The following is a 288,358-nucleotide window of genomic DNA, read 5'->3' on the forward strand; positions in this document are numbered from 1 at the left end:
TCATGGAAGCGATTTCTAATATTTGTACAGTTAATCATAGACATTGCCCACCATAGGATTCAGTTTTATACATTCCCATCTTTTGACCTCCAACTTTCCTTCTGGTGACATATATGACTCTGAGCTTCCCCTTTCCACCTCATTCACACACCATTCGGCGCTGTTAGTTATTCTCACATCTTGCTACCGACACCTCTGTTCATTTCCACACCTTTAAGTTGATCCTAGTTGAACATTCTCCTCATATTAAGCAACTACTCCCCATTCTTAAGCCTTGTCCTATATCTTGGTACCTTATATTTCATGTCTATGAGTTTACATATTATAATTAGTTCCTATCAGTGAGACCCTGCAATATTTGTCCTTGTGTGTCTGGCTTATTTCACTCAGTATATTGCCCTCGAAGTTTTGTCATCAACCCATTTTTTTTTTTTAAGATGGTTTTCTTCACACACCATACATTCCATCCTAAGTAAACAATCGATGGTTTTCTGTACGATCACATATTTATGTGTTCACCACCTTCACCACTATCTATATAAGGGCATCCACATTTCTTCCACAAGGCAGAGGGAGAGTCAAAGAAGGTAGAGAGGCAAAAGAAAGAGGAAAAAGAAATGACAGCTAGGAAGCAGCAAAAGGAAAAATAACTTTAAATCAAAGTAGAGTAAAGAGTCAGACGACACCACCAATGTCAAGTGTCTAACATGCCTCCCCTATCCCCCCCTCTTATCTGCATTTACCTTGGATATCACCTTTGTTACATTAAAGGAAGCATAATACAATGATTCTATTAGTTGCAGTCTCTAGTTTATGTTGATTGCATCCCTCCCCCAATGCCTCCCCATTTTTAACACCTTGCAAGGTTGACATTTGCTTGTTCTCCCTCGTAAAAGAACATATTTGTACATTTTATCACAATTGTTGAACACTTTAGATTTCACCAAGTTACAAAGTCCCATTCTTCATCTTTCCTCCTTTCTTGTGGTGTCTCACATGCTCCCAGCCTTCCTCTCTCAACCGTATTCATAGTTATCTTTGTTCAGTGTACTTATATTGCTGTGCTACCATCTCCCAAAATTGTGTTTTCTTCTCTTATCACGCTGTAGTTCTCCCTTAAGTATTTCCTGCAGGGCGGGTGTCTTGTTCACAAAGTCTCTCATCATCTGTTTGTCGGAAAATATTTTGACCTCTCCCTCATATTTGAAGGACAGCTTTGCTGGATATAGGATTCTTGGTTGGCGGTTTTTCTCTTTCAGTATCTTAAATATATCGCACCACTTCCTTCTTGCCTCCATGGTTTCTGCTGAGAGATCCACACATAGTCTTATTAAGCTTACTTTGTATGTGCTGGATCGCTTTTCTCTTGCTGCTTTCAGGATTCTCTCTTTGTCTTTGACATTTGATAATCTGATTATTAAGTGTCTTGGCATAGGCCTATTCAGATCTATTCTGTTTGGAGTATGCTGCGCTTCTTGGATCTGTAGTTTTATGTCTTTCATAAGAGATGGGAAATTTTCATTAATTATTTCCTTTATTATTGCCTCTGCCCCTTTTCCCTTCTCTTCTCCTTCTGGGACACCAGTGATACGTACATTCTTGTACTTTGTTTCATCCTTAATTTCCTGGAGACATTGCTCATATTTTTTCATTCTTTTCTCTGTCTGCTCCTTTGCATGTAGGCTTTCAGATGTTTTGTTCTCCAGTTCCTGAGTGTTTTCTTCTGCCTCTTGAGATCTGCTGTTGTATGTTGCCATTGTGCCTTTCGTCTCTTGTGTTGTGCCTTTCATTTCCATAGATTCTACTAGTTGTTTTTTTTGAACTTTCGATTTCTGCCTTATGTATGCCCAGTGTTTTCTTTACAGCTTCTATCTCTTTTGAAAAATCTTCTCTAAACTTTTTGAATTGATTTAGCATTAGTTGTTTAAATTCCTGTATCTCAGTTGAAGTGTATGTTTGTTCCTTTGACTGGGCCATAACTTCGTTTTTCTTAGTGTAGGTTGTATTTTTCTGTTGTCTGGTCATCTGACCTCCCAGCCACCCCAATCAGGTTTTCCCAGATGAGAACAGGCTCAGGTCACAGAAGGAGGAAATATTCAGTATCTGGTTTCCCCAATGGTTTTTCTTAGAGGGCTGACACACCTGTGCTTTTCTGCCTGGCAGGTGCACCTGTCAGCCTGTCACTGGCTGGTGTAAGAGGGTGTGGCCTGTGGCTCTCCTCCCCCAGGCTTTGGGGTCTGGTTCCAGAAAGGCGGGCAGTAGAGCTGGGCCCCTCCCTTTCCTCTTGGGAAGCTATGCCCCCTCCAGAGAGGTCATCTGAATATCAATAAGTTTTTTTTCTCTGACTCTGCTGATCAAAGTGTTTTGATTTTAAAATGGCTGAGACTTTCTTTACTGCAAAGCACTGAGGGCTGAAAATGGCTGAGGTTTTCTCCACAGAGAGAGAAAGGGACAGAAAGCTCCCAGGTTCACCCATCAACCAGAGATAGCACCCGGTCCTCTGGGCTCTGTGTCCTGAGACAGATATGTCCCCTGACTCTCCCAAGGTCAGTTGTCACCAAAAGCCTCTGTCTGCTTGATGGGGATTTGCTGTTTGTATTGAGCAGTTAATATTAAAACCTCATTTGGAGCTGGGCTGAGAGAGTGCTGCTCTCTAGCACTGCGCGGCTTCCGTGAGGGAGGGGCTCTTGGCTCTCAGCGCAGATCCACAGTTTTTACTTACAGATTTTATGCTGTGATCTTGGGCATTCCTCTCAATTCAGGTTGGTGGATGATGAGTGGTCAGTCACGTTTCTCTCCCCACAGTTATTCCAGGTTATTTACTAATTTTTTTGTCATTTATGAATTGTTTCAGGGGGGACTAACAGTCTTCCACTCCTCTCTATGCTGCCATCTTAGCTCCTCCCCTTACCACTTACTTTTCCAAATTTCTTCCACCTCCCTTGGCTGACACAATCCACTTCCAGAAAGTTCTTTAAGTTCAAAAGCCCTAGGCTATGCCAGTTAGCAAACATCATGGTAACGAATGATACAGGTGGGAATCATCAATGGATGCTAAGACCAGTCAGCAACAGCTTGATGAGGAACAGGAAACCGACAATATCAAAGTATCTCCCTACACGGTATCTATTAATTATAAAAGGAAAAAATGTTAACTTTGGAGTGGAAAAACCAGGCAGGTGCCACCATAATCAAGTTATCAAAGTTAACCTCCCCCATAATGGGAAAACTGACACTCTGCTTCCTGCTTAACACACATACTACCCCTTGGCTCCACTGGTATTCTGCCAAAAATGCTTAACCTGCACCGAATTATGAGACAATACCACACAAACTGAACTTGAGGGAATTTTACAAAATAACCAGTATATGTTCTTTAAAAAGCATCAATATCATGAAGCACAAAAAAGACTGAAGGTTCATTGCTGCAAAGGAGGGCTAAGCCTGCTTATAATTGTGCCTAAGGGTCTCCCCCTGAGTGCCTCTTTGTTGCTCAGATGCGGCCCATTGTCTCTCTAGCTAAGCCACCTTGGCAGGTGAACTCACCGCCCTCCCCACTACGTGGGACCCGACTCTCAGAGGCGTAAATCTCCCTGGCAATGCAGGATATGACTCCCAGGGATGAATCTAGACCCAGCATCATGGGATTGAGAACATCTTTACTAAAAGGGGGATGCAAAATGAAACAAAATAAAGTTTCACTGGCTGAGAGATTTCAAATGGAGTTGAGAGGTCACTCTGGTGGGCATTCTTATGCACTATATAGATAACCCTTTTTAGGTTTTAATGTATTGGAATAGCTAGAAGGAAATACCTGAAACTATCATACTGCCACTCAGTAGCCTTGCCTCTTGAAGACAATTGTATAACAATGTAGCTTACAAGGGGTGACAGTGTGATTGTGAAAGCCTTGTGGATCGCACTCCCTTTATCCAGTGTATGGATGGATGAGTAGAAAAATGGGGACAAAAACTAAACAAAAAATAGGGTGGGAATGAGGGGAATGATTTGGATGTTCTTTTCACTTTTACTTTTTATTCTTATTTTAATTCTTTCTGGTGTAAGGACAATGTTCAAAGATAGATTGGGATGATGACTGCACAACTATATGATGGTATGTGAACAGTTGATTGCACACCTGGATGATTGTATGGTATGTGAATATATCTCAATAAAACTGAATTTAATTAAAAAATAAAGCTTGTTCTCAAGTAAGGGCACACTACAGAGACACAGAAAGAAAATATAAAGCCTGCTCTGGGATTTTCTTCTGTTATAAAGGATATTATTGAGATAATTGCCAGTATGTCTGGAGGTCTGTAGATTAGCTAGTAGTATTATATCAGTGGTAGTTTCCTGATAAAAGAATGTCTCCATCTTTAGGAAATACACATTGGAGTGTTTAGAGGTAGAAGGACATCATGTCTACAATGTACATTCAAACAGATATTCAGAAAAAAATATAAAGAAAAAGAGAAAGAGCAAACACAAACATGGTTATAAGTTGACACTTGGAGACTCTGGCTGAAGGATTATGGAAATTGTGCTATTTTTGGAACTTTTCTATAAATCTGAAATTATGCCAAAATGAAATGTTAAAAACCTAAGTTCCATAGGGCACATATAAACAGGTTTGGCATCTCTAGAATTAGAAGCAGGGGCAGCTCCAATACTAGGGCCCTGAAATCGGCTTGGCTTGAGGGGCTGCACATTATCTGGGAAGAAAAAAAGGTGGGGAAGGAGAGAGAAAGGGCCCGGGGACCCCTCCCCCAGAAAGAAAAAAGAAATGGAGCCATAAGTGGTCCTCCCCTCCCCTCTTGGCCATTCCCCAGTGGCTCTCCAAAACCCCTAATCTGACTATGTGAAAACCATTTTCATTTTTATGCATAGTTCACTATTTTGGTCTCATTACCATGTTGCATAGTTTTATGTGTACATAGTTTTATGTGTACATAGTTTTATGGTGTACAATCAGCTGTTCACAGTACCATCATATAGTTGTGTATTCATCACCCCAATCTATTTTTGAACATTTTCCCTACACTAGAAAGAATCAGAATAAGAATAAAAAATAAAAATAAAAAAGAACACCCAAATCATCCCCTCCATCCCACCCTGTTTTTCATTTAGTTTTTGTCGCCATTTTTCTACTCATCCATCCATACGCTGGATAAAGGGAGCGTGATCCAGAGGTTTTTACAATCACACTGTCACCCCTTGTAAGCCACATTGTTATACAGTCGTCTTCAAGAGTCAAGGCTACTGGGCTGGTGTTTGGTATTTACTTCCAGCTATTCCAATATATTAAAACCTAAAAAGTGTTATCTATATAGTGCATAAGAATGTCCACCAGAGTGACCACTCGACTCCACTTGAAATCTCTCAGCCACTGAAGCTTTATTTCATTTCATTTCATGCTGCCCTTCTGGTCAAGAAGATGTTCTCAATCCCACAATGCTGAGTTCAGGCTCATCCCTGGGAGTCACATCCTGCGTTGCCAGGGAGATTTATACCCCTGGGGGTCAGGTCCCACGTAGTGGGGAGGGCAGCGAGTTCACCTTGGCTCAGTTTTACATTGTTCAGTTAGCTTGGTTGTTCCCTTATAACATAAAAGAATGGAGGACTTTGTGAGTTTCGACTTTGTTTGCCTTTGGGGACACTGAGCTTTTTCTGTGGCATTTCAGCCTGAGGAAACCAAATTCAGGGAAGCCACGTAATCTAAGAGTAACAAGTGTGACCTTTGATGACAATCAGACAGACAGAAGAGGATCGAATCCAGCCTGAGCCACTTCTGAAAGGTGAATGTAGGCAGGTCATTTACCTTTTTGAGACTGTTATCTTATCTATAAAATGTAGAAAATGAACCATGAACGCTGCTTGTAAGTGGTTGTAAGGATTGATTCGGAGCCATTCATAAGGATGCCTCAGGAATTAGTCTCTCTCCATCAAACTTTGGATGAACCAACATCCCCCCCTTCCCTTGGTAAAATACTGCTCCGTCCCTCCAGCAAAGGGTCTCTCTACTCGATGGAACACTTGCAAACTTTTCCAAAAGCCAGTTGTTTCTATGCCATTTGTGCCATGTGTGTGATTGAATTAAACGGAAACTTTAAAAATATGAGTGAAAAAGTTATTTCTCTGCCAACCAAGTTGAGATTTGGAAAGAGTCACGGGTAAAATGGAAAAGCAAATAATTCTGATGAATTCGGTATGGGTCAAGCTGCTGAAAAGACTCAGCAATTCAGCAATGAGATGACTTTGCAGAGCTACAAATGGCAGACAGAACTGCAGTATCCTGGGTGTGGTTTGGGTACGAAAGATGATGCAGAATGCCAAGCAGAGGATAAATGCTCAAAGGAAACCTGGTGGGTGGCCTTACCTGAGAGATTGGCAAGGGAATGAAGTTATCTTATAGTTAAGTGCAAGTAAAATGTTTAAGGCACATCGTCTTAGTTTGCCAGCGCCGCTATGACAAATACCACACACGGCTTGGCTTCAACAAGTATTTATTGTCTCACAGTTTTGAAGGCTAGAAGTCCAAAATCAAGATGGCAGCAAAGCCATGCTTCCTCCTGGAGTTAGTAGTGTTCTGGTGGCAGTCGTGTTGTTGGTCTTCTCCTGTGGCTTTCTCTGACTTCTGGCTGCCTTGCATGTCCAATTGCCTCTCTTTGTAAGGTCTCTGGTCATATGGATTAAAGCCTGCCTGATTCAGTTTGTCTACACCTAAATAGGAATATCCTGTGCACAAATGAGTCATACCCTGACTCATCTTAACATATTCAAAGATACTACTTAAAAATGGGTTCACACACACAGGAAAATGGATTAAAACTTGAATGTGTCTTTGATGGAGTACATGATTAAATCCCTAGCACAGGTTTTTTGTTTTTTTTGCATCATGTTTTTGATGTCCTCACTTTAAACAACTTTTTTGATTTCTCTGTCCCAAGGTGTTAATTGACACCTATATACAATAGAAAGAAATAGAAGGTTTATTAGGAAAACCCACTAGCTTGGTAAATATACGCCACAATCTCCCAGGATGTTTGATTGAGGTTCTTCTCCAGAGGTTTTTAATGCTGGCTGTTCATTGGAAACATCTAGGGAGATTTAAAAACTCTGATAACAGGTACCATCCCAGGGACTTTGTTGGGTACAGCTTGGGCATGGGACTATTTTAGCTCCTCAGTGATTCTCCCGTAGAGACAGTTGGGCATTCTGCTCTGTGTTACAGGCTACTTGGGCCATTGGTCTGCAGTACGCCAGGCCCAAGGGGGTGCAGGGCTCAGGTGGAGGGTCTCATCAGTGTCCCCTCCACCTCCTCCACAAAGCCAGCCAGGCACTTCTACAAACAACCCGTGAGGGTGCCTGATTTGGACTGAGTAGTCTGAACCCTGCAAGGGAAGCTCACAGAAGAGTACCAAAAGGACGGGGCACTGGGGACAGTCTACACTGTGGCCATGGGAGGAGGCAGCAGGAACAGGTGCCTTGGGGTCGACAACAAAGTGGGCACCAGAATCACCAATCCTGGTTGTAAATGCTGCTATCAGTCGTCAGATGGTGAGGCTCCGTGTGAAAGGATAATATGCTTGAAGGCAGGCATTTCATTTCCCTCCCAGTGGACAATGTATGTTCCTGTATACACAGCCAATGCCATTTCCACTGCTTCGCCCTTCTTTCCTGGGAAGGGATGTTCCTCACCTTCTGAAAAGCCCGCTCACCCTTTCCAGGGAGGCAGGGTTGATTTGCAATCTGCCTCTGGACGTTCACCTTCCATTCTGTACTCAATTTAGAGAACACTGTTGAAACCCATCAGTCACTCAGTCAATGATACACTTTAAAGCACCTAACAGAACATATGCCAGGTACATGGGGAAACAGATAATATAAGAAGCAATGCCTTCCACAGAGGAGTTGACTGTTTTCCAGTAGTGGGGGAGAGAAGGCTGACCCATGAAACAAAGGCAAGCAATGCCAAGCACCTAAATCAAGTTTCAAATGAATGTTGTGCAGTTTAAATGCTATAGATGTCCTAGAAAAAGGTCATCAATGAGGGCTTTAAATCAAACTTCCCAGAAACGGAAGATACATGGGAATGCAAGGAGGAAATCTGAAGACGGAGAATGGGTGGGGGGTGTTCAGGATGTCCAAATACAGCCTAAGAGCTGGGAATGAGGATCTCTACTCCCACCCCTCACCCCCACCCCCAGGAAAGCAGAAAAGAGCTGAGTTTAGCTAGGATGCTCAATTGCAAAGAGCTAGAAGTGGTGGGGCTGGGCATAAGCCCCGGTTTGCCTGATGATGCTTTCATCTTCACTCCAAGAGACAGTTTACCAGAGACAATGACAGGATATTCCAGGAGGATCAACCAACACCAAACACTTTGTACCGTATTTTTTTTTGCCACATGCCTTTATTTTTTTTTTAATCATCATTTTATTGAGATATATTCACATACCACGCAGTCATACAAAACAAATTGTACTTTCGATTGTTTACAGTACCATTACATAGTTGTACATTCATCACCTAAATCAATCCCTGACACCTTCATTAGCACACACACAAAAATAACAAGAATAATAATTAGAGTGAAAAAGAGCAATTGAAGTAAAAAAGAACACTGGGTGCCTTTGTCTGTTTGTTTCCTTCCCCTACTTTTCTACACATCCATCCATAAACTAGACAAAGTGGAGTTTGGTCCTTATGGCATTCCGAATCCCACTGTCACCCCTTATAAGCTACATTTTTATACAACTGTCTTCGAGATTCATGGGTTCTGGGTTGTAGTTTAATAGTTCCAGGCATCCACCACCAGCTACCCCAATTCTTTAGAACCTAAAAAAGGTTGTCTAAAGTGTGCGTAAGAGTGCCCACCAGAGTGATCTCTCGGCTCGTTTTGGAATCTCTCTGCCACTGAAGCTTATTTCATTTCCTTTCACATCCCCCTTTTGGTCAAGAAGATGCCACATGCCTTTAGCCAGAGAATTTCAATGACTCACTGATAATGGTAAACACTTGAATTTGGGGTCAATATTTTCAAGAAGTCATTTTGGAATAAAGACTAAATATGGACCCTTGAGTTGTGAATTCCTTGACTGGATCCATTACAGATTTCATTCCCCATCCACCTAACACCTTCCCATGGTAACTCCACCCCTTCTCTTCAGTAGGAAACTAATTGAACTGCCTACTAGTGAATATCATACAGATAAATAACTTTCTGTTTTTTCTTTTAAGAAAGTAGTTTGCAAACCTTAGTGCTTCGTTATTAGTAACAAATGACTGCTGTGTCAAACTGTGTTACAGGGTGTCCCCCTCTAGCTGCAGCCTCTTCAGGTGGGGCCAGCCTCTTGGGAATACTGTGAAGGAGAGAAGATAATATGTCTAAAACCCTTAGAACAGTGTGTGGCGCCCATTAAGTGCTATGTAAATGCTTGCTATATGAATGCAAACATCTATTTCCTTGAAAATTCTACAGTGTAATGCAATCTGGGGATTCTAAGGGGTGAAATCCTGTTTATAACATGAACTGTGACGGACATAAATCTCACATCTTGGATTTGTACGGGGCATTTACAGAGTTGGACTATGAGCGCAGAGAGGCAGTGTGCCAAGCACGGTGCTATATGCCCCCATGCAGAGACAGTGGCAACGAAATCATCACAGCGGGAGCCTTGTGCGTAGGGCATTTCATCCTCCCACTAACCCTGGGAGCTAGGCATTCCTACTTCGATTTTCCCGTGGGGAAACTGAGGCTTTGAGGAGCCGAGTAACTTGCCAATCAACTGAACTTCACAACTTCCCTCCTCCCCCGCAATCTGTGCGTCTCGGTGTACAGCCTCAAGGAGCTTACTCTGTGTGGATTAAGAAGTCACTGAGCCCGGAGCACATCCCGTGCTCTTGCTGGAGAGCTCCAAATGCTGGAAAGATTCAGAGAGCGCCCCCTCTGCTCCCAGGAGCAACCTGCTTCCTAACACCCCGGGGAGCAGGCTGGGGGGAAGCAAAGGAGACGAAAGAGGTTTTGTGGACGTGCCCACCAGGCCAGAGCCCTGCTCTCCAGACGAACTCCCTGGAAGGTGCTTCTGTCTCACTCCAGGGAGAGCGTTCTACTCTCCCAAACTGCACGCAGGGACGCCAGGTTTCTTTGCCTTCCAAGCTCCGCGCGACGGCGGCACCAAAGACCCAAACTTTGGGCCGGGGCCAAACGGTCACTTCCCCGCCCTCCCGGCGCAGTATGCAAATCCGAGCACCAGGAAGTCGCTGGGACCTCTCGGCCGAGCCCGGCGACAGCCAGTTCCTCTACCGCCGCTCGGGGCCTCGCCGCCGCTCGCTCCCCGCCGTGGCGCCTCCGGGCCAGACGCGCGGTAGCCTCCCGTCCGCCGCAGCGGGGCCCGGCGCCACCTCGGCCCGACTCGCGCGTCCCTCGCCGGCCTCCTCGCCCCGGCCCGCCGCCCTCCCCACGCGGGCCGGGCCGGGCCACCCCGTCGCGTCCCCGCTCCGCGGCCGGGTCACCGTGGAGCTCCGCCGCCGCCGCTGCCGCCCCGCAACTTGCACCTGGAGCGGGTGAGTATGCGACGGGGGAATCCGGGGCGCGGGCTGCGGGAGTGGGGACCGGGGGGTGCGGGGCACCAGATGCCGTCAACCTGTGGGTGGCCGGGCCCCGGGGGAGCCAGGACGTGGGCGGGCGCTCGGCAGGTGCCCCGCGGCGGAGCGCGCAGGGGCGTGGTGGGAGGTGCTGGGCGCAAGGCCCCAGGTGGCCGCCAGCTGTCCCCACTCGGGCCACTCCCCGCGCGCCCCGGCGGACCGCTGCTCTCCACGCGGCGCGCGCGCGTGGGACTCTGGCAGGGACTCCTCCGAGGGCGCGATCGGGTCTCCCCACACAGGGCCCCGCGTCTTTGGAGGTAAGAGGTGAATGTCTACCCGCCCGCCCGCCCTCTCCCAGTCCGCCTGGGAAGTTGTCTTCCTTGGTGGCTCCAGGGAGGAGCGGGACGTCCGGGGGTTGCCGCGGAGCTGGTGCGTGCCCTCCCACTGAGCCGGCGCCTCTCAGCCCGCAGATGGGCAGCCCGATGCCTCGGCGGAGAGGAAATGGAGGGTTATTTTAAGAATTCAGGGGTTGCCGTTCCTCGCCTCGGGTGGGGGTGGGGGTGGGGAAGGGTGTACCCGCCGGTTCCCCGGTCGCCCGTTATCTTGGCGGACTGTCGGCGTCCGCCCGAGGCTTGGCATCTTGTTATAGCCTCGTGCTCGTGTGGCATTTCTTTGGATATCCGGTGTGTAAGTCTTAGTTACCCCAAATCTGCCCCACTTTTTTGCCGTCTCAGAAACCTGGAATCCGGACGTTGCAGTTTCCTAGCTGTGGGTGAAGTAGGGTCATTACTGAAACTCCCTCTCCGTGGTTTCCTCATCTGTCAGAGAGCGCCTGAACTATGGCGCGTAAAGCCCCAGCGCCCAGTAGGCATTCCGTAGCGGCACGGTTATTATTACTTATTGCAAATAAATTTGTCAGTAAAAACGAGGGTCCCTGGATCTTTGCAGTTTGATGGTTTTATAGTCTAAGGCTACTTGTCTGATGTACCCATCATCCTCCATGATGGGAACTTGCTGTCCCAAAACATCTGCTTAAAAAATAAGGGAGGGATTTACTGTCCTTAATGCAGGGACCGGGAGTCTGACGCCCTAAGAACTAGCCAGTAAAGGAGGCTGACTTGGCTTGTTTGCTGTCTGCCCACAGCAGAGGGTATGTTGGTGAGAGCAGGGACGTTCTTCCTGTACTGTCAGCACGTAAAGCAGGGCCAACTCCTTATGGGCACTGAGAGAGTAAAGGAGCTTACAGAGTACTCTAGAAGTCCTTGCTAAGGAAAGCTCTGCTGGGGAAGGGTGGAACTCAGTGCCTCAGTTTTCATTTGGCAGTAAGCATGTTGAGGCTTGAAGAGAAGTAATTTTATGGCCAGGGCCCTTAGTGGCTGGTCCTCTTGGGATGTAAGTGGGGATCCCTCTTTCCAGGTGAAAGGTAGAGGAATCTGATGTAAGCAAGGAGGAAACCGGAGCCAGGAAATCTGAGTTTGGGTCCCATCCACCATTGACTGGAGCTGGAATTTGGGATAAGTAGGTTGCATTATTTATTCAGCCCACATTTCCCTCATGGTGGTAACCAAAGCCACCTCCTGGTTTGTTTGCATGTGTGTAGTCTGTGGTCACTACTCCACTGGAAGCTCCAAGGAAGGACAAGCATTGTTTTTCTTGTCCAAGACATCCTGGTGCCCTGCACACACGGGGTATGCAATAGAGATGGCTTGAAGAAGGAAGGAAGGGCCTGCTCTGGGCAAGGACATGTGGGGATGGATAAACAGGCTGGCTTCCTAAGGCATCCAAAGACTCTTGTCTCTCTGGGTCTTGTTTCTAAAATGGGGATTTGGGTGCTTTGTTGACTCTGAGTGACCCCAGTACTAATACTAAGTGGGAATCTCCACTCAGGACCTGTCTCTTGAATCATTGGGAGGGAGGTCTTGGTTTGGGGGGGGGCTCCTGCAAAGGTAAGGATGTCCAATCAAAAGACCCACTTTATCTTGTAGCCATTGGTGTTCCAAGGTTGTGTAGAGACTTTGTCATATCCCCCCCCCCCACCATCTCCAGTGGCTTCCTTAGCAGCAAAGTGGGTCAACAGTTTTGTGACTTTCAAGTCATGTATGTATTTGTATTCCGTATATGTATGTATTCCATGTAGTGAATATTTGTATTCAAAAATAAATCATCAAAAGATCTGGGATTTCAGTTGGTTCAAGTTAATATATGGAACTAAAATTAAGACATATTATTCATAAACAAAGTTATACTAATTTTAAATTGGTGCAAAGAGAATACAATGTGTACATTCACACAGCCTGGAATACTGTTACAGCTAACTGGCACTGATTATCTTAATTACTTCCGTATACTCAATATTAGCATTGATATTGAGGGGTCACAGACATTAGTCATGACATTGATCAATGACGCGATCAATGACGCGTCTGACGACGGAAGCTGCATCTCAGACCTCCCTTGTTAGTGATGATGGGGCTAACACCTTTTGCTTGCCAGGGACTCTGAAGCTTCCTGAACTTTGGTTTCGTTTCAACCTCTCCTGGCCCCTGCCGGGCAGGCAGGTGGCAGGTCAGGGTTCTAGGTCTGGTTCAGTGGCACGGATGAGAGTAATAGGCATGTTTTCTGGCTCCAACTTTAGAGCTTTTCCCACTTGTTTACCTTTAGACTTGTTGTAGGAACTCAGTTACTAAAAAACAATGAGAAATTAACTTATCCTTAATGAACAGTCTTTAAAAATTATTGCAGTAACAGATATGCAACATAATAAAAATCTAGGTAATTTGTTTTATTGACTGGTAATTATCAGAACCAAGCAGCTAATATTCAGGACCCACGGCAGATAGCTCCATGTAGCAGGGGGCTGAGCTGTCTTTTGGAGAGGAGTTTCTGTGCCTTTTGGCACTGCTTCCTGTTTGCATGGTGGGGAACTTTGATTATGGCCAGAGGGTCTGTTTCTTGCTTTTATAGGAGCAACTCTTGGACTGCTTGGTTGACCCAGAAGGGCCCAAGCAATATTTTGCAATTTTGCCCTTAAGTCTTTACTAGAAGTTCCTCCTCCGTGGACCTGAGATCCCTTGTGTGTGGTTGTGAAAGCAGGGAGACCATCACGTGAGATGAAAATATAAAGTAAAAAATGGGGTCTGTAGAATGCACATGAAAACATATGTGCTGTTTTCTGAGCACCTGCTCCCAACGTGGCACTCTTCTAAGCTCATAACCCTTCCATAGTAGACACCAACCAGCCTCCCATCCTTTCAGGGTGGCCCTGAAGACAAGGATATGGAAGAGGAAGTTGAGTTGGTTTTTTTTTTTTTTTGGTCAGGCAGAAATACTGAAAGATTTCTTACAGCTGTCTTGTTTCCTGGCATTTAAATTGTGAAATGTTGAGCTCAGTCTATCATCATTTCTAAAATTTATTTTGAGTAAGTTCCCATTTGGGGAAGAGGCCCAAGTGTAGAAAATGGTATGAGTATTGGCCAGTTGGGGACTTGGAAAATTTGGACTGTGCAGTTTAAAGATTTGGACCTTTGTTTAGATATCCTTGGCTTAAGTTAGCTGGAAGGGCTCTCTGGGAAGTTAGAAGAGCAGGTTTCAATAATTACGTGGGATGAGATGATGTGTTTAAAAGGCTCAACTGTGCTGACAAGTGGCAAGGGGTATCACAGCCTTCATTTAGAGCTTTTTCTTCATTCTGTACTTTTCACCTTCCCTTATTACTGAATAAGCTGCAATACTCCTTATTTGCCATGGAGCTGCCTCTTGAAAGTCGTATTTACAATTGGGATATAGTTTTCTTTTGTATAGAACTCTTCCAAAATGTTTATTTTGTTGTACTTTATTCATCCTCAGTATATTTCTAGTCTCCTTTCTCTAACTCCCCTCTTCAACCCTTTCCCCACTGTCTTTATAAAGCCTATAAATAGACCTTCTACAAACCATGAATTAAACACTATGAGTTGACCTTTCAGGGGAGAAGGTTATGGGTTAGTCTCATTATAACTGTGTTAATTGCTCATAATGGTGAGATATCTAAATGACGTTATGCTAGGAATTCCACAGATGAGGTTACGTTTACCAAATCAGTTTGAGTGGCTGTTTCTGAATCAGCTTTGATTGAGTTGTAGTCTTGATCTGTGTAACTTGGAGGGTCTCTCACTCATCTCATTTCCTTTTTACGGTTTATCCCCCAAACAACGACAAATATTGCCCTGGCCATGTCCCATCCCCACCTTTTTGTCAGCCTCGAAAATCATTCTCACCCCAAACCATGCCTACAGGAAACTCTTCACCAATGTTCCTCTCCTTTCCCTTCTTTCTCTCCATATTAGGAAAATGCCCCGATTGGGAGCTTTGATGACTCTTGGGGGCCCATTTTCAGGCATGGGCGAGACTGGGAGAGATGAGTCTGTTTATTCTGCCTCCCATGAAGCAGTGGAATCTTCTTGGCAATTGGGCTTTTGGGGTGCATGCCATCTTCCTGTAAATACTGACCCCGCTGGCGCAAGGGGAGTGGAGAAGCTTGTCATGGAGAGGCCGTCTGGGGTGGGGGGGGGGTGACCACTTCTGCTTTCCATGGGGAAGCTGTGTCACCAAGGGCAGAACCAGAGCTAGAGGCCCGCGGAGGAGGCCCTCAAGGAAGTGAGACTTCCTCCTGCTCTACAGTCAGGGCTCGGGCCATTTGCCTGCAGCCCCACCTCTTACCACACAGCCCAGCTTTCCCTCAGGGGGGTTGACACCTCCTGACCTGTCCATTTCCGGTTTGCCAGAGGGACAAAAGAGAGAGACGGACAGACACACATACATGGGGAGAGTGATTCTGCATTCCGTTCACATAAGGAGGCTCAGGCCTAGTACCCTGTGACCATGCACAGCAATAGAAAAAGGTACATTTTAAAATTCCCTGTGATGGAAACCGTTACAAAACTCTAAGGAGATGTTTTGAAATTTTTTATTGTCCAGACAATAGAATGATTTCTTAATCCTAACCACAGTGTTTCAGCTATTTTTTTTTATTAGAGAAGTTATGGGTTTACAGAACAATCACGCATCAAGTACAGGGTTCCCATATACCACCCTAAAATTAATACCTTGCATTGGTGTGGGACACTTGTGACAATTGATAAAAGCATGTTTTTATAATTGTACTATTGACTCCAGTTCAGGGTTCAACCTGGGGCTCATTGTTTGTGTTGGGAAGTTCTATGGTTTTTTTTTTCTTAATTTTTTTTTTCTGGTGGCATTTGTACAACCTGAAATTTCCCCTTTTAACCACATTCAAATATGTAATTCAAGGCTGTTAATTACATTCACAGTGTTGTGCTACCATCACCACCACCCATGAGCAAATCTTTTCCATTGCCCCAAATAGGAACCCTGTACATTTTAAGCCTTAACTCCCCATTCCCTGCACCTACCCCATCCCCTGGCAACCTATAGTCTAGATTCTGACTCTGTGAGTTTGTATATTCTAATTATTTCATATCGGTGAGATCATACAATATTTGTCCTTTTGTGTCTGGCTTATTTTAGGCAACATGATTTCTTCAGGTTTCATCCATGTGGTCACATATGTGAGAATGCTATTCCTTTTATAACTGAATAATATTCCATTGTGTGCATATACAATTTTTTTTTTGTATATGTGTGTATATACCATTTCTTGGTTGATGGACACTGGGGTGGCTTCCACCTTTTGGCAATTGTAAGGTCGTTACGAACATCAGTGTGCAAATTTCTGCTTGAGTCCCTCCTGTCAATTCATTTGGGTATATACCTAGAAGTGGGATTGCTGGGTCATATGGAAATTCTATACTTAACTTTCTGAGGAAGTGTCAAACTATCTTCCACAACAGCTGCACTGTTCTACAGTCCTCTCAACAAAGAATGACTGTTCATGTTTCTCCACATACTCTCCAACGCTTGAAATTTTCTGTTTTTAAAGTAGCAGCCTTTGGAGCAGGTGTGAACTGGTATCTCATTCTCATTTTTATTTACATTTCCCTAATGGTTAATGATGTTGAGCTTCTTTTCATGAGCTTTTTGGCCATTTGTATATCTCTGGAGAAATGTCTATTCAAGTCTTTTGCCCATTTTTTAATTGGGTTGTTTGTCTTTTTATTGTAGTGTTGAAGGATTCCTTTATTAAACCCTTATCAGATATAGTTTCCAAATCTTTCCTTCTATACTGTAGGCTGTCCTTTTTCTTTCATGATAAAATTGTTTGAAGCATGAAAGTTTTAAATTTTGATGAGGTTCCATTTATTTATGTTTTTCTTTTGTTGCATGTGTTTTCAGCATAAAGTCTAAGTAACCAGTGCCTAACACAAGGTCCTGAAGATTCTTCTCTATGCTTTCTTCTAGGATTTTTATATTTCTGGCTCTTATATTTAAGTCTTTGATCCATTTGGTGTTGATTTTTGCATATGGTGTGAGGCAGGGGTCCACCTTCATTATTTCACAAATGGATATCCAGTTTTCCCAGAATCATTTGTTGAAGAGACTGTTCATTCCCAATTGAGTGGTCTCTGCTTCCTTGTCAAAAATTGGTTGACCATAAAGGTGAAGGTTGATTTCTGAGCTCTCAACTCATTTTTATTGGTCAATATGTCTGTCCTTGTGCCAGTACCATGCTGTTTTGATTACCGTGGCTTTGTAATAAGTTTTAAGATCAGGAAGTGTGAGTCCTCCAACTTTGTTGTTCTTTTTCAAGATGGCTTTGGCTGTCCAAGGCCCTTACTCCTCCATATAAATTTGATGATTGGCTTTTCCATTTTTGCAAAGAAAGTTGTTGGAACTTTTATTGGGATTGCATTTGAATCTGTAAATCACTTTGGGTAGAATGGAAATCTTAAAAATATTTAGTCATCCAATCCATGAACACAGAATGTCCTTCCATTTGTTTAGGTCTTTGATTTCTTTTAGCAATGTTTTGTATAGTTTTCTGTGTACAAGTCCTTTACATCCTTGGCTAGATTTATTCCAGATATTTGAATCTTTTAGTTGCTATTGTAAATGGAATTTTTTCCTTGATTTCTTCTTCAGGTTGTTTAATACTAGTGTATAGAAATACTATTGATTTTTGAATGTTGATTTTGTACCCTATCACTTTGGTGAATTCATTTATTGGCTCTAGGAGCTTTTTGGTGGATTTTTCAGGATTTTCTGATTCCAAGAGCATGTCATCTGCAAATAGGGAAAGTTTTGCTTCTTTCTTTCCAATTTGGATGTCTTTTATTTCTTTTTCTTGCCTAATTGCTCTGGCTAGAACCTTCAATGCAATGTTGAATATCAGTGGTGACAGTTGGCATTGTTGTCTTGTTTTAGATCATAAGCAAAACTTTTAAGTTTTTCACCATTGAATATGATGTTAGCTGTGGGTTTTTCATATATATAGTTTATCACATTGAGGCAGTTCTTTCTAGCCCTCATTTTCAAAGTGTTTTGTCAAGAAGGGGTGCTGAATACCTTTTCTGCATCAATCTGTATGATTGTGTGGTTTTCTCCCTTTGTTCTGTTAATGTGGTGTCTTATATTAATTGATTTTCTTATGTTGAACTGCCCTTGTGTTCCAGTTTGCTAAAGCTTCCAGAAATGCAATATACCACAAATGGACTGGCTTTTACGATGGAGGTTTATTAGTTCACAAATTTACAGTTTTAAGGCCATGAAAATGTACAAATTAAGGCATCAAGAGGTAGATACCTTCTTCAAGGAAAAGGCCAATGGCACCCAGAATACCTCTGTCAGCTGGGAAGGCACGTGGCTGACATCTGCTGGTCCTTTGCTCCTAGGTTGCATTGTTTTCAGCTTCTGATTCCAGTTGCCATCTCCCTAAACATACGTGGGTTCCCCTTAACCTCTCCAGGGCAAACTTTGGGCTTCATCTCTTAGCTTAGCATCTCCAAATGTTTGGGTCTGTGTCAGCTCTCTTAAGGACTCCAGTAAAGTAATTAAGAGCCACCTTGAATGAGGTGGGTCACATCTCCATGGAAACAATCTAATCAAAAGGTCCCATCCACAATAGGTCGCCCCCAGAGGATTGGATTAGAAGAACATGGCTTTTTATGGGGTACATAAGAAATTCAAAGTAGCACACCTTGAATACATGGGCTAAATCCCACTTGATCATGATGTATAATGCTTTTAATGTGCAGTTGGATTTGGCTTGCTAGTATTTTGTTGAGAATTTCTGCATCTATATTCATAAGAGATATTGGTCTGTAACTTTCTTGTGGTATCTTTATCTGGCCTTGGTATGAGGATGATATTGGCCTTGTAGAATGAATTAGGGAGTGTTCCTTCCTCTTCAGTTTTTTGGAAGGGTTTGACAAGGGTTGGTGTTAATTCTTCTTGGAATGTTTGGTAAAATTCTTCTGTGAAACTCTCTGGTCCTGGGCTTTTTTTTTGGGGGGGGGTTTGATGATTGATTCAATCTCTTTACTAGTTATTGGTTTGTTGAGATCTTTCAGTGCCATTTTTTAAAATTCTATTTTATTGTGACATATTCATATACCATACAGTCTCATCCCCAGTGTACAATCAGTTGTTCACAGCACCATTATATAGTTGTGCATTCATCACCACATTCAATTTTTGAACATTTTCTTTACCATACACAGAAAAGAATAAGAATAAAAGTTAAATTGGAAAAGAACACCCAAAATATCCCAACCCCCTGTACCTCCCTATTATTCATTTACTTTTTGTCTTTATTTTTCTATTCATCTGTCCATATACTGTATAAAGGAATGGGAGCCACAGGTTTTCATAATCACAGTCACCCAGTGTAAGCTATATAGTTATAAAATCATCTTCAAGAATCAAGGCTACTGGGTTGTAGTACAACAGTTTCAGGTATTTCCTCCTAGCTATTCCAATACACTAAAAAATAAAGAGAGATATCTATGTAATGCATAAGAATAACTTCCAGAATAACCTTTCATCTGAGATCTATTTGAGATCTCTCAGCTACTGAAACTTTATTTTGTTTCATTTTGCTTCCCCCTTTTGGTCCAGGAAGGCTTTCTCAATCCCCCAGTGCCAGGGCCAAGCTCATCACCATAGTCATGTCCCACATTGCTAGGGAGATCCACACCTGTGGGAGTAATGTCCCATGTAGGGGGAGGGCAGTGAGTTTAACAGCAGAGTTGGCTTGGAGAGAGAGGCCACACCTGAGCAACAAAAGAGGTTTTCTGGAGGTGACTCTTAGGCACCATTTTAAGTAGGTTTAGCCTCTCCCTTATAGTAATAAACTGCATAAGGGCAAGCCCCAAGATCAAGGGCTCAGCCTTCAGATTTGGTAGCTCCCAATGCTTGTGAAAATATCATTAACTCCCCAGGTGTGGAAATTTAATATTTCCACATTTTTCCACAGTTCCTCAATGGGGCTTTGCAAATACATCTTCATTCTCTGCCAGAATTGTTTTGGGATGTATTGGGGCTCCACACACTAACCTGAACAAACCAACCAGACCTCACTCCCCAATCAAGGCTCTGTGTAATTATGTTGTTTGAATAACCGACCATACAAGTCAAATTATATAATGTGTTAAAAATATGTAACACATGCAATATATAACACATATATTGCACCCAATAAACATCTCTTCCTTTGGTACCACACAGAAGCTGAAGCTTCAAAAATGCCATCAATATCATCCTTTACCCTTCAGTCTGATTTACCTTAGTCCTAACCAAGTCCATTTCATTCATATCTCTAATTGAAGTCTGATCTCTTTTTTCGGATTCTTTAATATTTGCTGTATGGGGTAATGCTGTCATTCATAGTTGCCAGGCTCTGGCTGTGAGTCTCAGGTGTCACACAGATACCCAAAGTTCCAGGGACTGACCAAGTTACACACAAAGAGCTCAGCACCTCAGAGTTCAAAATAACCATTACAGCTCAGGGATAGATGTAAATGCTGTAAGAGCTTACAATCTAGGAATCTTTACAATAAGTCTTTCCCTGATAACCTATATGCGCTCAGAATTTGCACATTATAGTTAGTCCATATTAGTGAGGCATTATAATATTTTTCTTTTTATTTCTGGTTTATTTCACTCAACATACTGTCTTCAATGGCCATTCACCTCACAACTTCAATCCTTCTTGTATCAGTTCAATATCCATTCACAGATCGGCATTCCATTCATCAGTTGATACACCCTTAGGTTCCTCCATCCACTGCAAATTGTGAATACTGACACCATAAACCCCACTGTGCAAATGTCCCTTCATGTTCCACTTTTCAGTTCTTTCACGTATATACACAATAACCGAGTTGCAGGACGATATGGCAACCCCATGCTTAGCATCTTGTGGAACCACCACACTACCCTCCAGATGGGCTGCACCATTCTACTTACCCACCAGTGGTGATTAGGTACATCCCTTTCTCCACATTTTCTCCAGCTCTTGTATCCCTCTGTTTATTTTTTAGACAGTTTTATTCACACACCATACATTCTATCCTAAGTAAACAATTAGTGATTCCCTGTATAATCATATAGTTGTCCATTCACCAACACTATCTATATAAGGACATTTCCATTTCTCCCACAAAGAAAGAGGAAGAGTTGAAAAAAGTAAAAAGAAAAAAGTAAAAGAAAGAAAAAAGTGACAGTAAAAAGCAACAAAAGAAAAAATAACATTAAAATAAAATACAATAAAAAAGTCAAACACCACCACCAACACCAAGAATCCCCATACCTCCCTTATACCCCCCTCTTATAGACATTTAGCTTTGGTGTATTGCCTTTGTTACAATTAGTGGAAATATACTACAATGTTACCGTTAACTATAAACTCTAGTTTGCATTGATTGTATTTTTTTCCTACAATGCCACCCCATTTTTAACACTGTGCAAAGCTGACATTCATTTGTTCTCCCTCATGTAAAAACATCTAATCAGAATCATTGACCACTCTAAGTTTCACTAAGTTATACAGTCCCAGTCTTTATCTTCTATCCTTCCCCCTGTCATCCTACCTGCTCCTAACCTTCCTCCCCCAACCTTATTCACAGTTGTCTTTGTTCAGTGCACTTACATTATTGTGTTACCATCACTCAATATTGTACTCCAGACCTCCCTCTCCTGTCTTTTCCTTCTGTCTGTAGTGCTCCTTTAGTATTTTCTGTAGAGCAGGTGTCTAGTTCACAAACTCTCTCAGTGCCTGTCTCTCTGAGAATATTTTAAACTCTCTCTCATTTTTGAAGGACAGCTTCCCCAAATACAAAATTCTTGGTTGGTAGTTTCTCTCCTTCAGTATTTTAAATATATCATGCCACTGCCTTCTCTCCCCCATGGTTTCTAGTGAGAAATCCACACATAGTCTTATCAAGCTTCCCTTGTGTGTGATGGATTGCTTTTCTCTTGCTGCTTTCAGAATTCTGTCTTTGATTTTTGATAATCTGAATATTAAGTGTCTTGGCATAGATCTATTTGGAATTCATTCTGTTTGGGGTATGCTGTGCTTCTTGGATCTGTAATTTTATGTCTTTCATAAGAGATGGGAAATTTTCAGTGATTATTTCCTCCATTCTCCTGTCTGCCCCCTTTCCCTTCTCTTCTCCTTCTGGGACACCTATGACATATACATTCATGTGCTTCATGTTGTTGTTCAGTTCCTAAGATGCTGCTCGTATTTTTCCGTTCTTTTCCTCATCTGCTATTTTGTGTGTGGGATTTCAGATGGCCTGGCCTCCAGTTCATGAATCTTTTATTCTGCCTCTTTAAATCTGCTGTTGTATGTCTTCATTGTGTTTTTTATCTCTTGTATTGTGCCTTTCATTCCCATAAGTTCTGCCAATTGTGTTTTCACACGTTTGATTTCTTCCTTGTGTTCCCCAAATGTCTTCTTTTTATTCATCTCTTTTGTCATATCTTCCTTCAGCTTGTTGAATTGATTTTTGAATTGATTTAGGAGATTTGTTTGATTAATAATTAGTTGTTTCAATTCCTGTCTCAGTTGAAGTGTAAGTTTGTTCCTTTGACTGGGCCATATCTTTGTTTTTCCTAAGATGACTCGAAATCTTTTGTTGTCTAGGCATCTGGTTTCCTTGATTACCCCAATCAGATTTTCCCAGACCAGATGGGCCCAGGTCTTAGGAGGAAGGTGCAGTCAGTGTCAAGCCTCCCCAAGGAGCAGGTTGTCCAACTTTTCCGTGAGGCCTCTAGACTCAGTACTTTTCCTATGCTGCCCAGCAAGTGGCACCTGTTAGCCTGTAGTTTCCCACCCAACCTAAGAGGTGTGGTCCCTTTAATTCACAGTGGATCCTGTCCTGGCCAGGGGCTGAGGGTGTCAGAAGCCAATCTTAAGTTGTTTCTGGTTTGTTTGTTTGTTTTCCCTCAGGCGCTGGGATCTGAGTTCTCTGAGGGAGGGCTGCCACTTGAGCTGGGACCTGCCGCCCCCTTTTTAGGGAAGATACACCCCCTAGGGAATTCTCTTCTACACTTGAATTCCTCCTTTGTCTCTCTGACTCTCTTAATTCTACCCTTGCCTGGGTCAATGCTGACAATTGAAAATGCCTGAGGCTTTCTCTAATGAGCTACTAAATGTTTAATTTTTTAAAAAAATTTTATTGTGGGAGCACATATGCAACATAAAATTTCCTAGTTTAACCACTTCCAAGTCAACAATTCATTGGTGTTCGTTGCATTAACAATGTCATGCTACCATCACCACCATCCACTACCAAAACTTTCCCATCGTCCCTGTTTCAGTTTGCTAATGCTGCCATTAAGCAAAATACCAGAAATGGATTGGCTTTTATAAAGGGGGTTTATTTGGTTACACAGTTATGGTCTTAAGGCCATAAAGTGTCCAAGGTAACACATCAACAATTGGGTACCTTCACTGGAGGATGGCTAATGGCGTCCGGAAAACCTCTGGTAGCTGGGAAGGCATGTGGGTGGCATATGCTGATCCCAGGTTGTGTTCTAGCTCCTCTCTCAGCTTTTGTGGGTTCTTCAAAATGTTGCTCTTAGGGCATTTGTCCTTTCTTAGCTTCTCCAGAGCAAAGTCTGCTTTCAATGTCCATCTTCAAAATGTCTGTCATTTGCTCTCCAAAATTTCACTCACAGCTGCTCTGCATCTGGGCCCATGTGGCTCTTTTTAAGGTACTCAAGTGATCCAATAAAGACCCACCCTGAATGGGTGGGGTAACACCTCCATGGAAATTATCCAATAAAAGGTCTCACTCACAGTTGATTGAGCCACATTTCCATGGAAACACTGAACCAATAGATCCCAACCTAATCAACACTAATATGTCTACCCCCACAAGATTGCATCAAATAATATGGCTTTTTCTGGGGGACATAATATACACAAACCAGCACAATCCCAAACAGAAATTTTGTCCCCATTAAGCATTAACTCTCCACTAAATGTTCAATTTTAGTGAGAAACTGATTTATTTTCATCACTGGCAGTTTATTGCCGAGACTCTTTCATAATAAATTCCTTATGATATTGTCAAATAATGTGGAGGCATCAGGCATCATTTACTGCTTTCAATAGGTGGATGCTTAGCTGAGAGACTAAAAGTGAATTTCACAGAGATTAATTTGGAGATAGAAAATAATGTTTATTGCCGTTTTCCATGACAACAGAGGGCTTACCTACCCTGGTCATTTTCACTTGCAGTCTTGCCTGATTACGGCCCTGAATGTTGATGTTCTTGCCAAAACATTTATCCACATCTTCCTGTTAAAGAAATAGGCGATTCTGAGTTGAGGTCCACATTTCTTGGGGTTGTCAGTCTTTCTCATTTGAATTAAAAGAAAAAGATGTTGTAAAGATGCATCTTGGGGTTGGGATTGTTCTGACAATATATAATGTAATAGATAAGATAATATAAGATATATATTAACATATAATATCTATTAAAAGCATCATCGTAGCTAGGAATCACTAGGAGTTGTCAGAATAAGTGACTATCCACAAAATCAGACATAGCCTATTGACTATCTTCTGTGTTCAATGCCTATGACAGATTATTAATTTTAAATTTGAGGGAAATAGTATAATAGTGTGGAAAGAAAGGGGGCTTCTAAGTTAGACTGAGTTCATGCCCTGGTCCACCACTCTGTGACTCAATCACATCATTTCTTCGTTTACAAAATGACAATATACAATCTCTTGGGTTTGTGGTGAAGATGAACAGAGCTAACATATATCTAATCTTCTAGCATTGCTTCTGATACCCAGTAGGTGTGGAATAAACCACAACTGTTTCACTAGGTGATGATCTTCCCATCATCTGGTAAATTCTTAGAGAGGAAGACCCTGTTCTTTCCTTCCATCAGCAAACATATAGAGGGCAAAAAAGTTCAAATTCTGTCACAGCCCCAAAAAAGCCCAGAGTCTAGTGGAGGAGGTGATATAAACCACCCTATCTAGAACAGGGTTGACCATGTGCTGGAAGCTTGGGTGTTCGCTCATTTGAACTTCTGATCTACCATGTAGATCTACCTGGTGTCCTACGAGGTACCAGGATAAGCCTAGAGACTTCAGGAAGGAGCAAGATAGTCCTCAGCATTCACAGATACCTAAACCCGTGGGGCCACAGGATATAAACATGGCATTCGCAGAGTGTGACTGATGCTGTCCTAGACATGTGGACAAAGTGCTCTGTGAGCAGAAAGAAAGGGTGCTTGGTCATGGTGAGGCCATAGATGCTTGCGCTGGCTCTTGTAGGGGAAAAGCAATGTACTAGTTGGCTGTCTTGAGGGGAAAAGCAAAGGTGTTTAGGGATGGACTTTTTCTTAAATAATGGGAGGCTTTGTAATCTGGAAAGTGCCTAGGCTCCAAATGAATCTCCAATGTAGAGTTTATGGTCATCAGTGTAATCAAATGCAACAGCATAAGCGTTGACTTTGTCTTTCTTGACCATGTTTACTTTGAATTATTTCAAATTTAGTAAATGCCAAATGTATATAAGAAGAGAAATTTTAAGAAGTTAAATCTCATGTTCACCTGCATATCTTCTACTTTATAGTTTTCAGTAATTTTTAAAATTTTCAGTAAATTAAGATGGGCATTAGTGAATACTCTTTTAAGAGTCTAGTGGGGAAAAGAAACTTTCTGAACTCTTTGGAGAATGAATCTCAAATGTTAGATTCTTGCTGTAGTCATGATAACTCTTCAGCCATGGTGCTGCTGTACCGATTTAACAGAGGTCTTGCCTCCTTCTGGTGTCAAGTGTCAACCACTCAGCTCTTGACATCTCCGCCTGACCACCTTCCTTGGCATCTAACATCAGAATCACAGAATCTTCCAGAAGGAAGAGATTTTGGTGTTGTGCCTTGCATGCACAAGTACTCACCTTGCCTTGCAGATACTTCTCATGTGTTGATGGAGATTGCATTGTGGGAAGCATCGTACCAGGGATCTTACTGCTGTGGCCCAAAGTGGCCCACTCTACTTTTGGAAAGCTGTGGTTCTAAGGAAGCTTCTTCTCCTGTGCTGCACACAGTCATTTCTTCCCATATTCTCTGCCTGTTGGTTCTAGTTCTTCTCTGTGGCACCATTTGCACGCATCTGAGACAGCCACTGATGGACTAGCTGATGAATAACTGTTCAGTGTGGTTATAAGTCTAGAGTGTGTAGGGACACTGTTGATTGTCCACCCAACACAGTTACCCCTTCTCTCTTCCTAATGGGACCCAGATTTTGTTTGGGATCCATTTTACCCACTGAAGTTTCAGGAGAAGTCTTCCCATCGCAATCTATAGAGTGGCCCTCATGGGCCAAGGCTCCTATTCTTTCTAACGTTTGGGTGAATGGATACACTTTTGATTTGAATGTAATCAGTAGGGCCAAGCAGTGCCCCATAGAGGGTCCTAAGATGTAAGCAGAAAAGAGGTGGAGGAGGTGAGAAAGAAGGAAAATGAGAGAAAAGATGAAGGATAAACAAACAAACAAACAAATGCAAGAGGCAGGAAGTTGAAAGGAAAATACTATGAGTTATTTTCCTTTGGATTACTAATTATTTTTTATTTTTATTCTGGTAACATATGTACAGACTAAAATTTCCCACTTTAACCACATCCAAATAATGACATTCACAATGATATGCTACCATCACCACCATCTGTTACCCAGAATTTTCCCATCACCTAAGCAGGAACTCGGTACCAATTAAGCATAAAATTCCCATTCTCTAGTCCTCCCCCAGCCACTGGTAACCTATATTCTTGTTTCTGACTCTAATTTGCATATTCTAATTATTCCGTATAAATGATATCATACAACATTCGTCTTGGATTACTGATTCTTAATCCTTGTGATGCCTGCTTGTCCACTCTGCACATTTAGTCACATAGACTGGTGCAGATCAATGCTAATATTTGAGCTTCCATAGCCACAATTCTGTGGTGTGGTTGTTAGCCCTTAAAAAACAGTATATTTATTGAGTGCTGTGTGTTAGACATTGTGGTGGTGGTTTGGGGGTAATAGAAGCATTAATAAGTATGAAATTCCTGCCCTAGATCATTTTTTTAAACACTTTTATTCATACACTATAGATCCCATCCAAAATGTACAATCAGTCGCTCGAAGTATAATCATAGAGCTGTGCTTTCCTTGCCACAATCAATTTTAGAACATTTTCATAGCTCTGCAAAGAAAATCCCACGTCCCTTATACCCCCCGTTAATGAACTTGGCTTTGGCGTGGTGCCTTTGTTACTACCGATGGAGAAACATTAAGATAAAACTGTTAACTATAGCCCATAGTTTGCATTAGGTACATTTATTCCCATATACCCTCCTATTATTAACACCTTGTAATCGTGACGTACATTTGTTCTAATTCTTATATCGTATTAACCACCTTCATTGTCCACAACAGAGTTCATTATATTATACTGTCCCTTGTTTTTAGCCTCTAGCTTTCCTTCGAGTGACATACACGACCTTTCAACCACAATCACAGCCATCATTCAGCACTATTAATTGTACTTACAGTAATGTGCTACCATCACCTCTATCCATTTCCAGACATTTACAGTCAACCTTATTTTAAAATTCTGCACAAATTGAGCATCATTTCCCCATTCTCTTGCCTCATTCTATCTTCTGGTAACTGATATTCTAGATATTAACTCCGTGAGTTTGCCTAGAGCACTTGGTTGTAATCTTTTCACCCTGGGTTTGTGCAGATTGGAATGTGGATACATTCATTTGTGGCTGTGGATGGGACAACAAGCCTGCTCAGGAGATCCCCGGGCACCTGCATCAGTGCAGAAACCAGTATTTGTGGTAAGAAGGAAGGCAGTTCAGTGTGGTGGTTAGAGAATGAGCTTGGCTCAGTCACATTTGGTCTTGAATCTCAGGTCTGTCCTAGCTGTGGGGCTGCTGGCAGGTTGTCAGCCTCACCAAGTGTCAGGGACTTCACATGTAAACCTCATAGCTGCTGGTGAGGATTCTGGGATGGAATGAATTCTGAATTAACCACATAAGGAGCTTATAGTGAATGGTAGTAATTGTTAATTGTTATTAAGCAAGAGAAGGTTGCTTGGGTTCCTCAGAAAGTTGAACATGAATTACCGTATGACCCAGCAATCCCACTTCTTGGTATATACTCAAAAGAATTGAAATCAGGAATGCCAACAGATATTTTTATACCCGTGCTCACAGTTCTACCAAAAGGTGGAAGCAACCAAGTGCCCACCAACAAGTGAAGTGATAAATTGTGGTCTGTCCATGCAATGGAATATTTTTTAGATGTAAAGAGGTATGAAGTCCTACCTGACTCCCAGTGGTGTAAATCTCCCTGGCAACACAGGATGTCTCTCAGGGATGAGCCTGAACTCAGCATCGTGGGATTGAGAACATCTTCTTGACCCAAAGGGGGACGTGAAATGAAATGAAATAAAGCTTCAGTGGCTGAGAGATTTCAAATGGAGTCAAGAGGTCACTCTGGTGGACATTCTTGTGCACTATATAGATAACACTTTTTAGGTTTTAGTGTACTGGAATAGCTAGAAGTAAATACCTGAAACTACCAAACTCCAACCCAGTAGTCTTGACTCTTGAAGATGATTGTATAACAATGTAGCTTACAAGGGGTGACAGTGTGATTGTGAAAACCTTGTTGATCACACTCCCTTTATCTAGTGTATGGATGGATGAGTAGAAAAATGGGGACAAAAACTAAATGAAAAATGGGGTGGGATGGGGGGGTGATTTGGGTGTTCTTTTTTAATTTTTATTTTTTATTCTTTTTCTCATTCTTCTGGTTTAAGGAAAATGCTCAAAAACAGATTGTGGTGATAAATGCACAACTATATGATGATACTGTGAACAGTTGATTGTACACCATGGATGATTGTATGGTGTGTGAATATATCTCAATAAAACTGAATTAAAAAAAAAAAGGTATGAAGTCCTGATAGTATGCACAACATGGATGAACCCTGAAGACATCATGCTGATTGAAATAAGCCAGATATTGTATGATCTCACTTTTATGAGATAACTAGAATAAACAATTTCATAGAATCAGAAACTAGAATACGAGATTATCAGGGGTCATGGTGGGGGTAGGGAATGGGCAGTTAATGCTTAATTGGTGCAAGTTTCTGTTTGGGATGATGTGAACGTTTGAGTAATGTTGATGGTGATAGTAGCACAACATTGTGAATATAATTGATATCACTGAATTGTATACGTACTTGAAAGTGGTAAAAATGAAAGCTTTTGAGCACTATATTATACAATAAAAAGTTAAAAAAAAAAGAAAGTTGCTTAATAAGTAGAAAAGTATACAAATAGATAGGGGTGGTCTTGAGTTTGATAAATTACCTTTATTTGGACTGAGGATTTGCCTACCAAGCAGGCTGGTACTCACTTTTTTTTTTGGACAGGGGGTCAGGGGGAGATGTGGGAGGTCTTTAATATTATATTATTTAATACAGGACCTATGGGATTGATGGCTGATTTAAAATATTAAAATGGCTGTGATGTGAGAGAGGGAGTATGACAATGGAGAAATTTACAAAGATAGAGATTGTGGATGAGAGAAAGGATCTTTCTAACAACTAAAGCTGCCTGCTGGGGTCTCCTTCTGCCTCTCCATCTTTAGAAATTTGTAAGCAAAAGCTAAGGGATTCTCTTACAGGAGGTTTTAGAAAAGGTTGGATTATATGGTTCTAAAGGTGCTTTCTGTTTTGATGATTCTGTTATTTCTAGCACTGTATGCATTAATTGCAAATTACATAATAGAAAAGAGGATTTGCACACAGTCCTTCCTAATTGAAGTTCACCCAATGCAGGCTTTTTTTTTTTCTTTTCCTTTTTTGTAATTTAAGTGTAACGCACACTTTGAAAAGTGCAGAAAACACGAAAGTCCAGCTCAGAGCAAACCCTTGGGCCACCACCCCCAGATCAAAATCAGAAGACTGCTCAGGCCTGAAGCCTCCCTCGTGCTTTCTCCCAAACAGCTCTCACTCTTTCATTTCCAGTGCAAGCTGTTTAGCAATAAAGTGTAAGAAGTTGAAAATCAGAAGCAGTCCACGTAATCAATGGTTTGGCAAATAATCAGATTTTAAAACTGGTTGGATTGCCGTTGGTATGCCTCTGTAGGCTGAATGACTGCCATTCAATCAGAGTAAATTCCTGTCCTTTTTTAAGCTAGCCCATTGCTAAAATTCTCATAAGTGAGTCTGAACTGAGCCTTGCTTAAATACCCTTTCATGCATCAGTGAATTAGTTAAAAGAGATGGCATCAGCCACATGGCTTGTTTTTCTTCCTACCTTTGCACAGCCAAGTAAATTTATAAATGCAAATATATGGGTGTGATACGTGTGGTTTCCACTGACTCACATAATTAGACCTCCAGCCAGCCAGTCTATATGGGGATGTGTGGAAGTGTGACCTGGTTTTGTGAATTGTTATGATGCTCTTCAGTAAAATAGGACTCATTTTTCTGATATTAAGGAGCACATTGACATGTTCACTGTGTTTGGTCAGCTTCTGCTGCAAGAGTCAATGTTTATTTTTGTTGGTGGTGAGAGAGGGGCACAATCTGACCTGTGGAATTTGCTAATCCATGACATAATGCCTCAGTTACTCATCATTCAGAAAACATTGCTTGAATACTCACTACTCATGAATATGTGTGATTATGATTTGCAGTCACATTCACTGTCTCTCAATAGCAGGATTGTTCCATATATACTCAGGAAGATATAACACTTTAAAAAGTAGAATGAGAAGTACAAATTTCTGTTTCATAGAAACTATGAAGAATGCTCTAGCACAATGTTGTTGAGAATGTAAAATGGTGCCACCACTGTGGAAAGCAATAGGGCGGTTAGTCAAAAGGTTAAATATAGAATTACCGTATAACCCAGCGATACCACTCCTAAGTAGATACACAAAGAAAGTGAAAACAGGGCCTCAAAGAGATACTTGAACACCAATGTTTATAGCAGCATTATTCACTATAGGCAAAAAGAGCAAACAACTCAAGTATCCATCAACAAGTGAATGGATAAACAACATGTGGTACCATTCGCACAGGGGAATGTTGTTCAGCCATAAGAAAGACTGAAATTCTGAGACCTGATGCAACATGGAAAAACAATGAAAATATCATGCTCAGTGAAATAAGCAAGGCAGATAAGGACAAATATTTTATGATATCGCTTATAAGAGATGACTAAAAACAGTAAATTCAGAAATAGAAGAAAGATCAGAGGTTACCAGGAAATAGGGGAAGAGGGGAAAATGGAGTGTTTGTAAAAACAAAATAAAAAAATATGAAGAATATATGCAGGTAGCATGGGATTGAGGTGGTCATCTTTTTGCATAGAAGTCACAGGTTGTGGCCCAGGTCAAAGTCCAGGAAAGAATGTCCACATCCCAGGGGAAGATGCTGAGCCCCGGGTCTGACTCTGTTTACCCCCTCTCCCAATTGAATGACCCCAGTTTCTAATGCTTTGCATCTCTGCATTTTCATCCTTTATCTCTGTTGGCCACCATTGAATGCTACAGAAGAACTATGATTTAAACAAGGAATAAATCCCAGGAGTAGAAGTACACGTTGAACCAAGGATACTGATTAGATCAGAATAATTTTCAGTGAAGAAGTGAGAGTTTGTTGGTCGGAAATTAAAAAAAAAAAAAAAAAGAAAAAAAAATGGGAAAAAATGACTTAGCTGGATTCCTTACTTATCTTTGCAAAGAATGTAGGGTGTGGCTTAGTATCAACAAAACAGCTGTTGAGAAATGTGTCACTACTGTTGAATTTTGGGATTTCTGAGGGGCAGTGTAATTGTCATAGCTTGCAACAAAGAGTCAGGAACTGGGTTCTAATCTGTACTCTATCACCTACTGGTCTTGGGGCATGAGATCAAGTTCTGTAGGCTCTTTAGGCCTCACATTCCTAAAATATATAAAACAGTATTTATGGTATTTACTTGCCTGGCATTGCCTATCCACTTGTTGCAAATGAGGTAATACACCTGAGAGTTCTTTGAGAAACCTAACTCACTACAGACTTTTGGCTATTGTTTTGGATTACAATATAGTACCACTAGGTACTTTTCTTGATTTTGAAGGATCCCTGATTCTTCTCTCCTTTCACGGAAACTCTGAGATGTTTTGATTGAATTCATTTACCCCTCCCTACCTATGAAATTATTTGCTACACACCATCAGTTGCAGATTCTTTCTTAGAAGCTGTATTAGTTAGGGTTCTGTAGGGAAACAGAATCAACAAGAGATATCTATAAATGTAAGATTTTATGTAAGTGTTTCACATAACTGTGGGTATGCACGAGTCCAAATTCCATAGGGCAGGCAGCAAACTGGCAGCTCCAATGAAGATGTTCGATGAACTCCTCAGGAACGAACTCGCAACTTCGGTGAACTCCTCAGGAAATGCTTCACTGGTTAGCCGAAGAAGAAGTGAAGGTCCTCTATCTGTCTCGCTTAAAAGCCTTAAATCCTGCTGATTACATTCTCTCATTGTGAAAGAGACGCCCTTCGTTGAATGTAATCAGTCACAGCTGCAGCCAATTGACTGATGATTTAATAAACCAGCCTTCTGGTTTATTAACGAGCCACAAATGTCCTTGCAGTAATGGTTAGGCCAGTGCTTGCTTGACCAGACACCTGGGTACCATCACCTGGCCATGTTGACACATGGAACCTAACCATCACGGAAGGTTATGGCAAAAGGCAAAGGGAAAGCATTTTCTTTCATTTTTACATAGCATTAACATCCTGTGATGGGTAAAGCAGTTAAAAAAAAATTACTTTCATCCTACCCTAATCAAGATGGTGGAGTGAGAAGCTTCCAGGTTCTGTGCCCCCACAGAAGATTTAAACAATCGGCAAGAACTGGCAGAAACATATTTCTCGAGGCTCCAGAAAACAGTTAAAGGACTACAGTAACAGGGTGAGCATCAAGTCAAGAAAAAGGCTCCTGAAAAGTGATAGGATCACATAGGTCCTGGCTGGCCCCTCCTAGCCCCTTATCAGCTCTGCATGGAGCTGGCCTGTGCTCCTAGTGAGGATCCTGGTCCCGGTTCTGGAGGGAGCAGAGTAACCCTCATGCACATGCTGAGGACATGTATGTTTGGCCCAGTCCTTCTAGTAGTGGCCTGGGGATTCTTGCCATCACAGAACTTGCTGAGGGTGTAGAAGGCAGCTCACAGAGCTCTCCTTCAGAACACTGTGGGACAAAGGTCAGGCCATGCTGCCTGGGGCAAGGAATTGCTGGCTGTAGAACACACAGTGTAGTGCCTGACTATGAGGAAACTGTATCCTAGGGAAGAGGGGTCATTTGTATCTGTAAAAACAGAGGAATTCCGAGGAGCACATGTGCATGCCCAAGTAAAGGCGCATGTGCAGAAAGGACCAGGGAGGCCCCTATGCTTTGGCCTGGAGCTATTCTCTAAACTCATTGTATAGATATGTTCTGAAGGAAGGAATCCACACAGGTGAATCTGCAAAGATTAGGAAAGGTGTTTCCTCTTTTTTTCTCCTCCTCCTCCTTCTCCTCCTTCCTTTTGCTAGCCCCTGGCATTCAAGGAAAGCTCTAGTCTAAGAGTAGGTATATTCAAGCTTAAGGAACAGAAGCCTCAGACTCTAAATTCCTACAATAACACATTGAAATATTTAAAAGTCTAGGTTTCAACAAGAGCTTACAAAACATACAAAGAAACAGGAAGCAATGGCCCAGGCAAAGAAGACTAAAACATTAGAAACCATTAATGAGGAGGACCAGATCTGGGGTATACCAAACAAAAAAAAAATTTTAAATGGTCCTAAATAGGCTCAAAGAGCTAAAGGAAAACATTGGCAAAGAACTAAGGGAAACTAGGAAAATAGTAGATGAACACAAAGAGAACATGAATAGAGAGATGGAAATTAAGAAAAGGAACCAAACAGAGCTGAAGACCACAGTAACAGAAATTAAAAATTCCCTAGAAGAGCTCAAGAGTAGACTGTAGTTGGCAGAAGAAAGAATCAGTGAACTTGAAGATGAGACAATTGAAATCATTCCACCTAAAGAGCAGAAGGAAGAAAGAATTAGGAAAAGTGAACGCAGCCTGAGGAACCTGTGGGACACTGTCAAGCATACAGCATACTCATTGTGGGGGTCCTAGAGGGAGAAGAAAGAGAGAAAGGGACATAGAGAAGATGCAAAGAAATCATGGCTGAAGACTTCCCAAATATTATCAAAAGATATGAATATAAACATCCAGAGTACTCAATGAATCCCAAACAGGATAAACCCAAATAGACACATGCTATCAAACTGTTGAATGTCACAGATAAAGAGAATTCTGAAAACCAGAAGAAAGAATCAACATGTCACTTATATGAGAGCCCCAATAAGATTAAGTGCTGATTTCTCATGGAAATCACAGAGGCAAGAAAGAAGTGGGAAGACGTTTAAAGTGCTGAAAGCAAAAAATTGCCAACCAAGAATTCTATATCTGGCAAAACTGTCTTTAAAAATAAGGGAGAGGTTAAGACATTCCCAGATAAACAAAAGCTAAGGGAGGTCGTTACCATTGGCCTAGCCCTACAAGAGATGCTTAAGAGCATTTGGGAGGTTGAAAGGAAAGGACAAAAATAATAAATTGAAGCCATATGAAGAATAAATCTCTGGTAGGGATAATGACAGGGATAAATATAAATGCCAGTACTATTGTAATTTTGGTTTGTAACTCCACATTTTACTTCCTACAAGATCTAAAAGGCAAATGCATAAAATGTAAGGTGAAACAGTGGTTTTGGACTCATAATGTATAAATGTGGAGTTAGGGATAGGAACTATATAAAGGTGAGGGGACCAAGAGGTATAGGAACATAGTTTATGTATACAATTGAAGCTAAGTTGACATCAAAGCAAACAAGATTGTTATGGATTTAGAATGTTAAATGTAAGTGCATGGACATTCCAAAGAAAATATTGGAGAACATGCAAGCTCAGAGAGTCAGAAATTGACATACAGCCTGCCAGGGGCAGGGGACAGTGGGAATGGAATAATGCATAATGTGTGTAGGGTTTCTGTTTGAGGGGGATGGGAAAGTTTTACTAATGGCAGGTGGTGAGTGTGCTGTAATATCGTGAAAATGATTTATCCCATTGAATGGTATACTTGGGAGTGGTTGAGATGGGAAAGTTTATATTGTATATATGTTCCCCCAAATGAAAAAAAAAAAGAGCAATAAAGAGACAATGGTAAATACATGCAGTCTATGATCCTGGATGGGATCTAACAAGGGAGAAGGGAAGGCTTAAAATAACATTATTGGGACATATGAAAAAGACTGTAAGCTTTATATCAATGTGAAATTTTCTTGAACTTGATAACTGCACTTAAGATAGTTATATAAGTGAATTTCTTTGTTCTTAGGAAATGTACATGGCAGTATTAAGTATTCAGAGAGTGTGATGTATATAACCTACACTCAAGTGTTCACGAAATGGATTGATAGACTGATGGATAGATAGAAAGATATAGCGCATGTTGCAAAATATTAAAATTGGTGGGTCTGGGTATCTGGGGGGAAGGTAGGGGTGTGTTGGAGTTCTTTGTATGGAGTTTGATTCAGAGAGTGTGATGTATATAACCTACACTCAAGTGTTCACGAAATGGATTGATAGACTGATGGATAGATAGAAAGATATAGCGCATGTTGCAAAATATTAAAATTGGTGGGTCTGGGTATCTGGGGGGAAGGTAGGGGTGTGTTGGAGTTCTTTGTATGGAGTTTGTATTATTTTTGTAACTGTCCTATAAGTTTGAAAATATTTCAATATAAAAAGCTTTAAAAATTTTTAACTTTCAAATTTTAGAAAGTGTTAAATAGATAAAAATATGGAGGAGCGTGAGAGGGAGGGGCTGGGGGAGGGCTTGCCTAATCTGGTAGAAATATGTCTTCAGGCTCAGTCTGTCGAGGGAGCTGAGCTATGTCGGCTGGATTTAAATGGGTGCGAGGTGCAGTGTAAGAACTGAAATCTTATTAGCTGGGCTGGACAGAGAACAAAAAGATCTAGATCCGTGCTATTAAGCAGAGAACTGGCTTCACCGGGATTCAAAGTCCATGCCAGTGCTATAATTGACTTGAAACCAATGTTGGCCTGTTATCTCCTGGGGAGGAGGTGGGAAACTAACCTCTGAAAATTAGAACTTTGCTCCATGCAACCTCTGTCATGCCCTATAAATGAAAATTCAGATCGTAGATTAGGAAAGTAGAATTCTCTCTATTATATTCTTAAAGGTACTTTTCTTCTCCTAATGAATAATTACATGCTGCTTGACGTGTTAACGAATTTGAAACATCTTGAAATCAGGAACTAGGAATCAGGTACTTGGCAGACTTCCACCTCCTCAGCTGGGTGGTGCTTTTTGGGGGACTTGATCCCAAATTCTACTAACAGTTTGCCTGATAGTCCTTTCTCTCACACTCTTCAAATTTGCCTTCTCTACCTTGCTTCTCCCAGGCCCGACCATTTTAATGAGCAACCTACTGCTTAATATATACTATGAAGTATTTCCAAATCTTTAGTAGAGATTTTTAGTAAATTTTTTGTAAGCCACAAGAACAACTTTTTCAGTTCTTTTGAAAAGAGTAACAAAAATTTAAATGAAAGTAGATTTGATTTTAAAAAACATCTGTATTTTTTTCTCTTTGCTTTTTAAATTTTGCAGTACAGTTCCATGAATTTTAATACATGTCCGGATTCTTGTAACCACCATCAAATGTAGGACATAGAACAGTTCTATTGCCCCCCAAAATTACTTCATGAAACACCTACCTGTAGACCCCCAGAAGCCACTGATCTGTTTCCCGTCACTATAATTTTGCCATTTCCTGAATGTCATAGAAACAGAACCATACAGTAGGTGACCTTTTTTTTTAACTATTATTTTTTTATTGTGGTAAAATACACATTATATTAACTTTACCATTTTAACCATTATTAATAGCACAGCTCAGAGGCATTATGTTTATTTACAGTATTGTAGAACTGTCATCACTCTCTCTTTCCTGTGACCCTTTTTTAAAATAACAGCTTTATTGAGATATAATTTATATACATACAAGTTCGCTCATTTAATGTGTACAATTCAATGGTGTTTAGTATATTCACGGAGCTGTGTGACCATCACTACAGTCAATTTTATAACATGATCATCACCCCATAAAGAAACCCCACCCTATTAGCAATTACTTCCCATTTACTCCCAACCCCACCCCAACACCCCCGAGCTCTGGGCAATCAATCTATTTTCGGTCTCTATAGATTCCAGGCGAATGTTTTTTAGTGACATTTTGTACATGGTTTCTGATGTTTCCAGGCAAAACTCTTTCCGATTTTATTCACTTGACTTTGCAGAATTTCAAAGCATAATTTATTACGTGATTTCCATGAAGCTTCATGTTAGGGGAAAAATCTTACCGTATCAAGAAGGATTCTCAAATAAAGCAGTTTTGATCTTCTTTAAAAAAAAAGACATTTTCCATTTGAATCTTTTAAGATCATAAAGGGCAGCACTGCAGCGGGAGTCATTTGGGAAGGAGTCTTGGAAAACTGTGGTTATATTCTAAATGGAAGCGTAGCATAGCATGGGGGGTAAAATTGGGAGCATTTTGTCCTGCTGCATTCCACTGCCCATCCCTCCCTGCTGCCCACACAGGATGGAAACACTCAGACCTTCAGGGTTTATTTTAGGGAGTGGTGTCTGTGAGCCCCAGCACCCCACATAAGGAAGGGACAGGTCTTCCCAGGGGGATCCCTTTGCGAGAGGAGACACTGCGGAGGGGTGGGACAGAGGCGTGGCTGCATGGCTGGGTCACTTGTGTACACATACGTTGGGGCAAGTCTCTTAGTTTCTCTCTGTGGCCATCGGTTGCATGGAGATTACTAGTAGGAGGTCGTTTTGAAGTTTGCAATTGTTAATGTGGCTGTTCTCGGAACATAAGAGGAGTTTAACAAATATTCAACAATTGCTTGTCTTCTTGTTAAAGGAATAGGAAGTTTTAGACTTGAGAGTCTTTGGGAAGTTTGTTCTCTGCAACTCTATGAAAATTACTGAAAAGATTTTACAAAGGCTCTGGCAGTCTGAACTTTGTACACCTTTGGACTGAGCCACCCCTATGTTTTGAAATATTTGCCAAAGTTTAGAAGCAAAGTGTGTTACTAAAAGGGAAGGAAAGTTTGGATGAGCAGAGATGGACAAAGAGAAACCCACATGAGGATGTCTTATGTTTTCCGTGCATTTCTTAGTCTTGTAGGTATCTGTTCTGGTTTGCTAATGCTGCTATTATGCAAAATACCAGAAATGGATTGGCTTTTATAGAGGGAGTTTATTTGGTTGCAGAGTCACAGTCTTAAGGCCATAAAAGTGTTCAAGCTAAGGTGTCAACAATAGGGTACCTTCACTGAAGAAAGACCAATGGCATCTGGAACACCTCTGTTGTCTGGGAAGGCAAGTGGCTGGCATCTTCTTCCTTTGCTCCCAGGTTGTGTTTCAAAATGGCTTTCTCCAAAATGTCAGCATCAGCTTTCTGTGGCCATCTTCAAACTGTGTCTCACAGCTGCAGCTCTAAATGTCACTCCTAGCTGCTCTCCAAAATGTCACTCACAGCTGCACTGAGTTCCTTCTGTTTGTCAGCTCTTTTATATGGCTCCAGTGATTTAATTCAGACCTACCCTGAATGGGTGGGGTAACACCTCCATGGAAATTATACAATCAGAGGTCTTACCCACAGTTGATTGAGTCACATCTCCATGGAAACACTCAATCAATAGGTTCCAACCTGATCAACACTAATACCTCTGCCCCCACAAGATTGCATCAAAGAACATGGCATTTTGGGAGATATAATACATCCAAACTGGGCACAGGATCTAAATGAACTTTCTGGCTCTTAGGCTCTCAGATCCCAACAGTCTCCTCATAAGACTGAACCAGGGCTGCGTCATTTAGGTCTGCAGGTGCTCGGGTCCTCCAGGATACTTATTAAATATTAGCTGATGAGAGCCACATAATCCAACATGAAGTTGTTCTCTTTACACTCAAGACAAATGTATAAGAACCAAGGGAACAAAGAAGCTGGGAAATAGCTAGTCTGGGCGCAGAAGGGAAAGCATGTTTCTTTCTTATTTGGAAGAGTTTTATAATGATGCCAACATGGGTTATTACTTGTTTTACTTTTGTACCAGGCAATAATAAAATTTTGCAGAAAATGTAATAAAAAGAGCAATCATTGATTGAATGTGCATCCTCTTTTAGGTGACCAACTCCTAGCAAGGAGTGTTATCAATATTCTTGTTATTGATAAGGAAACTGAGAATCGGAGATCAGTAATTTGCTCACTTAACTTCTAAGTAAATGGACCTAGAGTCTGCCTGCCTCCCAAGCTACTGGGTTTTTTATTTAACTTTGAAAGGTTATTAAAAAAAAAAAAAAAAGAATCAAGATTGTCATATGAGGATAGTCGTGTCCTTGACTTTTAGTTTATCAAGTTGACTTTATACATTAACTTAAATGTAAACACAGAAATACCCTTGCTTCTGAGGCACTGATAATAAATATATTATAAACATATTAGTATATTAATATATTAAATATATTAGTAATGCAGCCAGCATTTATTGAGCACACTGGGTACCAATCATTATTCGTTAAATCCTCACAACAATATTGTGCAAGAGGTACAGTTGTCATCCCCATTTTGTATATAAGTGCAGAGAGTTAATTAACTTTCCTGGTGTCACATTGCTATGCAAGGTGGAGCTGGAGCTGGAATCCAGGAAATGTGGCTCTCAACCTGTGCTCTTAACCACTTACACAGATCTAATGGGTAACTGCTCTGATTTGGGAAAAACAAAAGCCCAGGTGCTAAAAATCTATCAGTATAGCCAAAGCAAGAGAGATTTCCCCCATTGTGCCAATTTAATGCAGTTTTGGCTATGCTCACAGCTTGAAAACACAAAGAGGAAAAAAAGTCATTGAAATTGCGCTGATCAGAATTAAGCCAGTTGAGAATTGTATACTTGAAAGTGGTTAACATGGGAAATTTTATGTTGTAAATATGTCCAGTTGAGAATTGTATACTTGAAAGTGGTTTACACAGGAAATTTTATGTTGTAAATATGTTACCAGAATAAAAATTAAAAAAAAAATCTGTAGAACTGTAGAACACAAAGCGTGAACGCTAATGTAAATTATGGACTAGAGATTAATAATATAATTACAATATTGGCTCATCGATTATAACAAAGGTACCAGACTAATGCAAAATATTAATAATAAGGAAAACTGTGTGTGTGTGGGGATGGTACATGGGAGCTCTGTACTTTCTGCAGGACTGTTCTATAAACTTACGACTGCTCTAGAAAAAAAGAAGTTAAGCCAGTTGCATTGTTCTGCATTCATTTCAGCTGGCAACTTGGTTTACATCTGTTATGATTGTCACCATTTGTTGGGGAAAATAGTTTTCCTCTTCTAGCAAAGTAGAGAAAATCAGTTTGCTTTATAGCTAAGATTTTATCAGGATTGGGTTAAGCTTGTCTTCAGTGTGTATCTCACCTTTTTCTCTTGTTAAATACTAATCTAGCTTGTGTTTGTTTCCCATTAAATAGCAACTCTTTGATATGTTTTCATAACTCTTTCCCTTAAAGTGCTGTTACAAACCCTTGGACCTTGGAAAATCTTTATTATTTTAGTTGACAGATTACTAACAGCAAAAGGAAGGATACAGGCAAAGAAACACAATGGGGAAAAGCTCATACCCCAGCTTTTCTTTGTGGCATTTGTGATGTGAGTCTCCAATGCATGAGCTAAACCACTTCCGAGGAAACGGTGTGAGCCAGCAGTTTTTATTCATCACGGGGACACTGCATGACTGAATGTCTCGGGTATGATATTCATTCGTAACATTTTGCAAATGGACATTTCCATTTCTGAATGACGGCTCTCTGAATAGAACAGTAGTTAAAAGAAAAATAGATGACAGCAACTTTTCCTTTTAAAAAAAGAAAAATATTTCAGGATCCCTCTACTTCCTTCATTACTGAGATGACTCTTTAAGGGAAACCCCAATTTTCTCTTGACTCGCTCAAGTCAGTGTAAGAGGAAGTGTTTGGATATTGACCTGAAGGTCAAAGGATCTGTTCAATCTCAATGCAAGGCTTCCTTATCCTGCCTTGTACTCATTCTCTGGCCTAACTGGAACCACGTCTGGTGATTTCCTGGACTAATGGTCCCCAGATGTCATTGCCTATGGCTTGGCGTTGGGTGGAGGAGATGCACCACTCCTGCTGTCCACGCGGATGGGGGGGTCTTGTTTCCATATTTTTAATGCCAATGCAGATGGATCATGGGGCATACACCTAAAGAAACCATGTTCATCCGCAGTGTGGACCCATGGCTGGGCCTGTGAGACCCTTCTCCGTGTCTAGACCAACCTCTCCAGAAGGCCAAGCCCTAAGAGGGGCAGGAAGGCAGAGCTCCTGGCTTTGGCTACGGCATTATCTAGTTGCACTTCCTGGCTCAACCAAAGATCAACAAGCAGATGAGAAGAATCTAAGCCAAAATGGTCATAGGAATGTGACTTGGGTTAATATACTACCTCGAGGTAGAAATGGAGTCAGACAAAATGGAGAAAAGCATCTGGGGTTAGAAGATAGAATCCAAGTGAGCCAGCAGTGTCATTCCATCATTTTACAGGTGTATCACTATACGAGGGGAAATTGTTTTCACAGTAGAACAAGCAGAAGGGTTGAGCCCTTCTTTGAGGTACTTATTTAAAGACTTCAAACAAATGTGGTGGAGACCAATAACAATTAATAAGGCTCTGTACACAGGACCTGTGAGGGAAGGCAGAAACAGGTGAAATAAACATCAAAAAGAGAAGAACTGAGCTACTCTGAATGTTTTTGTCTACTGATCTTGCATGACACGAACAGGTTGGAAAGTTTCTGCTGTTCTGAATTTTATCTATAAGAGCAGGGGGTGGATTATTATTTCCTGAGAAGCTGTTCCTCATTGCAATTTTTTTTTTTAATTTCTGTAATTAAGAGTTGAATCCTGATACATTGGGGTTTATTGAAACCCTCCACTTGGAAGTGATTTGCTATAGTCATTTAAGCCAACTATGGTTTGTTTAGGTAAAAATTCAAGTGTTTTATATACTTTACATAGACCTTGACGTTTTGAACATCCACATGAAGTAGCATTGTTTTATCAATTGTGAAAATATTTGTTCTCTGAGAGTTTATAAACAGAGAGGTAGAGGGATTCCCAAAATAAATGAAAATGATAGCAGTCTTATAATAGATAAATGTGAGAAAAGAATGAATGAGCTTTTTTTAAAAGTATAAAGTATACTAATACGGAAGTTAATATTTTCTAAATACTGCCATTTTCTTGAGGAGTATAGTATAACCAAATTCAGGACTAAATAACTTTCCATTTTGGGGCTGTTAGGTTTTCAGAACAAAAATAAAGTTCACAGAAGCAAAAATATGATATGAAATTCAGCTTTCTTATACTTTACCAAACAGCATATACATTTGCAACTGTGGCTCTTTCTTACCAATTAGAGGAAATTTTGTTTTTCTTTTTCTGTTTTGAGTTCTGGTATGGGCTTAGGATGGCAGTAGATAAATTTAAATTCCCGCTCTTGAATAAGGACATGGAATTATAGTACCGTCTGGGATAATAACTGCCACCATTGCCCAGCAGTGTGCCTCAAATTAAACTATCCCTGCTTTTTTTTTTTTTTTTTTTGCTGTGATTTCAACTGTGAGATGGAGTTCAGGGTTTTGGTGAGCTTCTCTACGCTATTGGACTGTGCATTTTAATTTTACTCTTTTCCAAAAGTAGGTAAAGCCTGGAGTGTAAGGTTTTCCTAGTGGTTCTCAACTATGACCGCTCATTAGAATTATGGGGGGACAGTGGGAGGTGTTTAAAACACATGACAAAGCCATACCACAACCAATTAAATGGGGGTGGAACCCAAGCACTGTACTTTCTAGAGCTCTCCAGGTGAGTTGGAGGCTGAGAAACACTTCAGTGGGTCCAGCCATCTCCAGAAACTTTGGGTGATAGTGAGAAAACCTTCATGAGCATGAGTTAGGGTCACCCTATTAACATCCGTTCAGCTCCCAGTGAATGTCCCGATGCCCTATGTCCCCCAGAAAAAGCCATATTCTTTGATGCAATCTTGTGGGGCAGACATATTAATGGGGATTAAGTTGGAACGTTTGGATTAGCTTGTTTGCATGGAAATGCACCCCACTCAACTGTAGGTGATAACTGATGAGATAATTTCCATGAAGGTTTGGCCCCACCCATTCAGGGTGGGCCTTGATCACTGGAGCCATATAAATGAGCTGACGGGCAGCGGGAACTCAGTGCAGCTGTGAGTGACATTTTGAAGAGGAGCTTCAGCCAAGAGGGACACTTTGAAGAAAGCACAGGAACCACAGGCGAGAGAGTTTGAAGATGGCCGCTGGAAGCCAACTCTTGCTCCAGAAAAGCTGAGAGAGGACAAATACCCCAAGTGCAACTAAGAGTGACATTTTTGAGGAACTGCAGCCTAGAGAGGAACGCCCTGGGAGAAAGCCATTTTGAAACCAGAACTTTGGAGCAGACGCCAGCCACGTGCCTTCCCAGCTAACAGAGGTTTTCCGGACACCATTGGCCATCCTCCAGTGAAGTTACCCGATTGCTGATGTATTTACCTTGGACGCTTTATGGTCTTAAGACTGTAGCTTTGTAACCAAATAAACCCCCTTTTATAAAAGCCAATCCTTCTCTGGTGTTTTGCATCCCAGCAGCATTAGCAAACTAGAACATCCTGGAAGGTGAGAGGTGCCTTGCATCACCTCCAGCTGGGGATGTTGACCAGGACCGGCACTGGTTAGAGTTTCCTGGGGCGGGAGTGGCTTGCCTCCCCCTTCTCCTCCACACTCACTTAGGTGTCCAGGTGGGCTCTGCAGCCGCATTGTCTTTCTGGGAACTTTGCATGCGAGCCTGGAGTAGCTCCCACGTGCAAAGACCACCCATGTCACACGCCTGCTTGCCTGTCCCCAGGACATTTGTCTCAATTTCTACAAAGGGAGGCTCAGTCAAAGCATCCCACAAGTGAGAAAGGAGCACGTAATATGGACCTGTGAAATATAGAATAATTCTGTCTTAACACACATCATTAGATAGATTTTTTTTTTCTTTTTCTTTTTACGTACAACAGTCGCTGACAGGCCCAGAAATGGGACAGCACAAAAGTAGAGTGCTGGGGTTTGGGATCTGCCCTGTGAACTCTGGACAAATGACCTCACCTTTGACCTGCTGTTTCCCTATCTGCAAGAATTCCTTATCAGGATTTTATGAGGATCACTTGTGAAAGTGTAAGCGAAAGTGCTGTGTTAAAATGAAAAAGAAATGGAATGAAAGCCTGGGGCCCGGGGCCTGGGGGCGAAAGTGCTCCTGCCTCAGAGAGAAGGAGGCCCGTAACTGTCAAGAGTCATTGTCTTCTTTACATCTCATTAATGGTTGCTCAGTGAACCATCACTATCCATCTTCTAAAAAAAGACTGGCAATCCCAAATGCTGGAAAATGTGGAACTCAACGCACACACTGCTGGGAGAGGGAAATGGTGCAGCCATTCTGGAAAACTCTTTGCAGTTTCTTGCAAAATTCAACATACATCTCCCTCAGAACTAAGCAATTCCACTCCTAACTACCTGTGCAAGAGAAATAAATGAAAACCTGTCCACAAAGAGTGTGTGCAAAAATGTTTGTATAGCAGCTTTATGTGTAAGAAGAATAATAAACAAAGAACACCTAGAAACATCCATTATCTGGAGAGTGGTTTTGTAAATTTTGACATATTCGTACAGTGAGAAACCACTCCAGGAATACTAAACAAGCCAACGAAAAGAAACCGAAGTGCTAACACATGCAACAGCTGTTTGAATCTTAAAAACCTTGTGTTAAGCGAAATAAGTCAGACAGAAAAGAATACACCCAGTCTGATTTCATTTATATGAAGTTCGAGAACAGTGGTCACGGGGTGGGGGCTGCTTCAGCAAGGGGCTCCAGGCGACTGTCTGGGGGGATGGGAATACTCCCTCTTGTTTTGGAAGGTGGTTACAGGGGTGTATGCATATATGAAAACTGATCACCTAGAGCCCTGAAGATCTGTGCCTTTCACTGTCTGGAAATTCTACTTCAATAAAAAAGCCAACTGAAAAAATGCCCTACAGTGACGTCCAATTACCCTAAGACTGAGATATGCATATTGTGATTACATGAAGCTGATTTTGATGCTTGACCGTCTGCTTTTCTCTGTGAAACACGCCCCAAAGCAGATTGAACACACTTCTAGCCTGGGACCCATCCCTGCTTACTGGAGTTAGCAAGGATTTGCCTGCTTCTTCCCCAATTCCCAGACTCCTTAGGGTAGAGGTTGTCTTGCTTATCCTCTTATCCCTGGCACTCGGCGTGAGAAAGACTTTAATGAATAATAAGAGTAAGTTGAAATGTTGAAAGCCAAATGATCACGATGTCATTGGCTCAGTATATTTCTTTGATTTTCTTAAAGAAGTGTCCACATTTTGCACCCATGTCTGTAAAACAGTTGAAGAAACTGCTGAGAATGTAGACTCCTGAAATTGGGAGCATTTCGTATGGCATTTCTGAAACTATTTTTGTTGTTGTTGAAAATGCCTGTTTTGCCTGTTTTCCTTCTTCTCTGGGCTCCAGCCCCCAACAGCATGACTTTTTTGCTGCCCTTCCTCCTGTACCCTGTGGTTTCCTGTCCTGTCTTAAGGTTGTCTATCTAAACAACACACGGCCCAGGACCACCACTGCCAACATTTTATTCTCTTACTAGTGCATAAGAGTTGAAACGAAAACTTCAGTTTTTTGCTTCTTCAGACATTCCAGCAGTTCCTGGGAGCGAGGAACTTGGAGAGTCGCTATCCATGTGCTCCTGAATGGCCGGGACACAATTGCTTTTTTTTTTAAATCCAATTTTTTTTGTGTGTAGAATATAGCATATATGCATAGAAGTAATAACTTTCCAACCACAATTTAACAAGTAATTAGAGGGCAAATTTCAAAGAGTATTATGGGTTACACTTTCACAGTTTCAGTTATTTCCTTATCATGAAATATAAAATACATACAAAAAGATAATATCATTCAAAGCATGATTTAACAAGTAGTTATATAGGAAATATCCAAAGTTGTTATGAGTTATAGTATCACAGTTTCAGTTATTTCCTTATTGTGAAATATAACATGTATATATGAAAGCTGATAGCTTTCAAATTACAATTTAACAGGTAGCTATAGAACAAATTTCAAAGGATGCTGTGTGTTACAGTTCCACCATTTCAATTCTTACACCAGGGGACCACAATCTGATAAGCCCAAGTCAATAGTAGTCCTGAAAACCTTAAAGAATACCTGGATCCCTATCCAAGACTACAAAAGTTTCACTCACTAAGTTTATTCTGCAGAAACATAAATCCTTCAGGGAACTCCAATGCCAGCTGAGTCCCAAAACCCAGAGGCAATAGCCTCTTCAAGAACATCAACTAGATGTGTCCCTTTTTCTCATAAAGTCGACACCCCTTTTCAACATGAACAAGTTAGGGTGGTCACCACCTAGACATCCCTGAAGATCGGGAATATAATTAAACTAGAGGAAGGGGTAGCAACAAGCAAGATGGGAATTTAACAAAGGATTGTGAATACTGAATCCCAATTGCTTTTTAGCTCTGCTACATAGACAGTCCACACAGCAGCATCTTTTTCATCTCAAAAGCCTGAAAGACAAAAATAGACTTAGAAGTGACATTCTCTCCCAATGAGTTGGCTGCCTCTACACCTTTTTGACAAAGTGCTTTGAAACCCGGAAGTGTTCAATCTTGACGAGTTCCCATTTATCTGTTTTTTCTTTTGTTGCTTGTGCTTTGGATGTAAGGACTAAGAAGCTACCTCCTAATACTAGGTCTTGAAGATGTTTCCCTATATTTATTCCTAGGAGTTTTATGATTCTGGCTCTTACATTTAGTTCTTTGATCCACTTTGAGTTAATTTTTGTATAGGGTGTGAGTTAGGGGTTCTCTTTCATTCCATTCTTATAGATATTCAGTTCTTCCAACACCATTTATTGAAGAGACTATTCTGCCCCAGTTCAGTGGATTTGTGGGCCTTGTCAAAAATCAATTGACCGTAGATCTCGGGGGTCTATTTCTGAACTCTCAATTAATTCCATTGATCAATATGTCTGTCTTTATGCCAGTACCATGCTGTTTTGACCACTGGGGCTTTATGGTAAGCTTTAAAGTCAGAAGTGTGAGTTCTTTTGGGAGAGTTTTAATCAGCAGAGAAAGATTCAGCTGTGTGGAAGACAGGAGCAGATTATTTAGTAAATAAAAATACAGGATGCCAGGTTAAATTTAAATTTCAAGTACACAGTGAAGACTTTTTTAAGTATAAGCATGTCCCACGCAATGTAGATATAAAAATGTGGCAAAATGTTAAAATTTGGCAAATCTGGGTATTTGTGGGAGGGGGTATGTTGGAGTTCTCTGTATTATTTTTGTATGATTTTTTACAACTTTCCTGTGAGGTTGAAATTGTTTCAAAAGAAAACATTAAAAAAAAAAATATATATATATATATATATATATATATCCTGGTTGGTTCAGCCCTCTGTCCCACCTCCTTCTTGGTCTACTCGTTCTCTCCTTCCCCCTAATCTAGTGTTTCTCTGCTTATCTGGGAAGAGAGAGGGGCAATTCAGAGCTCAGTGTGACTGGGACAAGCTATTTTCTAAGAAACATTTAAAGCCTGGCTAGGCCTCAGCTAACAAGAGAAATGGTGGTTTTTAAAGAGAAGACCTTCAAAGGAATTGGATTAAAGAATATTTCTTTGTGTAGCAGATTTCCTTGTGCCTCCTTTGCAATGCATCTTTTTAGATACATCGATGGGCACAATGAAACAAAACAATTTTTGCAATGAAGTGGTTACATACATGGGCAGTCACAGAAAGACAAGATGAACCAGACTTGAAAGTGGCTTAGTCACAGATTTATAAAATCCCATCCATTACACCATACTGTCATGGACTTGAGTATTTTTGGAAATTTTAACCCAAAAAAGAAATTTTTTCATTATAAGGATAAAATAAGAGAGTATATGAGCACATTTCCTGATTAAATTTTAAAAGGAGTAGACCACAGATATTATGGTTTCTCTTGTGTAAAAAGTTGATTCACCTTGGCTTTATTCTTATATAAAAGTGAAATTCCATAGTTAGATCTAAGTCTGATATTATCAGCATTTAACCTGTAGAATTGATGACATTATATACCAAAAATTGCAAATCATATAATACAGTTTATGGAAGATTTGCTTGTTGAAGAGATTTTATTTTTTTATTATATCATTTTATAATCTGTATTTTGATTACAGGAGATTTGGGTGTCAAATGACCTGCTGTACAGAGAATGTTTTGCAAAAACAAAATTGGACATAGTCCGTGGCCATTTTCTTTTCTCCACCCCCCTCACCCCTACCATGAAAGTCTTTTAGAAAAGGATTTTACCAAAAATTTACATTAAAGTAAATACAGTTAATAAAGTTTACCAAGTTGCTTTTTAGTAGGGAACAAAGCGCAGCCTAGTTCAAGTCAAGTAGAAGAACCACCTGCTTTGATTACTACCAATGCAAATGCCCACTACCCCTGTATGCGTTCTACTTTGGGGGGGGGCGTCTTTCTAGAGCAGGACCCAAGAGTTTGTATTTTTCACCAATACCCAGGTCATTTTTGTGAACTGGTAAGTCTGTAAAACACTGGCTTCGATGAAAGGATTAAACTTGCAAATTGTCATTTCAGGTGTATTAAAGGTGCAAGTGAAGGAGCCTTTTTGTTTGTTTTTTAATGCACCATTTACTTATTTATTTATTTATTTTTAATTCTGGTACCGTGCAGTGGGACATTTCCCATTTTAACCACTTGCAAGTAACCACTTAAAGTAATGGTGTTAATTGCATTCAGATGTGTTGCTATCGCCAACACCATCTCTTACCAAAACTTCCATCACCCCAAACAGCAACTCTGTATCCCTTAAGCAGTAATTCGACATTCCTCACCCCCACCCCCACCTCTGGGAACCTGTAATCTAATTTCTGACTATGAATTTGCATATTCTAATTATTTCACGTAAGTGAAATCACATAATATTTGTCACTTTGTGTCTGGCTTATTTTGCTCAACATAATGTCTTCAAGGCTCATCCATATATTGGCCTGTAGCGGAACTTCGTTCTGAAGGAGGCTTTTTGAGGGCTGGAGGTGAAATATTGGACACAAATTATTTTACTAATTGAAAAATACAGCCAAGTGCCTCTCATGGGGAGGCAGTGTCCTGAGTGCTGGAGATACATAGTGAAATAGGATGTGAAACAAGCTGCACCCGAAGTAGGTAGGGACGTGGAAGAAGACGTGCCCAATTCTGCCTGGGAGCTCAGGAAAGTCTCCACAGAGGGCAGGTGATATCTGAAATGGGTCAGTTGTAAGAGGAAGGAGGCTGCCGGTAGGGTGGAGTATTCAAGAAGAAAGACAAGAGTGTGCCTGGGCCAGGAGGAGGCAGGAAAGCCCTGGCGTATTGAGGTTCCATGTGGCTGGTCTGTGGGATGGTTTGGAATGAGACAAGCGGCTCATAAAACCAGGCTGGTGGGTGATCAATTGCCAAAAACTTTCTTGTGAGCAGCGAGCAGTGCAGAAGCAGAGGGGAGAGAGATAATCATGGTTGTATTTGGAAAGATAACTGGGACAGCAGTGTGCAGGGTGATGCTGCTGGGGTGTGTGAGGGAGAGACACAGGGACAGAGAGAATATGGGGGTAGGAGAGCAGAGGGTGGTCAGGTTGGAGAGTTTTGCATACGGCAGCAGCTCTGGTGCAGTCTACCAGGGTCTGAGTCAGTTCAGGGCAATGGGATGGAGAAGAGGCCTCTGACACTCCTTCAGAGGCCAGAGCTGATGCGTTCTGGGGATGCCAGCTATGCTGTTTTTACAAGCCTCTCATGTGCTTAACATAATGCATGCTAAGGTGGCTTCTACACGTTAGGGTGCAAATGCTAAGTGACAAGGGAAAAGAGAATGCCATTTCCTAAGGTGAGAAGGGGTCAGTTCTTTGGGATTTTAAGAGAGGGATTAGGGATTATGTGGTTGATCACACTGTATCAGCTTCTGGTCACCTGCAGTGGGCCAATAAACAGCCTAAACTGTGTGACATTTCTCCAAAACCTCGATTTCCAGGAATTTGGGGGGTAGGATTATATAACAGAATCACCATGTACCTCGTTCCCACTGGCCTCTCTTTCCCCTTCCAGATGTGAGAAATCACTTTTTAAAAACCAAATGCAGGAGATTTACCAAGCTGGTAAAATAGGACAGAACAAAGCAGTTGCCACTCCTTTAATTCCCCATATGTTTCCAACAAATATAGAAAAGGTGAACAAGGCTAATGGTTTTGCTTTCAAATGGGATTCAGGATCAGCTAAACTTTAAATTGGCTCTTAGCTATCTGTCAGTGGGCCGCCTGGGCTTTCACCTGCTTTGAATTAGTATAATTTAATAATATCTGATTAGACTGGGAGAGTACAAATGGTTTTGTTAATTAGATGAAAATTTAAATTTTAGAACACTTATTATATTAACTGTGGGTTAATGACTGAGGCCTCACTCTGTGTTAAAACCTTATCTATTATCTGTTCTTCCTTTGAAATGTATGTTCTTACTTAGATTTCCATCCTGCTCTGTTGCGGCTGATCATTATCTCTGGTTTTATAGAGCTGGACCCTGCCTGCTTTCCACAGGGCAACATCTTATTGTGCTTTGTCTGATCTTTTTAACTTTTTATTTTGAAATAATTTCAAACTTAGAGGAAGTTACAAAAAAATTTTAAAAACACTACACAGAACTCCAACATATTCCCTACCCAAATACCTGGATTTTAACCAACTTCAATATTTTGCCACCTTTGCTATATCATTCTATGGTCTAAAAATTTGCGAGTAGGTTGCATACATCCTCCTCCTTGGACACTTAATACTTCCATGTACATTTCCTAAGAACAACGATATTCACGTATAACCACCTAAGTACAGCTAAACAAGTGAAAGAATTTTAACGTTGATATAAAGCTTATAGTCTTCATTCCAATTTTTTCATGTGTCCTAATAATGTCCTTTTGAGCCTTTTCTCCGTTATTAGATCCTGTCCAGGATCACATATTGCTTTTAATTGTCATCGTGTCTCTAGTCTCTCTGTTTTTGTTTGTGGTGTTTTGCTTGATCCTTTGTGTACCATAGGTCCCCGAGATTCCAGATATTCTCAAGCCTCAGCTATCAGGTTTAATTATGCTAACTACAGTTTATTTAAGTATGGTTTATTAAACTTGAATTATTTGAACACTAATAATTCTGAGAAATGCTTAGAACCAAGTAATTAAGAAGCATGCATGGACTAAGATACTGAAGGCTGGGGTTCAGATTTTTTACATTGCAATGCTCATGTTGCTGGATCTTGGGCAAGTCATGGCTTCACTGTCTTGTCCTAAAAGAAGGAGGTTGAACTAGATCATCAGTGGTTCCCAAATTGTGGCTTGCATCAGAATCGCCTGGAAGGTTTGTGCAAACTCAGAGCTTTCGATTCTGTTGGTCTGGGGTGGGGCCTGAAAATTTATATTTCTAACAAGTTCTCTGGAAATGCTGATGTTTTAAATACTCCCTAAGTTTTTTCCAGCTCAAAAATTTTGATTCTGTGGTCTTCTGTAAAGCATCAAGAGGAGACTCGGGACGTTTCTCTAGTAAATTTTTATGTCTGCTGATCTAACTTAACTTTCTCCAAGAGTGGTCTATGATGACCCGTTCTTGCCTCCTCAACCTTCTTCTGATCTCACTCCTGTTGTCCTGTTTCTCTGAGCCCCTGCTCCAGTGGCTCATGCCCTTCCTAAGAAACCTTCTAGCTGTCAGCATCTGAAGGCCACCATTGTGCACCATGCACGGCGGTCCCAGCTTCCCTGTGAGGTCTGCAGCATGGACCTGAAGAGTGGGTGGTGCTAACCCAGGCGCCCCCATCCCCACTCTGGCTCCTGTGCTTATTGCCTCTGTGACTTTGGAAAAGTAACTTTACCCCTCAGAGCCTCAGTTTTCTCATCTGTGAAATGGCCTAATAGAATCAGAAGGGTTGTTGTAAGGATTGAATGAAACCATGTAAAGTGCTTAGTATAGGCCAGGTACAGAGTAAGCAGTAAATAAATGTTAGCTTTTATCAATGGCCATCAGGGCAGTGCTGGATTCAGAAACCAAGTTCAACATGGATTAGATAGAGATGATGATGATAATACAATCACACTATATAAACCATGACTCAGGCTTTTCATATACGATTTACTTTCACCATTAAATAAGATAAAAGATAGATCTGCTTCTTACTCAAGTCCATTAGCACTTAGTTTAATGAGAATTACATTCTCCTTACTTAAAAAGGACATGAAGCAGCTCTACCCAGCCCGCCAAAAAACATATAAGATAAAACAGAGATTATGATCTCTAAAATAAAGGAATGGATATTCAATAAGCATGTACTTACTGTACATCACAAACTCTAAAACATGCATATTTTCACATTCTCCTCTGAAATCAGGATGCACCATTTCATAGAAAATGGTGTCTTAAAATTTTAAAGGGTAGCGTTTTGTTTTCTTTTTCTAATGGTACATAAAATAATTGTATACATTAAAATCAATGGTATGTTAGCTTCAGTAAAAAAAAAAAAAGTAAGTCAATTCAGTAATTCCACATATGGTAAATTATTTCTTGCAAGAGTCCCATTTGTTTACAAATCTTAAGAGAAAAAAATTGCGTCTCATTGATCGTGGGTTAAAGAAGTAGTATTTTATTAGTTTTAAAGAAACATTTGATTTTTGGCTTTGAGGGGAGAAAGGGAGAATACTGGAGAAAAATACTGGATGTGTTCGACATTAATTTGGCTCCACTCTCAGTAAAGTTGGAACTGAGAAGGTTAATTGTTTTTCCCACTATATCCTTTTAAATGACCCTGTTTTCTCATTAAAAAAAAAAAATTGGACTTCTAAAGCTAAACTTTTTACTTCCTTTGAACTTTGTCCGATTAATTTGGGTGAGTTCAAAACACAAAGTTTGATTTCCAAACATAATACCACTCCAGAAGGGTGTGTGCAAAATGCAAGGATGACAAAGGCGGGGAAGATGCGTCTTTCCATGTGAAGGCAGCTGATGGGGACTGTTCAACTGGAACAATTGTCCTAGGTGGGTATCCTGTCTCTGATGATGATTCGTTAGTGCCAGATGTTAAGGAAGATATAAATCCCTCATTGTGTGCTGAATTGCACCATGTCTTTGGAGGGAGCTGACCTCTCTCTGGCTCCATCCTAGAAATGCGAGGAATAGCAGCGTCACCGTGCATACTGCACAGAATAATTAAATGCTGCCTTGGGCTGTGTGCATGCATGTGTGTACATTACACGAGACTTTTTTTTTTTAAATCATATTTATCTTCATTTGGGGTGATAATTGAGGTCGGGGAGAATTGCTATTTTGAAAATGCTCTTTAAAAAAATCTTATATACTGTATACAGTAAAAATATTTTGCCAAACTTGTGGAGTTAAGGGAACCGGCAAGGGGAGGCTTGCACTAATGAAGAGTGGAATGAACCAAAGCAAGACTGAAAAGAAAAGAGTTTCCCCAAATGTGAACATATTGGGTAATTTTTCCTCCATCGATTCGAAAATAAAATGTACACAGCTTCTACAGGAGAAGGACAACGTCTTGTAGCTACTTATGCCTCCAGCTTTTGGCTTATAGTATGTTCAATTAGTGAAAATAACCCCAGGCTCATAGAATCATAGACTTTGAGCAGGAAGGGATGGATGTTTTGTTGACCCATTTGTTTTACAAGCCAGGAGAAGATGGAGAGGCTTCGACTTTGACTAGCCTTTGGAAGTCCCGTGTTTGATTAGAAATTCCTCGTTTCTCAAATATGATTATATCAATAAGACTAATTTAAATGTTTAGCCTAAATAACCTGTTGTATTAGTTGAAGATCTTTTGGTTACCATGGAAACCTTTTCTGACTGGTGTAAGCAAAAAATGGGGAATTTATTGGGAGGAAGCTGAGGTCTTGCACAAAACTGCATGAAATTGACGGCAGAGCTGACCAAGCAAGACTGCGGAGGGAAGGAGCGAGGGTGGCTTGGGGACTTCACTGCAGCAGCCAGTGGTTCTCCTGTCACCGATGCTGTCCCAGTTCAGATGGCTCCCCCTCCCTGTCCCCCTCATTCCATGTAAGACTGCAGGGCTGTTTCCTTCCATGGAAATCTGGGCGTCCTCAGGATCTCCTCGAAGAGGCAGCCCAGACTGGCCACCTTACCCCTTTGTCTCCTATTACCCTCCTCTTATATTCTTCATTGCACCTTTGTACTTATCACCATCTGGAAGTCTTATATTTGTTTATCCATGATGTTTTTTTTTTTTTTTTTTTTTTTTTTAAATACTGATGCCTGGGCCTTTTCACCAGAGATTCTGTTTGAACACATCTCAGGTGGAGCCTTGACATATGTATTTTTCTCAAAAGCTCCCAGGTCATTCTCATGAGCAGCAGAGGTTAAGAATCATTGCTTTATGCTTTGGTGGAACACGCCCAAGAAGGGCTGTTAGCAGCTGGTGCAGCTGAAACGATGACAGCTCTTTCAAGGGTTTTAGGAATATTGAAGGTATTCGCAGGTGATGGTGACAAGAGCCCACCTAGATTGTGCATTTACCCACGGTTCCTTGTATGATGTCTCAGTTAAAATCCCACCACAGCTCCTTGGGTAGGTGATAATGTCTTGTTTTCCAAAGGAGTCAACCAAGGTTGAGCCAGTAACTGGGGAGTCAAACCCAAGCTGTGCCCACAATTCTTTGAGAAACAAAACCAGGGGGCAGTGCTTCTGCTGTCCCCCTCCGAGAGATTCCCAGGAAGGGCTTTAGAGGGGCTACAGTGAGAAATTGCCCCCGATGGAGGGCAAAACAAAGGCAGCGGAACCGCTGCTGCAAAACTATGAAATTAGTAAGACATCCCAGACAGGAAGGGCTGCTGAACGTTGGGAAATGTTACAAAGGAAGAACACATTTTTTTTTTAAAGCACAAATGATGGGAAAGAAAGAGGATCTAAATTATTGCAAGAAAAGCAGAACTTGCTGTGCCTTCAAGGCTAGTTAACTGAAATGTGAAGAACCTAAGTATGTGTGTCTGAACCTAAATGTGGAGGAGAAAGAAATGGCAGGGGGCGGGGTGCGGGGAGCAATGAGATTTCAATTTTTGTGTTTTTAAGAAACTGAGATACGTTAGAGTTTTGGTGGAAAGGATGTAAACATAAATGTGAACATTATGTTAATGTAGTACTTTTGATTAAAAAAAAAAAAAAAGTAGTGTAGAAGAACTTTTACTGAGAAGGTCTAGAAATGAAAGCCTCCCCTCTGTCGGGGTGATTTGGAAATGGACTGATTTTAACAGTGAGTTTTGGCCCAGAGACTTCTGTGGGTTCTTGAAGAAAGAATCTGCAATCCTTTTGGGTTTAGATTCCATTCAACCATTAGGCAAATTTAGCTTCCTGGTTTCAGAAAGAAAACACCCAAAGAAGAAAAACCCCCAGACCCGTGGGAATAAGTAATCTGAGTAACTTCCTCCTCCTGGGGCTGGTTGAAAAACCTAATCTGCGTCTCCTAAGGCCAAGTCCATTTCCAGCTCAGCGTGGTGCTGGCTGGAGAAAGGCCTCCAGGAGGGAGAAAGGAAGGGACAGTGGGAGAGAGAGGGAGAGAATGCGTCTGGATGAATAAATGAACACATTCACACAGGAGCTGAGGTCTCAGCCTTGGAACATCTCTTAAGGCTAAGAAGCGAATTAAAGGCAGTTTGATAATTTCATATACACCTGGAGAAAGGAAGTGCTGCAGTAGCTTTGTCCCCTGCCTCTACGCTCTGCTCTTTTGCTTCATCTCCTTCCATTGTAACATGCCTTGAGGCTGAAAAATAGAATTCTTCGTATTTTCTTGCTTGGTGACAAAATTAGAGGAAAAAATGTCAAAGCTCATTAAAAAAACAATGTCTGCAAATGCGGAACCCATTTTCCGGTCCAATAAATGGGTGTGGGTTGCAAATACAGTAAAACCACCTGGCAGATTAATTGAGGGGAGGCCAGTGTGAGTTGGGGAGTGGAGGGTTAGAATTGAGGGGCAGTCAGGGGTCTGGGGGAAGACTCGTTAGAAATTATCGTGAGCGCAGTGAAGATTGTAATGCTTCACTTGCTGTTAGCAGAATCTACAGTTAGGAAAGACTCCTTAGCAGTTTTAGTTGATCAATTTTGCATGTATAAGGGTCAGACAAGCCTTTCTTAAATAGGATAATGTCACTGTAATCTAGCTTTCCTTGTTTTGGGGGGCAGGGAGGGAAAACAGGAAATAACCCATTGTTTGCATTTTGTGTGCAGCAGTTAACGTGTGCTATTTCATTTAATCCTCTGTAAACCTTGAAGGAGGCATATGAGTAAAATGATGTTTAAGTAAACTGTTTATGCTTAGATTCCTGTTAATAAATAGGGGAGCCAAGTTTAGAACCTGATTTTTCTCATTCCAAAGCCCCTTGCTACCCTACTTCAGGAAAATGACTTTTAAAATTAAAATAGGGAATTTTCAGTCCAGATTCCTTGAAGGATCATAGGTTTTCAGTTAATGGGGGCATTTTGCTTGTTTTCTAGTCTGGATGTGTCTGAAACTAAAAAAAATTTGGGAGCTAACATTTACTGATTATCTGTTATAAAAACCAAGTAGATTGTAGGGAATAAAAATAATGAGGTCTACTTACAGAGTGACTGGTGACTGCAAAATGCAGTCCATGGGATTTCTAAGCTCACTTCAATTCATCAGTTATTTTTGTTCTTACTTGGTAACTAGTAGCTATATTGTGTCTGTTTTGGTGGTGGTTTATAAAGAAGTGAATAGAAAGTATCTGACTTCAGGCAGTTTACTGCCTAGACCCCAATTCAGACCCAATTCAGAAGTTGCGTAACAATATAAAACAGTAATTGCTTTAGTTTCCCTGCCGCTAAGACAAATACCATCCAATGGGTCGGCTTAACAGTAGGAATTCATTGGATCGCAGCTTCAGCGGTGAGAAGGCTTCCTTCCCTGCTGGCTCTGGCTGGCTGGCAATCTTGGGGTTTCTTGGCTTGCCCATTACATGGCGTTGTCCTCTCCTTTCTCTTCTGGGTTCATTGACTTCCAGCTTCTGGCTCCTTCCCATAGCTTTCTCTCTCTATTTCTGATTTTCTTTTGCTTATTAAGGATTCCATTAATCCTCATTCCGTTGGGCCACACCTTAACTAAAAATAACATCTTCAGGAGATCCTGTTGATAATGGGTTTATACCCACAGAGATGTGGGTAATGTAGGAGATGCCCTTTACTTGTGATCAAGTTCATGACCAGGAGAGGAAATCAAAGGGAGAGACGGATGTGGGCTGCAGGTGATCAGAAAGGTGAAGTTTGAGTTAAGACTTGGAGGATGGCAGGATTTGCCTGACTGGGTAACCGCGTGAGCTGAGACATGAAGGCAGATTTTGCCACCATGGCAATTAGTAGATGTATGTGTCCATGACAGAAGCCTTACGTTTGGAGAAATGGAGGCAGTGGTGGGGTAGATTAGGGCCAGGCTGTGAAGAGCTGTGTCAGGTTGAATGTGAGATTTTATCTGATAGGCTGTTAGTAACAGTATTAGAGGGGATGGTATAGTAGTAATAATATCCAAAAGTTATTGAACATAGTTGAACATTTATTCTATGGGTGCTGTTTATTTAACAAATTAATACTTATAAAGTATTTGCATTTTGCTGAGCTCTATGTATTGGAGGTACAACTGCTGCCTTGGAGCTTACATTCATACAAGGAGTGACAGGCAGAAGATGAAATGGGCAAATTATTGTAATAATGCTATGCAGAAATATAGAGAAGGCAGATGGAGAGCAGATGAGGGACATTGCCATTTTAAAGCATGGTTCTCTGTGTTTATGCATTTACTCATTCAATCAGGTAAATAAGAGAAGGCAGTCTTTGAGAATTTGAATATAAAGTCTTGTATGAAAGTATAATTCATAAAAATGTGTCTGACAAAGAGTAGGGAAAACTGATGCTGCAGGGACCAGCTCGGAAGCAACTGCAATAATGCATGATAGTTATATCAAAAGATGGACCTTTTAGTAATTAATAGCATATAGTGTTTAATGGAGAAAGAAGACTAATGTAGAATAAACCCCCATCAGAATACATCATTTTTCTGGTCTACACCTTTTCTAAAGCCTAGAAACCAAGCCCAGTTATATTACAAAGCCAACAGGACTTGGTGGATAGCTGTTTCTAAGGAATAAAATTTGATACAGAGCTCAAAGAGGTATCAAAAGTTTTGAGGCTATCCTTAAAAAATAAAAAATTCAGAAATGTTCACTAAGAAACATGGAAATTCAACAGAATGTCTGCCATGATGTTTAAGATAACTGATTTAAAATTTCTGAAATGAATTGGTGGTGTTATTTATAGTAGTAATACTCATCGAGAATCCTAGTTTCTACTTAGAACCCTGCAGGTGACAGGAAAGGTGAAGTTGATGGGTTTCCAGACCCGGGAGACCCTCTTGCTTTTTCCCAGGGACCCCACGCTCTGTTTCCTTTCTGCCTCTTTCCTCATGCAGATGGGACCCCTTCCCCTGCTCTGTCCTACCCTGCTTTCTGTTACTTCCCATTTTTTAAAATTACTGGCCCAGAAGTTATCGAGCCTTCTTTTTAAAAAAAGAATTTATTGTGGGAACATATATGCAACATATTTCCCATTCAAGTATACAACCCCATGATGTCAATTACATTCACAATGTTGTGCTACCATCACCACCATCCATTACCAAACGTTTTCAATCACCCTGAACATCAACCCTGTACCCATTAAGCAATGAATCTCCATTCTCCACCCCCCACCCCCACCCCTGGTGCCCTGTAATCTTCTTTCCATCTCTATGAGCTTTCTTATTCTTATAATCTCATGTAAGTGAGATTGTGCAATATTTATTTTTTTGTCTCTGGCTTATTTCACTCAACATGATGTCTTCAGGGTTCACCCATGTTGTAGCATGTATCAGAATTTCATTCCTTTTTATAGCTGCATAATAGCCCATTGAGTGTATACATCACATTGTGTTTATCCATTCTTCAGTTGATGGACACTTGTGTTGCTTCCACCTTTCGGCAATAGTGAATAATGCTGCAATGAACATCAGTGTGCAAAGCATTTTTGGTTCTCTGAGCCCTTACTGTCTCAGTAATCTTTTCACGGCACCACTAGTGCAGAAGAAACACCTATGAGTTCCATTCATTTAGTATTTAGGTCCAAACAACTTAAGTCTTTGTTCTAACAACTTAGTAGCCATTTGCAAAAGTAATAACATAAATTAAAAGAAAAAATAATATTTTAATATTATTTTTAAATAGCCATACTTAGTTACTGATGGGATGTGTATGTCCCTGCCTCACAGCTCTGCAAATCTTGGCATCGGATTGGACACTGCCCCCCTCACTTTCTGCTCCATATTGATTTTCACATTATATATATATATATATATTTTAATCACGGCAACCACAGAAAACCCAGTTCCTCAAAGATATGATGTTAAAATGCCGTTCCCCCTACATGGGATCTGATACCCAGGGGAGTGAATCTCCCTGGCATCGTGGAATATGACTCCCAGGGAGGAATGTAGACCTGGCATCATGGGACGGAGAACATCTTCTTGACCAAAAGGGGGATGTGAAAGGAAATGAAATAAGCTTCAGTGGCAGAGAGATTCCAAAAGGAGCCGAGAGGTCACTCTGGTGGGCACTCTTATGCACAATATAGACAACCCTTTTTAGGTTCTAGTGAATTGGAATAGCTAGCAGTAAATACCTGAAACTATCAAACCACAACCCAGAACACATGAATCTTGAAGACGATTGTATAAAAATGTAGCTTATGAGGGGTGATAATGTGATTGGGAAAGCCATATTGCTTTTTTTTTTCCCCCCTTTGTCCGGTGTATGGATGGATGAGTAGAAAAATGGGGGGGTGGGGGAAGCAAGGACCCAGTGTTCTTTTTTACTTTAGTTGTTCTTTTTCACTTTAATTTTTAGTCTTATTATTTTTGTCTGTGTGGTAATGAAAATGTTCAAAAATTAATTTGGGGGATGAATGCACAACTATATAATGGTACTGTAAATAATTTAATGTATGCTTTGTATGACTGCATGATATGTGAATATATATCAATAAAAATGAATTAAAAAAAAAAAAAAAAACATTGGCTGAATCCTGGGCGTGCCTTTCCTGGGCTTGCTGCAAGACCTTTTTGGTGCCCTTCGCAAGTTCTCCTAGGAATAGCCCTGGCTTCCGTGTTCAGTACCTGATCTTCTTTTCGCACTGGATTTGGGGCCTCATCTCCCTCTTTCCTTCCCTTGAAGGAATTTTCTCCCACTCTTTAAAATGGCTACAGAAACCCATCTTCTTGCATAAAGTTTCTCCAGTAGGGGCAATGGCCAAGCAGGTGGGCTTGACAACCAGAGGCTTGCCTCCAAAGCCCAGCTCTGTCACAGGTTTTAGAACCTCGTCCTCCTTGTGTATGGAAAATGCTTAGCAGAATGCCTGGCACCAATTAAATAGTCAATAAATAACAGTCCTGACTATAAGCCGCAGTAGCAGGAGCCATCAAGAACAGCCGACTGCTTCCAATAGCTTTTCTTGCCTTTCAAGGATGTGCATTTGGAGGACCACAGCCGATGAACATGCCTTATTATCAGTCAAGCAATGGCAAGTGTTTTACTCTGATCTTTCCATGCACCGTTCATAATAGCATTTTGCAAAGATTGTAAGAATTCTAAAAGACAGAGTTTGTGTAGTTTATAAAAATTCAATTAATTCAACAAACGTTTGTTCTGTCCCAGCAATGTGCTGGACTCCAAGAACTTAATAGAAGTCATGCCGAGATGCCAAGTCTCATGGTTTTGCCTTTCTAAGCCAATACAGATGCTCTAGCAATTCTAATGTTTACTTGTTTGTCGTGACACTGATAAAAGAATTGCCATAAAAGACAATTTGCTCATAAATCCTCTTCCTTTAACACAACAACTGTTTCCAATTAATGTTTCGGTCTAGATGCACAATTGTATTCATCTCGTAAGCACAATTTCATATTTGCCCCCCTTCCCTTCCCCTCTTTCCATGGATCATAAATACTATCAACTTTTTTAGGCTAAAAATGAACATCAGTTATCCTGGAAAAGAAGATGACAAATCCAAATCCACTATGAGATTTTGTAGCTGAGTTTACCAAAGGATACATCTTTTAAGTTTACATTAAAGATAAGCTACCACATGCAATTTTTCTTTTCTCAAATGATTTCCAAATACTGCTCTCCTTTGTGCAGCAGAAGTGCACCTGTTATGTATGAGTTGGGTTTTCCTTCTTGGAAGGAGAGCCAGTGTTTGCTGAGCATTTACCGTCAGCCAGAACTGTACACATAATATCTTGTTTAATCATCTCAAGGGCCCTATCTCCATTTTCACTTGGGGAAACTAAGGCGCAGAAGTATGAAACCACTTGCCTGAAGTTACACAGCTCTCAGGAAGCAGAGGAGGGATGCAAGAAGCCAGTCTCTGGCAGAGCCTTCCCTCTCAACCATCATACTTTACCACAAGCTTGTGTGTGGGGGTGGGGAGAAGGGCTTGCTACATCCTTTGTCTTCATAGGATGTGTTTAATCTACCACAGTTGCATGCAGATAAGTGCCTGGGCTTCACATGTAGGGTGGTTCACAGATGAGGCAACTCAGACCAGGTGTGATGCCAAGGAATCCCCAGCAGGACAGTAAGCATCACCTGCAGGTGTTGTTTGTCTCCAAGTTATTGGGAACGTGGAAGTGGCTGCTATGATGGAGTGATGGGTTTACAGAACATATGTGGCTCGGTGTTTGATTTTTAATTCTTAGAACTATACTTTTATAAAAGTAAAACACTGTATCCCAGTGTAGAAACTTTGACAATGGAAAAAGAAAAATAACTGACCTGCATTAGAAGCGAAAAAGTGTTAAAATGTTGCTGTGTTCCCTTTCAACCTTTTTTTCTTCTATGTGTAATCGTAATGTATATAAAATGTTCTGTATTTTATTTATTGTATATACAATGTATATAGAATTTTGTATTTTGTTTTTATACAGAACATTACATTGTAAACATTTTTAATTTTGTTATGTAGTTCTTTTAGCCATCCTTAAAAAATTAATTCTTATTATTTTCAAGGTGACACATGCACATAATTTAAAAACCCAAAACTCTAAAAAACTTTAACATAAATTAGCAGGCTCCTGCCCTGCTCTTCCTAAACCCTCTCTAAACTCCCCAGATTCAACTACTTTCTTATCTCCAATTTCAATTGCTCTACAGGACTCCATTGAATGATACCATATAGTTTATGTACCTGCTTCCCACCCTACTTTTACTTAATTAAGGTATCAAAATATTGGTTGAAAGAATTGGTTCTGTGTAATTACTAATTGCTGATAAAATTCTGTTCACTCAGGGCTACATTATCAGATGTACTTTGCCTTGCTATTTTTATAAGCCTAATTTAGTTATAACTTTCATCTATCAGAAAGCCCAAGGGACATATTGTATCAATAGCTACCCTATTACTAAGCATTAACAGATCTCCATTTTTAAGTTATTCTCTTAATCTTAAATTGCAGAAACTTTGAAATTAAGCCAAGTAGATTTAAGGAAATTCTATTATATTTTAAATCATAATTATTAAGCAAGGCAAGTAATAACTTGCCCTTGATAATTGTTGAGAATAGCAGGTGCTAAGAAGAAGCACCTTACGTGGACATGTGGTACCTTTCCTTGGCAGAAATATTTTAAGGCCAATAGTCTCTTCTTCACCAAGGATCAGTTTTCCGAAATACTGACTCAAAAGTATGTGGATTATGCTTATTGCATCACCATATACCCTTTTTTTTTTTGGCCTGTAGAAAAGAATATTTTATTGAAACAGTTTCTCTGATTTCTGTTATCTTCAGTGAAAATAAAATCTATTAGTAAATAAAATCTGTTAGTAAATAAAGTCTAGTAATCAAATCTATTACTAAGACTTCTTGGGATTTAGTTTCTTGTGAGAGGGGGGTGGCAGTATAGATTATTCATGCTTCTTGCTTTATCTCAGGGGCCCGGTTTTTATGTAAGTGTACAGATCACTTATACCCAGGGTGCAATGTTCTCATAAAAAGTTTCTGGGCTTCTTTCAACATAGGCACTGGGTCTGGGTACATGTGTGTCTCTGTGTCTGTCTGTCTGTCTGACTGTGTCTATGTAGAGTGGCAGACTTCTATTTAGATAGAGTCTTGACTGTGCCCCTTAAATTTTATAATGGGATATTAATCTTATCTTTCACTTATTGACTAACGGCAGTTCGTTCTGCCCCAATCAATACTTAAGTTTATGACCAGCAATTAAAACACCAGTTTTTCTGCTGTGCAGAGTTCATCAAGGCACATTTGGCAATGACTGGAGACATTTTTGGTTGTCACTACTGGCAGGGGTCAGGGTAGAGAGGCTGCCCAACATCCTACAGTGCACCCACAGCAAATACTTTTCTGGCTCAAAATGTGAATAGTGCTGAGGTTGAGAAACCCTGCCCTGGAGAAGCAGACTTATTTATATCCATTGGACATATTTTTCTCTTTGCTTCAGCCTCTGGAAAACCCAGATTTACAGTCTCCATCTAACCATTGTGTGGAAACGGATGCAGTGCTCTAACATTCAAGTTTTTTTTTAACTGTCTTGAGCTTAGCTTCATTTTTTCCCCCCGATTTCATTATTGTTTCTATTATGTTGCATGTATTTAAGCTGACTTGACTCTTAAAGTGGGATATAAATATATAATTATATTTCTGAACAGAGGTGACTGATGTTGATCATAAAAATCTGGGGCTAGAAACAAGGTTGATGTTTAATAAAAGGTCTTGGTTGGTTTTATGTATGTATATATATTTAAACTGTGCTTTTAATTTCCTCTTCTGCTTCTTTAAATGACCTCCCCTCCGATCCCTAAGTTTCCATGAGCTCATCTTGTTTTCATAGCATTCCCTTTTATTCTTAAGAGAAACAAAACCAAAAACCCCACTAGTTTCATCAGGCCCCTGTTGTCTTCCTCTGTATGAAATTGCTCAATTCGGTGTGATGCAAATGGGATGGACCGTGTGGTAGAGGCCTCTGAATGTCCACTAACCCAGGCAGGATTGCCCATCTCTTTAATGCATTTGTGTGTGAGTGTGTGTGTGTGTGTGTGGAGGGGGGCTGCACGCCTGTCACTTGAGGACAGGGACCCTTCTCTCCTACTGTCCAGCTCCTTGCTTGCTTCTCTCCAGCAGCACCCACTGTCCCTAAGCACATTCCAGTTGGGTAACCTTTGTTCTGGCTGTTTCTTCTACCTCTTGCTCCCTCTGCTTTGGTTTTCCAACTTGTCAAGGAATCAAGGAGAAAGGGACTTGTCAAAATCAATTGCCATGGTTCTCATGTACAAGAGGGTAAGTGAGCTTACTCCTGCAGATGCTTCCTGTCTTCCCTCCAGATTCAGAGCACACCTCAGTGCACTCCTTTTTCCTAGTCCACTGAGAAGTGTCCTTACGTCTAGTAAAAAAAATCTTCATGGTTGACATTTCATTTCTTTTTAAATTCTTAGCAAAGATGGGTTCTCCCACCGTGTCCTCGCCATGTTCATTCTCATCCTTACTCCCACAGTCTTTCAGAGGCTGAAGGATCTTAGTTCCTGGGTTCAGATCCCTTATTTCATTTTAAAAATTTAAAAAATATTTTACTTTTTGGTACAAGTTTTATAATGATGAAACTGAAAGCAAAAATTTTAAATTTTGAAAAGGCAAAATCAATAATCCTGTAGAAGAACACTGTGATATTTGGGATATTTCTTTCTGGACCCTTTTCCACCCATTTATATCTTCTTCCCCAAATAAAAATGGTGTCATGCTATATGTACTATCTTTTGTACCTTTTCTCCACTCAGATATACTATGACTATCTTTCTGTATGAGTAAGTGTATATTGTACAATATTTTAATGGCTACCCATAGTATTCTTTTTTGTTGAGGTTATCATGTTCTAGTTCAATACTCCAAAGCCAATTTTCTAAAGGCCAATTTGCTGAATTTATCAAATGTTCCATTTTACCAGAAGACATGTTTCTTTCAACTGGTTGAATATTATTTTCTACTTTTAAAAACTAGATACAAAACCACAATAACTAAAAATAAACAAAACAAACAAACAAAAAACTATATACATTGTTAAGTTTCTTTTGCCAATTCTTCAAATGGCCTCTCAACCTTGATGTATCTGGCAATTAAAACATTTTCATTTAAATTTAATTTACATGTGCATTTAAACTGGAAGCAGCAGAAATAAATTGGAAGTGGCCAAAACATTCCCAACACATATCATGAGCTAAAATATTAGTTTGTTGGGGAAGAATTTGGGATATGTTGATAGCTGTTTGCAAAACTATTAATTGAGGATGTCTAAGAGGGATTACTAGAAAGAAGCAGAAGACTAGAACCTTAAGTGTAATGTCAAACATGTACTTGGGATTGAAGAATTTTTAAAAATTTAATTTAAAATTCTAAAAACATAAGGATGGGTAAAGTAAGAAGTGAACCTGGAAGCTCCAAACACAATAATATCTCAGACTCTATTTTAGCCACTAATTACTATTAACTAAGGCTGATACAGTCCTAAGAAGTCTTAACAACTCTTAGCTTTGAGAATAGAACATTCCTTAAATTGCTTCATAAAAATCTTCATAAGCTTTTAAAACAATTACATTTGATAAGAATTGTTATACTCTAGTTATTAAACCACTCCAACTAAACTTCAGCTGTCAACACAATCCCATCCAAAATGAAACTATATAAACCTCACAGAAAGTTAAAAGAGACAGAATCTATTAAAAGTTTTTGGGTAAATTGATGATCTTGTGAATTGAAAAACCTCAGAGAATTGGTGTTTGGTGAAATGAATTTTGAGAGCTGACCTGCATTTATTTAACCAGTGACCTATTATTTGGCAAATAAGTGCATTTCTGATTGTATGCTGTTACAAACTGCCCCACAATAAGTATCTTTTCATGTGGAACTTTGTGTAACTGCCCAGCTATTTTCTTAGAAATAATTTATTCCTAGAAGTGGTGATGTTGGGTCCAAAAATACATACATTCTAAAAGACTAGGAAAAAAAAAAGACTAGATATTGTCAAGTTACCCTACTGGGAGAGAGTACCCATTTACCCTCTCCCAGCCAAGCCCAGCTATTTCATATTTTGGTGAAGGAATTAGAGGCCAGAGAAGAGAGTGGTTTCTGTCTGTAATTATAGAATTGTCAGGGCTGGACATGTTTCCTGACTCCTACTTCCCTCCTTTTTCCCATTTTCCTCTATGCTCCCCCTTGGAGGCATAGCCAAATTACTCCTTCAACTTCTCTGCTCCACACCCCCAGCTTCCAAGTGTTGGAACCCTCATAACCCTCTTTTTAGTCCCTTTGTTTTGCTTTTCCTCTCTTTACCCACTCTAATAAATGCAGTGATTACAATTGTTCCCAGAGCTGTTAAGGTGCCGATAAATGCAGCTAATTTGCTGTTTCCTTGCATTGCTATTTTGGAATATCTCAGCATCATGCTAGCTTTACATTTTTATGCTATATATTCACATCATAGCTAACCTTTGGGTCTTCTTGTGGCTACACTTATGTCTTGCAACATAAAATAAAGTAGTTTCAAACCAGTTAACGGTATTGGCAAACATAATCAGATTTTGATCAGAAGAGCATAAGAAAAGTTAATAAAGAAGACACCAGCAGTACTGCCCTGCAAGATTTTTTGGCATTAAATTTTTTTTATGAAGACCTAATTCACGTGAATTATATTCATAAGGCTTACGGCCATCACCACTATCGAATTCCAGAACACTGCATCCTCGATGTAGCCAGCTTGCAAAATTTATACCCTGCAACCCAGCTGTGCAATAAAAGTAACTGAGGGAAACAGTCTTTAGTTTGTGAACAGCTTCCTAATCTTTCCGGTTTAAAATAAGTGTCTCTTTTCCATCATGCCTCAGTTCCTTAAGTTTAAGAAATTAGTCCTTCAGATTTCTTCTTCTCCCTGTTGCTTTCCAAGATGGTATTAGATACATAGAGGGTTTGTGTAATCTTGCTATTTTGGGAGAAAGAGGCCAGATTTTGCCCATGTCCTTTGTCTCTTTGAGGTTTTGGTGGTCTGGTGTGGTCTGTAGACTTGCCTGCTGGGTTTGGGGAATGCTATGCTGTCCTCCACAGTGACAGCTGATGGACCATATAGGCTCACAGAGAAATTTCTGGATTCCCTGGAAACCGCCAGCAGGTCAAATGAGGGGAGCCTTGAGACAGCCTCAGACTCTTTTTTCTTGACATCCTTTTCTCTCAGTGCTCCACCCCTTGTGAGATGTGAAGATCAGAGGGAGGTGGGAACACCTGCCTCCTCAGACCTAGAGCCTCCTCCAGTCCATGTCTCGTGCCGTGGACCCCGTAACTGTCTAGTCTTTCTTAAAGCCCCTTCTCAGTTGGCCCTTTGTGGTAATAGGTGGCTGTGGGAAGTGGATGGGCAGGGCAGGTACTGGGATGCTGTGTCGGACCACCTGGTCTTATTGCAGTCTACTCTTTCCAGTATTCCTGCAGGCTCCCCTGTCTCCGTTTTGGTCACTCACATCCTCTTCCCTCCAAGGGTGGGGGGGGGGCTTTTGCTTCTATCTTAATGACAGGCTACACTTGACATCCTTGCCAGGAAGTGACTCTATAATCTGAGTCCTCCAGGATTACTTTTTTTTTTTAATAATTCAATTTTATTGAGATATGTTCACATACCATGCAGTCATACAGAGCGTACAATCAGTTGTTCACAGTACCACCATATAGTTGTGCATCCATCACCAAAATTAGGATTTGCTCTTGAGATGAGACCCAGGGGATAGCTAGTAGCAAGGGATTACCAAATATAAAAACACGTTGGCTCAACTGCTCCAAAACACTCTTTTTGTTACCTATGACATTTAAACCTTAGGAGGGGCCCTGTGCTACTCTCTAGCCAAATAGAAAAAGCAGGGATCTAGGGTCAGGCCACCTGGGTTCTCAGCTTAGCAAATGCGTCACCTTGGGCTTCCTGGAAAAAATATGAGAGAATGACTGAAAAATGATTAATACGGTGCATAAGGAGAAAAAACCCTTGTTGCTATAGTAAAGAGAGTCTGGCTACACCCTTTTCAATTCTATCACTTTAAAAAGGGACTTAGGGAAATCGGTAAGAGAAAAGAAGTTAGGAAATGGTGGGAGTTGGTTGTTGCAAAGTTTAGTTCTGGAGCTTTCTCCTTGTTTGCCATCCCAAGGCTATCAACAGGCTTTTCTGATCCCCTGTCCCTTTGAGAGTTTGGAAAAAACCTTGCAACCCTTCCGTGGACTTTGCTTCCCTAATGTGTCTCATTCTTGAAAGTAAAGTGAGAAAGAAAACAATCAAAGGGTGTTTAGAAGGTTTCTGCTTTGGTGGACAAAGTGGATCTCTTAAGCGCCATAACTGATGCTGGAGCTTGAGTGTGGGAACAGCTGGACATCATTTTGGGGATGAATTCATGTGAATGGCTCTTGAACCAAAAAGTGGACCAAGATCACTTTTGTTTGCAATTGGTACCACCACCTTTATTTCTTTGGGGCTGCCTTTCTCTTTCTCTTGACTTCCTAAATTCTCTAATTCAGAAAACTGTTTTGGCAGTATCACCCACAGGCAGACAGCAAGGACTTGGGTGGGCAAAGAACTGCCACTGTGAAGCCAGATGAGCCTAGTTCCGAGGAGTTTTGATTTCCTGGGACAGATTCATCTCTGGGCTTTTCTTTACTCGCCTATGCAGTGCTGGACACAAAGGAGGCATTTAGATGTTCATTCCTTTCCCCCCACTTTGTTCCCCTACTCCATAAACACTCAGGGTTAGTCTCTTTGCTTAGATGAGTTACCGCTTGATATGTTTAAGATCAAGCAAGAGAAGCTCAGTAGCAGGAGGAAGATTTTAGAGCTCCCACCAAGTCTTTGGATGAATAACTCACTTGTTACTGGGAAAACTCAATGCAATTCGAGCATTCAGTTTGGGAAAGTAGTGAAATTAAAAAAAAAAGTTTTTAGTTTCTAGTTTCTTCCTGGTGGCCAATGGAACAAAGGCAGAAAATGTGTAAGTTGTAATAAAAACAGAATATGGTACCTATGCAAATTGTTCCTTTTGTACTACTTTATAAAAGCAAGATGGTTGAGTACTCAGTGGTTGACTTCTAGTAACTTTGCTTCTAAATTTTAAGATCCAGGATTGTGTGGAATGGTTGTCAAAATTGGATTCAGATGTCATGGGGGAAAATGGCACCCAATTTCCTGGTTTTGATTTCTTTATGCTTTGCTAATATGAGTGATGAGTGATTTTAAGATCTTTATGTAGCAGACAATGAGATGAATTCACATAGGCTCCAGAATGAAAAAAATACAGAGATAAAAAGGAATACCTCTTAAACTTATGAAACTTGTGATGTTACCCAAAATCTATGCTATATCCAAACTCAGAAACCTCTTTTAATGTACAATTTCTACCACCACCATCCCCTCCTTTAATCAGACACAGGGAGAGAGGGAGAAAATGTCAATTTATATGGCGGTATGGGTGGGCATTCCTTTGTGAGCCTGCTGTTTATATCTTTTTAGACCAACTAGTCAGGCTTTGTGGAATGAACTTCCAGATTTGGATGTCAAACCCCCCAGTTGCTTTATTTTTACTATTTTTAAAAAAATGTTAACCAAAGTTCTCTACATATAAAATGTATCATCATTTACTGTTAAAATTGTATTGAAGACATTGCCCATTATATCATCTTCAGTGCTTTTCGTGAAGTCCATCATAAGAAAACTTAAGAGCCTGTGTTGGGAGGCAGCCTTTCCTGAGAGGCCCCCCATTTACTTCCTCTTTCCCAGAGAACGCCGCCTGAGTCACTGCCACCCTTGCCCTCTCTGTCAGGAAACCCGGGCGAGTGTGAAGTTCAGCTGCAGCAAATCTGTACCTACAGAGTTACCATATTTGCATTCTCCTCTTTTTCTTTGGCTCTGGTTTTCTGTTTTTATTTTATTTACCTCCCTGGTGTTTCTTTTGGGTAAGGCATTTCCAGTTTCGGGGGGAAAGAAGTAGGCTATGGAAATAATCTCTTCATTTAGCATCAATAGCAAAAACCTGAGTTCCATGGGAATGCTCAGGTGTGCTATGGTTTGTTAATTTTCTTTTGGTATGGTAGGAGTATATTGGAAGGAATGAAGTTATTTCAGGATATTTGTTTTTCCCATTGCTTTGCTTTGTTTTGTTTGGAATGTTTTTTTATTTGATAATGTAAAAAAAAAATACTACCTTGGTCTTTCTTCGAGGATTAAACAAGATGCTTGGCACTTAAAAAGATTTAATAAAAATTGCTAAGCTGTAAATCATCATAAGGCACGGTTCACAGCACTGGGAAACTTGTAACCACTTTCTCAGTTTCCATTTTGGAGTAGATGGTATGAGCGACTTTTCTGGTACCTTCGTGCAGTGTAAGCAAGGCACGACTTGCCTGCTTTGCGTTGTTTGTCACCGGGTCATGATGGAGGGGCTCATGGGGCTTCTTCTGGAGGGTGCCGGTGGCCCTGGGGCCATTGGAGGACTGAGCAGTGGAGGGAAGTATCCACGTGATCATCCATCCATAGTGATGGGAGGGGAGACAGCTGGAGGTCAAGCATAAGTTAAGCCTAAATGAATGAGCATCTATAGAAATCATACTGGTGGTGACCACCCCTCAATCCCCCAACCCCCCACACATCCACCTGCTGATCATTCCGTCCCTGCCTCTTCATTCCCACTGGTCCTGCATCAGGCCACCATCGTCCTTTGTCCTGATCCCTCAAGAGCCTGCGCAGCTGATTCCCCTGCCCAGCTTTCTTCACCCTCCACCCTTCCTGCTGACTTCCGGCTGGGAAATGGAAATGTCTTCATGCCATTTCCCGGTTAAAACCTCTCAGCAGCTCCCCGTGCCCGCTGGGTGAACCCCCACTTCTTGGGGAGCTGCGTGAATAAAGCCTTGTACAACCTGGCCTCAGGGCACTTCTCTAGTTTCTCCTCTTGTTTTCACAGACACACTCACACTCACACACATATACACACATATTCACATTTACAGACACTGCAGGGGCTTCTAACATCTTCATCACAAATCCCCTGAAAAATATTTTTTGCATAAATTTGTTCATAACATCCTCTTATTTTCTTCCCTTCAAATTTTTTTTGAAAATGTCACATCTACAGAATGGATGAAAGAATAAACATCCATATGCCCTTCACCTACATTTTCTTAATTTTTAATCTTTTGCCACATTTGTTTCCTCCTTGCTCTTCTCTCCCTCCTACTCCCTCTCTCTTTCTGTGTCACTCTCTCCCCTACACACTCTCTTTTTCTTTTTGGCTGAAGCAGTGGAAATTGCAGATGCCGTGAGCACTCACCCCTACACACCTCAGCATGTGTCTCCTTAGACGGGGAAAATCTCCTGCACCCTTCCTGCCCTTATCACACCCATCCCACTTATATCAACTTCCCATATCAAGTTCAGGCACATTCAGATTTCCCCAGTTATCCCAGCTGTGTGTGTGTGTGTATGTGTGTGTCTCTGTTATCCCAGCTGTGTGTGTGTGTGTGTGTGTGTGTGTGTGTCCCACCCCAATCCAGGAATCAATTGATGTTCACACATTGTGTCTCTTTAGTATCGTTTAATATGGCGCCACTTCCCCCCTTCCCCCATGAAGTACCCAGACGAGTTCTCTTATAGACTACCACTCACTGTGGAATTGCCGGGTTGTTTATCTCATTCCCATATTTCCTGTAAACTGGAAGTTAGTTCTAGAGGTCTCTCACTTTCTTTCTTTTAATATGTGTAATAAGTTTGTTATGACAGTGCCCAGGAAGTCATGCTCATGACATAGGGAAGGAGGTGCCTGATTTCACGATGACACGTTAGGAAATTACCTACATGGAAATGGAGTAATAATTATATTGACAGTTTCGGAACCACCCGTGGGACAGTTTTTCAGGGTTTCTTGCTTGTTTGCTTCTTGCCTTTCTTTAAAAAAGTCGCTGATACCTTTACACAAAGGGATATTCATTCTTTCTTACCCTCTATTAGATTATTTTTTGTTGTTGTAGAAGTTTCCATTTTTAATCATATTCACGTGTAAACTTTGGTGGCCTTAATTACATTCACAGTGTTGTGCAACCACCATCACCATCTATTTCCAAAATGCTTTCACCCGTCCTCCTAATAGAAATTCTGTGTCCATTTGTATTTCTGTTTTAAAACACCAATGGATGAGGTGGGTTTCACCCACTTTCCTTTTCCTTGCTCATCTTTAGCAAGAAGGGTCCTGATGAACCTGCATGAAACCCTTAAGTGAGGCAGCCATAGCTACTTCCATCCCTCATCCACCCACCCATCCATCCTTCCATCCATCCTTGCACCCATCCATCCTTCCATCCATCCATCCATCCATCCACCCATCCACACATCCACCTATGCATTCATCCACCCACCCACCTATCCCTCCATCCACCCATCCACCTACCAGTTCACCCCTCCCCCCATCCATCTATCCATTCAGTGTTCTTGAGCACCTACTATGTGCCAGGCATCATTTTAGGTGCTGGGAACATGGTAGTGAGCCACATGGGCAGGGGACCTGCTCTGATTTAGCTTCTATTCTAGTTGTAGGTAGTAATAAGAAAAACAAAAGAGTGTAAATAGTGACGGAAGGTGGGCAGGAGTGTTATTTTTAATAAAGTGGTTAGTGAAGACTTGTCTGGGGGAGAGAATGTGCAGAGCTGGGGAAAGAGTGAGTGCACGCATGTGAGCAAGCTGCAGAGAACTGGAGAGACAAAGGAAAGTGGTTCCAGCAGCCCCGGCCTAGGGTGCTGTGTCCCCGACCCATGGTGGGTGGGTGGTTTCTCGAATCTCTGAATAGTTCTGTCCAGTGGCACCTGTGACTATGGCGATGATGGGCATAGTGGATGGTCCAGGGGCATGAGGCCATAGTGACACTGGGACAAGCACTGACCTACCCAGGGGTCCTCCCTGAACCTCCCTGCGTCCTCAGGGGTCCACGAGGGAGGTCTTGGCTGTTACTCTATTTCCTCATTTATAAAACATCATTTTAGTGGCTTAGCAGTTAAAAAGAACTTTTGGTTGGGGCAGGGCTGGTAAAAAAAAGAACATCTACCCTTAATTTTCACATCAACTCTCAACCCATCTCCACGTCGGAAACTTTAGCAATGTGAAAAAAATGTGCTGTTTTGAATCTGAGAAGTACTTGCTTCCTCTTTATTTTGGGAACTTCAGCTCAATAGTTTCAGAAAGAGGTGTGGCTGTCATTTTGAGGCTTCATTCATCAACTAATGAAATGATAAACAAGATGAGGCTTCCAGAGCAACTGCAACCAGAAAGGACAAACGGAGAGATGGGTGCCTGGGCACAAGGTGGTGTGGCTGATAGAGCTTGTCAAGGAGTTCTGGAGGTTTCTTAGTACAGCTCTCCCTCATGTTTCCCACCACTATGTCCTTCCCTAAACTCTTAAGTAACCTCTCTTCCAGACTTCTAGACAGTCGTCCTCCAGATTTGGCTGTGCTTTAGAATCATACAGATCACACGGGAGCAACTGCCCATATCCTGGGTTGCATCCCAGGAACCTGTATTCTGTACAGTTTATGTGATTCCAATGTTCCCCCAGGTTTAGGAACCACCACCCTACAGGACCTTAAATGCACCCTTCTAATGGTGGTCCTAACAAATTTTGTTTTGTTTTTAATATATATACTTGACCATGAGTCTATACTACAAGGCAAGATTCATATCTGCTTACAGTTTTTTCTTTTTAATCATCTTTTACTCCCCAGGGTGCTTAACATATCTCTGCATATCCTAAGTGTTTACTGAATAAATGAATGAGTTTAGCGATATAGGAGCACAGTTGAACAGTTCTCTCACAGGGCATTCTCCCTCCACAGTCGGTTGACAATCGAGGCTGGCCGATGCCATCTTTGGTGCCTGTAGCTCCGAAATCTCTCCTATTTCTGGGTCACAAATCTTACTTGGAAGTCCACTGGACTTGATCATCTGGATGTTCCCATGAACATCTTTTCTCCCAAACTTGGGCCTCCTCTTTTACATCTAGTCTTGCTGAAGCTGCCATCATCTTCCTACGTCCCCAGCCCCATTCAGTGGGAACCAGGCTGTTTCCTTTCCAGCTCTTAGTCATGCCTGTCCTTAAAGTCTCGAGCCCCTCATTCACCTTGCACGCTGCCGCCACAGTACTCTCTCTGAAATGCGTGTCATGTTCCAGATTGAACTAGTTCCCTGAAGGGGCCAAATTATCTCGTGGTCATAGCCTTCGTATGTGAAGTTCCTTCTTCACTGGGAATACCTTTACCGGTTTTGACACCTGGCTTCCATCCCTCCTCTTTCAACTCACAGAACATTTCTTGCAGAAAGTTCCCTCCCCCCACCACTTCCTTTCCCTCCTGGCTGGGTGAAATGTCCTTTCTGAGGTCCTGTGCATCTTCTGTCATGGACTCGCCACGTTGTGTTGTAGTTTTCATTCACACATCTTCCCCACAACAATATGAGCATCTTTAGAAATGATATCTTGCTGACACAAAATTGACGCTAAATCAGTATTCATTGAATGAATGAGTGAATGAACAAGCAAACCAGTTTGTGGACAGTCTCCATACTGGGTGTGTTAATCAGTGTATGATAAAGAAATAAAGAGTATATATTTACTCTTCTGTTGGGGAGAGATTTGGGTGCTTTGAAGCCAGTTCCAGAGTGGTAAGAAGATATCATTGCTTTTGTATTCCAACAGGAAATATGGGATGTATAAAATCAAAAAGGAAAGACAATCTGAATGACGATGGAGTAGATTTGAAGACCCAACCAGTACGTAATACTGACCGAACTATTTATGTGAGAGATCCAACGTCCAATAAACAGCAAAGGCCAGTAAGTAGATAGTCTCAGGGGAGAGTTCAACAGCAGGATCAAAGCATGGCTCCTATAATTGACAAACCAGTCTATAACATGTGCATGTACAAATTCACGTTGATTCCTTGGGCCTCAAATAATTTTTGATAGGCTTTGTAATTGAATCCTTGGCAGAGTCTGTAAACATTTTAGGGATAACCAGACCACTTATTGGCAATCGTGCAATAAAGCTGCCTCTAGTTACCTTGCTATGTATGGAGGAAATCGTTTTTCATATCACTGATCTTAAGACCCAACTCTTTTTATTAAAAAAAAAAAATTGTGTGACTTAGAATAGGTAGTAGGTTTAGCAGAGTTGTCTGGAAGTAAAAGGAAAGGGTGGATTCAGGTGAAAAGCTAAAATATGTGCCAATATGTCCTTTGACGTATCATCCCATCCGATCCTGTCATTGCCTCAATTAATTAAAAATTACTTATAATAATGAATTAAAAGATTAAGAAAAAACATGGCCAATTCTGTCTCTTGACCTTGCATCAGAAATTTTATATGAGTGATGTGTTATTTGATGCATTTGGGAAATGGTTGGCAAAGAAACATACTAATATTATATTTCATGGAAAGGAGTAAAAGAGCTTTGGATAATTACAGATTTAAATGTCTTTTATTTTGGATCCTAAATCTTTTCCATGCATTCTCTGAACTGTATATGTCTTCCCATTTTTATGGAATTCCTCAGCATTTAAGCTGGGAACAGTTTAATCCAGGTTAGCCCACATGCCTTTATTAAAAGTTTTCATACTTCCTCTAGGCTGACATATTTTTAAAGGCCTTGGAATTTTATTATTATCATTGTGAAGCCCTTCTGCTCCCCTCTCCATACTTTTTCCCATTATTCTTTAGGTCAAATATATCCAACATATGTAAAAGTCACATGCCATTGTTGAGGACTGATAAATCAGAGTTGGCCTTATCAAAAGAAGTGGGGATTAAGAGTGAATACATTATAATAGTAAGCTCTGACACACATAATGTTCTGGATAGATAAATTAACATTGTAATTTTATATAAAGAAGCTCAAGGTGTAAGATTATTAATAGCTACAATAATTTAGCAATAATAAATATATAAATGAAACATTCAAAAATGCAATATGTATAATTGTAGAATTATATGTTATGTAAAAATGATCAACAGAAGGTAAAGTAATGTACGAAAAATTGGAATCATCACACATAATTTTCTTATGATAGACTTCCAAGTTCTCATAAAAAGGACCTGTTTTTCTTCTGGTACCATGTGCTATAGATTTAAATGCTTTAAAACCCTTTAAAAAGTTTTTTTTTTTTTTTAAATGATGAGCAAACCCATCATTTACTCAGAAAAGCAAAAGAGAAAAGTACAAATTTGCACTTCATTTTTTTTCATGTTTCTTGTCACATCATGGGACAATATACTATCAAGAGTAAATTAGATTAGAAATTAAGTTAGAAAAGAGAGGTAGTAAATAGGTTAGCAATTGCTCCCTGCCTCCATATAGTAAGTGACCTCTATTTTCATGGATGCCACCCTTTCATGAGCTGCTTAGTCTGGTCTCTTTCCATGGCCACAGATAACACTCTAAGCTCTGGCCACAGGTGTGAAAAAATAAAAGGCACGCCATGGATTGCAAGGAAAATCTGATGATGGAGAATTCATGGAAGTTCAAGAACACTTTAGGAAGAGACTTAAAAGAAAAAAATAGAATGACGGTAGATGAGTTACATACATGCTTATGAAAAGCATATTCAAACATATTAAAATTAAGGACCCTTTGATATTTGCAAATTAGCTTGCTGCTTTCAAAATGATCTCATTCATTGCTCATCTTCTGTTTCCTCTATATCATAGAAAACAGATCATACATCCTAATTATGCAGACCTCAATGATTTAAAAAATCATATAAACTTTCCTGAAATAAGTATTGATGGTTATTGTGGACGTGGGGATTTGCCAGTATCAAAATAAAGTAATTTTTTTTCTCCCCTCACTGAAATGGAGATTTTTATGGGATGACTTTCATCAGATATTAAAATTTTGGTGCAAACTCTTTGGTCCCATTCCATTAGATCACTTGAGTCAAAGAGAGAGAGGAAAGTTACGTCGTTTGCAGGTGTCTGCTTTCAACAGTTCCAGAGGCTTTATACAGCCTTGCCATTGTCCCTGCAAGAAAAAGGAACTGGATTTAAAAGTTAGTGAGAACCCTTCCTGAGAATTCACCTCCCAACTGAAATACAGGGGATGCCGTTCCATCTCCCTTGTAGGATCAGGTCAGCTCAAGAAAGCTGGATCAGATAGGAAGCTAGAGAGTTTGGTCATTTAGCTGGGCAAATTACCACTGCAAATAACATTAGGGCTATGTAGCCAAACAAGGAGTGGGGATTATGATTGTGTAAATGTCCAGCAGCCCCCGCTCAAATCCTCATTCCTTCCCTGTCACCCCAAACAGATGATGCCGTCAGAAGAAGAGCCCATTTCCCTGAGCTATGTTTCCTAGCATAGCCCTACAGGAATCTTTTCTTTGTACTCCTCTCCTTTTCAGCTTAATAATCAAATCCAAACCACATTTGCTACTGTTAGGGAAAGTGATCTAACCTACCACATGGATGCGAGTTAAGAAAAGCTAAACGGATATATGTATTTTTCTTCTAACAACTGTTCTCTCTTAGGTACCAGAATCTCAGCTTTTGCCAGGACAGAGGTTTCAAACTAAAGGTAAGATTTCATGGCAGCAGAGTTCATTTCCCCCCATTTAATCTTAGAGCCTCTATAAGGCTGTCTTCCTGGATGTGTTCATTTTTTAAAATACAGAGTTGGGATTAATTTTTAGAGATTGCAAATGTTTTGCACAGTGTGTGCTGAATTTTACTCTCTGTGACCATGAACTGCACCGGGTGGGAAACCCATGCCACTATTCCAGCTGTTCCTCTCTTGAGGGCATCTTCATCTTCGTGCCCTGTGAGGGTTTGCGCTAACGGTTCTGCTGATGATACCTTCAAGGTCTGCGTTTCTGTTCTTCATTTCTAGATCCAGAGGAGCAAGGGGACATCGTGATTGCCCTGTACCCCTATGATGGCATCCATCCCGATGACTTGTCTTTCAAGAAAGGAGAGAAAATGAAAGTTCTGGAGGAGTAAGTACAACTACGCCACGCCCCGCTACCGCTCTCGGTTCAAGTCAGGGAAACCCAGCAGATTCTCCCCCGCAGTGGTCTCCGAGTAACAGCCACACCCCTTCCGCTCTGGGCCTGAGACTTCCGGGCATCCGCTTCCGCTTCCGGGGTGGAAGGACGCGGGTCAGAGGAATCTTCCGGTTGAGTTTGGCTGTGAGCCCTCTCCCGGAGGTTTCCTTTTGAAGGTGGATACCCAGTTCTTTCTTTATCCATCCAGGTGCACCATTTTAAGAAGTTTAGATCTATGTGGCATTTGCATTTAAAATTTTAAAACTTGAAAATTGAATTTAAAATTAAATTTAAGGCTAACCAGTTAAGCAAATGATCAGTTAATTATTAATTAAATCCATTAACTCATTGTTAATTTAACATTGGGTTAAATGGATATAAAACTCTAAAATTTAAAATGTAAATTTATAATTAATCAAGTTAATTATTAGTTAATATTAATTCAACAATTTAAGTTAATTTAGAAGTTAAATTTAAAAATGAAAAACTTATCACCTATTAATGAAAGAACTAACAATTAATTGCTAATTATAAGTTCAATTAAATTAATATTAATTTAACATTGTATTAATTAAACATTTTTTTAAATATTTACTCAAACTCAGACTGGGTTTATGGGGCCCAACTTGGTTTTGTCTGTGGGCAGCCAGTGAAAAGTCCATGCTCAGCAGCTGCAGCACTTCCGTGAAGACACAGGGTCATTTCCTTGATCCCCTCCTGCTGACTCATAGACATGTGGTGTTCCTAGAACACAGGGTCTCAGGATACAACTCAGAATCGGGAACTCTAAATACTTTCATTCTAGCCTGCTTTTCCTGCTAAGCCTGCCTAGATTATCTCCCTGGCCTGCCAAATAGAGTTACGGGAGGGAGACCCCCTTATAAAGTATCAGGTGTCCAGTGGTTGAGGGCAGGGTGGTTGACCTTTGAGCGTCAACTTGAGCCTGAGCCCAGCGATGCCAGTTGATCACTGTGTGACCTTGAGAAGCCACTTCAAGTCTATGCCCTGATTTCTTTTTTTTTTTTTTTTTTAATTGAAATATAGCATTTTTATTCCAAACAAGTAAAGTCCTTCCTTCCAGTTTAGGTATCTCCTCCACTGGAATATGAGCACCCAGAAACTTGTATCTTTAGTTCTTCAAGATAATTAGTCTAAGGTTCACACTCAACATTTTTTTTTTTTTTATTAAATTCAGTTTTATTGAAATACATTCACACACCATACAATCATCCATGATATACAATCCACTGTCCACAGTATGATAACATAGTTATGCGTTCATCACCACAATCTATCTCTGAACATTTTCCTTACATCAGAAAGAACCAGAACAAGAATAAAAAATAAAAGTGAAAAAAGAACACCCAAATCATCCCCCCATCCCACCCCATTTGTCCTTTAGTTTTTATCCCCATTCCTTCACTCATCCATACACTAGATAAAGGGGGTGTGATCCACAAGGTCTTCACAATCACACTGTCACCCCTTGTAATCTACATTATTATATAATTGTCTTCAGGACTCCAGACTGCTGGGTTGGAGTTTGGTAGTTTCAGGAATTTACTTCTAGCTATTCCAATACATTAAAACCTAAGAGGTGTTATCTATATAGTGCATAAGAATGTCCACCAGAGTGACCTCTCGACTCCATTTGGAATCTCTCAGCCACTGAAACTATTTCGTCTCATTTTGCATCCCCCTTTTGGTCAAGAAGTTACTCTCAGTCCCACGATGCTGGGTCCACATTCATCCCTGGGAGTCATATTCTGCGTTGCCAGGGAGATTTACACCCATGGGAGTCGGGTCCCATGTAGGGGGGAGGGCAGCGAGTTCACCTGTCGAGATGGCTCAGTTAGAGAGAGAGAGGGCCACATCTGAGCAACAATATGCCGTGATTTCTTTACTCACCCAGCGAGAATGGGGTTGATGTGAGGGTTCGATTTGTATGTGTGTAAATAAATGTAAAAATAAATAATTTTGGACTTCCTAATATGTAGTAGGCAGTAGTTAAGTGTTATAGTTTTGCTTTGGGTCTGGCAGACAAGGATCCTTTTGTCGGTGGAATTTGAAGAGGAATGTAGTTGAAGTTTATTGGTTTCTTCCCTCTGTCACTGGCTTACCTGCTCCTGGGGTACCAGCCCAGCCTTCTCCCTGGCTCCCTACCTGTCCTTGTTGAGGGCTCACACACGGTGATGTGATGTGGCTCACCTGCTTGGAAGTGTTATATGTTTTCTGTTCATTTTTCATGGCGTCTGTATGTTTGGAGACAAGGTATTTTAACAAAGGAGTTTCTAACACTATCACCGATTACTCACTTGACTCTAATTTCTATCAGGACCCTAAAGCATTTCTTAGACATCCTAGGAGATGGTGTGTCTCGCTTCTGGAAGATAGGAACCATTTCTGCCAACTCTTGTTGGCACACTGAAGTTATATGGCTATTTTCCTTTGCTTAAGTCTCTAAACATTTTTTATTTTGGCAAGAGGAGTGAATTTTCCCACTCAGATTCTGAATCTCCAGGGATCTTCCTCATCCTCTTCCAACCCCCCGAACAAACAAAACTCTTAAGACAATAGCTGTCATAGTTTTTGTGTCATTGAATAGAAACACTTTCTGATGTATCTTTCTATTTCAGACATGGAGAATGGTGGAAAGCAAAATCCCTTTCAACAAAGAGAGAAGGTTTTATCCCCAGCAACTACGTAGCCAAAGTCAATACCTTAGAGACAGAAGAGTAAGTCCTTACAACATTGTGTTCTTTTGATGGTTGTGTTTGCTGCAGTTAGACATCTTTATTCTTCGACTTTTCCTTCCCAGGAACGTAACATCTCTGAAATGCTTATATGTCTTTTCAGGTGGTTTTTCAAGGATATAACAAGGAAAGATGCCGAAAGGCAGCTTCTGGCTCCAGGAAACAGTGCTGGAGCTTTTCTTATCAGAGAAAGTGAAACATTAAAAGGTAGGAAATAGTTTAAGGCCCCTTATTAAAACACGACTTAGGAAATCGTTTTTAGAAACTATCTTAGAATGACTTGAAAAGAAGAACATATTATGTTCTGGTAGTGAAAGTTTTGTAGTTTGATAACCAATAAACTCAAATTATTAGTTTCACTACCAAAAATAATATAGGAAGCAAGCATGATTAATGGCCATGTCTTACCATGCATTATGTTTGCTGAGCTTCCTCTAGTATTATTTAGAGTAAATTCTCAGATTTTAAGAGGCAGAAAATCAAAATATCTTCAATTCAGCTAAATAGTAAAAATAATAAGCTCTCATGAAGAAGGAAAAGGGCATGTTGGTATGCTCTATGCTAGCTTCATTTGTCAACTAGAATTTTTAAAGGACTGTAAAATTTTGCATTATTTGCATAATTTATATTTTGTATAATTTTATATGGCAAAAGATCTACCACAGTGTTGTGCAATGCAGATCTTATTTGTAAAATGGAAATGTAACCTGTACATCCACTTCTCTCTCTTAGGAAGCTACTCTCTGTCCGTCAGAGATTTTGACCCTCTGCATGGTGATGTTATCAAGCACTACAAAATTAGGAGTCTAGACAATGGCGGCTACTACATCTCTCCGCGAATCACTTTTCCCTGTATCAGTGACATGATTAAGCATTACCAAAGTAAGTGAAGATTGCAGGACAGGCAAAACAAAGTATGCATGTGGTGATAAGTATACGGCATTAAACATGATTTTTGTATTAAAAGTTTTTCGCATCATATTTCTTTTTTTGCGGGGGGCAGGGTGTTGTGTTCCCTAAATATAAATTCAAAGTAAGATTTGATCTTTGTGAATAATTACCACAGCCCTTCCCACCTAGTCCAGGCCATCTGAGAGTTGGCATTTGAAAATTAACAAGACAAAATAAATATTGTTTTCATGTTGTGTGTAGTTTTACCATGCATCTTTAAATATATGAAATAGGAATGAGACTTGCAGATCTGTGTCTTTGAATGTTGTGTGTGTGTGTTGTGGGTGTGTGTAAAAGTCATACATACTCTTGGTAAAAGAAATCAGAAACAACACACCAAAATATATAAATATGACAGATCAATGTTCTTCTGTCCCCAGTTCTGCTATCCTGCCCTGTTAAACTGTAACCATGACCCATCTTTAGGGTGATTTCCTGTGTGATTGAAATCAGTAGGAGTGGACAACTACTGCTACTGCTTCCTTATTTTCTTTTTCTAAAATTAAAATTAAATTTTTTTTTTAATTTTATTGTGATAACATATATACAGCATACCAGTTTCAAGCATGCAGTCCAGTGGTGTTAATTACATTCACAATGTTGTGCTACTGACACCCCCATCCATTGCCAAAGCTTTTCCATCACCTGTATTGCTTGTTCTGCAACCTGCTCTAAGGGGATACACATTATAGATTTGTTTAAGCTGAGGTCACAGATGTGGAGAGAACAAGGCACCCCAGATTTTGTGGCCTGCTCCCTCCGCCTCTGTCGTCACTCATTCATTCAGCGTATGTATTGAGCACTGGCTGTGTTTGCACCCTGTTCTCTTGGGGCTGGAGGTCCAGTGGTGATGAAACCGAGCTCCTGCACCCACAAGGGTCCTGTGAGATTTATGAGCGTTTAGTAATCTGAAATGACAGTTGTTAAGTGTTATAACCCTACCATCCTTTGTTTATTTGTTTTGTTTTGTTTTTATATTTTAGCAGTACTAATGAATAAAAGCAAGCATACTTTAGATTGTCTTTCCATTTAAGAATTTCAAGAAGTCATGATTATTCTAAGAATATTCCATAAGCATTTTGGGTTTGTAGACTACGGCAGGTCAGAAATTATAAGACTAATAGTCCTGACTTTTCTTTATCAGTCTTGTGGAATACAAAATATAATTTTTAAACTTTTTTCCCTTTCACATTAGAGCAGTCAGATGGCTTGTGCAGAAGATTGGAGAAGGCATGTATTAGTCCCAAGCCACAGAAACCGTGGGACAAAGACGCTTGGGAGATTCCACGCGAGTCCATTAAGTTGGTGAAGAGGCTGGGCGCTGGCCAGTTTGGAGAAGTCTGGATGGGTGAGTGTGCAATGCTAAGCTCGCATCCACTCCGGACACTGCAACAGGAGAGTAAAGGGGCTCGAGATAGTTTCTGTCTGTCTTAGCCAAGCACTGAGAAGCATCACTTCTTTGGCTTTTCCTTATCCAACAGGGAAACTGACCTGAAGAGAGGTTTTTGTTTTGTTTTGTTTTTAAATAATTTTTATTTTGAAATAATTTCAAACATACAGGACAGCCGCAAAAATAACAAAAACACATTCAGAGAACCGACATACCGCCAACCAAATACCCTCGTCCACCAACTTTTAACATTTTGCCACATTTTCCCTCCCTCCCTCCCTCCTTCCTTTTTCTTTCTTTCTTTCTTCTATCCATTCATCCATCTGTTCATCCATCCATCAATGTATTTTGTGCAGAGAATTTTTCAAATCTACTTAACTTGATTAGACTCTCTTTCTTGTGACATAGTAATCCACTTTTAGGATTGGCATTTACAAAGAGGAGAGCAGTAGGTATTTATCCTGATTGTTCTGTCTACTCTTTCGTGTTTTACTTGTCACCAGATTCTCTGGACACACTTTCTAAATGCTGGAAATGTGCTTCCATCTCAGAGAAAGATGCACATGGGTTTAGACCATCCTTATTAGTAGATTTTATAGGAAGCCTCACATTTATTGCCATTTGAGGGTCACCAGGAAAGTTCTTAAACATGCCCAACACTCCATCATGAATTGATTGTTTCTTGGTGTGTTCTCAGGCTGGCAAGAAGTACACTAAAATTATAGCAGTGCTCTTCACTGGAGGATTCTTTTTGCCCATCTGTCTTTTCTGAAGTTTTTGTAGTAAATATGAATTTCTTTTGTGATAAGAATTTTTTAAAAAGCAAAAAAAATTTAAAGCATCATGTTCTCTCCATGGTTCTAATAAAAAAACATGATTACTTCTAGAAAAGATAGTGGGCTAGATCACGCAGATCTTACTACATCACTCTCTGTATGCCAGCTTTGGGTGAATAAAGCAAACATGATTTCTGAAGAGAAGAAGGAGCAGATGGTTTTAAAAATGTCCAGCTCCCAGCTAGCTGGAAACTGAAGATGCCTCTAGCATGCTGTGGCCAAAGGCTAATTTCACATACTCACTTAGCAATCCATGAAGGAGAGATTTTCCTTCCAAAATCTTGGCTCCTGGGATCGCAGCCTTGCCAAATTTCTCTTGTTGGTGCCACTTTAACCTAAGTGTTTTTTAAGTATAGTAGATACTTACTGAGCATATAGTGAATTCTTACTCTCCTGTAGGTCTTTGTGTACAAATTTACAGCATTCAGGTAAATTACAAGTGCCCAGTCCCCCATTCTTCCTTTTGGTTGGCATATTTCAGATCATCAGGTGCCCTCTCTGTCCGTTCCAATAGCAGATTCACAGGATTGAGTGCTCACTTAGTTGTGGTCTCTTCCCATCGCACTCTGCTGCCTTGTTCATAATGTCCTTCTCTCTCAATCTGCTCTCTCTTTGTTTTAAATTGAGGTGAACTTCATATCACATACAGTTAATCATTTTTAAAGTGAACACTGCCGTAGCATTTAGTACACACACAAAATTGTACAACCACCATCCTCTACCTAGTTCCAAAACATTTTCTTCACCCCAAAAGGAAATGCCATTACCCACTGAGCAGTCCCTCATTCTATATTTCCTTTTTTTTTTTTTTTTCCCTATGCCTCAAATGTGTCCCTTTGAGCCTCCTGTCGTCCATCCTCAGATCCCATCCAGGGTCATCCTTGGCATTCAGTTGTCATCTATTTAGACTGTCCTTTTTTTTTTCTTTCCTCAATTGTGGAAACATGTATACAGCCTAAATCTTCCCATTCTACCCCCTCCCTAGCCTTCCATTAGTGGGATTAATCACATTTAGAATGTTGTCGTGCTATCTCTTTCCCACCATCCATTACTAGAAATTTCCCTTCACTTCAAACAGCAACCCTACACTCATTTCTTAACTCCCCATTGCCCCTTGCCCCATTTCTCTTAACCCAAACTCTACTTTTCATCTCTATGGTCATATTCTCTGATAATTTATTTGTGTTTGCTGTGGGGCTTAAAATTAAACTCTTAAATCCATAACAATCTTGTTTTTCTTGGATACCAACTTAACTTCAAGAGGACACATAAACTATGCTCCTATACTCTTCCATTCCCCCACCTTTATATAGTTCTTGTCAAAACTTACATATTTTACATTGAGTTCAAAACCACTGATATGTCATTAGAGTTTGTGTATTTTATATCATGTAGGAAGTAAATAGTGGAGTTACAATTCACAAATTATTGTCTTCTATTTGTATAATATGTATTTTATATATATGTGTGTATATATATGTGTGTGTGTGCATACATATATCCTGTTGGTTCTCTTTCCCTGGAGAACCCTGACTAAAACAGATATTTTGAATTAAAGATGTGTATGAGAAATTCTCGTGGAGATGTTAAGTAGGTAGTTAGCTCTTTGAGTCTGGAGCTTAGAAAAGAGGTCCTGGCCGGAGATGTGGATTGCACCTCATCTACCTAAAGGTGTTAAAATCCACAGTAACTGGTGCAATAACATCAGGAGAGTGTGTGGAGAGAAAGGAGATCCTCAAAAAAACCCAGCATTCTGAGGTTGGGTAGAAAAGAAAGAGATAACAAAAAGAGGGTAAGAATGAGCTGAGAAAAAACCAGAAGTCACAGAAACCAAGAAAAGAGAGTACTCCAAGAAGTGGGAAAATGGTTTTCTGGTGAATGCTGGCTGCTCAGAAGTTGAGTGAAGTGAGGAAGAAGTGGCTATTGAATTTAGCAACATGGAAGAGATCTGCGGCCTTGACAAGCTGAGCAGTGGAGGCCAAAGCCACTTTAGAACACTTTCTTGAGAAACAGGCTGTAGCTCTTGAGGGGTTTTTTGACTTGTTTCTGTTGTTTAATACCAGACCCATGTTTATATGCTGATAGGAATGAGTCAGTAAAGAGAGAGAGATGTTAGATAGATAGATAAATTTAATTAGGTATTGAACATTGAATAAGGAGGAGAAAGTCAAGAAGTGATTGAGAGCCAAGACATAGCAAGGGTTGGTGTGCTGGTTTGAAACTGTTATGGACCCCAGAAGAGCCATGATCTTTTAATCCAAAACCTTTTGATTGTTTCCATGGAGATGTGACTCACCCAACTGTTGGCAAGACCTTTTGATTAGATTAATTCTATGGAGGTGTGACCCCATCCATTCTGGGTAGGTCTTAATTAGTTCACTGGAGTACTTAAGAGAGCTCAAGAGCTGACACAGACACTGATACTTGGAGATGCTTAGAGATGAAGACAGAAAGATATTTGGAGATGCTAAGAGATGAAGCCCAGAGTTTACCCCAGAGAAACTAAGAGAGGACCTCCAGATGCTTAGAGAGAAATGCACTGGGAAAAGGAAGCAAGGACTCACAGGAGCTGAGAGAGAGGAGCGAAAAACAGAAGCCCAGAGACATTTTGGAAAAAGCCATTTTGAAGCACAACCCAGGAGCAAAGGACAAGCAGATGCTAGCCATGTGCCTTCCCACCTGACAGGTGTTCCGGTTGCCATCAGCCGTTCTTCACTGAAGGTATCCTCTTGTTGATGCCTTAGTCTGGACACTTCTATGACCTTAGAACTGTAACTTTGTAACCAAATAAATCCCCTTTACAAAAGCCAAAAAAAAAAACCATTTTCATCACCTCAAAAGGAAGCGCCATTACCCACTGAGCAGTCCCTCCCCATTCCCACCTTTTCCCCAGCCCCTGGCAACCACCAGTCTGCTTTCTGTTTCTATGGATTCACCTACTCCGGATATTTCATATAAATGGAATCAGAGAACGTGTGACCTTTTGTGTCTGGCTTCTTTCACGTAGCATAATGTTTTCAAAGTTCATCCATGTTGTGGCATGTATCGGCGCTTCATTCCTTTTTGTGGGTGAATAATATTCCATTGCATGGAAAGACCATGGTTGCTTCTCTATTCATCTGTTGTTGAACATCTGGGTTGTTTCTCCTTTTTGGCTGTTGTGAATAATGCTGCTATGAATATGTGTATAGATGTCCCTGCTCTTAGTTCTCTTTGGTATATACCTAGGAGTGGAATTTCTGGGTCATATGGTAACTCTATGTTTAACTTTTTGAGAAATTTCCAAACCATTATCAACTCATTTTTAAAAAATGATTTCCCGTAGTCTTTCCCCTGCCAAAATATTTGTGTTTACTTCTTAATATTTGGGTTTTTTTTTCAACTCCACATGTAGGGAGCTGAAAGAGTGTAATGAACATTGTATACCCTTCAGCTACATTCACCAGTTAAAATTTTGTGATATTTGCTTTACCTTTTATATACATACACTCACACATACTGTTTTCGTTATTGAACATTTGAGAGTATGTTGCAAATGTGATGACTCTTCATCCCCCAATTACTTAAGCAAGTATCTTCTGAGTGTAGGGCCATTGTCTTACACATTATAATGATCACATTCAAGAAACTCAACATTAATACATAGTATTGTCAAATGTAGAGTCTATATTCAAATTTCCTCCTTTCCCATGTGTTGTTCTCATAGCTATTTTCCCCCAGTATAGGATCATGTGTTTGCATTTAGTTGGTGTGTCTTTAGTCTCCTTTGATCTGGAATGGTCCCTCAGCCTATGTATATCTTTCACAAAACTGACATTTTGTAAAGCACAGGTCAGTTGTTTTGTAGACTGTCCCTCAATTTGGATTTTTCTGATGTTAACTCAGGACTTGACTTGGATTGTGCATTTATGCATTAACATTCTTTAGGTACCAAACTGATGTTGTGTTCTCAGTGTACCCATCAGAAGACACATGATATTAGTTAGTTCTGTTATTGGTGTTATTTTGTTTGATTTTGGTTGAGATGGTCCACCAGATTTATCCACTATGTGTTACCTTTTCATCCTCTTTGTAATTCATAAATAATCTGTGGGAGATTCTTTAAGATTGTAAATATACTGAGCCCCAGAAGAACTTTCTCCAGATGCTTATTTTGAATTCTCTTCCCTCTCGGAAGCCATAGCTTCTCAAAAAAGCTGCAGTCTTTCCTGTCCTCCTGCCATGCCTCAATCCTTCCAGCTTAAGTTTAGTAACCAGGGACTTTTACCCTCTTTTCCTGGCCTTCCGGTTCAAGACTGTCTCCTCATTGAGAGTACTGGCAAGAGAAAACATTACCATGATTCCATTTAATTGTACTCTGGGTCTCTGAGTCCATCTCAGCACTCTTTCCTCTGTGTTCTTACCATGGCTTTGCGTGGGAAGGAGGTGGTGCAGTGTGAAGAAGGGGAGGAAGAAAAATGGGAGGATAAAAGAACATACTGGCTATAAAGTGTCTACAGGCCCCATTCTGGGAATATTTTCTTAGATTATCTCACTCATTGCAGGAATACTCTAAGATAGGTATTATTGTCATTATTTGATAAATGGAGATACTGAGAATCAGATAAGCAGATTGTTCATGGCCATTCTAGGCAGTGAGAGAAACAAGCTGTTCTGGCATCTGAGAGATCTGGACTCAAACACTTGCTAAGCTCTCTGCAAGTTCATTTGACCTGAGTCTCAGTTTCCCCATCAATATAATGGGCAACAAGCTGTCTTATCAGTTGCTGAAAGGAAGGTTGAAATTATGTTCTTGGAGTGTTTCCCACAGAGCTTGGCTCTGTGCACTCTATTTTTATTGTTTTCATTTTGCCATAGTTGACCATAGTCACTGGAAGCTATATGTCAATCGGTTTACTCCAGTTTGAATCATGAATCTAAGCTATAAGTAATCCAGTTAGATTCATGGATATTTGCTGGTGAAGGAATTGCATATGTGTCATGAAGAGAAAAGTAGTTGGAGCTTAATCAGTTTGTGCACATCCATTCTAAAACAGAGCCCTTTGTAGAAAGTGATGATTTGGGATTTTGTTTCAACTTTGCAGTGTTTAGCTATGAAGCCAGAATAAAGACAGAGAACCACATGGCATTTGTACCTGAGCAATAAATAACTGTGAACAGATGCATTCAAATCCAATGGCTTGAGTGGATTTTATATATGTGAACTAAATTTCAATAATGCTGTTAAAAAAAAATCCTCTTCCTGCCAGGATGGCTGTGTGGCATCAGAAATTCTGTTTTGACCAGGTTGTCAAATACACCTTCTGGACAATGTCAGGAATGGAATGGAGAGGGTGTAGTGCAGATTTTGCCTCTGGACCAGATTCATGAGCAGCAAGCATTAGAAAGCTAAAGAAAGTAGCCTAATAGAGAAGCAGGAAATTGGTTAGAACCGTCTGCTGACCTAGGAAGTTACCAGTTTGAGGGGAAAGAGATCATGATCAAGAAACCAAGTCCTCTTGTATTTTCTTGAATGGTAACCTCTTTATAGGCTCTGTGATGGTAGTGTTCAGAGACACTATTTCCCCGCCTGCCTTATCCATTCCAAAGAAACTGAGGACACTATGAGCAGGCATGCAGGCCAGGGCAGGCAGCCACAGACACAGCTGAGAGCTCCAGCTGTGTCCCAAGCTTGGGCTAAAATGATGCATCGAGAACACTGTCTTAGTCTGCCAGGCTGCTGTGACTGATCACACACAATGGATTGGCTTAAACAGCAGGAATTTTTTGTCTCCCAATTTTGAGACTAGGAGACGTCCAAAAATGAAACATCAGCAAGGGGATGCTTTCTCCCCAAAGACCATGGCATTCTGGGGCTGGCTACTAGTGATCCTTGAGACCTTTGACTTTTCTGTCACATGGCACATGCACATGGTGATGTCTTCGATGTCTTCTCCTTTTTCTCCAGATTCCATTGACTTCCAGCTTTTACACCTCCTTGGAGACTTTCTCCCTGTGGCCTTCTCTATAAGGCCTCCAGTAATAAGACTAAGACCCATCCTGATTTCAGTTGGCCTCACCTTAACTAAAACTAACATCTTTAAAAGGTCCTATTTACATTGGGTTCACACCCACAGGAATGGATTAAGACTAAGAACATGTTTTTCTGGGGTACATAATTCAACCTACCACAGTTGTACAACTTTATGCATATACTAAAAACCATTGAATTGTATTCTTTATATAGGTGAATTTTATGGTATATGAATTACATCTTGATGAAGCTGGTGTGTGTGTGTGTGTGTGTGTGTGTCTGTGTCTAAAATACAGAGAGATCCCATGTGACTGTTTACCTAGATACCCCAATGAAGCATCTTGTGAAACTATAGAACAGTATCACTACCAGAACATTGACAGCGATACTTGTTTGTCTTTTAATTGTTCTTTTCTCCTTTTAGTCTTTGTATTAAAGGAAGGGAGGGAAAGAGGAAGAGGAAGGAAGGAAAGGAGAGAAAAGGAAAGGAAGTGTTGGCCTATGATCTTTTGTTGACATGTTTCTGAGTTTGGTTGTCAGTCAGGGAGCTGCTTCTTAAGTTGAGTACAATTAGCAGAGGAATTCTGGGAATAAAACCAAAAGCATAGCAATTGGAGATGTGATGTTATGAAGCAGAGGTCTAAGGATAGATATCCCGTCCCCCATTGAGTATTCATGTTGCATATTCTGATTATCCAAGGGCTTGAATAATAGCAAGATATGTGCAATTTAGAGCCACCAGCAGGTAGCTTTTATTTTTCAAGAGTTAAGCAACCTAGCTTTTCTCACTGATAGGAAAAAGGAATAGCCAATTGGAGATTATGTCACTGTTAACTAAGTAAGTAGATATTTTGTTGCACATGAGGAATAAGTCATCAACTACCAGTGACATTTTATGGCCTGAATTTTTTTTGTCTGAAAATATAGTAAACAAATGTTAGGAAGTGACTGTTCTTTGGGGAAAGGGGCTGGGTGGGGATAAAAGACAGAGGTGTTTCTGCCTCAAGCTGTTTCCTCTTGTTTGTGTGATCCCTTTGACATCTCTCTTGGGTGACATGTTTTCCTCTGTGGATTGTTATATTCTGAGAGAAGAGGCTGAACAGTAAAGCTAAGTATGATGTTTCCTCTTTTCTGTGGAAAAACAGAAATTTATTTTGAATTGAATTTTGCTTGATCTATTCTCATTTGAGCCAGCCGCATTGAAATTAATCACCAGCCAACATCCAAAATCAACTATGTGCATTTAAAAAAAAAAAAAAACAAAACCTCCATTTTGTGCTACTTAGCTAGTACTATTAGTCACAGCTGGAATTGGGCTTTCTCAAGTTGTCATATCAGCCTTCTTTAACTGTGGCAGAGTGGTTTTCCACAAGAAATTCTTTACCACCTTGAAAAAAATTTTTTAATGTCATTTTCGGTTCATAATGACAATTCAGAGCTCCATGACTAGAATAATTGAGACTGCAGACTACTGGGTAAAGTCAGATTTGATCCTCCGTGCTGAATAAAAGGCTTACCAAGCAACTGTGAAAGTCGGCCCTAGTGTTTAAATGTCACCGCCCTAAGTGACCATTTAGCAGAAGCTGCTGCCGCTCTTGAGCTCTGTTTGACACAGCTGTTTTAGTCATTGTTCACCTCAAACTCCTTATTGGCATTTTTAATATCTTTAGCAGCTGCATTATTTCCTGATAAGTACTTTCCTTACCCTTGGAAAGTTTTTTTTTTCCTTTCTCTTTCATCCTTTACCCATCATTTTATGTTATGGAAATGTCTCACTGAGCTTCATTGCTTTTTTGACAAAGGGGGGCTTTTGTTTTTCCTTAACTTTTATTGCTGTGCCATAGAACAAGCAGGCAGAAAAGTGCATCTGTCATCAGTATTCAATTTAATAAAGAATAACAAAGTGGAAACCAGTGCTGAATTTTGACAGCACCCTGATCCTCCCATCTACCCCTTCCCAGCCACAAACCTGCCTGTCACCCAGAGGCCACCACTGTTTTAACTTTTGTGATAATTTCCTAGTGTTTCTTTATGGTTTTACTGCTTATGTATGCATCCCTAAACAAGATTGTTGAGTTTTGCCTATTTTTGGATTTTATGAATCACATCTAATGTACACTTGTGTGTCTTGCCTCTTTTACCCAATATTATGTTTGTGTGATCCATCCATGTTTGGGGGTGTAGCTGTAGTTCATTCTTCTTCATTGCTGTTTAGCATTGTGTTGTATGAGTGTGCAAAGTGTACTATAGCTTATCCATTCTTTTCCCTGCTTATCGATGGAACTGCAGTTGGTTCCAGTTTTTGGCTTCTGTGAACACTGCTACTCTGGACATTCTTGGTGCAAGGGTACATGAGTTTCTCTGGAGTAAATATCTAGGAGTGGATTTTCTAAATCATAATATATATGAAGCGCCAACTGCCAAATTATTTTCCCAAGCAGTTGTTCCAGTTTAGCCATTTGCTAGCAATGTAGGAGAGTTTTTGTATTCCATTGTTGTACCTACGATGTGGGCCTCAGGACACAGCCAATGTTTAGTCACCCAAGATAATTGTACCTGAAGGGAGACTGACCGCTCTGTCAACATCCTTCATTAGGCCCCTTAGGATATTGTTAAAAACAGGAAATTTCACTAGTGCTTGGGAAAAAAACAGAGAAGGACTTAGGGAAGCTTTCCCCATTTCCTTATGAGGGGACTGGTGCTCACTTTGTATTGTCAGACTTTTTAATTTTTGTCAAGTTAGATAGTGGTTTCTCCTTATGATGTTATATGCATTTCTCTGATTACTAATAAGATAAAGTACTTATCATATGTTTATTAGTCATTTGGATTTCTTCTTTTTGAAATGCCCAGTCAAGCCTTTTGCCTAGTTTTGATTTTTCTTATTGATTTATAGGAACTCTTTATATATTCTGGTACTAGTTCTCTGCTGGTTATATATATCTCATAGTGTATATTTTCTTTGTATGCCTTTATTGTAACCACAGATATACTTATGTAATTGAGGAACCATTTATAAAGTTTAAAAAAAAATTACAATGGATTTCTCTTGATTCAAATGTTAATATTAAAAGGCTCTTTTTGGTGGAGTAAAGTAATTAAAGTTAGTTACTCTTATGAGCTAAAGACTATGACGTTTGTGATTGTGATTAGATTGCAAATCAAATTAATATATTTATGATTTGATTATTTTGTATAGGTTGTGTTTTTTGAAAAGGACCTGGGGCAGTTTTTTGTCCACTTCTTATCACTTCTTCTTCTCCACACTTATTTGATAGTAGATTCTTCCTTTTTCTCTAGAGCCCTGTAAGCTACTACTAAGTACAAAGCAAAGCAGAATGTAAGAGAGAAATCAGTCTTGATGATCATTAACATGTTTTGATCTACAGAAGGGGATTATACACCTTCCCATCACTGTTTCTTTGAGTTGCTTTATTCTTTGGACAGGAACTCTAAAACCACAACACCTGAGGTAGAAGTGACGATAGGCAGATTCATGGTACCATCAGCTAGCCACTCCTCCTCATTTTTTTTCCCCACACTTCCAAGAGAAGGAAAGGAGAACATGATTATATCACTGCTTTGTCAAACTACTGAGAAAAAGCTTTCCCAGGAGAATATCAAGCTCAAATTAAGCCCTTCATTGAGGCAGTTCCCAAAAAGTGGTGCCCTAGAGAAAATGTATTAAAAAGCCAAGATTTCCCCAAGTGTGTTCCCTAGACCTTTGGTTCCACAGGTTGTGAAAAGGTACGTGAAAAAGCATGCTGTAGTCAAGAAAGTGTAGGAAATGCCAAGAGAACCACAGAGGGTTTTCTTAACTTCTGAAGGCCTTCTCCAGTCCTTAAAATGCACATGTATGTGCCACCTCTCCTGGGCATGGGGATGGGCATGGGGAGGGAATGTAGCAGGCAGTGTTTCCCACACCTTTCAACACAGATCACTTTTCATGGAGAATCACCCAAATCCAGTTCATTGAAAACTTTGGGAAATGCTTACTTGACAGCATATTGTACTTTAAAGTTAGTACATGTAAGTAATTTTTAAAAAGTGTAATACTTTTTTTCTGACTATAAAAATAATATATTTTCACTGTTGAAAATTTGGTAAATAGTTAAAGGTATGTTGAACAAGATTGAGATCACTCATAATCACACATCAGAGATAGCTGGTATTCACATTTTGTTGTATTTTCTTCCAGACCATTGCTTATATATATGTTTTGTATATAAAATATACATATATTTTTAGGTGAGGATGGCTGTAGGCAGGTATTATAGAATATGTAGGGTTTTTTGTACTGTTTTTTTGTTGATCTTGGATAAAGAACATTTCATTAATTAGAGGAAAATGTTAGTCCCCATGGTGGAGTGTAAATAGCATTTTCAGATTTCTTTTCAAAAAACTTTTGATTTTGGAATGATTTTAGATTTTTTTACAGGAAAGGTTGTAGAGATAGTGCAGAGAATTCTCACATTATCCTTCACCCAGCTTTCCTTAATGGTAACACTATATAGAATTGTATATAGTGCATTTTCTATCTACACCTTAATTTTCTTGTAAATCTGTGTGTACAAAGTGAAGTTTTCAAATTTCCTGTTTGATAAGGCAGGCCCTGCTTTCTTCTTCCTTCCTAGGTTACTATAATAACAGCACCAAAGTGGCTGTAAAAACCCTGAAGCCAGGCACTATGTCTGTGCAAGCATTCTTAGAAGAGGCAAACCTCATGAAGACCCTTCAGCATGACAAATTGGTGAGGCTCTATGCTGTGGTCACCAAAGAGGAGCCCATTTACATCATAACTGAGTACATGGCCAAAGGTGAGTGCGTGCCCCACCCCGTCATTGGCTGCTTTCAGAAATTTCATATCAGCTCTGAATTATATACATCAGAGTGGCTAAAATGGGAAATTTTATGTTGTATGTACATTACCACAGTAAACATTTTCTTTTAAAAATTACACATCAAGTGTGAGTTGGAAAACTAAATGTAAAATATTTAAATGTTCCGAAAATATTCAAATAATTTTTAAAAATGAGTGGAGTGTCATTGTAAAATGTTCTTATTTTTAAAACAGCTAGAAAAATGCATATTACTTTTTCGTATCTAATATTTCAGAATAGTAGTCACTCAGAGTGCTTCAAAGAAAAGGACATTGTTTAAAAAGAAAAAAAATTTAGTCCTCATGGCTTAAGTAGCTATAGTCCAGAAACTAGGCTTGGGGACTAACGCTTTGCAGGGGTTCTGTAACTCTTATTGAAATAATTAATTCATTAATATGATTATATTACTATTATTCTTAACTGTAAATGTAAACATGAGTTTCTCCTGATTAACAATGACCAAAATTTATTGAGCATTTGCTGAATACCAGACTGTTCTTTGTGCCTTACATGGATGGTTTCATTTAATCTTTTCAGTAATCTGAGAGGTAAGTGCTCTTTGTTCACATGTCATGAGTGAGATCACATAATGTTTATTGAGGATCTAATGACTTGGCAGGCACCACATACAGAGCATTAAATCCATCATCTGATTGTGTCTTCACCATAGTTCTGATAAAAGTGGTAGTACGGGCTCCCTTTATAGGCAAGGAACCTGAGCCTTGGACTGTCCAAGGCTATGGTTAGGTTGGTTCTTTAATCTCAAGGAAAAAAAGACAGGGTGCTTTGTCTTGTTTGAGAGAAGAAGCCATAAAGAAGTGGGAGTTTTGTCTACTGGCACAGTCCTTTTCTGGTAGGTCTAACTTTTTCCAAAGCACAGTTCATTCATCAAATATTTATTGAGCACCTAGGGCATGTGCCAAATTCTATGCTTTTTGCTAGATCCAGATGAGAGTGGGTATAGCCGAGCACCTGCTATGGGTAAACTCTCTTGAGTACTTGCTGGGTTCTGTTCCCAAGGAGCTTGCTAAAGGCCGGGTGGTTGCTGTAAGTGTATCACGGTGGCAGGTTCAAAGTGCTCCAAAAGGACATTGCTTTCAGACACCTGTAGGGAGAAAAGTAGTAGCCACCCTTTCTTACCTGGAGCATGCACTGCTTTTTACATCAGGTCTATGATAATAGGTTGGAGGGGATGGATTTTGACAAACCTTAGGAAAAGCCTCTGTAACTGTACAGAATTGCAAGGTCAGTCAGTACTGTGGGTTTTTATCCCATAATAGTGATGATCGTTTGAATTCTGTCTGGAGGTTTCTTTTTTCCCCCTTGTATATCTGAACTACACTAACTTGTTCTTACTCTATAAACAGGCAGTTTGCTGGATTTCCTGAAGAGCGATGAAGGCGGCAGGGTCCTGCTTCCAAAGTTAATTGACTTTTCTGCGCAGGTAAAGTATCAAAAGTCCAGAGTGCATTGTAAAATTGTCCAGACTCCCTGCTTCCAATTCATGATGAAAGTGTCTTCAAAGTAGGCATTTCCTTTGAATGTTTCCCAGTCATGCTTATGAGAAAAAGAGATTCAGAAATACACTTCCTTGGAAGACATTAATGGGTGTTTCATAAGAAATGTATGTGCATGTTTCTGGTTTTGATTTCGATGTCATCTCCTAGAAGGACCAGTTAACTTCTTTATATTTATCAAATTCATTTCTCAACAGTGATAGGAAAAAAATGCAGCTGAAATGATCACTTTGCTGGGCATTTTGGAAAAGCAATTTCATGCAGTTTAAGCACAGTACCTTTTAAATGAACACAGGTGGTGTTCATTTTACTTATCTAATGTACTGATACTTTTAAGTCCTTGGTGTTCTTGAAAACTGAGGAACTGTATTCCTTTCCTACTCTTCCCCTTCTCACTGCTTGTTGGATATTTCATTAAGATTCCGAGAAATATTCATTTGCAGTATTTCCAATACTACCCTAAAAGTTGCAAATTTACTTTGGAACTGCATGTTTCCTGAGGTATTTTCAAGAGCAGAAGGAAGTTACCCAGGAACACAGACAGTGTACCTTGTGTATCAAGGAAGTGCACATTTGAATGATGCCAGCCATTGACTTCAGTAGCTTCATTCTCTCCATTAGTCATGTTCAGTTGTTTTGTTTCTCTCTACTGGCCATGGGTCATTCATGTGGGGTAGGCTCTGGATTTCAAAGCCCAGTGTAATGCAAGAGAATTGTTGAAGTTCTAGGAAAGGGTGATCTTCACAGTCTTCATTTCTGACAACCATCTCTTCCCTCAACCCTCTTTTCATTGGGAAATTGATAACAGCCTTTTTGGGAATATGAGCTCAAAGGAATGAATTAGCACCCAGGTGGGGTATTTTAAGTAAGGTGGGAATGGGATCTTACTCTGGAATACAGTATTGGGGAAAGAACAGGAGTTCAACACCTGCAGAGCAGAGCTTGTGTCCTGGCACCTCTTTTCAGGAAGTCCTGTACCTTGGCTGGATGATTTCTTTCATATAAAATCTGGAATGGTAATTCCTAACTCAAGGAGGTGTTGGTAAAATCAAGTCAAACAAAGAAGAATGTGCAAAAACACCTCCGAGCCTATTGGTGGAAGCAGGAAAGAAACACCTTATGGTGTAAAGTAGAGGTGTGCAATGAAGTCTTCTGCTTGGCCCTCATCTCCTCTACCAGAGCTTGGCAAGCTTGTAGGCTCCTTATCTGAGTAGGAAGTGCAGAAATGATCTGCAGCTCCGATATTTACTGTAGAAAGAAGTCAAAGGGCTGCAGTTGAACAGGAGGAAGGGAAAAGGTCTAACAGCTCTGCCTTTCCCACCCTTTCCTCACCCTCTCTTTGCTGGCCCCTGAGGGGCTCTATCCAACTCCCAGGGTTCCAGGACCATGGCCTGAAAACTGCTGCTCCACAGCAAAAGGAAAGATTATGTGGATGGATGAGGCTCTAGATAATGTGTAGAAGGGGCTCAGGAAGTGGAGAAAGCTGCAGTCTGCTAAACTGGTATCACACTTGACACAGATAATGGAGGCTGTCTATGTGGGGCGGAGATTTGAATGTCCTCCATTGAGAGAGTGGGACTTTAGGAGCTTCGTGAAGTTTTGTAACCCCAGTCCGTCTGAAAGGAAAGGAGCTGTGGCCCTGAATCAAGGCCAGTGGTTTCATGGAGCTTTTGGTTTCAAACAGGAGCCTAAAGAAATGTCTTCCTATGGTCTGCTGGCCATTTCAGAACTTTGGAATGTTATGGTCAGTTCATTAGAAAGAAACATTTGACTTGTTGGTGATAGATGTGAGCCAGTGTCTATTTGTAGACTTAATGAAAACTGGGAATCCAAAGTATAAGGATCTTTGATTTAACTTGTACACTAGAATTATGTGCAGTTAAACTTAATTTTTAGCAAAAACCACTGTGGAAGGATTTTCCCTCCAAAACAACAGGACATTTCTGATGTGTGACCTTCCTTTGAGTATTGTCCTGTGTTTTCTGATCAGAGCCCTAACTTGTATATTTTAAACTTCTTTCAATAGTGAGCAACTTCCTGTTTCCAAAAATGGGGTATTTTTTTTCCTCCTTTCAGTTAATTTGCCTTTGAAACCATCATAATGTCTCTTAATTCTGCTATGGGCCTATATTTACCATTGGGCTACAAAAATATTGGGGTTGTTTACTGGATTGTGAAAGTGCATCTTTATTATGGACATTGGGTGAAAAAGTGGATTTCACTGAACAGGCACTAGTTAGTTAAATGTGATGAGCTTCATTGGATGAAAGACACAAATTTTTACTGAATTCCATTGCCTAGCAAGAGATATCAAATATTTGGAAAGTCAGATGTATTTTCTTTAGTAAGAAGATGAGAAAGAAAACATTCTCTTCTTCTTTTGACAGGTAAACTGAAATTTTATATTCTGCTTATTAAATATTTTGTCAATTTATTAATTATTGCAACAAATGTCTGATAAAAGGTTATTATCCTTAATATGTAAAATGCTTTTACAAAATAAAAACTAAAGACAAATATTAAAACATAATTGAACAAAGGCTATTTATGGACAGATTTAAAAAAAGATAGAAGGGCTGTTAAATTGTTCATCTTCACTGTAAATGAATGAAACAAACAACGGTAAAAAAAAACAAAAAAACAAAAAGGAAAGGACAAGGGCTGACCAGGGATATGGAAAGGTGGGACAAGTGGCCTGGAGGGCCTGACCCCGATGAAAGGTGACAGGGGACAGGGCTGTAGCTGTTCCAGTCTGTCTGTGTGTCAGTCTCTGCCTTGAGTTTCATAGTGTGGAAACCACACATATCAGGGTATACGCTGGACCTGAACAAAGGCTTTCTTTTGTCTCACAGGTATTTCGTACTTGATTTTGCGTAGCTTCTCTCATAAAACATCATTTTGACAGTCAAAGTTTTTAAGTTCCAAGTCAAGGCCCTTGAGTTTATTTTTTGAATATTAATTAACTTTATTTTGGATATTCCTACTGTCACTATAAATGGGCAATGGTTTCTAAGTTAGAAATGGTTGGAAAAGAAAGTTGCCTTCTAAATGTCTGTAGCCTGCAAGGAGGGTTCTCTTGGAGCCTGCCGTTGACCGTAAGTCTCAAACTGTGGATTCTAGTTGCCTTAGTGGACTCCCCTGTGAACTGTGGTGGGCTTGAGTCCCCTTGGTGACAGGAGGGGTCAGGGGACAATCACGGCTGTCATGGCCGATCTCCGCCAAGCCCACTCACCAAGTCTGGCTCCTGCTGATGCACTCTGGTTTCCTTGTCCCACGGTGTCCTTCCTAGCAGTGACCACACAGGTGATACTGGGCGATCACCTAGTTTAAATGCATTGACTGGGTCAGCAGCACCCAGGAAGTCCGTGAGCACAAAATACACTTGTTTGTAGCCTCCAGCTGATTTCTCTGTTTTCATGGTTCAAACTTCATCCAAACCCTGCCCAGGTCCTTTCATCAAGGAAGAGACCACCTCTTGCCCCACCCTTAATTATTATTAGCTTCATTTGCTTGTGGCTTTTCTTATTATCATATTGATAACATGAGGAGGGGTTCTTAGTTTGGCAACAGGGAGAGGGTCCTCTACACTTCAGTCTCAGCCTGAAACCACATCACTACTTTCTGTTAACTGGACCTGATTCCTGGGCCCACTGTAACACGGGAAATGCCCTTTGTGATTGGTACTACCTGACTTTGAAATTATCTCTCTATACAGAGAAGGCCATCTCTGCATGTTTCACCTCTTCCTCTCCATCATGGGCCACTAATTAACTTCTCATTTTCCATGGTGAATAACATGAGAACAGCAAATATAAATAAAGCTGGCCCAAGGTGGTAGGAGTTGCCTGGTGCCCAGACACTTAGATCATCTTGCCTTCCCTCTACCTTACCCCCACTTTAACATGCAGAGTGGAAAAGAATAGAGAAGCAGAAGAATTATTTAAATCCATTTGAAATTTGAGCTGTAACCAAATGGTTAATAGGCTGTAAAATATGTTTATATGCTCTTTTTTCCACCAACCATTGTCATTAGCATAGAAGATTTGGGAAATTGAGTGTTCGTGAGACAGTAAAGATAATGTCAGCAGTTTGGGGCAGTGAGAGATTTGGTTATTGGGAATAGAAAGGCCTGGTGACATAATCCGAATCCCAGAAGAGTAAGGGAAGTGGGTTGAGGGGTAGCATCAGGGCTTTTCCCATCTTCTCCCATCTGGCCTCTTCTTCCCTCTCCCCGTGACCTACTACCCTGTGTTCTCCTTTCCCTGAGCCATTCTACCCCACTCCCAAGTGAGACAGGAAGTGGGGAGTGCACATGACAGCCTCACTGTTTTTGGGAGAGCTGATTTCATCACTTCCTGTCTCAGGGTGAGTTCTGAAAGGCTTTCTGAGTTTAAGAGTCTCACCCTCCCTCTAAGTCTGACACATCCCATGGCTAAAGCACTTCACCTTCCTCTTTATTCAGTGCTACCTTCCTAAGAAGTCCTGGCTAAAGCAGATTCTATCTAGTGATTTTCGTCTTGTAACAAATAAAGCAACTTTGTGTGTTTTGTACTGAAGGAGGAAAATTACCCCTTTGCAAAGAAAGTCTGACATGATCAGCGCAGAGACATTTGGTGTCAACTTGTCCACCTGTAAGAGTAGAAAAATGAACTTGGTGGGCATTTCCTTCAGCAGAAACTGACGTGTAATCACAGATTTGTAAAGCTGAAAGGAGCCTTCCAGTGTAAGCCCATTACTTCTCTGTTGAGGAAACCATTGTCCAGAGAAAGTAAGTAATTGGCCCAGCATCACATGGCATAGCTTCTCATACGAACTAATTTTCCTAAGCTCAAATATTCAGAGCCAACGAAAAGAATTATTTCAAGGACTTTAGACTCCAAGTTGGCCAGAAGCCCTAGCAGTGATAGTGATTCCAGTATACAGTTCAGGATGAGTTAGAAAGAAGCATTCCTATACCAAAGTCTGCGTATAAGATCATGGTTAGATTAAGCTTTGATAATTATTAAAAGTTGCTGATAAAGGTGTTGTTCTGGTTTGCTAATGCTGCCAGAATGCAAAACACCAGAAATGGATTGGCGTTTATAAAAGGGGGTTTATTTGGTTACGCAGTTACAGTCTTAAGGCCATAAAGTGTACAAGGTGACACATCAGTGATCGGGTACCTTCACTGGAGGATGGCCAGTGGTGTCCAGAAAACCTCTGTTAGCTGGGAAGGCACATGGCTGGTGTCTGCTCCAAAGTTCTGGTTTCAAAATGGCTTTCTCCCAGGACGTTCCTCTCTAGGCTGCAGTTCCTCAGAAATGTCACTCTTAGTTGCTCTTGGGGTGTTTGTCCTCTCTTAGCTTCCCCGGAGCAAGAGTCTGCTTTCAACGGCTGTCTTCAAACTCTCTCTCATCTGCAGCTACTCTCTCAGCTTCTGTGTGTTCTTCAAAGTGTCCCTGTTGGCTGTAGCAAGCTTGCTCCTTCTGTCTGAGCTTATATAGTGTTCCAGTAAACTAATCAAGGCCCGCGCTGAATGGGCAGGGCCACACCTCCATGGAAATTATCCAATAAAGATCTCTCCCACAGTTGAATGATCACATCTCCATGGAAACATCCAATCAGAAGTCTCCAACCCAATCAACACCAATACATGTCCTGCCCACACAGGACTACATCAAAGATATGGCCTTTGGGGGAATATAATACACCGAAACTAGCACAGGTGTCAATATGCATATCCTTTTCAAGAGTTTAATCTGTGGCATATGCTGTTTAGTTCATTAAATGGTCCTATTTTTGTTGTAAAAAGAAGTTAAAAATTCAATGATACTAGAGACATCAGATGAATTATGTAATTTTTAAAAAATTCATTTTATTGAGATATATTCACATACCATGCAGTCATACAAAACAAAGCATACATTTGATTGTTCACAGTACTATTACATAGCTGTGCATTCATCACCAAAATCAATCCCTGACACCTTCGTTACCACACACACACAAATAACAGGAATAATAAAGTGAAAAAGAGCAATTAAAGTAAAGAAGAACACTGAGTGCCGTTTGTTTGTTTGTCTTTTTCCTTCCCCCATTTTTCTACTCATCCATCCATAAACTAGATGAATTATGTAATTTAGACCAAGCTAATCACTTATTCTTTGCTAGCAACATACCTTGACTACAAAATTACCAAAAATGAAATGAACACTTTTCATGTGTGTGTGTGAGTAAAACTGCAAAGCCAAAGTTGTTATAATTATGGCAAAAAATAACATTTATTTTAGTTCTTTCTAGTTTATAACGCACTTCTCCTTTCTTTACCTAATTTGAATTCCACAACTTCTAAAGCATTTATATTGATATTCATATTTTTACAGATTAGGAGGTGAACTTAGACTTGTCCAAGGTTCTAGAGCCAGGAGGTGGAATTCCTGGGACTTGATCCTGAGTCTTCTGACCCCAGATGACTCTCTCCTTTGCACCTACTGTCTTCCCATGATCAGAATTACTCTTAGGGTCATTTTCACCTGACACTACCCTAATAGGCATTTTCCATCTTTACAGAGTTTGCCTCTCAAAATGGTTTGTTTATATTTTCTTCAAACTTTATTAAATAGGTGCTGAAATCTTCATTGCCAAAACATACATCTTTCTATCACTTAGTGAGTGCGCTCCAGATATATTTTGCCCCCTAGTATTAAGTTTTAAGCCTTGTTTTCAGTTGGAAATTGGTAAAATGAGGAAGATAGGTAACCCCAATCTATCTATTTAATTCTCACAGCCTCCTTTTAATATCAGAGCTTTTTTTGAACACTCCCTCATTATAGTATCTGTTGGTTAAGGATAAAATACATGGGTAGGGAATTCCTTGTAATAACTCTAGGTTGGGAACCACCAGTCTGTCAGTGGGGAATCAGGTCTGAAGTGACTGAAGGGGAGGATGTTCTGGGAGAAGTTTCTAGAGTATTTGCCATTACCATCAGATCTGGAACTCCTAATTCCATCTCTTGGTAAGAAACCAAAGAGGTAAGTTATATTCTCCCTTCCAACTCAAAGCATCCCTCAACCCAGTAATATCCTGTCGAAGGAATTACTTTATATTCAACACCTTTATTAATATTAGCCCTTGATTAGCAGGGTCACTGTAGTCAGGTTCCTTAACCTGGAGGAAAAGTTGCATTGATGACTGGAAATCTTGGGGTGACTAATTTGGCCTGCACTTCATCCAAGAGGGCAGATACCCTCACCAAGTTTATTTAATCTCATCTCTTTACAAGGGAATTTGCATATGGGACTTTTATATTGAGACCCTCCACCCATATCTTCTTTTAAGCCCAAGAGCCCCCTCAGAGGCCAGGACTGAAGAGGCAAGTGACTAATTCCATGAAATGGTCTGAGCCGGATGCTGCTAGGGGTGAGGGAAGGTTGCCACCAGCTCTCAGGACCTTTTGGTGTGGGTCACAAAGGAGCCTGGACCAGGCATCCTGTGCAGAAGATGCTGATTTCTTTCTACAGAGCAGGAAGAAATAGACTGATGGCTTTTTAAGTGGAGCTAGAGAAGTCTTTAGAGTGGAGAAAGCATTGAGCTGAAAGCCAGAAAACCTTATTTTTACCTGGGCAAAATCATTTCAAAGGCCCAGTCTCCATATACATAAAATGAGAGGTACAGTTTCATTTACCCATGGCTTTGATTCTAATATTCCATGACGAAGAAAATCTCTTTCTCTTAGAATAGCGATGCAAATTATCATCTGAAAGTTATAATGAATGATTTTGAGTGTATCCAGATGACATCAATATATAAGATTTTGACATTGCACTAAATACAGAATATGAATGTTTCCCTCTAATACAGTCCACAGATGTCAGGTGTGTAAATGCTCTGTTTATCTTTTTTGAATAATGAGTTTTATTTCTGGGGCTTAAGCTTTGGCAGTGGAAACTTACCAAATGGACAAGTGAAACGAAAGTTACTGTCAGGATTGCAAAACAGGATCATATACGGTTTCCTCCTAAAAAATTGAAAGAATAGGAAACTGTCATTTTAAAACACTATAAAACAGGAACTCGTTTTTTTTTGGGGGGGGGGTGTCAAGTTGTTGGGGAGGTGTTTAGTATATTTAAACACAGGAACCATGACTGTCTATTTAAAATAACAAATAGGGCAGAAGATGCATTCTTGTTTTAATTTTGATTGGCACACTTCCTAGCACTAAGAAGAAGCTTAATGCTAAAGGTGGCAGTAGTAACTTCTGGCCTGGGGCTGGGTTTGTCTCTTACCTTGATATTATTTTGTCTAGGGGGTAGTATTTCTGGTCAGTGCTACTGTAAGTCGCAAAATAATTTCCTTTTTGGGTACACTAATCCTCAGAGAAACCGTCAAAGCTAGAATCAAATGATAGCAGTTTAGTTGTGGGCAGGGTTATCAGTTGCTCAAGATTTAAAAGTGGAGATGAAAGCACCTCAGAGGAGGAGCAGAGTGTGAATCCCAACCAGTCTGTCGTAAGCCCTTGGCTTGCTTTCCCTTTGTCTCCCTTGGCAAGTGTCACTCTCGTGCATTCCACAGATATGACCGAGCACAGCCAGGCCCTGTGCTAGGGATGCGGTGAGCACGGCACGGCCTGGCTTCAGATATGGGTTGGCGTGGGAGGCAGATAGTGAACAGGCCAGTATGATGTACCAGAGCACGAGGTACTTTTGGGGTTCCTGTGATGGCTGTGCAGATGTACTGAGAGCCCAGTGGGGTGGGGTAGCAGGGAGAAGGAGGGCTTCCTGGAGGAGGGGACCCTGAGAGTCAAGATTAGCCCTGCTACCTAGGAAGGGGTGCAGGTGTAGGGAGGTGTCTTTGACTGAGGGAACTTGGTGCAAAAGGACACAGAAAAGGGGTGCAAGGAGGGGCAGGGTGTGGGGAACAAATGGAAGGAGGTGGAACCAAGAAAGACAGATGAGGGCATTAAGGAAACAGGAAGTATTGTCAGCTCCAAATTATGTAGGAGGAGAAGCTAACTGGTAGACAACACTGATTTAAAACGATATATTCATAAGGAAGTAAAAATTGATTATACTCAGCAGATAGTCTCAGGAGCTGTAATTTAACTTTAAAAACTGCTTATTGCAGTAACATACATACCACACAAAATTTCCCATTTTAATAGTTTTAATTGTATAATTCAGTGGCATTGATTACAATCAAAATAATCATGCCACCATCACCCCCCCCCCCCATTACCAAACTAGAAGTGGGTTTCCTGGGTCATATGGTGATTCTCTGTAACTTTCTGAAAAATCCAGTTTTACTCTTAGTTATATTTTACCTTTTAGTAATCAATAGATGCTCTTTGTATTGACCTTAATATGTATTTACTACCCCAGCCCCCCAGCCCCACCCACCCACCCAGTGTTCTCTATAAAAATCTGTCTTTTTTGACTACTGGCGAACTACAAAGCTCTTTGCGTTCTCTGTTCTTAAGGCTTTGTTTTGTTGCTATGTTTGGTTTTTATTTGTTTTTTTGTTTTATGTCTGAAACTGGAGACTGGGAAGTGTGGAATGGGAGATTCTGCATTCCAATCAGATCTCATCTTTAAAGATGACAGGCTCAGTTGGACAGGCCTCATCCTAAAATTTTTCATTTCGGAGTTAGGGTTCTCATTGTGTTCCCCCAACCCCCCACCCCACAGCCCACCCCCAAAGCCAAGTTGCTTCTTTGGCTGGGAGGCCTGAAATCCCAAATCTGGAGTGGGTTTGGGGACCCTGGGCCATGAAACCACAGCAGGCTGCTCGGATGACAGTTTGCTCCTTATCCTGACAATCGTGGGGAGCATTTTAAGTAGGAGCATGATATGATGTGATTTATGCTTTAAAGACTGCTTTGGCCAGTGTCAAAATGTTCAGATTAGAAGGGAGCAGAACTAGCGTCCTTGAGAGGCATGGCAGAGATGGCTGGGAGAGATGGGGCGGACCACTGCGGGGCGCAGAGAGAGGGAAGGGAAGGGGCCCAAGCTCTGCGAGCCCGAGATCTCAGGTGTGGAGGGAGAGCAGTCGATGAATTCAGTTGTATTATGCCACGTTGGAGGGATCCTGAGGCACCCAAGTAGAGATGTCCTAGGTGTAAGGTATTTTAAAATAGAGGCTGGGGCTTGGAAGAGGGACCTGAGCCCAGAAGGGGCCTCTGTCTCAGAGGCTGGCACCATGGACAGTGCAGCCATTTACGTGGAGGTTTGATGAGGTCCTCAAAAGAACGTGTGGAGGGGACCAGAAGGTCTGAGCAGAACCCCTTAGACAGGCCTGGGAGAGAGAGTGGCAGGAGGTGAGGCTGGGGGACCCCAGGAGGGTGGTCCTGGAAGATAGCACGCTGGGAAGGAGGGAGGGCCACAGAGCTGCTCCCCAGAGTTCAGCTTCCACTGGATTTTACAAGGAAGTCACTGGAGAACTTTGCTACACCATCTTCAGGTGGAAGCCAGAAACTTGGCCTCGTATCCTCTCCCTCCTCCTCACTCTCTTCCCCTACGCTTGATTCCTTGAATAGCTTTCTGTGGCTCTGCAGCTCCCTCTGTAAACCTGATTGACTCTTCTTCCTTCTCTTCCTCTCTTCTTTCTCTTCCTGCTTCCTTCTCCCTCTCAGTCCATTCCCCAACACTCCCCACCCTCACCAAGCCACACTCTTGAAAACACTTGATCTCTCTTATGGGTTACATGGAGCCCTGTAGTCCTTATTCTTACTTTAAAAGCAGACCCATATCAACTTTTTTTTTATGAAGGAAAATTATGACATAAAATTAAAGGGTGCTCTTTAAAATATATAGTTTTGTAAACATCTGTATAGAAAAGCTTTCTTCCCTTCGACTTTGAACATGTGCTTTAAGACGTGTATGTTACATAGCCTGTGGGGTTTTGTAAAGTACAATATAATAATTGTCTTAAAATTGAGTGCCTGAAGGTAGCCCCCAATTTTTGAACAGTTTGTTGTTTTAAAAGTTTATTCTCAGGTCAGTTTTGCACCTGGAAAGCATTTCCCAGATTCCATGGTGGTTAGATTCACAGCCTTCCCACCAAAATCTCCACTCACGCCCAGCACAGCATTGCAGAACTGCCTTAAACCTTGCTCTCTGGGAAATCGTGTTTGTGGGATCCCTAGTGTGATTTCTGAGGTACGTCATCTCTGCTGGATCACCAGTCTAAGGCTGCTCTCCAGGAGAGGGGCTGCACCTGCCAGAGGGCAGCTAAGCACTAATGCAGCAGGCCCCAGCTATAGGCCTCAGCAAATAACCTCACCAAAGGCCCAACAAAGACCCCACCAGATACCCTTTCAAAAGCCCCACCAAAGGCCCCACCAAAGACCCACCAAAGGCCCAACCAAAGACCCACCAAAGAAGACCCACCAAAGTTCTCACCAAAGACCCCACCAAAGGCCTCACCAAAGATTCCACTAAAGACTCACCAAAGGCCCCACCAAAAACCCCACCAAAGGCCTCACCAAAGATTCCACTAAAGACCCACCAAAGACCCCACGAAAGGCACCAAAGACTCCTTCAAAGACCCCACCAAAGACTCCAACCAAAGGCCCTGCAGAACCACAGGCACCTCTACCACCGCCACTCTCCCCATCCCCATTCGAACACTCCTTCCTTGAAGGTTCCGAGTCAGCCACTTGAGGGCCTGGGTGGTGTGCCGGGGGCAGCCCTCTCCAGGCACCCGCAGTCCCTGTGAAGAGGGGACCATTCACAGTCTCCTCTGTCGGATTCCACAGCACTGGTCACAGCCTCCTCAGCAAGCTCGTCCTCCTGGCCCTACCCTTCCCATCTTCGAGCACCTCCTGGGCATCTTCCTTGAGGCCTCTCTTTTCTCACCCTCCTCCCCTAGAGTTCATCAGCACAGCCTCTCATTTCTCCTTCCAAAATGCATTGCTTCTCCTCCAGGCCCCCATCATTTCTCCTGTGCACAGTTGCAGCTGCCTCTTCGCCAGGGCCACCAGGTTTTAGCTAATACAAATACAGGCCGCCCAATTAAATTGGAATTTCAGGTAAACAGCAAGTAATTTTGGGGCATCAGTGTGTCCCATGTGCTTTGGCATCCCTAGTCCTCACTGATCTCCCTCCTTCCAAGCTCCACCAAGTAGCCAGAACCGTGTTTTAAGCTCGATTGGATGATTTTGCCCCCCTGCTTAAACCCTTCTGTGAATTCTCGTCATACTTGTAAAATCTCGTGGAGGGCCTGAGGGCAACACTCCCCCCACCCTCCAGCATCCCTGCCTTCCTTCACCTCCCTCCTGTTTTAGTGCCTTTTTCAAACCCACTTCCTAGAAACTACCCCCTTCCTGCCCCAAAGACACTTCCTCTGCCCTTCCTTCTTAAAGAAACGCCATCCCCAAGCCCACATCCACTCTGTGATTCCCTGTCTCTTGTTTCTTTCAGGGCATTTACCACCATTTGAATTTTCTGATACCTTCTTGTTTACCTTTTTTACATCTAGCACTTAGCACAGTGCCAAGTAGGTATTTATCAACTGACTGTATTGATCATTGATAGAAGGGATTGGCTATATTCAGCTGAAAATAGTTTATTCTCTGCTTTATACACCTCTGGATAAATAACTAGAAGAAAATGTGTTTTGTTTGTTTGTTTGTTTTTTAAGTGATTTCCAAGTCACTGTTCAGGAATATTGATGCATTCCATATTTTCTGGATAAGTTTCTTCTTCCCCTTCCTCTCACTGTTGGTTTACATTCCTGAACAAAAGTTACCTTACTGGTTGAAATAAAGGTACGAAAAGGAAAAGGAAGTAGAATATAAGTCTCTGGGACTTATGAAAAGACAAAGAGCTGCTTTGTTTCACATTCCCTGTGGAATAAAAAACATCGGGAGGAATGAGAAGCTACGAACAAAATATTTAACACTGAAGGCAGTGGTGGTTGATGTTTAGCCTAACTTGGAAAAAGGAAAAAAAAAAAAAAAGGAAAAGAAAACCAGCCATGTTTCTCCTTCCCTGGCATAATTTGGGTCTTTTGGTGGCCTACCCAGTCCAGTCACTGCCAACACTGCCAGCACTGCCTCCCACACTTACCTCCTAAGTGAATAATCAAGACCCCTTCATTTCCAGGACTGCCATAAAAGACCACACAGGTGGCTGAAAGCAACAAGTATGCATTCTCTTACAGATTAGAGGTCTGTAAAGTGTTGACAGTGCCATGGTCCCTTTTAAAGTTGTAGTGGGGGCGTTCTGTCCCACCTCCTCCAGCTTCCGGTGGCCCCAGATGTTCCACTCCAATCTCTGCCTCTGTTTTCACATGGCCATCTTCCCTGCGTCTTTGTCTCTAGGTTCAAATTTCCCTCTTCTGCTTTTGTTGAGATATATTCACACACCATACATTTCATCCAAACTGTGCATTCATTGGCTCACAGTATCATTATATAGTTGTGCATTCATCACCACAATCAATTTTAGAACATTTCCCTTACTCCAGGGAAAGAAAAAAAAAAAAGACTCCAAAATATCCCATAGCCTTTTCCCCCATCATCCATCTTTTTTAATCATTTTTTTACATGTGCTATTTTATATGTTTAATTTAATATTATAATTTTTCATGTTATTAAAAACTCCATAAACTTGTATGTGACTATTGCAATATAATATTTTACTCCAGTGACCATATCATGATATCCTTAACATTCCCTTATTCATAAACATTTAGGACTTCTCCAATTTCATTAATATAAATAACAATGCAAAGCATTTTTTGGGCAAACTGACTTATTTCACTTATTTCCTTACCATAGATCCCCAGTAGCCAAATAGCTGGATCAGATGAACATTTTTTAAGACTCTTGATTTTCAAAGCTTGTTTTCACAATTGGCTCTCTTTTCACTCAAATAGAACAAATTGTTTCTTGCTTTGACGTGTTCTGTGTAACTTGCACATCACATCAGAGGCGACCAGACAGTCACACCTCATCTCCTGCCTGTGGGCACAGCAGAAACTCTGAAATGAGAGCCAATCCCTTCTCTCGTTTCCCCCATCACTGGGATAAGATAAGAACGTTTTGCTCCCCGCTTCTCCTTTCAAAGCATATGCACTGGCTCCTTAGCTACCACTCCAGAATTTGGTCACCCAGGTCGTTGTGGTGGCAGCCAAGCAGATGGAGAAGAGAGGACAGTTCACATAGGAGATCTGTAATCCCCTGGGTTTCACCAACTCACAGCCATCCTGGGTGTGTGAGAAGGGGCAAGTCTCTTTCTTGAATAGGGACGGGGGGACAGGGATGCGGTCACTCTCAGGACATCTCCTTTATACCTGTAAGCAGCTGGTATAAGGCTCCCTGAACACGGGGGTAAGTAACTGCACAGCGTAGAGCCTGGCTTCTTCCTAAGTTGACAGCAGCTGATCAGCAAAGGGGAGGTGGCAGAAGCAAGGTCTGCCAACCAGACCACCCAGCAGCATCCCCTGACAGGCTGCTGGGGCTGGCCGAGGCTGCCCGTGGGGACTTCCACAAATGGTCCCTTGGCTCTAAAAGGTCACCTCTTTGTCATTTCACTATTATGAATCAAATCTGGATTTGAGTCTTTTATTACTAATAATAGTAATAATCTCTGCCGTGCATTGAGCAGAGTGTGTGGTCAGTGCTTTGTTTGCATTCTCCTTTTCAACATGTCTGAACCCTACTGGGTTGATACTCTTATCATCACCATTTTGCAGAGTGGAAAACTTGCCCCAAGTTTATATAAAGCTAAGTTGACTCCCTATAAAGTCACAACTATTGAACAGTCTCTGGAGAAATCACTGGTATTCACTGCTTCCTGCTAATTCCCTAATTGTGAAATACCATCAGAGCCAGGTTTACTTGGCAGAGTTGTTTTTGTTTTAAAATTTTTATTGTGGTAGCATATATATAAAACACAAAATTTCCCATTTTAGCCATTTTCAAGTATACAGTTCAGTGGTATTAATTACATTCACAGTGTTGTGCTCCCATCACCAACATCCATTACTGAAACTCATCACCCCAAACAGAAGCTCCATATCCATTAAGCAGTAACCCCCCATTCCCATTCCCCTAGCCTCTGGGAACCTCTAATTTACTTTCTCTATTGCATATGTATATAGTTGCTTATTCTAGATATTTCACATAAGTGGAATCATACAATATCTGACCTTTGGTGTCTGGCTTATTTCACTCAACTTGATGTCTTCAAGGTTCATCCGTGTTGTCGCACGTATCAGGACTTCATTCCTTTTTACAGCTGAAAAATATTCCTTGCATGGATAGACCACATTTTGTTTATCCATTTATCCAAGGAGGGACATTTGGGTTGCTTCCACCTTTGGGCTCTTGTGAATAATGCCACTGTGAACACTGGTGCACAAATGATCTCTGAGTCCCTGTTTTTAATTCTTGGTGTATACCTAAAAGTGGGATGGCTGGGTCATTTGGTAGTTCTACATTTAACTTTTTGAGGAACTGTAGTTAGCAGTTTTAAGATCAGATTAAGAAGCACTGTGGTTTGGACCTACCCAGGTGTGTGATGCACACCCACCCAAGTGCAGTGAGCCACAGTGCCACAGACGTGTGGGTGACAGGTACTGGCTGTGACCTCCTTGTGGCAAAGAGCCTTCGCCAGGTTCCACTCCTGCTTTCCTTCAGCTGGAAGCTTCCAGCCTGTCTTTGCAAGAGAAAGTCTTTGCGTATTAGTTGACAAACTCTTCTTCCCTTTTTGCCAAAGTGATGCTTTAGAATCTTTTTCCCTGAAACTTACCTAAATATGATTATTTGGTGATGCTCCCTTTTGGAAACCATGTCTCTCTGAAGCATTGTGGTTCTTCCGATGGGTTGATTCAAGTTTCACCAGACACAGAAACCCCCACCAACCCTGGCTTTGTTATCTGCCAAACTCTGCCCTTGTCTTTGAGCTATGAAGACAGTCTGAGACTGTAAAACTTGACCACTTTTTAAAAAATTGCCTGGTTTTCTTCTCTTTTCCCTTTTTTTCCTGCTGCCAGTTTGGTGAGCATTCTACTGTTTGTTTATACAAACAAAACAGTGTGGATGAATGAGTAAAAGCAGAGACATTTCTGTGAATGTAACTGATATCACTGAATTGTGCCTTTGAAAGTGGTTAACATGAGAAACTTTTTAAATGCAATATTATTGATACATATTCACACAGCATAGAAACCATCCAATGAATACAGTCACTGGTTCACAGTATCCTCATGTGGTTGTGCATACAGCCCCATGATCAAATTTAGAACATTTTCATTACTTCAGAAAAGAAATAAAAAAGAAAACCCAAATCCTCCCATACTCCTTATCCTCCCCATATTATATGTTAACCCTTGGTGTCGGTGTGGTACAGTTGTTACTGTTGATGATATCACTGTTAACTGTAGTCCATAGTTTGCAATAGGTACATTTTCCCCATATGCCCTTCTGTTATTAACTCCTTATGATCGTGTCATACATCTGCTCTAGTTCATGAGAGAACTTTTTTTAATATTTGTACAGTTAATCACCAGCATTGTCTACCACAAGATTCACTGTGTTATACATTCCCATGTTTTAATCTCCTGCTTTTCTTTTGGTGACATCCATGACTCTAAACTTCCCCTTTCCACCACATTCACACCCCTGAAGTAAGAAATTTTTAGTTATGTATAAATTATTCTAATAAAAAGTTAGGGAAAACAAAACAAAACAAAACAGTACAGATGAGAGGACCAGCCAGACTTGGATTCAACTCATGGCCTTCATAGAAAAACTTTCCACCTCTCTAAGACTCAGCTTCCTCGTCTTTACAATGAATGTTACCTAATTCATAGGCTTTTCGTTGGGGTGGGGAGTGGTTGAGATTGGGGCTTAAACAACAGGAATTTATTCTCAGTTCTGGAGGAAGGAGTTTGAACTCGAGCTGTGGGCAGGGCTGTGCTCTCCCCGATGGCTGTCGAGAAGACACTTTCTTGCCTCCTCTGGCTCTGATAGGTTCTGGCAGTGGACGGCAACCCTTGGCATCCCGGGGCTTGGAGCTGTGCGGCCTCCCGCAGCCCGTGGTCTTCTTCCTTCCATGCTTGACTCTGTGTCTCTTTCCTTATAAGCTCACTGGTCTTGTTGGATTAAGTGACCACCCTTCTCCCGTAGGTTGCCATCTTAACTAATTACATCTGCAGTGACATTATATTCAGGCTCCCTTCCGTGGTCCTGGGGGTTAGCAAGGATATCAACATAACTTTTGGGGGGACACAATTTGACCCATAGCAGGACCCCTCTATCAGAATGAAATTAAGAATATCTAGTTTCCTGATCAAGTAATAGGTTTTAGCTTCACTTCTATTGGCTTCCAGCACAGGCTTGTTTTAATGATTATAAACATCTGGCATGGAGCGCGGCCATAGTGGGCAGCCCACCATCGTCATCGTCAAAGTAACAGACTTCAATCTTGCTTAGCAGTTTTGCTTGGAAGAGAAGAACATTCTAATAACCAAATAAAGCTAAAAGAAAATTTCCAAGATATTTTGACCCCAAAAAAGGTAGAATATAAATAGAGCGATACATGAGCTTTGTATTCTATCCCATCCTCCATCCAAATTATGGATTTAAAGCATGTAGGAATCCAACAAGGGGATAGAAAAGTGCTTCTATAAAATAAACTGTCAAGTGCTCTGAAAACAAATGCTCTCATAGTTGGAGAACAGAGATGTGTTCTTACTTGAAATTTCCTTTGCAAGCTCCCCATGTTCCTTACATCGTATTTTTCTGTTGTCACGAAATGGTCTTTTTAGACTAGGCTGGGACTGACTACAGGGGTGGTTGTTATAAAGGACACCTCAGGGGCTTCAGAACCCTTAAGAGGGACTGCAGCTTTTCTGCATTGCCATTCTCATTCAGTTCCAACTTCTGATTAATATTGTTATCATTATCATCTCACAGGCTTCGTGGGGTTTTTGAAAGTGGTTAATTATATGAATTCTACGTTTTCCAAAATGTAGAAAGCAAGTACATATCTAGGGAGCTGGACACAATGCCTAATTAAACAGGTAAAGTAATGAGAAAACTGGAAAAATTTTATTTAAATTTTATTCTTTCCTTCTTCGGGGCAGGTTTCTTGTTTAATTTTGTTCACTGCTTGTCTAGATGACAAATGTTTTCCAAACAGCCAACTCTAAAACAAGTTGCATTTTCTGTTCCAGTTTTTCATTTAGGTTGGAATTTCCTGGGGTAGATTATAGCCTTTCTCAAGAGATTACAATGGGTCCTTCTTTCAGCCCCCCTTTCATTCCTCTTTTCCGTTGGTCATCTGGCTCAAATACGTGTTTCTTTTCCTTAAAATAAAAAAAAATAGTTTGCCAAGCAAGAGAGAGCCTGTTAGTGGCCAATGTCTCAAAAAAGTAACAGTAATTTAAATGAACACAAGAACATTCAAGTAAGATTTCCAGAGAATGGTCATCCACACCAACATTTCATTACCTGTCTAGAGCATCACTCACATTTTCTGGCAAAACCAGCAAGCAGTGTGTGCTGAGCAAACTGGCCCTAGACCACATAGCTGGCAAGGTTACTTTGGCTCAGGGCCTGAGAGCATGAATGGAAGCCGGGTCACCGTGTGTTGGACGCGGGGATTCAACGCACTTTCTCAGGTTGACCTCTGAGAAAACGTGAAAGAGATGCATGACCTTGGTGGTCATTTCAGAAAGTAAGGTCACATACAAGAGGTGTTATCTGAGCTCCACTGAGACCGTCTGATGCGTTGCCCGGAAGGTCGTAGTTGTTAGTTAGGTATTTCCAGGCCCCAGCATAACTGTCCTTCCAGCTACCAGGGTGACCAACAGCCACTCACTTCTTAGTAAATGGATTCAATGACACAGAGCTGGATTCGTTGGGAGGGAGAGAGCAGTGTGGCTTTTTGCAGAGTGGTCCAGGCTGGGTTGTGTGAAGGGTGTCTGCTGGGACTTCCCACCATGTTTGCTCCTCATTCCAGGAATGGGAACGCAGACTTTTCTGTCCACATTGTTATTGTGGTGGGAATTTAAATGAGGGTGCTAAATCAATTGCTTTCTAAAACTTAGGTCCCAATTGAACATTTTTGACCTCATACCCTGGAAAAAAATTCTAAATGCTGTGTAAAGAGGTCTCAGATGTTATGTTGTTGCCACCCCACTCCCACTTAACTGTGTGTACATGTAGGGGGGTGTGTGTGTGTGTTAGGAAACGATGAGCAGGAGCAGCTACCCCTGAAAAGCTGTAATGCTTTATGAAATGTTGGAGTTCTGACAACTTTGCATGTATGTATGTATATATATGTGTGTGTGTAAAGTCATTTCTGTCTAAAACCATACATCTCTATATATGGCAACAGAGCCATGTATAGTTATGCAGAGTGCATCTCAAGTAACAGCACTCTGAGATGTGGGGAGGGTCTGAAATCCATCCCCAGTGCAGCTCACCCACTAGCCAAGACAGCTGGGTGGCACTCACCTGGGGGAAGCAGAGCATTTTCTCATTTGCTGTGGGCCACTAACTGGACATCTTTCTGGAGGGTTGACACTTCCTACTTCCCATGAGTAGTGGGAGAGGCCGGTGTGTATTTGAAATTAGGACATTCAGCAGTGATACCTTACTTCTCTTTCTTTGACCCTCACGTGTCTTTCTAACCCCTCAAGTCTTCCAACTTGCTGAAGCTCCTTCATTCACTGTAAGGCTAGTTGAGGAAGAGCTCTGTTGACCACTGTTTTTCTTCCCTCTATAAATTAAAAGGCTGCTTGAGAAGACTCACAGTCCAGGAGACCGGCAGTCTATTGATTCAGCAACTGACAAGAGAGGGTGGCCCTTTAACTCAGGAAGCATCATTTTCAATATCTTCTATGTGCCTAGGATTTTCATTCAGTACCAGATGCCTGAAATCTCACCTGAACCCACCAGTGGATCACATCGGGCTCCCTGCGTGTCGCTCTGTCTTACCCTTCCTCTCAGTCCTCCCGGGATTGCTGCACAGTCCACATGGGAGCATTCGGAATCATCGGCCTCAGTCCCGGGCCTCATCAACCAGCAGTTGTCGCTCTTCCTACAGGGAGCCTTGACCCAGAGCCTGGGCTCCCTTAGCAGTTTGCTCAGTAAATAGCTTTAAAACACACACCGAATGTCATCGTCTGCTTCCACTGAAGGTACAAAATAGAGGAACTGAGAATGTGTGCTTGCCATGCTATTTAAGCTGATGGGCACATGTAAACCTAATTCTGGCTTTCAACCAGGAGCACGAAAACACTGCTAACATTATCTTTTTACATGCTTATTCTCACTTGAGGTAACGGGGATGCATTTTATTTCAAATGGCCATTAGTTCCACATGTAGACCATCTAGTACTGAGTGAGAAATTAGTGCTTGAAGAAAAGAGATGTTTATAACTGCTGCTTCAGTGTTGAGCAGGTGCTGGAGAAAAGTCAGGGTTTTCTGGTGTTTGTGAACCACCAGGCCTGGCACTGTAATGTTGGCTTGGCCTGTGATTAAAAAGATTCTCCTTGTCTGGTTTCAAATGAAAAGATTAAATCAGTTCTCCAGACCCTCTGTATGACAGCCCAGCTCTGGAGCCATGCTAAAGCGGGGACAGGCACTGGGGACGTGTTGACTCTGTATGGCCCTGGCCTCCAAGCCACTGGACTGAAGAGGTCCTTCTATGTAAACTGGAGGGAAAACAGAAGCTTCCCAGCCATTGATGTACCAGGAATTCTGCCAGGGTGTTTGAAGAACCTTATAATCCATCCTTATAATTCCACTTTCCCCAGCCTTGTTCCCTCTGTCTCCCCAGGCCTCTTTCACTGCTGGTGCTGCACACCTTACTCATTCTCTTTTCTTAGGCTGAGCTCTCATGGGGCCCACCTCCCTTCCCCAAGCGTTTGAAGGACAACAATCCACTATCACAGGCAAAGTGACGAGATCAATAATCTTTCAGATCTATCCAGAACATTAATTCCTAAAATAGCTCAGCTTAAAAGACTATAGTCTGCTGCAGCATGTCTCAGACTTCAATGTGCATAACAGACCACACGGTAAATGCAGATTCTGGTGGAATAGATCAGGGTCTGGGCTCAAAATTTAGCCTTTATTATGAGCTCCTGGACGATGGCAGAGCGGCTACTGGTCCAAGGACCACACTCTGGGTTTTCAACCTGGGTTGCAGGTTCAGTCACCTGTGGATGCCCAGGACTCACTCTTGTACTTTTTGGTTTAATTGGATTCAGGTGGAGACCAGATATAGGGATTGTTTAAAAGTTCCCCAGGTGATTTTTTTTTTTTTTTAATCTTCATTTTATTGAGATATATTCACATACCACGCAGTCATACAAAACAAATCGTACTTTCGATTGTTTACAGTACCATTACATAGTGGTACATTCATCACCCAAATCAATCCCTGATACCTTCATTAGCACACACACAAAAATAACAAGAATAATAATTAGAGTGAAAAAGAGCAATTGAAGTAAAAAAGAACACTGGGTACCTTTGTCTGTTTGTTTCCTTCTCCTATTTTTCTACTCATCCATCCATAAACTAGACAAAGTGGAGTGTGGTCCTTATGGCTTTCCCAATCCCATTGTCACCCCTCATAAGCTACATTTTTATACAACTGTCTTTGAGATTCATGGGTTCTGGGTTGTAGTTTGATAGTTTCAGGTATCCACCACCAGCTACCCCAGTTCTTTGGAACGTAAAAAGGGTTGTCTAAAGTGTACGTAAGAGTGCCCTCCAGAGTGACCTCTCGGCTCCTTTTGGAATCTCTCTGCCACTGAAGCTTATTTCATTTCCTTTCACATCCCCCTTTTGGTCAAGAAGATGTTCTCCGTCCCACGATGCCGGGTCTATATTCCTCCCCGGGAGTCATATTCCACGTTGCCAGGGAGATTCACTCCCCTGGGTGTCTGATCCCACGTAGGGGGGAGGGCAGTGATTTCACCTTTCAAGTTGGCTTAGCCAGAGAGAGAGGGCCACATCTGAGCAACAAAGAGGCATTCGGGAGGAGGCTCTTAGGCACAACCATAGGGAGGCCTAGCCTCTCCTTTGCAGCATCCCCAGGTGATTTTAACACACAGCCATGGTAAAGAACTACTGATTTAAGGGTTAAAAATTTAATTTAACCATAAAATCCATGGAGGGGTAATTAAATTCAGTTCCCAACCTTTTCACTAACCTGTGTTGTGACTCTGAGAAAGTAATTTCCTTTTCATCCCAGTAAGGTCTGTGGAATGACAGCTGTTATTATTACTATTACTACTATTATTGATATTATTTGCAATGGATAGAATTCTTTGATGAAAGCATATTTTCCTGCTTAATTTTAGCCCAGTTGTTTCATTCTGATGTGGTGTTAACCTCATCTCAGCCATGAAAACATCACTATCCATCTTATTTCCCTCTTTTAAGCCACAGGGCAAAATTAGCTTTAAAATTTCTTTGTTCTATGTAGCATCTCCTAGACTAGGACAAGATCACTCCCCCAGGGAAGCAAAAATTGGTTCCTGGTTCCCAGGGGCTGAAGACAACTTAGAAATTACAATAATTTGTGTCCTTTCAAAGCTCATTCGTACCTGACAAAATCGTTTTTCATCGTACTTCCTTTCTCTTTTTAGGGATACATTTAATTAAATTTTAAATTTAAATTATTCTCCTTAGGGGGGAGGGGTGACAATGAAAACAAGTTTGAGGACACTGATGTAGACAGAGATATTCCAAATTCAGCTTACATGCACTTTCTGAAACGGATTGACAGAACTCTACCCATACAGACTGAGATGCCTTTTCTGTGGGGTGAGAGTTTGACAACAATGAACTCTGGGAGCTAACTTCAAATGGATTTAAAGGAGTGTTCTCTTGATGAACGATTGGGGTTCAAGAAACATCTGATTATCCAGCCAAAATTGAGCTATTTGTACTGATGTGATATTTTGGTATGTGGTGTTTGAGGGCACGAACTTGGAAGCCAGGCACACCCAGGTTTAAATCCTGGCTCTGCGCTTCCCTAGGTCACTTTTGGCAGGCTGTTTACCCCCTGTAAACCTCACTTGCATCTGTGGAAGTGAAACCCCACCTGACAGATTTGTCATTAATAGGAAACATTAGCTGGGTGTAAAGAATGTAAACAGGTGGTGGGGAAAGTGTATCATCATCATCATCATCATCATCATCATCGTTGTCATCGTCGTTGTCGCTGTCATCATTATAAAATATCCAGGGGCACAAAACAACAAAACAATCTCCTGAATCAAACAGATCCTTTCCTCACCAAACTTAACTCACCTGATCCAACTCCCTGAAGAGTCACTTTCCCACTGATGGAGTGATAAGTATGAGAGAGGGCTCGTGACCCTGAGTGGACAGCCACACGTTGGTTTGATGGTTTTATGTGACAGTTCACAATGCCGTGCTGTTGACTGTTAAACTCAGTGGTCACGGGAGAGGAAAAAGGGACTCCATGAAAGAAAGTTTGATCTCCGATACCATGAGCCAAAATTGTCTCTGATTTCTTCCTGCTGTTGTGAAATACAGCCAGTTATACTTTAGCCAAAGTAAATACAGCTGCCAAAAGATTTTTTTTAATTAAAAAAGATTAAGGCATTTTTTAAAAAGCAGCCGAGAATGAATGATACATATAGACCAAGGACAGAATAAAGACAGTGGACTATTTTTACATGAGGAGAGTGTCATGATCATGTATGACCTCAAAAGCCAGTTGTATCTGAAACCTTTTATTTTGCCCCGCTGTCTCTTGTTTATTCAACTTGGCTAATGCTATTGTTTCGAATCTTGGTCTTGGTTAAGACTATTATTGTTGTTTGGGAATCAGCTCTTTAAAGCACTCTGACATGAGAAAGAAAGCCAGAGTACACTGGGCTTGCTGCAAATTGGTTATTATTTCCATCAATCATTTTTAAAAATGCATTCAGATGTATGTAAATGCAGAAATCAGGCCCTCATTTTGCAAGTTCACAGAAAGCTTTTCTTAACCAGCTGGTCATTAAAATCAGTGACCACGAATGAGGGAGGTAAGGAGCTCACTTGATGTTTGTGTCTTGGTGCCCTCCATGCTGGGGTCCCACCAGTATCCTTGGAAGAGCATCCTGTAGAGGTCCCGAGGCATGGAGAAAGACCTGGTTGCTGTTGCAAATTGTCATTTCAGGCCTGCTTTGAGATTTCAACCAGCTTTGGCATTTTGGGGTTACTCTTCCAGTTTGTATATATTATGGGAATGTTAGATGAGTTCCCAAGAACTAAGAATTGAAAGAGGCTGAACTACTATCAAGTATAGCAAAGAGTAGAACCTGGGACCATGTCTGCAGTCACTGCTCAATCCGTTTTCCAGCTCCTACAGGCTCCCAAAACCAGCTCCATCTGCTGCAACCATTATTGCTCCATCTCCAAAAGCCCAAGCTTAAAGCTACATTTTATTATGCATTTCCACCCTTTCCATTCTTTCACTCCTCCTCAGCGTGGTCTTTACTCTCAGTGTTGCCCCGTTTTACTGGCTCTGTCTTTAAGGTCTTGTTGAACTGAAGGTACCTGCAGACAAAGGGAAGCACAGGAGGGAGGGGCAGAGCTCCTGTCTGCAGCTTCCGCCCACAATGCCTGCATCCCATCATCTTCTTCAGTAGCACCCACTCCAGGATGAAGCTTGTCCATTGACTTCTCCTGTTCCCCCCATGCCATACCCTGCTGTTTCTGGGCTGCAGTTTTCTTAGAGAAAATCCCAAACTCCAGAGCCATTCTACCCTCCCTTGGGTTCTCCTTACTAAGTATTTGTTGGCTTGATGTTGGCAGAGGCTGTTTCAAATATTTTCCAGAGCCCATTAAGGGTGGTGCATCTCCTGGGTGCTAGGGGCTGTCGAGTTGGGAACAAAAGGTAGGGGGATCGAGAGTCAGCTGCTCACCAGAGCCACCCTGACCCTTTTCCACCATTGTTGGCTGATTTCTGCTCTGCTCAGCACCCATCCCTTTTCTGAAATGCCTGCTGATTGTGGACTCCCTTTCCAAGCCCAGTGCCTCATTATGCTTCCTGCGCTGAGTGCTGGGATACAGATGACAATGCCCATCATGCATCTGCCCTCGAGGGGTTTACCCTCCTGTGGTGACCACAGACAAGCAAGCACGTGAAGGGTAGGGAGTCCTGGGAATACAGGCATTGGGGGGTCAGAGCAGAGAGAGTCGGGCAAGGTGAATCTTAAGCTGGGACCTGCGGACCTTCATCCACTACCCATTCCATATCCCCTGTACCCTCAGGAAGCACCACATCTGGTTGTGGTTCTTCGCCTGGTGGGTCAGAAAAGGGACCAGGAGGAAATGTTCCAAGCAAAGGGAGGTGGGAAAGCCTGGAGACAGGAGAGGAGATGGCTGTGGTGGGGAGGTAGAGGAGTAAGCAGGGATCAGATCATACAGGGTCTTGTCTGTGGTGTTAAGGAAGTAGGATGTTGGCGTGGGGGGAGTTATATGCAGGGAGTGACCTTACTGGATTTGCACAAAGGATTAAAGTATTCTTGTGTGAGGGATGCTGTAGGTCCAGACCTGTGCAGAAAGAGGACCCGCAGTGGTATTGAAGCAAGGGCCCCTCTGAGTTGGCAGGTGGGTGTTGGGGGGTCCTCTACTTGACCTGCACATGTTGTACTTGGTTATCAAAGTTGGGCATTATTAAATTGTAATTTCTACTAAAGGAAAAGACCAGGCCCCTTTTGTTCTTTCCCAGTTTTTTCCTTGAGGCCCCAGTCAGATGCAAAACACTGGGCTGAAAGGACTTTGGGATGGACATAGTACACACTGACTATTATACAAAATACTTTATGACCCCGAAAATATCATCTGCCAAATTCCTGCCACAGTATGCAAGCAACACAATATTCAGAATAAAATAAAATAAAATAACAATAAAAAATGCAGTACATTTTCCAAAGAACTTTCTTTGCCTCTGGAAGACGTTTGGTGACAAGGCTGAAGGTTCCGACAAGTAACAATACTAAAGAAATAAGTTGTGGCTTTTGCGTAGGAGGTGTTTATGGTCTCGTTGGCATGGCGGCAACAGCAACAAGTGGAGTCAACAGCATAAAAATCATCACAAAGCAATCATCTGTAGGTGCAAATGATTTTTCTACAAATTGGACTTGAGGCCGATAGAGGGAAGAGAAATTATGAAGGAGGAGTTCAGGGAAGGCTGGCTGAGCAGAAGGCTCAGTGGAGGCAGAAAGGGGTCCCAGGCGGGGAGAAGGCTGAATACCCATTGTAATGAGCTCATCCTTTGCAAGCCAGTGGCCTGGCTGAAAGGGGGGTTTCCCCTGGAGTTTTAACAAGGGGGTGTTGTTGCAGGGGCCGGGCGGTGTCAGTTCTACAGTCCTCCAAGCTGTGCGGCCTGGTGTTCAAGGGAGAATCTGGATTGACAGATGCCTGTGTGACATAATCCTAATTAGAATTTTCCCTCTAACCAGACACACCTGCTCACCAGATGCGTCTCCTTGGTTTTCTTTTTTCTTATTTTTTAATAATCCAATTTTTTTTTATTAGAGAAGATGTAGGTTTACAGAAAAATTATGCAGAAAATACACATACCCCTCTTATTATTAACGCCTTGCATTAATGTGATGCCTTTGTTATAACTGATGAAAGAAGATTATTATAATTGTACTGTTACTATATAGTCCAGGGTTTCCTGTTTGTGGTGTACCATTCTATGTTTTGTGTGTTTTTTTTCCTAGTAACATATACACAATCTTTTTTTTTTTAAGATCTTTAACTTCATAATTTGGTAATGTGTTTCTGAAATACCTAATTTGGAACGACGACACGTGTTCTATTAAGCAACAAGAAATAGTTTCCACCTCCCATATTTTATCATTTTTTGGTTTAAATCTGCTATTCCTTCCTGCCATTCATGCTTTGCTGTCATGCCGAGTCTTTCTGACCCTGGAGGGACGGTGTAGAGAGAACTTGGAAAACCAGTTTCATGGGCAATTGGTTACCCAACAAAGATGTTGCTGTTTGGCAATGACATCCTGTTCTTGATACCCTGATAATTTGTCTTAGCATATCACTCTCTCCAGCTCAGTTTTCCCCTTCAAAAAGCTGGGTTAAGAATATCCCTGTATTAAAATGTGAGAATGTAGTAAGATGTAAAATATATTCTCCACACATTAGAAAAATGTTGAGAAATGTTGCTATTAAGAAAAAAGAATGACCATCGTGGCGATTGGTGGGGAGGGGCTGTTATTTTAGAACGTGTTCAAAACGGTGATGCTAAGTTACCCAGTTTTTAAAGCTTAAATCATCAGAATAACATCCACGAGAGGATGCCGAGTCCTGCTGGTTGTTTGTTTTGCCTTGACAGCCCCATGTACTAGCTTAAATATGAGACGTGAGCCCTTTTCCTCTTTTCAGATCGCAGAGGGGATGGCGTACATCGAAAGAAAGAACTACATTCACCGGGACCTGCGAGCGGCCAACGTCCTTGTTTCCGAGTCGCTGATGTGCAAAATTGCCGATTTTGGCCTTGCTCGAGTGATTGAAGATAATGAGTACACAGCAAGGGAAGGTACGCACTAATGATGAGTCTTAGGGATTTTGTTGTTGTTTTGTTTGGTCTGTTTTTAACAAAGCAAATTACGGTAGCTGTCACTAAAAAACTTATTTGGTACAATATTAAACATGTCCCATAATGATCTATCTTTGGTACTATTCTAATAGCAAATTTTTAAAAAAAATTACTCTCTTTATGAACTCCACATGATACATTTATAAAGTTACAAATGCTGTAATTTGAATTTCCATTAAACAAAGCAAAAGATAAATTAATATATTTGGCTAGATCAAACTTATTTATTTAACATTATGTATTAAAGTTTGCCACTCAGTGAAGTATGCTTTCCTTAACTACAGAGAAAATATTTGCAACATCCATTCTCTATTCAGTTTTTAAGTTATAATTACAAATTAAAACATGGAAATTATCACATGCACAGAGCTAAATATAATGTCATAAAACACACTCTTTTATTTTCCCACATTCAATTTTATTTGGTTGGAATAAAAATATGCCGATAGCTGTAAAGCCCCCTGTCCCTTACTGATGGTAAATGCCACCAAGGTCCCTTGCACGTTATTCCATGGGCTCACCCTCCGTGGCCACCAGATTGAGAGCAGGGGAAATCGGGCACTGCAGTGGCCTCTCCTGTCATAGAATGGCCCTTGGTGCTTATGCCTGAAAGATTCTGATGGTCTTGCCCATGACAAGGTCAAAATTGAACATTTTGGCAGTGCTTTCTCTCTTCCCGAAGAGCAAAACTCTTTCCTGGCATTCCTAAGAACTGCTTAAGTAAGGATTGTTTTTCTTTCAATGCCACATATTTATTTCTGGTGCTTCATGGAAGACGTTGACACAGTTTATAGAGGTGACCATCCAAATCAAAATATTGTTGCGGTTTGTTGAGAATCTCTTCGCTTCCATCACGTTGAAGCATCTTCTCCTCTTGCATCAAGCTGTACTTTCAAGGGGTTTTCCCAGCTCTAGGCCTGGGCTTAATAATTATGTCATCAGCAAAAAGGCAGGTGAAGAATAGTTGAAGGAAAGAAGGAATTAAAAAATAGTAATAGCCAAAATGTATTAAGGTTTACAGGATCACACACTATTCTAAGTGCTTTTCAGATATTGCCTTGTTTATCTTTAACAACCTTATTTCTGTAATGTTATTATAACTCCCACATTATAGACAAGGAAACTGGGAGGTTGAGCAGCTTTCAGAGGTAACACAGCAAGTGGTAGAGCCAGGAGTCTAACCTGGGAAATCTAGCCCCAAAAAACGTGAGTTAGAATTTAATCCACTAAATTGTCCCATGATAGTGATTCATAATGGATTAGTTTTTGCAAGTCTAGAGTCTCACAAAAATAAGTGTTCTCCTTGTATGAGATAGCTAGAATATGAAAATTCATTGAGAGAGAGTACTGGGGTGGGGGAAGAGGGAGAAGGGAGATTTAATGCATAATGGGTGCAGGGTTTCTATTTGGGGTGATGGGAAATTTCTAGTCACAGCTGGCGGTGAGGGCAGCACAGCATTGTAGGGTGATTAATCCCATGGAATGGTACGCGTGGGAGTCGTTGAGTTGGGAAAGTTGATGTTGTATATGTTTCCACAAATTAAAAAAGAGAGAGATTAAGGAGACAATAGTGACTGAAGCCAATCCATGATTCCAAATCAGATCTAAGATTGAAGGAGAAAAGACCCAAAAGGACGTTACTGGGACATATGAAAAAAATTGTAACATAGTCCGTACGCTTTGTATCAACGTTCAGTTTCTTGAACTTGATAACTGCACTTAAGGTGGTTACACAAGTGAATATCCTGTTCTTAGGAAATGTACATGGCAGTAATTAATGTTCAAGGGGCATGATGTATATACAATCTGTTCTCAAATTTTTGAAAACAAATTGGTAGATAAAAAGATAGATGGATAGCTAGAATGATACAGTAAATGTGGTAAAATGCTAAAAGGTGGTGGATCTGAGTATCTGGGTGGGGAACAAGTTCAAGTTCTTTGTATGGGATTTGTTATATTATTTTAGCAACTCCCCTGTAAGTTTGAAATTATTGGACAATAAAAAGTTTTTTTTTCAAAAGTGCAGAGTTCTCAAGGTTTAGAGTCAAACAGTATCCTGTGTCCTCACTCATCTCCATAGCTCTCCGAGCCATTTTATAGACAGAGCGGCATGGCAGGCACAGAGACAGCAAGTGGCTTGCAGCCACATCAAGTGGAAGCAGGGGGGCTGGGATTCCAGGCCAGGCAGGTGATGTCTGAACTGGGCATCTAACCACTGGCCGCCTGCACCTTGCCGATGGCCGGGTGGGGTACAATGCAAGCTTGTGGGATAGGGGCTCCCTGAACTTTCTAACCTCCTTATTGCTGAGTTTCACTGTAGGTCAACAAATTCTATAGCAAAGACATAATAAAGGCAGAGGTACACGTAATAACAAAAATGTGGTTGATGAAAACCCTTCATATTTGCCAGGTGCTGGGTGACAGTTGGTGTGGGAGCCCCTGCTTTCTGCAGGGCACAGTGTGAGTCCTCCCAGGGTGGGCTCACCCCCCATGTTCTCTCTGGACCCCGGGGATAAATGTCCTTTAGCCTCACCAGTCCTCTGAAGAAACCTCGATCCAGCCCTAACTCATTTCAGCCCTAATGCACCACATCATTCTATCCAACATCTTTTTTAAAGTTGAATAATGTTGTTTCCTCTCAAATGAAAGAACGGAGGTTTATTTTCTAAAAGTTTGGAGTAGCATCTGAAATTCTTATTTTTACTGTCTTAAAAATGCTTATCCACAAAAATACACACCTTAAAAATATATTCATATGACATCAACCTAGAATGAGTTCGTTAAAGAAAATTTGGTTACTGAAGATATACTTTAGAATGAATTCCTTCATGTTCTGTATGATGTTCTTTTATGCTTAAAATTGACTTGTTATAGCATCTCTGAGAAGATGCACAAGAAACTTTGCTTCTTAAAAGGAGACGACCCAAAAGAGAAACAGAGGAGGGGGGCAAATTTTTTTGGTATAGCATTTTGTACCACGTCTGTTTTGCACTATGTGTATGTGTTACCTATTCAAAATAAACATTTAAAAATCAAAAGCAAAATACAAAGGTAAGTGTGAGGGTCGGACCTCTAGACTTTTTTAATTTAAGCTCAGATGCCCGAATAAGAATCCCACCTCTTTTTCCTTAGGTGCTAAGTTCCCTATTAAGTGGACAGCTCCGGAAGCAATCAACTTCGGATGTTTCACTATTAAATCTGATGTGTGGTCCTTTGGAATCCTCCTGTATGAAATCGTCACCTATGGGAAAATCCCCTATCCAGGTATCATTTACTTACCTATTTCCATTCAAGTGGTATAGATGAGAAAAACATTAAATTGCAGGGAGGCTTTTAAAATGACCCCATCTTTCCAAAAGCTAAGAAGTCTTTTGTGCTAGAACTTGATTTTGACTGCTTTTAGTGGAAGTTATTCTAAAATATGCTCATGCATTCTTACTCTTACTCTTATTTTATTGAATGCATCTTCTTTGCCTTTGCTGATTAACTCAACTTCTTATTCAATGCTTAGCATGTGCTTGTCACTGTCTTGGGTGTTGAGGTTTGGAATGAATTCCTCCCAGGTGCTCCTTGTATCGACAAGAGCATATAACTCTTTTTGATTAGTCTTGAAATGGAGGTTGTCACAAAGGGCTGTGGAGTTTACGAAATAACTGTCTCTGAGTTTATCGATGAAAGCTGTCAAATCCGTAATTTACTGCTCCTGGTGATGCTATCATCTCATGTTTCCAGATTCCTGACATATGAAGCACACGTTGCCAAGTTCTGCCCTCCAGGCACCTCTTCCAGGATTTGTGCTGGCATGCTGAAAAGAGGAATTTTCCCCCAAAGCCTTTACATTCTTATAAATGCTTGTCTTTTAACAAAATCTATGGATAAGAGGCACTTAAAATTAAATGTTTAGTGTTTAAATAATGCTCTTATTCAATAAGTCTTTGAGCATGCTGGGCACTCTCGAGGTGCTGCAGCTACAGCCACCTCAAAGCCTCTGCCCTTGAGAGCTGACATGCTAGCAGGGAGAGACGGACGATGGTCACACAGACGCTGAGTGTGTCAGATCAGGTGAAGGCGCTGTGGAGGGTTTAGGAAGTGAATTAGAGATTTGGGTCAGTAGAGACCGCGTGAGGAAGGGAGCGAGCCGTGAGCTGCCTGGGAACAGGTGTCAGAGATGCATTTGTTGAATGAATGAAGGAATGAATGAATGACTTGCCTAATTTGTTTAATCTGTAGGCAGTCTCCACGCTGTGGATGAGGAAGCAGGAGCTGAGAGAAGTAGGAGAGTCACAGAATTGGGAATGGAGTGGACTGGGTAGAGCTTTAGGGGCAACGATGAGAGCTTCACATTTTCCACAGCAGGACAGGGAAGCCGTGGAAGGTTCTGGACGGAGGAGGGCCACACTTGGCGTGCTTCTGAGCACTCTGTTGCAGGGAGAGGAAGCCTTGGAGAAGCCAGGGGCTTCTGTTTCTGAAGTTTCTATTTTTTTTTTACAATTATATTTTTATTAAGTGTTTTAATTTTTATCAGATGCACACAGTGCACCTTAAAACATCAAGCAGTGCGAAAGGCTTCTGATGAAAAATTGCCACCCCAGCTGGTTTCGCACCCGCCAATGCTCCTCAAAGGCATCAGTTTTCAGAAAGTTTGGTTATTTACTGTAGTATTTGCTGTTCAGTTCTAAATGTTATACAGTATTTCTATTACCTCTTGAATGAAGATGTTTTCTCCATTTCGTTTATTATTAAGTGAGAATATCATCACATGGTTCTAAACTCAAGAGATGCAAAGTGTCTCCCACCCCTATTCTCCAGCCTCACAATCCCCTTCCCATAGTTGGTCATTTTAGCAATTTCTGGTGGATTGAGTGGAGACATTCCAGAAATATCCACATGCATATACAATTAGAGGTGAACCAAACACATATTGGCTGGATGCCAAGAGTTAAATCACAAACATAGAATGAATTTCTGGGGATATGAAGATAAAATATAAAATTTTTTCACTAAAAGATATTTATTAAAATGTTAGCAGATATTAAAAGTGTAAATGTATAGGACAGGAGGTCATTTCCCGTTTGCCATACTAGTTGTTGAAATAGATACTTTCAGCATTCACGTCAAGTATCACTAACTTCTGTGCACATCAGAATATATTTCAGGAACCAGATTTTGAGAAACATGTCTTTTAGGAAAAAAAACCATTGTACCTTTTCTTCATTTCTTGGGCAAATATCAGAAATCCATTGTCTTCATTAACTGTTAGTCCATTTCAACAAATTTTGTTGTTTTGTTTTAAATTGTTAGCCCCCAGAAACTCAAAGCAATGAGGAATGGTTTTCTTAAAGCATCCTCTTGTTTTCATTGATGAATGAGAAACAAATTATCAAGGATTGCGCACATGACTCTGGAGATTTTCTTCATGAACTTCCAAGGCATCAAAGATATTATTCTGCTTCTAATTTATATTTACCAGATAGGGTACATTCCCAAACAGGATTTTTTTCTTAAGAGACTCATGACCTAAATGACTCAATAAGTATAATTTTCAAAGGTCACTTTGCTTGTTACGGATGCGAGTATGCCAAACGTTTTCACCTAGAATTTTAAAGTTTCCTCCACTGACACTAAATTCTGAAGTTGCAGGCCAGGAGGCTGCTGATGTTCTGATTCCCATCCTCTGTGAAAGATCTCATTTCCTTCATGGAAGACAGGGTCTCACGTAATCTCTGGAATTTCATGACCAAGTGCCTTGTTCAGGAGCTTTTGTCACTTTGTTATGCTGAGTACTTATTGCATCCCTGTGTTTGGAAACTTGTAGCCCTAAGTTCTGGGAAATTCTTGTATATTGCTTCTTTGAAACTTTCCTCCTCTCTGTTTTCTGAATTACTTACTGGTGGGATGTTAGACCTCCTGGAGCTGTTCTCTGTCATGTCTTCTGTCCTGTATTCCTGTCATTCTGTCTCTTCCTGGTGCTCTAAGCCTTTAACTTTATGCCCTTCCTTGGATGAGAAGCATCCTCACTGGATGATGCTTCTGGTCTTTTCTCTGAGGCCATTGAGTGTCTTCAGTTCTTCTGGTCCCTGCTGGGGGACTGAGCCTGGCTTCCAGCACTCTGGTGGCTCATGGAGGAGGGGGTGTTGGGAGCATCTTTTGTTCAGTGTCTCCATCGCCAACCTTTGCCATCTGCCAGGCAGGCTATGGGTCCAGTCCTGTCTGCAGCACTTGCCCCAGCCCTCCCCTGTGGTGTGCTGGTAACTCCCATGTCACAGCTTGCCTGTCGTCACTGTCCCTCTCTCATAGGCATGTGGCTTCTCCTTCCCGTTCTCAGCTAAGACCACGTCTGCCTCTGATTTCTTTATTCAATATGAATGGTCCAGACTGAAAGATGTCTCTTGGTTTCATCAAAAATGGGATTTAGGTTTTTGTTCCTTATTCTCTTTTTTTAGTTTTGGAGGTGGCTTGCAGGGGTAAAAAAAGGAGACAAAAATATCTTTGCTTCATTATCTTAAAACCAAAATTCAATTTCTATTCGAATTTTACAAAGAAAAAAGAAGGGGCTTTGTGGTTGTGGGTTTTGTTTTGCTCTGTTCTTATAACAAGAAAGGAGATCTTTGAGAATGACAGAGCCTTCTGAAACATCATGGAAAGCCTCGTGTCTTTTCTGGCTGTTTCTTACCAGACATATCTAGCATTCTAATGCTCTGTGCGAATTTGAATCAGGAAACTCCCCCTATCGAAAATACTCATCTTGGTGTTAAGTAATGTTCAGAAAAAAATAATAACCCCCTTGGAAGGAGTATTATTGGGTCCAAGACTGTGGGCCCGTGGTAGCTGGTGCTTCCTGCAGTGCAGTTCATATTCTTCCTGCTTGGAATTAGGTCAGAACCACAGGTCAAGGGCCCAATCCCTGTAAGTCTGCCCTCATTTCAAACTCCAGCTGCAAGTTTGGGGTTTCCCAGGCCACCTCTACTTCTGATCAACTGGCTACAAATTTGGGGTTCCCACCACCCCCTCAGGTTTGATAACTGCCTAGAACAACTCACTGAAAGCACTATAGTATAATTATGATTATAGTTTTATTATAGCAAAAAAGGATACAAATCAGGACTGGCAGAAAGAAGAGACACTTGAGGTGAAGTCTGGGAGGGTCTCAAATGCAGAGCTTCCATTTTCCCCTTCCCCTTGGAGCCAGGGAGTGTCACCCTCCTAGCACATCAATGTGAGTTAACAACCAGTCAAGTCCACCCAAGCTTTGGTGTCTGGAGATTTTACTCGGGTTTCATCACATAGGCATGGTTGATTCAGTCAGTGCCCACTGGTTGACATCTCCAGGTCCCCCCCCCCCCCCTTTCCTAGAGGTCTGGGGAGTTGATCCCAGTGGCTCAGAGTCCCAACCCTCTAATCACATGGTTGGTTTTTGTGGCCAATTCCCAGCCTAAGATCAGTGGTGGGCCCACCATGAACATCAAAGATTCTCCTACCACGGGGAAAATTCCAGAGGCTAAACCCCTCCAGGAACCAGGACTGAGGCCAGGCCTCTTTTCAGAAGCCAAATTCCTCACTCTACACTTCCTTCCTCACATACACACAGAGGGTCCCAGTGTTGTTAAAGACTGTTGGGGTTCATGGAGCTGCTGGGCTCCCATCTACTGTCACTGACCACCTATCCCTTTTCTAATCTGTACCCCATTTTTCTCCTTCCTGTGCTCTTTCGCCACCTTTTGGTCTCTGCCAATTCCTACCCCCTCCAGATAACACTCCCTGCCTCCCCGCCTATGTCCCTCCCTTGACATATCTTCCCTACCAGGCTGGACAAGACTCTGTCTTAATCTTCTTGTATCTCTCAGAGCTCGGTGTTAGGTCCTGGCCCATCATAAGGACTCAAAAAATACTTGTTGAAAGAAAGAATGATGGAATATATAATTGCTTATCTTTTAAGGAGATCACCAGCCAATGGGTGTTTGTTTTCTTTAACCTAGCAACAGACCAACGATTAGGTATCAGTATGGTCAAGTTCTGCATTCTCTCTCTCCCTTTCTATCTCTCTCTCTCCCCCCTCCCTCTTTCCCTCCCTTCCTTCCTCTCTCTCCCTCTCTCTCTTCCTTAAGATTAGCCATTTAATGTACTTGTTTTGTTGACATCAGATTCCCTGCTTCTAGCTCCTCTTATCAGGTCAAGTTCCCGGTCAGGATGGAACATGCTTGGCCTTTATCTGCAGCATTGAGAGAGTTCTTCAGAGTTAGGAACATATGAGAATGAGGAAGAAACTTTGTGCAGTAGAGCAACAGTGGCTCTAGAAAGGTTTATCTTCTGTGGGCACCCCCTAGGAAGGAAATGAAAGAGATATTCCTCACCAAGTTTGCAGGTTCAGTTGCTTTTTATATCATGCTGGATGCTAGTACCCCAGCCAGGATCCCCAGAACTTCACCAAGTCCCAAGCAAAAGTAAACACAGAAATTCCTTCTGAAATTTATCCCAGGGACTGTGATGAGCTACAAAAGCTTGAGCTGCACTGAGGCCATATAATTCTGTGGAGACCAGAACCCCAAATAAAGACAGTGATGCCAGTCTGTCCCTTGGCTTTAGCAACAGGAGTCAAATGGAGACTTCAGTTAGAAAATTCCAGTTACACAAAAGTTTGAAGATACTGCTTCAGAAGTACACTTGAGCAAACTTAATTTATCATGTAAACAACTCTCAGTAGTGCTGAACAATTATAAAGTTTGCTTGGATCGTTTAGTTTCGAAAACAAGGGCTCTTCCAAGACAGAAATAATCTTTGTCTTCTGCCAAGGGTTTAAGTCCAGGAAGGATCTCCAGTAACTGTATTCCAGAAGTCCTTAGAAGAAAAATTAATCAAGGGCAGAGGGGCTCAAACTTTACGGATCATGACCTGTGATGAGAAACACAGGAACCCACTCTGTCTATAAAACAAAAGTTTCACGGAGCCACTGGCATTTACGATGTGCATTGCATTTTATTCTGTTATTATTCATTCAAAAAATATTAGTAGTTCCTGAAAAATCAATTTGTCTTAGTTTTCCAGAGCTGCTCATCACAAATACCATATAATGGGTCGACTCCTATATTGCATTGGCTCCTGGTATTGAGGTTAGAAGTCCAAAATCAAGACATCGATCGGCAAGGCTTGCTTTCTCCTAAAACGCTGTCGCGTTCTGGTGCTTGCTGCCCGCAGTCCTTGGGGTTCCTGTATTTCTGCCTCCCATCACATGGAATGTCCTCTCCTTTGTTCTCCTTATAAGACTTCCAGGAATCCAATAAATCTGGATTAAGGCCCACCCTGTTTCAATTGGCTACATCTTAACTAAAAATAGCACCTTCAAGAGGTCCTGTTTACAATGGGTTCATACCCACAGAGACTAGATTAAAATTAAGAACATGTCATTGTTGGGGTACATAATTCAGTCTACCACATGATCCCAAATGCATGGTGGCCCACAATTTGAAAAACACTGATTAGAGAATAAATTCAAAAGAAGATTCTCTTTCAAATCTAGAAAAAGCGGCTTTCCCTAAAGCTGCTTGCTATCTTTTACAACCTTTCCAGTGACCAATAGTGGTAAAATCTATAGCTATAGAAAGGAGGTAGTTACAGAAGGTAAGCTGGCTGTGAGCAGTCAAGTTGCTTCCATAGGCCAGGTGTTGTGTGTATTCTGAGTGAAATACAGCTTCTTTCTGGAGGAGCTCATGTCCCGACAGAAGAGCGTATCCACAAAATACGCCAAATATACAGATGAGGATAGGTCCTGCTGAAACTGCTATGTGAGCACATTTCTCTGTCCCATTCTAATAACGGAGGAAAGCGTCATTATTAAAATGATCTTTTTCTTTCTTGAAGCCATTCTCAGTACAACAATCCACAGCGCAGCTTCTGAACTGCCCTGCAAATCTGACTATATAAAAAGCTTCCCTGCGTTAATCGGTCCTCTCACAGAGCTCAGTAGGAGTAACGAGCTCCCTGGTTCCCTCACCGGCTGTTGAGAAAATGCTAATTCCAGTCAGTGTTCTTTTTGACTTTAGCAGGAACTCAAGACTGGAACAATTTAATGAGTTTGTGAGCTTGCTAGCTGGAGAGCTGTGATTTGAACCCAATTTTCCTCCTCTCAATTAATATCTCTTTCTTAGAAAACAATGATTTCCACAAGATCCACAGCACAAAATACAAACAGGTGTCCATTGGATTATCTGGACTACTGTTCCTTCCAGAGAAATCTCAGTGTTTTAAACTGTTTGGCAAAGTCATCATCAGTTGGTCTGGCTGACTTCAGCATACTGCCTTAAGTAAATTTACAGTGAAAATTTTGCAGTGAAAAACTGATTTTAAAAATACTAGTATGAGATAAATATAGGTGAAAATGATTTTTTGTTAAATGTTTTATGTGTACATGCTGGAAAAAAATATAGTACTAAAGAAATTGAGTTGAGGGTTAGGATTGGGGCGAGTGGTTAACCCAAAAGGCCCGTTGACTCCAACATCCTTTTCCTATTGAAGGAGACATGCTGTATCTTCTACGTACTATGTTTGCTAGTTTTCTCTCTAGCCAACTAAATGTCATCTTGACCTCCTCTTTATTAGTCTCCTAGGGCTTCCATAACAAAGTACCACAAACTGGGCAGCTTAAAACAACAGAAATATATTGCTTCAAGTTCTGAAGGTGACAAGTCTGAAATCAAGTGTAGACAGGGCCCTTCTCCCTCTGAAGCCTGTAGGGGAGAATCCTTCCCTGCCTCGTCTGGCTTTTAGGGTTTGTCAGCAGTCCTCGGTGATCCTTGGCCTGCAGATGCACCTGTCCAGTCTCTGCCCTTGTCTGCACATGTGCTCCCTGTAGGTCTCCTCCTTTCCCCATAGGGACACCAGTCTTTGGATTAGGCCCCACCTCGACGACGTCATCTTAACTTGAACATATCTACAAAGACCCTATTTTGGTTTGCTGAAGCTGCCGGAATGTAATAGAGCAGAAATGGGTTGGCTTTTACAATGGGGATTTGGTACCTTACAAATTTATAGCTCTAAGGCCATGCAGATGTCCAGATTAAGGCATCAAAAAGATGATACCTTCTCTGAAGACACGCTGCTGTAACTGGAACACCTCTGTCACATAGGAAGGCACCTGGCCAGCCTGCTGGTCCTTTGCTCCCAGGTTACGTTGCCTCCAGCTTCTGGCTTCAGTGACTTCCTCTCTCAGCTCCTCTGGAGGCTTTTTCTCTAAGCTCTCTCTGGACTTTTTCTGTCTTTTATCCTCTCTGTAAAGGACTCCAGTAAAAAGATTAAGACCCACCTTGAATGGGCGGGGTCACATCTCAATTGAAATAACTTAACCAAAAGGTCCCACCCACAACAGGTCTGTACCCACAGGAATGGATTAAAAGAACAGGGCCTTTTCTGGGTACATAAACCACTTCAAACTAGCACAGACCCTGTTTCCAAATAAGGTCACGTTCACAGGTACAGGGCAGAGGGCAGGGGTTAGAACGCCAACGTACCTTTTTTTTTTTTTTTTAATCATCATTTTATTGAGGTATATTCACATACCACGCAGTCATACAAAACAAATTGTACTTTCGATTGTTTACAGTACCATTACATAGTTGTACATTCATCACCTAAATCAATCCCTGACACCTTCATTAGCACACACACAAAAATAACAAGAATAATAATTAGAGTGAAAAAGAGCAATTGAAGTAAAAAAGAACACTGGGTACCTTTGTCTGTCTGTTTCCTTCCCCTACTTTTCTACACATCCATCCATAAACTAGACAAAGTGGAGTGTGGTCCTTATGGCTTTCCCAATCCCACTGTCACCCCTCATAAGCTACATTTTTATACAACTGTCTTTGAGATTCATGGGTTCTGGGTTGTAGTTTAATAGTTTCAGGTATCCACCACCAGCTACCCCAATTCTTTAGAACCTAAAAAAGGTTGTCTAAAGTGTGCGTAAGAGTGCCCACCAGAGTGATCTCTCAGCTCGTTTTGGAATCTCTCTGCCACTGAAGCTTATTTCATTTCCTTTCACATCCCCCTTCTGGTCAAGAAGATGTTCTCCATCCCACGATGCCAGGTCTACATTCCTCCCCGGGAGTCATATTCCACGTTGCCAGGGAGATTCACTCCCCTGGGTGTCTGATCCCACGTAGGGGGGAGGGCAGTGATTTCACCTTTCAAGTTGGCTTAGCCAGAGAGAGAAGGCCACATCTGAGCAACAAAGAGGCATTCAGGAGGAGACTCTTAGGCACAAATACAGGGAGGCCTAGCCTCTCCTTTGCAGCAACCGTCTTCCCAAGGGTAAAGCTTATGGTAGAGGGCTCAACCCATCAAACCACCAGTCCCCTATGTCTGTGGTCATGCCAGCAACCATGGAGGTGGGGCAGGCGAATACCCCCGCATTCTCCACAGGCTCCTCAAGGGGGCACTACATCTTTTATTTTTTTTTTCCTTGTTTGTCTTTTTTCTTTTTTTTCTTTTTTTAACTTTCCCTTCTTTTTTTTTTTTTTTATCATCATTTTATTGAGATATATTCACATACCACGCAGTCATACAAAACAAATTGTACTTTCGATTGTTTACAGTACCATTACATAGTTGTACATTCATCACCTAAATCAATCCCTGACACCTTCATTAGCACACACACAAAAATAACAAGAATAATAATTAGAGTGAAAAAGAGCAATTGAAGTAAAAAAGAACACTGGGTACCTTTGTCTGTTTGTTTGCTTCCCCTATTTCTACACATCCATCCATAAACTAGACAAAGTGGAGTTTGGTCCTTATGGCATTCCCAATCCCACTGTCACCCCTCATAAGCTACATTTTTATACAACTGTCTTTGAGATTCATGGGTTCTGGGTTGTAGTTTAATAGTTTCAGGTATCCACCACCAGCTACCCCAATTCTTTAGAACCTAAAAAAGGTTGTCTAAAGTGTGCGTAAGAGTGCCCACCAGAGTGATCTCTCAGCTCGTTTTGGAATCTCTCTGCCACTGAAGCTTATTTCATTTCCTTTCACATCCCCCTTTTGGTCAAGAAGATGTTCTCCATCCCACGATGCCGGGTCTACATTCCTCCCCGGGAGTCATATTCCACGTTGCCAGGGAGATTCACTTCCCTGGGTGTCTGATCCCACGTAGGGGGGAGGGCAGTGATTTCACCTTTCAAGGCCAACGTACCTTTTGAGGGGGGAGGGACCCAAATCAACCCATGACACCCTCTGTACTAAAATGTATATATTTGTTATTTACAGGAAGGTCCTCAGCCTCTAAGGCTGACTATATTATTGGATGCAGGGTGTGGGTAGCAGAAAGAACCCTGCAAAGCTTCTTCCTTTGGCGGGATGTCTAAATGGGATGTCTTGTTTCCCTCAGGGAGAACAAATGCAGACGTGATGACCGCCCTGTCGCAGGGCTACAGGATGCCCCGCATGGAGAACTGCCCAGATGAGCTCTACGACATCATGAAGATGTGCTGGAAGGAGAAAGCCGAGGAGAGGCCGACATTCGACTACCTGCAGAGCGTGTTGGACGACTTCTACACAGCAACAGAAGGGCAGTATCAGCAGCAGCCTTAGAGCATGGGGACGTGCGGGTCCCTTGAACATGGATAGCCACCTCATTTTACAGGAAAAAATAGCAGACGCTGGCCACACGGGTCATTTCATGTGCATGGATCATCTGTCGTGCCGGGTTCCGGAAAGCCAAGGCTGAGTTACTCAGGAAGTTACCCTCTACACATAAAAAATGACTTTCTTTTCTGCTGAACTGCTGCCCAGTGGTTTGCAGCTAGGACTGCTCCTCAGCTGGACATTTGCTCTGCTAGACCAAGATCCAAATACAGCCTTCCGAGGGAAAAACCCCATCCTCCCCCAGATGCACTTGCTCTGGCCCCATGTTTACAAAGGTTCAGAGGCCATCTCAACAAATTCCAAATAGTAGCACAACTAGACTCATTTATAAAGTTAAAATGACCAGATGCATATCATGCTGCTCCTTTGTATCTTCTCTCTGCTTTGGCTTATTTGTTGAAAAAAATTACTAATCCAACCTCTTAGATTTTGCAGGTGAAAGCAGCTTAATGTCTTTCCCAGATTTCAGTTTCTTTATAGCCTCTGAAATATGAGAGTGCTACGTATTTTCCTTCCTTGGAGACTGCACAGAACACCTAGGTTGGAAGCAGCAGAATCATTTTCCTACTCTCCCCTGTAGAGGTATTTGTGAGAACGCAAAGCTGCTGTGTTTTGCAATGTGGCTTGCATCCACTGCATCGGCTCAACCAGACCTCTGAGAAAATGGAGAAGATACCAGCATCTTGCCTGAGAACCTGTTCTCCTTAAGAAGGCATATTTTTGACAATCTAAGTTTTCAATTCCATGACTCCCTGATACAGACTTTTTTGACAATGTAGTTTGGAAAAACAATGAAAGTCTAATCTCTGCAGAACCTTATGGGGCCTTCTAAAAAGGAAGCATAAGAATGTTCCTTATTGCTTCAGATGACTTAAAAATTATTTTAATGATCAAATATTAATTTTACTTGTATTCTAGAAGGTAAATGCCATATTTTGGGCTATTTTTGTGATTTAGCAATCTTTTCTAAATTGTATAAGATGTGTGCAACTATTTATATCCAAGGGTAGGGAGGAAAATAAGTGACCACAGCTCAGTGATGATACACTGGGGCAAGAGATTCAAGAGGTTTTGTTTACTAAATTTTTCTACTGTAAGCTTTGAATGGAAAATGCTGTATCGCATCATGTTTCACTTATGCTCTCATGTATATACCTAATATTTCTATGTTTGATTTTATTTTAATACACTGGCCCAATGGCATTTCAAGCTTTTTACTTGTGTTTAACATTTCCAACTGTCATCAACATAAAATTGGTACCAACCTGTGGAAAAATGACGGAGGTGATTCACCATAGTAACATGGTTTTAAAAACTTGTACAAGTTCTGCCTCATCCTTTAGTCTTTTCAGATTGGAGAACTGAGGAGTTAATGGCGTGGACACCGGAACATCCCATTATGGAGGCCGAACAGAAGGTGTTTTCAACTAGGCTTGACAGGCACCATTAAAATTTCAATTTGGTTATCTGTTGTCTAGGCCTTCGGTGCCAAGAGGAAAGGATAAAGCATTCCACTTTTCCACAAACATTAACTTCTTTTCCTGTGTGTTTTTAGTGTTCTTTCTGAAACGTTATAAAGTTTTCGATTCACAAGTGCCATATTCACAAATACAGACGTCTATATTTGAGCCGCAGTAGTAAGTTTTCCACGTGCAACCCCTCAGCCCCATTCGTGTTTTATTTCAGAATCACAAATACTACACAATATAGTACATGGGGAGGAAGAGTAAAGAATCCCTAAGGCATAAAGAAGTCTCTAGAAGATTGCTAAATTATTCACTCTCACTTGTTTTTCTCTCCTCCACTCTGCTACCTTTTGCCATTTTATGTTTTATTTTTCCTTCTCAATTAAGGCTGTGATCCTTTCCTCCATGTGTCTTCCCCATCACCCACTTTCAGCGCGTACTAGGGCTCCACGGTGCTCAAGGATGGCCAGCATCGTCTCTTTTGCAGGATTCTAGCCTCCTCCTGACAGGCAAAACGAGGAGCAGATTGGGTGGTTATGAAATCTTAGAGTCTCCAGCGGTGTGCAAAATGCCTGGCTTACGTGATCACCACCCCAGGTCACTACTGAGAACGTGAAAACATCACAATGCCCGCCTCCATATTCTGGCTTTGTTCTGCCATGAGCCAGAGGGGTGTGTGTGTGTGTGTGTGTGTGTATCAGTATATTTTAAAAGCTCCCCAGGTGAAAAGATCCATACCTCTGTGTTGACCCATATTTCAAAAGAAGCCCAGCATGCTCTTTTTGCATATTGTTTGGCTTCCCGAGGGAAAGTGTAGGAGTAAAGATGAAAGAAAGAGAATATTTTTAGTTCTTTTGTGCCTTTTTCCTTTCAGATGCACGTGCAGCTTACTGACCTAAAGTAAAACTCAAGGCCCTGACACTGGTGTCTTCAGTAGGAGCTGCTGGGCATCTCCAGCCCCACTGAGCCTGCCTCCCTGAATTCCGCCGGAATCCAACAGCAGAGAGAACGCAGATGAGCCTCTGGCAAAGCGTCCTGCTCAGGCCCCCATTTTAGGGGAATTAGTACACCCCAGGCGCTGTGAGCCCTGTCCCAAGAGTATATGGAGGGTCAACCAAAAGAGGGACGGCATTTATTTATTTACACAACAGGATAGATTAAGAGCATCAAAGCATTGTAATTGTAAACTCATTTCTAATCCTGCCTTTGGTGCCTGCTTTCCCTCCGTCCTTCCCCTTGCGCTCACAAACTACAATCAACGCAGGTAGCAGCTGAAAGATACTCAATACTCCACCATCAGCATTTGATATGTTCAGCTGAATGAAAAGAAATCCTCATCCTATGGCTCAGCTCCACAGCTTATAAGACTTTTCAAAAGGCAGTTTTATTGAGAGAAATTCACCTACCATACAACCCATCCAAAGTGTACAATCAGTGTCTTCTAGTCTATTCACAGTTGTTCATTCATCCCCGCAATCAATTCTAAAACATTTTCGCCCTAAACAGGGTTCACTATGTCGTACAGTACCGTGTTTTTGTCCTCTGGCTTTCCTTCTAGGGACATACAAAACCCTAAACTTTCCATTTCAACCACCATCGCCCCCATGTATCATCACTGTTAACTACACTCACTATAATATGCTCCCCCCACCTCCACCCTTTTCCAAACATTTCAAATCAACCTTGTGACATACTTTGTGCAAATGAAGCATCAGCTCCCCATTCTCTGCCCTCATTCTATCTTCTGGTGACCTGTGTTCTAGATATTAATACCATGGGTTTGCTACTTACAGTCTCATAATGAGGTCATGCAATATTTGTCCTTTTGTGTCCGACTTACTTCACTCAACATAACGTCCTCATCGTTCACTCATGTAATCACATGCATTGTGACTTCCTTCCTTCATACAGCTGAATAATAATCCATCGTATGTACGTACCACATTTTGTTATCCATTCATCGCTTGATGGACACCTGGGTTATTTCCATCTTTTGGCAATTGTGAAACATGCTGCTATGAACACTAGTGTGCAAATATCTGTTCACATCCTGCTTACAGTGCCTCAGGGTATATACCTAGTAGCAGGATTGACAGATCATATGGCCGTTCTATACGTAGCTTCCTGAGGAACTGCCAAACTGTCTTCCCCAGCTCCAGCCCATAAGATTTTAACTGCCCTACTCCAGAGCCAGCTGTTCTTGCTTTCTCAATCAAAAGCATCTCTAAGGTCACCCCACCCACTTTTTCCCCCATAGTAGTCTTCCTTTATTTTCTGTTTTGGTCTGGTGGAAAAGAAACTCTGGTTCTCTTATCTCCTATATTTTGACTACATGAAGTTTTTGGAATAAGTGAAGACAAGCCTGGTATCCGACCAGGTGGAAGTGGTGATTATAAACACATGAAGATATCTGTACACCTGCCATTTACCCAGTGTCCTCTTTTGTCCTTTGGCTCTAAATAAAAATTACCTCTAATTCACACAGCAACCCTTTAAGCTATGGACAGTACCTTGACTATTCACAGCTGAGAAAGCAGGTTTATTTAAGTCCCTAGAAGAAACAGATTGGCTTCACTTCATATTGTTTCCTCATGAAATAAAACAAACAAAATACTTTTGCAGTGGAATCTCCCTGACTTGGCTGGATGTTCTGAGTGGGTAAGGGAATTACTTATAAAATGTTTCAGTGGAGTCCACTCAGATATGAAGGGAAATTTTCTTTAAGTTGTTTTATTTGTGGAAGAAGAGTCATGCAAGAATTAAACTCATCACTCACCACCTTAAAGATAATTTATAGAGATTACATTTTCAATAGTGTTTTGATAATGTTTATTTATGCTCCATTCCATAAAACAAAGATGTATTAAAATTGACAAAATTTTATCCCAGGAAGTTCTAATCAGGTACATGTGTAGAAGGAAAGCCTTCCAATTTAATTTCCTGTGTTCTTATGAACCTAAACACTTACGGTAGGAGTGCCAAAAATGTCACAAAATTTCCAAGAAACAATTGTAAAGTCCTCTCTCAGAAGGGGGTCACTCCTGGTAACACCCAACATCAGAAACAATTAGGATGCGCCCATATTCAATGTTGACACAGAAATCCTGGATTCAAAGGCAGCCATAGCTACAGCACCAAAAGTAGATGTCAAAAGTTTTTGTCAAAACCAAGAAAACAACCTGTGAACTTTTAAGTTAACCTTAGGCTGGGCTTGGAAAACAAATCCTTAATCTCTTACCTGCTATCCATGGGATCAGATTTGTTTTTTACTTCAGATTTTTTTTTAATATGAAAGTTTAATACAGTGAATGTACAGAATATTCGGTGGAAATCTCAGTGAAGCCTGGGGAAGGAAGCTTTAATCAAATAAAATATTTCTGCAGAGAAATGCCTGGATATTCACACTAAGTGGGATGAATATAGCCTCTACATAGCTTCAGGCTAGGTTTTGCCACCAAGTGAATTATAAAAGAAAGCCTGGTTTTCAGAGTGTTTTGGATTTCAAAATTATGGATAAGGGATATGGACCTGAACCTGGAAAGCTTGAGAATGACCAAGATCTTCCTATATCAGCAGTGCAGTGGATTTGAAGGGAGGACATCAGATTTTGACTATTCCAAAACCTATTTTATATAACTGTTCAAAGATGCAAATATTTGTGCTTCTCTTTGAAACAACACGGTTAATATATTCTGATCAAATACTGTCTGGAGGAGCCTGTGGTGTAGCAGTTCAAGTGGGGGGCGGGGTGGGGGGTGTTCTAGTTTGCTAATGCTGCGGGAATGCAAAACACCAGAGATGGATTGGCTTTTATAAAAGCGGGTTTATTTGGTTACACAGTTACAGTCTTAAGGCCATAAACTGTCCAAGGTAACGCATCAATAATCGGGTACCTTCACTGGAGGATGGCCAATGGTGTCCAGAAAACCTCTGTTAGCTGGGAAGGCACGTGGCTGGTGTCTGCTCCAGAGTTCTGGGTTCAAAATGGCTTTCTCCCAGGACGTTCCTCTTTAGGCTTCAACTCCTCAAAAATATCACTCTTAGTAGCTCTTCGGGCATCTGTCCTCTCTTAGCTTCTCTGGAGCAAAAGTATGCTTCCAACGGCCATCTTCAAACTGTCTCTTATCTGCAGCTGCTCTCTCAGCTTCTGTGCATTCTTCAAAGTGTCCCTCTTGGCTGTAGCAGCTTGCTCCTTCTGTCTGATCTTATATAGTGCTCCAGTAATTTAATTCAGACCCACCCTGAATGGGTGGGGCAACACCTCCATGGAAGTTATCCAACCAAAGCTCTTGTCCACAGTTGATTGAATCGCATCTCCATGGAAACACCCAAAGGATTCCAAAATCTAATCAACACTAATATGTCTGCCCACACAAGATTGCATCAAAGATAATGGCGTTTTGGGGGACACAATACATCGAACTGGCACAGGGGGAGTCTACGGTATGAGTCTACCACAGTTGCTATCAGTGTGTTGTGGCAACTAAAATCCCTAGGCAGTGCAGTCTTAAGCTACCTTAGTGGCTCAGAAATGGGCACACAACAGAAAGAGGTTCTTGTAACATGAAGTCAGGCAACGCTAGGAGTGTCCCTTTCAATTCTGAGCACCACACTTGGTGTGAGATCTTCACATCTGCCCTTTGTCTCCCCCCACCCCACCCCATGCACTGTGGCTCCGGATCCCAGCTCTGCTTATTGTACTCAGCTATAAATGGCCACAGTAATAGTACATGCTACCTAGAGTGGCCAGGAGGACTCAGTGCAATGATATCTCATCAGTGAACTAGGACTTAGTTAAGTCGATATGTGTGTGAAAAGATGTTAAGTCAAGATGCCTGTTAAATCAAGGTGTGAAATAAAATGGAAGACCAGCATTTCTGCACTTTAGAAAGTCCTATCAGCTAGCAATGTGAGAGATGAATGCACAGGAAAACCAAAGGAGCCTCTTACAGTGGTCCCAAAAGGAGAAAAAAATCAGAACCGCAAAGAGTTGCTGTAACAGCAGACCCTCAGGGCCCTGCCCCACACCTACAGATTGGGTTTCTCTAGGTTTGGAGGGGGTGCAGAAATCTGCTTTTATAACACCCCACCCAGCCCTCTATGATGCGATTTAAGTATTCAAATTATAACCCTTGAAGAAACTCAACTCGAGATTTGGATTTTGGAGCGAGCAGCCAGGTGAAATTACAAGGGTGGCTGATGAAAGAGAATGTTATGGAAAACAGAATAGGGAGAATCTGCAGACGGAAGAGGGGAGCAGGCCGGCAAAGGAGATAGAGAAGGGCGGATATGCAGGGACAGTGGGGCATCCTGTGGTCGAGGGGATGAGGGTGGCGAGACGGAAGACTGGGCACCAGCATCAAAAGCAAAAATAAGGCCAAAGAGGTTACAAAAAAGCCCCAGAGCTTTGCAATTAGCCAAGAATGAGCTCCCCAGGCGTCCACAGCCCCAGCAGGGCAAGAGCCGATTGCAGGTTGCAAGCTCTGAATCACAGCTATTCCTGTGATTTGGTGTGGAGAGAAAAAATGATCGCAAATGGTTAAAAAGAAGTGAGTAAAAGGAAGTGCAGGGTGAGCTATGGCAAAACCGCTCCCAGCTGCGATAGCAGAGAAGAAAGAGAAGGAGGTAAAAAAGCTGCTGGGACAGATGGCTGGGGCAGAGAGGATGGCTCCATCTACTCAATCGAAGGGGTGGCCAAGTAACCCCCAGACGTGGTGGAAAGGAACCATGAAGGCAGCACCAGGGGTCTGAAACCATCGAGGTGAGCATGAAAGGGAGGAACGATGGAAATCCTGCATGGCTGTGAGATCCGTGTGCTCACCCCGAGCCTCCGCGCGATGGTCTCCAGGTTAAACACCCACGTGTACTTCCTGACCTTGGAAACTGTTTCTGGTCGCCACTGAGCTGTCGCTCCCCATCTCAGCTCGCAGAACGCTTGTGGTATTCAGAATGGACCATGTGCTGGTTTGAATCTGTTATATATCCCATAAAAGACAGTTCTTTTAATCCACTTTTGTGGGGGCAGACCTGTTATGGGTGGGACCTTTTGATTAGGTTGTATTCCCATTTGCTAATGCTGCTGGAATGCAAATACCAGAAATGGATTGGCTTTTATAAAGGGGGATTATTTGGTTACACAGTTACAGTCTTAAGGCCATAAAGCGTCCAAGGTAACACATTGACAATTGGGTACCTTCACTGGAGAAAAGCCATTGGCATCCAGAAAACCTCTGTTAGGTGGTGTGCCAGTTTGAATGTATTATGTTCCCCCAAACGCCGTTATCTTTGATGCAGTCTTGTGGGGCAGACATTTTAGTGCTGATTAGATTGGAATTCTTTGAGTGTTTGCATGGAAATGTGCCCCACCCAACTGTAGGTGATAACTCTGATGAGATAATGTCCATGGAGGCATGGCCTCACCCATTCAGGGTGGGCCTTGATCAGTGGAGCCATATAAATGAGCCGGCAAGCAGAAGGAACTCAGTGCAGCTGTGAGTGACGTATTGAAGAGGAGCTACAGCCAAGAAAGTGCAGGAGCTGCAGATAAGAGACAGTTTGAAGACAGCCATTGAAAGCAGACTCATGCTCCAGAGAAGCTAAGAGAGGAGAAATACCCCAAATGCAACTAAGAGTGACATTTTTGAGGAACTGCAGCCTAAAGAGGAACATCCTGGGAGAAAGCTATTTTGAAATCAGAACTCTGGAGCAGACACCAGCCACGTGCCTTCCCAGCTAACAGAAGTTTTTTGGACACCATTGGCCATCCTCCAGTGAAGGTACCCTTTGTTGATGGACACTTTATGGCCTTAAGACTGTAACTGTGTAACCAAATAACCCCCCCTTTATAAAAGCCAATCCACCTCTGGTTTTTTGCATCCCAGCAGCATTAGCAAACTAGAACAGGTAGGAAGGCATGTGGCTGGCATTTGCTTGCCCCCAGGTTGTGTTTCAAAATGGCGTTCTCCAAAATGTCAGCGTCAGCTTCCAACGGCTGTCTTCAAAATGTGTATCTCAGCTGCAGCTAGCTCTCTCAGCTCCTGTGCATTCTTCAAAGTGTCCCTCTTGGTTGTAGCAAGCTCGTTCCTTCTGTCTGAGCTTATATAGTGCTCCAGTGAACTAATCAAGGCCCATGCTGAATGGGCGAGGCCACACCTCCATGGAAACTATCCAATCAGAGTTATCACCCACAGTTGGGCAGGTCACATCTCCATGGAAACAACCTAATCCAAAGTTTCCAACTTAATCAACACTAATACATCTGCCCCCACAAGATTGCGTTTAAGAATATGGCTTTTTCTGGGGACATAATATATACAAACTGGTACAGGTTGTTTTCATGGAGATGTGACCCTGCCCACTTAAGGTAGGTTTTAGTTTACAGGCATCCTCTATGAAAGGATTAAAGGCAGAGACATTTTGAAGAGAGCTCAGAGATGCTTAGGAGAAAACACACAGAGATATTTTGGAGACAGCCACTGAAACCAGAACCAGCTAAGAGATGAAATCTAGTGTTTGGGGAAGCTAAGAGAGGACTCCCAGACACTTAGAGAGAAAGAAAGCAAGGACATGCAGGAGCTGAGAGAGAAGAGCCAAGACAGAAGCCCAGAGACATTTTGGAGAAAGCAACGGAAACGAGAAGCTAATCCTGGCAGAGGCCCAGCAGAGGCCAGCCACGTGCCTTTCCATGTGACTGAGGAACTCCAGATGCCATCGGCCTTTCTTCAGTGAAGGAATCGTCCTTTTGATGCCTTAATTAAGATGTTTGCATGGCCTTAGAACTGTAAATCTGTGAACCAATAAACCCCCATTATAAAAGCCAATCCATTTCTGGTATGTTGCATTTCCGGCAGCTTTAGCAAACCAGAACAGACCAGCACAAAGGGATTTAATAGAGCCCACTTTCTTGGGAGATTAAACAGGACATCAGACCTCAAGATACCCTAGGTGTGTGGTGCACATTCCCAGGTGCACACTTTCCCACATTCAGATCCGTCATCCTCATGGGTGTTTTTCAAAGCCCTTTCCCCACTGGAGGCCCCTTTGCAGCCGACTCACACTGACCTGAACAAGGACTGAGAACCCAGGTCCCGCCTTGCTGTGCCTCCTCTCTTCCCCCTTGCTGGGGGCAAGGAAATGATTAAAAAGCCATCACCATCTACAGGCGTCTACATTGCTCACGAAGTGGGAAAGGTTATCACCGATGGAATATCACAAAGCCATTTCCTGTGACAGAAATACTGTGAGCCTCTGTAGAGCTGTGGCCTCCAACTGGCTGCTGGTGGGGACTTACAACAAGGACAATCTAAAGCCAAAGAGAAAAGATTTTTAAAAAAAGCAAACAGCAGAAACAAAGAGCAGGGTTGCTTCAAACACCCAACAGTGACTCTGAGTGAGTGCCTAGGTGATCTCGTCTCCACATTAGCTTCCCAAGTTGGCCTCAGCTCAGGAGGGCCCTGCAGCATGGTGATAACCAAAAGAATCTTTTGATTCTTAAAATGGAAAAACACAATGAGCACATGTGTTCTCAGCCCCATGCACGGAAGCAAGCACATCGGTGTCAGCTGTCATCATTAGCATCATCTTGCACTGTGAGGAATTAATAGAATATGAAAATATTCTAAGCTTTTTAAAAACAAAATTATTTTGGAAGACAATGCCTTCCTATAATTTCTTACCACAATCCTCAGAGATTGTAGCATTTTGCTGATGATATTGTTTAAACCATTGCTTGGCTGTGTCCTCATCAAGATGACAGTGTGAGAAGCTAAAGGGCCCCCCCAACCCCCCACCACCACAGAAGTTTGAACAATCAGCAAGAACTGGCAAGAGTATCTTTCTCAAAACTCTAGAAAATGTTAAAGGGCAGCAGTAACAGGGTGAGTGTTGAATCAAGAAAAGGCTACTTAAAAGGGGTAGGTTCCTTACTACTAGCACTTCCTCAGACATGTAGTAATCTTTTGCTCCTGAGGAATGTTATTAGTGTCCATTTATCAGAAATCACTGGTCCCTTGAGCTCCTTAGCTAGGCCACTTGTATTGTGTCTGTGTTTCATGAAAGACTTCTACACAAGCGTTATCTAAAAACAAACAAGGCTGAGGGTTTCTTACCTCATTGTCCACATAGTAGTATGGATAGAAGAGGTGTAACTAGTTCTCCCTTTACCCATGTGGTGCTTTCTAGTGGGCACCTCACATACTCCCTGGGTGAATCATCACTGTTCCAACAGGCCATCAGGAAAAGGCACCCCTTCCAGTTTCTTTGAAATGATGTTTGGCCTCTTTCCTGCCTTGTAATGGATTTTGTGTTGAGGGCCGAAGTGGTCACTCTCATTGATGGGCGATAGTCCCATTGATTAGTGGACCTAAGAGCCAACTAGGAAAGGATAGCATGACATGTGATGCAAGCAGGCAGTGCTGTAGTGTCACCTTCAGCAAGTCTCATGTCTTCTCACAACACCTGAAACTGGGCTGAAATTCCCAAGGTGCTGGCCAAGTAGCTCAGGTTGCCACACCTGCTGCTTTTGGTTTTAGGTCATCTTAGATGATCTATTAAGAGTCTGCAAACTGTGGGCTGGATGCTTGTTTTTGTAAATAAAGTTTTATTGGGACATAGCCATGCCCATTTGGTCAGCAAAAAAGGGGGGGGGGTGGCGTGCAGAGCCAGCCGGTGCTCCCAGCATGGATCCTGGAGGAGGTTCTGGACAGGGTAGAGTAACCGGGAGCATGTATGTCTGCTAAACTGTCTGGTGGTGGCCTGAGAGACTCATCATCCCAGAACTTGCCCTGGGTATAGAAGGCAGCTCTTCTCTCCTGCAGAGATAGCAACCAAGTTGCTGCCCAAGGGAAGGGGTTGCTGGCTATAGAACATAGAGTGCAGTGCCCACGACTATGAGGAAACTGTTTCCTAGGGAAGAGAGGACATTCGGACAGTGTAAATGAAGGCATTCCCAGGGCCACAAGCACATGTCAGAGACAGCAGGCATGTGCTGAAAAGATCAGGGAGGCACCTACGCTTTGGCCTGGAGCTGTTCTCTAAACTCATTGTATGGATAAGGCCTGAAGGAGAGCACTCACAAGATCAATCTGCAAAGAGTGGGAAAGGCTTTTTCTTTTAAAGCTTTGTCATGACACTAGCTGGAGGTAAGTAAGCTTGAGGAACAGATACCTCAGTGTCTAAATTCCAGCAATAACTCATCAAAGTATCCAAATGTCCAGGTGTCAAAAAAAGGTTACAAAACATACAAAGAAACAGGAAGCAATGACCAAGGCAAAGGAGAAGATTAAAGCATTAGAAACCATCAATGAGAGGACAGACCTGGGACAGGTAAATTATTCTGAACTATGGTGAATGTATGACAGTAAAATACCAGATATTTCATCCATTCATTTATTCAATCGGCTTATATTTATTAATCATCTACTGTGTGTTATGCGCCACGCTAGGTGCTGGGAATAGTTAGACTGTATTTCCTTATTTATATTTTAGAGCAGTTGTAAGTTCACAGAAAAATCATGCAGAAAATAGAGTTCCCACACACCACCCCCACATGCACTGTTTTTCCTTAGTTGGAACGTATTTCATACTAAAATATACCTAGACACGAATATCATCCCAACTGCCGCCCAACAAATCCCACAGTGCTTTACATTATCATTTAGTTCTCTGAGCAGCAGCGTCTGTCTGTCAACAGCTTTTAAAATACCCAAACCATATTCCATGCAGCTGCTCAGTCTGTGGTAGGAAAATAAAAGAAAAAGGGAGTATGAAAAACTTAAAAATCAGATTAAAACTCTCAGCTTCAAAGAGTCAGATAAGAATTCATATGTTTTCCTTATTAATAACAAAACATAGGAATCCTTTAGGGAGTGAATTTGCATGTGTGCAGACTTCTGGGACAAGTGCTGTGGATTAAAAAAAGAGGACTCTCACTCTAGAAGACACCAGAAGCCGGAAGCAGGAAAGAAGTAAAGACTCCACAGCCCTTCACACAGGAGAATTTGGGGTGATGATTTTGCCCCAGGTACATGGCCCCAAACCAGTATTCGATAATGTGCAGGAGGTTTAAAATTTGAATGGCCAACACCTCCAAAAAACTCCTGTGTTGTTACATCTTATGCCAAACAAGGACTGGACTTCTTTCCATGGAGGAAAAATCATTTTCAAACTTAAAAAAAAAAAATTAATAACCAAAAGAAATCTCTTTTCTTTCCTTGAATATCCCACCTCCAGTCAAATGAGGGAGGCTAGCTTCTGGTGTTTCCTGCATTTCCAGGCATCTGTATTAATTTTTCACGATCATTTTGGAAACGTGAGCCCCCTGGAAAGGGTGGCTGGGTCTCCCACTGTCTGCCAACCTGTGAGTCCTTGGGGGGCAGCTGTCCGGTGCTGCCCAGGAGGACATGGGCTGTCCTTGTCCTGGCTTCTGTTGAACGAACCTGAACTTGGCCAGTTGACAAACGTCCCCAGTATTTGTGGAGAAGGGCAGTGCCCAGGCTCTGGACTAGACTTTCAGTTTCGATGAAGCCTAATTTCTCATTAATCAGCTCACTTCTGTTGGATTCTGAACCAGTGACCCTTCACTTATTTGCATAGTTTGCACAACATCTTTCTTGTTCTTTTTGTGGGTTTGCCTCATGCAATTTACCCGATTTTGCAAAATCAAATCGTGAATCATGGGTTTTTAAAATACTGATGCTATTTGACTCAGTTCAGCTTCTAGAATCTTATATATGCAACTAATGTAAAAATAAACCTTAGGCTCAAACATGTTTATTGTATCAACACTTGTAATTCAAAAATATTGAAACTCTTTCAATGGCTAATTCATTCAGTCACTATTTATTGAAGGTCTGCTGTTTGCCCAGAATTATGTATTGCATTATGTCAATTTTGGTCAATTATAAAGGAGAGGTTAATTAAACAATATAGAACATTTTAAATAGTATATATGTAATAAACTGGGAAAGTGTTCATGATAGTTGGCTACAGGGAAATCCAACTATGCAATTATTCACAATGAATGATTAGCTCTATTTCTAAAAAATAGAATGTGAAAATGGAATGTGAAACAAGTTGAAGGACTCACATCACCTGATTTTATGCAAAATGATAAACAAGGAAAAAAAGGAAAAAAAAAGATAAAAAAACACTTCAAGGGGACGCAGAAATAATAACAAAGACTGAATTGGGCTTGTGGGTTTTTTTTTTTTCTTTCTGCTTTCATGTATTTTTCAATTTTCATTTTTATATATTACTTTTATAATGGCAAAAATAAATGCCCAAGAATAATGGCGCTGAATTGTATTTGTAAGCTGAACAAGAGAAGACATTGCTTAAAAACAAACCGCAATGATGGGTATTTGTAAAAGGGACACAGGAGCCAACTGAAAGAGCTTCCTATGGCCAAAGCTGGAACAATTTGAGCAACAAAATAAAGTATATTGGATTACGATCCAAAATATAAAATAAATATCCATGAGTCCATACTGATATAAATGAATGATGGCATAAATAATAAGTGGGGAGAAGAGAAAAATCTACCGTGCAGAACTCCAAATAACTTTTATAGAAATTCCACCCTCAAGGAGATGGAGAGTAACTCCCAACTCCTTAGCTGTGGGCTGTGCAGAGTGAGTCCCCACCAGAGAGGGGCTTTGAAAAGAGTCACTTCCCAGTGGAGAAACATGACAAACACAACCTTAGCCAGGGATCAAGGTCAACATGCATGATGATCAGCCGTGATGACAACATGCACCATGATATGATGTGATGAAAGTGGCACTTTATCTCCTTGTTCTTCCTCTGAAACTCCCATAACTCCAGTCTAATTATGAGAAAAACCTCAGATAAGTCCCAGAGGGACATTGTACAAAACACCTCACCAGCACTCCTCAGGACTGTCAAGGTCATCGAAAACAGGACAAGTCTGAGAAACTGTCACAGCCAAAAGCTGCCTATGGAGACATAATGAGAAAGGGGATGTGGGATCCTGGATGGGATCCTGGGACAGAAAAAAAAAGACCTTAGGAAAAAACTAAGGAGATAAAGAAAAAAGTTAATTTACGTTAGCAACTAAACAATAAAATTTCTAGCAATAAATCTAACCAAGAATGTAAAGAACTCATACACCGAAAACTACAAAATGTTGCAGAATATAAGACCTAAGTAAATGGGAGGACCGACTAAATATTATTGTTAAGATATCAATTTTACCCAGAGCAATTTACAGCTACAGTACAATCCTAATCAAAATTCCAACAGCCTTCTTTGTGGAAAGAGAAAAACCAATCATCAAATTCATACAGAAAGGTAAGTGGCTCCAAATAGCCACAACCATCTTGAAAAAGTAGAACCAAGTTGAAGGACTCACACCACCTGATTTAAAACTTATTACAAAGGTACGGTCATCAAAACAGTGTGACACGGCACAAGGACAGACAGACAGACCAGTGGAATAGAATTGAGAGTTCAGAAATAAACCCTCATGTGTTTGGCCAATTGATTTGTGACAGGGATGCCAAGTCCACTCAATGGAATTGTTTTGTTTCTCAGCATCAACAAATGGCGCTGGGAAAACTGGATAGTCATTTGTGAAAAAATGGAAGTGGACCCCTAACTTGCACTATTTACAAAAAAGTTAACTCAAAATGGATCTAAATATAGGAACTAAATGATAAAACACTCAGAAGAAATTGTAGGGGAACATCTTCAGTATCTTGTATTAAGCAATAGATTCTTAGATTTTACACCAAAAGCTTGAGCAACCAAAGAAAAAAATAGATAAACTGGACTTCACCAAAATGAAAAAACATTTGTGCTTCAAGGGACTTTCTCAAGAAAGTGAAAAGACAACCTACAGAATGGGAGAAAATATTTGGAAACCACATATGTGATAAGATTGAAATATAATATAATATAATATATATATATATATATATAATAATGTGATAAGATATGTGATATATAAAGAACTGCTGCAACTTAACAACAAAAAGACAAAAAACCCAATTTTAAAAATGGACAAAGGATTTCAACAGATACTTATCCAAAGTAGAGATATAAAAGGCCAATGAGCATGTGAGAAGATGCTCAGCATTATTAATCATCAGGGAGATGCAGATCAAAACCACAATGAGAAGCCATTTCATACTCACCAGAATAGCTATTTAAAAAAAAAAAAATGGAAAATAAGTGTTAGCAAGGATGTGGAGAAATAGGAACCCTCGTGCATTGTTGGTGGGAATGTAAAATGGTTCTGCTGCTGTGGACGACAGTTCAGCAGTTCCTCAGAAAGTTAAGTATAGAATTACCATATGACCTGGCAATCCCACTTCTGTATATGCCCAAAAGAATTGTAAGCAGGGACTCAAACGGAAACTTGCACACAAATGTTCATAGCAGTATTATTCAGAATAGCCAAAAGGTGGAAGCAAACCAAGTGTCCATCAACAGATGAAAAGGTAAGCAAAATATGGTATAGACATACAATGGGATGTTATTCAGCCATAAAAAAGGAATGAAATTCTGATACATGCTCCCTCACGGAAGAACCTTGCAGACATCATGTGACTAAAATAAGCCAGACCCCAAAAGGCAAATATTTTATAACATTGATATGCAATAATTAAAGTATGCATATTTATAGAGTCAGAAATTAGAATACACAGTTGGTGGTAAGGAACGGGGAATGGGGAGGTAATGTTTAATTGGTATGTAGTTTCTGTTTGGGATGATGGAAAAGTTTTGGTGATGCATGGTGGTGATGGCAGCACAACACTGAGTGTAATTACCACTGAATTGTATACTTGAAAATGGTTAGAATGGGAAATATTGTGTTGTGTATAAATTACCACAATAAAAAAAATTTTAAACCCCATAGAACTGTACAACACAAAGAATGAACCCTAATGAAAACTATGGACTTTAGTGAATAATATAACTATAGTAATATTGGCTCATCAGTTATCACAAATGTGCCACACTAATGCAGAATCTGAATAATAGGGAAAAATGTGTGTGTGTGGGGGGGGGTGATACATGGGATCTCTGTACTCGCTGCATGATTTTTCTGTAAACCTACAAATGCTCTAAATTTTTTAATTTAAAAAATTAAAGAAAAACTAGGAAATATGAATATAGTATGGACTTTAGTTAATAATGTATCAATATTGGTTCACTAATTGTGACAAATTTAAAACACTGATGTACAGAGCTAATAAAAGTGGAAAAGAGGTGTGGGGTTTGTGGGACCTCTCTGTCTTATCGTCGCAATTTTTCTGAAATCTAAAACTGTTCCCAAAACTAAAGTTTATTAAAAAAAAACAAAAAAAAAAAAACGAAAAAAACCGAAAAACAAAATCAAGTTCAACAAGTCAGTTGCAAGAATTGTGAAGTTTGTCATTTTTACCTTTACCCAACATCACACTTAAAAGTTACATTACTTGATAAGTCCATGTTCATTTTAATTGTACGTGGTTTTTCATGAAATTATAACTTCACTAAGAACTACAAATAAAAGAGAATATTGTCCTCCAACTTCTGGAAAACACAAATAACAAACTAAAACTTGAAATAGGCTAAAAAGATAGAAGTCAATTCTAGTTATTTTCTGCGTGGAACAGCACCACCTAGTGTTCAGTCGAGGAAATGACCCTCTGGTGGTTCCCATCACTTCCCTTTAGTCTGCTAAATTATATATACCTGAAATTATATTTCAAAGAGAAAATAACAATGAAGCAGAAGCATGTTTCCCCCAGGCAGGGCTCGTAGTATCCAATGGATTACTGAGCAATCAAATTTAAATAACTTGGTCTCATTTACTACTTCAGTCTAAAATCTATTTGTAAAATGCCTACATCTACATTCAAAAATTCAGTCCGAAAACAGTATGCACAAAAGAGGTTTGGTCAGAAATGGAAACTGAAGAAAAAGTGTAATAATATAACCACTTTTTTACAAGTTACAAAATAACTTACATCTGAGTATAAGCTAGCAGCTGTTACAATTCATGACTAGTGTTATTTAACTTTAACCCAACACTTACATAAAGTTACCTTGCTTAATAAGTCCATGTTTATTTTAATATCAGACTGTTATTCATAAAGTTATACCTTCATTAAAGTAAACATTGAAAGATAAAGAACTGAACTCAAGTAAGGTCTAAAATGTTTCAAGTGAAAAATGAAATGATTACTTCATTTATATTGTTTGGTGAACCCGAGCGATTTTTCAAAATGTGTCATTAAAAGAAAGAAACTGCTGAAACAACTGGCACCCTCCAATTGCAAATAGCCAAAGTAGCAGTTTGCTTTCAATATAAATATCAAAACTTTTGGGGTTTTACCGAATTTCTTAAATACTTGGCATACAAAGTAGGTGAAAAAATAAAACAGCTCAAGTTATTAATTTGTGACACTTCTTGCTCTCATCTAACCACAGAGACATATTCCCTCAAAGCAATTTTTTTTCATTTTACCTGAAGTATGACTTTGGTACTTGTATTAAGAGGTCATTTTCAAGATAAAGTTATTTTATTTAGATTTCACTAGGATTTGACAAAACACTTAAGAGCACTCTAATAATTTATTCCAGATTATAATTTATTTTGTCTGTGTTTTGTTTGGATTAGCTTATCACATAGAAGCTTCTCTTGGTTTGGAGCTTAAAAGTTCCCTGAAATCAAGCAATGTACCACCCAATTTAAATAATGAAATATGATGTATATTTCTGCTTACAATTTGATCCACTTTATGAGTGGATGTCTTTGCTTTGAAAATATTTAAACTCTCCAGATATTTAAAAAAAAAAAAAAAGTGACAGCAAAAAAATGAAAAAGTTTCCAAAATGAAAAACACATTGCAGAATATTTTCTTCTAAAAGGTTTCCCCTCAGAAAACTATGGCATCCCACAGTACAAGACCTTGGATGGAACTGATTCTGACAGTGCTCATGGAGATTCCCGGGGATTGCCCTTGGCGGGAAACCCCTCTTACCTGGAAAGTTGCATGCCCCTCCCCCCATTCAGACGGCCCCTCCCCACTTGCAGACCGAATCTTGAGGGGACCGAGCACCTGTGGGTAGCAAGCACTGCAGATGCCCAAGACGTAGTAACAAGAAACGCTGCTGAGAAAGACATTTGAGTCATGCCTGCGAGAAGGCGCGGGGCAGGAGGGAATCGCGGAGACTGTTTCTCCCCAGTGGAGCAGCTCAGTGCTGCTTTGCTGTTTCCGGGTCTGGGACCAAAAAGTGATTCTTCACGGTATTAAAAGAGAAAGCCAAATGCTTCTCCTGGTGGGAGAAATGAACAAAAATTGAAGCCAACTAAGAAAGTGATTACTCTCAACCAGAAAATAGGAGTCTGCAGAGGTTCTGATCTGTGCTCAGTGTCTACGTGGAAACAAGAACAGCGATTCACAAATCTGTTTCCCTGTGTTCCGTGAGGCGCTCAGCAGTTCAAGGGATGGCAAAAGCCGCTGAAAAGGGTCTGCACGAGAAACCAGTGACCCTCAGCAGAACTATTGGGCAGAGGGCCCTATCCCTGATTAGCAACTCCAAGAAGCCCCTGGGAAAAATGGTCTAGAGTTTTCCTCCTGCCAATTTACAGGAGGGGACAATTATTTTAATATCTTTTGGCAACACTTTTCCTTTTCACAACATGATCTTAATCAGAACAACCATCAGAACAACCTGCTTTCCTTCATGACATGATAAGTTCACAATATGAACTTATCAGATGGACCATTGTTCTAGTTTGCTAATGCTGCCGGAATGCAAAACACCAGAAATGGATTGGCTTTTAAAAGGGGTTTTATTTGGTTACAGAGTTACAGTCTTAAGGCCATCAAGTGTCCATCAACAAAGGGTACCGTCACTGGAGAAGGGCCATTGGTGTCTGGAAAACCTCTGTTAGCTGGGAAGGCATGTGGCTGGCGTCTGCTCGCTCCCAGGTTGCAGTTCAAAATGGCGTTCTCCAAAATGTCTTCATCAGCTTCCAAAGGCTGTCTTCAAAATGTCTGTCTCAGCTCCAGCTCGCTGTGAGCTCCTTCTGTCTGAGCTTATATAGGGCTCCAGTAAACTAAACAAGGCCCATGCTGAATGGGTGGGGCCACACCTCCATGGAAACGATCCAGAGTTATCACCCACAGTCGGGTGGGTCACATCTCCAAGGCCACTGAACCAATAGGTTCCAACCCAATCCACACTAATATGTCTGCCCCCACAAGAATGCTTAAAGAATATGGCTTTTCCTGGGGGACGTAAATATACAAACCGACGCATTTGTATCCGAACATCATTCCCACATGTTACTTTCCTTCCTAAGCTGAAGCAGCCAAGGTATGAGCTGGAGCAAGTTCCCAGAGGCTTTAAGCCTGAGGTAGAAGAGACCTTCCTGACCCTGCCCAGGAGGAAAGAGCCTGGGTTTTCAGGTGATCAAAGACAGGCTGGCTCTTTATGACAACACAGGTTTTGTGATTAAGAAGTCTTTCCCTTTTGCTTCTCAAATTCCAGAATGTTACAAAGAATAGCTTGGAACTTTACTCCTCTGCTTGTTATTAGTCTACTAAAAGTTTGGGTCATGTTGCATTTCTTTTTGAGCCTGTATAATAAAAGCCCTGATGATTGTCACAAGTTTAAGAGCTTCAACCATCCTGAGGCCTCCTAACATCAAGGGAGTTGATTCTTAAAGAGAAGAATGGGAAACAGGGCTCCAAGGAACGTAGAGGAGCCGGATGACTTTATGGGATGGGAGGTGAATGATGGAGAAAAAAAGGGCCTGGAGAAAGAGGTAGGTACCATCACCAAATACATAAAACACAAATACATAAAACAAAACCTAACAAAATACTGGCCAGACTTTAAGAAGAGAGGGTTGGAGTCTTCTTGGTACTGGGAAGGAATGGACTTTTTGCTCTGCTAGATTTTTCTCACAAAGAACAGTAGAGCCTTGGGTGAGAATGATAGAATTAAGTCTCCAAGACAGCAGTGGAGGACAAGCCCTGGGAGCCAGCCCATCGTCCGTCTGGGCAGGAGGCTCCCCTCTAGGGGTGTGTGGGCACCGTGGGGCTCTCCATCACCAGCCATGGAGGGCAGATGTGGTTTGTGTGGTTATGGATTTTGTTAGTTGGACCTTCTTGTAAACTGGGGATAATACTACTTGCCTCGCAGGGCTATTTGAAGGAGTAAATGAGCTAATGTGCATGAAGATGCTTAACAGAGTGTCTGACACAGAACAGGCACTTGAAGAAGATTTTTTGTTTTTCCTGTCTAAGAAAATGCCATTAAAGATATTTGCAAATGAGAAAGGCAAGGGCGTTGTAAAGGCCTGTTTTGCCAGGTGTTAGGTGGGGATCCAGCCACGTGAGCTATGACTTCCCACTCTCTCCCGGAAAAACTAGGAGCCCTCAGGCCGTGATGAGGAAAAACCTTTCTCCATCTCTCTCCTTTAACTGAAGGCTCCAAGGACACCCAAGGATGTGGACCCTCACTGGCGGCCATTATTCCCCTCTTTGGGTATTTGTGTCCTTCCAGACAGGATTTTTCTCAGCTTCCACTTTCTCGCTCTCTACAAAGATGACTATAATGCCCTTTGCACTTTTATGATGTCTTATGCTAGAGAAAAAGACATTAAGAAATAAGAAGTCACACATTTCTGACATTGTGGCCCCAGATCTGTAGAGTCCTGGAGTCAAAAAACAGAAGCCCCAATGGACTTTTTTTTTTTCATTTTATTTTGAAATAAATTCAAACTTACAGGAACAGTTGCAAAAACGATACAAACCCCATACACAGAACTCCAGCATACCCCAACCCCCTCCACTGATACTCTGACCTCCCAACTTTAATATTTTGTCACTTTACCATTTCTTTCTTTCCCTCTCTCCCTCCCTCCCTGTCTATCATCCATCATCTATTGCTCTGTCTTCTGAACATATGAGAGCAAGCTGCACACATCCTTGAACAAACAATATAATTCACTTATACATTTCCCATGAACAAGAACATTCTTTTATGTAATCCCATTAAGCACAGCTAAGAAGTTCAAGAAATTCAACACCCAATGGACTTTTGCCCTCCACTCGGATTCTCAAGAGAGAGTAGGGTTTCAACAAACACACATCCCCTTTGCTCCAAATGTCAAAGAGGGTGGGGGGCTTAAGTAGAATTTACTCTGAAAATGTCCTTTCATAATGACTATAAATTGATTTTGAAATAAAGATTAAAGACAATAAGAATACTTCAGTGAAGTAGGATTTCAATTTTAATACAACTCCTCACCATTTTGTTTATTGCATAACAACTTCAAGAATTGTTCACTGATTTTGCAAAACTTCATACATTTTATTATAAAGATACCTCTTAAGAATTGTGTATTAATCACTGTCTGTCACGTTGAAACATAACAATAGAAAAAACATTTAGAACATTTTAATGACTTCCAGTGACATCAATGGATGAGTTGAGGTTCGGAGACTTATAATTGAACAAGTTCTGGAGTTTACATCACTGCAGGTGTAAACACGTTCCCCACTGATTGCCCAGGCAGATTAATGACCAAAAGGTTATTTCATTAAATTTTAAAGGGAAACTCCCCCTCAGGAATCTCTTCAAAGTTGCAATTAAATTGGGCAGCGATTCAAGTACTTTAAATTTGCTCTGTTAAATTTTATACCAACCCTAAATCCCTGGGATTAATAAAAACACAGAAAGATATATTGTTCTGTAAGTAAAATCTGGGACCTCTTGAGGAACTTAAGAGACATTCTCAAAGAAACGAAGTGGGTGGGTGCTGAAGAACTGATCTCCTAAAGGGGCCAGGTAGTAGCTCCGTGCTCTCCAGTCCCAGCAAAAAGGCAAATGAGAAGGAATACCATGTAGTTTGCATCTTGAAGGATGGGTGAGGGTGGGGGGGAGTGGAGGGGTAAATCTGGGAGAAGTTTTGGTATGATTCCACTTGGTTCTCATGAACACCCAGGGAGGAGAAGGAGAAGGGAGACGAATGTGATTGCAAGTGGATTTCATTATTTCAATGTACTGCTATCATCCTCCACAGAACCCTTGGAGCCTGACAGGAAGTGAGAGAGAAAATAAGCAAAGCAATCAGCCACACTTGGTGGGGCTCCTTCTCTTTGGACAATGCCCAGGATATTGTGACTGTGGATTATGTGGTAGACTGAATTATGTCCCCCAATTTAGACATGTTCTTAATCTCAGAATCAGAGAAAGGGAACTCAGTGGGAACATGGGCGAGAAAGGAAGGACATTGCCATGTGACAGGAAAGCCAAGGAACCTCAAGGATTGTCAGGAAGCCAGCACCAGAACTTCACAGTCCTTGGGGAAAAAGCATGGTCTCACTGATGCCTTGATTTTGGACTTCTTCTGAACCTGTGAGCCAATAAATTTCTATTGTTTAAGCTAACCCATTAGGTGGTGTTTGTGACAGCAACTTAGACAAACTAAGACAACCCCCACAAAGCAATTTGTAGTCTAGATGACACAGGTGGTAAGGTAGCAGAGTTATTTCTGTTTAGTCTCTCTGCTCTCCCACCTGTTTTAAGATGAGGTGTTTTACACTTCTTTAAAAAATAAATAGCTTTATTGAGGTAAATGATTTTAAATATAAAATTCAATGAGCATTTTGAGTGAAGTACACCAGAAACAAAGGCAAACACTGGACTAACTACAATATGTAAACTCAGAATTGAATCTTAGAGCACAGCCTAACAGGGAAATGGTTATTGTAATGGTCCCTAGATTGTAAGCTCTTACCGCAGTAAAGTCTATTCCTGAATTGTAACGGCTGTCTCCAAACTCTGAGATGTTGATCCCTGTGTGTATAACCTGATTGGTCTCTGGAACACTGGGTATCTCTGTTACACCTGAAACTCAGAGCTAGAGCTCAGCAGATATGAATGTCAGTATTAACACATACAGCAACTGTTAAAAAAAATGCTGAAAAAGAGCCCAGACTTCAATTAAAGATATGAATGAAGCAGATCTGGTTAACATTAGGGCAAATTGGGCCAAAGGGTAAAGGTTGAAACTGACTGTGTGTTAAAACTTCAACTTCCACAGGAGACCAAAGGAAGAGATGTTTATTTGGTGTAGGATCCTATAACTTCTACAGTCAGTTTTTTCAAACACCAAAATCACACAGAACTTTGAATAGGATGTGAGATATGGTAGGTCTGTATAGGTTAGAGTGAAATAGCAACACATCCCAAAGTAATTTGGGTGGAGAATAAAAATATATATTCGGGGCCCCCCTGAGGAGCTGGGGGAGGATGCAGAGGTGTTGGGCTTCCTCACCTGGACTGTTGCTGATGTTCTCACAAACACTGGGGACTGACGGCTTGACATGTTGAGCCCTCTGTCTTGGGGCTGGCCCCTAGTGAAGCTTGTTACTGCAAAGGAGAGGCTAAAGCTGCTTATAATTGTGCTTAAGAGTCTCCCCCGAGTGCCTCTTTGTTGCTCAGATGTGGCCCTCTCTCTCTCTCTCTAGCTAAGCCAACTTCGCAGGTGATGTCACTGCTCTCCCCTCAATGTGGGACCTGACTCCCAGGGGTGTAAATCTCCCCGGCAAAGCAGGATATGACTCCCAGGGATGAAACTTGACCCGGCATTGTGGGATTGAGAACATCTTCTTGACCAAAAGGGGGATGTGAAATGAAACAAAATAAAGCTTCAGTGGCTGAGAGATTTCAAATGGAGTCGAGAGGTCACTCCGGTGAACTTTCTTATGCACTATATAGATAACACTTTTTAGGTTTTAATGTATTAGAATGGCTAAAAGTAAATACCTGAAACTACCAAACTCCAACCCAGTAGCCTTGACTCTTGAAGACGATTGTATAACAATGTAGATTATAAGGGGTGACACTGTGATTGTGAAAACCTTGTGGATCGCACCCCCTTTATCCAGTGTATGGATGGATGAGTAGAAAAATGGGGACAAAAACTAAATGAAAAATATGGTGGGATGGGGGGGATGATTTGGGTGTTCTTTTTTATTTTTATTTTTTATTCTTATTCTGATTCTTTCTGGTGTAAGGAAAATGTTCAAAAATAGATTGGGGTGATGAATGCACAACTATATGATGGTGCTGTGAACAGTTGATTGTACACCATGGATGATTGTATGGCATGTGAATATATTTCAATAAAAGTGAATTTTTTAAAAAATGGATGACAAAACCTCACTGAAAGCACGGGGGGAAGAAAGGAACTGACCTAAGTAACCATGTAAAGTGATGTTTTGCCTGGAAATTATATAGCTAAAAAAATAAAAGGAATTATACATTAAAAAAAAGTAAAAGTTGAAGACTAAAGACAGGATGATAAATGCTGTTTGTACATACAGAGAAGTCAAACCAGGGCAAACATGATCTATTTCTCTACTATGTTTTGGCTAAATCAATTCTGCAAATCAAATGATGCATGATTCAATTTTTAGATTCTGCTGGGGATGGGGAAGCATTTTTCAGGGTCATCACAGAAAAAAAAAAGGTGTCCAAGGTAAGGTAGCTAGTCACCCCCAGAATCACAAAAGAGAGAGCAGTGGTAAGTCAGACAAGTCAAGAAAGAGATAACTGGGGGAGTTAAGGGCATTCATGTGAGGAGGAAGGAGTAAGGCATGAGGAAATTCATTAATACAATTTTTAATGGGAGATTATAATTAATTGTAAAAGCTAGTGTCTTTCAACATAGAATAAATAATCTCATTTACCACAGCCTTCTAGGTAAAATGTTTAGACTCTTTGGATTTACCTGCAAGTACAAATAAATGGAATAGTCATTCATACACAGGTTAATCGACTGCAGACCTTCTATAAAGATTTGGGGAACCTCTGAGTCCTAAGATGTAAAACTTCCCTCTATATTTAGCTTCCACAAAAAGAGAATTTGTCTCCCTTGCGCCCTCTTAGCCTGGCTCAGCTCTCTGACTGGTGCCAAATAGTGTTTCAGTACAAGCAATGCATCAAAGGGAAAAGAGTAGTGAACTCTAGCCTGTTCCTATATCTGAATTTTTGCTGATGTAAGTGGCAAAATGGGAATTGTTTTTCATCCAGCTATTTCAGTGTGAAAGTAAATAAATTCCTAATCAAGCCCAGTGGGTACTCTCTGTTTCAGACCATTGTTCTCATACTTAGTCCTCCAGGAGCCCATGAGGCTCTGGAAAAATTCCTGAACTTCTACATCTTCACCTTAAAGGCATTTATGCACAGCAGACATATCAGATCCAAATGTAAAACCTAACATTATCTTTTCCAGCCAACCTCCTTATGCAGAAAGAAGGCAGACTTAAGTTACAAAAGATTACAGAAATCTCACTACATTATAGCATTTGTGCAATGGCTTATATGCCCTCATCCCATCCTAAAGTAATTACAACTCCAAAATTAGCAATTTGAAACTAAAATAGCTACTCCAGTTTTCTTTTGATTACTGTTGTCATGGCATATCTTTCTCCATCCCTTTATTTTTAAGGTATCTCTGTGTATATACAGGTGGTTGGGTCTTGTTTTTGTATCCAGTCTGATAATCTCTATCTTTTAAATGGCATATTAGACCATTTGCATTTAAAGTGATTATTGATATTTTTAGAAACCTTGTAGTTAATGTTTTCTCTTTGTTGCATTTGTTCTTTGTCCCGTTCAACTTTTTCTGCCTTCTTTGGTTTTAATTGAGCTTGAAGTTATATTATTTCATTTTTCATTTTGCCTCCTGTCTTTTTAAAAATTTTGTTTCTTTTTTCCCTCCCTCCTCCTCTCTTTCTTTAACATCTCATTGTCTCCTCTTCTGAGGTATCATTTACACTTTTAAAAACTTTTTTAGTGGCTGCTAGAATAGACAAGAATGCTGGAGAGTTTGGAGTAGAGTGGAGTTCACCGTATTATCAGATGTTAATGCATCTTTACTTAGTGCATTAATGCATCATTACTATTATGGCAATTAACTTTTCTATTAGCTCTTCAGGTGTCCTTTAAAAATCCTGCAAAAAATAATTTAAAAAGATTAGATTGTATTAGATTGAATTGCATACCCCAACAAACACGTTAGTAATCTTATCCATGTGCCTGTGAGTGTGAATCCATTGTAAATCATATCTTTGAATATGTTATGTGAGTCAGGGTGTGAACTCATTTGTGAATAGGATCTTCAAAGGTCCTATCTATGCATGGCCAATTGAATGAGGATGGGCTTTGATCCAGACTACTGGGGGCCTTATAAAGAGAACCTGGAAGGCACAGAAGCAGGAAAGGAGAGGATGTCACCATGTGACTGGAGGATGAGGTGAAGAGTCAGAGATGCAAGCCAAGGAACCCCAGGACTGCCAGCAGCCAGCACCAGAATGCTATAGACTCCTAGAGGAAGAAAATTTGATGATATCTTGACTTTAGACTTCTTCCAGTCTCAAACCCATGAGCAATAAGCTCCTGTTGTTCAGCCAAAATCAGTTTGTGGTCTTTGTGATGGAGTTCTGGTAAACAAAAACACAGAGACAAGTAATTTGCTCTAAGGTAGCATCAAATCACATATCCATTGGAAAAATACCACAGCATTCTGGACTTCTCACTTTGATAACACTTAACACTCTGGAGATATTGCATTTATCAGGCGAATATGAACATACATTTCATGGGAAAAATATAAACAAATGACCCACAAATATATGAGGACTTTTAAAAGGATAGATGCAAAATTAATGAGACACAAGTTTCACCCATCATTCTTGGAAATGACCAAAAGATAATAATAATAACCTGTGTTGGAAGGGAATGAGGGAAAAGATCCTCCATACATTGTGTCAAGTCATGTGTTCGAGGAGATGGTGTGCAGCATTGATTGTGGTAGAAAATAAATGGAACAAAAAATCTGTTAATTTCTGTCAGTAGGGTACCAGATAAAGAAATTGTGGTGTATCCATACAATGGAATCCTATGTGTAATCATTAAAAAGTATGTAACAGTTCTATAAAGATGAAAATACAATGATTTCCAAGATACATTTAAGAAAAGCAAGGTGCAGTACATTGTATAGAGAGTGCTATAACTGGAGTGTGATATAATATTATATTTGCCTCAGGGCTTATCCCATAGACAATCTTTGCACTTAACTTTATGAATTTAGTTATACCTGGTGCTCAGTTCAGACTGAGCCTGCCCAGGAGACTAACACAACTCTCTTCATCACCTCTTCTCCTTAGAAGTTAGAGGGATGTTGGGGTTTGAGTCATGTCTCCCACAAAAGGCATGTTCAGGTCCCAACCCCTGGTCCTGTGGGTGTTGTAATTTACATTGTAAACAGGAGCTCTTGAAGATGTTACTTCAGGTAAGGTGTGGTCTAACTGAATCAGGTTGGCTTTAATTCAGATTTTTGGAGTCCTTTATAAACAGAATGAAATTCAGACAGATAGAAAGAATCCATGAGGAGCATCCAGAAGCTAGGATTGAATGGATCCCAGAAGAGAAGATGCTTCCATGTGCATTACCATGTGACAGAAAAGTCAAGGAACCCCAAAGATGGTGGCCAGCCAGAAGATACCAACCCTGAGAGAAAACAACCTCTAGCCTCTGAAACTATGAGCCAATAAAGCCCTGTCATTAAGTCAACCCACTGTATAGTATTTATTTTAGCATTTGGGAAACTAGAACAAGGGGTAAAATCTCATTCCATCTCATCCCCTCTGAGAATACAGTGAAAATTTTGGAACTTTTTTTCCAGAAATTCAGGCATAAGTACATATGAAATTTCATCCATGACTTCAAAGTGAATTCATTGGAGTCCATCCAAAGATTTCCAGAGATCCTAAGTTATGATCCCTTTGCACCACCAGCAAAAGTTCATGGTGTAATAGCATACAAAATTCTGGGAAGGCATTATAACTAGATATAGATGGTTGTGCACACTCTACTGAACTCATTAAGTGTATAACACATTAGATGTGCCCTCAAAGACTTGGAAAGGCAACTGGGTACAATTAGACTTATCAGGGCCAAGGTTGGTTCCAGTCCACTGCACTCCTATTTGGTCTACCAATACCTTCCATTGAGAGTTAGGATAACCAAAGTCTTGCCTTGTTCTTGCTTCTCCAAAGAGCAGCTTTCCATTAGGCCTTGTGCCTCTGGGGAAGACAGTCCTTAGGGTCTTCCCTGAGGAAGGAGTCAGAGCAGCATTTCTTTAGATGAATTCCAGGGCCTCTCGTGAGAGCCCTTGAGAACATGGTGGTATTCTGACACATACAGCAACTGAGCTTCAGGGTGATCCTCTAACCTACCAAAGCCAAATAATCGATATACTCTATTTATTTATTTATTTATTTATTTTTTAATTCAGTTTTATTGAAATATATTCACAAACCATACAGTCATCCATGGTATACAATCAACTGTTCACAGTATGATCATATAGTTATGCGTTCATCACCACAATCTATTTCTGAACATTTTCCTTACATCAGAAAGAATCAGAATAAGAATAAAAAATAAAAGTGAAAAGAGAATACCCAAACCATCCCCCCATCCCACCCTATTTGTCATTTAGTTTTTACTCCCATTTTTCTACTGATTTTTTTTCAATTTTTTAACTTTGTTTATCAAAAAATTAAAAACAAACAGGCAAACAACAACCAAAAAAACCCCACAACATTTCAAACAAAGCAATGGATTAAGGAAAACAAATAACCTAAAATAACTACTTTGCTTCCAATATGTTCCTACCATACCCCAAGAAAATTAATAAACCATGTCCAAACAGAGGAGTAAGAAAAACAAATAATCTAAAATAACTACATTGCTTCCAACATGTTCCTACCATACCCCAAGAAAATTAACAACCCCTAAGAAAACAAAGGAATAAGAGAAAAAAAAAACCTAAAATAACTCTATTGCTTCCAACATGATCTTACTATATCCAAGAAAGTTTACAAACCATAATCATTCCTGAGCATTCCCATAACATTAAGATTACCTTCCATAGTTTATCTGTTCTTATTAGATTATCATTCCCCCTCCACTAATTGGTATCTCTAGGTCCCCTACATTCTACAGTATAAAACATTGTACATTTTTCACAGAATTCACATTAGTGGTAACATACAATATCTCTCTTTTTGTGCCTGGCTTATTTTGCTCAGCATTATGTCTTTTTTTTTTTTTTTTTTTTTTTAATATTAATTTTATTTAGATATATTCATATACCACGCAGTCATACAAAACAAATCGTACTTTCAATTGTTCACAGTACCATTACATAGTTGTACATTCATCACCCAAATCAATCCCTGACACCTTCATTAGCACACACACAAGAATAACAAGAATAATAATTAGAGTGAAAAAGAGCAATTGAAGTACAAAAGAACACTGGGTACCTTTGTCTGTTTGTTTCCTTCCCCTATTTTTCTACTCATCCATCCATAAACTAGACAAAGTGGAGTGTGGTCCTTATGGCTTTCCCAATCCCCTTGTCACCCCTCATAAGCTACATTTTTATAGAACTGTCTTCGAGATTCATGGGTTCTGGGTTGTAGTTTGATAGTTTCAGGTATCCACCACCAGCTACCCCAATTCTTTAGAACCTAAAAAGGGTTGTCTAAAGTGTGCGTAAGAGCACCCACCAGAGTGACCTCTCGGCTCCTTTTGGATTCTCTCTGCCACTGAAGCTTATTTCATTTCCTTTCACATCCCCCTTTTGGTCAAGAAGATGTTCTCCGTCCCACGATGCCAGGTCTACATTCCTCCCCGGGAGTCATATTCCACGTTGCCAGGGAGATTCACTCCCCTGGGTGTCTGATCCCACGTAGGGGGGAGGGCAGTGATTTCACCTTTCAAGTTGGCTTAGCCAGAGAGAGAGGGCCACATCTGAGCAACAAAGAGGCATTCGGGAGGAGGCTCTTAGGCACAACCATAGGGAGGCCTAGTCTCTCCTTTGCAGCAACTGTATTCCCAAGGGTAAAACCTGTGGTAGAGGGCTCAACCCATCAAACCACCAGTCCCCTATGTCTGTGGTCATGTTAGCAACCATGGAGGTGGGGTAGGCGAATACCCCTGCATTCTCCACAGGCTCCTCAAGGGGGCACTACATCTTTTTTTTTTCCTTGTTTTTTTTTTTTTTTTTTTTTTAACTTTCCCTTCTTTTTTAAATCAACTGTATGAAAAAAAAGTTAAAAAGAAAACAAACATACAATAAAAGAACATTTTAAGGAGACCATAACAAGGGAGTAAGAAAAAGACAACTAACCTAAGATAACTGCTTAACTTCCAACATGTTCCTACTTTACCCCAAGAAAGTTACCTAATAGAGCAACATTTCTGTGAACTTGCTCCTACTATATGCATCAGAAATTAACAGACCATAGTCATTCCTGGGCATCCCCAGAACGTTAAATAGCTTATCTGTTCTTCTTGGATTATTGTTCCCCCTTCCTTAATTGCTCTCTATTGCTAGTTCCCCTACATTCTACATTATAAGCCATTTGTTTTATATTTTTCAAAGTTCACATTAGTGGTAGCATATAATATTTCTCTTTTTGTGCCTGGCTTATTTCGCTTAGCATTATGTCTTCAAGGTTCATCCATGTTGTCATATGTTTCACGAGATCGTTCCTTCTTACTGACGCGTAGTATTCCATCGTGTGTATATACCACATTTTATTTATCCACTCATCTGTTGAAGGACATTTGGGTTGTTTCCATCTCTTGGCAATTGTGAATAATGCTGCTATGAACATTGGCGTGCAGATATCTGTTCGTGTCACTGCTTTCCGACCTTCCAGGTATATACCGAGAAGTGCAATCGCTGGATCGAATGGTAACTCTATCTAGTTTTCTAAGGAACTGCCAGACTGACTTCCAGAGTGGCTGAACCATTATACAGTCCCACCAACAATGAATAAGAGTTCCAATTTCTCCACATCCCCTCCAGCATTTATAGTTTCCTGTTTGTTTAATGGCAGCCATTCTAACCTGTGTTAGATGGTATCTCATTGTGGTCTTAATTTGCATCTCTCTAATAGCTAGTGAAGCTGAACATTTTTTCATGTGTTTCTTGGCCATTTGTATTTCCTCTTCAGAGAGCTGTCTTTTCATATCTTTTGCCTATTTTATAATTGGGCCGACTGTACTATTGTCATTGAGTTGTAGGATTTCTTTATATATGCAAGATATCAGTCTTTTGTCAGATACATGGTTTCCAAAAATTTTTTCCCATTGAGTTGGCTGCCTCTTTACCTTTTTGAGAAATTCCTTTCAGGTGCAGAAACTTCTAAGCTTGAGGAGTTCCCATTTATCTATTTTCTCTTTTGTTGCTTGTGCTTTGGGTGTAAAGTCTAGGAAGTGGCCGCCTAATACAAGGTCTTGAAGATGTTTTCCTACGTTATCTTCTAGGAGTTTTATGGTACTTTCTTTTATATTGAGATCTTTGGTCCATTTTGAGTTAATTTTTGTGTAGGGGGTGAGGTAGGGGTCCTCTTTCATTCTTTTGGATATGGATATCCAACTCTCCCAGCCCCATTCGTTGAAAAGACCATTATGACTCAGTTCAGTGACTTTGGGGGCCTTATCAAAGATCAGTCGGCCATAGATCTGAGGGTCTATCTCCGAATTCTCAATTCGATTCCATTGATCTATATGTCTGTCTTTGTGCCAGTACCATGCTGTTTTGGCAACTGTGGCTTTATAATAAGCTTCACAGTCAGGGAGTGTAAGTCCTCCCACTTCGTTTTTCTTTTTTAGAGTGTCTTTAGCAATTCGAGGCATCTTCCCTTTCCAAATAAATTTGATAACTAGCTTTTCCAAGTCTGCAAAGTAGGTTGTTGGAATTTCGATTGGGATTGCATTGAATCTGTAGATGAGTTTGGGTAGAATTGACATCTTAATGACATTTAGTCTTCCTATCCATGAACATGGAATATTTTTCCATCTTTTAAGGTCCCTTTCTATTTCTTTTAGTAGAGTTATGTAGTTTTCTTTGTATAGGTCTTTTACATCTTTGGTTAAGTTTATTCCTAGGTACTTGATTTTTTTAGTTGCTATTGAAAATGGTATCTTTTTCTTGAGTGTCTCTTCAGTTTGTTCATTTCTAGCATATAGAAACATTACTGACTTATGTGCATTAACCTTGTATCCCGCTACTTTGCTAAATTTGTTTATTAGCTCTAGTAGCTGTATCGTCGATTTCTCAGGGTTTTCTAGATATAAGATCATATCATCTGCAAACAATGACAGTTTTACTTCTTCTTTTCCAATTTGGATGCCTTTTATTTCTTTGTCTTGCCGGATTGCCCTGGCTAGCACTTCCAGCACAATGTTGAATAACAGTGGTGACAGCGGGCATCCTTGTCTTGTTCCTGATCTTAGAGGGAAGGCTTTCAGTCTCTCTCCATTAAGTACTATGCTGGCTGTGGGTTTTTCATATATGCTCTTTATCATGTTGAGTTGAGGATGAAGTTTCCTTCAATTCCTACCTTTTGAAGTGTTTTTATCAAAAAGGGATGTTGGATTTTGTCAAATGCTTTTTCAGCATCTATTGAGATGATCAATTGATTTTTCCCTTTTGACTTGTTAATGTGTTGTAATACATTGATTGATTTTCTTATGTTGAACCATCCTTGCATGCCTGGAATAAACCCCAATTGGTCATGGTGTATGATTTTTTTAATGTGTCTTTGGATTCGATTTGCAAGTATTTTGTTGAGGATTTTTGCATCTATATTCATTAGGGAGATTGGCCGGTAGTTTTCCTTTTTTGTAGCATCTTAGCCTGGTTTTGGTATTAGATTGATGTTAGCTTCATAAAATGAGTTAGGTAGTGTTCCATTTTCTTCAATGTTTTGAAAGAGTTTGAGTAAGATTGGTGTCAGTTCTTTCTGGAAAGTTTGGTAGAATTCCCCTGTGAAGCCATCTGGCCCTGGGCATTTATTTGTGGGAAGATTTTTGATGACTGATTGGATCTCTTTGCTTGTGATGGGTTGGTTGAGGTCTTCTATTTCTTCTCTGGTCAGTCTAGGTTGTTCATATGTTTCCAGGAAATTGTCCATTTCCTCTACATTATCCAGTTTGTTGCCATACAGTTGTTCATAGTATCCTCTTATAATTGTTTTAATTTCTTCAGGATCTGCAGTTATGTCACCTTTTTCATTCATTATTTTGTTTATATGGGTCTTCTCTCTTTTTGATTTTGTCAGTCTAGCTAGGGGCTTGTCAATCTTGTTGATCTTCTCAAAGAACCAACTTTTGGTGATATTTATCCTCTCTATTGTTTTTTTTGTTCTCTATGTCATTTATTTCTGCTTTAATCCTTGTTATTTCTTTTCTTCTACTTGGTTTAGGATTGGTTTGCTGTTCATTTTCTAGCTTCTTCAGTTGATCCATTAGTTCTTTGATTTTGGCTCTTTCTTCCTTTTTAATATATGCGTTTAGTGCTATAAATTTCCCCCTTAGCACTGCTTTTGCTGTATCCCATAGGTTTTGGTATGTTGTGTTCTCATTTTCATTCGTCTCTATATATTTAGCAATTTCTCTTGCTATTTCTTCTTTAACCCACTGATTGTTTAGGAGTGTGTTGTTTAACCTCCAGGTATTTGTGAATTTTCTAAGTCTCTGATGGTTATTGACTTCTAATTGTATTCCATTGTGGTCAGAGAATGTGCTTTGAATAATTTCAACGATATACTCTATTTAATCAGAGAAATGTAAAACACATTTTAGGAGAGTTCCACTGAGAATGGATAATCCATAAGTTCATACTGATATAAAATTGATTAAATTAAAAGGTGATAAGGATAGTTTTAAAGTACATCCCCACAAAGTGAATATGAATTATAAAGGGAAGACTAACCGTTAGAGAATCCTGCAGACATTACCTTAATCACCTTAATCATATGATCAAGCTTAGCAATACCAGTTATGGGAAAAATTAAAATTGTTGCCATCTGATAGGATGCAATGAGAAATTGTTATTACTTCCGTGATATTCCTGCAAAAGATTCATAGCTTGAATGTGGTCATGAATAAACATCAGACAAACTCAAACTGAAGGATGTTCTACAAAATAATTGGCCTATAATCTTCAAAAATGTCAAGGTCATGAAAGCCAAGGAAAGATGGTACAATTATTCCAGTCTAAATGAGACTAAAGAGACCCAACAACTAAATGTGATACATGCTTCTGATTTGGAACCTTTTGCTCTAAAGGGTAAAATTGGGATAATTGGTGAAACTTGAATGAGAGCCAATGATTAGATGGTGGTAATGTGTCAATATCAATATCCTAATTTTGATGGTCACATTATGGTTTTATTAGACAATGTACATCTGTGTAGGAAATATATGCTGAAGTGTTTGAGTGTAATGGAGCATAATGTTGGCAAGTTATTCTCAAATGGTTGAGGAAAATGTTCTTTGTACTGTTCTTGAAGCTTTTATGTAGGTTTGGAGATTCATGTAGGTTTGGAGATTGTTTAAAAGAGAAAAGAATCTTGAAGGAACATGTGCTTATCAACATAATTTTCTGGCTTATGGCAATGATTGATTGGCTGAATTGTGATAAATCAGGCTCACTATATTTATAGCAGCCAGTTTTGGATGGTGTCAGATGCCTGGTAGCAATATGGTGATAACAAAGTCAGCAGAACAGCCTACCTCTTCATATTTGACATACATTTTGTGTCTTTGGCATATTTCCCATGTCACATATTTTCTCTTCCTCAATTTTAGGTGGCGATAGATATTTTGCTCCCATAGGTTTCCCCTCATTTTTAAAAAACGATGTTTAACTTTAATGGGATTTGTCATTGTGATGGTTAAGTTCATGTGTCAACAACTTGGCCAGGTGACAGTGTCCAGTTGTTTGGTCAAGTAAGCAGTGGCCTGATTGTTACTCTGAGGGTTATTTCGTGATTTAAATCATTGGTCAGTTGATTGCATCTATGGCTGATTGCATCTACAATCAACAAAAGAGATTGTCTTCAGCAATGAGAGAAGTCTCATCTAATCAGTTGAAGGTCTTAAAGGGAGAACTGGTAAGTTTAGTAGTCAGAAAGAATTTCTAACTCTATTTCAATCAGCCAGCTTTTCCTGGGGTAGTCTTTGAAACCTTCACTGGAGTTCCCAACTTGCAGCCTGCCCTGCAGAATTTGGACTTGCCAATTCCCTTGGTTGCATGAGCCAATTCCTATAATAAATATATAATATATGATATATATATATCCTGTTGGAGATCTGACTCAAATGGGCCTGAGGAGAAGCCCCCAAATCTGTCCTTTTAAATAAGCATCCTGGTGATTCAGAACTACAAATTTGGAAACCACACATCCAGTTCTCCACTCACTGTGTACATAATACACCTCCATATGATGCTTAACAAATGGAGTTTTTGCTTTTGCCTAACAAGCTCCAAAGAATGGGGAGAACTTTGGAGTAGATTACTGGGTTTTTATTAGAAACAGAAGATGACTCTAAGAGGATATATGCTAATATAGGCTAATCCTGGATCTGGCATCTTGTGCTATGTGTTCACCAAACTTTCAAAGCCAATCTGATAGGTGTAAAATGTTGTTTTAATGTGATTTAATTTGCATTTTCCTGAGTACAACTTGTGGTTGAGCAACTTTTCATATGTTGATTGAAAATTTGTGTCACATCTTTCTCTAGTTTTCTATTGGACTGATTATTCTTTTCCAATTGAATTGTAAACAATCTTGTACATTCTGGAACACTAATACTTTGACAGTGCTATGTGGGCAATTACATTATTCTAGTTGGAGTTTTGATGCTTTTCAAAAATGAAAACATTTGAGACTTGGTAATGTATAACCTGCTAAATTTTAAGTGAACAATGAAAAACCCCCTGCCAAATAGCTTATAGGAAAACAACCTCAACAATTCTTTTTTTGTGTGTGTGTTTACATATTTTTTAACTTTTTATTTTGAAATATGTTCAAATTTTCAGGAGTTGCAAAAAATAATGCAAACCCAATACAGAAAAATCCAACACATCCTACCACCCCAGATACCCTGATCCACCAATTCTAATTTTTTGCCATATTTGCTATAACATTCTATCTATCCAATTTATCAAACTACCCATTATCAGTCTATCTATTAATCAATCCATTTTCAGAACAGTTAAGCATAGATGGTATACATCATGTTCCTTGAACACTTAATACTGTCATGTCATTTACTAAGAACAAGGATATTCACTTATGTAACCACCTTAAGTATTGTTATCAAGTTCAAGAAATTTAACATTGATATAAAGCTTATAATCTATATTTCAATTTTTCATATTGTTCCAGAAATGTCTTCTGGGACCTTTTCTCTTCTGTTATTAGATACAGTCCAGGATCATGTATTGCACTTAATTGCCATTGTCTCTTTTTTTTTTTAGTTTTATTTTGAAATAAATTCAAACTTACAGGAACAGTTGCAAAAACAATACAAACCCCATACACAGAACTCCAGCATACCCCGACCCCCCTCCCCCAATACCCTGATCCAACAACTTTAACATCCTTTCATGCCACCATTTCTTTCTTTCCTTCCCTCCCTCCCTATCATCCATCTATCGCTCTGTCTTCTGAACATATAAGAGCAAGCTGCACACATCCTTGAACAAACAATATAATTCACTTATACAATTCCCATGAACAAGAACATTCTTTTATGCAATCCCATTAAGCGCAGCTAAGAAGTTCAAGAAATTCAACATTGATACAAAGCTTACATTCTATATTTTCTTTTTTTTTTTTCCTTATGTCCCAACTGTGTCCCTCTGAGCCTCATCTCCATCCTCAGATCCCATCCAGGATCATCCTTGGCATTTAATTGTCATTATCTATTTAGACTGTCTTTTTTTTTTTTTCTTCAATTGTGGAAACATATATACAGCCTAAATCTTCTCATTCCAACCCCTCCCTAGCATTCCATTAGTGGGATTAATCACATTTAGAATGTTGCAATGCTATCACCAACCCACCACCCATTACTAGAAATTTCCCTTCACCCCAAACAGAAACCCTACACTCATTTTTTTAACTCCCCATTGCCCCTTCCCCCACTTCTCGTAACCCATACTCGACTTTTCATCTCTATGGTCATATTCTCTTATACTTTCTTTGTGTTTACTGTGGGGCTTAAATTTAACGTCTTAAATCTACAACAATCTTGTTTTTCTTTGATACCAACTTAACTTCAATAGGACACATGAACTATGTTCCTATACTCCTCCATTCCCCCACCTTTATGTAATTCTTGTCAAAAATTACATATTTTACATTGAGTCCAAAACCACTGATTTATCATTACACTTTATGTATTTTAGATCCTGTAGGATGTCATTGTATATTTAGTTGCTCATTCTTATTGGTTAATTATGGGGACAAATATGCAAAATAAACTTTCCCATCTCAATCACTCCCAAGCATACCATCACAATACTGTGATACCTTTACCACTTTCCATTACTAAAACTTCCCTGTCTCCTCAAACAGAAGCCCTACACCCACTATGAATTAACTCCTCATTCCCCCTGACCCTCCACACCCCTAGCAAGGTATACTCTAATTTCTGTCTCTGTGAACTTGCGTATTATTTGATATTTTCTTTGTAGTTACCATGGGGCTTAAATTTAACATCTTAAATCCATAACACTCTCATTTGCTTAGGTACTAACTTCAATGTACATACAAACTATGTTTCTATACCCCTCGTTCCCCCACCTTTATTCAGTTCTTGTCACAAATCACATGTTTATATATTATAAGTTCAAAACCACTGATTCCTCATTACATTTTATGCACTTGCCTTTTTAGATTCTGTAGGAAGTAAAAAAGTGGAGTTACAAACCAAAAATACAATACTACTGGCATGTATATTTGAATACCCATGTCAGCACCCTTACTGGAGAGCCTTATTTCTTCCTGTGGCTTTGATCCGTTGTCTTAACTCCTTAACTGCAAAAGGAGTCACAGTGAATCTGATTTTCAAACTAGCCAAAGAGAGAAAGAGAGAGAGAGAGAGAGGAACGGAGGGAGGGAGGGAGGGCCGGAAATTTAACCTCTTTGTACTCAGGGAACTCTGTACTAGATACGAGTGAGACAAAAAATTCAGGAGGGCTTGGTTGCAGATGAGTTTCATTTCATTTCCTGAAATTCAAGTTTATTCATTTTCAAATACTAGCTCTGACTCTGTGCCAGGCACTGTCGTAAGTACATTAAATATATTAATCATTTAATATTCAAACAATTACATGAGGCATTTTCTATTCTTCTTCTTATTTTATAGATGAGCAAACAGATAAAAGGATGTAAGCAACTTACCCAAAATCTCAACTGGAAAAGAGCAGAACCAAATTTGGAACCCAGAGAGTATGACCTTTGGCCATGGTGTTGCTCTGTTTCTCTTTATAACGGGAAGTGCCCCAAATGGGTTATCTATATAAAACGGATTCCTGAGAAACTTTTAAGAATCACTTAAATCTCAGTTCAGATCAGCTGACTGAACTCAGAAGACTGAGCAAAGATATTGCTTTATTTCTGCCTAGAGACTTCACTGAAAGCATAGCAGAGGAAACTCAAGGAACAAATCAATAATAAGAGAATGGAAACAGACTTGTGAGTTCAACACCTTTCTGGAATTCTGACAGTATATGGAGGTGTGACAAAAGAAGAAAGATACAGGATGCCACCATCCAGAGTGTGCTCTTGGGAGGGCTGTGTGTGTTATGGGTAGAAATACTGTCGCTGGCGAGTGCAGGAGCTAGGAGGCTAAAAACTGGCTTAACTAAAGAATTCATGTGTGGTGATCAAACACCTGACTGTCCACCTGCCCCAGAAGCCTTCAGCATCACTAATGGGACTTAGACCCATAAATAAATGGAGTAACTGCTGGGAAGAGCTAAGCCTCAAGTGTAAGCATTGTTGCATCTCATTTTAGTGGGGTTTGTTGTTGGGCGGGGTCAGGTGCCTCCCCAGTCTAACAGATGGCTCTCTATTTGTGTATCCTACACAGAAGTCCGGTCTGTGTAATCCTGCTAATGCAGAAGAAAGGCGTGTCAAAGAACCAGGACTATCTATATAAGAACGGAGAAAATCCATATCAGTACTAGAAAGAAAAACCGTTATAATTCTGAAGTATGAATAAAAGAAAGCAAAGATGTCCAGACACATAGGGAAAACAGTAGCTTCAAAGAGAAAAGGCAAGATAAACAGACATCTGAGTTAGAGGAATTAGAGGTAATTCCACTTTGCAAGATTCCAATATGCATGAATTTCTGTTACGACAATTTAGGTAAATAACACCAGTCCCCCCAACAACATAGTTCAAGTATCAGTTACCATGGTATAATAATTGTGAATAATTACATAAAGTACAAACTTTGCTGCTAGCTCTTCAGTCCATAAATCACTAAGTAAATAACAGATGACCCTCATGATCAGGGACAGTCACGTCACTGAATGTCTGTGATTCATCACTGCACATCTACTATTCAGTTAATGCACACAAAGCAAAGTGTGTAGTTGTGTTGCTTCCTTGTCTACCAGTGATACACCCACATGACATTGTGCACGACTGGACAGTCAGCAAAGGAAATTGGTAAGCGAAGATGAAAGTGCAGTAAGGACACAAAAGTGACAATGCAGGGAGCAACATTCAAAATTAGCACAACTGGAATTATGGAAGAAATAGGTGACCATGAAAATGTTGACACTGCTGCCATTTGAGAGACTCTAGATATGCAGACAAAGGGACGTAGTGAAGGTGACTTATCAACATCAATGAGGTGGTTGTGACAAGAGGGATGGTGTCTCAGACTAAGTAACCTTGGCACAACATCACATTAAAGAAAATCTCAGAAATATTTCACAACATGGAAAGCACAAGGGATAAAATGTTGGAAGCTGACCCAAATTTAGAAGGAAGTAGGACTGTTGGTTAAGACATAGAAAGCACGCTCACTCCAATCATAAGTTACATGATGGGAAGAAGGCATACATGGTCCAAACCATGACTGATGAGTTTTTTTTAACAAAGAAATAAAACGCTTTTATTCTCAATGTCTCTAATGTTTTAGATGATAGGGTACTAGGGTACTAAATATTAGGGTTTTTTTTTTTTTTTTTAACTCTTTTCATTTCTGTTGGCATTGATAACCAATAGTAACAGTTTTTAATGTTCTGACCAAAAATTTTAACAGTCATGGAACTTTCTTAATTTTCTCCTTTCATCATTAAGATGGTTTTGTATGTTTTCAGCTCTCATGGCCATTTTCTCGATCTCATGCTGTTTTGCTTGTGAGGACTGTCTATACTTAAATGTTTTTTTAGATGCAAGGGAAAACATTACATTAAAAGAGATTTAAGAAACACAGCAATCAACTAGATCCTGAGTCTAACAAACAAGAAGTCAAAAACATTGAAATCTGAATACTACTGGATATTTAATAATATTAAAAAAAAATTTGTTATTTTTAGATGTGACAGTGGTATTTGATTAGGTTGTCAAAGAGTCCTTATCTTTTAGATTTAAACACTGAAAAATTTATGGAGAAAATAATGTATGGAATTTGCTTCAAAATAATCTGAGTCTCGGAGTAGGTGGAGTTATACATGAAAGAAAACTGAGATGATTTGGACATTTGTAAAGCTGAGTGATGATTCTACATGGGTTCATTATACTGTTCTCTCTACCCCTGTTTATGTTTGAAATTTTCCATCATAAAAGAATTGAAAAAAAATAAGATTGCCTAAATGAAAAAAATAAATGAACACAAGGGCCAAAAAAGAAAGACAAGGATATTTCCCAGAATGTGTAATAAAAGAGCCAAAGTGAACTTAAGAAAGAAAAGGTAAGAGACATTAGCAGACATCCAGAAGATCCGACATTCAAATAGCAGGAATCCCAGAAAGAAAAGAGAGACAAAGGGAGGGCAGGGCTAAAAAGAAGGAGATATTTTGTATTCATCAGATGGATTTTATCACACTCCCACTAATGGTCGCAATATAAATGGACATGAACATTTGAGGGATAATTTGGTAGAATCTCTTAAATTGAAAATTCCCATCTTATGACTGAGAATATATTTGTCTATCCCAGAAAAACTTTCATACATGTGCACATTATAGATGCTTAATAAATGTTCTTCAATAACTTCCTATTTCTTTTTATCAGTCCCTGCATATAAATATCTACAATGCAATCAAATTGAGAAATTCTACCTCCAGAAATATGCCCTATAGATATATTTGTACCAGTGAGAAAGACAATATTAAAAGCATATTTATTAAACCAGGAAGTTTGTTAGCAGAAAAACTGGAAATATCTAAAAGTCCATCACAAGGAGTTTGGGTAAATAAATTAAGGTTTCAAAAATGCATTAGATCAGTTACCAGAAATATTTCAGATAATTCACAATAATTTACAGTACCAATGTTTATTGCTCTCACTGTGGTGTTTTAAAGAGATACAGATTTTATAGTTAGAAAGATAAACGGAAGCTAGATTATATATTACTATACAGTTGGAAAAAAAAGCAGTTTACAGAACAAAATGTATGAAAGGATTTAGTTCTCTGGTTCTAAGAGTTTAAGTTGCTGTGAATGTGAAATATGTTGCTCCTCGGATAAAGGAAATAAGGATTAATTTATTTCCTCTCCTCACTTTCAAGATAAAGCATCTTTGGATTCACCAGGATCTCCAGTGTATGTAGCTCAATCTGCTTTGGGCACGGTTTTGATGGAGGATGCAGTGGGGCCACATCCCTTGGGGTTCAAGTACACTTCTCAAAGTGTCCTTTTAAGTAATTTGACCTAACACACCTCCTTGCTGGTCACCACACCCTGTGGGCATCAAGGTCCCCATGTGAGAAACCCATGCCCTTAGGAAGCCAGTGTTGGTTTGGTTGGAAAATGTTTGTTAGGATCCTCATTTTGACATGAGAACTGAAGCTCAGGGACGTTCCTTGATCAAGGCCATGGATCTAAGTTTGGAGATCTGCCTGATTGCAGGGCCAGGGAGCTCTACACCCTCTCGCCTGTTCATTTTACCTCCACAAGGCCTGCACAGGCTCCATCCAGAGATGGCAAATGGAGAGCTGATCCAGCAGTGAACAGCCGTGCTGGTTTTTGTTGTCTTGGTTATTGCTGAGCTCACATTTCTAAAGAAGCAGGAGTCTGTGAATCCAAAGGGAGTGAGGTGAAGGACTGGAAGCCCTCCCATTTTCACCCTTCCTTACCTCCCCAATCCATACAAGCTGGCCTGTAATGCTCAGAATTATTAGGTGTCATTGCCATTATTTAACCCTTAGTTCACTACTGATATTCTAAGGCCCTGCGGGATTTTATTCCCAAGTGGTTCTTTAAAATGCTTGAGGAACTGAAGATAATAGCAGTTACCAAAATTTTAAATGCTGTATTTTAGCTGTACAGCAGCTCCCAAAGTATTGCCTATAGCATAATCTGACTCCACCTAATTGAGTGTGAAAAATACAATCAGTGATCTGTCATTTTGGCATATACTAACACTGACAAGTGTATGAAGGTCATAAAGCTGTTCTTTCAGTATCTTCTGATTTACTGAGGCAGACTTTTATCTAATAATCTATTCTTAGGTCATAAAAGGCTTCACTGTCCCCAAGGAATTAAGATCTTTTCTCAAGTTCTCAGGACATTGCCATTCCAGACTTTGATGTTTCTGACAGGTGCGAGTCTCAATATACATCATTTACATCAAGACAAGCTAGAGGGTAAAAGAATCTGCTTGTAGGTATGTCCACTAGGGTGGGGCAGGATACTAAGCATAGTCTATGCTACTTGCACAGACTTTCAGCACTCCCTACAATGTAAGTGACAGCTTAAAACTGGGATAGACAACAGGTTGGTTAGACAGTAATTCCTTCAAAAGTTCAATGAAACTAGCTTCTACATCAGAGGAATGGGCCACTTCTGGTCTCAACAACTACTTATATTGTGTATACTCTTACTGAAACAGCACCTTTATGGCCCAAACTGAGTCAGCTACCATTTCTTGATGTTAAATCTTTAAGTGCAGTTTTTACTGTTTGCCAAGATACTACATAGTTTGAAAAGTTGATAATCTGGCTTACTGCTTTTGAATTACAGAAGATTAACCTCAAGACAAGTTTCTAATGTTAAAATACTTGGATTTGGTTTCGTTTGGGTTTAGTAATGGCATCATTCATTCCAAATTCAGTTCCATTGAAATTGCTGGTGTTAATTTCAAAACCTGGTGTTTTTTCTTGAGATCAACCTAAGAGACTATAGAATCAAGACTTAAATTGGATGTCAGGCATAGCTGGTAGGGGAGAAGGTAACAGTTCAATGCAGCAATGGTTGAAGCAATTTTCACAATGGAATACCAAATGAAAGTCAGAACACTTTTCTATGAAAAATTCCTGACAGAAAATCTGTTCTACAAGGACACTGGTCATCTGTAAAAACATTCATCTCACAAAATTTTTTTTCAACGTGGGGAGGGAGCAAGCTGGTTTCAGATTCTCCAAGTCCACATCCCTTTACCTGCAATTCTTACATGTTCAAGGACAGGAAACCATTATAGAGGATTATATCATAGATGTTAATACGAAAACTTGAAAACTCTAGTGACTTAAAGAGGAAGGATTCTGAGACTGCTGAGCCTTTTAAATCTCAGCTATGCTACGGAACAAACTTGAGACAAGTTAATCCCTCAAAGCCCGTTTCCAGATCTACAGAATGGGAATCACATCACTGCTTCCAAATGAATAAAGCTCAACAAGTTTTAGCAACTGACAGCCAGTTTATTAAAAATAGTTGACTTAGGCGTCTGCGATGGTGACTTCAACCTCCACACCTGGCTCAATACTGATGGAAGTAATCTGTTTAACAATCTCTGAAGGACTGTGCAAGTCAATGAGTCGCTTGTGGATTCTCATCTGGAAACGATCCCAAGTCTTTGATCCTTCACCACAAGGTGTTTTCCTGGTAGTGATTCTTAGGGTCTGTAAACAAAGAACCAAGAAAAATGATGCATTTATGTTACATGCTATACACTAGCTATCTGTATAAACCAATACCTTGAAATCTCAGGTATTTCATTAAAAAAACTCCCTAGGCATCACTTTTACCTATACAACTTATAACAGTAAGTCTACTTTCAACCCCCACCCCCCCAAGACAACATTCCCTAGGCCTACCACTACAAGAAAACAGCAGATCACCTCTAAGAATTAGGTATTTAAGACCAACCAAATTCTACCAGCATTTTCTACTTGGGTTTTAATTACTAACATCAAGATATAGAATTTCTGGAACTCAAACTGTAAGAATCTGGATTTCTGCAACAAGACTGCTCCTTCCTGCCCCTGTGGTGTAGTTACCTTGGTAGGCATCCGAACAGGTCCCTTCACTTTGAGATTCTTTTCCTTTGCACCTCGGATCAAGTCAGCACACACTACAGGGATATAAAAGTCATCGTCAGTCCGTTCAGCACACTAAAACCAATTAAACCAAAACTTCTATTGAGGCTGGCTCAGAATAGCGTATACAACTATCACCATAGTTCAAAACTTGTATCTTTCCTCATCGCCAACTCCATAGAAATAAAATTATGGTATTACGATAAATGCAACGAAACAAGCAACCTGAATTCGTCTTTTGAGCTACGCAACTTATCGCTGTACCTCTCTGAATCAACCTTGCACAGCAAACCAACAAATGCACGGCTCTTAGCGTGCAAAGGCCTCACCCTGACACCACTGCACTAACCCTTCTCCAGAGACTTCACGTTGCGGCTCGTCAGGGTGATCCTAATGCGGTGAATCGCCACCTCTGGTTCCACAGGCGTCTTTCCGGTGTCTTTAAAAGCCTGTCAATCGCATGGATAATGAAAAAAAAAAACATTAAATGGCCTCCCCGAAACTGCTAGTTCGGAGACTGGCTTCACGAGCCTCCCGGATTCCTTCACGACCGAAACATCCCTAGCGAGAGCCCTTCCCCAACCTACCCCGGCATCCGCCCCCAGAGAACATTTCCCGGGACTCACCATGGCTGCGGCGCGGCTTCCTGACCGACTTGTTCCTCTGCGAGAGCGAACAGCGGTGAGTCAGGAGAAGCAGGGAGCCGAAGCACACCAAACCCACAAGCCACGTTACCCTCAAAAGAAAGACCGGACGCCTGCGCAGCGCTTATATACTAGCACGCACGTTTGCATCCGGGTCCCACACGCCTCTCCCGCGCCTGCCCCGGAACAGGAACTGTCCCGACGGCTCCAAGCGGCGGCCCCGCAGAGTTGGAGGGAAGGGTGTGGCCGCCGACGCCCCCTATCGGCGTGGCGGAGTCAGCGCCTGAAGGGGTAGGGCAAACAGGCGGGTTTGCGCAGCCGCAGGGGCGCGCGCCGCTTGGCCAGCTGGCGGAGGTGATTCGCGAGCGCGCGACTTGGCGTGACAAGGGAGAGACACCTCTTTCTGGTGCTCCCGCTTCCCAGCACCGTAAAATTCAAAAGATCCCTGTGATTTTTGCAGTGCAAATTTGGCTTCCCATACAAACAGAATCACTCATTATCTGAGCAAGTGGGTAACTTTTCTGCATTGAATTCACGTGGGTGAGGGGGAAAACTGGTAACTTGGGCATGTTACTCTTAAGATTAGTCGGGAATATTTTTCATTGCCTGAAATATCCCATCGTGGGATTTCGGCTTCTGGCTTCCCACGCCGGCAGAAGCGTCCACACCTATGCGCCGACAGGTGAGGTTGCACCTGCCAGGCTGCACGGGCAGCGGGTTGTACATCTTGAGGTCCAGCCCGGAGATCTAGGTTGTCTTCCTAATTCTAATGGTATTTCCTCTCTGTTGGGATAAAGTAATATTATTTAGGAGCCTTTAAAATCTCCTTAATATCGATCGTGTGTTCATAATCAAATAGGGACAACGCACAGTGGAAAAACCAGCAGCGGCACAGCTATCCTCGAGAAACAAGGGGTGGTTCAAGAGAACGGAATCGCGATATGGTGTTTGATCCAGAGCAAAAGGAAGAGTAAATAATCCCATATGATTTTACAGGTGAGAACAGCAGAGTTCTAGCTCGAACATAAACACCTCTCGAATGACAAAGCTCTGACACCTCTTTTCTCAGGGCTCCTTCTCTTCTATTCTTTAGGGAGGGGATTCTACTTGAAATTTCCAAAAAGAATAGCACTGGCTTACTTATTTGGGGATAGCGATGCATGGCTAATAATTGGCTTAAGCTCACAGAGAAAATATATTAGATTTTGCTGCCATTTAGCAATTCATTTAAATGTTAATAATGGGATATTTTTCAGTTCAGTTATTTTGAAATGTAATCCATGGGCTGTAAGTACTCTATTAATAGAATTTACAGCAGAAAATGGAAAACCTGCATTCTCATTTTACTAGCTGAAACTGAAATGAGACTATCATAACTTAAGGTTTTAATTTATTGGTATGACTATTTGCAACCAATAGATAAAAATGCATTTGCCTAGTTTCCCACGATGTGATTAACCAATAAGAAACTATGTTAGTACCCATGGTGAATGTGCAAACGTAGAGAAAGCTTAAGGCAACTTTCTGGTTTTACTAATGCCTCGAAGGACAACCAGAAATTCAGTTAAGGAGGGATTGGAAATACACATTTATGATTTTTTTTCAATAAAAAATCTAGAGGAACCATTCTTTGGCCTTCCTTAAGTACTTGAGGAAATGGTAATCATGTTATCTTTCTATGGCCATAGATAAAAAATAAAATATGATCCAGCATGTATGGCAAAAGAAATGACTAATGTGAACGGAAATAAGGAAATGGTTGGTAGAGATAATATTATACAAACTTAATGAAAAGATCACTAACTTTTAAATTTATAAATTTAGTTTCAAATATTTTGTTGTACTTTTCTTGGAAGTTAACAGCTGCTGTGGCTCCCAAATGTGAATTTAGAATGCGGTGTTCTTATTTTTGATCTGTGATGTTCATTGAAGAAAAAGTTTTTGCTTAACAATAAGCAAAAAAGAAGAAAATAAACAATACCACCACTCAGAGATAACCACTCTTTACACCTTCAGGAATGTATATATCTCTTTAAAAACCAAAAAGATTCTTACCCCTGTGTACTGTTTGGTAGTCTGCTTTATTCTCAGAATATTATTTGGACACAATAAATACACTTCTGCAACATCCCTTTTGATGATTCCCTACTCTTGAGTTGTACAGCTCGTTCATTCGTCATTTATTGGACCAGTCCTATAATTTTAGACACTGAGATTTGTTTTCCCATTTTTCATTTTTATAAACAATACTACAGGGTGCATATTTGTAAATCAGGTTTTTCACCCAAAACATTATTGCTATCTTGAGCGGATGATTCTGTCCTGCACATTTTAGGGTGTTTAGCAGTATCCCTAGCTTCTACCCTCTACGTGCCAGTAGCAACCCACCTACTCTGCCCCCAAGTTGTGACAACCAAAAGTATCTCCAGACGTTGCCAAATGTCCCCTGTGGGGGAAAATCACTCCACCCCAAGTGAGAACCACGGTTGTAGGTGAAACTTTTAGCACATCCTTAATACCTTTGCTCATTCTAGATTTTCTTATTCTCTGGTGGCTTAATCAAAGAATAAGCATTTTCTTAAAATATTTTGGAATGTCCAATTGAGTTGGCCTCTGGGAAGGTTGTACCCAAATATGGACTTTCTCCAGCAGTGAAATACAGGTTTTAGTTTAGAAAAAAAAATAGAACTAAATATCTGTTTCTTCTCAAAATTTTAAAATCTCTTTACAACTGTTAAGAAACTTGTGTTTTCAATATCTCTATCCGTTGTCTTTCTCTACTAATTTTTGCGGTTCTTTAAAATGATCTTGTAAGACTTACTGAAAATATTTGTATGAATCTGTGGACAGCCATCTGCTGGTCTTTTGCTGCAATGACAGTATCATCCATCTAATTCCAGAAGGAAATTTGCAGTGGTTAGTGACTACTTAATTCCTGGTACAAAGATATTTATATTTATGAATAAAATAATAAAGGTAAATTGTCAAATGAATGTAGCAGAGTATGTTAAGATAATATTCTATTTATGAATTTTTTTTAACCGAATAGAGTTTTTTTTTTTTTTTTTTAAACAAAACAAAACAAACAAACAAAAAAAACTTTAGTCTGAAATTTAAGAATGTAACCGGAAAGAGTTTAAAACTTTCTCTTCTGGTTACCCATGTTGTATTTGATAGGGGAGTGGAATATGGAGGCAATGTCTTCCAGTTTTTCTAGGATTACATGTAAGTGCTTAGAACAGGTCTCATCATGTAACAGTAGCTGGGATGGTGTGAAGTCGTCTGCCTGGTTTAATGTCAATACTTTTGATTTACACATCAACCCTGGGAGATGAGGACTGTTATTCACATTTTATATCTGAGGAAGCTGAGGCCCAGAGAGGTTGGGTGACTTGCCCACGGTCACAGGGAAAGCCAGGATTTGAGTCCTCACAGTGTAACGTTTGAACTCCTAACCACTGTGCTACACTCTCTTTCAGCATATGCTACACTGAGCCTTGCCATTCATAGTAGCACTGTAGGAGTGGATGTAAAATTCTTTTATGTTGTATACCATGACACAGGAGGGCTTTACACACTTCAGTGTAGTTGAAATCAGAATTATTATTGAGCTACTATTATGTGTCCATTATAAGGTAGAATCCCTATTATTTAAAAAAAAACTTTATTTTGAAATAATTTAAAATGTACAAGACAGTAGCAATTACAGCACAAAATCCATATGGAGAACTCCAACATATGCCCTCTTCCCACATACCCAGATCCATCAACTTTTAACATTTTGGCACTTTTGCTAAATCAATTAATCCTTCCTTCCTTCCTTCCTTTTCTTTCCACCTACCTACCTCCATCTATCTACCCACCCATCCCTCTGGCTATCTATCTGTTTTATGGACATTTGAGAATAAGTTGTATACATCAAGCCCCTTGAACATGTAATATTACCATGTACATTTCCTGAGAACAAAGAAAGAATCCCTATTTTTAAACTCTCATTCTTTAGTTTGAAGTTCCGTATATACCCAAGGTCAGTTAACTCTATTTGCTCATTAAAATTGTTTGAATAAAGTGAGTAGTGGAACAGAAATAGGAGCACAGTAAGATTTTTTCAGTGAGAATAATAAATATGGGACATGCTTTAGGTTAGTGATTTTCAATCATATGTAACTGGAGAGCTCATAGAATTCTCTGTGGGGGTGGGGAGCTTAATATCCCATCCACTAAGCCTCACGATTGCCCCTTGTCCCTTTTTCTTCTCCTCTTCTCCAACACAAAGGCCTAGAGATTCTAAAGTTGATGGAAATACTGTCTGAAAAATCTCCAGTCTATTTCTCTCATATAGCGCCATTCCCTAGCTTTAGCAGATAAAGAACCTGCAGAGGAAATCCCATAGCCACATGTTTGAGATCCTGATATCATGCAGGGGCCCAGGGATGTATTTATCTATCAGTCACTTTGTTCCCGGGCATGTACTTTTCATGTTATGTAGAACTAATACAACTTATTAGGAAATTTTTCTGTCTGTCCTCCAGAGTTGAGAGAATAAATTCCTGTTGTCTTCCTTCATGAAAAGATTGGAATCTGTTGCTTTTCCTACACACTAATTCTGTTAAGTTGCTTGTGGGAGGGTGAGGGGCAGATGCTGAGATGGTCCCAGGGTCATCCCTGCGCTCGACTGTGAGGACCTAGACTTGCTTCTAACCACAAGAGTTCAGCCAAGAGAATGAGATGCCACTTCCATGGAAGGATTAAATAAGACCCTGGCTTCCGTCTTACTGGTAGACTCCCTCCCTAGCCTGTATGTATGGAGGGGCTGCTGTGGCAAGGAAATGAGGGTGGCCATGGCCAATGGCCAACAAGGAATCTGGCCCTCAGTCCAGAGCCCAAAAGGAACAAAAATTCTGCCAACCATCAGGTGACCTCGGAGGTGGACCCTTCCTCGGTTGAGTATTCGGATGAGACCTCGGCACTGGCGATACCGTGATTGTAGCAGAGCACCCTGCCAAACTGAGCCTGGACTCCTGATCCACAGAACTGTGAGGTCCTAAACATGTGTTGTTTTAATCTGCTAAGTTTGTGGAAACTTGTTATGCAGCAATCGATAAACAATACCTTGTGTATACACAACATTTCTATCCTGATGAAACAGATTAAATTGGTCCCCAGGAGTCTCAGGCAATATGCAGTTAGCAGTTAACTGCTTTGCCTGCATTGTTGGGGGGGAGTGCAGAGTTACAGGCTGATTAAGAGATTCCTGTCCTTTGGAGTTCCTTCTTCTTGCCCTTGTGAAACATTGCTTGCCTGCCAATTGCAAGAGGCTATACTTCCTCGTAAAGATGAGGCTCAAAAAGTTTCTGCAGTTTGTTTGTCTCCAACAGTGGTTTTGATTGACACATTATGATCAAGAGTAACCTCATAATCATTTCAGTATCGCCATTAAATTTCTTTTAAAGCCAAATTCATAATTATAATTTGAAAGATTTTAATTTTCCATTCTTCTTGGTCATTTGAATTGCATCTTAAGTTTTGTGATTGCCTCTTTTCTACCTCTTTTATTAAGGCTATTCATGACACCGATGTTTCTGGAATGCCTTCTGTGTCCACACGCTGTCCTGGGTCCTGAGAAAGCAATGGGAGACAAAACACTTATTTCCTGCCCTTATGGGACTTGTATCTCAGTGTGAAGAGACAGATAACTAACTGTGAAACAAACAAGAATTTCAGGCAATGATAAATTCTGCAAAGAAAATAACACAGGAGAAATGGGTGAGCGTGACTGTGGGGCAGAGGCTGGCAGTCAGGGACAGCCTGTGAAGAGGTGCATCAGCAGGGCACCTGTTTGCTAGCTGGAGATCCTTCTGAGGCCTTTTAGGAGATTGGTTATATTGAAAGGATGTGTAGGAGGGCTGGAGAACCAGCCTTAAGAGAACATGCCTCAGGAACAGGAAATCGTGATCTAGGGTAAGCCCCGATGCGGCAGCAGGCTCTTCTGACACAAGCAGCACCCAACAGTGGCTACTGCATCAGCTGCCAAGACCCCTGCCTCTGCCAATCTGGAAACGAGGTATTTGCTGTGGCAGCTACCCCCACTTTCTTCAGAAGGGATGCTGTGTGGCTCCTTGTTTCTTTATGTCAACATGTGAATGGCAAAACCTAGTTCCTGGCACCATGGCTAAGCTGCAAGGAGGCTAGGAAAGTGGGTGTCTGGCATTTTTAATATGTAACCAAATAGAATAACCGTGTCTTCAGGAGGTAACATTTTAGCCAAGGATAGAACCACAAGGATGGCCAACAATGCAATAATCTGAGAGATGAAGTTCCTAGTCCAAAGGTACAGCAAATGAAAGAAGGCCAGTGCAGCTGGAACACCGTGAGGGGGAGGGCAAAAGGAGATGAGGTCATGTGCCAGGGGGTGGGTATTTTTTTTTTTTTTTTGAAAAAAAATTTTTTTTTGAAAAATTTTTTTTCATTTTTATTGAGATTGTTCAGATACCATACAATTATCCAAAGATCCAAAGTGTACAATCACTTGCCCCCAGGTACCCTCATACAGCTGTGCATCCATCACACTTAATTTTTGTTCAATTTTTAGAAACTTTTCATTACTCCAGACAAGAAATAAAGTGAAAGATGAAAAAAGAAAAAAAGAAAAGGAAACTCTAAACCTCCCCTATCCCTAACCAACCCCCCTCAATTGTTGACTCCTAGTATTGATATAGTACGTTTGTTACTGTTTATGAAAAAATGTTGAAATACTACTAACTGTAGTATATAGTTTGTAATAGGTATATAGTTCTTCCCTATATGCCCCTCTATTATTAACTTCTAATTGTATTGTCATACATTTGTTCTGGTTCATGAAGTGATTTCTAGTATTTGTACAGTTGATCATGGACATTGCCCACCATAGGAGTCAGTTTTATACATTTCCATCTTTTGACCTCCAACTTTCCTTCTGGTGACATATATGACTCTGAGCTTCCCCTTTCCACCTCATTCCCACACCATTCGGCGTTGTTAGTTATTCTCACATCTTGCTACCAACACCCCTGTTCATTTCCAAACATTTAAGTTCATCCTAATTGAACATTCTGCTCATACTAAGCAAGAGCATCTACATTTCTTCCACAAGGCAGGAGGGAGAGTCAAAGAAGGTAGAGAGGCAAAAGAAAGAGGAAACAAAAAAAATGACAGCTAGGAAGCAGCAAAAGGAAAAATAACCTTAAATCAAAGTAGAATAAAGAATCAGACAATACCACCAATGTCAAGTGTCTAACATGCCTCCCCTATCCCCTCCTCTTATCTGAATTCACCTTGGTATATCACCTTTGTTACATTAAAGGAAGCATAATACAATGATTCTATTAGTTACAGTCTCTAGTTCATGCTGATTGCATCCCTCCCCCAATGCCTCCCCATTTTTAACACCTTGCAAGGTTGACACTTGCTTGCTCTCCCTCGTAAAAGAACATATTTGTACATTTTATCACAATTGTTGAATACTCTAGATTTCACCAAGTTACACAGTCCCAGTCATTATCTTTCCTCCTTTCTTGTGGTGTTTCACATGCTCCCCATCTTCCTCTCTCAACCGTATTCATAGTTACCTTTGTTCAGTGTACTTACATTGTTGTGCTACCATCTCCCAAAATTGTGTTCCAAACCACACACTCCTGTCTTCTATCACCCTGTAGTGCTCCCTTTAGTATTTCCTGTAGGGCAGGTGTCTTGTTCACAAAGTCTCTCATTGTCTATTTGTCAGAAAATATTTTGAGCTCTCCCTCATATTTGAAGGACAGCTTTGCTGGATACAGGATTCTTGGTTGGTGGTTTTTCTCTTTCAGTATCTTAAATATATCACACCACTTCCTTCTTGCCTCCATGGTTTCTGCTGAGAGATCCACACATAGTCTTATTAAGCTTCCTTTGTATGTAATGGATTGCTTTTCTCTTGCTGCTTTCAGGATTCTCTCTTTGTCTTTGACATTTGATAATCTGATTATTAAGTGTCTTGGCGTAGGCCTATTCATATCTCTTCTGTTTGGAGTACGCTGCGCTTCTTGGATCTGTAATTTTATGTCTTTCATAAGAGATGGGAAATTTTCATTAATTATTTCCTCTATTATTGCTTCTGCCCCCTTTCCCTTCTCTTCTCTTCTGGGACACCAATGATATGTACATTATTGTATTTTGTTTCATCCTTGAGTTCCCGGAGACGTTGCTCATATTTTTTCATTCTTTTCTCCATCTGCTCCTTTGCGTGTAGGCTTTCAGGTGTTTTGTTCTCCAGTTCCTGAGTGTTTTCTTCTGCCTCTTGAGATCTGCTGTTGTATGTTTCCATTGTGTCTTTCATCTCTTGTGTTGTGCCTTTCATTTCCATAGATTCTACTAGTAGGTTTTTTGAACTTTTGATTTCTGCCGTATACATGTCCAGTGCTTCCTTTACAGCCTCTATCTCTTTTGCAATATCTTCTCTAAACTTTTTGAATTGATTTAGCATTAGTTGTTTAAATTCCTGTATCTCAGTTGAAGTGTACGTTTGTTCCTTTGACTGGGCCGTAACTTTGTTTTTCTTAGTGTAGGTTTTAATTTTCTGTTGTCTAGGCATGGTTTCCTTGGTTATTCAAATCAGGTTTTCCCAGACCAGAACAGGCTCAGGTCCCAGAAGGAAGAAATATTCAGTATCTGGTTTCCCTGAGGGTGTGTCTTAGAAAATTGCTCCACCCTTTGATGCCTAAGGTCACTGTGCTTTTCTGCCCAGCAGGTGATGCCTGTTAGCCTATAATTCTTGACTGGTATGAGGAGGTATGGCCGTGTTCCCCCAGGCTCTGGGGTCTGGTTCTGGATGGAAAGGGACCCACCCCTTTCCTCCTAGAGAAGGCAGAGCCCCCAGGTGGAGGTCATTAGCATTTCAATGGTCTCGCTCTCTGCTTGTGGTGTCTCCACCCTTCCCCAAGTCACAGCCCTGGAAACTGAAAATGACTGGGGCTTTCTCCACTGAGCCAAAAAAGAAACAGATAGTCCCCTTCAGGCCCGGTCCAAGGCGGCCCTCCTGCTCTCCCAGGTCAGTCGTCACCCAAAGCCTCTGTCTGTTTTTTGGGGCGGTGTACCTGTAGTGAGCAGTTCACACTCGCTACTTAAAACCCCAGTTGGAGCTCAGCTGAGCTGTATTCGCTTAATGGGAGAGAGCTTCTCTGTGGCACCATGCGGCTCCACAGCTCGGGCTATGGGGGAGGGGGTCTCCCGACCTGGTTCCACAGGTTTTACTTACAGATTTTATGCTGTGTTCTCGGACATTCCTCCCAATTCAGGTTGGTGTATGATGAGTGGATGGTCTCGTTTGTCCCCCCGCAGTTATTCTGGATTATTTACTAGTTGTTTCTGGTTTTTTGTAGTTGTTCCAGGGGAACTACTTAGCTTCCACTCCTCTCTATGCCGCCATCTTGCCTGAGACCCAGGGGGTGGGTATTTTATAAGGATGGGTTAGGAGCTTGAATTTTATTCTAAGTGCAATGGGAAGCTACCTGTATTAGTTTCCTAGGGCCATCATAAAAAAAATTACCATCAACTTGGTGACTTAAAGCAACAGGAATTTATTCTCTCTTGATTCTGGAGTCCAGAAGTCCAAAATGAAGGTGTTGGTGGGCTAGGTTCCTTCTGGAGTCTCTGAGGGAGGATCTGTTCCAGGCCTCTCTCTGAGCTCCTGGTGGCTGCCAGCAGTCCTTGGTGTTGCTTGAAGCTACGTCACTCCAATCTCTGCCTCTGTCTTCACGTGGCCTTTCCCCTGTGTCTCTGAGTCAAACCTCTCTCTCCTTCATCTTATGATGCCAGTCATTGGATTTAGGATCCACCCTCCTCTGGGACAATCGTATTCCAAGATCCCTGATTACCTCTACATAAGGTCACGTGCTGATACCAGATATACGATTGGACATACCTTTATGGGGACCCAATTCGATCCACTATCCAATATACTATAACCAATTCAATCCACTGTACTGGTTTGAAGCTGTTATGTACCCCAGAAAAGCCCATGTTCTTTTAATCCATCCCCATGGCTATATATCTATTGTGGGTGGCACCTTTTGGTTAGGTTATTTCAGTTGAGATGTGACCCTGTCCATTCAAGGTGGGTCTTAATCCTTTACTGGAATCTTTTGAGAGGAGGACAAAAGATGGTAAAAGCCCAGACAGCTGAGGGGGAAATGCCTGGGAGAAATAGCAAGCACCCCTAGGAGCCGAGAGAGAAAGACATTGAAATCAGAACCCAGGAGAGAAGGGCCAGCAGGCTTCACCATGTGCTTTCCCATGTGACAGAGGAACCCCGGCTGCCTTCGGCCTTTCTTCACAGAAGATATATTTCTCTTGATGCCTTAACTGGGACATTTTCATGACCTTAGAACTGTAAATTTGCAACCTAATGAATCCCTATGGAAAAAGCCCACCCATTTGTGGTATATTGCATTCCACCAGCTTTAGCAAACCGCAGCATTGCTAAAGGGTTTTTGGTGGGGAAGGAATGTGATTAGAATGGTTTATAGGAACACAACAGTGAAAACAAGAAGTTAGGAGGCTACTGAATGATTTAGACAAGAGATGACCTTATCTCGGTGCTAGCATGGAGATAAAGGCAATTTAAGATCAGGAATGTGGTTTGGAAGTAGATTCTACATGACTTGTTGATGCACCCATGTAAGTAGTGAGGGAATGGGAGGAATAAAAAATGACTCTTGAGTTTTGAGTCGGATGGGCTGTGCCATTTGCTGAGATGGGGAAGCCTGACGGGGGAAGAGGTTGAGGGTAGAGTTGGAGAGTGTTGGTTGAGATGTGTTTTGGTTCCTGGCTTGTAATGTTGGCTTAGATGTGAGTCTAAGATATAAAAGCTTTGCTCACTGTGGTCATGAGTGCCCAGCTGAGCCACACTGGAGCCAGAGGCAAAGGGAAAAGACAGTAATAGTAATCCTATCTTTGTTTAAAATTGTGATAATTAGTTTATCATGGATTTTTTCCCCTTTAATTTCAATTTTTACAAATATTGCACTACAATATTATTTATCTTGAATTGCAGAAGGATTTTTTTGGGGGGGCACCCCTTTAAGTTTTATGCCCAAGGCAAGTACCTCCCATAGCATCACTCCAGTGCTGGCCCCAGTGGAATCTTTTATAGAAGCGGCCCCTTGAGAGAGACTCTGAAGGCAAGCTCAAGTGCAGGCCCTATCACTTTCTAAGTGTGCCTCCTCGGATGAGTGTTTTTTTTTTTTTTTTATCACCTTGGGCATCAGTAAAGGAAGGTGTAAGAGTAGGTGTTGATCTCAGTGATCTTTCCACCTTTGAGAGGCTATTGCATGGAACCAAATAGAAACAGGGATACCTTTTCATCACCAATCTAGTGCTAGACATGCAAGATGGCTTCTGCCTCCTACTTTCTGCTTCCCAATTCCAGAAGATCTGGATTTAGAATCCATAGGAGACTTGAAATAGCAGAGGACATTCCTCTTAGTCCATTTCAAGTCCTTTGATTGAGCATGACCATCCATCTGATTTGGCTAGGACAGCCTCAGTGCATACCTGCTGCCAACGGTTTTCTTAGCAGTGCCATCCTTCACTCAAGAGTGTCTCATTTTGTGTATTTGCAAAGCCCCCTTGAGGGACTGGAGGAAAATGTGGAAATAGTAAACTTCCCCACCTGGGTAATTACTGATATTCTCACAAGCATTGAGGACTATCAATTTAGAAAGCTGAGCCCTCGATCTTGGGGCTTGCCTTATGAAGTTTGTTCCTGCAAAGGAGAGGCTAAGCCTACTTATAATTGTCCCTGAGTCACCCTCAGAGAACCTCTTTGTTACTCAGATGTGGCCTCTCTCTCTAAGCCAACTCACTGCCATGCCCCCCTATGTGGGATCTGACTCCCAGGGGTGTAAATCTCCTTGGCAATGTGGGACATGACTCCTGGGGATGAGCCTGGACCTGGCAGCATAGGATCAAGAAAACCTTCTTGGACCAAAAGGGGGAAGAGAAATTAAACAAAATAAAGTTTCAGTGGCTGGGAGATTTCAAATGGAATTGAGAGGTCATTGTGGAGGTTATTCTAATGCATTATATAGATATCCATTTTTAGTTTTTAGTATATTGTTATAGTTACAAATACCTGAAACTGATGAACTGCAATCCAGTAGCTTTGATTCTTGAAGACAGTTGTAATACATAGCTTACATGGTGGGCCAGTTTGAATGTATTATGTCCCCCCAAACGCCATTATCTTTGATTTAATCTTGTGTGGGAAGACCTATCAGTGTTAATTAGATTGTAATTCTTTGAGTGTTTCCATGGAGATGCACCCCACCCAAATGTGGGTCATGACTCTGATTGGATAATTTCCATGGACGGCCATTGAAAGCAGACTCTTGCTCCAGAGAAGCTAAGATAGGACAAATGCTCCAAGAGCAACTGAAAGTGACATTTTGAAGAGGAGCTGAAGCTAGAGAGGAACGTCCTGGGAGAAAGCTATTTTGAAACCAGAACTTGGAGCAGACGCCAGCCACGTGCCTTCCCAGCTAACAGAGGTTTTCCGGACACCATTGGCCATCCTCCAGTGAAGGTACCTGGTTGCTGATGTGTTACCTTGGACACTTTATGGCCTTTAAGATTGTAACTGTGTAACCAGATAAACCCCCTTTATAAAAGCCAATCCGTTTCTGGTGTTTTGCATTCGGGCAGCGTTAGCAAACTAGAACACATGATGTGGACGATGTGATTGTGAAAACCTTGTGGCTCCCACTCCCTTTATCCAGTGTATGGACAGATGAGTAGAAAAATGAGGATGGAAAGTAAATGAATTATAGGGAGGGACGGGGGGTATGGGATGTTTTGTGTGCCCTTTTTACTTTAATTTTTATTCTTATTTTTTCTGTATGTGGTAATGAAAATGTTCAAAAATTGATTGTGGTGATGAATGCACAACTATATAATGGCACTGTGAGCAATTGATTGTAGACCATGGATGATTGTCTGGTTTGTGAATATATCTCAATAAAATTGAATTTTTAAAAAAACATTGTCTCATTTTGGATTATATGTTATATGGTCTTACTATTCAAGTCAGAAGACTACCCAGTGATAGTGGTGGGGAAACTTTGAATTGGATATCAATTTAGAGTTTTAAACTCAACTGTATTGAGTTTTAATAAACTAAAATTACCAGAAAGTTATAGAATGTTTCCAAGATTTTATTGATGATGGGAAAAGATAATTTGATGGAATGCAGTTGATACCTGCAACTTTTTTTTTTTTTTAATCATCATTTTATTGAGATATATTCACATACCACGCAGTCATACAAAACAAATTGTACTTTCGATTGTTTACAGTACCATTACATAGTTGTACATTCATCACCTAAATCAATCCCTGACACCTTCATTAGCACACACACAAAAATAACAAGAATAATAATTAGAGTGAAAAAGAGCAATTGAAGTAAAAAAGAACACTAGGTACCTTTGTCTGTTTGTTTGCTTCCCCTACTTTTCTACACATCCATCCATAAACTAGACAAAGTGGAGTTTGGTCCTTATGGCATTCCCAATCCCACTGTCACCCCTCATAAGCTACATTTTTTTTTTTTTTTTTTAATCATCATTTTATTGAGATACATTCACATACCACGCAGTCATACAAAACAAATTGTACTTTCGATTGTTTACAGTACCATTACATAGTTGTACATTCATCACCTAAATCAATCCCTGACACCTTCATTAGCACACACACAAAAATAACAAGAATAATAATTAGAGTGAAAAAGAGCAATTGAAGTAAAAAAGAACACTAGGTACCTTTGTCTGTTTGTTTGCTTCCCCTACTTTTCTACACATCGATCCATAAACTAGACAAAGTGGAGTTTGGTCCTTATGGCATTCCCAATCCCACTGTCACCCCTCATAAGCTACATTTTTATACAACTGTCTTCGAGATTCATGGGTTCTGGGTTGTAGTTTAATAGTTTCAGGTATCCACCACCAGCTACCCCAATTCTTTAGAACCTAAAAAGGGTTGTCTAAAGTGTGCGTAAGAGTGCCCACCAGAGTGATCTCTCGGCTCGTTTTGGAATCTCTCTGCCACTGAAGCTTATTTCATTTCCTTTCACATCCCCCTTTTGGTCAAGAAGATGTTCTCCATCCCACGATGCCGGGTCTACATTCCTCCCCGGGAGTCATATTCCACGTTGCCAGGGAGATTCACTTCCCTGGGTGTCTGATCTCACGTAGGGGGGAGGGCAGTGATTTCACCTTTCAAAAGTTGGCTTAGCCAGACAGAGAGGGCCACATCTGAGCAACAAAGAGGCATTCAGGAGGAGACTCTTAGGCACAAAAACAGGGAGGCCTAGCCTCTCCTTTGCAGCAACCGTCTTCCCAAGGGTAAAACTTATGGTAGAGGGCTCAACCCATCAAACCACCAGTCCCCTATGTCTGTGGTCATGTTAGCAACCATGGAGGTGGGGTAGGCGAATACCCCTGCATTCTCCACAGGCTCCTCAAGGGGGCACTACATCTTTTTTTTTTTTTTTCCTTGTTTGTCTTTTTTCTTTTTTTTTTTTTTTTTAACTTTCCCTTCTTTTTTCAAATCAACTGTATGAAAAAAAAGTTAAAAAGAAAACAAACATACAATAAAAGAACATTTCAAAGAGACCATAGCAAGGGAGTAAGAAAAAGACAACTAACCTAAGATAACTGCTTAACTTCCAACATGTTCCTACTTTACCCCAAGAAAGTTACATAATATAGCAACATTTCAGTGAACTTGTTCCTACTACATCCATCAGAAATTAACAGACCATAGTCATTTCTGGGCATCTCCAGAACGTTAAATAGCTTATCTGTTCTTCTTGGATTATTGTTCCCCCTTCCTTAATTGCTCTCTACTGCTAGTTCCCCTACATTCTACATTATAAACCATTTGTTTTACATTTTTCAAAGTTCACATTAGTGGTAGCATATAATATTTCTCTTTTTGTGCCTGGCTTATTTCGCTCAGCATTATGTCTTCAAGGTTCATCCATGTTGTCATATGTTTCACCAGATCGTTCCTTCTTACTGCCGCGTAGTATTCCATCGTGTGTATATACCACATTTTATTTATCCACTCATCTGTTGAAGGACATTTGGGTTGTTTCCATCTCTTGGCAATTGTGAATAATGCTGCTATGAACATTGGCGTGCAGATATCTGTTCGTGTCACTGCTTTCCGATCTTCCGGGTATATACCGAGAAGTGCAATCGCTGGATCTAATGGTAGCTCTATATCTAGTTTTCTAAGGAACTGCCAGACTGATTTCCAGAGTGGCTGAACCATTATACAGTCCCACCAACAATGAATAAGAGTTCCAATTTCTCCACATCCCCTCCAGCATTTGTAGTTTCCTGTTTGTTTAATGGCAGCCATTCTAACCGGTGTTAGATGGTATCTCATTGTGGTCTTAATTTGCATCTCTCTAATAGCTAGTGAAGCTGAACATTTTTTCATGTGTTTCTTGGCCATTTGTATTTCCTCTTCAGAGAACTGTCTTTTCATATCTTTTGCCCATTTTATAATTGGGCTGTCTGTACTATTGTCATTGAGTTGTAGGATTTCTTTGTATATGCAAGATATCAGTCTTTTGTCAGATACATGGTTTCCAAAAATTTTTTCCCATTGAGTTGGCTGCCTCTTTACCTTTTTGAGAAATTCCTTTGAGGTGCAGAAACTTCTAAGCTTGAGGAGTTCCCATTTATCTATTTTCTCTTTTGTTGCTTGTGCTTTGGGTGTAAAGTCTAGGAAGTGGCCTCCTAATACAAGGTCTTGAAGATGTTTTCCTACATTATCTTCTAGGAGTTTTATGGTACTTTCTTTTATATTGAGATCTTTGGTCCATTTTGAGTTAATTTTTGTGTAGGGGGTGAGGTAGGGGTCCTCTTTCATTCTTTTGGATATGGATATCCAACTCTCCCAGCCCCATTTGTTGAAAAGACCATTATGGCTCAGTTCGGTGACTTTGGGGGCCTTATCAAAGATCAGTCGGCCATAGATCTGAGGGTCTATCTCTGAATTCTCAATTCGATTCCATTGATCTATATGTCTATCTTTGTGCCAGTACCATGCTGTTTTGGCAACTGTGGCTTTATAATAAGCTTCAAAGTCAGGGAGTGTAAGTCCTCCCACTTCGTTTTTCTTTTTTAGAGTGTCTTTAGCAATTAGAGGCATCTTCCCTTTCCAAATAAATTTGATAACTAGCTTTTCCAAGTCTGCAAAGTAGGTTGTTGGAATTTTGATTGGGATTGCATTGAATCTGTAGATGAGTTTGGGTAGAATTGACATCTTAATGACATTTAGCCTTCCTATCCATGAACATGGAATATTTTTCCATCTTTTAAGGTCCCCTTCTATTTCTTTTAGTAGAGTTATGTAGTTTTCTTTGTATAGGTCTTTTACATCTTTGGTTAAGTTTATTCCTAGGTACTTGATTTTTTTAGTTGCTATTGAAAATGGTATCTTTTTCTTGAGTGTCTCTTCAGTTTGTTCATTTCTAGCATATAGAAACATTACTGACTTATGTGCATTAATCTTGTATCCCGCTACTTTGCTAAATTTGTTTATTAGCTCTAGTAGGTGTATCGTTGATTTCTCAGGGTTTTCTAGATATAAGATCATATCATCTGCAAACAATGACAGTTTTACTTCTTCTTTTCCAATTTGGATGCCTTTTATTTCTTTGTCTTGCCGGATTGCCCTGGCTAGCACTTCCAGCACAATGTTGAATAACAGTGGTGACAGCGGGCATCCTTGTCTTGTTCCTGATCTTAGAGGGAAGGCTTTCAGTCTCTCCCCATTGAGTACTATGCTGGCTGTGGGTTTTTCATATATGCTCTTTATCATGTTGAGGAAGTTTCCTTCAATTCCTACCTTTTGAAGTGTTTTTATCAAAAAGGGATGTTGGATTTTGTCAAATGCTTTTTCAGCATCTATTGAGATGATCAATTGATTTTTCCCTTTCGAGTTTTTAATGTGTTGTAATACATTGATTGTTTTTCTTATGTTGAACCATCCTTGCATGCCTGGAATGAACCCCACTTGGTCATGGTGTATGATTTTTTTAATGTGTCTTTGGATTCGATTTGCAAGTATTTTGTTGAGGATTTTTGCATCTATATTCATTAGGGAGATTGGCCGGTAGTTTTCCTTTTTTGTAGCATCTTTGCCTGGTTTTGGTATTAGATTGATGTTAGCTTCATAAAATGAGTTAGGTAGTGTTCCATTTTTTTCAATGTTTTGAAAGAGTTTGAGTAAGATTGGTGTCAGTTCTTTCTGGAAAGTTTGGTAGAATTCCCCTGTGAAGCCATCTGGCCCTGGGCATTTATTTGTGGGAAGATTTTTGATGACTGATTGGATCTCTTTGCTTGTGATGGGTTGGTTGAGGTCTTCTATTTCTTCTCTGGTCAGTCTAGGTTGTTCATATGTTTCCAGGAAATTGTCCATTTCTTCTACATTATCCAGTTTGTTGCCATACAGTTGTTCATAATATCCTCTTATAATTTTTTTAATTTCTTCAGGATCTGCAGTTATGTCACCTTTTTCATTCATTATTTTGTTTATATGGGTCTTCTCTCTTTTTGATTTTGTCAGTCTAGCTAGGGGCTTGTCAATCTTGTTGATCTTCTCAAAGAACCAACTTTTGGTGATATTTATCCTTTCTATTGTTTTTTTGTTCTCTATGTCATTTATTTCTGCTTTAATCCTTGTTATTTCTTTTCTTCTACTTGGTTTAGGATTGGTTTGCTGTTCATTTTCTAGCTTCTTCAGTTGATCCATTAGTTCTTTGATTTTGGCTCTTTCTTCCTTTTTAATATATGCGTTTAGTGCTATAAATTTCCCCCTTAGCACTGCTTTTGCTGCATCCCATAGGTTTTGGTATGTTGTGTTCTCATTTTCATTCGTCTCTATATATTTAGCAATTTCTCTTGCTATTTCTTCTTTAACCCACTGATTGTTTAGGAGTGTGTTGTTTAACCTCCAGGTATTTGTGAATTTTCTAAGTCTCTGATGGTTATTGACTTCTAATTGTATTCCATTGTGGTCAGAGAATGTGCTTTGAATAATTTCAATCTTTTTAAATTTATTGAGGCTTGTTTTATGTCCCAGCATATGATCTATTCTGGAGAAAGTTCTATGAGCACTAGAAAAGTATGTGTATCCTGGTGATTTGGGATGTAATGTCCTGTAGATGTCTGTTAAATCTAATTCATTTATCAGATTGTTTAGGTTTTCAATTTCCTTATTGGTCTTCTGTCTGGTTGATCTATCTATAGGAGAGAGTGATGTGTTGAAGTCTCCCACAATTATTGTGGAAACATCAATTGCTTCCTTTAGTTTTGCCAATGTTTCTCTCATGTATTTTGTGGCACCTTGATTGGGTGCATAGACATTTACGATTGTTATTTCTTCTTGCTGAATTGCCCCTTTTATTAGTATGTAGTGGCCTTCTTTGTCTCTCAAAACATCCCTGCATTTGAAGTCTATTTTATCTGAGATTAATATTGCTACACCTGCTTTCTTTTGGCTGTAGGTTGCATGAAATATTTTTTTCCATCCTTTCACTTTCAGTTTCTTTGTGTCCCTGTGTCTAAGATGAGTCTCTTGTATGCAACATATTGATGGTTCATTTTTTTTGATCCATTCTGCGAATCTATATCTTTTAATTGGGGAGTTTAATCCATTTACATTCAACGTTAAAACCGTGAAGGCATTTCTTGCATCGGCCATCTTATCCTTTGGATTATGTTTGCCATATTTTTCCCTCTCTCTATTAATATCCTTTATTGTACCCATACCGAATCTCTTTAGTACTGAACCTTTCTCCAGGTCTCTCTGTCCTGTCTTTGTTTCTCTGTCTGTAGGGCTCCCTTTAGTATCTCCAGTAGGGCAGGTCTCTTGTTAGCAAATTCTCTCAGCATTTCTTTGTCTGTGAAAAATTTAAGCTCTCCCTCAAATTTGAAGGAGAGCTTTGCTGGATAAAGTATTCTTGGCTGGAAATTCCTCTCACTCAGAATTTTAAATATATCGTGCCACTGCCTTCTTGCCTCCATGGTGGCTGCTGAGTAGTCACTACTTAGTCTTATGCTGTTTCCTTTGTATGTGGTGAATTGCTTTTCTCTTGCTGCTTTCAGAACTTGCTCCTTCTCTTCTATGTTTGACAGTGTGATCAGTATATGTCTCGGAGTGGGTTTTTTTGGATTTATTCTATTTGGAGTTCGCTGAGCATTTATGATTTGTGTATTTATGTTGTTTAGAAGATTTGGGAAGTTTTCCCCAACAATTTCTTTGAATACTCTTCCTAGACCTTTACCCTTTTCTTCCCCTTCTGGGACACCAATGAGTCTTATATTCGGACGTTTCATATTATCTATCATATCCCTGAGGTCCATTTCGAGTTTTTCAATTTTTTTTCCCCATTCTTTCTTTTATGCTTTCATTTTCCATTCTGTCATCTTCTAGGTCACTGATTCGTTGTTCAACTTCCTCTAGTCTTGTACTATGAGTGTCCAGAATCTTTTTAATTTGGTCAACAGTTTCTTTAATTTCCATAAGATCATCCATTTTTTTATTTAGTCTTGCAATGTCTTCTTTATGCTCTTCTAGGGTCTTCTTGATTTCCTTCATATCCCGTACTATGGTCTCATTGTTCATCTTTAGTTCTTTGAGTAGCTGCTCTAGGTGTGTCTCTTCTGGTCTTTTGATTTGGGTGCTTGGGCTTGGGTTATCCATATCGTCTGGTTTTTTCATATGCTTTATAATTTTCTGTTGTTTTTGGCCTCGTGGCATTTGCTGAACTTGATAGGGTTCTTTTAGGGTTTGTAGACCAGTTGAAGTCCTTATCTCTAATTTATCAGATCTACAGCTTCGTGGAGTACACTTTCTCTAACTAACCAGCAGGTGGCGTCCACGAGCCACCTGTTCTCCACAAGCCAGATCTCCCCTGCTTAGCCTTTTTGGTGAGTGGGGGAGTGAGTCTTGTGGGGCCCAATTGGTGTACCAAGCTTGCGTGTGTAGTTGGTGTTGCCTGCCCTGTATATGGGGCATGTTTCTGGGCAGTCGGGGAGGGGAGGTGGCCCTAACAATCAAATCTCCCTGATGATCCTAGAGTTTTAAAGCTACTGCAATAGTCTAATCCTTCAGTTCAGTCCTGCCACAGTTTGTCTCTGCTACTGACCCACAAGTCTTTGGTATTGGCGTATGGCTCCTGAGACTTGCAAGTGGGCCCCTCTTCCAGGCTGTGCACCCCGGGTCCTCTGTTGAGGGATGACTGTGCTATGTCACAGGTGAGTGCCGTCCCCCCAGGGCAGTTCTGGGCTGCTGGGCTGTGTTGGGAGGCTCCCAGTCTGCTCAAATGATGGCTGAATGGGGCTCTGTTAATTCACACTGCTCCCCCTTCCCAGCTCTGGGACATTCAGCTGAGGTTGCAGGGAAGGCTAATGTCCACGCCCAGTTTTGTGGTGTGTGCCTGTTATTTGAAGCACTTCCGTCACACTGGGTTGTCTGGGGCAGCTCTGGGCTATGGGGCTGGCGATGGGCAAGAGTGTTTCCTGTCCACCAGGATGGTGGCTGTGAGCGGACACCCCCCTTTTCTTGGGAAGTTGTGTTGTTTAGTGAATTTTCTCAGCCACTGGATTATTGCCTTTTGTCTCAGAGCTCTCTTAGTTCTGCTCTTGACTTGACGTGCCCAAATTTCAATTCTTTGAAGCTTTCTGTATTGAGCTTCTTAGAGTAATTGTTTTAGAAAAAGCAAAAAGGATTTAAAAAAAAAAAAAAAATGGCCCTCCTCAGAGATCTAATGGGTTATTGAAATGCTAATAGACAAAGCAACCAGGGCCATTAAGGAAAGGTGCACAGGGCAGAGAGATCAGCCTTGCTTCGGGATTTGCATATGCGCCTCAAGGCCTGATCTCCGCCCTTCCCCTTTCTGTGTTCACCAGAACTCCAAAAATCCTCTGCTTTTATTTTGGAGATTTTCGTGTTGTTTTTTTTCTATGCCTGTCTCCTCTCTGCTGGGCTGGCTGCTCTCAGAGTCTCTGGTGTCTGGTCTCAGTCTATCTATGGTTGGAGTTTGAATCAGTAGAATGAGTTTCCGATAAGAGCAGCCACTGCAATTCTCCCTTCTCCTTCCTGGAGCTGACGGCCCCTCCTCCCCCGGGACTGAGCCTGGCAGGGAGGGGCGCGGGTCCCCTGGCCGCAAAAACTTACAGATTTCGCTGATCTCAGCAGTTCCACGTTTTCATGAGTGTTGTATGAAGTATGCCCAAAGACAGATTGCTCTGTGGTGTCCAGTCCACGCAGTTCCTGGCTTTTTACCTACTTTCCTGGAGGAGTAACTAAAACATACAGCTCACCAGTCTGCCATCTTGCCCCGCCCCACCCACCTGCAACTTTTGAAACGTTGAAACTTTTCCATATTTCAACCGCATTGAATTGGAACTTATCAAGAAAATGGTGACTAAGAAAGAACTTCCCTACTCTGAGATTATCTGTTTTAAAATTATCTATGGTTTCTTCTAGTAATTTTATGGTTTAATTTTGGAAAGCATTTAGAATTTCATCAGACTGAAATTGAGGCAGCTCAACTAAGCATGTGGTCCTATGATTCTTCTTTTTGATGTATTCATATGGTGAGTAGATTTCTGAATATTGAGCCTTTCTTGCATTCCTGAAATAAACACCCCTTCATAAATATATTATAAATGGGTTTGTAAGCTGTGTGTGTGTGTGTGTGTGTCTGTGTGTGTATGCATGCTACTTTTGTTATGTTTGGTAATGATGTTGTGTTGGCATCATAGAAACAAATTTGGAAGCTTTTTCTTCACACTCTGGAAAAGTTTAAATGATAGCGTAACTATAGGTGTTGGAGATTTGGTAGAATGCATGCTTTATTGAGAGGTCATTATAAACATTCTTAATTTTTTTCTGTGGTAATTTATTAGCCTTGCTATATTTTTTGGGATCAGTTTTGGCAATTCGTATTTTTCTTGAAGAGTAATTCTCAAAGTTTTTGGTACTAGTAACTTTTTATACTCAAAAATTATTAAGGACCCCAAAGAGCTTTTGTTTGTGTTGGCTATATCTATTGATATTTGCCATCTTAGAAATTAAAACTGACAAAATTAAAAAATATTTATTGATTTATCTTGAAATAATAACAAACTTATTAACTGTTAATGCCATATGTTTTTAGAAAAAATAACTATTTTTCACAACAAAAAACAGTGATGAGAGTGGCACTATTTATCTTTCTGCAAATATATTTAATATCTGGCTTTATAGAAGGCAGCTCAATTTTATATCTGCTTCTGCATTCAATCTGTCATAACATGTTTGTTTGGTTGAAGTATGTGTAGAAAATCTGTGTAAGATATGCAGTTGGCAAAGGGAGGAATATTTGAATAGCCTGGGCTGGTTTGAATCTATTATGTCCCCCACAAAAGCCATGTTCTTTTAATCCAGTCTTGTGGGTGCAGACTTATTATGGGTGGGATCTTTCGATTAGGTTGTTTCTGTGGAGATGTGACCCACCCAACTGTGGGAGAGACCTTTTGATTAGATTATTTTCATGGAGTTGTGGCCCCACCCATTCAAGGTGGGTCTTGATGAATTTACCGGAGTCCTTAAGAGAGAGCTCAGGAGCTGACACAGACCCAGACACTTGGAGATGCAGACAGAAGGATGTTTGGAGATGCTAAGCTAAGAGATGAAGCCCAGATTTTGCCCTGTAGGAGCTAAGTGAGAAGCCACAGACACTTAAGGAGAAAGCCACTGGAATCAGAAGCTGAGAGGAATGCAACCAGGGAGCAAAGGACCAGCAGACGCCAGCCACATGCCTTCTCAGCAGACAGATGTGTTCTGGGCATCAACAGCCTTTTCAGTGAAGGTATCCTCTTACTGATGCCTTGGTTTGGACACTTTTATGGCCTTAGAACTGTAAATGTGTAACCTAATAAACCCCCTTTATAAAAGCCAATCCGTTTCTGGTACTTTGCCTAATGGCCCTTTTAGCAAACCAAAATGTGGCCCTTTCAGATATTTGTAGAATTCTACTCAGATACTACACCAAAACTAGAAAAGTAGTAGTTTCTTAAAGGTGAGTCACAATGTATAATCTGAAACCATCTCAGTGAACTTCAGAGTCTCTGTTACATTGAAACTTATGCTGTCTCTTGCATTTTCAGTGTATCTTTCACCCGTACATGATTTTGTGACATCACCCACGGGTGATTTAGAAAATATTTGTTTACTGACTTACACAGATCTCTTAAGTATTGACGTATTTGATTATAAAATATAAACAATTCACATTTGTTGATATCATTACTGATCTAATCAGAAAAGTCTTTTAGTACGGAGAAACTGTCAAGTTCACAGTGGCAGACACAGTTTTCCAAAGTTCTAATTTTTACTTAAACATTTGAATTTTGTCATGGGCAACTGGCTGAGGGTTGCTTTTTTTTAAGGGGTTGGCTCACCCCTTTCATTTGCAAGGAAATGTCTGCCAAATACTCATGTCTGTATAGCCATAGTTTGTCGATCAGTTATTCTTTCCAGTAATAATGGTGTTCTGTGGAAAAAAAGAGGATGATTCACCTTGCAACTAAAGCAACTGCACACGTGCTTTTCCTCAAGACAACCATCATGCCTCAGTGTGCAGTGGAAGCCCATTTCATCACATTGGAAGTTAAAAGGATAAGGGTCAAGATTTACTAAAATGAATTTCATTGGCTGCTTGCCCACTAAGCTTAACATTCAAAAGTGTGTTATGTTGACTAAAAGTTAATTAAGCATCGTTTCATATATTTAGGAGGCATTTGTATTTCCTTTTCTGTGCATTGTCTGTTCATGTCATATACCTATTTTTTCCTTCGGTTATTTGTCTTTTTCTCATTGATTTGGTAGGAACTCTGTTATGCAAATTAGCTCTTAATCTGTAATCTGAGTGGCAGATATTTTTTCCTTTTTTAAAGTTTTTATTTTAGTAACATGTATACAACCTACAATTTGCCCATTTAACCACATTCAGATATGTAGTTCAGTGGTGTTAATTACATTCACAATGTTGTGCTACCATTGCCATCATCCATTGCCAACACTATCCATTACCCCAAACAGAAACTCTGTGCCAATTAAACCTTAACTCCCCTTTCCCTTCCCCTGTCCTGGTCCCTTGTAACTTTATTTGAGTTTCTGACTATGAATTTGCTTATTCTAATTATTTCACATCAGCAAGATCATACCATATTTGTCCTTTTGTGTCTGGCTTATTTCACTCAACATAATGTCTTTAAGGTTCATCAGTGTTGGAACATGCATCAGAACTCCATTCCTTTTCACAGCTGCATAATATTCCATTGTAGGTATATACCACATTTTGAGTTGCAGGTATTTTTTCCCAGTTTTTCAGTTGTCTTCTGATTTCACTTTCGATGTTTTTGCTGTGCAGAAATTTAATTTTTTTGTAGTCAAATATTGTAATCTTTTCTTTTATTGCTTTGGGTTTGGAGGTCATACTTATCTCTCACAGCTTCATTTTAAAAACCTCCATGCCTTCTTATGGTGCTTCTGAGGTTTGATTATTTACATTTGTGTCTTTGATCCTTTTGAGATTTATGCTGGTATAAGATAGAAGGTGGATTCAACTTACTTTTTTCCAGATGTTTACTTAGTTGTTTCAATTCTATTTTTTGAATCATCTTAGGATTTCTGATCTCTTGTATGGAAAATAATTTGTCATCAGTTGTTTTCTGAACTCCAAGTGGTGTATAGCAGTGTACCATATGCTATGTACTTTTCCAAACAAAACATGGTTGTTTTTAGCTTACCAATGTTGACTTAAAGTGGTGATTGAAATAAGAGTCTATCAATGAACAGTATTTTTGTTTTTTGTCTTCAACAGCTTTATTGAGGTATAATTGGCAAACTGTAAAGTACACATATCTACTAAACTTATTTTTAATGCAATTTTATTGAGATATATTCAATATACACACCATAAAATCCATCCAAAGTATACAATCAAGGGCTCACATTATCATAACATAGTTGTGCATTCATCACCACAATCAATTTTAGAACATTTTCATCACTCCAGAAAAAAGAAAAGAAAAAACCCAAAATATCTCATACTCCTTTTGTCCCCCATCATTGATCCCTAACATTGGCGTAGTACACTTGTTACTGTTGATGACAGAATATTAAGATATTACTGTTAACTATAGTCTATAGTTTGCAATAGGTGCATTATTTCCTCCATACCCCTCTATTATTAACTCCTTGTAATAGTTCCCTTCATTTGTTCTAGTTCATGGAGGAAATATTTTATATTTAGATTGTTAATCACAGTCATCGTCCACCACAAGATTTACTGAGTTATACAATACCATGTTTTAACCTCTGGTTTTCCTTCTAATATATATTTTCCTTCATATATGACTCTAAACTTCCTCGATCAACCACATTCACACACAATTTGGCACTGTTAATTATACTCACAATAATGTACTACCATCGCCTGTATCCATTTCCACTCATTTAAATTCAACCTTGTTAAAAATTCTGTATATATTAAGCAACCCATCCCCATTCTCTAGCTTCATTCTATCGCCTGGTAACCATATTCTAGATTTTATGTCTGTGAGTTTACATATTATAATTAGTTCATATCAGTGAGATCATACAATATCTGTGCTTTTGTGTCTGACTTATTTTACTAAAAATAATGTATTCAAGGGCCATCTATGTTGTCACATGTTTCAGGATTTCATTCCTTATTATTGCTGAAAAATGTTCCATTGTGTGTATACACCACATTTTGTTTATCCATTCATCAGTTGTTGGACACTTGGGTTGCTTCTGTCTGTTGGCAATTGTGAATAACGCAGCTATGAGCTTCAGTGTGCAAATGTCTGTTCTTATCCCTGCTTTCAGTTCTGGGTATATACCAAGTAGCTGGATTGCTGTATCATAGGGCCACTCTATACATAGCTTCCTGAGGAACCACCAAACTGTCTTGGGTGTCTTTACTCACCAGCAGTGAATGAGTGTTCCTATTTCTCCACATCTTTTCCATTACTTGTAGTTTCCTGTTTGTTTAATAGTGGCCATTCTAGTAGGTGTGAACTAATATCTCATTGTGGTTTTGATTTGCATTCCCCTAGTAACTAGTGAAGATGAACATCTCTTCACATGCTTTTTAGCCATTTGTGCTTCCTCATTGGAAAAATGTCTATTCATGTATTTTGCCCTTTTTTTTTTTAAATTGAGCTATTTGTGTTTTTATTGTTGAGTTGTAACTTTATTTTATTTTAAAATTCAAAAATATACATTTCCTGGCTCTGTTCACTGAAAAGGCCAAGGAGCAATGATAGCCCAATAGCAAAGGGCATACTTAGTGTCCAGATTGTGTTCTATAAATACCATCCCTACGAAAATAATCCCAGCCTCACTGGAGGAATACCTGGTTCCATATCTGGGGCAGGAATTTACAGGGTGAGCTTGGGACGACTTGTGCCAGAAAGCAAGGAACATTGATTGATTATGTCTAAAGAGCAGTGGCCAATATGAAGGCACTTCCGTTGGTCAATTGTGAAACCATTTGAGCATCAAAAAGAATTTTGAGTAATGATGACAGACATTGGATATATAAAAACCAATGAATTTATAGTAATACTAAAAGAGAGAAGGGGGGAGAGGAAAGAGGATGAGAGGGAGGGATAGAGAAAGAGAACCAAAAGAGAAGAACAATAAGTAACTAGGGTACCAACTCCTTACCCTAAAATTGGCAATTAGAAAAATAAAGAATTAAGCACTTATCTTGACTTTCCTATACATATTGTATTTTTACTAGATAGCCCCATTTCATATGGAATTAGATTTCCAATTAATAAATATGATAAGAATGATAAAATTAGGATATCATCATTTTGCAATAGCCAATGAAATAATTCAGTCAAGGAACAGGTACTGGATGGAACTATGAAATTCCACAAGAGAAAGTTTGAGGGGAACTTTACACTGGAGAGATTTACTGAACCCGATGATCCCTCTTAGCCTCTCTAAAGATAGACAAACTAATGCATTCCTCCTGGGGTGAAGCACACAGCATGACCTACTAAGTATTTTTCCCCAAGAAGTTGAACCTGATTTTTTTGTGTGTGTCCCTGGGGTGCTTTATTCTCCGTGGAGTGATACATGCCAAGGTGGATTGGGCGTGGACCAATGTCTCCCTGTAAGAGAACTGAGTAAAGTGGGCCTCTGAGAAGAGATCTGATTCGCCTGGATGTGGAAAGGGAAATGGGGAGGATGGAGACGGACATTAAAACCAGGGATGCGTTCAGCCCCATCCTGGTGCTGGCTTGGAAGGCAGGGAGACAGGGCAGCTCTCCGTGTGGTCACTCCCAGGCCGGGATCACTTGCCCGGCTCAGAGCACCTTCTGTACCACCCCTTCCCACTGGGCATCCGAGATCTCACGGCGCAGCAGGCTCCTTCCAGCCATCGTCGTTTTCGCCAGTTCTGCGTGTTCTTTCCTGGAAGTTGAGCTCAGGCTGCTCAGTTCTGCAAAGGCAGACCCCAGGCCTGGGTTTCCTTCTGGATATCAGCACCTGCACCTTCTCCATCCCCTGCTGCTGCCCACTCCACCTCCTCTTGTTCAGGAGCTCGGTTCAGGGGCTGTAGGAGTAGCCAGCGGGGCCTGTCCCGGCTTTCCCCTGCTCCCCCCGGGCTCCTCACTGCTCCATCCCTGGTGCGCCCGTAGGTCCCGGGGCAGCTCCGGCTCCTGGGTCTGTTTGGGGACGACTCACTCCCGGTCCGTGGTGTCCCCCACTAGAACTACTGCTGCCATGTAGACAGGGGCCGCTCAGCACCTGCAGCCCAACCCCTGAACCTGAATTTAACCAGGGCTCTAGAACTGTATTCCAATTGCAGGCAAGGTGGTGGATAAGACAGAGTTAAATGACACCACAAGGAATCCAGTGGGTGGGATTTTCTCACATAACACAGTGCTATATCACCTTTAATTAACAATAATTCTTGCTAACATCCAATAATATGACAATAATAAAATTTCCCTAATTCTCTCAAAAAGCGTATTATTGTTTTGTTTAAATCGGGATCCAAATAAGGTCTACACATTGCTTTTAGGTGTTCTCTCTCATAAATCTCTATTAATCTACAGTGCCCTCTCCCTTTTTCTTTGTTTGCAGAACCAGAGATATAATACAATACATGGGCATTGCATAAACGGAGAGTAGGATGTCATCAAATTTCTTTCTATGAATCTAATGAAAATTCTACTTGCTAATTCTGCTATTTCTCACTGTATCCTAAGGATACATTCTTAGAAGTAGAATTCATATATTAATGTATGTGAATATTTTTAAGGCTCTTGATATGTGCTAACAAATTGCTTTTAGAAGGCTACTTCTGTTGAAATTTCTATTTCACTGTAACCTCACAAGCATTGAGTAGTGTTGTCTAAAATTAAAATATTTATAATATTATTGCTTTAATTTGAATTTGTTTAATTATTGAGGTTGAACATTTGTAATAGCTGTTTCCTCTTTTAAGAATTGTCTGTTTTCTTTATTTGTTGGCAAACAAGCAAACTTTTACCTTTGAATGAATTCTTAATATATAAAGATATAAATAATTCATCATAATATGTGACTTTTCTCAGCTTGTTTTGACCTTTTATTTTCTTTATACTATTTTGATTAACATAAACTTTAGATGTTTATGTATTCAATTTATAAATAGGTTCCTCCTTTGCAATCCTTCCATTAAATTTTAAGCTTTAAAATTTTTTCCCCTATCCAGAGATCAAGGAGATAACCATTTTTATATTGTACTAGTTAAAAGTGTTTTTCACCTTTAAATTATTTTACTTACTTTGAGTTTACTTTAGGGTATTTATGCTGAACTTTTGGTGAGTTGGGAACACATCTTCAGCTTTGTGTTCTGAACTAAGAAAATGTCTTGTACATACTAGATACTCAGAACTATTTTTAATGGATGAATACTAATTCCTTTTCTAAACTATAGGCTGTTTAGGGAAGATACCCTGTTTTTATAATTTTTGCACTTCTCACATATCCTATTTATGCATTCCTTCAACAATTATTAATTATCTACTGTGTGTCAGAAACCATTTTAGGTCAGATACTATTGAATTCATGTACTCTTTCATGGAGCTGACATTCTTACATTATGTTACCCTACCTTTTTTTTTTTTAAAGATATGCAAGTAAATGGGATAATTTTATATTGATATCAATACTATAAAGAAAATAAAACAGGATAATTATCTAGAATAGTGACTGGGGGTAGGATGTGAGTACTCCTCCTGAAGATAGAATATTCAGAGTAGAAGACATTTGAACTGAACTGTGAATGATGAGAAAGAGCCACAATCTACGAGGCAGGAAGATGCTTGGCATGTCGCAGGATGGAAGGAAAGGTAGTGTGGGTGAGGAAGAGGGTGGGAAGTGGTGTCTGGGAGAGAGTCTAGATTAGGTTTGGATATTTAGGCTGTAGTAAGGAGTTTGGGTTTTATTAGGATCGAATAGGAAGGCAATGAAAATTTTTTAAAGAAGTGTTACGATGTGGTTTAGGTTTTCACATCCTAAATTGGGCTGCTGCATAGAGACTTGACAACAGGGAGGCAAACTATGAGGAAGCTCTTACAGTTGTCCAGACAAGAGATATCAATGGCTTGGACTAGGCTTTAGTGATGCAGATGGGGAGAAGTCATTGCATTTGGGATGTGTTTTTGAAGTAGAAATGACAGGATCAGGAATGGAAGATAGAGGAAAAAGAGGAATTAAGATGACTTCTAGTTTTTTGCACAAGCAAAAGGGTGCATTTTGGTAATAATACTGATTTGAGGAACACGTGGTAAACAATCACTTTGTTTGGATCAAGTGAAATTTGAGTTGTCAGTAGAAAATGAAGACATGGAGAATGTGGTGGTTTGGGGCTATGTGCTCCAGAAAAACTTGTTCTTAAACTTAATCCATTCTTGTGGGTATGAACTCTTGTAAATAGAACCCTTTGATGAGGCTACTTCAGTTAAGGTGTGGCCCAACTGAATCAGTATTGGTCTTAATCCTACTACTGAAGGCCGGATAGGGAAGTTCAGAGATGGAGAGAAAGCCACAAGGAGCAGCCAGAAACTGGAAGTCAGAGGAACCTGGAAGAGAAAGTAGAAGGCAGGAGAGGCCACCATGTGCATTGCCATGTGATAGGAAAGTCAAAAACCAATTATCACCAGCAGCCAGCCCCAGAACATCACAGTTGTCTGGGAGAAAGCATTGCCTTGATGACACCTTGATTTTGGACTTCTTCTAGCCTCAAAACCATGAGCCAATAAATTCCCATAGCATAAGAAAAGCCATTGTTTTGGCAACCAGGAAACTGAAACAGAGAAGGCAGCTGGGTATGCTCTGAGCTCAAAGAAGAGATGAGGGCTGAAGATTTAAATTTGGGACTCATTAACCTGGAGATGATTATGGAACTTGAGAAGAGCTGCTAAGGAGAGTGCAGACAAGAAGAGAAAAGGGCTCAGGACAAAGCCTGGGGCACTCAGCATTATGAAGCCGTTGAGGAAGGGGAACATGTGAACTATAAGGAAAATAGAATAACAGAAGCCAAGAGAAGAAAATAGAATGTTTTAAGGAGGAGGGAATGAACAAACTGTGTTAATGTTGCTGGGAGGTCAGATAGAATGAAGACAGATCCAAAAAACAATTAAGGTATGTGTTGGTTTGAATGTATTATGTCCCCCAGAAAAAGCCATATTCTTTGATGCAATCCTGTGGGCTAGATGTATTAGTGCAGATTAAGTTGGAATACTTAATACAGGTAGGCCCACCCACCTGTAGGTGCTAACTCTGATGAGATATTTCCATGGAGGCGTGGCCCCACCCATTCAGGGTGGGCCTTGATCAGTGGAGCCACATAAATGAACTGACAAAAAGAAGGAACTCAGTGCAGCTGTGAGTGACATTTTGAAGAGGAGCTACAGCCAAGAGGGACACTTTGAAGAAAGCACAGGAGCTGCAGATGAGAGACAGTTTGAAGATGGCCGTTGAAAGCAGACTCTTGCTCCAGAGAAGCTAAGAGAGGACAAATACCCCCAAGTGCAACTAAGAGTGACATTTTTGAGGAACTGCAGCCTAGAGAGGAATGTCCTGGGAGAAAGCCATTTTGAAACCAGTGCTTTGGAGCAGATGCCAGCCACGTGCCTTCCCAGCTAACAGAGGTTTTCCGGATACCATTGGCCATCCTCCAGTGAAGGTACCCGATTGCTGATGTGTTACCTTGGACACTTTATGGCCTTAAGACTGTAACTGTGTAACCGAATAAACCCCTTTTATAAAAGCCAATCCATTTCTGGTGTTTTGCATTCCAAGAGCATTAGCAGACTAGAACAATGTAATACACTGTATCAATGGAATAAAGGACAAAAACTACAAGGTCATTTCAATAGAAGCAGAAAAAGCGTTTGACACAACTCAACCCCCCTTCATAATAAAAACACTCAAAAATATACAAATAGCAAGGAACTCTTCAACTTGATAAAGGGCTTATATGAAAAACCCATAGCTAACATCATACCTAATTGTGAAAGACTGGATGCTTTCCCCCTAAGACCCAAGATAAGACAAGAATGTCCACTCTAGCCACTCCTATTCAACATTTTACTGGAGTTTCTATTCAGGGCAATTAGGCAACTAAACACAATAAAAGGCATGCAGAATTGGAAAAGAAGGAAAATAATCTTTATTTGAAGATACCACAAACTTGCATATAGAAAATACTAAACAATCCAATAAAAATACTCCACAAATTAGAATAAAAGAGTTCAGCAACATTGCAAAATACAAGACCAATATACAAGAATCAGTTGTGTTTCAATACACTAGCAATGAGAAATTCAAAAATGAATTAGGAAAAATTCCATTTAGAATAGCATCAAAAAGTATAAAATACTTAGGAGTTGTGCTATATATGTTATGCTACCCATAATATATATAAGGTATATGTTATGTCACCCAGAAAAAGCCATATTCTTTAATGCAAGCTTGTGGGGACAGATTGACTAATCTTTTTGATTGGGATATGACCTCTTGATTGAATGTTTCCATGGAGATTTGACCCCACCCATTCAGAATAGGTCTTGATTTGTTTACTGAAGTCCTTTAATAAGAGCTCACACAGAGAGCACAAAGATGAAAACACCCCGGGACATGATAAGCTAGGAAACCCAGATACTTGCTGATGCTTTGAGATTCTAGCCCAGAGTTTGTTCCAGAGAAGCTAAGAGAGGACAAAACGCCCAGAGAGAAGCTCAGAGAGACTTTTGGAGAGACACTTCGCAGCTGATAGAGATGCTCAGAGATGCTTGAAGTTGCAGACAGAAGGACATTTGGAGATGCTATGCTAAGGATGTACAGGAGCTGAGAGAGGAGCTGAAACACAACTTGGGACCAGCAGACGCCAGCCATGTGTCTTCTCAACTGACAAGGTGTTCCTGATGCCATCAGCATTAGCCTTTCTTCAGTAAAGGTATCCTCTTGTTGATGCCTTAGTTTGGATACTTTTATGGCCATAGAACTGTAAATTTGTAGCCAAATAAACCCCCTTTATAAAAGCCAATCCATTTCTGGTACTTTGCACAAAGGCAGCCTTAGCAAAGCAGAACAGGAATAAATTTAACAAAAGAAATGCCAGACTGATGCTTTGAAACTGTAAAGCATTGTTGAAAGAAATTAAAGAAGACCTAAATAAGTGAAAAGATATGTTTGTAGATTGGAAGGCTTAATATTGTTAACATTGTTAATTTTGTTAAGGTGGCAAGTTGATCTACAGGTTCAGTGCACTTCATATCAAAATCCCAACAGGACTTTTACAGATAGTCGAGCCAACCCTACAATTCATATGGAAATTCAAAGACAGTCTTGAAAGAGTAAAATGAAGTTGGAGGACTCCCATTCCACAAATTTTGAAATTTACATGAAACTACAATAATCAAGATAGTGTGATGCTGGCATAAGGATGGACATATAGATCAAAGGAATACAATTGAGAGTCTGGAAATAAATGCTCACATTTATGGCCAATTGATTTTTGTGAAGGGTGCCAAGATCATTCCATGGGGACAGAACAGTCTTTCAATAAATAGGGCTGGAACAACTGGGTATCTACCTGCAAAAGAATGATTGGACTACTACCTCAGACCCTATACCACAATTAATTCAAAATACATCTAAGCCCTAAAGGTAAGAGTTAAACCATAACATTCTTAGAAGAAAGCATAGATATAAATCTTTATGACCTTGGATTAGGCAATGGTTTCGTAAATATGACACCAAAAGCACAAGCAACAAAAGAAAAAATAGGTAAATTAGACTTTGTTAAAAGTAAACACTTTTGTCCTGCAAAGGACACCATCAAGAAAGTGAAAAGACAACCCACATTTTAGGAGAAAATAGTTGAAAATCAGAAATCTGATAAGGGGCCTGTATCTAGAATATATAAAGAGCTATTAAAATTTGTTAGTAAAAAGACAAACCAACTAAAAAGTAGGCAAAGGTTCTGAATGGATGTTTTTTTTCCAAAGAACATATACAAATGACCAGTAAGCACATGAAAAGATGCTCAGTGTCATTGATCATCAAAGAAATGCAAATCAAAACTACATTGAAATACCACTTCACACCCACTAGCATGACTATATTTGAAAAGACAAATAACAAGTGTTGACTAGAATGTGAAGAAATTGGAACCCTCATACACTGTTAGTGAGGTTGTAAAATGGTGCAGCCTTTTTGGAAAAAAAAAGTTAAAAAAAAGAGAAAATCCATAATCATTCAATCAACCAACAGAAAACTTTGTTTTCAGTCTTTTCTTTGTATGTTTTAAGAAATATTTGTTGATATTAAAAAATGTTATCAAACTGAATATATTATTTTGTATTCTGCCCCATCATTGTATCATAAACATATCTATGCTAATACAATAATCATGACATTTTGAATCAACTGTTCTTTTGTAATTTGGGTGGGTGGATTGCCTCTTGATGCCTTTTTAAACACATTTTTAAAATGTTTTATTAGAGAAGTTGTAGGTTTACAGAAAAATCATGCAGAAAATTGAGATCCAATTTATCTCCCTACACACACACACACACACACACACACACACACACAGATTTCTGTATTATTAGCTATTTGCATTAGTGTGGTACCTTTATTATAATTAGTAGCTATAAACCATAGTTTACATTAGTGTTCGCTCTATGTAGTAGAGTCCTATAGGTTTTTAAAAATTTTATTCTAGTAATATATAAAACCTAAAATTTCCCCTTTTATCCATATTTAAATGTAAATTCAGTGATGTTAATTATACAGTCTTGTGATGTCACCATCGCCATCCAATACAAAAACTTTCCCATCACCCCAACAGAACCTCTGTACCAATTAAGCATTATCTGACCATTCTCTACCCCCACCCTGGCCTCTGGGAATTGTATTCTAGTTTCTGACTCCATGAATTTGCTTATGGTAATTAATTCATTTCAGTGAGATCATACAATATTTGCCCTTTTGTATCTGGCCTATTTCACTGAACATGATGTCTTCAGGTTTCTTCCATGTTGTTGCATTTATCAGAACGTCATTCCTTTTAACAGCTGAATAATATTCCATAATATTCAAATACCACATTTTGCTTATCCATTCATCTGTTTATGGGCACTTGGGTTGCTTCCATCTTTTGGCTATTGTGAATAATGCCACTGTAAACATCAGTGTGAAAATATCTGTTCAAGTCTCTGCTTTCAATTCTTTTGGGTATATATTGAGTAGTGGGATTGCCAGGTCACATGGTAATTCTATATTTAACTTTCTGAGGAATCATCAAACCATCTCCCACAATGGCTCCACCATTTTGCATTCCCACCAGCGATGCAAAAATGCTTCTACTTCACATCTTCACACCCTCTCCAACACTTGTTATTTTCCATTTTAAAAACATTAGCCTTCTAGGCTTATGGTAAAGGTTCCTAGAGTGTAGGCTCTTACAGCAGACACATCCGTTCATGAGTTGTAATGGTTATTTCTAAATTCTGAGATGATGAGCTGTTTGTGTATAATCTGGCCAGTACCTAGAACTTCAGGTATCTGTGTGACACCTGAGACTTGGAATCAGAGTTTGGCAGCTACGAATGTCAGCATTACCCCATACGGCAAATGTTGAAGCCGAAAAAGAGATCAGACTTTAATTAGAGATATGAACAAAATGGACTTGGTTAGGGCTAAGGTAAACTAAAGGGAAAAGGATGATATTGACTATGTTTTAAAACTTTGACTTCTGTGTGAGACCAAAGGAAGAGATATTTATTTGGTGCAAAAGCTGTATTTTCGGTAGCACACTATATAATTTAACTTGTATGGTCAGTTTACTCAAGCACCATAATTACATGGTACCTTGAATAGGGGGTGAGATCTGGTTGGTTTGTGCAGGTTAGCATGAAACTCCAATACATTCCAGAATAATTTTGGTGGAGAATAAAAAGTATTTACAAAGCCTTCTTGAGGGATTGGGGGAAAATTGGAGATTTTAAACTCACCCATCTGGGGAATTCCTGGTATTCTCACAAGCACTAGGGACTACCATGGTAGTAGGCAATCCTTCAATCTTGGGGTTTGCCTTTATGAGGTTTGTTACTGCAAAGGAGAGGCTAAGCCTACTTATAACGGTGCCTAAGAGTCACCCCCAGAGAACCTCTTTCCTTGCTCAGATGTGGCCTCTCTCTCTAAGCCAACTCCGCAAGTAAACTCACTGCCCTCCCCCCTATGTGGGACAAGACTCCCTGGGGTGTAAATATCCCTGGCAACATGGGACCTGACACCCGGGGATGAGCCTGGACCCAGCGTCGTGGGATTGAGAAAGACTTCTTGACCAAAAGGGGGAAGAAAATGAAACAAAATAAAGTTTCAGTGACTGAGAGATATCAAATGGAGTCGAGAGGTCATTCTGGAGGTTATTCTTTTGCATTATATAGATATCCCTTTTTAATTTTTAGTGTATTAGAATAGCCAGAAGGAAATACCTCAAACTGATGAACTGCAATCCATGATCCTTGATTCTTAAAGATGATTGTATAACTATATAGCTTTTATATGATGACTGTGTGATTGTAAAAACCATATGGCCCACACTCCCTTTATCTGGTATATGGACAGATGAGTAGAAAAAAGGGGGACAAAAAGTAATGAATAATGGGGGGAGGGGTTATGAGATGTTCTGGGTGTTCTTTTTTACTTTTATTTTTATTTTTATTCTTATTTATTTCTTGGATCATATGAAATGTACAAAAATGTTCAAAAAATTGGTTGTGGTGATGAAAACACAACTATATAATGATACTGTGAACAACTGATTGTCCAGTTTGGATGATTTTATGGTATGTGAATACATCTCAATAAAATTGCATTTTAAAAAAGTAGCCTTCTAGTGGGTGTGAAATGGTATCTCATTGTGGTTTTTATGTGTGTTTCCCTAATGGCTAATGGTATTAAGCATATTTTCATGTGATTATTTGTCATTTGTACATCTTCCTTATAGAAATGTTTATTCAAGACTTTTGCCCATTTTTAATTGGGTTGTTTGTATTTTCATTGTTGAATTGTGGGATTTCTCTCTATATTCTGGATGTTAAACACTTATCAGATATGTGGTTTCCAAATGTTTTCTCCCATTCTATAGGAATATTTTACTTTCATTATGAAGTCTGTTGAGGCACAAAAGTTTAAATTTTGATGAAATCCCATTTACCTACTTCTTAATTTGTTGTTCCTGCTTTTAATGTAAAGTCTAAGAAGCCATTGCCTAACATAAATTCCTCATGATCCTTCTGTATATGTTCTTATGGAGATTTATGGTTTTGGTTTGCAAATAGGTCTTTGGTCAATTTTTGTGACTTTCTGTATATGGTATGAGGTAGGGATCCACCTTCAATCTTTTGCATATGGACATCCAGTTTTCCCAGCACCATTTGTTGAGGAGATTATTCTTTCCCTGTTGAGCGGTCTTGGCACTATTGACAAAAATCAGTCGGCCATAGATGTGAGTATTTATTTCTGAACTCTCAGTTCAATTTCATTGGACTATATATCTGTTCTTGTGCCGGTATCATAGAGCTCTGATTACTATGGCTTTCTAATATGTTTTTTTCCTTTAATATTTGAAATTTTATTGGTTGTTTTTAAGATCAGCACACAGATATTATGAACAATTTGTACACAATTCTTAATGCATGTGCCAAAAATCTAAAAAGCCATGTAAGTTGTTATTCCTTTTTAAAAGTTATCCCAGTGACTTTCCAGTCTAAAATTTGGAGGCCAGTTTTCCTTAGGCAGATATCAAGTACCAGTGTCTTTAAAGGTTGATAAGTTATTACATCATAAGTCCCACTAATACACAATTTAATGCCATACATTTTACGTACTCACATTTCCAATCTTTCACAACATATAACAAAGCTGTTAGGAAAGATGGATGACCACGAGCAAGGATGTTACAGAGTGCACATAGTTCTGACAAGGAGAGCCAAAATCAGGGAGAGGTTTTAAGAAACAATTCTACTAAAAAAAAACAAACATGGGAATGGAAGTAATTTAAAATGCTCAACACAAATTAAATGCATGATAGTGACTCCAAATTGTCACTTAGTATGAGTTGTATTATAAGGTATAAAAACTGCCACCCTCACCTTATAGAATATTAAGTTGACATCTGAGACAGTCAAAGCCTCCTGTAATTCAATATCCTGATATTTTCTGCTTTGTATCAAAAAATAATCAACCAGAAAATTATTTCCCTTGTTAAAAAAAGCTTTTACACTTAAAAAGTGGGATGAGATGGGATTCCAATCCCCTTCTTAAAACTGTTTTTTTCTAGAGCTACTATAAAACTTGCATTTACAAAATAGTTGATAAAAATATTCCTCTGGATTTTACAAGGAGGGAGAAATAGGGACCACTAAGCAAGGTATTAATCAGACTTGACTTCTTTCTCTCCTGCTTCTTCAGAGGCTGGACTTTCCTTATTTTTAGTTCTCCATTTTCTGCAGGTAAATCTTCCTTAGTTTCTTGGTGAGCCACTTTGGCTTGTTTCTCCTTTGTTCCTTTTCCCTTTTGGTTGCACTTTTTTGTCTGAAGATTTATCTTTTCCCACTGCCTTTGTTGGCTTTGTCTTCACTTTTGCAGGAGCAGGTTCAGCTGACAGCCTCGCTGACTTCCTCTTGGGCTCCGTCTTCCCAGCCCTTTGGCTGACCTTCCTCCTGGGCATCTTGGTGGTGAAGCAGGCAAATGCTGGGGGCTGCGGACCTTGGCTCGCCGAGAGCCTTCACGAAGCCGGGCTGCAGGCCGCTGCTGCTCCTCCGCGGATCTGTAAGTGTGAGTCCTCGTACTCCATTCTTCTTTTCTCAGATGCTTTCACTATTTGGGGCCATTTACCTTTCCATATAAATCTGATGATTGGCTTTTCCATTTCTGCAAAGAAGTCTCTTGGAATTTGGTTTGGACCTGTGTTGAATCTGTAAATCGCTTTGGTAGAATTGATATCTTAACAATATTTAGTTTTCCAGTCCATCAACATGGACTGTCCTTCCATTTACTTAGGTTTTTTATTTCCCTTAGCAATGTTTTGTAGTTTTTACATGTCCTTTATATCCTTGGTTCATTTTATCCCTAGATATTAAATCCTTTTGTTGCTATTGTAAATGGATTTTTTTTCCTTGATTTCTTCTTCTGATTGTTCATTGCTTTGGTATAGAAATGCTACTGATTTTTTAGGTGTTGATCTTGTACCCCCCCACTTTGCTGAATTCATTTATCAGCTCTAGGAGTTTTGTTGTGGATTTTAAAGATTGCTCTATATTGGATCATGTAATTGACAAATTGGGAAAGTTTGACTTCTTCCTTTCCAATTTGGATGTCTTTTATTTCTTTTACTTACCTAATTGCTCTGGCTAGAACTTCCAGTACAACGTTGAATAACAGTGGTGACAGTGGGCATTCTTATATTGTTCCTAATCTTAGAGGAAGAGCTTTCAGTTTTTTACCATTAAGTATGATGTTAGGTGTGTTTTTTTCATATATGCTCGTTATCATGTTGACGAAATTTCTTTCTATTTCAAGTGTTCTAAGTGTTTTTATCAAAAAGGGGTGCTGGATTTCTGCATCAGTTAAGCATTTAGAGCTATCAGTTTTCTTCTCAGCACTTTCTTTCCTGCATTCCATACATTTTGGTACATTATATTTTTGTTTTGCCTCAAGATATTTCCTAATTTCCCTTATGATTTCTTCTTTGGCTCACTTGTTATTTAAGAGTGTGTTGTTTAATTCCACATATTTGTGAATTTTCCAGTTCTTCCTCTGTTATTGCTTTCTAGCTTCATCTTGTTGTGGTCAGAGAAGATACATTGTATAAGTTCAATATTTTTGAGTTTATTGAGAATTATTTTGTGACCTAACATATGGTCTAACCTTGAGAATGCTCTATGAGCACTATAGAAGAATGTATATTCTGATGCTGTTAGATGAAGTTTTCCATGTATGTGTGTCAGATCTAGTTGGTTTATAGTATCATTCAAGACTTCTATTTTCTTATTATCTTCTGTCTAGATGTTCTATCCATTAAATCTGTGTATTAAAATCTGTTAATTTGGAACTATTTATTTCTCCCTTTAAATCTGTCAGTGTTTGCTTCATACTTTTTGGGTTCTGCCATTAGATGCATATATATATATATTTATATTTGTTATGTCTTGTTTAATTGACCTCTTTTTCATATGTAGTGACTTTCTCTTTGTTCCTTGTAGTAGTTTTTGATTTAAAGTCTATTTTTATCTGATATTAATATAGCTATCCCAGCTGTCTTTTGGTTACTATTTGCATGGTATATTTATTTCCATTCTTTTATTTTCAATCTTCTTGTGTCTTTGAATTTAAGGTGAGTCTCTTGTAAATAGCATATGGCTGGGTCATACTTTTTTATCCATTCTTCCAATCTCTGCTTTTTGACTGGAGAGTTTACCCCATTTACATTTAAAGTAACTACTGATAATGCAGGACTTTTTCTGCCAATTTGATATATGTTCTTTGTAAGTCACATATTTTTTGACCCTCTATCCTTCTGTTAATACCTACTTTCATATTTATTTGACGTTTTACATTTTACAATTTTGAGTCCCTTCTAATTTCTTTCCATATATATTTTTCATATATTTTCATCATGGTTACCATGGAGCTTAACTTTAACTTCCTAAACCTATAACAATTAATTTGATTTGATATGAACTTAACTTCAATAGCATACACATACACTGTTTCTAGATCCCTCCATCCCCCCACTTTTTGTTGTACTTATTACAAAGTATATCTTTATACATTTTATGTCCCACACTATGTATTTACCATTACTTTTTTTTTTTTTCTTCAAGCAGGTTTTATTACCATTGGCTTTTTTTTTTTTTTTTAATCATCATTTTATTGAGATATATTCACGTACCACGCAGTCATACAAAACAAATTGTACTTTCGATTGTTTACAGTACCATTACATAGTGGTACATTCATCACCTAAATCAATCCCTGACACCTTCATTAGCACACACACAAAAATAACAAGAATAATAATTAGAGTGAAAAAGAGCAATTGAAGTAAAAAAGAACACTGGGTACCTTTGTCTGTTTGTTTCCTTCCCCTACTTTTCTACACATCCATCCATAAACTAGACAAAGTGGAGTTTGGTCCTTATGGCATTCCCAATCCCACTGTCACCCCTCATAAGCTACATTTTTATACAACTGTCTTCGAGATTCATGGGTTCTGGGTTGTAGTTTAATAGTTTCAGGTATCCACCACCAGCTACCCCAATTCTTTAGAACCTAAAAAAGGTTGTCTAAAGTGTGCGTAAGAGTGCCCACCAGAGTGATCTCTCGGCTCGTTTTGGAATCTCTCTGCCACTGAAGCTTATTTCATTTCCTTTCACATCCCCCTTTTGGTCAAGAAGATGTTCTCCATCCCACGATGCCGGGTCTACATTCCTCCCCGGGAGTCATATTCCACGTTGCCAGGGAGATTCACTTCCCTGGGTGTCTGATCCCACGTAGGGGGGAGGGCAGTGATTTCACCTTTCAAGTTGGCTTAGGCAGAGAGAGAGGGCCACATCTGAGCAACAAAGAGGCATTCAGGAGGAGACTCTTAGGCACAAATACAGGGAGGCCTAGCCTCTCCTTTGCAGCAACCGTCTTCCCAAGGGTAAAACTTATGGTAGAGGGCTCAACCCATCAAACCACCAGTCCCCTATGTCTGTGGTCATACCATTACTTTTTATGCATTTGTATTTTAGAACCTGTAAGAAGTAAAAAGTGGAGTTACACACCAAAAAATAAAATACAACAGAACTGGTGTTTTTCATTACCCATATGGTTAACTTTACCAAAGGTCTTTCTTTTTTCATGTCACTTTGATCTACTGTCTAGTGTCCTTTCCTTTCAGTGTGAAGAACTCCCTTAGCATTGCTTGTAGGAAAGGTCTAATGGTGATGGATTCTGTCAACTTTTGTTTATCTGGGAGTGTCCTAATTTCCCCCTCATTTTTGAAAGTCAGTTTCTCTGGATATAAAATTCCTGGTTGACAATTGTTTTCTTTCAACACTCTAAATATTTTGTCCCACTGCCTTCTTGCCTCCATGGTTTCTGAGGAGAAATTGGCACTTAATCTTACAGGGACTCCCTTGCACATAACTAATTGCTTTGTTCTTGTAGCTTTCAGAATCTCTCCTTGTCCTTGGCATTTGACAGTTTGACTACTATCTGTCTGAGTGTTGTTCTCTGAGTTTATCCTTTTTTGGGGTTTGATGGATTTCTTGAATATACATATTCGTGTCTTTTGTTAAATTTGGAAGTTTTCTGCCATTATTTCTTTGAATATTCCTCTACAACTTCTTTCTTTCTGCTCCTGCTGCGACTCCAATAATGCATAAGCTTGATGGTGTCTCACAGGTTTCTTAGGATCTGTTATTTTTTTCTTTTCTTTTTTTTTTCATTTTGCTTGTCAATTGAATTATTACAGTTGTCCTGTATTCAAGTTCACTGATTCTTTCTTCTCTCTACACCAGTCTGCTGTTGAAAAACTTTAGGGAATTTTTCATTTCAGTTAATGTGATCTTCAACTCCAGTATTTGTGTTTGGTTCCTTTAAAAAAAAACAAAACAAAAAACAAAAAACAGTCTCCTTATTGAGATTCTCATATTGTTCATTCATTGATTTCCTGATATTCCTTCTCTGTGCTTCCCTTTATCTTTTTGAGCATAGCGTGGATCATTTTTTTTTTCTTTACAATCTTCGTCCAGTGTTTCAAAAATCTGGTCTTCATTAATGGTTTCCAATTTTTTTTTTTTATTTTTTATTCAATTTTATTGTGAGATTGTTTTAGTTTGCTAATGCTGTGGAATGCAAAACACCAGAGATGGATTGGCTTTTATAAAAAGAGGGTTTATTTGGCTACACAGTTACAGTCTTAAGGCCATAAAGTGTCCAAGGTAACACATCAGTACTCGGGTACCTTCACTGGAGGATGGCCAATGGTGTCCGGAAAACCTCTGTTAGCTGGGAACGCACATGGCTGGCGTCTGCTCCAAAGTTCTGGTTTCAAAATGGCTTTCTCCCAGGATGTTCCTCTCTAGCAAGCTTGCTCCTCTTCAAAATGTCACTCACAGCTGCACTGAGTTCCTTCTCTTTGAGTCAGCTCATTTATATGGCTCCACTGATCAAGGCCCACCCTGAATGGGTGGGGCCACGCCTCCATGGGAATATCTCATCAGAGTCATCACCCACAGCTGGGTGGGGCACATTCCAAGCAAATCTAATCAGCACCAAAACGTCTGCCCCACAAGACTACATCAAAGATAATGGCATTTGGGGGACACAATACATTCAAACTGGCATAGAGATATATTCATATACCATACAGTCATCCAAAGTGCACCATTGCTCACAGTACCATTATATAGTTGGGCATTCATCACCACAATCAATTTTTGAACATTTTCATTACTACAAAAAAGGGTAAAAATTAGAGTGAAAAAGAACACCCAAAACATCCCATCCCCCCCCATACCTCCTTATTATTCATTTACTTTTTGTCCCCATTTTTCTACTCATCTGTCCATACACTGGATAAAGGGAGTGGGAGCCACAAGTTTTTCACAATCACATTGTCCCACCATGTAAGCCACATTGTTAAACCATCATCCTCAAAAATCAAGGCTACTGGCTTGTAGTTCAATGGTTTCAGATATTTCCTTCTAGCTATCCCAATACATTAAAAACTAAAAAGGGATATCTATATATCACTTAAGAATAACCTCCAGAATGTCCTCTCAACTCCATTTGAAATCACTCAGCCACTGAAACTTTATTTTGTTTCATTTCTCTTCCCCCTTTTGGTCAAGAAAGCTTTCTCAATCACTTGATGCTGTGTCTAGGTATATCTCCAGGAGTCATGTCCCACATTGCCAGGAAGATTTATACCCCTGGGAGTCATGTCCCATGTAGGGGGAGGGCAGTGAGTTTATCTGCAGGGTTGGCTTAGAGAGAGAAGCCACATCTGAGCAAGGAAGGAGGTTCTCTGGGGGTGACTCTTACACACCATTATAAGTAGGCTTAGCCTCTCCTTTGCAGTGACAGTTTTCATAAGAACAAGCCCCAAGATTGAGGGCTCAGCTTTATAAATTGGTAATCCCCAGTGCTTATGAGAATATCAGTAATTCCCCAGGTGGGTAAATTTAATATTTCCACATTTTCCCCCAGTCCTTCAAAGGGGCTTTGCAATTGCATTTTTATTCTCTGTTCAAATTACTCTGGGGTGTATCAGGGCTTAACACTAATCTTTACAAACTGACTAGATCTCACTCTCTATTGAAAGTTCCATGTAATTATGGTGTTTGAATAAACTGACCATACAAGTTAAATTATATAGTGTGCTACAGAAAATATAGATTTTGCACCAAATAAATATCTCTTCCTGGCATCTCATGCAGAAGTTGAAGTTTTAAAACATTGTCAATATTGTCCTTTACCCTTTAGTCGATTTACCTTAGTCCTAACCAAGTCCGTTTTGTTCATAAATCTAATTGAAGTCTGATCTCTCTTTCAGCTTCTTTAACATCTGTTGTGTGGGGTAATGCTGACATTCATAGCTGCCAAACTCTGGTTCTGAGTCTCAGGTATCACACGTATACCCAAAGTTCCAGGTACTGACCAGGTTATATACAAATAGCTCAGCATCTCAGAATTTAGAAATAGCCATTACAGCTCAGGAATAGATGTAACTGCTGTAAGAATTTACAATTTAGGCACCATTACCATATGCCTTCTACTGATAATCTTTGCTCTCAGATCCAGTTCTCAGACTTTGCACGGTATAGTTAGTCCACATTAGTGAGGCATTATAATGTTTGTATTTTCATTTCTGGTTTATTTCACTCATTATACTGTCCTCAAGGTTCATTCACCTAGTTGCATACCTTACAGCTTCATTCCTTCTTGTAGCAGCTCAATATTCCATTGTATGTATACACCACAGTTCCCCCATTTTGTTCATCAGTTGATGTCTCCTTAGGCCACCACCGTGCGTTGTGAATTGTGAATACTGCCACCGTAAACCCCACTATGAAAATGTCCATTTGTGTCCCTGTTCTCAATTCTTCCAAGTATATACTCAATAACAGGGTGGCAGGACCATAAGGCAACCCCTTACCTACCTTCCTGTGGTACCACCACACTGCCCTCCAGATGGGCTGCAGCATTCTACTTCCCCACCAACAGTGATTAGTTACATCCCTCACTCCACATTTTCTCCAGCACTTGTATCCCTCTGTTTATTTTTTAAACAGTTTTATTCACACACCACAGATCCCTGATAAGAAAACAATCACAGGTTCCCAGTATAATCACATAGTTATGCATTCACCACTACAATCTATATGAGGACATTTCCATTTCTTCTGCAAAGAAAGAGCAAGAGGAGAAAAAAAAGAAAAAAGAAAAAAAGAAAAAGAAAATGATGATTAAAAAAAAAGAAAAAAGAAAATAGAAATAAAAAAATAAATAAAGTCAGAAAACAATACCAACTCCGAGCATCCCATACCCCTCCCTTATATTGTCTTTTTATAGACATTTATGTTTGGTATATTGCCTTTGTTACAATTAATGGAAGCATATTACAATGTTACTGTTATCTATAGACTCTAGTTTGCATTGATTGTATTTTTCCCCAGTACCGTCCCATTTAACACTTTGCAAAATTGACATTCATTTGTTCTCCCTCATGTAAAAATATTCTTATATTTGCATATTTAATCACAATCATTGACACTCTAGGTTTCACTACATTATACTGTCGTACATGCCCCTAGCTGTCACACATGCTCCTAACCTTCCTCTTTCAACTGTACTCATAGTCATCTTTGTTCGGTGTACTTATAATATCATGCTGCCATCACAAAGTCTTGTGCTATCTATTTCTGGATCTATACAATCAATCCTCTTGAACATTCTATACTCCATCAGCATCAAATGCCTGATCTCTATCCTCTTCCTGTCTCCTGATATCTTCATTTCTACACTCTTCTCCAAACCTCTGTATCCTGTTTTTCCTATCTTTCTGTAGCATTTCCTTTAGTATTTCTTGTAGAGGAGGTCTCCTGTTCACAAACTCTCTCAGTGTCTGTTTGGATTCTTGGCTGGCAGTTTTTCTCTTTCAGTATCTTGAATATGTCATACCATTGCCTTCTCGCCTCCATGATCTCTGCTGATAGAGCCACACTTAATCTTATCGAGCTTCCCCTGTAAGTGATGGATTGCTTTTCTCTTGCTGCTTTCAAAATTCTCTCTGTCTTTGACATTTGAAAATCTGATTAGAAAGTGTCCTAGAGTAGGTCTATTTGGATCAATTCTGTTTGGGGTACACTGTGTATCTTGGACCTGTAATTTTATGTCTTTCATAAGAGTTTGGAAATTTTCACTGATTATTTCCTCTATTATTCTTTCCCTTCTCCTTCTGGGATACCTATAACACATATGTTTTGTGCTTCATGTTGTCATTCAGTTCCATGAGACCCTGCTCATATTTTCCATTCTTTTCCCTGTCTGTTCTTTTGTATGTAGGATTTCAGATTGTCTGTCCTCTAGTTCACTAACTCTTTCTTCTGCCTCTCAAAGTCTGCTGTTGTACGCCTCCATTGTGTTTTTCATCTCTTCTGTTGTGCCTTTCATTCCCATAAGTTCTGCCATTTGTTTTTTCAAGCTCATGAATTCTTCCTTATGGTTACCCAGTGTTTTCTTTATATCCTTTACCTCATTTGTCACATTTTCTTTCTACTCATTGATTTGATTTAGAAGATTTGTTTGGACATCTTTAGTTAGATGTTTCAACTCCTGAATCTCAGTTGAGGTGTTAGCTTGTTCCTTTTGCTGGGCCATATATTTGTGTTTTCTTGTGTAACTGATTTTTTGCTGTTTCTAGGCATCTGATTTTCTTGATTAGTTTATTCTGGAGGTTGTTTTCTCTCTTTTGCCTCACATTTTCTTGTTGGCTGTCTTTAATCTCTATCTCTTCTTTGTTTATCTTGCTGGCCAGTTGTCAGATTGGCTCTGTACCCCAGTCTTCCCCTCAAAATCAGGCACCCACCATGGCCTGACATAGCGATGGGAGGTAGGCACTGGGCACCCCAGCAAATTCACTGTATGTGGTAACACAAAACTGCTGGTTTCCAGTGGTGCTCTGCTTTCCAGTGACCATCAAGACCTGGGTTTGTTTTAGAGCCAGTCTATAACAGTTGGGTCTTCCATATTTCTCTGCCCAAACTGGGACAGGTTTCCATACAGAGCATGTAGACCAGCTCCTGTGGTCCTAAGAAGGGGTGCAAGCCAGCATCACATTGGGAAGGAAGTTGGAGAGAAGGCCACTAAGTGATCCAGGAATTTCTACCATTTCTTAAAGCTGTGTTTCTTAATTCAATACTCACCTAGTTACTGCAACCATTTCACTGTTTTCTGGAGTTCTAAGGAAGATGGCTCTGTCAGTTTTTGCCAAGTACTCAAAGATTCTAAGGGGAACAGCACTGTGGTGCATCTTATACAGCCATCTTGATTGACTAGAGCACTTGTAAGTTACTTAATGATTTTTAAACATTTATCTTGTTTCCAATTTTTCTCCAGTATAAATGACTCAGTCAATAGCATGCTGATTAAAATTCTTATTTCATAATATTTCGTAGGGTGGAGTTCCAGAGACATAATTATGAGTCAGTGAATATAAACATTTTTGAGGTTCTTATATACATGATCAAATTGCAGTTGCTTTCCAGAAAGTTGTAGCAATCTGCAAATTCACCAGCAATATATGGAAGATCCTGTTTTATTACAACTTCATTAGCATTAAGATTTTGGTGCATGTGGGTATGTTTTGTTAGACACTATTTTTAATTTGTGGTTCTTCACTTACTAGTGAGATAACATTTTCCTTTTTTTATGTTTGTCTCCTAAATGCATTTTCATTATCATTAGTTGACTTTTCAAGACTTTTTCACATTTCTCTACTAGGCCCTAATGATTTTTCATATTTTTGTGTATGTGTTCTTTATAAATAAAAATGTTTTAGCTCATCATATTTTGACCAAATATTTTTCTATTTAAATATCCAGAAGTTTTTGTTTTCATGTAATTAAATCTGGCAATCTCCTTAGTTTCTTTCACTGTTTTCATTCTTAGAAATCCATTCCTCCTTGAAATTCATGTTAACTATGAAATTCTATTTTCTTCTAGCATTATATATGCTCTTTAAACCATCTGGAAATGATTTTGGTATGTGGTATGTAAAGTATTTATTGAAAAAAATATAGTTTTGTGAAACTAATGGCAGTAGGAAGCATGTCTTATTCATCCTTTGGTGTTCTCAACATTTCTTGGACAGAAGAATCACTAAAAACAGGCTCTATTTTCCCAAGCTACAGCAGCCCAAGGCACACTCAAGAAAGATGGGTCCCTTTCCTTCTCCCAACTGTTCTGAACATGAACTCCCTGTCTGCCTGCTAGTCTCATGCCATCCTCCCTATGGGCTGCTGGCCACAGAGTCTTCACAGAATCAGAGAAAATGCTACCTTCCTTGGGGTCTCCCCAGCCTTTAGCCAGCAGCACCCCCTGGTGCCTCGTTCCTTTCAACTGCTCTGATGTCAATTGTTCATACAACTCCACCTCCCCACTGGTGATTTTGTCTGGAAGGCACCTCAGAAGACCTCTCCTTCAGCCCCTGTGGTAGCCTAGGCTAGTTCACCCCAACATTCTCTTCCGGTTAAATTTCTTACCTACTTGAATAGTACTTACTCACTTAAGGAGGAGATTTTTATTTATTTATTTATTTTTATGGTGAGAGGTGGAGGGATTGTGGTCAAATATCAGCTCCAACTTCTCAGTGATGCTTCCAGGAAGCTGTTTTAGGCTTCATACAAGTAAAACCCCAATACAGCCTTCCCACTGCCAGCACAAATGCCTGAAATTATGAGTACCCACCACAGGTCTGACTTTGGGCTGGGACCATCATTAAAAAGTTAAAAAAATTCTTTAAAATTGATTTTTTAAAAAACTTTTTATTGTAGTAACAAATAGACAACTCAAATTTTCCCATAAAATGGAATTTTATTGCCTAAGGAGAAATCTCTAAAATAGGGAAGGTGGGGAGAGTACAAATCAATTAATTCTAGAAGTAGTCCTCAGTACAAATCAATGAACTCAAATCTCATTAAATCCAGTACTTCAGCTGGATTGTGGATCTGTTAGAAAGTAGAATAGAAATGGTTGCAGGTATCTCCATCATTTTCTTTCCTAACACTGCAGTGCAAGTGCTAGTGACTACCAGGATGGCCTAAATCATGGAGAGTCAGAAGAGAAGAATCTGAATAATCCACTAATTGCCTACTCAAGCTTGAGTTCAATTGGCTCTATATACAGAAGCAGAATTGTCCTAGTGATGCATTATTCTAGGTCAAGTCACAATACCAGTACATTATGAAATAATCCTGGAAAGATACACACCAATACACAATTCATGATAGTTATATGATCTACCAGTGGTAGACTGTGACCCTCATCACATTTGAAAAATAGGAGAGAATATAGGTTATTTTTATGTACCTTTTTTAAAAAAAAAAAAAAGATTTGTTCTTCAGTTTTTTGTTTTTTTTTTTTGTAGGAGAATAAAAATATCTTAAGGATTTCAAGTAAAGATGTCAATGTTTGACAAATGTTTGGTCAGATGGACTGTACAATGTGTTCTAATATGATTCACCATTCCTGAAAGGGGGAAAATCTACTTCCAATTCTTAAGTCAGGGAAATTCTGTAACTTGACTCCTCTGTAAGGGGACATGCTTTTGGCACTGGTTGCCATTACTCCATCAAGTTTTTTTTTTCTCCTTTCCCTTTAAATTTCTTCTGGCTGCACTCTATTATTCCACAGACCTTTAGGTTTTTCCTCTTTGTAATTTGATGCCCTATTCAGCAGTGTTCAGGAAGCTGTCTTACTTTATTTTAGTCCTTCTCAGCTGCTTCTGCTTTCCTTAGCTGACTGTGTGGTTTGTTTCTTCTTTTAGGCTTTTCCCTTTTTCAGAGGGCCTTTTGTATTCTAATATTCTTTATAAAGAAAGGAGGGATTTCACACAATGACTATGACAAGATAACCAGAAAATATTTAATTTAATCTCTTTGATATTGTTTGTTTCTTGAAATTCATATTTCACAGAAACGGTGTGTTAAAATATGTCCCTACCACCCACCTTCTCCTGAGACACACTCACACACTCATTTTCTGCTTTTAAAAAATTTAAGTTTTCATTTTCTTCAGTTATACATGAGCATAGTTTAAAGAGTCAAAGAGTTACACTAGAGTTAATGCCAAAAAATAAGTAGACCTCTAAGATGCCACACAAAAATAGCATGCTTGTATATCTGCTTCTTAATTGTTTAGTTTTATGCATTATCTATTGATTTCCCTCTTTAGAAGATGAGGACTTTGCTTTTTTTCCATCCCTATCCCCAATACACATACTACAAGTCCACTCCATTGTTCCTTCCATCATAGTTATAACTTTGGTTAGATCAGCATACAATGTTGCATTATTATTGCTATGTACAGCTATACTGAACTGAGCCATTTATTATTATTATTATTATTTGGCCATTCTTGCTTTTCTTTTGTTGCCCAACTTTTTGTTACCCTTAAAGTTAATAAACTTTGTTTCATTTGGTTTGTTTTCTATGGACTCAGCTTTACATCTCCTCAAATTGTGGAAATGTACTTCCAGTACAAATAAACACAGGTATTCATTAATATTATCTTCTTTGAGTCTTCTAACCTGCTCTAATCTGCACTGATGCCCAGTTGACAGCTCATGATCTTCATTGACCATCATCTTTGGAATATTCCATTTGTCTCTCTGTTGAGTTGTATCTATTTCCTGGATCCCATGTTTTCCTCTTCCTTGGTTTGATGGGGTACCTCCTCAATTAGCTTCCTGATAAAGGGTGTATAAGAATAAAGTTTTGAGCCTTCATGTCTGAAAATGTCTTTAGTCAACCCATAAATTCAATTGATAGTTTGGTTGGGTATAGAATTCTAAGGTAGAAATAACTTTCCCTCAAAATTTTGGAGGCAGTATCCTCCATTGTCTGTCACATCCTTATCTTTTATATGTGACATTTTTTTTCTTTCTGGGAGCTTTTAGAACATTCTCATTGCTCCCACTGTTCTGAAACTTCATGGTGATATGCTTTCTTTTAGTCCATGTTCATTCATTGCCTTGGCAATCAATCCATTCATTCAATCTAAAAACTTATGTTTCTTAAATTTTTCTTTGATAATTTTCTCCTCTTTTCCATATTTCTCTTCCTGGAACTTTTATTATTTGGATGTTGTACTTCCCAGACTGATTCTCCAATTGGTTTATCTCTGCTGCTTTTAATCTCTTTTACTTCTCCTCTACTTTCTGAGAGATTTCCTCATCTTTATGTATCAATTTTTCATTTCTATTATTATAGTTTTAACTTTCAAGAGTTCTGTATAATTTTCTAGTTTTTCAAAGTAGAATCCTGTTTTGTTTTCATGTATCCATAGTTCCTTTTAGATGTCTCTGATAATAGTTAAGTTTTTTTTTTTTTATAATCTTCCTCTTTCACATTAAAGGCTTTCTTCAGAAATAAACGAGGCTGACTTCTATTTAAGAGCAGGACGGTAAAAAGCAAATTGGAAACTCTGCACATGTGCCTGGGACTTTAAAAATGGAAACCTCAGTATAGGTTATTCTTGCTGGGCTGTCTTACTCTGGGGAAACTACCATGTCAGAATCTTTATGTCTATTCTCTTGGACAATTCCTATTTTCCTTCCTAGAGGGGATTAACTTGGTTGCCAGGTTCTGTGAACTTGAACTGCCAGTGCTATGACTTTTGAGCTTTCCATGGTACAATTCAGGATGCATCTCAGTTTCTTCCACTGCAGGCCCAGGATTCAGCTTTCTAGAATATACTAAACTTGCCAGCTTCAAAAATTTTGTTGCTATAATTTCCTCTCATTCTCTTTTTCCTTGTGAGTTAATGCCTCAAAGAATTCACTTAAAGATACATTTACTGTCACATATTGGAGATTTAGAAGGAAGTAGAGATAAATGAGTAAGTTTTTCCCTTCTATGTTTTGCCCTTGATTATTCACCAAAAGGTCCCATATTTTCCAAAACTCTCAGACAATTTTAAATTTTAGAAATGTGTGTATTGTACCATTAATGAAATATATCTCAAACTCTAATATTTAGTATTGCATGACTTCTTCAACTAGAATGTAGTATCAAATCTTGGTCTATGTCTATACTTTTGCTTTCCCCAACTATGTGTGCCATAATGCTGAGAATATATTAGATGATTAAATGTGCGCTTGCTGAATATGTCAATACATGAATAAGATTTGTTTCTTGATTATATTTGTTCAAAGGAAAGGAATAAGTACATACTATAACAATTTTCCTTTTTTCTGCATTATTGTTATATTTCTCAGACACCTTCTATGTCTCCTTTAAAAAATCATCCCCAATTATTTTATTGTCATATTTGTACCAAGATATTCCATTAATAATAATTTTCTTCTTTTTTATGAATTGGATGAAATAAACTGCTTAAGCATTTAAAAATAGTGAAGCTAAGAGTAGGGTATTCCCTCCCACCACAATTGTCCCAGGTGGTAAATTGTTAACGGTTGAAGCCATGGGTTCTGGCCCATCACTTAGCTGTGTGACCCTGAGCAAGTTACTTAACCTCTCTGTGTCTCAGCTTCTTTATATTTAAAAAGTAAATAGTAGCAATAGTAAATACCTTTTGGGATAGTTGTAAGGATTTAATTTGATCATCTATGTAAAATACATTACGGTCCCTGGCACATGATATTCACTCAATTCATTTTAGCTATGCTGATGATTAAAAAAAAATGAGTTTTCCAAGCAGTGACAAAAATACTTACAAGAATGATGAGTGTTATGAAGGAGAAGGATAGTGCTATGGGGATGTTTAACAGTGGGATGTGGGGTGCATATGAGTCTTTTTCCTTCAAAGGCTACAGCCCAGCCAGCTGCTCTGTGCTTTGTATCTGAGAAAGTGGTCAGAGAAATCAATTTCCTAGCACAGTTAAAAGCATGTTTACCATTATTCAGTTGGCTTAAGGAAAACTGGATGAAAGCAATGGTAACTAGTTTGACGTACAAGAAAGGAGCAATTGGGAGAGCAGATTCAAGGTGGGACAGGCAAACTTGTGCAGATAGAGGCTTGGCTTTATTTCTAAATATTTGTTATCATTAATTTTTATTCTTTTTGAAATAATTGGTTCAAAATTCAAATTAATATTTTAAAGGTATACAGTGAAAATTCTCAATCTTATCAGTTTTAGTTTCCTGGCTGCCAAAGCAAATACCATGCTATTGGTTGGCTTAAACAATGTGAGTTTATTGGCTCACAGTTTCAAGGCTAGGATAAGTCCAAAATCAAGGCATCCTCAAGGCAATGTGTTCTGCCAGAAGACTATGGCATTCTGGGGCTGGCTGCTGGCGATCCTTGGTCCTTGGCTTTTCGGTCACATGGCAATGCACATGGCCGCCTCTCCTGGCTCATCTGGGTTCCACTGACTTCCAGCTCCTTCCACGTGGCTTTCTCTTCCTGTGTCTGAAGTTCACTCTGTTTGTAAAGGACTCCAGCAATAGGATCAAGACCTATCCTTATTCAGTTGGGCCATGCCTTAACTGAAGTACTCCAACAAAAGGTCCCATTTACCATGGGTCCACACCTACAGGAATGGATTCAGGTTGAGAACGTGTTCTTCTGGGGTACACTGGTCCAAGCCATCACAGTATTCCTGGTCCTATCTGCCCCTTTCCCCCACCACAGATAATCACTCACTTTTATTTTTGTTTCTGTTTTTCTTCTGGACTTTTTATGCAAGTGCAAACTTATTTTCTTCCTCCCTTTCACAAAAGGAAGACAATCATGACATACCCAGTTGGATTCATTACTGTCTTGCAACTTACTTTTATTTAAAAATACATTATGCAGATTTTTCAGTAAGAGTAAATAGTTTGTTCATTCCTTTTCTTCACTTGTGTAGTGTTTGATTATACGGACGTATCATAATTTAACCAGTTCTTACTGATGGATACCTGCCCTACTTCCAATCCTTTGCTAGTACAAAAATGTGGCAAGGAATAAAGTTGTTTATACATCTATGATTATAGCCACAGGATAAATTCCCAGAAGTGGGATTACTGAAGCACAGGGTAAATTACTTTGTAATTTTAATTTGTGTTGTTAAATTACTTTCCATAACACTTATACCAACTTGTACTTCCACTGGCAATATGTGAGAGGGTCTAGTTCCCCAAGCCTCACCAATTATCTTTGTTAAACTTTCGGATTTTGGAAATCTGTTTTCCATTTCCATGAGGGAAAAATAATATCTTACTGTAGCTCTAATTAGCAATTCTCATATACTTAAAAATCATTCTTATTTCTGTTTCTGTGAACTGATTATTTATCCTTTGGTCTTTGTCTTATCAAATTCTAAGAGCTCTTTATGTATTAGGGAGATTAGCCCTTTGCTGTGATATCAGGTACATATATTTTCCCTCTTTTATCTTCTTTTGACTTTGTTTACACTGTTAATTTTTTTCCATGCAGAAATGTTCCCTTTTTTTGCATTTGAAAATATCAGTTGTTTCCTTCATGGCTTTAGAAAGACCTCCCCACTTGGATGCTATAAATAAATTTCATTTTTTCATGTAAGTTTTTGACCCATTTAGAATGTGTGATGTGGGGTCTGGATGTAAGTTTTGTTCCAGATGGTGTCACAACATCATTTTATTGAAAAGTTCATCTCTTCCCCAGTGATGTAAGACACCCTCTCAATTATATACCAGAGTCTCCTTCTGGATATTCTATTCTGCTTCTGTGGCCTGTGCATTCATCACCATAGCACAATATTTCTGTTATTTAAGTTTTAAAATACAAATTAGTATCTGACAGTAGTGCTTCCCTACTGCTTGGCTTTTTCTGAATTTTCCTATTTATTTTCCATATAAATTTTAGATTTGGTTTATCTGGTTTTCAAAATAAATCTATTGGTTATATATATTTTTAATTGGGATTGTCATAAATCTATAAATTAATTTAGGGAAAATAGTCATCTTTATGGTTAGTCTTTTTATTCAAGAATATGGCAATCTTTTCACTTGTTTGAGGGCTCTTTTGTACTTTTTTAGATGTTTTAAAGTTTTACACATAAAGATTTTGCACATTGTTTATTAAGTTCATGCTAGGTATTTAGTTTTTATTTTAGTTGTTTTAATTTGAAATAATTACAAGAATGATGGAATGACTGCCCAAATTTTCTTCATTTGGATTCCCCAATTGTTAAATGTTTCCACATTTACCTTATTCTCTGTACATTTATTTATAATTATTTTTCATTCAGAACCATTTGAGAATAAGTAGCAGACATGAAACCTCGTTACCCTCCTAGTGTTTATATTTCCTAAGAACAAGGGCATGCTCTTACATAACTGCAGAATAACTATCGAAACCAAGAAATTAACATTTATATAATGCCACCATCTAATCTGGAGACCACATCGGAATTTCACCAGTTGTCCTAATGATGCCCATTATAGATCCACAAGCCAATCCAAACTCGTGTGTTGCGTTTGGTTGTCTTGTTTAGTCACCTTCAGTTTGGAGCAGTTCCTCAGTCCTTCCTTATCTTTTGTGACCTTGATAATTTTGAAGTTTAGGCCAATTTCGGTTTGTATGTTGTTTCTCTTGGTTTGACTCAGGTTTTACATCTTTGGCAGGAATTCCACATAAGTGGTGCTGTGCTTTTCTCAGTGCCTCATATCAAGTGGCTCACAATGTCAATTTGTCCCTTTAATGGTGGTATTAACTTTTATAGTATACCTATCTTTTAACTTTTATATTAACTTTTTATATTAACTTTTATATTATATTTTATGTTATTAACTTTTGTATTATACCTATCTACATCACTTGTAAGATAATATCAGGACTTCTCCATTGTAAGGAAAATCAATAAGTTCTTTTGTTCTTATTAGTAATCACTATTATTTGATGTTCTATTGTAAAATGGAGCTTTCCTTTCTCCCCTATTTATCAATTTAATTAATGATTTGTATCAATAGGGACTCATGGATTCCTATTTCCTTCCCTATGATTATTCTTTTCTGTCTTATTTGCTGTCATTAATTATTTTGATGCTCGAATTGTCTCTGATTTTATGAGTGGGAGACCCTCCGAGTTGGCTCCTGTGTCCTTTTGACACGTCCTTATCAAACCTTAAGCACTTCCTTAATTGGAGGCACAAGATGATCGAGGTTCATTTTGTGTTTTTCCTACTCTGGAATCTGCCTTTTCTTCAAGGAGCCCTGGCTTCCTTCTGTTTATAATTAAGAATTCAGGAACTAAAAATTGAGAGTTCAAAAAGTAAAATCTGGTACTGTCTGCTCCAGAGTGTCTTTACTTCAGGCCCCTCAAAGGAGAGAGCTAGGAAATAGACTCATGTGTATACACGCATATACACACATGCACCTATGTCTATTCTATATCTATCTGTATCACTCTGTCAAAAGCCGTGAGTTCACACTGACACCTCCAATTTCAGTCCAACACCACAGGGTTTAGATTTCCTCCTTTCTGTACTTAGGAGCCCCATAACCCCCTCTCCAACACTTAAAAAACTTGGCTGTCATTATCCTCAACATATTCACCCACTTGCTCAACCCTCCTGTGTTTAACTAGTGGCCCTCCCATCCTGGAAAAGTGCCCCATTCCTCTGGCCCTGGAATCATCAACCACGTAGGCAATGCCCATGTCAGAAAGAATATTTTGTGTTTTTCATTGCTTTTATAAAAGGGAGTCTTCTTCTTTTATAAATTCTAACTGTTTTTTTTTTGTTTCATGTCTGAAGTCTGTTGTTCTCTGTATGTTACTTGTATATCCTGCTCCCTTACATAATTCTTACTGTTTGAATTAGCTGCTGCCATTGATTCTTTTGTCTTTTTTCAGATCTACAATCTGAAAACAGAATCTGCAAGCAGAATTAGTTTTCCCTCTCTCTTCACAGCTTTCAGAACCAAAATTTCCCTCTTTTTTCCAAATTTCATTGGATAATAAGTGTTAAATAACAGTGGCAATAGTTGGCATCCTCATTTTCTTCCTGACATAAGTGGGAATGCCTCCAGTGATTCCCTGTTAGGGAAGATGGTGGTGATTGAGCCAAAATACATGTGTGTGTTTTATGACTTTTTAACTTTTTATTCGGAAATCATTTTTGTTTACAGAACAGTTGCAAGGATAATCCCAAGAGTTCCTGAATGCCCTTTACTCAGCTTCTCTTAATGTTAACATCTTATGTAACCACAACCCATTTATAAAAATAAGAAATTAACCTTGGTTGAGTGTATATTTTTTAAAAAAAATTATGTTAAGGACTTATCTATTGATGCCTATTATTTTGAGTCATTTTAAAAAAATCAGGAATGAATGTTTAATTTCATCAAATGTCTTATCAGAATATATTCTTATTTTTTCTCCTTTGACCTATTAATGTGTTGAATTAAGTTAATAGATTGCCTAATTGTGAACTGACCTTGCATCCCCTCGAATAAACCCACATGATTAAAAAAATCGTGTGCATTATGTTTTCAGTGAGCTGTTGATAGCTCTTAGCTAATATTTTATTTAGAACTCTTCCACTGACAATTATAAATAAGATTGATCTATAGTTTCTTTTTTTTCCAGCAGTCTTTATCAGACATTTGGTACAAATGTAATCCTTAAAAAGAATTTGTAAGTTTTCCTCTGTGCTCTGGAATAGTTTAAGTAGTATTAAGATTACCTGGTCTTAAAAGGCGCAATAGAAGTCAGCAGACTTGGGCCCTTACATCCTGTAGAGTGGGGAGGGGAGGAATTAGACAATGTTCTCCATGACATGTTTAGACTTTCTATCTTCATTGTATACAGGTTTAGTAAATTGTAGCTGTCCAGAAAATTATATATCCCTTTGAGGTGTTCAAATTTATTTCTATAGGGTTTTACAGTGTTATTTCTTAAAATGTTTAAAAATTTCCACTGTTTTGATCATTGTTTTCCCTTTATTTCTAATTTTTTGTATATGCGTTTTTTTTTCCCCTTCAGGTTAGCTAGTGGGTTGTCTATTTTGATTTTTTTTTCAAACTTTTAACTTTTATTTTTATTTTCCTTTTTTTTTGACTCATTACTTCTGCTTTCCTTCCAATATTTAAAAAATTCCTCCTGCTTTCCTTCATTTTATTTTTTTGTTCTCTTCGTAACTTTGATTTACACCCTTAGTTCATTTCTTTTTATTCTTTCTATTTTGGGATATTAGTACTTAAGGACATGAATTTTCTTCTAGTTCATTTTTATCCTATGGGTTTTAATGTGTTTTCATTATTGTTTTTTTCTAGAATTCCTACTTTTTTTTATTAGTATTTTCTTTTGACATATAGTTGCTTCAGAATTTTTCCAATTTCCAGATGAAGGGGGATTTTTCTTATTCATTTCAATCCTATTTGTCTCTGCTTTTTTTGATTTTTTAAGTTTTAGAATTTGAGGTTTTCATCTTGGCATAATAGGTCAGTTTTCGACAGGGTCTTGACAAGAAGCTATATTAGCTTTTCGGATCTTGAATGCTCTATATAACAATCAAATGCATCCTATTAGTTATTTTGTCAAAGTTTCCTACATCATCCCTTATTTGTGTCTCTCTAGTATGTTTTGTACTGAGAGAAGTAAATAAATTCTCCTGCAAAACGGAAGTTTGTATTTGCTTGTTATTTCTGATTTATGAAAATTGTTACTATGATATTTAGTGCACATTCATAACTTTTATTTTATTGTGAATTGTATGCTTTTTACCATTAAATATCATTTAAAAGTCATTTGAACTATTATTCCTTTAAAAATAAATTGACCTCAATTTATGAATCTTATGTGTGAGGGTCCTTACAAATAAGAATGCTATTTTAGAGGGGGAAGTAGAAGAAATTAACTTAAAAAGAAAAGTTTCCACGGATTTGGCAAGGGGCCAGCAACCTGTTGACAGTTTGAATTTGACCATTTGAATTTAGGTGGTGAGTAGGGTGCGTACTATTTGAATGTATGGAAAATTTCGGCATTCCAGCAATTCAGTTCTGTTTTGCACAACGTGGTTTCATCAACAGCAAATCCGAATAAAGTTAATAACACCGAATTGTGAAGGTGAGCACACTAGCTGTGGAAAGCAAACCCTCCAGCTATGTAAAGGAATAAGGCTCAATTTTTAGCTCCGCTATTTGTCTTAGAACCATCACGTTTGACTAAATAAGTTGTTTTCCAAGTAACTTTATTTTCTTAAAACCCATCTTACAAATATAGTTTTCTACATCACCACTTCTTTAAAAATGAATAGCAACAAAGGGAAAAGCGTCTGTCGAGGTAGGTTCAAAGCCAGCCGAACTCAGCTTGCAAGGAGCTAAGGTCACCAAAGAGCACTTCTGCACTCGGCCGCTGGACGGCGCTGGGCGCCCAGCAGCTTTCAATGACGTTCTCCAGCCTCCCACCCGGGACCGAGTCGGTGAAGACGGCCGCCGACAGAGAGGGGCGGAGGTTATAGGCCACGACGGCATAGACCACGTGCTGTCGTTCCCCCGAGTAGGGCACCTCCTTGGTGGCCATTTGCCAGAGAGTTATGGCGAACGAGTAGATGTCCGCTTTGGGAGTGGCAGCCTCTCCTTTCAGGAGCTCCGGGGCGCGGTGGGTGTAGGTGCCGCCCAGGGGGCACCGCGGGGTCTGGAGGCACAGCAGGCCTTCCAGCTTCTCCGAGCAGCCGAAGTCACCGATTTTGCAGACGTCCTGCTCACTGATCAAAATGTTAGCCGGCTTCAGGTCCAAGTGCACGATGCTTTGCGAGTGGAGGAAAATCAGGCCGTTCACCACGTCGAGGGAGTACTTGAGACACCTTCCCAAACTCAGCTGCTCCCCCGCGCGGCCGCGAGGCTCCTCCTCGTCCCCAGGGTGGCGGGGAGCGCCGTATATGACCTGGTGCAAAGTGGTATTGCCCCCGAACTCCATGATGATGGTGCCCAGGCTATCCGAGCCCGCGGGCGTGCGCGTACTGGCCGCCACCACCCGCACGATGTTGTCATGGCGAAGCCTGGCTATGTTGAGCTCAGCCCAGAAGCTCCGCTGCGACGCCAGGCGGTTCTTGGTGCACCTGTTCACCTGCTTCACGGCCACTGGGACGCCGTGGTAAGTCGCCTTGTAGACGGAGCCAAACCCGCCAGCTCCCAGCCTCCGGAGGAAGCACACCTGTTCCCAGTCAATGGAGCACCAGGCCAGCCGGCGTGGCAGCCGCGGCGCCCTGGGCGGGGTGCCACCCAGCAGGAGCCTCCCTCCCTTACCTGGGCGCTCCGAGGGGCTACTGCAGGGCCGCGAGTCCACCGAGGGCGACAGCTCGCTGGGCAGGCAACTGCGCAGAGGGAGAGGCGAGGGCATGGCGCCTTCGAAGGCGAGAGCAGGGGCTCCGGTGCTCGGGAAGGAAAGCAAGGGCCGCGGGAACCTGGGCGCTCCACCAGATCGGGCCTTCCCCATGCCACAGCCTTTTTACCTCCTCCTTCATTGTCTCCAAATGAACCACATCTGTGCCTTTGCTCAGCCAGGGATTTTTTTTTTTTTTTTTTTTGATCGGAATAGGGAAAAGTCTGAAGGAAGCACACAATCACTTTCAGATGAAAGCATTTCCCTTAAACACTTAAAGTGAATTCTTACAAAAACAAGCTCTCAGGAAGAGTTCACCATATAAACTGCATGGAGCTGCCCCATGGTTCCCTCTCTGTGACACTTTTCTTCAATTATAACAAAATGAGCTTCTTTTTTTTTTTCGAGGCTCATCCGCTGAACATTATCAGACCTTAGACTAAAGAGGCCACAAACAGTAAACTGAAATTGTTTCACACTTTGCAGCCTCTAATGATTGTCAGTGTTATTCTCCAGCAGCATTAAATAACTTCCAGCAGTCATTGGCAAAAAGAGTTGAAAGACAAACAGCAGACTTTTTCTTTAATGATTACGGGATAATTAGGTGCCACATTCATACGGATAAAAAGTTGTAACCTCAAAGTGATTGATCCACATAGAATCGCTGATACAGGTTGGAACACACCTCCTAGGTTCATCAGGGAAAAGGGAAATTCTTGGATACTCCATTCTGCTTATATTGCAAATTAGCAGGACTTCTTAGCAACATGTGGACTTTCCCAGCAACTCTTCCATTCCGTAGCAATTCGCCCACCCAGAAAGCTCACTTGCAAAAGAGATTCTAGACTTTGCAAAAGCAAATGAGTTACAGAAGTTTCCAAGCGGAGCTGGGGACAGAAATAAAGAATAAAAGAGACTCAGACCCATGATCAGAGCTTCAAATAACAAATTCAGGAGAATTCTAGAAGAGGAAATTCTGAAGATATAAAAATGGCCCAGACTCACTGGTGCCAAATAAAAAAACCTATGTGGAAAATCAGATGTTGAAATGAAATTCAGGGCCTTGCAATCCAGTCAAATTCTTCCATTCTAAGTTTTATAATGAAAAATTAATTTTTACACCATATCTTTGGAGAAAAGGTCGACAGTATTACCCTGTCCATTATAAAACACCCAAGAATGTTCAGATTTACTTTTTCTGTCAAATGGTAAAGTTCCATTCTGATTCTCAGTATTAAGAGCACATAGGTTAAAAAAAAAAAAAAAAAAAGAGCACATGGGTGATGGATTATATGTAAGCACATTTCATGAAGACGGCTCTTCTCTGCTTCTGAAGCATATTGGTTCTGAGAAAATGTGTTGAGAAACATGAGCCCTTTGCAGTCACAATTTGAAGTCTATTAAGCCCTTTTTAGAATAGGATGTCTGTTCTGTGCTACTCCTCTGGCTTAGTGTATGACCTTGGGTATACAGTTTGACCTGTTTGAGCCTCAATCTTTTTATGGAAATCAGGATAATAATCATTATTAAAATAAGCATCATTATCTTGAAATAAAAGTTGGGGAGTTCTGTGCAGATTAACAACAAAACAAAATCTAAAAATTTAAACTACATAATAGTTCATAGGACTATAGTTGTATGCAATTGTATTGAACCCCACATATAAGAGGATGATGATGAATAGAGCTATATGAGAAAGTAATACAACTATAGCCTATAATAGGTCTAAATTGCAAAATTGACTGAATAGCCATCACATATTTAGAATTATAATAATTATGAATATGTGGGTTCTGAAATTGTTGTAAAATGTTGAGAGTGCTGCAAATATTAGCAGAATACAAACGACAGGTATTACACTTTCTAGGCATTACATATAATTCAAGATCATGTGACTTGTTATCGTATAATCTATTTTTAAGATAATCGCATAAACAATTTTTTCAAAGTTTAGATTTTTACTTTTTTACATAAAATACGAGGTACTAATGAAAATGTGGTAATATATATATTCACGAACTTTAAGTTCACTAGATTTGTCATCTGCCAAACTGTCCAAGAATATTTCATTGAATATCCATTTTTAAAACAGCTCTTTGTTTCCCTTTTTAGGCATCTTAAAATATGTTTCTCTTACTCAGAAAGCTACAGTTGTCCTGAAGGCAGGATTTATGTTCCTCAGAGATTTTTTCTCTCCTGTAAGTAGAACAGTACCTAGCACATAATATACTCTTAATTAAATTTAACTTTTAATCCTGATTTTGTTACCACATATAGATGCACTATATATTATAATATTTTGGGTCTCAGAAATGGATAAAGCCCAAGCAAGGTGGTAAAGAGCAAACCCAGGTGGCCCAGGTTTCTTACTGTCTCTGTGCCTCAGTTTCCTTATTTGCAAAATGAGGAAAATATTACACTGACTTCAGGTGTGTTGTGAGGATTACCAGAGTTTCAAATACTTAGATCAGTACCTGGCTTATGGTAATGCATAAACATTAGTTATTATTTATGAAACTCATAAAAAATAATGTGTGTGGGTTTATACCAATAAAAAACAAACATCTGTTGGACAGTATTGGTTTAAAAGTTACCCTACCAGGACTGAAGTAGCTCATTTTATGTTAACACAATTTAAATTTTACTTGGAGTATTTTTTTCTGCTTTTAAAATTTATTTCTGAGGTTAAAGATATAAAAGCATGTGGCATTATTGTAATGGAATAAAACTGCCAAGGGTTTACATTCATCTGACCAAATGCAATAACCTCACATCATACCCAAACAAAGACGAAGAGCGGAGTTGATTTAGCATGTTTGGGATTTTGTAAAAAAGTCTGTGAGGAAGTGATAGGGGCAGAATGTTGATGACCTCTTCAGTAGCACCAGCTACCTGGGCATTGTAAATGAAACAGAGGAGACTTACGGACCCAACTGCTGCAGCTCAAATGCTCTAAGGATCTTTGAGTAAAGTCTTCTGGTTGTCTGCTCTTTCTTTGGAAGCACAACTAGCAAGAGATACTTCAGTATCACCCATTAAGTATCACAAGATGTTCAATAGAGACCAAAATGAACAGCTCATTTAGATACAGTTTTAACCAAAGAGATTGAGGAACATTAATTGTTAGCATCTTCTTGGGGCTAAGGCTGCAGGCTTTTTGAATTTATAAAAAGGTCTTAGTTGCTAATGATCTTAGGCTGGATGAACCAAATTGAGTGGTTGAGGTGGAATCCAGGAGTTCGTCCTGGATGCTGTGCCCAGTGCTTCCTTCCTTGATTCACAAGTCACCAGAAGTTGAGCAGCTTCTCTTCAAAGTCAGCAGGACAAATGGATGTTGCTGACACACCTGTCCCACACACCTGCCCAGCACACCTGGCTGACTCACAGGCTCCACAGTCTCTTTGACTTTGAAGTTTCTGGTTTGGCAAGTGATACCCAAGTCTCTCATTCTAAACCGCATGCATTTCACCTATGGTGCGTCCATCTCTTTTCCGGGTGCCAGAAAGCCCTGGATGAGCCATCATTGCCCCAATAGAAGATTTGCCAGTCTAATAACAAATGTACACCAAGCCGCCATTTCCTTGTCCTTCTGCATACATGATTTCATCGCAGTTCAGAATCAACGTGTACTCTTTCAGAAGATACTTTTAAAAGCCATGAAACTCAACAGCTGCAGCAGCGGGCACCTAACCCCATTGAGCTTGGCCATGTGGGAATGGTTAGCACCACATTTGCACCTGGGAAGGGAGTGGGCACTACCCCCCAGGACCCACTAGTTTCAGCATGACCTCAAGGTGCAACCCAATTTCAGACATGTTAAAACATGAAGGAATGTAAGTTTTGGCATCGTTGAAATATGGTATTACTATTTACAGGCATGAATTTTTCTTTTTTTAGAACTAAAAAAATTAAGATGTAAGTGAATACATATGCTTTATTAAAAAATCCACATATTACCAAGATTATAGAATCAAACCTGAAAGACTTTTTTTTTACTTAAATGGAATTATACTATTAATATTATTCTAAAATTTGAATTGTATATGTTGCAATATATCATAGACTTTTATCCATGTCAATGGAGTACATACAGAGCTGCTTTTGTTTATTCTAATATAATATGAATGGGGGCAGATCCAAGTTTTGTGGAGCCTGAATCTTATACAACTTGGGGTAGCTTCTTTAAGAAGAAGATTAAAAATTAAGTGTAGAAGTAAATATGTTTTCAGATGAGGAAAGAAGTCACAACAAATTACAAATATAAAAAAACTGACAAATAGCATAGACATCATAAAATCCAGAGAAATACCATAATTTTATAAATGAATTGCTCAACACACCTGCATTTTAAGCATTCCTACATTTTGGGGGTGATATCCTTTTTTTAAAAAAATATTTATTTATTTATTTATTTATTTAATTTACTTTTTATTGAGATTGTTCATATACCAAAAAATTACCCAAAGATCCAAAGCGTACAATCGGTTGCCCATGGTACCATCGTATAGCTGTGCATCCATCACCACAATTAATTTTTTTTTCAATTTGTAGAACATTTTCATTACTCCAGAAAAGAAATAAAGACAGAAAAAGCAAACTCAAATCCTCCCATACCCCTAACCACCCCACCTGCATTATTGATTCATAGTTTTGGTATAGTACATTTGTTACTGTTGATGAAAGAATGTTAAAATACTACTAACTGTCGTATATAGTTTGCACTAGGTATCAATTTTTTCCTATATGCCCCTCTATTATTAACTTCTAGTTATAGTGTCATACGTTTGTTCTAGTTCATGAGAGAGGTTTCTAATATTTGTACAGTTAATCACAGACATTGTCTACCACAAGATTCACTGTTTTATACATTCCCATCTTTCAACCTTCACCTTTCCTTCTGGTGACATATGTGACTCTGAGATTACCCTTTCCACCACCTTCACACACCTTTCAGCACTGTTAGTTATTCTCACAATGTGCTACTATCACCTCTGTCCATTTCCAAACGTCTAAGTTCACCCTAGTTGACATTCTGCTCATAATAAGCAACCCCTTCCCATTCTTTACCCTTGTTCTATATCATGGTAACTTATATTTCATGTCTATGAGTTTACATATCATAATTAGTTCATATCAGTGAGACCCTGCAATATTTGTCATTATGTGTCTGTCTTATTTCACTCAATATAGTGCCCTCAAGTTTTCTTCATTGACCCATTTCTTTTAAGATAGCTTTGTTCACACACCATACATTCCATCCTAAGTAAACAATCGTTAGTTCTCTGTATAGTCATGTTTTATGTATTCAGCACCATCACCACTCTCTATATAAGGATATCTCCATTTCTTCCACAAAGAAGGAGGAAGAGTCAAAGAAGGTAGAGGGACAAAAGAAAAAGAAAAAAGAAAGAGAGTAAAAAAACATGACAACTAGAAAGCAAGAAAAAGAAAGACAGCATTAAACTAAAATAGAATAGAGTCAGACAATATCACCAATGCCAGGAGTCCCGTACACTTCCCCTATGCCCACCCCCCGCCATATGCATTTAGCTTTGGTATATTGCTTTTGTTTCATTAAAGGAAGCATAATACAATGTGTTTTTTAATTATAGTCTCTAGTTTGCATTGATTGTATTTCCCCCCAATCCCACCCTATTTTTAACACCTTGCAATGCTGACATTCATTTGTTCTACCTCATGTAAAAACATATTTGTACCTTTTATTACAATCGTTGAGCACCCTAGGTTTCACTGAGTTATATAGTCCCAGTCTTTATCTTTTGTCTTTCGTTCTGGTGTCCCACATGGTCCCAAACTTCCTCTTTCAACCAAACTCACAGTCATCTTTGTTCAGTGTACTTACATTGCTGTGCTACTCTCTCCAAAAATTGTTTTCCAGACCTCTCACTCCTGTCTTTTCCTGTCTGTCTGCAGTGCTTCCTTTAGTGTTTCCAGTAGAGCATGTATCTTGTTCACAAACTCTGTCATTGTCTGTTTGTCAGAGAATATTTTAAGCTCTCCTTCCCTCATAGTTGAAGGACAGTTTTGCCAGATGTAGGATTCTTGGTTGGTGGTTTTTCTCTTTCAGTATCTTAAATATATCACCCCACTTCCTTCTTGACTCCACCGTTTCTATTGAGAAATCCACACATAGTCTTATCAAGCTTCCTTGGTATGTGATGGATTGCTTTTCTCTTGATGCTTTCAGGATTCTCTCTTTATCTTTGATATTTGATAATCTGATTATTAAGTGTCTTGGCATAGGCCTATTCAGATCTATTCTGTTTAGGGTATCCTGCGCTTCTTGGCTACGTAATTTTGTGTCTTTCATAAGAGATGTGAAATTTCCATTGATTATTTCCTCTATTATTGCTTATGCCTCTTTTCCCTTCTCTTTCTGGGACACCAATGACATGTACATTCCTGCATTTCATGTTGTCCTTAAGTTCCTGGAGATGTTGCTTAAATTTTTCTGTTCTTTTCTCTATCTGTTCTTTTGTGTGTGGGCTTTCAGGTGCCTTGTTCTCTAGTTCCTGAGTGTTTTCTTCTGCCTCTTGAGATCTGCTGTTGTATGTTTCCATTGTGTCTTTCATCTCTTGTGTTGTGCCTTTCATTTCCATAGATTCTGCCAGTTGGTTTTTCAAACTTTCTATTTCTACCCTATGTATGCCCAGTGTTTTCATTATATGCTTCATCTCTTTTTCCATATCTTCCCTAAACTTTTTGAATTGATTTATATTAGTTGCTTCAATTTCTGTATCTCAGTTAAAGTGTAAATTTGTTCCTTTGACTGGGCCATAACTTCATTTTTCTTGGTGTAGGTTGTAGTTTTCTGTTGTCTAGGCATCTGGTTTCCTTGGCTACCCCAATCAGGGTTTCCCAGACCAGAATGGGCTCAGGTCTTGGAGGGAAGGAATTGTATCCTCTTTCCGTGAGGGTTTCTTAGAAGATTGGTACACCCTGTGAGGCCTCCAGTCACTGTGCTTTTCCACCCAGCAGGTGGTGCCTGTCAGCCTGTAGCTCCAGACTGGTGTAAGGAGGTATGGACCATGGCTGTTTTCCCCCAGGCTCAGGGGTCTGGTTCTGAATGGAAGGTGGGTAGTAGAGCTGGGCCCCACCTTCTTCCTCTTAGGGAAAGTACCCCCCCCCAGGGAGAGGTCATTAGCATTTGAATAGTCTCTGTGTCTGGGTCACAACACTGGGGACTGAAAATGGCTGAGGCTTTCTCCACTGAGCTGAAAAAGGGACAGAAAGCCCACTTCAGGGCCAGTCTGCAGCCACCCTCCAGCTCTCCAAGTTCAGTCATCACCAAAAGCATCTGTCTGCTTTTTGGGGATTCATATCTTGAATTGAGTAGTCCACATTTTTTAATTAAAACCCCAGTTGGAGCTCAGCTAAGCTATATTCGCTTGCTGGGAGAGTGCTGTTCTCTAGCACAGTGAGGCTTTGCAGTTTGGGTCATGGGGGAAGGGGGCTCCCGGCTTGGATCCTTGGTTTTTACTTACAGATTTTATGCTGTGATCATGGGCATTTCTCCCAATTCAGGTTGGTGTATGATGAGTAGACAGTTACATTTGTCCCCCCACAGTTATTCCAGATTATTTACTAGTTTTTCCTGGTTGTTTATTATTTGTTCCAGGGAGACAAACTAGCTTCCACTCCTCTCTATGTCAGCATCTTCTTCTGTCACGATATCCTTTTTCAAATTGCCTCTTCATATGGCAAATGTTTTGTAATATTTTCTATCAAGATTTGGTCTCAGGTGGAACTGCAATTAATTTCAGAAGCTTAAGCAACTTTTTACTATTTGGGGCTTACTTTATAGAAATTAAAGCAATCCAAAATTTTGGAGGAAGTAGAGCACTGGGGGCAGCTTGCTTATATTGAATTCTACCCAATTTCTAGTCAAACTTCCAAATACCTCCACATAATGAGATGATACATTTTGAACTGGTGATGAAAGTGTTAAGGTTCAAGTCAAAACAAATCACCAGATATCTAAAATATTTGGTTAAATATTTCATTTTTGTTGAAATACATAGGTCTGCCCATCTTTTCTCTGTGAAAGCTTTTTTGTGTGATCCCTAGATTTTTACTCTTTATCATTTAGCTTTTTATCAATGCAAAGATTAAAGACTTTCCACTTGCATTGGGCAACATGAATTGCTTGGTAGCAGTGAGACCCTCTGTCTTGACCAGAATCAGATGGGGGGAGAATCAGTTAACTTTATATTTACATAAATGTTAACTCATAAATGCAACCTTGGCCAATGATAACATTTGTCACCTAGTGTATTTTTTGTATAAAAAATGTCTTTTTTAAGGAGTAAGTCAGGAGGATGGCAGAGTAAAGAGCTACAGGACTCACTCCTCCAAAAGCACTAGGGGACAGGCAGAAACTATCAGAAACACTGGTTCTGGGGCAACAGAGGCACCAGGGGAGCACAATACAGCATCCAGGGAAGAGCAGAATGGGGAGAATAAGAAGCTGCAGCAAAGAAGTTGTGAGTGAACTGTGCTGCAGCAGTGGCTGGTACCCATCCCCCATGGAGGCAAGCAGCCTCCAGACAGTCTGTGGCTGGCTGCTGTGGATGGAGAGGGATGTGGAGGCCTTCTTCCTGGAAATAGGGAGGGCCATCACCGAGTACTGAGAGTGGTTTCTGATCTCAGAGTCAGCTCTGAATCACAGTTCCTAGCCTGCCTCAACAGGGCTCCTCTAAAATATTGCTTCAACACTGCCCCTACCAGGGATGGACCCCTTGGAGGTTGAAAAAATGCACTCCCTCCTTAGGGCTGTGGGGAATAGTTTTCCAAAGAGCACCATCTGCTGGGCAGGTCAGGAAATCACAGCTTCAGGGAGATGAAAACAAAAGACTTTTTGGCGTCTTTCCTGACCCTCTCTCCAGGGCTCTTTGGAACTGATCTGCACACCTTTCAGGGTCCTCTGGCCCTGCTTTGATCAGTTAAACATGATCAATTCTAAAGTTCTGGAATAAGTTGAACGAAGTGTCAAAGAACTGCTTTGACTCAAAGTGAATCATAAATAAAGCCGTAGCAAGAGAGAGAAGCTTACCTTCAGAGTAAACTCATCAAAAATAATCAGATGTCTAGACATATGCAAAAAATTACAAGCCATATAAGAAAGAGTAAGATATGGCCCCATCAAAGGAATGAATTAAAAAGTCAGAGAAGACACAGAATTTGGAATAATTAATCAAAGATGTTCAAACAAATCTCCTAAGTCAATTCATGGAGATGAAGGAAAATATGGCTAAAGAGATAATGGATATTAAAAAAACACAGTAAGCATAAAGAAGAATTTGAAGTCATGCAAGGAAAACAGAACTTATGGGAATGAAAGTGCAATAGAGGAGTTTGAAAATACACTAGAGGCACACTACTGCAGGTTTGAACAGTCAGAAGAAAGGATCAGTGGACTAGAAGACAGAACATCTGAGATCATACAGACAGAAGAACAGATAGAGAAAAGAATGGAAAATATTAAGCAGGGTCTCAGGGAATTGAGTGACAGCATGAAACACACAAACATGTGCATCATTATGTCCCAGAAAGAGAAGAGAAGGGAAGAAGGGCAGAAAGAATATTTGAGGAAGTAATGGCCCAAAATTTCCCAACTCTTATGAAAGACTGAAGTATACATGTCCAAGAAGTGAAATGTACTCCAAATAGAATAAATCCTAATAGACCTACTTCAAGACACATACTAATCAGAATGTCAAATGCCAAAAATTCTTTATTCAGCAAAACTGTCCTTCAAAAATGAGGGAGAAGTTAAAATATTTACAGATAAATAGAAACTGAGAGAGTTCATGAGCAAGAGACATGCCCTACAAGAAATACTAAAGGGAGTTCTGCAGGCTGAAAGGAAAAGACAGAAGAGAGGGTCTTGGAGGAGAGTGTAGAAATGAAGATTATCAGTAAAGGTAACTAAAAGGGTAAAAAGAGAGACAAAAATAAGAAATGACATATAAAAGCCAAAGGATAAAGTGTTTGAACTAAGCATTGGTTCAAGTTATAACATTAAATGTTAATGGATTAAACTCCCCAATAAAATAACAAACACTGGTTGGCAGATTGGATAAAAAATATATAATCCATCTATATAGTGTCTACAAGAGACTCATTTTAGACCCAAGGGCACAAATAGGGTGAAAGTGAAAGATTGGAAAATGATATTCCATGCAAACAGTAACCAAAAAAGAGCTGGGGTAGCTATACTAATACCAGACAAAATAGACTTTAAATGCAACACTGTTATAAAAGACCAAGAAGGATGCTATATATTAATAAAAGGGGCAATGCACCAAGAAGAAATAACAATCACGAATATTTATGCACCTAACCTGGGTGCCCTAAAATTCATGAGGCAAAAATTGGCAAAACTGAAGGAGGAAATAGATGTCTCTACAATAATAATTGGGGACTTCCATACACCATTCTCATCAATAGATAGAACAACTAGACAGAGGATCACTAAGGAAACAGAGATCTTGAATAATATGATAAATGAACTAGACCTAACAGATATATACAGAATACTGCATCTCCAAACAGCAGGATATACATTCGTCTCAAGGGCTCATGGATCACTCTCCAGGATAGACCACATGCTGGGTCACAAAGCAGGTCTCAATACATTTAAAAAGATTGAAATTATACAAAGCACTTTCTCTGACCATAATGGAATGAAGCTGGAAATCAATAACAGGTTGAGGACTGGAAAATTCATAAATAGATGGAGATTAAACAACACACTGTTAAACAATCACTGGGTCAAAGAAGAAATTGTGAGAGAAATCAGTAAATATCTTGACACAAATGAAAATGAGAGCACAACATATCAAAACTTATGGGATGCAGTGAAGGCAGTGCTGAGAGGGAAATTTATAGCCCTAAATGCCTACATTAAAAAGGAAGAAAGAGGTTGTTCTTGTTTGCTAATGCTGCTGGAATGCAAAACACCAGAGATGGATTGGCTTTTATAAAAGGGGATTTATTTGGCTATATAGTTACAGTCTTAAGGCCATAAAGTGTCCAACGTAACACATCAGCAATCAGGTATCTTCACTGGAGGATGGCCAATGGTGTCCAGAAAACCTCTGTTAGCTGGGAAGGTACATGTCTGGCGTCTGCGCCAAAGTTCTGGTTCAAAATGGCTTTCTCCCAGGACATTCCTCTCTAGGCTGCAGTTCCTCAAAAATGTCACTCTTAGTTGCACTTGGGGTATTTGTCCTCTCTTAGCTTCTCCGGAGCAAGAGTCTGCTTTCAATGGCCGTCTTCAAACTGTCTCTCATCTGCAGCTCCTGTGCTTTCTTCAATGTGTCCCTCTTGGCTGTAGCTCCTTTTCAAAATGTCACTCACAGGTACACTGAGTTTCTTCTGTTTGTCAGCTCATTTATATGGCTCCACTGAACAAGGCCCCCCCTTAAATGGGTGGGGCCATGCCTCCATGGAAATATCTCATCAGAGTTATCAGCTACAGTTGGGTGGGCGCATTTCCATGCAAACAACCTAATCCAGATGTTCCAACTTAATCCCCACTAATATGTCTGCCCCACAAGATAGCATCAAAGAACATGGCTTTTTCTGGGGGACATAATGCATTCAAACCAGCACAGAGCTAAAATCAAAGACCTAACTGCACAACTGGAGGAATTAGAAAAAGAACAGCTAACTAATCCAAAAGCAAGCAGAAAGAAAGAAATAACAAAAATTAGAGCAGAGATAAATGAAATTGAGAATGAAAAAAACTATGGAGAGAATAAATAAAACCAAGGTTGGTTCTTTGAGAAGGTCAATAAAATTGACAAACCCTTTGCTAGACTAACGAGAGAAGATGCAAAGAAATAAAATCAGAAACAAGAAGGGTGACTTCACTATGGACTCCACAGAAATTAAAAGAATCATGAGAGGATACTGTAAACAACATTATGCCAACAAATTAGAATATTTAGATGAAATGGACAAATTCCTAGAAACACATAAACAACCTCCTGGAGTATAGAAGAAATAGAAGACCTCAGCAACCAATTACGATTAAGGAGATTGAATCAGTCATCAAAAACTTCCCAACAAAAAAGGTCCAGGATCAGATGGCTCTACAGGTGAATTCTACCAATGAAGAAGAATTCTTCTATCAAGAAGAATACATGCCAATCCAGCTTAAACTCTTCCAAAAAATTGTAGAGGAGGGAACACTACTTAACTCATTTTGTGAAGCCAACATTACCCTAATACCAAACCCAGATAAAAATACCACAAGAAACAAAAAATACAGACCAATTTCCATAATGAATATAGATGCAAAATCCCCAGCAAATACTTGCAAATCAAGTCCAACAACATATCAAAATAGATATACACCACGATCAAGTGGGTTTTATCCCAGGCATGCAAGGGTGTTAAGACACAAGAAAATCAATTAATGTAATATATCACATTAACAAATCAAAGGGGGAAAACCACATGATCATCTTGATTGATGCAGAAAAGGCATTTGACAAAATCCAGCATTCTTTCTTAATAAAAACACTTTGAAAGATAGGAATAGAAGGAAGCTTCCTCAACATGATTAAGACTACATATGAAAAAGCAACACCGAACATCATACTCAGTGGTGAAAGACTGAAATCCTTCCTGCTAAGATTCTGGAACAAGACAAGGATGCTCACTGTTACCACTGCTATTCAACATTGTGCTATACATTCTAGCTAGAGCAATTAGGCAAGAAAAAGAAATAAAAGTCATCCAAATTGGAAAGAACAAAGTAAAACTTTCACTTTCTGCAGATGACATGATCCTATATATTTAAAGCCCTGAAAAACCTACAACTTAGCTACTAGAGCTAATAAATGAGTTCAGCAAAGTGGCAGGATACAAGATCAACATGCATAAATCAGTAATGTTATTATGTACTAGTAATAAGAAATCTAAGAAGGAACTCAAGAAAAAAATTCCATTTACATTAGCAAATATAAGAATTAAATATCTAGGAATAAATTTAACCAAGGATGTAAAGTACTGTACACAGAACACCACAAAACATTACTTAAAGAAATCAAAGAAGACCTAAATAAATGGAAGGACATTCTGTATTCATGAGTTAGAAGACTAAATGTCATTAAGGTGTCAATTCAACCCAAACTGATTTACAGATTCAATGCAATCCCAACCAAAACTCCAACAGCCTACTTTGCAGAAATGGAAAAGCCAATTATTAAAATTATTTGGAAAGGAAAGGGACCCTGAATAGACAAAATAATCTTAAAAAGAAGAACAAGATTGGAGGAATCACACTTTCTGACTTTAAAGCATATTACAAAGCTACAGTGGTCAAAACAGCATAGTACTGGCATAAAGAAGCATATACTGACAAATAGAATTGAATTGAGAATTCAGAAACAGACCTTCACATCTATGGCCATTTGATATTTGACAAGGTTTCCAAGTCCACCCAACTGGGACAGAACAGTCCCTTCAACAAATGGTGTGGGGAGAACTGGATACCCATAATCAAAAGAATGAAAGAGGACCCCTACCTCACACTTCATACAAAAAACTTAACTCAAAATGGGTCAAAGATCTAATTATAAGAACCAGGACCATAAAACTCCTAAAAGAAAATGTAGGGAAGCATCTTCAAGATCTTGCAGTAGACAATGGTTTCTTAGACTTTATACCCAAAGCACAAGCAATGAAAGAAAAAATAGATAAATGAGACCTCCTCAAAATACAAAACTTCTGTGTTTCAAAGGACTTGTCAAGAAAGTGAAAGGGCAGCATAGGCAATGGCAGAAAATATTTGGAAACCCCATATCCAGTAAGGGTTTAATATCCAGAATATGTAAAGAAATCCTACAACTCAACAATAAAAAAGCCAAAAAAAATCCAATTTAAAAATGGGTAAAAGACTTGAATAGACATTTTTCGAAAGAGGAAATACAAATGGCTAAAAACCATGTGAAAGGATGCTCCACATCACTAGCCTATGGGGACATGCAAATCAAAACTACAGTGAGATATCATTTCACACCTACTAGAATGGCCACTATTAAAAAAACAGAAAGCTACAAGTGTTGGAGAGGATGTGGAGTAAGAGGAACACTAATTCACTGCTGGTGGGGATGTAAAATGGTGCAGCTGCTGTGGAGGACAGTTTGGTGGTTCCTTAGGAAGCCAAGTATAGAACTGCCATATGATCCTGCTATCCCCTTACTAGGTATATATACTCAGAAGAACTGAAAGCTGCGGCGCAAACAAACATTTGCACACCAATGTTCATAGTGGCATTATTCACAATTGCCCAAAGATGGACGTAACCTAAGAGTCCATTAAACAACGAATGGATAAACAAAATGTGGTATATAATATAATACAGTGGAATAATATTCAGCAGTAAGAAGGAATGAATTCCTGATACATGCAACAACATGGATGAACCTGGAGGACATTATGTTGAGTGAAATAAGCCAGACACAAAAGGACAAATATTGTTTGACCTCACTACTATGAACTAAGTATTATAAGTAAACTCATAAGGTTAGAATCTAGGATATACATTACCAGGAGATAAAATGGGGGTAGAGAATGGAGAGCTGAGGCTTAATTTGTGCAGAATTTCTATTTAGATTGATTGCAAATGTTTGGAAATGGATAGAGGTGATGGTAACACATTATTGTGAGTGTAATTAACAGCACTAAGTTACATGTGTGAATGTGGATGAAAGGGTTAGTTTTAGCTAGTGAATGTCACTAGAAGAAAAGCTAGAGGATGAAACATGCGTCTATATAACATACTGAACCCTGTGGTGGATGCTGTCTGGGGTGAATAGTACAAACAGAATGTTCTTTCATGAACTAGAACAAATGTACACCAGTAGTATGAGGTGTTAATAATAGGGTGGTATATGGGGGGAAAATACAACTAAAGCAAACTGTGGACTACAGTTAACAGTAATATTTTAGTATTCTTTAAATATAAATAAACATATAGAGACAGAATTAGATTAGTGGTATGTAGGGCTGGATAGAGGATAGAGGAATTGAGAGGTGACTGCTTAGGGATATGGGGCTTTTCTTATTGGACTAATGATAATGTTCTAAAATTGTGGTGATGAATGCACAACTCTGTGATTATACTTTACTAAAGGCCTTTGATTTTATGGATGGATTGTATGGTATGTGAATGTATCTCAAGAAAATTGCTAAAAAAACAGTTTAAGAATACAAGTGTATATAAAAGAATATGTCTGGCTTCGTGTGAGTAAGATACAGCCTCTCACGATAAAGAAGAGATGTGGGGTCACAGTGGGAATTTACTGTGGTGATGAGGTACCCACTCAGGTTCCCAACTGCTGTACTTCAGCATCTTCATCTATAAGCATATAAGCAATAGTAATGTTCTACTTAATCTCGGTATCACACTTAGAACCTGGACATAGTAAGTACTCATTAAGTCTGTTCCATTAGAATACAATCTATTCTATAATGTTACCAGTTGAAAATTAAAGTTGGCCCTAGAAAGTCACAAAAGCTGGTTCAATTCATATTGCCTCCCTGAAAAAGAAATACCATTAAAACTTAAACCACAAGTCAAAAATTGGTATTTCTATTTAAACACGTACATACATATGCAGCAAGCATTTCAACACATTAAGAGTTGAGTGCCATCTACAAAAAGCTGGAGTTTGATAAACTATAAGGTTAAAAGCAGATGAACATCTTGTGGTGGACAATGTCCATGAATAACTGTACAAATATAAAAAAAGTTCTTTCATGAACTAGAGTAAATGTATGACACTATTACAAGGAGTTAATAATAGAGATATATATGGGGAAAAATGTACCTATTGCAAAATATGGACTGCAGCTAACAGTAATATTTTTATACTCTTTCATCAACAGTAACAAATGCACCACACCAATACTATGGGTCAATAATAGGGGGGATAAGGGGTATGGGGGGATTTGGGTTTTCTTTTTTATTTGTATTTCTTTTCTGGAGTAATGAAAATGTTCTAAATTTGATCATGGGGGTGTATGCACAATCATGTGATGATACTGTGAGACAATGATTGTATACTTCAGATGGTTTCTACAGTGTGTGAAAATATCTCAAAATTGAATTTTAAAAATGTCACATGAACAAAGTGACTAACCCTGGCCTTTTGGAGAGAAGGTATCTTCTATTTTATTTTCAAAGTCATAATTTACAGTAGTGTCTGGGGCTCTGCCATTTTACTGGTCCCCCTGGAACAATCAGAGTGTGTGTGTGTGTGTGTGTGTGTGTTTTGTGTAGACTTGTGTATGTGTATATATATGTGTGTGTATGTGGGTATGTATGTGTATATATACTTATTTTAATCAAAATAAAATAGAAATTTCAGTTTGCTAAAGAGACTAAGAAACAATCAAAAGGTTCCTCATGCCCTTTACTCTCTATTGATGCAATACCAAGCAATATCCAGGTATCACCCATATTGTTTCCAGCCCTGTGCCTAAAGGTGGGACTCTTGAGCCACAAGGGCTGTCCTGAGTTCCAGAGCTGGCTTTTCTTAAAGGGGAACTGAAATGGATGTCAAGAGTCTCTCAGGACCGCAGCTTTGGCTGAGCCCCTCCGGAAGGCCGTTCCAGAAAGGGGAGAGTGTGTGTACTGAGCAGCTCAGTGTGTGGGCCTGTGGTAAGAGTCCAAGGGGCTTTCTTTAGTTTACGCTATGTGCCTCCCTAATCTATCATCCTAAGGATTAAATTCCTCTTATAAATTTAATAAATTAAACAATGAATGTGGTGAACCTAAAGTTATTTTTTAAGCTGTTGGAATACTGTACATAAACAGTAATATTTTAGCCTAAAATGATCACTCTGAATAAATTATTAAGTTGCACATTTTAAATTGGGATACAAGGCCATCAGTCTAATAGACCAAATCTCTTATGCATTACAAAAATTTAACATCTGAAATATGCACAGTTTCCCGCTTGACAGACTAATGCTAACATGGTGGCTTGCCTGGAGTGTGTTCCTGGACAGAACCTGCACATACTCTATGAATCTGCTGATTTAGGTATTTCACATAAGTGAAGGCATACAATATTTGTTCCTTCGTGTTTGTCCTTTTTTGTGGCTGAATAATATTTCATTGTATGATTCCACCACATTTTGTTTATCCATTCATGTGCTGATGGACACTTCAGTTGTTTCCCTCTTCTGACTATTGTCAATAATACTGCTATGAACATGGGTGTACAAATATCTGTTCCAGTCCCTGCTCTCAGTTCTTTAAGGAATATCCTAGAAGTCGGATTGCTGGGTGTACTAGTCAGGGTTCTCTATAGAAACAGAACCAACAGGAGATAGCTGTAAATATGAGATTTTATAAAAGTCTAGGGATGCATGAGTACAAATTCTGTAGGGCAGGCTGCAAGCTGGCTACTCTGATGAAGTTTTTCAGTGAATTTTCCAGGAGAAGCTGGCTGGCTGAAGTGGAGATGAAGATTCTCTCTTCTGACTGCTGAAGTCATAACTTCTCATTTAAAGCCTTCAACTAATTGGATTAAACATCTGTCATTGTGGAAAGACACTCCCCTTAGTTGATTGTAGATGTAATCTTCCATAGATGCAATCAATTTACTGATGATTTAAATCCATGAAATATCCTCGTAGTAGTGGTTAGGCCAGTGCTTCCTTGACCAGACAACTGGGCACCATCACCTGGCCAAGTTGACACATGAACCTAACCATCACACTGGGTCACATGGCAATTCTATACTTAACTTTCTGAGGAATCACCAAACTGTTTTCCACAGTGGCTGCACCGTTGTACATTCCCACCAGCAAAGTAGAAGGATTCCAGTTTCTCTGGATCCTTACCAACATCTATTCTATTCTTTTCTTTTTCTTTTTTAATAGTAGCCATCCTAGGGGGTGCAAAGTGGTATCTCATTGTGGTTTTGATTTGCATTTCCCTGATGATCAATGATATTGAGCATCCTTTCACATGCTTATTGGCCGTTTGTATATCTTCTTTGTAGAAATGTCTTTTGAAGTCCTTCTCCCATTTTAAAATTGGGTTGTCTTTTGTTTGTTGAATTATAACAGTTTTTAAAATATATTCTGGATATTAAACTCTTATCAGAGATATCATTTACAGCTATTTTCTCCCATTCTATTGGTTTTCTTTTCATTTTCTTGATACTGTCCTTTGACATACAAAAGTTTTTAATTTTCATGAAGTTCATTTTATTTATTTTTTCTCTTGTTACTCACACTTTTGGTGTCATATTTAAGAAATCACTTCCAAATCTAAGGTCATGGAGGATTTTCCCTATATTTTCTTCTAAGAGTTTTATGGTTTTTTCTCTTACATTTAGGTCCTTGTTCCATTTAGAGTTAACTTTTTGTATATAGCATCATTCTTTTGCATGTGGACATCCAGTGTTCCCAGCATCATTTGTCAAAAAAACTGTTCTTTCCCCATTCAATGTTCTAAAAATCTTTTTTAAAAATTCAATTTTATTGAGATATATGGATATATTCACAAACCGTACCATCAGCAGCAGTGTACAACCAATTGTTCACAGTACCATTTTATAGTTGGGCATTCACCACCACAATCAATTTTTGAACATTTTCATTACCATATAAAAAAAGAATAAGAATAAAAATGAATTAAAAAAGAACACCCAAAACATCCCATACCCCACATCACTCCCTATTATTCATTTTCTTCTTGTCCTCATGTTTTCTACTCATCTGTCCATACACTGGATAAAGGGAGTGGGAGCCACAAGGTTTTCGCAATCACAAGGTCACACAGTGTAAGCTATATAGTTATAGCTATGAAGAATCAAGGCTACTGGGTTGCAGTTCAACAGTTTCAGGGATTTACTTCTAGCTATTCCAATACACTAAAAATTAAAATGGGATATCTATTTAATGCATAAGAATAACCTCCAGAATGACCTCTCAACTCCATTTGAAATCTCTCAGGTACTGAAATTTATTTTGTTTCATTTCTCTTCCCTTTTTGGTCCAAGAAGGCTTTCTCAATCCCATGATGCTGGGTCCAAGCACATCCCAGCGAGTCATGTCCTACATTGCCAAGGAGATTTACACCCCTGGGAGTCAAGCACATGCAGGGGGGGCGGAGGGGGGGCAGTGAGTTGGCTTAGAGAGAGAGGCCACACCTGAGCAACAAAAGAGGTTCTTTGTGGGTGACACTTAGGCACAATTATAAGTAGGCTTAGCCTCTCATTTTCAGAGAAAAACTTCTTAAGGACAAGCCCCAAGATTGAGGGCTTGGCCTAAATTGGTAGTTCCCAATGCTTGCAAGATTATCAGTGACTCCCCTGGTGGGTAAGTTTAATATTTCCACATTTTCCCCCCAGTTCCTCAAAGGACTTTGCCCAAATTATTCTGGGATATATTGGGGCTTCACACTAGCCTGTACAAACCAACCAGATCTCCCTCCCTATTCAACATTCTATGTAGTTATAATGTTTGAATAAACTGACCATACAAGTTAAATTATATAGTGTGTTACAAAAAATATAGATTTTGCATCTAATAAACCTCTCTTTCTTTAGTCTCAGACAGAAGTTGAAGTTTTAAAACACCATCAATATTGTCCTTTACCCTTTAGTCTGATTTATCTTAGTCCTAACCAAGTCCATTTCATTCATATTTCTAATTGAAGTCTGATCTCTTTTTCAGACTCTTTAACATTTTCTGTATGGGGTAATACTGACATTCATAGCTGCTGGACTCTGGCTCTGAGTCTCAGGTGTCACACAGATATCTGAAGTTCCAGGGACTGACCAGGTTGTACACCAAGAGCTCAGCATATCAGAATTTAGAAATAGCCATTATAGCTCAGGAATAGATGTAACTGCTGTAAGAGCTTAAAATCCTGGTACCTTTACAATAAACCTTCCCCTAATAACCTATGCTCATGCTCTCAGATTCAATTCTCAGACTTTGCACCTTATATTTAGTCCACATTAGTGAGGCATTATAATGTTTGTCTTTTCATTTCTGGTTTATTTATCTCAACATACTGTCTCAATGTCCATTCACCTAGCTGCATACTTCACAACATCATTCCTTCTTGTAGCAGCTCAATATTCCATTCTATGTATACACCACAGTTCACCATTCCATTCATCAGTCGATGTACCCTTAGGCCACCTCCATCTACTATGAATCGTGAATACTGCCACCATAATCACTACTGTGCAAATGTCCATTCGTGTCCCTCTTTTCAGTCCTTCCAAGTATATACCCAATAACGAGGTTGTGGGACCATATGTCAACCCCATGCTTTGCTTCCTGTGGAACCACCACACTGCCCTCCAGATAGGCTGCACCATTCTACTTCCTCACCAAAGGTGATTGGGTACATCCCTTTCTCCACATTTTCTCTAACACTTGTATCCCTCTGTTTATTTTCAGATGGTTTTATTCACATTCCATACAGTCCCTCCTAAGTAAGCAATCAGTAGTTCCCTGTGTAAATACATAGTTACACATTCAACACCACTATCTGTATGAGGATATTTTCATTTCTTCCACAAAGAAAGAGGAAGAGGTGAAAAAAGGAAACAGAAAACAGAAAAAAATACAAAGAAAAAAAGACAACTAGAAAGCAGCAAAAGAAAAAAAATTAAAATAAAATACAATAAAAAAGTCAGACAACAACACTAATAGCAAGAATCCCATACCCCTCCTCAATATCCCCCTCTTACAGATATTTAGCTTTGGTATATTGCCTTTGTTACAATTAATGGAAGTATATTACAATGTTACTGTTAACTGTAGACTCAAGTTTGCATTGATTGTATTTTTCCCCAATAACATCCCATTTTCAGCACCTGGCAAAGTTGACTATTCACTTATTCTCCCTCATGTAAAAACATTCTTATATATGTATATCTAATCACACTCATTGACCACTCTAGATTTCACTAAGTTTTACTGTCCCAGTCTTTATCTTCTATCTTTCCTTCTGGTGTCCTACATACCCCTAACCTTCCTCTTTTAACCATACTCAAGTCATCTTTGTTCAGTGTACTTACAATATTGTGCTACCATCACACAGTATTGTGTTAGCCATTTCTGTATCTATACAATCAATCCTGTTGAATACTCCTTCAAATGTCCAATCTTTACTCTCTTCTTGTGTCCTGATATCTTAATTTCTAAACTCTTCTCCAAACCTGTCTCTCCTGTCTTTTCCTATCTGTCTGTAGCAGTCCCTTTAGTATTTCTTGTAGAGACAGTCTCCTGTTCATGAACTCACTCAATGTCTGTTTACCTGTAAATATTTTAAACTCTCCCTCATTTTTGAAGGACAGTTTTGCCAAATACAGGATTCTTGGTTGGCAGGTTTTCTCTTCAGTGTCTTGAATATATCATGCCACTGCCTTCTCACCTCCATGATCTCTGCTGAGAGATCCACACACAAGGGAAGTCTTACCAAGCTTGCCTTGTATGTGATGGATTGCTTTTCTCTTGCTGCTTTCAGAATTCTTTCTTTGTCTTTAACATTTAAAATCTGATTAGGTGTCTTAGAGTAGGTCTATTTGAATCAATTCTTTTTGGGATACACTGTGCTTCTTAGACCTGTAATTTTATGTCTTTCATAAGAGTTGGGAATTTTCATTGATTATTTCCTCTATTATTCTTTCTGCCCCCTTTCCCTTCTCTTCTCCTTCTGGGACACCTATAACATGTACATTCATGTGCTTCATGTTGTCATTCAGTTCCCTGAGATGCTGCTTATATTTTTTTTCCATTCTTTTCCCTATCTGTTCTTTTGTGTGTAGGATTTCAGATGTTCTGTCCTCTGGTTCACTGATCCTTTCTCCTGCCTCTCCAAGTCTTGCTGTTGTAAGTCTCCATTGTGTTTTTCATCTCTTCTATTGTGCCTTTTATTCCCATAAGTTCTGCCATTTGTTTTTTCAAGCTTATGAATTCTTCCTTATGGTCACTCAGTGTCTTCTTTATATCCTGCATCTCTTTTGTCACATTTTCTTTCAACTCATTGATTTGATTTAGAAGATTTGTTTGAACATCTTTAATTATTTGTTTCAACTCTTTAATCTCTGTTGAGGTGTTAGTTTGTTCCTTTGACTGGGCCATATCTTCATGTTTCCTGGTGTGGCTCATGATTTTTTTGTTGTCTAGACATCTAATTTTCTTGATTAGTTTATTCTGGAAGTTGTTTTCTCTCTTTTGCCTAGGGTTTTCTTGTTGGTTTTCTTTGATCTTTATATTTCTTTGTTTCTCTTGCTGGCCAGTTGTCAGATTGGCTCTGCTGCCCAGTCTTCCCCCCAAAATCAGGCACCCCCCCGTGGCCAGCCACAGGGATGGGAGGTAGGCACTGGGCACCCCAGCAAGTTCACTGTGTGTGATAATATAGATCTGCTGGCTTCTAGTGGTGTTCTGTTTTCCACTGGTCAGCAAGACCTGGGTTTGTTTTAGAGACCTGCTTTGACAGTTGAGTAGTTCATATTTCTCAGCCCAAACCAGATTGGGTTTCTGTGCAGGTCATGTAGACCAGCTCTTGTGGTCCTAATAAAGGGTCTGTAGCATCTTTTTAAAAGTGTTTCTATTGTTTTGCACTTTACAGACTGTCCAGCAGATGGCAATGTTCAGTAACTTAATTGTCCTCAGAGGCTGCTTTGCCTCTTCACAGGTGAGCTGAAACTGAGGGATTCCTATGCCCTCACTTTGCCAGCCCAAATCTCTACCTGTGGCAGAGTACTCCTTCAACTGACCCAGTGCTCCAGCCATCCCCAAGGCAAGGAAACAGCCAGTGGGTTTTCAGACCCAGGTTTTCAGACCCAGGGTTGGAAATGCAGTCTCTGTCCACATTTTCTCAATCTCTTTGTCCCTCATTGATCTGGGCCTTGAAATGCCCTCCCCTGTCTCCCGTCTTCAAACAATGGGTTATGTCTCATTGCTGTGAGAGATTTTTAAATCTGTGTCCCTGGTGGGAGGGGTCCTGTCTGCTGATTCTGTGCCTTTCCCACATGAGATCGAGTGAGGGGGAGGGGAGAGGACTGGTCTGGGATGGAAGATTCCTACTGATATTCTTCTCTTTCTACAATTTGGCATCTGCAGAGTCCTTCTCCAGTCTATATCCTCCTCCAGAGTTTCATCGAATCTCTGGAGAGAAGTTTTCAGTAGCTGTTTACATCAATAATTGTTATCTTTTATTGCTCAAATTAACACAACTTTGGCCATTGGGGACCCCTAGATGTTACAACACTTGTGTTCTTTTTGCCCAATGCCATTGATCTGAAATATCTCTTGTCTCCTGGTACAGCAAGTTGTCCCAGGCTCATAACTTACCCTATCCCAGATATGGGGGTCAGTCATTTCTCCAGGGCATCCTGGAGAGATGCCATTAGAAATCATAACCTGAGTGTGAAGTCTATGCATTAGGTTCATTCTCTAAGCTCTTGCTCCTAGCATGTTTCAGTTCACAGAACTGGAAAATACACAATTTTTTTTTTCTTTTAAAAGCATGGGTTCCATATTGATATTTCTAATTCAGTTCTAACATTGTAGTTTTCTAAATAAAACATTTTCATTTCATAATTCCCCTCCTCTTTCTCTTACACTTAAAATCTTTGCTTTAGTTTGCTAAAGCTGACAAAATGCAATATACCAGAAATGGACTGGCTTTTAACAATGGGGATTTATTAGCTTATAAGTTTGCAGTTCTTGGGTTGTAAAAATGTCCGAATCAAAGCATCAACAGAATGATACCTGGACTCCGAAGACAGGCAGCTGACATCCTCAGCTCCTCTGTCACATGGGAAGACACATGGTGGTGTTTGCTGTTCTCTCTCTCCCGGGTTCTATTGCTTCCAGCTTCTGGCTTCAGTGGCTTCCTCTCTGTTTCCTTGACTTTCTTTCTGAGCTTCTGTGTGATGCTCTCTTTTAGCTTCTGTGTGTTCTTCTCTCTAAGCTTCTCATAAAGGACTCCAGTAAGAGGTTTAAGACCCACTTTGGAGCATGCTTCAACTGAAATAACCTAATCAAAAGGTTCCTCACACAATAGGCCTACACCCCCGGGAAAGGATTAAAACAAAATGATCTATTCTGGGGTACATACAGCTTCAAACCATCACAATATTATTACAAAAAAAGGCAATACAATTATTTATTTATCTAACTTAACTATTAAATAAAGTTTAAGATTTTTTTTGCATCTATTTTTGTCTTGATACTGTATGCCATGAAGGACGTGTAGTCAAATTATTTTCTTTTAAAGTCATTTATTATAATTAATTCTGAGATGCTTTGTAATTACTTATCTCATGCATGATTAATTTGTTTTTCAGTTTTAGGAGGTTATCAGTTTAACTAGCTGGTAGTTTTTTTAGAAGGTGTGGCTTTCAGCTATGAGGTTCTCTTCTTGGTTTGATATTAGCCCTGGATAATAGTAGAAACCAGTTCTTAGAGCATATTTATGAGATGGGGGTGGTGGTGGTGGAGGGAAAATCAAGTAAATGAATTTACCAAGTTCTGTATGCAAGTTCCATTTAGTCACCATCTGGTCCATATTTTTATGTGCATAAGATTCATATGCAGAAGTTCAGGCTGGGTAGACCAGGAATGTCTTTTACTATTCAATTTCTGGTAATATTAGAACTTACATATTTCCACATCTTCCATTAAAATTTAATTTTTAAAATATTCAATGATAAATTATATTAAAGCTTTCAAAAGTTATTCTCTTTTTGGTAATGAATGGTGATGATGTTAGCACAACATTTCTAATGTAATTGATGCCACTGAATTGAATTGTGTGCTTCAAAGTGGTTAAAATAGGAAATTTTATGGTATATATATGTTACAATAGAAAATTTATTCTCTCTTTTCTCAGTTTGCTTTTACAGTATGTAGTGCTGTTCTACCAGCTTAATACTGTCATAATACATGCAAGTTTACAATGTATAAATCCAAATACTTCTCCAAGTTGGTTTTATCTTAACCCAGTGCCAAAATCTTTAATTTTCCTCTAGGAGGACTTTTAGGAGGTACTTAGTATCTTAGAATTCTATATTATTTATTAAAAAGGATATTGTGTTAGTCCAGGTCCCCTGAGAAACAGATGACAAGACAGAATGGATGTGCAAGAGATTTATTAGAGGAACATCTGGGAGAGGACATGAGGAGGAGCAGGGGGAGGCTGCAGAGCTGTCAGCCCTGATGCAGATCTGACCCTTGTGAAGGACACAGGGAGAGAAGGAAGGTTGGGTGGAAGAGGCTGCTTGGCCCAAAGTGCAGTTCTAAGGAAGCTCAGTTTGCCAGTGGTGGTCCCTCAGGTCAGAGTTTCCCACCAGCAAAGTCCTACATCTCCTAGGAATACACCAGCCAGAGTGTCCCTGTTGTACGTTGTCCATGGTTGGGAGAGATCCATGGGAAGCATGGCTTCAGTGAGGACTTGATGGTGGATTTCAGAGGGCAGAGTCAGGCAATTACATTTTCTGCATTCAGTGATCCAAGAGGCACATTTTGACAGTCACCACAGATACATACAAATATTACAAGCTTTTATGATTTTGTCTGAGATCCCCTACTTTGGCCAAAATTCAAACTTCAAAATTCAAAATTCAAACTAGCCTTATTATTTTTTAATTAAATTCAGTTTTATTGAAATATATTCACTAACCATATAATCATCCATGATGTACAATCAACTGTTCACAGTACCATCATATAGTCATGCATTCATCACCCCAATCTATTTTTGAACATTTTACTTACATCAGAAAGAATCAGAATAAGAATAAAAATAAAAGTAAAAAAGAACACCCAAATCATCCCTCCCATCCCACCCTATTTTTCATTTAGTTTTTGTCCCCATTTTTCTATTCATCCATGCATACACTAGATAAAGGGAGTGCGAGTCACAATGTTTTAACAATCACACTGTCACCCTTTGTAAGCTACAATGTTATACAATTGTCTTCAAGAGTCAAGGCTACTGGATTGGAGTTTGGTAGTTTCAGGTTTTAATTCTAGCTATTCCAATATATTAAAACCTAAAAAGTATTATCTATTTAGTGCTTAAGAATGTCCACCAGAGTGACCTCTCGACTCCATTTTAAATCTCTCAGCCACTGAAACTTTATTTCATTTCATTTCACATTCCCCTTTTGGTCAACAAGATATTCTCAATCCCATGATGCGGTCCAGATTCACCCCCGGGAGTCATATCCTACATTGCCAGAGAGATTTACACCCCTGGGAGTCAGGTCCCATGTAGGGGAGGAGGACATGAGTTCACCTGCCAAGGTGGCTTAGCTAGAGAGAGAGAGAGGGCCACATCTGAGCAACAAAGAGGCACTCAGGGGGAGACTCTTCAGCACAATTGTATGCAAGTCTAGCCTCTCCCTTGCAGTAATGAGCTTCATAAAGGCAAGTCCCATGATAGAGGGACACTAGCCTTATTTTTAACTACAGTGTAGAATTCCAAATTTTAAGAAGCCTTTAGATAAGTTGTATTTCATTTTGAGCTCAAGCCTATGGTGTAAAAGATAGATGTATTTGCTTAAGAGCCTGTTTTAGTTTCCTAAGCTGCTGAAAGCAAATACCATGAAATGGTTCAGTATGAACAATGGGAATTTATTTGCTTATGGTTAGAGCCTGGAAAAATGTCTAAGTCAAGGCATCATCAAGGTGATGCTTTCTTCCCGAAGACTGACTTCCAGTGGCTCCTTTGCCACATGACAAGGCACATGGCAGCATCTGCTGGTCTCTCCCTTCTCTTCTGGATTTTGTTGATTTCAGCTTCTTGCTTTCATGGCTTTTTCTTTGCTCCCTCTGTATTCATCCCTTTTATAAAGGACTCCTGTAAGAGGATTAAGATCCACCCTGGGCCACACCTTAACTGAAGTACCTTCCTCAAAAGGTCCTGCTTACAATAGGTTTACACCACAGGAATGGATTAGCTTAAAGAACATGATTTTCTGGGGTATATACAGTTCCAAATGACAACAGAGTCATTCTTAATCTTAGCTTTATACAAATACATATATACTTGCATACATTCATCCAAAGGGTGAAACACAAAGTTTTATATATAATAGAAGCAGCAGAACAAAGAGAAGCTTCCAAACTGAACATTTTTGAGAAACACAGCACCCGAAGTGCTTTTTTTAAAGTTGTAACAAGGGAATTGCTAGCATTTATGTATCTATTTCTGTGTACTAATATGTATATATATGTGGGGGGGGGTATGTTTAAATTTTAAATTTTAGTATCTTCCCATTGCCTCTTGTTAAATAAAGATTTTTTTAAAATTTGAAACAAACAATTCCTTTCTCATTTGAACTTCTGCAATCTAGACTTATCTGGGGAAAGGTTGGCTTCATTTTTGTCTATTTTACAATACTTGAATGTTATGTTTAATAAACAAAAATTGTAATTATTTCTAGAATGCATCTTAAAGACTTGAGGATTTTAGTATTAATTTTTGGAATTTAATCTTATAAACGAGATTAAAAGACAATTGATCAAGAGGCTCCTGGTGTTCCTGGCTGCACTTGCTAGAAACGGAACATCAGGGAGGTTTCTGTACTCTAGGCAAAGGTTATCTTCAGTGACCCTGAGGGCAGAGGAGGAGGTGGGACCTAATTAACAGATCTTCAGCTCCTGTTGAGGGTAGTCTCAGTGGACCATACTTGGGCAGGAAATGAGGAGAGAATCTTCCAGAGGACTTCTTTCCAACGTTTCTCTCAGCATCCTTAATGAGGTTTTTGTCACTTGCTTGGGAATTTAAATGTGCCATATGCCTCATCTTTCCATATATATCATGCATATATCTGGTTGGCCTGGTGATTTTCCTGGTTTTCCTTTAGGTGTGTGGAATATCATAGTCCCAGGATCCATAAAGGGAAATTTCAACGTGGGGTCATCCCTGGTTTATCAATTGTAGATTTTAGAAGCCAAGCATTGTACTGGTTCCACACATACTGAGATAGGCTGGAAATGCCCTCGAGACCTTTAGACATGGTGGTGCCCAGAGTTACTCAGTCCATCCTAGGAAGGAAAACAGGATATTCAAGCCTTTGGCTCTTCTAAGAAAGATATAAGGGGGAGAGTGTGAAATAGAGGCTAAACCAAAAGATTTACTTGATGATTCCTGATGGAGACTAGAAGCTTCTTAACTAAATAGAGTTGAGTACTGGATTAAACAAGAGGCTAACAAAAGACAAGAGACTCATTCTGCAGCCTCCTTTGCTGAGCTCGGGTTCCCTGTTGCTCCAAATTCTGCTGGCCATGATAAATTCTTGTGCAAATAAAAATCATGGTCTCAAACCTTAAATTAAGACTCTGTCATTTGCTACTAATCCTCACACATAAAGAACTAGAGATACATGCACACACCAGTGACTCAACTCTCCAGTCTGCTTAGAATCTTAAAGTTTTATGTGTTTTTTTAAATCATCCTTTGTGGAACGAATATGCAGAACTTAATTTAGCAACCTCAGCAACCCATTTACTTGGGAAACCCAGAACATTTCTGAGAATAATTTTCTTTGTGGATGGTGGTCTCGTGTGAAACAGTAAAGCGCATAGGAAGGGGTACCTGTGTCATATGGGGGCTGTGAGTGCTTCTGGGAGGATGAGTAGCATTTTCATCAGTGACCATTGTCCTGAAGTTGGGGATAATAGAAGGATTTCCTTGAGCCTCAACTCAGGGTACCAGCAAAGACTTCTAAATATTTTCTCTTATTTACAGAAACATTGATTTAGGCTTTTGTATTTGTTAGATCACTGCAGTATAATTTTAAACTATACCATGGACTAATCAGCTGGAGAATGACTGGGGGTGTATATATCCCAATTATCATAAACACTTTCTTCAAACTATTGATTTACCAATTACCAAAATAGAACAGCTCGATCCCTTCCACAATTGAATACAATCGCATATGACCTAGATCTCATCCACAGATATCATTCAATTATATGACCAGATGTTATTAATAACTTGAGTCCATATTCATCCCCACATTCAGCCCAACCCTGGCAGGGGGTGGGGACTACAGAATTATTTGTCCCACATGACCCCATGACCCCTGTCCTAGTTTGCTAATGCTGCAGAATGCAAAACACCAGAGATGAATAGGCTTTTATAAAACGGGGGTTTATTTCACTACGCAATTACAGTCTTAAGGCCACAAAGCGTCCAGGGTAACACCTCAACAATCGGGTACCTTCACCAGAGGATGGCCAATGGCCTCCAGAAAACCTCTGCTAGCTAGGAAGGCAGCTGGCATCTGCTCCAAAGCTCCGGCCTCAAAACGGCTTTCTCCCAGGACGCTCCTCTCTAGCAAGCTTGCTCCTCTTCAAAACATCACTCACAGCTGCACTCACTCAGTTCCCTCTCTCTGAGTCAGCTCATTTATATGGCTCCACTGATCAAGGCCCACCCTGAATGGGCGGGGCCATGCCTCCATGGGAACATCTCATCAGAATCATCTCCCACAGCTGGGTGGGGCACACTCCAAGCAAATCCAACCAATATCAAAATGTCTGTCCCACAAGACCACAAAGATAATGGCATTTGGGGGACACAATACATTCAAACCAGCACAACCCCATAGAATCTGTAAGTTGTGTCATTTTAGCGCATTAGCTGAGGGTTGATCCAGGTAAAGCAGAATCATGACTCTAGCTCAACTAGATCAACTCTCAGCTACTGTGTACATCAAATCATTATTGATTGTCAGTGTAAACATTAAATTATTATAGATTGTCAGTGGTTTTAACAGTAACAGAGGAGATTGCATTAGCCTGCTTCATAAGAGCTTACAAAAATTGGAGGTATACAGGAAAACCTTTCAATCAAGAAACAAAATTAGGCACAGCATTGATGCAACAGGAACGGCCTTACTCAATTTACTATAATCCATAGTTAACCAGTGTATTGGTTAGAATTCTCAAGTTCCAAGAAGTAGTAGACACCAACCCCAGCTAAATTAAGCAAAGAGAAATTTATTGGAAGGGTTTTGCATGATCACAGACTTAATGGTATCCTAGAGAACCAAGTTCAGAAGTGGGCAAGAACCAAGATATCTTTAGAGAACTGAGAATCAGGAAACATTGTAATCGTACCAGAAAGAAAGTCTGGCCAGGATGCCACCACTGGATTGAATATCCCTGGGCCATTTCTTTAATCCCAGGAGGGAACAGTTTATTCTCTTTCCCACTCCCTGGCTGTACCATCTTGGAGAGAGACAGGAAACGAGACTTTTGCTTTGTTTTTGGGAGGGAGGCACCTGGATTTACTATTTCAACAAGACCATGATTGTTGGGGGAAATGTAATTTCTCAGAAATCAAGAAGGACTGGATATTGTGCAGCCAAAAGGTAACAAATGGTCTTTACACTTACCAGGGCCCTATCTCTGACAAAAACCAAGCCTCTAAGGGGAAGTGTAAGTGTAAGCTACCCTTCATGTATCTAATTCTCGTGTTCAGCTGCAAGCCTTTTACTCCTCTAGGACTCTGGTGTTCTTTCTTGTCTATAGTTTGGGTTGGGGTAGAGGATTCCAAAGATTCCTGCTGTGCATGTACCAGTCCATCCAAAGTGGTCTCCATCCTTTCAAGGATAGTTTCTTTTTTTCTCAGGACCATAATAAATCAGTTCTTATGCCATTCTTGGGAAGAGGCAGACTACTACAGGATAATTAATCAGGCCTGTGTATCCCACTTGGAGTGTTAGCACAAGTCCATCCATTTGGACATTCCCTTCTCCATAAGTTCCAGTGGCTAAGAGGTTTCTTTTCATTGGTTAAGGTCCCCAGGCCTAGCTAATCATCATATTCCATTTCTCTTGCCATAATGATTGGTCCAATAAGTCCTAGTTGCAGGAAATTTCTAGAGCAATGAAGATAGTAGCTTTTGGAGAAGGCTTACCTGAGAGTGAAGGTAATGAAGAATAAAACAGAGAAAGATCTGATGAAAGAGACATGGGGACCTATTAACAGTAGTTGATCTCTTAGTCTTAATTCTGCATGAATCAAGATCTTCTCATAGACACATCAGTTATGTGAGCCAATAAATAAATTTTCTTTGGGAAATGGGGGACAGGGGTTTAGAAGGAGTCCCGATAGTGATTGAGGTAGAATTTCCCCGTAGGTTGGTGAGATATGAGCTACCCTGCTCACCATCATCTCCCTCCCTCACCTAGTTCTGTTATCCAGAGGCAACCACTTTCAACTTTTTAAACTGTGCCCTTGGGTATTTACCCCATATGCTGGCATACACTTCCATAGCTCTTCTATTCTAAAGTGGATGGTAATTCTGGTCTATTACAAATCCACCATCTTTGGTTTTCCCTTTACTTTTATTCTTGAAATTATATTTTCCTCTATCCCTGTTTGGATCCAATTTTTCCTGAATTCCATGTCTTCCCCTTTTGTGGTTTATTTTCTTGTTTTGATGGAATACATCATCCAGTAGCTTCCTGAGAAAGGGTTCATGGAAGATAATTTTTTTGAGCCACTACATGTTGGATAATGTATTTTACCATTAATAATTTGGCTTGTCCAAATTATAGATTGAAACTTTTCCTTATCATTTCAAAAGCAGCTTTTGAGAAGTACAATGTTATTCTTTTTCTTGATACTTTGCATGTAACTATTTTTTTCTTTTTGCAAGTTTTTAGGATATTCTCTGTATTGGTCATATATTGCTGCATAACAAAATGACCTCCAAAATTCAGTGATTTCAAACAACAAACATTTATTATTTCACTCTTTCTGTGGGTGCAGTTTAACTGGTTACTCTGGCTCAGGGTCTCTCCCAATACTGCAATGAAGGTATTAACTGGAGCTGAAATAAAGTTTGTTATATGTATTAAAAATTTCTTCTACTTTTATTCATTTCTCATAAGGAAGTATGCAAGCCTGAAGATAATAGAATAATCTTTAAAATGTTGAGATATAGAAAGAGAGAAAAAAAATAATTTTCAGCCTATTATTCTATATCCAGCAAAATTATTGTTCAAAAATGAAGGTGAAAAAGATAACTTCTGGGAGAATTTGTTGCCTGCAGACATGCACTACTCAAAGTATACAATGAAGTATGTAAAACGAAAGGAAAATCATATAAGACATAAATCTGGAATAAAAAAAGGAATAAAGAGTATTGATAATGGTAAATGTGTGGATAAATGTACAAGATTTTTCTCACTTAAAAATTCATAAAAACATAATTGAACATTTAAAGTAATAATAACAACAATGCATTGTTGGATTTTAACATATGCAGAAGTAGAATGTATGACAGCAATAGCATGAAGGACAGAAAATGGGAAATGGAAGCATATTTTTGTAAGGTTCATATTATACCTAAAATAATATTTTATGAAAGTAAACTATGATAAGTTAAAGATTATAATGAAACCCTAGAGGAACCACTAAAAAAATAAAATAAAGAGGTATAGATAATAAGCCAATAGTGGAGATTTTTTAATACTAAAACTTAATTAACCCAAAGCAAGGCAGGAAAAAAGGAAATTAGGAACAAAATATAGATGTGACAGTTAGAAAATATATAGCAACATGTTAGATTTAAATCCAACTCTATCAATAATTACATTAAATGTAAATGGTCAAAACAGTCCAATTAAAAGGCAGAGATTGTTGGACTGTATAAAATATCAAGGTCCAAATACATGTTGTCTACAAGAAACCTAATTTAAATATAAAGATACATATACTTTAAAAGAAAAAGGGATAGAAATGAAACACTAGGCAGAGACTAATGAAAAGAAACTTGAAATGGCTATATTAATAACAAAAAAGGAAGATTTTATAATAAGGAAATATTAACAGGAATTAAAAGAAAGACATGGCAAAATGATAAATATAACATTAATAAATGAGTATGAATCCAATAATAATGCTTCAAAATTAATAAAGCAAAAAGACAAAACTGAAGGGGGAAATAGATCATCCATGGTTGTAGTTGAAGACATGAACACTTCTTTCAGTAATTCATAAGACAAGTAGGCAAAAAATCATCAAGAATATAGAAGACTTGAACAATACTCTTAACCAACTTGACCCAATAACTGCCAAAATACACATTCTCTCCAAGTGTGCATGGAATATTCACCTACACAAACCATAAAACTAGTCTCAGTAAATTTAAAAGGATTAATATCATACAGAATATGATCTCACACACAGCAAAGTTAAATTAGAAATCAATAAGGGAAGGATACATGGAAGGTCCCTAGATACTTGGAAATTAAGCAATATACTTTTAAATAATCCATTGGTTCAAGAAGAAAACACCTGAGAATTTATAAAATATTTTTAATTGAATGAAAATGAAAATTCAGTATATCAAAATTTGTGGTATAGCTAAAGCAGTGCCTACAGGGAAACTTATAGCTTTAAATGTTTATTTGAGAAAAACAGGAATGTCTGAAATTAGTGGTCTAAACTTTAAATTCATTTATGAAGCTAGTGTTATCCTAATACAAAAACCAAAGACAGTACAGAAAAAAAAACAAAAAACAAAAAAACAAAAAACAAAAAAACTACATACCAATATCCATCATGAATATTGATACAAAAATCCTTAATAAAATGTTAATAAATAGAATTAAGCAACATATACAAAATTGCACACCACCACCAAACGGTGCTCATTGAAGGAATGGAAGATAAGTGTTCAATATTTGAAAATCATTAATATAATCCACCAGATTAATGGGCTAAAAAAAATAAGAAAAATGACATCAGCATATCAATTAATGCAGAAAAAAATTAAAAAACTTTTTAGTTGAAAACTCTTTATTTGAAACCTCTTAGAAAACTAGGAATAGAGGGGAATTTCATCAGCTTAATAAAGGGTATTTATGAAAACCTACAGCTAACAGGATACTTTAATGGTGAAGACTGCATGCTTTCTCTTCAGATCAGGGCCAAGATAAGTGGGTGTGCTCTCACACTCTTATTCAACATAATGCTAGAGGTTCTAACCAATTCCACAAGGCAAGAAAAGAAAATTAAAAAGTCATACAAGGTCAGAAAAAAAATAAAACTGCCCCACTTGCAGATGGCATGCTATCTACATAGAAAATCCCAAGTAATCTACAAAAATCCTCCCCCCCAAAACCACAAAAAATGCTAGAACTAATAAGTGAGTTCAGTAAGGTCACAGGATAGAAGATAAATATAAAAAACAAATTGTATTTGTATATATTGCAATGAACACATGAACATCAAAATTAAAAATAAAGTATTTACAATTGCTAAAAAAAGAAAGAAATACTTACATGTAAATATAACAAAACATGTACAGGATTTGGATGCTAAAAACTACAAAACTCTGATGAAAGAAATCAAAGAAGACCTAAATGAGATTTACCATGTCCATAGATTGTAAGGCTCAACTTGATATATATGTCAATTCTCCCCCAACTGATATATAGGTTTAACAGAATTCCTATCAAGTTCCAAGCAAGATTTTTTTGTAGCCATAGATAAGATTATTCTAAAATTTATATGGAAAGGCAAAAAAATAAAAAAATAAAAAAAAACAGAAAAAAAAAAAACAATTTTGGGAAAGAAGAATGAAATGGGAGTAATTCATCTACCCCATTTCAAGGCTGATTAGAGAATCCAGAAATAGATCCACACAAATATTTGTTTTTGACAATTTATTTTTTACAAAGAAGCAAAAAGAAATTCAACAGAGGAGATGGCCTTTTCAACAACTGGTTGCTGGAACAATTGCACACCTATAGGCCAAAAGTATAAACTTTGATTTAAATCTCACACTTTACATAAAAATTAACTCAAAATGGATGAAAGAATTAAATGTAACAAATAAAACTTTAAAGGAAAAACATACGAGAGAAGATTCAGGATCTAAGGTTATGCCAAGAGTTCTTAGACTTGACACCAAAAGCTTGAAACATTAAAGGAAAAATTGATAAATTAAATCTTAGAAAAATTAAAAACTTTTGCTCTGCAAAAGACCTTGTTAAGAAGATGAAAATACAAGCTACAGACTGGGAGAAAACATTTAGAAACCTCATATTTGATATCTGTAGAACTCTACAGATTATCTTTGATATCTTTGATATCTGTAGAACTCTAAAACTTAGCAATAAAACCCCAACATTCCAGTGTAAAAATGGGCAAAAGACATGAAGAGACATCTCAATGAAGAGGTTATACAAGGGGCAATTAAGTACCTGAAGATGTTCAACATTATTAGCCATTGAGGAAATGCAAATTTAAGACCACAGTGAGATCTCACCACACACCTTTCAGAATAGCTTAAAAAAAAAAAAAAGACTCCAAATGCTAGTGAGGATGCAAAGAAACTGGATCATTCACACATTGATGGGGGAATGTAAAATGTGACCACTCTTGGAAACCGTTTGAAAGTTTCTTAGAAGACAGAAGCCCAGAGACATTTTGGAGAAAGCCATTTTGAAACACAACCCAGGAGCAAAGAACCAGCAGATGCCAGCCACATGCCTTCCCAGCTTACAGAGGTGTTCCAGAGACCATGGGCCCTTCTTCAGTGAAGGTATCCTCTTGTTGATGCCTTAGTTTGGACACCCTTGTGGCCTTAGGACTATAAATTTGTAACCAAATAAAACCCCTTTATAAAAGCCCATCCAGACTAGAGTTCTGTACTACCAGGAGCATCGGTTTGCGTTCAGACCACAGAAGGAGCAGCAGCCTCCAGCCCGCAAGGTGGCCGCTATGGATGCAAGATGGCGATGGCGACCATAGCTGTTGGAACCCGAGTCCGCCCTTCCTGCAGGCTTCCCCACTACTGGAGGCAGTGGGTCGCTGGCCCGAGCAGAAGTGGGGAGGATACCTGAGGCGCGGTGACTGCTACGTGGGCTGGAGTGGGCGCACATGGCCGTTTGTCATGGGGGTTGGTGGGGCCGGGCAGTACTGCTTTGGCAGCTCCTGCCCGCAGATAACAGGTTTTAATATTGGTATTATGCGAACATCACATGCCCTGGAAAAGATTGCATGCAGTTGGAATTATCTGTTCCTAGAAGGTCTGAAAACATTCACCTGTGAAACCATCTGGATTTGTCCATCATTTGGGGAACAAGCCTCTGATCTTGTTGCAAAGACCTCCTTCTTGGGCTCTGTGAAGTGTGGTGCTGTGTCTGCATTGCAATGAGCTCTTTCTCCCACAGGACAGACATGGAGGCACCTGTGGCTCTGGGACAACTAGGGCAATGTACACAAAGAAATGAAAATTTCCTCTTATTGATTGTGGTGGTGAATGCATAATGGTGAGATTATTCCAGGAACCATTGGTTGTTTGCTTAAGATGGATTATATGGTGTGTTAATAAATCTGTTTAAAAAATAAACAGTAAATTACAAGTGATGGAGCAAAGATGGGGACAGGGATGGACCTCTTCTCTTTTGGTAGGGAAGGAGAGTGGTGCAGCCCCTCTGGAGAGCACTGTGGTGGTTCCACAGGAGGCTGAGTATAGGGTTGCCATATGATCCTGAACCCCATTATTAGGTACATACTTGGAAGAACTGAAAGCAGGAACACAAATGGACATTCATATTCTAGTGTTTATTGTGGCAGTATTCAGTTTGCAATGAATGTAGGTGACTTAATGATGAACAGAAATACATCTGTGGGGTATGCATACAATGGAATATTGAGGGGCTGCAAAGAGGAATTAAGTTGTGAGGTATGCAACTAGGTTATTGAAATTTGAGGACAGTATGTTGAGTGAAATAAACCAGAAATGAGAACACAAATATTTTAATGCCTTCCTGATATTGACTAACTATAATGTGCAAACTCTGAGAATTAAATTCAAAAGCATAGGTATTAAGGGGAAGGCTTATTTTAAAGGTTCCTAGATTTTAACTCTTATAGCAGTTACATCTATTCCTGAGTTGTTATGGTTATTTCTAAATTCATAGATGAAGAACTCTTTGTGTATAACCTAGTCTTTCCCTGGAATTTTGGGTGTCTGGGTGTCATCTGAGACTCAGAGCTAGAGTTCTGCAGCTATGGAAGTCAGCAACACTTCATACAGTAACTGATAAAAATGCAGAAAAAGAGCCAAAAATGGCAACAGACTTCAAATAGAGATGTGAATGAATCTGCCCTGGTTAAGACTTAGGCAAATCAGGATAAAGGGTAAAGGATGATATTGATATTTTTAAAAAACTTCAACTTCTGTGTGAGATCAAAGTAAGAAATATTTATTTGGTGCAAAATTTACATTTTCTATAGCACACTATGTAATTTAATTTGAATGGTAAGTCTATTTGAACACCATGCTTTCAAGAAACCTTGAAGAGGGGTGAGAACTTGGTTTGTACAGATTAGTGTGATATCCTGATACATCCCAGAATAATTTGGGCAGAGAATTTAAAAAAAAGTATTTGCAAAGCCCCATTGATGGACTGGGAAATATGTGTAAATATTAAACTCCCCTACCTGGGCAATTCCTGATATTCTTGCAGGTATTGAGGGGTACCAATTTAATAGGCCAAGCCTTTGATCCTGGGTCTTTGTTATTAAGGTTGTTACTGCAAAGACAAAGCTAAGCCTACTTATAATGATACCTAAGAGTCACCCACAGAGAACCTCTTTCATTGCTCACATGTAGCCTTTCTCTCTAAGCCAACTCTTCAGATAAACTCACTGCCCTCTCCCCTATGTGGGATATGACTCCAAGTGGTGTAAATCTCCTTAGCAACATGGTACATGACTCCTGGGGATAAGCATGGCCCTGGCATCATGGGATTGAGAAAATCTTCTTGGACAAAATAGGGTGAAAATAAATGAAACAAAATAAAATTTCAGTGGCTGAGAGATTTCAAATAGAATTGTGGCCATTCTGGAGGCTACTGTTATGCATTATATAGTTATCCCATTTTAATGTTTAGTGTATTTGAATAACTAGAAGGAAATGCCTGAAACAGCTGAATGGGAATCCAGTAACTTTGATTCTTGAAGATGATTGTATAACTACATAGCTTTTAAGGTTTGATTGTGTAATTGCAAAAACCTTGTGACAGACTCTTCATTTATCCAGTGTATGGACAATTGAGTAAGAAAATAAAGACAAAAATTAAATAATAGGGGGTCAATAAGGGGTATGGGATGTTTGGGGTGTTCTTTCCAATTTTTTATTTGTATTCCTATTTTAAGTTTTTATGGAGTAAAAAAAATGTTCAAAAATTCATAGTGTTGATGAATGTACAAATATGATAATAACTTGAACCACTGATTGCACATTTTGGATGATTATCTGATATGTGAATATATCTCAATAAAATTGCATTCAAAATGAAAAAAAAAAAAGCCCATCCATTTCTGGTGTTTTGCATAACAGCAGCATTAGCAAACCATAACACACATATACACCTAAATTTCCCATTTTAACCATGTCCAAATATGTTGTGCTACTATTGCCACCATCCACTATCAAACTTTTCCATCACCCCAAACAGAAACTCTGTACAATTAAGCATTATCTCCCCATTCCCTACTCACATCCTGGCCCCTGGTAACCTGTGTTGTAGCTTCTGACTTTATGAATTTGCTTATTCAACTTATTCCACATCAGTGAGATATTACAATATTTGTCCTTTTTGTGTCTGGCTTATTTCACTCAGCATGATATCTTCAAGGTTCATCTACACTGTTCCATGTATTAGAACTTCATTCCTTTTAATGGCTGAAAAATATTCCACTGTATATATAGGCCATATTTTGTTTATCCATTAGTCTATTGATGGACACTTGAGTTGCTTCCACCTTTTGGCAATTGTGAATGCCACTTTGAACTTCAGTGTGCAAATATCTGTTCAAGTCCTTGCTTTCAATTCTTTTGCATACATAACTAGAAATGGGATTGCTGGGTGTGGTGGTTTGGAGCTTCATGTACTCCAGAAAAACATGTTCTTAGATTTAATCCATTCCTTTGAGTGTGAACTCATTGTAAGTAGGACTTTTTGATGAGGTTACTTCAGTTAAGGTGTAGCCCGTGTCAACTAGAATGAGTCTTAATCCTATTACTGGAGTCCTTGACAAGCAGAATGAAATTCAGACAGATGGAGAGAGAAAGTCACCAGAAGGAAGAAGCTGAAATTCAGCAGAACCCAGAAGAGAAAGGAGAGGCCAGGAGATGCTCTCATGTGTATGGCCATGTGACAGAGGAGCCAAGGACCAAGGATCACTGGCAACCAGATCAGAATGGCAGTATTTGGGGAGAAAACATCACCTTGATGATGCCTCAATTTGGTCTTCTGGCCTCAAAACTGTGATCTAATAAATTCCCATTGTTTAAGCCAACCCACTGCAGTGTATTTGCTTGAGCAGCCATGGAAACAAAACCTCAAGTCATATGTTAATTCTATTCTTAACTTTCTGAGGAATCACTAAACTGTCTTCCAAAGCGCCTGCACCATTTTACATTCCTACCAACAATGAATGAGTGTCCTCTTTCTGCACATCCTCTCCAACATTTGTCATTTTCCATTTTTTTAATAGTAGCCATTCTAGTGGGTATGAAATAGTATCTCATTGTTGTTTTGATTTGCATTTCCCTAATGGCCAAAGACATGGAGCAGCTTTTCCTGTGCTTATGGAGCATTTGTATATCCATTTAAAAAATTGCTTTTATTGTTGAGTTGCAGGATTTCTTTTTATATTCTGGATAGTAAACACTCATTAGATATGTGGTTTCCAAATACTTTCTCCAATTCTGTCAGTTGTCTTTTCACTTTCATTATAAAGACCTTGATGCACAAAACATCTTAATTTAACCTTTTTTCTTGGTGTAAAGTCAAAGAAACTGTTGCCCAACTGTGCCAGTTTGGATGTATTATGGCCCCCCAAATGCCATTATCTTTGAAGCAATCTTGTGGAGACAGACACATTAGTGTTGATTAGATTGGAATCCTTTGAGTGTTTCCATGGAGATGTGACTCAATCAACTGTGAGTGAAATGTTTGATTGGATAATTTGCATGGAGGTTTTACCCCGCCCATTCAGGGTGGGTGTTAACTGGATTACTGGAGTTGTACAAAGGAGTTCACAGAAAAAGGAAACTCAGAGCAACTGAGAGTGACATTTTGAAGAGGAGCTGCAGCTAAGAGAGGACAAAATGCCCCAAGAGCAATATTTTGGAGAATGCCATTTTGAAATGCAATGGGAGCAAGCAGACACCAGCCACATGCCTTCCGAGCTAACAGAGGTTTTCCAGACGCCAATGGCTATCCTTCAGTGAAGGTACCCTTTGTTGATGCCTTACCTTGGACACTTTATGGTATTAAGACTGTAACTTTGTAACCAAATAAACCCCACTATATCTGGTGTTTTGCAGGAAGGCAGCATTAGCAAACCAGAACACCAACCCACCCCAGGTCCTGAAGATGTTTTCCTACATTTTCTTCTAGGAATTTTATAGTTTTGATTCTCTTATTTAGGTCTTTGATCTATTTTGAATTAATTTTTGTATATGGTATGAGTTAAGCGTCCAATTTCACTCTTTTGTTCATGGACATCCAGTTTTCCCAGCACCCTTTGTTGAAGAGACTTTTTTTTCCTATTGAGTGAACATGGCACCCTTGTCAAAAATCAGTTGGCCATAAATACAAGAGTTAATTTCTGAACTCTTGATTCAACTCCATTGGTGTATATGTCTGTCCTTGTGCCAGTACCATGGTATTTTGATTACCTTGTGCCAGTACCATGGTATTTTGTAATAAGCTTTAAACTTAGGAAGTGTGAATCTTCCAACTTCATTCTCTGGGCTATTTTGGGCCCCTTAAACTTCCATATAAATTTAAGCATTGGCTTTTCCATTTCTGCAAAGGAAGTTTCTGGAATTTTTATTGTAATTTATTGAATCTGTGTATCTCCTTAGGTAGACTTGGTATCTCAGCAATATTTAGTCTTCTATTTATTTAGGTCTTCTTTGATTTCTCTTTGCAAGGTTTTGTAGTTTTATGCATACAGGAATATTGGTTAAATTTTTCCTAGATCTTTGATTGTTTTAGTTGCTATTTATGTTAGTCAGGGTTCTCTGGGGAAACAGAACCAACAGGAGATAGTTCTAAATATTATAAGATTTTATGAAAGGGTCACACACAACTGTGGGGGTGCACAAGTCCAAATCCTATAGGGCAGGTGCAAGCTGAAAAATCTGATGAAGGTTTTTGATGAATTCCCTAGGAGAGGCTGGCTGGCTGAAATAGAGATGAAAGTTATCTCTTCTGACTGCTGAAGTCAACACTTCTCCTTTCAAAGCCTTCAACTGATTGGATTAAACATATCTCATTGTAGAGGACATTCCCCTTAGTTGATTGTACATGTAATCAGCTATAGAAGCAATCAACTTACTGACCTCACAGTAGTAGTTAGGCCGGTGCTTGCTTGACCAGACAAATGGGCACCATTACCTGGCTGGGCTGACACATGAACCTAACCATCACACTATTGTAAATGGAATTTTTTATGTTATCTTCAGATTGTTCATTACTATTATATAGAAACACCACTGATTTTTGCATATTAGTCCTCTACTCTGCTGTTTTGCTGAATTTGTTTATTAGCTCTAGAATCTTCATTGTGGATTTTTCAGGATTTTCTAGTATAGGATCTTGTTATTTGCAAATAGGGAAAATTTGACTTCTTTTCCAATTTGGATGTCTTTTATTTCTATTTCTTGCCTAATTGCTCTGAACAGAACTTATAGTACAATGTTGAATAACAGTGGTAACTGTGGGCATCTTTGTCTTATTCCTGATTTTAGAGAAAAGCTTTCAGTCTTTCATCACTGAGTATGATGTACATGGTGAGTTTTTCATTTAATCCCTTTATCATGTTGAGGAAGTTTCCTTCTATTTCTAGTTTCCAAGTGTTTTTATCAAGAACTGGTGCTGGATTTTGTCAAATGCCCTTTCTGAAGTAATTGAGAGGATCATGTAGTTTTTTCTTTGTTCTATTAATGTGGTGCATTGCATTAACTGATTTTCTTATGTTGAACCACCCTTGCATACCTGGGATAAATCGCACTTGAACATGGTGTATAATTCTTTTAATATGCTGTGGATTTATTTTGTTGAGGATTTTTGCATTTGTATTCATAAGGGATATTGGTCTGTAATTTTCATTCTTGTGGTATCTTTTCTGACTTTGGTATTAGGAAAATGCTTCTCTCATAGAATGATTTAGGAAATGTTCCCTCCTGTTCAATTTTTTTTGGAAAAGTTTGAGCAAAATTGTTATTAATTCTTCTTGGAATGCTTGGTAGAACTCACCATCAAAGTTATCTAGTCCTGGGTTATTCTTTGTTGAGAGGTTTTTGATTTCTGATTCAATCTCTGCAATCGCTATTGGTCTATTGAGATCTTCTAATTCTTCTTGAGTCAATGTAGGTAATTTGTATGTTTCTAGGAATCTGTTCACATCTAATTTATCAAATGCTGGTGGACAATTGTTCTTAGTATCCACTTACAATCCTTCTCATTTCTGTGGTGTCAGTAGTAATGTCCCCCTTTCATTTTTGATTTTAATTATTTGCCTTCTCTCTTTTTTTCTTTGTCAGTCTTGCTGAAATTTCCCATTTTTATTGATCTTTTCAAAGAATCAATTTTTGGTTTGGTTGGTTCTCTCTGTTGTTTTTAGTCTTTATTTCATTTACCTCTGCTCTAAACTTTATTATTTCCTTCACTATACTTGCATTGGGCTTAGTTTGCTCTTGTTTTTCTAGATCCTCCAGTTGTGAGGTTAGATCTCTGATTTGAGATCTTTCTTCTTTTTAAGTGTAGGCATTTAGAACTATCAATTTCCCTCTCAGCACTGCTTTTGCTGCATCCTGTAAGTTTCAGTATGTTGTGTTTTCATTTTCATTTGCTCAAGATATTTCCTAATTTCCCTTGTGATTTCCTCTTTGACCCCTTTGTTTTTTTAGAATGTTGTTTAATTTCACATGTTTGTGAATCTTTAAATTCTTCATATATTATTGATTTATAGTTTCATTCCATTGTGGTGAGAGAAGATACACTGTATGATTTCAATCTTTTAAAATTTATTGATACTTGTTTTGTGACTTAGAATATGGTTTATCCCAGAGAATAAAGCATGTGCACTACAGAAGAATGTATATTCTGCTGCTTTTGGATGAAGTGTTCTAGTGTTCTAAAAGTATCTGTTAGGTATAGTTGGCTTATTGTACCACCCAAATCTTCTATTCCCTTATTGATCTTCTGGCTAGATGTCTTATCCTTATTCAAAGTGGTGCATTGAAGTCTCCTACTATTCATGTAGAACCATCTATTTCTCCCTTCAAATCTGTCAATATTTGCTTCTGCAAATTTTGGGGCTCTGCTGTTAGGAGCATATATATTTATAAGTGTTATGTCTAAATAAACATTTATACTCATATTCATGTCTCAGAGCCTTTGTACCTACTATAACCTATTCCATCAGATATCTGCAGGGCTAAATCACTTCATTCAGGTGAGATGTTCCTTATCACTTGATACAAAAATGGTCCCTCACTTACTGGTACTACCTCCCATACTCTGCTTTGCTCCACTGCACTTATTGTTATCACATGTATCATATAATATTTGTGGTTTTTTTTTAAATTGTCTGTCTCCTCCTAGTAAAATGTGATCTCCAGGTGGGTGGGGACTATGTTTTGTGAACATTTTTTTTTTTTTTAAATCAGGGCCAGAATTGTGCCTGGCAGGTGGTAAGCATTCAGTAAATATTTATGAAATGAATGAATACATGCACTTGCAAATTTAGATGGAACTCAGCTACGAGTTTTATCCATGGGGCCTTGGCCTTTTTTTTTTCCTTTTTTCTTTATAATTAATAGACTTATTTTTCAGAGCATTTTTAGGTTTACAGAAAAATTAGGTAGAAGGCACAGAGTATTCTCATATATCACCTCTATCCACACCCCATTGCAGTTTCCCCTCTTATTAAATTCTTGCATTAATGTGATACATTTGTTACAGTTGGTGAACTAAGTTTGATATATTAATTAAAGTTCACAGTTTACATTAGGGTTCAGTCTTTGTGTTGTGCAGTTCTATGGGTTTTGACAAATACATAGCATCATGTATCCACCATGACAGTATCCTATAGAATAGTTTCCACTGCCCTAAAAATCCCCTGGGTTCCATCTACTCATCACTCTTCTCTCCACCTGAACTCCTTCAACATGATCTTTTTATTGTCTTGATAGTTATGTCTTTTCCGGAATGTCATATATTTGAAATCATGCATTATATAGCTTTTTCAAACTGGTTTCTTTCATTTAACAATATGCAT

At 39.7% G+C, this 288,358-nt stretch overlaps 3 protein-coding genes and 2 non-coding genes across 8 annotated transcripts; 2 read left to right on the plus strand and 3 right to left on the minus strand.

Moving 5' to 3' along the window:
- Positions 1 to 10,324: 10,324 nt before the first annotated feature.
- Positions 10,325 to 139,717, plus strand: LYN (LYN proto-oncogene, Src family tyrosine kinase). 4 transcript variants are annotated; one of them, XM_037802929.1, is made up of 13 exons: positions 10,325 to 10,566; positions 75,284 to 75,420; positions 78,110 to 78,155; positions 78,468 to 78,573; positions 81,258 to 81,356; positions 81,478 to 81,581; positions 82,107 to 82,256; positions 83,521 to 83,673; positions 95,199 to 95,381; positions 96,812 to 96,888; positions 124,340 to 124,493; positions 127,686 to 127,817; positions 137,935 to 139,405. In XM_037802929.1, the coding sequence occupies exons 2-13, from the start codon at positions 75,289 to 75,291 to the stop codon at positions 138,135 to 138,137; spliced, it is 1,539 nt and encodes a 512-aa protein (XP_037658857.1). In that variant the 5' UTR covers positions 10,325 to 10,566; positions 75,284 to 75,288; the 3' UTR covers positions 138,138 to 139,405. The 4 variants fall into 4 exon arrangements, with proteins under 4 accessions (XP_037658857.1, XP_037658859.1, XP_037658858.1 ...); XM_037802931.1 differs by having other exon boundaries at positions 75,284 to 75,357; XM_037802930.1 differs by lacking the exon at positions 10,325 to 10,566 and adding an exon at positions 10,627 to 10,904 and having other exon boundaries at positions 137,935 to 139,717.
- LOC119509723 lies at positions 98,595 to 98,730 on the plus strand. The gene has a single exon (XR_005211780.1). It is a non-coding gene; the product is annotated as a small nucleolar RNA SNORA2/SNORA34 family (small nucleolar RNA).
- A 42,715-nt stretch (positions 139,718 to 182,432) lies between the features above and the next one.
- On the minus strand, positions 182,433 to 183,858 carry RPS20 (ribosomal protein S20). Its single transcript, XM_037803349.1, has 4 exons — positions 183,698 to 183,858; positions 183,421 to 183,520; positions 183,033 to 183,106; positions 182,433 to 182,654 (listed from the first exon to the last, which is right to left on the minus strand). The coding sequence occupies exons 1-4, from the start codon at positions 183,698 to 183,700 to the stop codon at positions 182,472 to 182,474; spliced, it is 360 nt and encodes a 119-aa protein (XP_037659277.1). The 5' UTR covers positions 183,701 to 183,858; the 3' UTR covers positions 182,433 to 182,471.
- On the minus strand, positions 183,178 to 183,243 carry LOC119509676. Its single transcript, XR_005211744.1, has one exon. It is a non-coding gene; the product is annotated as a small nucleolar RNA U54 (small nucleolar RNA).
- A 59,095-nt stretch (positions 183,859 to 242,953) lies between the features above and the next one.
- On the minus strand, positions 242,954 to 244,006 carry MOS (MOS proto-oncogene, serine/threonine kinase). The gene has a single exon (XM_037802582.1). It carries the CDS (start codon positions 244,004 to 244,006, stop codon positions 242,954 to 242,956), a length of 1,053 nt encoding a protein of 350 aa, XP_037658510.1.
- Between the last annotated feature and the right edge of the window lie 44,352 nt (positions 244,007 to 288,358).

Source organism: Choloepus didactylus, chromosome 14 (assembly GCF_015220235.1).
Source record: "Choloepus didactylus isolate mChoDid1 chromosome 14, mChoDid1.pri, whole genome shotgun sequence".
In the NCBI taxonomy this organism is placed as follows: domain Eukaryota; kingdom Metazoa; phylum Chordata; class Mammalia; order Pilosa; family Megalonychidae; genus Choloepus; species Choloepus didactylus.

What these genes read in the sequence shown, in the direction of transcription:
- LYN (XM_037802929.1), top strand. Translation starts at nt 75,289, where the DNA reads ATGGGATGTATAAAATCAAAAAGGAAAGACAATCTGAATGACGATGGA. An exon ending in AATACCTTAGAGACAGAAGA is followed by an intron (nt 81,357 to 81,477) that starts GTAAGTCCTTAC and finishes ATGTCTTTTCAG; the next exon opens with GTGGTTTTTCAAGGATATAA. An exon ending in AGAAAGTGAAACATTAAAAG is followed by an intron (nt 81,582 to 82,106) that starts GTAGGAAATAGT and finishes TCTCTCTCTTAG; the next exon opens with GAAGCTACTCTCTGTCCGTC.
- RPS20 (XM_037803349.1), bottom strand. An exon ending in CGTGAAGTCTCTGGAGAAGG is followed by an intron (nt 183,107 to 183,420) that starts GTTAGTGCAGTG and finishes ATATCCCTGTAG; the next exon opens with TGTGTGCTGACTTGATCCGA. An exon ending in CTGTTCGGATGCCTACCAAG is followed by an intron (nt 182,655 to 183,032) that starts GTAACTACACCA and finishes CTTTGTTTACAG; the next exon opens with ACCCTAAGAATCACTACCAG.
- MOS (XM_037802582.1), bottom strand. Translation starts at nt 244,006, where the DNA reads ATGCCCTCGCCTCTCCCTCTGCGCAGTTGCCTGCCCAGCGAGCTGTCG.